Source organism: Gouania willdenowi, chromosome 24 (assembly GCF_900634775.1).
Source record: "Gouania willdenowi chromosome 24, fGouWil2.1, whole genome shotgun sequence".
NCBI lineage: Eukaryota > Metazoa > Chordata > Actinopteri > Blenniiformes > Gobiesocidae > Gouania > Gouania willdenowi.
In genome coordinates this window covers 19000285-19288642 of record NC_041066.1, presented here as the reverse complement: position 1 = coordinate 19288642, position 288358 = coordinate 19000285, and the positions used below count along the sequence as shown (strand labels likewise).

Here is a 288358-nt window from a genome sequence, read left to right as displayed (position 1 = left end):
CAGTATTCTACAATTGAATAATATGAATAAAAAATTAATTGGGGAAAAAAAAAAAAAAAATCTGAAATTCAGAAATTTTAATTCGATATCCGATATTCGTTTTCAGGCTGGTCTCGGACCGATATTGGTATTGGATTGGGACACCCCTAATATCGATTAATGTCATCCAAAAGGCCAACTTGCCAAGCACAGATTGATGTAGTTGGATCGTAGGAATATAAATCAATTCATTGATCTAATGGATGGATCTTTACACCCTCTTTGTATTTTACAGGTTCAAGTCTGAGCCACCCTGGCTATTGCATCAGTTTTCATTTTCACTCAGTCGGCCAGCTGTTTGTTGTTTGAACACGGCATGCGTTTTAGTGAATCTTTCATTTGGACATTGATGTTTTATTAAAGCGAGGCCCAAAGGAAAGGTCACCAGTAGCTAAACTGGTAATGAGCTGCCAGCGTGTGTCAAGTCAGCATTAAAACCTCTTCAACGTTTTCTAGAACGTGACATCAGTGACGATGTTGAAGCCTGGTTGAACCATCTGACTGAAGAGTTGTGGATCAAGAGGTGCAGATCTTTGGTGTGTTCAGGTTTTAAAGTCAGAAAATCATCTGCGCGCACTGATACAAAGTTGTTTGATTTGTGAGTAGACCCATAAAAAGGAAGGATTGTAGAATGTTTATTATAGATCTGTAGATGATAAATTGATATGAACAAGTTAAATTAACGGATTATTTCAAGCTGCCCATTACTGGAATGTAATGTTAAAGCTGTCTAAAGACATTATAAATTAAATCTATTATTATTATTATTATTATTATTATTATTATTATTATTATTATTATTATTATTATTATTATTATTACCTGGACAATCCCAGATAAAATTAATTTAAAACCCAGCAAAGAAAATTGTTTTTGAGAACTGCAATCATCAGCCCTGATAATCACCAGTTCTCTTGCATTTTATTTAATATTTATATTTAAAATATGTATTGAACTATTTATTGAAACTGAGTTATACATTTTTAGAAAGGTGAATTATAATATTTTATGAATGTTTTTATGCTGTTTTAGAATGTGACATTTTTGTATTTTTGTTTTGTTTTTAGAGACAGCAGATGAAAAATAGCCATTAGGCTAACTGATACATTTACGGTAACGTTTATCATTAAAAAAATAAATATAAATAAAAATTATGTAATTATTTGTTTTTATTTTGTGGATTTTTACATTTACATATGGTTAAGGTTATGCCTGTTCTCCTGCCACATCATCATTATATAATATAATATACTTACATGTGTGTTAAAAGCAATTTCCGTAGGATCATATAGTTGTTATATCCAAAATCTCAGAGAATGATTACATTTAAAACCCTCAAACTGTAACAAAGCTGTTTATGATTCAAGAGGTCTGATTCATCCTGATTCAAAAGGCCGTTTTCCCACCTCTGCAAAAGGCCTACACGAACAGGGAAATGAAATGATGGTTTGACTTTAAACAAAAACCAGACAAATACTGATTTCTTCTCCAAGCTGCATCAAAGTTTCCATCCGTTGCATCATCGGCCGTATCTCTCTCCCATCCTAACACCTGTTTACTGATCAGTTTCTTCCAGTCCACATTCGTGGGCTGGTCTTTCATTTCTGTTTTTTATATTTCACATGTTGTTTGTAGTTGTACTACGTGTAAAGTAAAAAATCCATCTGTTGTTGTTGTTTTTTTTATTTCTTATTTTTTTGTTTTTATCAGAAGCCTTTATCATGTTTCTTTTAATCATTTTGGACTCAGCACATTCAATTAAAGTTATGTGAATCATTTTCTCTGACAGAATGAATTAATTTTGTACGACTATACAATTTTGACTTTGTTCATCTAGTTTTAGGGAAAAATATTGTATTCACACATGCCAATGAGTAATAAAACGGTCCACTTGCAGGACGCTGAGAGAGCACTACTATTTCATCCTGCACAAAGGAGCAAGGTTATTAATGTGGATGGAATCAAGGCTAAAAAAAAGCATAGGAGGCGTAGAATATTGGAAACATAATCAACACCAAACTGAAAAAATGACATTGAGTTAGAAAATTAGGCTTTTTGAAAAGACAGAATTGTAACAAACAGGATAATGGATGAGTTTATAAAAAAAAAATGGGGATATATATGAGCTAAAAACAAATTGACTCAAGTAAACATAAATTTGCATTATTTTTCAAACGGAATTAAAAAGTGTTGAACTGAATGAAAGTACTGCTGTGTGATGGACTGGCAACGTAGCGCTGCAACCCTGAAATGGTGGTAAAAGCAGGTTAGAAGATGAATTTAATCAAAAAAATTTTGCCCATTTTTATGCCTTACTATAGCCTTACTTCCGTTTCGGGGCGTTTGAAACTTCTTCACCCGTTTTATGCCTTACTATAGCCTTACCTCTGTTTTGAGGTGATTGAAAATATTTTGCCCGTTTTTATGCCTTACAATAGCCTTACCTCCATTTTGAAGCGTATTAATTTTTTTCACCCGTTTTTATGGAAGGGCCAAGAAATCAGTAAGGTATACAAAAAATGACGAAAAACAAAAATCACCAAAAATCAGAGGTAAGGCTATTGTAAGGCGTGTTTTTTAAAAAAAAAATGAGTTAAGACCATCATTAGACCCTAAAAACTACTGCAAATATAATGCACATACTGAAACAGGGCTAAGAAAGCAGTAAGGCAGAAAAAATTACAAAAATAAAAATCACCAAAAATCGGAGGTAAGGCTATAGTAAGGAATTTTTTTTCAAAAAAAGAAATTGAGTTAATACCATCATTAGACCCTAAAACATACCTCAAATATAATGCACATACTTAAACAAGGCTAGTAAGGCAAGTGAGGCATAAAAACGGGGGAGAAAATTTCAAACGCCTCGAAACGGAGGTTAGGCTATAATATAGTTTCGAGGTGTTTGAAAATTATTCTTGAATTTTTATGCCTTACTATAGCCTTTCTTCCATTTCGAGGTGTTTTAAATTTTCTCGCCCCTTTTTATATCTTACTGTAGCCTTACCTCCGTTTCGAGGCATTTGAAATGTTTTTTTGCCATTTTTTACTTACTTTCACTTTCTCGCTCAACTCAAAGGACAGGTTGTCTCAGAAACAGTGCACTGTCAAGTTGTCGTGGCCGAGCGGTTAAGGTGGTGGACTAGAAATCCACTGAGGTTTCCCCGCACAGGTTCGAATCCTGTCGACAACGCTTGCTGTACATTCTGCTTGGTGACATGTTTGAAATATTTTCACCTGTTGTTATGCCTTTCTATAGCCTTACCTCCGTTTTGAGGCCTTACTTCTGTTTAGAGGTGTTTGAAAATTTTTCGGCCATTTTTATGCCTTACTATAGCCTTAGCTCCGTTTCGAGGCGTTAGAAATTGTTTCGCCCATTTTTATGCGTTTCTATAGCCTTACCTCCATTTCGAGGCGTTTGTAAATTTTTCTTTAATTTTTATACCTTACTATAGCCTTACCTCCGTTTTGGGGTGTTCTAAATTCTCTTGCCCGTTTTTATACCTTTCTATAGCCTTACCTCCATTTCGAGGCCTTTGAAAAAATGTTGCCCCTTTTTATACCTTACTATAGCCTTACCTCTGTTTCGAGGCGTTTGTAAATTGTTCTTGAATTTTTATGCTTTACTATAGCCTTACCTCCGTTTCGAGGCAATTCAAAATGTTTCGCCCAATATATGCCTTACTATAGCCTTACATCCATTTCGAGGCGTTTAAAAAATTTTCGCCCGTTTTTATGCCTTACTATAGCCTTACTTCTGTTTAGAGGTGTTCGAAAATTTTTCGCCTGTTTTTATACCTTACTATAGCCTTAGCTCCATTTCGAGTAGTAGTTTTTAGGGTCTAATGATGGTCGAAACTCAATTTTTTTTTTTAATTTTTTGAAAAATATGCCTGAAAAAAATGCCTTACGATAGCCTTACTTCAGATTTTTGGTGATTTTAGTTTTTCGTCATTTTTTCTATCTTACTGCTTTCTTAGCCCTGTTTAAGTATGTGCATTATATTTGCAGTAGTTTTTAGGGTTTAATTATGGTCTAAACTCAAATTTTTTTTTTTTTTTAATTTTTTGAAAAAGATGCCTTACTATAGCCTTACCTCCGATTTTAGGTGATTTTTGTTTTTCGTCATTTTTTCTATCTTAGTGCTTTCTTAGCCTTGTTTAAGTATGTGCATTATATTTGCAGTAGTTTTTAGGGTCTAATTATGGTCTAAACTCAATTTTTTTTTTTTTTGAAAAAAATGCCTTACTATAGCCTTACCTCCGATTTTAGGTGATTTTTGTTTTTTGTCATTTTTTCTATCTTAGTGCTTTCTTAGCCCTATTTAAGTATTTGCATTATATTTGCAGTAGTTTTTAGGGTTTAATTATGGTCTAAACTCAATTTTTTTTTTTTTTGTCATTTTTTCTATCTTAGTGCTTTCTTAGCCTTGTTTAAGTATGTGCATTATATTTGCTGTAGTTTTAAGGGTCTAATTATGGTCTAAACTCAATTTTTTTTTTTTTTTTTTTTTTTGAAAAAAATGCCTTACTATAGCCTTACCTCCGATTTTAGGTGATTTTTGTTTTTCGTCATTTTTTCTATCTTAGTGCTTTCTTAGCCTTGTTTAAGTATGTGCATTATATTTGCAGTAGTTTTTAGGGTCTAATTATGGTCTAAACTCAATTTTTTTTTTTTTTGAAAAAAATGCCTTACTATAGCCTTACCTCCTATTTTAGGTGATTTTTGTTTTTTGTCATTTTTTCTATCTTAGTGCTTTCTTAGCCCTATTTAAGTATTTGCATTATATTTGCAGTAGTTTTTAGGGTTTAATTATGGTCTAAACTCAATTTTTTTTTTTTTTGTCATTTTTTCTATCTTAGTTCTTTCTTAGCCTTGTTTAAGTATGTGCATTATATTTGCTGTAGTTTTAAGGGTCTAATTATGGTCTAAACTCAATTTTTTTTTTGAAAAAAATGCCTTACTATATAGCCTTACCTCCGATTTTTGGTGATTTTTTTTTTTTTTTCGTAATTATTTGTGCCTTACTGCTTTCTTAGCCCTATTTAAGTATGTGCATTATATTTGCAGTAGTTTTTAGGGTTTAATTATGGTCTAAACTCAAATTTTTTTTTTTTTGAATAAAATGCCTTACTATAGCCTTACCTCCGATTTTAGGTGATTTTTGTTTTTCGTCATTTTTTCTATCTTTGTGCTTTCTTAGCCCTATTTAAGTATTTGCATTATATTTGCAGTAGTTTTTAGGGTTTAATTATTGTCTAAACTCAATTTTTTTTTATTTTTTTTTTAATTAATTTTTTGAAAAAAATGCCTTACTATAGCCTTACCTCCGATTTTTGGTGATTTTTGTTTTTCATCATTTTTTCTATCTTAGTGCTTTCTTAGCCCTATTTAAGTATGTGCATTATATTTGCAGTAGTTTTTAGGGTTTAATTATGGTCTAAACTCAACTTTTGTTTTATTTTTAATTTTTTGAAAAAAATGCCTTACTATAGCCTTACCTCTGATTTTTGGTGATTTTTGTTTTTCGTCATTTTTTCTATCTTTGTGCTTTCTTAGCCCTATTTAAGTATTTGCATTATATTTGCAGTAGTTTTTAGGGTTTAATTATGGTCTAAACTCAATTTTTTTTTTTTTTGAAAAAAATGCCTTACTATAGCCTTACCTCCGATTATTGTTGATTTTTGTTTTTTGTCATTTTTTCTATCTTCGTGCTTTCTTAGCCTTGTTTAAGTATGTGCATTATATTTGCAGTAGTTTTAAGGGTCTAATTATGGTCTAAACTCAATTTTTTTTTTTTTTTAATTTTTTGAAAAAAATGCCATACTATAGCCTTACCTCCGATTTTTGGTGATTTTTGTTTTTCGTCATTTTTTCTATCTTAGTGCTTTCTTAGCCCTTATTTAAGTATGTGCATTATATTTGCAGTAGTTTTTAGGGTTCAATTATTGTCTAAACTCAATTTTTTTTTTTTTTTTTTTTAATTAATTTTTGAAAAAAATGCCTTACTATAGCCTTACCTCCGATTTTTGGTGATTTTTGTTTTTCATCATTTTTTCTATCTTAGTGCTTTCTTAGCCCTATTTAAGTATGTGCATTATATTTGCAGTAGTTTCTAGGGTTTAATTATGGTCTAAACTCAACTTTTGTTTTATTTTTAATTTTTTGAAAAAAATGCCTTACTATAGCCTTACCTCTGATTTTTGGTGATTTTTGTTTTTCGTCATTTTTTCTATCTTTGTGCTTTCTTAGCCCTATTTAAGTATTTGCATTATATTTGCAGTAGTTTTTAGGGTTTAATTATGGTCTAAACTCAATTTTTTTTTTTTTTGAAAAAAATGCCTTACTATAGCCTTACCTCCGATTATTGTTGATTTTTGTTTTTTGTCATTTTTTCTATCTTAGTGCTTTCTTAGCCTTGTTTAAGTATGTGCATTATATTTGCAGTAGTTTTAAGGGTCTAATTATGGTCTAAACTCAATTTTTTTTTTTTTTAATTTTTTGAAAAAAATGCCAAATGCCAAAAACCTCCGATTTTTGGTGATTTTTGTTTTTCGTCATTTTTTCTATCTTAGTGCTTTCTTAGCCCTTATTTAAGTATGTGCATTATATTTGCAGTAGTTTTTAGGGTTCAATTATGGTCTAAACTCAATTTTTTTTTTTTTTAATTTTTTGAAAAAAAATGCCTTACTATAGCCTTACCTCCGATTTGAGGTGATTTTTGTTTTTTGTCATTTTTTCTATCTTAGTGCTTTCTTAGCCCTATTTAAGTATGTGCATTATATTTGCAGTAGTTTTTAGGGTTTAATTATGGTCTAAACTCAACTTTTGTTTCATTTTTAATTTTTTGAAAAAAATGCCTGACTATAGCCTTACCTCCGATTTTTGGTGATTTTTGTTTTTCATCATTTTTTCTATCTTAGTGCTTTCTTAGCCCTATTTAAGTATGTGCATTATATTTGCAGTAGTTTTAAGGGTCTAATTATGGTCTAAACTCAATTTTTTTTTTTTTTTAATTTTTTGAAAAAAATGCCTTACTATAGCCTTACCTCCGATTTTAGGTGATTTTTGTTTTTCGTCATTTTTTCTATCTTAGTGCTTTCTTAGCCCTTATTTAAGTATGTGCATTATATTTGCAGTAGTTTTTAGGGTTCAATTATTGTCTAAACTCAATTTTTTTTTATTTTTTTTTTTTATTAATTTTTTGAAAAAAATGCCTTACTATAGCCTTACCTCCGATTTTTGGTGATTTTTGTTTTTCATCATTTTTTCTATCTTTGTGCTTTCTTAGCCCTATTTAAGTATGTGCATTATATTTGCAGTAGTTTTTAGGGTTTAATTATGGTCTAAACTCAAATTTTTTTTTTTTGAAAAAAATGCCTTACTATAGCCTTACCTCCGATTTTAGGTGATTTTTGTTTTTTGTCATTTTTTCTATCTTAGTGCTTTCTTAGCCTTGTTTAAGTATGTGCATTATATTTGCAGTAATTTTAAGGGTCTAATTATGGTCTAAACTCAATTTTTTTTTTTTTTTAATTTTTTGAAAAAAAATGCCTCCGATTTTAGGTGATTTTTGTTTTTTGTCATTTTTTCTATCTTAGTGCTTTCTTAGCCTTGTTTAAGTATGTGCATTATATTTGCAGTAGTTTTAAGGGTCTAATTATGGTCTAAACTCAATTTTTTTTTTTTTTTAATTTTTTGAAAAAAATGCCATACTATAGCCTTACCTCTGATTTTTGGTGATTTTTGTTTTTCGTCATTTTTTCTATCTTAGTGCTTTCTTAGCCCTATTTAAGTATGTGCATTATATTTGCAGTAGTTTTTAGGGTTTAATTATGGTCTAAACTCAAATTTTTTTTTTTTTGAAAAAAATGCCTCCGATTTTAGGTGATTTTTGTTTTTTGTCATTTGTTCTATCTTAGTGCTTTCTTAGCCTTGTTTAAGTATGTGCATTATATTTGCAGTAGTTTTAAGGGTGTAATTATGGTCTAAACTCAATTTTTTTTTTTTTTTTAATTTTTTGAAAAAAATGCCAAATGCCAAAAACCTCCGATTTTGGTGATTTTTGTTTTTCGTCATTTTTTCTATCTTAGTGCTTTCTTAGCCCTTATTTAAGTATGTGCATTATATTTGCAGTAGTTTTTAGGGTTCAATTATGGTCTAAACTCAATTTTTTTTTTTTTTTAATTTTTTGAAAAAAAATGCCTTACTATAGCCTTACCTCCGATTTGAGGTGATTTTTGTTTTTTGTCATTTTTTCTATCTTAGTGCTTTCTTAGCCCTATTTAAGTATGTGCATTATATTTGCAGTAGTTTTTAGGGTTTAATTATGGTCTAAACTCAAATTTTTTTTTTTTTGAAAAAAATGCCTCCGATTTTAGGTGATTTTTGTTTTTTGTCATTTGTTCTATCTTAGTGCTTTCTTAGCCTTGTTTAAGTATGTGCATTATATTTGCAGTAGTTTTAAGGGTCTAATTATGGTCTAAACTCAATTTTTTTTTTTTTTAATTTTTTGAAAAAAATGCCAAATGCCAAAAACCTCCGATTTTTGGTGATTTTTGTTTTTCGTCATTTTTTCTATCTTAGTGCTTTCTTAGCCCTTATTTAAGTATGTGCATTATATTTGCAGTAGTTTTTAGGGTTCAATTATGGTCTAAACTCAATTTTTTTTTTTTTGAAAAAAATGCCTTACTATAGCCTTACCTCCGATTTGAGGTGATTTTTGTTTTTTGTCATTTTTTCTATCTTAGTGCTTTCTTAGCCCTGTTTAAGTATATGCATTATATTTGCAGTAGTTTTAAGGGTTTAATTATGGTCTAAACTCAACTTTTGTTTCATTTTTAATTTTTTGAAAAAAAATGCCTGACTATAGCCTTACCTCTGATTTTTGGTGATTTTTGTTTTTCGTCATTTTTTCTATCTTAGTGCTTTCTTAGCCCTATTTAAGTATGTGCATTATATTTGCAGTAGTTTTAAGGGTCTAATTATGGTCTAAACTCAATTTTTTTTTTTTTGATGAATTTTTTGAAAAAAAATGCCTTACTATAGCCTTACCTCCGATTTTTGGTGATTTTTGTTTTTCATCATTTTTTCTATCTTAGTGCTTTCTTAGCCCTATTTAAGTATGTGCATTATATTTGCAGTAGTTTTAAGGGTCTAATTATGGTCTAAACTCAATTTTTTTTTTTTTTAATTTTTTGAAAAAAATGCCTTACTATAGCCTTACCTCCGATTTTAGGTGATTTTTGTTTTTCGTCATTTTTTCTATCTTAGTGCTTTCTTAGCCCTTATTTAAGTATGTGCATTATATTTGCAGTAGTTTTTAGGGTTCAATTATTGTCTAAACTCAATTTTTTTTTATTTTTTTTTTTAATTAATTTTTTGAAAAAAATGCCTTACTATAGCCTTACCTCCGATTTTAGGTGATTTTTGTTTTTGTCATTTTTTCTATCTTAGTGCTTTCTTAGCCTTGTTTAAGTATGTGCATTATATTTGCAGTAATTTTAAGGGTCTAATTATGGTCTAAACTCAATTTTTTTTTTTTTTTAATTTTTTGAAAAAAATGCCTCCGATTTTAGGTGATTTTTGTTTTTTGTCATTTTTTCTATCTTAGTGCTTTCTTAGCCTTGTTTAAGTATGTGCATTATATTTGCAGTAGTTTTAAGGGTCTAATTATGGTCTAAACTCAATTTTTTTTTTTTTTTAATTTTTTGAAAAAAATGCCATACTATAGCCTTACCTCTGATTTTTGGTGATTTTTGTTTTTCGTCATTTTTTCTATCTTAGTGCTTTCTTAGCCCTATTTAAGTATGTGCATTATATTTGCAGTAGTTTTTAGGGTTTAATTATGGTCTAAACTCAAATTTTTTTTTTTTTGAAAAAAATGCCTCCGATTTTAGGTGATTTTTGTTTTTTGTCATTTGTTCTATCTTAGTGCTTTCTTAGCCTTGTTTAAGTATGTGCATTATATTTGCAGTAGTTTTAAGGGTCTAATTATGGTCTAAACTCAATTTTTTTTTTTTTTTTAATTTTTTGAAAAAAATGCCAAATGCCAAAAACCTCCGATTTTTGGTGATTTTTGTTTTTCGTCATTTTTTCTATCTTAGTGCTTTCTTAGCCCTTATTTAAGTATGTGCATTATATTTGCAGTAGTTTTTAGGGTTCAATTATGGTCTAAACTCAATTTTTTTTTTTTTAATTTTTTGAAAAAAAATGCCTTACTATAGCCTTACCTCCGATTTGAGGTGATTTTTGTTTTTTGTCATTTTTTCTATCTTAGTGCTTTCTTAGCCCTATTTAAGTATGTGCATTATATTTGCAGTAGTTTTTAGGGTTTAATTATGGTCTAAACTCAAATTTTTTTTTTTTTGAAAAAAATGCCTCCGATTTTAGGTGATTTTTGTTTTTTGTCATTTGTTCTATCTTAGTGCTTTCTTAGCCTTGTTTAAGTATGTGCATTATATTTGCAGTAGTTTTAAGGGTCTAATTATGGTCTAAACTCAATTTTTTTTTTTTTTTAATTTTTTGAAAAAAATGCCAAATGCCAAAAACCTCCGATTTTTGGTGATTTTTGTTTTTCGTCATTTTTTCTATCTTAGTGCTTTCTTAGCCCTTATTTAAGTATGTGCATTATATTTGCAGTAGTTTTTAGGGTTCAATTATGGTCTAAACTCAATTTTTTTTTTTTTAATTTTTTGAAAAAAAATGCCTTACTATAGCCTTACCTCCGATTTGAGGTGATTTTTGTTTTTTGTCATTTTTTCTATCTTAGTGCTTTCTTAGCCCTGTTTAAGTATATGCATTATATTTGCAGTAGTTTTAAGGGTTTAATTATGGTCTAAACTCAACTTTTGTTTCATTTTTAATTTTTTGAAAAAAATGCCTGACTATAGCCTTACCTCTGATTTTTGGTGATTTTTGTTTTTCGTCATTTTTTCTATCTTAGTGCTTTCTTAGCCCTATTTAAGTATGTGCATTATATTTGCAGTAGTTTTAAGGGTCTAATTATGGTCTAAACTCAATTTTTTTTTTTTTTGATGAATTTTTTGAAAAAAAATGCCTTACTATAGCCTTACCTCCGATTTTTGGTGATTTTTGTTTTTCATCATTTTTTCTATCTTAGTGCTTTCTTAGCCCTATTTAAGTATGTGCATTATATTTGCAGTAGTTTTAAGGGTCTAATTATGGTCTAAACTCAATTTTTTTTTTTTTTTAATTTTTTGAAAAAAATGCCTTACTATAGCCTTACCTCCGATTTTAGGTGATTTTTGTTTTTCGTCATTTTTTCTATCTTAGTGCTTTCTTAGCCCTTATTTAAGTATGTGCATTATATTTGCAGTAGTTTTTAGGGTTCAATTATTGTCTAAACTCAATTTTTTTTATTTTTTTTTTAATTAATTTTTTGAAAAAAATGCCTTACTATAGCCTTACCTCCGATTTTAGGTGATTTTTGTTTTTTGTCATTTTTTCTATCTTAGTGCTTTCTTAGCCTTGTTTAAGTATGTGCATTATATTTGCAGTAATTTAAGGGTCTAATTATGGTCTAAACTCAATTTTTTTTTTTTTTTAATTTTTTGAAAAAAATGCCTCCGATTTTAGGTGATTTTTGTTTTTTGTCATTTTTTCTATCTTAGTGCTTTCTTAGCCTTGTTTAAGTATGTGCACTATATTTGCAGTAGTTTTAAGGGTCTAATTATGGTCTAAACTCAATTTTTTTTTTTTTTTTAATTTTTTGAAAAAAATGCCTTACTATAGCCTTACCTCCGATTTTTGGTGATTTTTGTTTTTCGTCATTTTTTCTATCTTTGTGCTTCCTTAGCCCTATTTAAGTATTTGCATTATATTTGCAGTAGTTTTTAGGGTTTAATTATGGTCTAAACTCAATTTTTTTTTTTTTTGAAAAAAATGCCTTACCTCCGATTATTGTTGATTTTTGTTTTTTGTCATTTTTTCTATCTTAGTGCTTTCTTAGCCTTGTTTAAGTATGTGCATTATATTTGCAGTAGTTTTAAGGGTCTAATTATGGTCTAAACTCAATTTTTTTTTTTTTTTAATTTTTTGAAAAAAATGCCAAATGCCAAAAACCTCCGATTTTTGGTGATTTTTGTTTTTCGTCATTTTTTCTATCTTAGTGCTTTCTTAGCCCTTATTTAAGTATGTGCATTATATTTGCAGTAGTTTTTAGGGTTCAATTATGGTCTAAACTCAATTTTTTTTTTTTTTAATTTTTTGAAAAAAAATGCCTTACTATAGCCTTACCTCCGATTTGAGGTGATTTTTGTTTTTTGTCATTTTTTCTATCTTAGTGCTTTCTTAGCCCTGTTTAAGTATGTGCATTATATTTGCAGTAGTTTTAAGGGTTTAATTATGGTCTAAACTCAATTTTTTTTTTTTTTTTAATTTTGAAAAAAATGCCTTACTATAGCCTTACCTCCGATTTTTGGTGATTTATTTTTTTTTTTCGTAATTTTTTGTGCCTTACTGCTTTCTTAGCCCTATTTAAGTATGTGCATTATATTTGCAGCAGTTTTTAGGGTTTAATTATGGTCTAAACTCAACTTTTGTTTCATTTTTAATTTTTTGAAAAAAATGCCTGACTATAGCCTTACCTCTGATTTTTGGTGATTTTTGTTTTTCGTCATTTTTTCTATCTTAGTGCTTTCTTAGCCCTATTTAAGTATGTGCATTATATTTGCAGTAGTTTTAAGGGTCTAATTATGGTCTAAACTCAATTTTTTTTTTTTTGATGAATTTTTTGAAAAAAAATGCCTTACTATAGCCTTACCTCCGATTTTTGGTGATTTTTGTTTTTCATCATTTTTTCTATCTTAGTGCTTTCTTAGCCCTATTTAAGTATGTGCATTATATTTGCAGTAGTTTTAAGGGTCTAATTATGGTCTAAACTCAATTTTTTTTTTTTTTTAATTTTTTGAAAAAAATGCCTTACTATAGCCTTACCTCCGATTTTAGGTGATTTTTGTTTTTCGTCATTTTTTCTATCTTAGTGCTTTCTTAGCCCTTATTTAAGTATGTGCATTATATTTGCAGTAGTTTTTAGGGTTCAATTATTGTCTAAACTCAATTTTTTTTTATTTTTTTTTTTTATTAATTTTTTGAAAAAAATGCCTTACTATAGCCTTACCTCCGATTTTTGGTGATTTTTGTTTTTCATCATTTTTTCTATCTTTGTGCTTTCTTAGCCCTATTTAAGTATGTGCATTATATTTGCAGTAGTTTTTAGGGTTTAATTATGGTCTAAACTCAATTTTTTTTTTTTTTGAAAAAAATGCCTTACTATAGCCTTACCTCCGATTTTAGGTGATTTTTGTTTTTTGTCATTTTTTCTATCTTAGTGCTTTCTTAGCCTTGTTTAAGTATGTGCATTATATTTGCAGTAATTTTAAGGGTCTAATTATGGTCTAAACTCAATTTTTTTTTTTTTTTAATTTTTTGAAAAAAATGCCTCCGATTTTAGGTGATTTTTGTTTTTTGTCATTTTTTCTATCTTAGTGCTTTCTTAGCCTTGTTTAAGTATGTGCATTATATTTGCAGTAGTTTTAAGGGTCTAATTATGGTCTAAACTCAATTTTTTTTTTTTTTTAATTTTTTGAAAAAAATGCCATACTATAGCCTTACCTCTGATTTTTGGTGATTTTTGTTTTTCGTCATTTTTTCTATCTTAGTGCTTTCTTAGCCCTATTTAAGTATGTGCATTATATTTGCAGTAGTTTTTAGGGTTTAATTATGGTCTAAACTCAAATTTTTTTTTTTTGAAAAAAATGCCTCCGATTTTAGGTGATTTTTGTTTTTTGTCATTTGTTCTATCTTAGTGCTTTCTTAGCCTTGTTTAAGTATGTGCATTATATTTGCAGTAGTTTTAAGGGTCTAATTATGGTCTAAACTCAATTTTTTTTTTTTTTTAATTTTTTGAAAAAAATGCCAAATGCCAAAAACCTCCGATTTTTGGTGATTTTTGTTTTTCGTCATTTTTTCTATCTTAGTGCTTTCTTAGCCCTTATTTAAGTATGTGCATTATATTTGCAGTAGTTTTTAGGGTTCAATTATGGTCTAAACTCAATTTTTTTTTTTTTTAATTTTTTGAAAAAAAATGCCTTACTATAGCCTTACCTCCGATTTGAGGTGATTTTTGTTTTTTGTCATTTTTTCTATCTTAGTGCTTTCTTAGCCCTGTTTAAGTATATGCATTATATTTGCAGTAGTTTTAAGGGTTTAATTATGGTCTAAACTCAACTTTTGTTTCATTTTTAATTTTTTGAAAAAAATGCCTGACTATAGCCTTACCTCTGATTTTTGGTGATTTTTGTTTTTCATCATTTTTTCTATCTTAGTGCTTTCTTAGCCCTATTTAAGTATGTGCATTATATTTGCAGTAGTTTTAAGGGTCTAATTATGGTCTAAACTCAATTTTTTTTTTTTTTTAATTTTTTGAAAAAAATGCCTTACTATAGCCTTACCTCCGATTTTAGGTGATTTTTGTTTTTCGTCATTTTTTCTATCTTAGTGCTTTCTTAGCCCTTATTTAAGTATGTGCATTATATTTGCAGTAGTTTTTAGGGTTCAATTATTGTCTAAACTCAATTTTTTTTTTTTTTTTTTTTTTATTAATTTTTTGAAAAAAATGCCTTACTATAGCCTTACCTCCGATTTTTGGTGATTTTTGTTTTTCATCATTTTTTCTATCTTTGTGCTTTCTTAGCCCTATTTAAGTATGTGCATTATATTTGCAGTAGTTTTTAGGGTTTAATTATGGTCTAAACTCAAATTTTTTTTTTTTTGAAAAAAATGCCTTACTATAGCCTTACCTCCGATTTTAGGTGATTTTTGTTTTTTGTCATTTTTTCTATCTTAGTGCTTTCTTAGCCTTGTTTAAGTATGTGCATTATATTTGCAGTAATTTTAAGGGTCTAATTATGGTCTAAACTCAATTTTTTTTTTTTTTTAATTTTTTGAAAAAAATGCCTCCGATTTTAGGTGATTTTTGTTTTTTGTCATTTTTTCTATCTTAGTGCTTTCTTAGCCTTGTTTAAGTATGTGCATTATATTTGCAGTAGTTTTAAGGGTCTAATTATGGTCTAAACTCAATTTTTTTTTTTTTTTTAATTTTTTGAAAAAAATGCCATACTATAGCCTTACCTCTGATTTTTGGTGATTTTTGTTTTTCGTCATTTTTTCTATCTTAGTGCTTTCTTAGCCCTATTTAAGTATGTGCATTATATTTGCAGTAGTTTTTAGGGTTTAATTATGGTCTAAACTCAAATTTTTTTTTTTTTGAAAAAAATGCCTTACTATAGCCTTACCTCCGATTTTAGGTGATTTTTGTTTTTTGTCATTTTTTCTATCTTAGTGCTTTCTTAGCCTTGTTTAAGTATGTGCATTATATTTGCAGTAATTTTAAGGGTCTAATTATGGTCTAAACTCAATTTTTTTTTTTTTTTAATTTTTTGAAAAAAATGCCTCCGATTTTAGGTGATTTTTGTTTTTTGTCATTTTTTCTATCTTAGTGCTTTCTTAGCCTTGTTTAAGTATGTGCATTATATTTGCAGTAGTTTTAAGGGTCTAATTATGGTCTAAACTCAAGTTTTTTTTTTTTTTAATTTTTTGAAAAAAATGCCATACTATAGCCTTACCTCTGATTTTTGGTGATTTTTGTTTTTCGTCATTTTTTCTATCTTAGTGCTTTCTTAGCCCTATTTAAGTATGTGCATTATATTTGCAGTAGTTTTTAGGGTTTAATTATGGTCTAAACTCAAATTTTTTTTTTTTTGAAAAAAATGCCTCCGATTTTAGGTGATTTTTGTTTTTTGTCATTTGTTCTATCTTAGTGCTTTCTTAGCCTTGTTTAAGTATGTGCATTATATTTGCAGTAGTTTTAAGGGTCTAATTATGGTCTAAACTCAATTTTTTTTTTTTTTTAATTTTTTGAAAAAAATGCCAAATGCCAAAAACCTCCGATTTTTGGTGATTTTTGTTTTTCGTCATTTTTTCTATCTTAGTGCTTTCTTAGCCCTTATTTAAGTATGTGCATTATATTTGCAGTAGTTTTTAGGGTTCAATTATGGTCTAAACTCAATTTTTTTTTTTTTTAATTTTTTGAAAAAAAATGCCTTACTATAGCCTTACCTCCGATTTGAGGTGATTTTTGTTTTTTGTCATTTTTTCTATCTTAGTGCTTTCTTAGCCCTGTTTAAGTATATGCATTATATTTGCAGTAGTTTTAAGGGTTTAATTATGGTCTAAACTCAACTTTTGTTTCATTTTTAATTTTTTGAAAAAAATGCCTGACTATAGCCTTACCTCTGATTTTTGGTGATTTTTGTTTTTCGTCATTTTTTCTATCTTAGTGCTTTCTTAGCCCTATTTAAGTATGTGCATTATATTTGCAGTAGTTTTAAGGGTCTAATTATGGTCTAAACTCAATTTTTTTTTTTTTGATGAATTTTTTGAAAAAAAATGCCTTACTATAGCCTTACCTCCGATTTTTGGTGATTTTTGTTTTTCATCATTTTTTCTATCTTAGTGCTTTCTTAGCCCTATTTAAGTATGTGCATTATATTTGCAGTAGTTTTAAGGGTCTAATTATGGTCTAAACTCAATTTTTTTTTTTTTTTAATTTTTTGAAAAAAATGCCTTACTATAGCCTTACCTCCGATTTTAGGTGATTTTTGTTTTTCGTCATTTTTTCTATCTTAGTGCTTTCTTAGCCCTTATTTAAGTATGTGCATTATATTTGCAGTAGTTTTTAGGGTTCAATTATTGTCTAAACTCAATTTTTTTTAATTTTTTTTTTTAATTAATTTTTTGAAAAAAATGCCTTACTATAGCCTTACCTCCGATTTTAGGTGATTTTTGTTTTTTGTCATTTTTTCTATCTTAGTGCTTTCTTAGCCTTGTTTAAGTATGTGCATTATATTTGCAGTAATTTTAAGGGTCTAATTATGGTCTAAACTCAATTTTTTTTTTTTTTTAATTTTTTGAAAAAAATGCCTCCGATTTTAGGTGATTTTTGTTTTTTGTCATTTTTTCTATCTTAGTGCTTTCTTAGCCTTGTTTAAGTATGTGCACTATATTTGCAGTAGTTTTAAGGGTCTAATTATGGTCTAAACTCAATTTTTTTTTTTTTTTTAATTTTTTGAAAAAAATGCCTTACTATAGCCTTACCTCCGATTTTTGGTGATTTTTGTTTTTCGTCATTTTTTCTATCTTTGTGCTTCCTTAGCCCTATTTAAGTATTTGCATTATATTTGCAGTAGTTTTTAGGGTTTAATTATGGTCTAAACTCAATTTTTTTTTTTTTTGAAAAAAATGCCTTACCTCCGATTATTGTTGATTTTTGTTTTTTGTCATTTTTTCTATCTTAGTGCTTTCTTAGCCTTGTTTAAGTATGTGCATTATATTTGCAGTAGTTTTAAGGGTCTAATTATGGTCTAAACTCAATTTTTTTTTTTTTTTAATTTTTTGAAAAAAATGCCTCCGATTTTAGGTGATTTTTGTTTTTTGTCATTTTTTCTATCTTAGTGCTTTCTTAGCCTTGTTTAAGTATGTGCATTATATTTGCAGTAGTTTTTAGGGTTTAATTATGGTCTAAACTCAATTTTTTTTTTTTTTAATTTTTTGAAAAAAATGCCATACTATAGCCTTACCTCCGATTATTGTTGATTTTTGTTTTTTGTCATTTTTTCTATCTTAGTGCTTTCTTAGCCTTGTTTAAGTATGTGCATTATATTTGCAGTAGTTTTAAGGGTCTAATTATGGTCTAAACTCAATTTTTTTTTTTTTTAATTTTTTGAAAAAAATGCCTCCGATTTTAGGTGATTTTTGTTTTTTGTCATTTTTTCTATCTTAGTGCTTTCTTAGCCTTGTTTAGGTATGTGCATTATATTTGCAGTAGTTTTAAGGGTCTAATTATGGTCTAAACTCAATTTTTTTTTTTTTTTAATTTTTTTAAAAAAATGCCATACTATAGCCTTACCTCCGATTTTTGGTGATTTTTGTTTTTCGTCATTTTTTCTATCTTAGTGCTTTCTTAGCCCTTATTTAAGTATGTGCATTATATTTGCAGTAGTGTTTAGGGTTCAATTATGGTCTAAACTCAATTTTTTTTTTTTTTTAATTTTGAAAAAAATGCCTTACTATAGCCTTACCTCCGATTTTAGGTGATTTTTTTTTTTTTTTCGTCATTTTTTGTGCCTTACTGCTTTCTTAGCCCTATTTAAGTATGTGCATTATATTTGCAGTAGTTTTTAGGGTCTAATGATGGTGTTAACCCAATTTTTTTTTATGATTAATTTTTTGAAAAAAATGCCTTACTATAGCCTTACCTCTGATTTTTGGTGATTTTTGTTTTTTGTCATTTTTTCTATCTTAGTGCTTTCTTAGCCTGGTTTAAGTATGTGCATTATATTTGCAGTAGTTTTTAGGGTTAAATTATGGTCTAAACTCAATTTTTTTTTTTTTTAATTTTTTGAAAAAAATGCCTTACTATAGCCTTTTCTCTGTTTTGAGGAGTATGAAATGTTTTCGCCCTTTTTATGCCTTTCTATAGCCATACCTTCATTTTTTTAAGGCATCAAAATTTAAACATTTTATAATTTTTTTTTTTTGGGGAGACAAGACAATCATGATGAGCACGCTTAAACTGGGAGTCCCATTGAGATTAACATTTTTATTCTTTTTAAAGGGAGACTTGGTTAAGAGAGGCAGCAGAAAGCAAACAAGCACACCAACAAATTGTTACAATATTTTAAAATGCATCGTCAAACACAACAATGAATACATTAGAATTTAGGGAGTTTTAGGAAAAACAAGTCAAGACATGGAATCATGCTAAAGTCATCTTAGTTTGGATTTAAAAGAGGTCAATGAAACCATCTCTGTGTTTCAACCATAGGCGGGCTGCAGTACCATACATGAAGTGCTGGGTACATTGTTCTTTTAATTACACAATAGAAGAAGAACCAAACTAAAGTATCAAAAGTTTGGGACCATTTCACTGAAAACCAGTATTTTTAAAAGGACAACAAATGAATTCATATATATTTTGTACAGTCACTGAATTTTATGGCACTTAAAATATTTGTATATTATGAACCTCCATGAGCTCCGTGTATGGTTTCAACCCTGTCATAGACACATGTTAGCTTTTTCAATCATCACACGTGCACAGGGTTGGAGGTTTCAATCCCTTTGGCTCCACTATAACAGCAGCTCACAGCTCTGTGAGGCACATACAGGAATTATCTAATATCTAATATAACTAAATGAAAATCTACAAAGACTCACTTAAGTGGTTCATTGAAAACAGTGGCATCGTGCACACTTCCCCCCTGCCGTGCACTCTGTCAGTGTACCTGGCAGGCAGCACATCCACTTATGGCATTTACATTTCAAAGTGGGCCACATTTGCACAAACACACATAGTTGCCATCTGGTATTTGTGTTCATTTCTTTTCAAAAATCACCCAATTGGTTTGGAGAATGCATGAGTGAACCTTACATGGTGTTTGCTGTGGGGGAAAAAAGGCTCCAAACCCTCCTGTTGATTCATGCGGGTACCCCAGCAACAGCAGGACCAAATATTTCCACATTTCTTCTTGAAATCATAACTCCTCACCATGCTGTGCGCATCCCCTGCTCCGTCCTCGTGTGTTCACTTGTTGTGTGTGCACATGCATTCATTTGCTGGCTTGTTGTAGATGAGGCTGTGGAAATGAGGAGGCCTTATCAGTTTGGTTCAGAGAGGTTGCTCTCAGTAGAGATAGAGCTCTCAGCGAGAAGCACGGGTGCAGCTGGAAGACTTCTGACTCACACCTACGGCTCTGGCTCAGAGAGGAGAAGCATAAACACAGTGAATGAGAGGTGGCTGAGTGCGCACACGCATGCATGTGTTTGTGTGCTTTCAACGTTAATAATGACATGTAAATTATAAACATGAGGAAAAGCTCGGAAAATCTTTTGATTCTCATACATGTGGTTGCTTTGAAGAAAGTGAAACCAATTAAAAGTCCAACTCTTCGGTCAGTCAACAAGGTATAATGATGAAATGTAAAAGCGGATAATTCTTGGTAAATATTGAAAACACGTTTGGCAAACATGTAAGAAAAAGAAACATTGAATCGTGTATATACATTAAATAGAAGGCGGCTCAGCATGTTGGTCAGGAATGCTGTTGAACTGTGACGTAAAAAAGCAGCAAAATGATGGCCCATTGTCACATGGATCTGTGATAACACATGTATTTATCTGAATAATAGCCACTGTTGTCCAGGAAGTTTATTATTTTTATTTACTCTATAGTATATAGTCTTATTAAAGATGTAAACCCTTGTTTTAATCAGAAATTAAATGGGTTAAAAGTGACCAAAAAATGGTGGAAAAGGTGGTGAAATGGGTTCAAAGTGTCAGTATTAGAACAATTAGGAACAGATGCTGAGTTCACAACGGACGCATCACAAAATGTTTGCGCAACCAGATTACATGCAAAGTCAATGGGACAGACGCGCTAAGAGGCAAATTCTTCTCCTGTTGGGCGATGCGGTCTGATCCGCACGGCCTCAGCATGCGCGCTCCCGATTTTCCGTGACAGTTGAAAATATTGAACTCCAGCGAATGTTTCGTGTGAGTCATAGCGTGAATGAAATATGGGGAAAAGAGGTTAAAAGTGACAATAATGGGTCAACATATGTGACATTAGGTATAAATGTACATAAGCATTCAACACTTTATCATGGATTTGCCTCTTGTTTACCTCACATCCTTGTCTTTTTGTGTGGGCGTGTATTATTATTACTATTCTAATTGCCTAATTTATGATTCGGATGATTCTGATTCTGAAAAGTGGTGGAAAGTGCTGAAAAGGCATTGAAATTTGATCGAGAAGTGGAAATGGGAGTAGTGTAGCAAAAATGTATTGAAAGGAGCAAAAATATGGCAAGAAAAAGTGATGAAAATAGGTTCAATAATGGCCAGTTTGGTGTAGTTGTAGAAAAAGGGTAAAAATAAGCAAAAATTGGCTCAAATTGTTAAAAAAAAATCTTAGTTTTTTGAAGGCATCTGGTGACCACTTTCCAGTGTCTCGCGACCCCAAATGGGGTTCTGACCCCAAGGTTGAGAACCCCTGCATTAGACGACACTTTCTGATAGAGTTTAAGATTGTGGTTCATACCCCCCCTCATCCAGCCCATTTCAGCTCTAACCATAGATATTTGTCAAATCCCATCTTTTCTGATGAAAGTTAGTGAAACTGTTTCCTGGAAAATGATCAGGGTAAACACAGGTGTGGGCGGTAACTCTCATTTCTGCTCTTTGCAAAATGAATCAATTTCTTCCCAACATTTAGAGAATATATTGACACAGAATTGAAGCTTGAGTTTGCCACAGGCTTTAGGAGATGCAGCAGATTTTTAGAAAAATCTACCTGCATTGAAAATGGTTTCCTGTCTCAATGGAAACATGTGTGGTCACTGGGAGCGAATGTGTGTTCAAAAAAACAACACAAAGAAAAACAAACTATTTAAGTCACAGGTTTATTTATAATAACTTAAAGCAGATGTTGGCAACGGGTGGCCCGCTTAATCTAATTTTGTGCAACCCCCAAATTAAACACAAAAAATGGCACCAAAAACACACAAGAAAACTATGGAAACACAGAAAAATATGCAAAAATCACAGAAAAATACACAATAATGACTCCTTAGCCACACAATTTCAAGAACTTACACAAACTGACCAAAAAACACATAAAATGACAGAAAAGTATACAAAACCACAACACAAATACACAATGGTAACAAAATACAAAATTGCAACAACAATTACTCCAAAAACACACAAAACACAAACAAATAACAGAAAAAAAAGCACAAAAATACACAAAATGACTCCAAAAACACATAAGGTGACTATAGAAAATACAGAGAATTAAGAGAAAGACACACAAAACAACAAAAACATACAACATGAGATAATAATATACAAAATAACAAGAAAAAGATGACCACAAAACACACACAAGAAAAACTAACAACAATACACAAAACAGTCTTTCCCATATTAATGCTCTGATTATTATTATTATTATTCTAAATGCTGAAATGAATGTTAATATGTTTTTGTCTAATGACAAAAATAAAAATTTTCTGGCTGGGATAATTATTGCCTATGTTTGTCTTACATTAAGCACCATGTCAATTACAAGTCATTTTTATTTTCTTTGTATATTAAGAGAAATACAGAATAATGGCAAAACCAATAATTATGTTATTTAAGTTAATTAAATTATCCACAAAATAATGTGTTGTTTATGATGATCTACGCATGTATCGGTATTATTCAGTTGTTTTATGTCAGGAGACAATTAGACCTTCCTGGGGTTTATGAGTCTGAACGTGAGCCAAGGTTAACTTGATATTCTGTATTTAAAGAAGGTGAAGAAGTCTTCAACCGCTATAAAACTGCCCTTAAAGTGGAAGATGGGCTTCATTATATTACTCTCCATTTAATGGCTATAAATCTACTCTTAGTGAGGCCAAATAGAGCAGGAGGTTGGGTAGAGAAAGCTTCCCTGTGAAATGTAAAGAGATGGATGAATGGATAAAGAATTGAAAAAGAGAAAGGAAGGAGGTGTTATTATTATAATGTTTGACTGATATTAGCCTCTGCTTTTACCTTTGCACTCTCTGCCCTCCCTGTTTTCCAAATGCAAGCCCTTATCCCTGCTTTTTTTTTCTCCTCCATCCCTCCATGCAGAGATCACTGCGAAGGAAACGGACTGTGAATGCATTAGTATCATCATCATCATCATCATTATCATCAAGGGACACACGGCTTCATCTGTCATCATCTTACAACAGTGAGGGCAGCTCTCCACAGGCCTGAATATTACTCCACATTACACACACACACACACACATGGGATTGATGGGTAATGATGGGATGCGTCACTGGTCACCCCACCCTCCCAAAACTAATAGATAATATTTTGTCATGCATGCCAGGTTAAAAATGTATAAATCAATTCTCCTTGGAAAATATTGCTCGATTGGATAGAAGCCTGAAATATGATTTTAATTCTGCAACTTGACACCTGACCTGGATGATCCACAATGAAATGACTTGGTGCTTTTCAGCCCTGACACACTTCAAAATGATGGTTTATTGTTCTATGAACCACAGTTATTTATTTATACAAATAATATCCACTGTTATCCAGGAAGTTTATTATTTGTGCCATAGTATATAGTCATCTTAAAGATGTAAATCCTTGTTTTAATCAGAAATGAAATGGTGAAAAATGATGGAGAAGGAACAATTATTTTGAACTGGCAAGAATGAATGGGCAAGACAAAATCATGAATGCGGTAAAAACTGCTAAAAAAAAAAAAAAAAGCATGAAACATGGTTAAAAGTGGCAATAATGGGTCAACATATGCAACATTAAGTGGGGAAAGTGGTGGTAGGGGTTTATAATAAGTGCCAAAAATGTCTTGAAAGTGGAAAGAAATGTGAGGAAAAGGCATTTAAATTTGATGGAGAAGTGGCAGAAATGGGAGTATTGTAGCAAAAATGCATTGAAAGGAGGAAAAAATATTGCAAGAAAAAGTGATGAAAATAAGTTAGAATATGGCAAGTTTGGCATAGTTGCAAAAAAAAAAAAAAAAGGGTAAAAATAAGCGAACATGGGCTCAAATTGTTCAAAAAATATTCTTAGTTTCTCAAAGGCATCTGGCGACCCCCTCCTAGCGTCTCGTGATCCAAAGGTTGAGAACCCCTGATTGAGCTGGGAACAAAAAACCCTTATTGCACCCACGCAAGCATGCACACACACACAGAGAGAGAGAGAGAGAAAGAAGAGCAGTGTGATGATGTCAGAGTGAAATGAGATATTTCAGCAGCTGGTTTGATCAATATTTCTCCATTCACTGGAGCGGCTAAGAAACAATTTTCTGTTTTTTCTCACTCAGAAACGAATGAAATTTATTTTTCTCATTGACTCTCTCGCTCACTATTCGTCTTCTCAGGGTCAAAGCCATAAAAACTGTTACTATAACTTGGACTAATCTCACCTTTTTGCCCAAAGGCAGGACTCTTTAGCTGTGAAACATTTAGTATGAGCAGCATATGCGTGCATCATCATCATCATCATCATCATCATCATCATCATACACTATAAAGGCTGGAACACAAAAGCAGAAAAACGCAGCCGACTTGAGCGTTCGCCAGTAATGAGCCAAGTAAGTAATTTTACTGATGAAAGTGTCACTGTTTGGCAGCCGATGCAGATGATTAGTGTGTCTGTTTAATATTAAAAGCCCTTAAGCACATCTTGGGAACGTTTTCTTTATCTCGTGTCAAATGTGTTCTCAGTAGCATCAAATACTCGAATGTGTTTACAAGTTAGAGATGGAAAATGAGCAAATGACTCATTCATATTGATTCATTTTAATGCTTTATTTCCACTTCTTTGTTGGCACAAAACACAACATCAACAAGCCAGACGGGGAATCAAGCCTTAAATGTTGCCAGTTTGTATATCATATTCAGACTTCTACTGAGTTATGAATACGGTACCACTGGCTACATCTCCGCTGCGCCACAGCACCGATCCGGTTTTGCTCTCCGCTGTCCGGTAATCAGCACCCGTTGCACTCTGGTTAGACGACTGTGACATCACGAGACAGAGGAGTTCTATAATTGCGCGAGAACGCAGTTAAAGGTATGTGTTATGAATGCAACAATAAACAGGAGAACAAGAAGGTTGGACTCTCTGAATTTGTCATAGCCACATTTTTTAGCAACAGCAGTTTACAGTGCAATTACAGTATGAGAGGAAACAATATAGGGAATGTGATGATGTTTTTAAACATTATGACGTTTTGGTGATGTAGTTATTTGAAATATAATCTGATGTTTTATTTTGAAAAGTAACCGGATATTTTTTTTTTTTAACTTCCTGTTTAGCTTCATTTGCTCTGTGCTGATTGATGGGTCGTGCTCCAGTGTCCGCCAGAAATAGAAGTCCTGTGTATATCTGGCGGAGGGCACCGGACTGTCGCATCTGGAAACCTATCAGCTCCGGTGGGGCGGCGGAGACGCAACACTCAAAAAATGTGGCACCGTTCCAAACATTGTTTTCCAAATGCGCCTTTGACGTGCCGAAATGTTATAGAGCACGGAATGGTTATCTCTCAGTGCACAAGAAGTACATGGAGCACTGACTACCAGTAGTAGCAGTGCTACAAAATGAATACATGAATTGTCATTAAGTATAGGAATATATCAAGTTTAGCTGCCTGATCTTAAAGAAATTAGGACAGGCAATTAAAGTCCAAGGCTTGAAGATGTGGTTGCAGGAGACAATATTTTTTAATTAGATAAAGACGTAGTATAGCCCTCATACAAATCAATAAATCAAAGATTATCTGCTAGAAAAAAGATGCAAAAACTTTAAATTGCAGCTTGAAAGTTTATTTTAATCTCCACTGTTAAACACTGGGTTTAATAACATAGTTGGAAAAGTTTTACGCATTGCGTAGTGAGATGTGGTGTGTTTTCACTTCAGTCTTATCATGCTTCCTTGTGTTTCTTTGCCAGACAAGGACAGTGATACACTTAACTCCATTTTTGTTGTAGTTAGTTCCCGGTATTCCCTGTGATATCTCCTCACTCTACAACGCTCAATTTCGGTTGCATTCCGATCTTTTAAGTGTAAGCCCCAAAATAAACATTGACGCAAGAAATGATGGTGAGAATGGAGTAAAATCACTTTTATGCATCCGTCTACAAGACCCCGCATCCCACAATGCATTGCGTAAAACTTTTCAGACAGAAGCTGTGTTTCCAATATCCTTGGAATTGCGCAAAATCTAAATAGTTCAATAAAAACTGGTAACAGAAACACCTGAATTAAAAAAAACAAACAATTAAGTAATGCTAAAAAGTATTTTGGCTTTCATGAGGAGGTTTCTCCAGACGTTTCGATATTGAAATGTACCACAAGTACAAGTGCTATGGAAGCACTTTTTTCGCAATTACAGTACGCGTGACAGAACGAGACCTACGGTACGTATAGACAGAAGAGAAGAAGAGCATTCTTCCTAAAATGTATTACTGCCACATTAAACAGCAATAGAATTCGGAGTGTTATAAGGAGGTTTGGAGCTTCCATCTTCCTTGCCCCAAATTCTCGCGGGATGAGATTTCATGGAAGTTACGAGTCTCCCGTTCAAAACAACCTTCAATGGAAACACGTTTAAAGCGCAATTATACTTTGTTGACATTTAGAAATATCGCTTTTATTAAGATGAACTAACCAAACTCTTTATATATAAGATTAGATCAACTTTATTTTTATTAATTTGGAATGTCTTGGTTTACCTTGTCAACACTTGGGTTGAGTACATTTAAATAATATAATGAAGGATTCACGTTCACATGAGATTTATCAAACTGATTGAACTTTGAATTGTGCTGATAGTCTTTAATCTGAACTTCGCTACAAATATTCCAAGTTTTCCTTTTCATCATGGCAACATTTGACAGCTGTCACCCTCCAGATGCGGACTATAAACAGCCGACACTCAGACGCACACACTGACACCAACATTGTAGATAATCTGTAAATAACACTCCGAGGATCTGCCTTATATTTCTGTACGACTGTCAGTGAGTTCCCTCATCAACTGAGCTCACCACAGCCTTTGATGTCCCAAGCGAGAATCCTTTAAACAAACCTTCAGGATGACTGACAAGTGATTAGTGACATTGAGACCTAAAACGAACCAACTTTCCCATGAGGATGAACAGCTCGTGGCAGCTTTATCTCACATCACTTGTCACAGCCTTAAGGGGGGGCAACCTCCTCCCTCAGCCATGACATTCAAATATCACAACAACTTAAAGAGTCCGAAGGGAAGATTACAAGGCAAATCGGGCCGGGACGTGAAGGATTCTCTAAAGGCAGCTGCAGGGACAGCAGGATTACCTCCAAGTACGAGTGCACCACCTGTCTGAGCTCCTTGTTCTTTTACAAGTGTGTGTTAAAGTATCTACAAAACCCTCAAGAAAATACAAACCACAATCATTACCCTTATGTAGCCTTTATATATAAAAGTAACGTAAGAGAGAAAAAAAAAAAACAACTTATCGAGGGTGACCATAAATCCGGTTTTACCCTGACATGTTCTTTTCATTACTTGTCCAGAGATATTTTAAAAATATATGAAATTGTCCAGGATTCCCAGGGATCTTGAACGCATCTCGAGGAACACGTTAATTTTCGCTCGAGGCTTTTAGTTGACCTCGGACGTTGAAAGTAATGAAATAAACATGTACAGTAGGTGCGAATATGCACCTATTCAAGTTGGTTGCAACACGCCATTAAGCAAAGAAGAAGAAGAAGAACTCAAAGAAGAAGAACTCGAAGAACTCAAAGAAGAAGAACTCGAAGAAGAACTCAAAGAAGAAGAACTCAAAGAAAAAGAAGTCAAAGAACTTGAAGAACTCGAAGAATAAGAACTCAAAGAACAGGAACACGAAGAACAAGAACTCGAAGAACAAATTAGAATAACTCAAAGAACTCAAAGAAAAAGAACTCAAAGAACTTGAACTCAAAGAATTCAAAGAAGAAGAAATCGAAGAACTCAAAGTCAAAGAAGAAGAACTTGAACTCGAAGAAGTCAAAGAAGAAGTTGAAGAAGTCAATGAACTTGAAGAACTCGGAGGAGAAGAAGAAATATTTGCTCTATCTGAGCAATGCCACCAGTTCCTGAAAGCTAATGACTTGCTCTTTACAGCCAACACAGTTCATTACGGTAAATTTCTTTACACGTGATCGAATCATTAACGCCGCTTTGTTTTGAAGTAATCGTCACACACGAGGAAAAGAGAAAGAGGACCAAGTCCAAGAGTGAGAGAGAGAGAGAGAGAAATTATCGTAAAAGATACCAAATAACAGTGGATGTATTTGAAAAGGTAATTTATTGAAGTGTATATTTAATGATTATTTACTGTTCTGTAAGTCTTGAGTTTTTTTGGGGTTTTTTTGTTATAGTTTTAATGTCTAGGAGGTAATGTTTTTCATCGTTTCAATGATTGAGAGATTTTGAAAAGGTTTATATGAGATATTTCAAAGACAGATTTGTAAAATGCAGAATAAAGGTGATTGACTTGAGTCACCACTGATTTCAGATTTTTTTTTTCAGTCTTTGTTATAAAGACATAAATACTTTTTTAAACATTATTGACAATTACAACTTATTGATCTTTATATTTTGCCATTACAAGGTAGGATTAGGAAAACGTTGAGTACTTCGAGCATGCTGAGGTCGACCCAAGTGTCCTCTTTTTTGGAAATCAAAACATGGTCACCGTAATTGTATCAAACCAATGTATAACGTTTGGATAAAAGAAGAGGTGTGGATGTGTTTGGGGAAAACAATGAGACTGTGATTGACAGGGTGTTTGCAAGCAGGATTTACTCAGTATTGATCTGTTGACCCCATGATCACTTTGATTTAGTGTCACTGCGATGCAGTCAGACTCCCTGATTTAATTAAGAGAGTTGAAGTGATAGTATGTGGCCATGCGGATCAAAGTATCCCTTCTTTTTTTTTTTTGCAAAGCAGTCAGCCAGCCCTGCTCTGATCCATTCAATTTAGTCCAACATCCCACCATCTCAAAAACAACCATTAAAACTGTGAGGTGCATCGAGGGCAAAGAGAAAAGATTTCAGTCCCGTCCTCAGTGCTTTGACTCTTTTGATGTTGTGAAATGAAAGTAAATACAGGACTTTGATAACGCTCTTGAAAATGAATGTGCATCTAATGAAACAAAATGAGTTCTCACAAAAAAGTTTTTAACCCTCCTATTATCCTTGGGGTCAATTTGATCACATTCAATGTTTATCATTCAAATTTATCTTGTTTTTTTTGCTTCATATTTCACAACTTTCTCCTAATTTGATTGGTACAATTGATTAAGCATAAAAAGAGACTTTTTTCAATGTGTTGAACAATATATTACACATATTGATGATTCTCTGAAGTCAATTTGACCCTAAGCTGTTTTAGCTGTGTGTCTGTGTGTGACCCATACATCTCCTTCAGAGTTCATACTTTTGAGTTGATTTGAGAAAATTTAGACGAAAGATTTTCAAGATACACTAACTCTAAAACTGAAAGTTTGACCTGATGGTGGCGCTGCAGGAAAGGTCATATCATCACCACAACCAATAGGGTTCATACTCTTGTGGTCATTAATGTTGTCAATAAATATGAATATTTGGATGAAAACTATTCAAGATACATTCATTCTAATTGAAAAGTTTGGCCTGATGGTGGCACTAGAGAACAGATCAACTTAACATGTGACTCTTTATGTGTTAAATTTCATTATCATTCTCCCAGAAAACCTTAAAAGGGGAAACTTTTTTTTAACCCATTTTTACCTTTTTCTTTAGCTATTTTGCAACTTCCTTTGTCCCATTTTTTCCAAAAAATTGGACACTTCTTTTTCAGTTTTAGCTTCCTTTTGCTAATAAATATAATTTTTTCCTCGATTTTGTCCAATTTTGCAAGTTCTTTTTGTCCAAATGAACTACCTTTTGCCCAGTAAATACCACTTGTTTCCTTTTTTCCCTACATTTTGCCAATTTTTGTTCCACATTTTTGCCTTTTTTCACTATTGTTTAACACATTTTGCTCATGTAAGCTTTCCTCTTTTTAGGCCGGGCCACCTTGTTGTTGTTGTTCTTCCTCTTGTTGTTGTGTACGCTAGTTAAAATCGCTACTCCTCTGTTACTTGTGAACAGATTGGGCTGAAATTTGGTAGGTACAATCTATGGATGTGTACGCATCAAAGCTCGGAGCCAGATTTTCGATTTGGAGCCCCAAAAGAAAATAAAAAACCGAAAGTCGATTTCTCTTTTAAATATTACGATGGTTGGTAGTATGGAATCATTGGCAAAAACCAATATATAAATGCGGCCCATTACCCCGTACATGTCACGGGGGCGTCAGGGGGCCCCCATTTTTCAAATGACTACTCCTCCGTTAGTTCTTCTTAGATTGGAATGCAGTTTGGTATGAATACTCTATGAATGAATATGATGAGACATTTGAGACCTTTTTTTGAAATAGGGCCCGGGGGCCCATTTCACATTTTTGGTAATTTCCAAATTTATGGGAATATAGTCGTGTGCTATAGCATTTCTAAGAAAATTCAACGTAGATTACGATTATGCCTCGCACAATTCAATTAGGGGCCCGAGGGGGGCCTTTTTTTGGCAATTTCCATGAAAGTAATTTTCTCATTTAATTGTGCGTCAAATATTGCGACAGTTGGAGGTACCTAATCATTGACGTTCCGCGTGCCCAGCTGTAGTTCATCCGCACTTGTTTGTCAATTTTTTAGCCACCCTTGACTGATTTTGGCCTATTTTATTAACTTTTCACTCTTTTCTTGCCACATTTCTGCCACTTTTAGACAATTTTTTGCTACCTGTTACTCTCATTTTTTGACACTTTACTCACACTTCACTTTACTTATACTCATAGATGTTAACTCTCTGTGAACCTTCTCGGAACAGTGGCTTTGTCAAACGGCGGGCTGTGATTGGCTTGATCACCATTCAATTAATCGAACTGGACCAATACGTTTTCAACAATGAATTTCTGAACAGTAGTAATAGGAGGGTTAATATCCTCGCAACAAAAATCTGGTACCTTTTCTTTTTTAAACAACTTCATCCTTCCTTCAACCTTCTTTTTGTCACTCAAAGGTCTAAATCCCTGACAGATGCAATGACCTATGTCGGAAATCAAGTTCTCACCCGCTCACAGTAGGACAAACGGATGGATGTGCACAAAAAAGTGTGAAATTAGGAGCCCTTGAAAATTGGATTTCTATCAGCCCTGGCCTTTTAGACGAAGGGAGGCCAAAAGAATCATGAAAATAGTGAGAGCTCGAGAATTGAGAGGGATTTGAAGACGGAGGGTATCACCAAGGGCCCTGTCAGAGAGAGCATTGAATCGCAGAGAGTCGGCCTAAATTCCACACCCCATTAACCCCACCGCTTCTCTCAAAAACTACAGCCAGCACAAAGGCAGAGCGTGTCAATTCTGGAAGTGCAAAAGTTCTCATACTTCCTACAGTATTAGATACGTCCTCTAACACAGTGTTTCTCAAAGTTTTTTTGGCTAAAGTACCCCCTTTTCTCTTATTTCTGAATCATAATGATGGAATGAAGGAGTGATAACACACATTTTAAAGACTCTCATTTTGAATAAGTGGAAATTAAGATTATTTAATGCAGTGGTTCCCAACTATTTTTGGATCACGACCCCATTTTGATATCAAAAATATCTGGCAACCTTTTTTTTGAGAATTAGTTTTTGATCATATTTGAGCTCAGATATTTATTTTTCTTTACTGCATTTTAGTTGATCTAGATTTATATTTGACTAAGTGAAAGTATATAAATACAATTGTTTAAGATTGTGTGTTGTTTTAATTATAATAAAAAAAAAAAGAATAAAAAAAAAAAATCAAAAACATTTACATTTTTCGGAAATTTCAGGCGACCCCACATGGGGTCCCGACCCCATGGTTAAAAAACACTGATTCAGTGGCTCCTGAATTTATTTATTTCTATTGTTATTTACAATTTATTTGTTAATTTTCCACCCTTGGAAACACACAAAATCTAAATAGCGCAATAAAAACTGGTAATGGAAGCACCTGAATTTCGAAAAAAAAAAAAAAACTCAAATATCTCTAAAAAGAGTTCAAGGAGGAATTGCAGATGTTTCGATATTGAAATGTGTCGCAAAAAAGCTATGGTAACACTTTTTCTGTGACGGACCTGGTCTCATGACCACTTCTCTCCGAGAAAACATGGCGCAGTATGTGTAAACAAAGGAAGAGACCGGGACATTTCTTAGCGTTATACTTAAAAATTATTCCTGTCACATTAGACGTGAAACAACAAAGGAATACGAAGTGTTATAAGGATTGGAGCGTCCGTCTTTCTGCAGGGAAGTCTCGCGGGATGAGATTTCACGGGAGTTACGAGCCTCCTCCTCAAAACCGCCTTCAATGGAAACACATTCAAAGTGCATTTAAACTTTGTCGCTTTTATTTTGCGAAAAATCTGTAATGGAAAACCAGCTTCTCTCTCTCAAGTACCCCTTGTGGTGCCATCCCGTACCCCTAGGGGTACACGTACCCTAATTTGAGAAACACTGCTCTAACATGAGAGATAACAGGAAGTAAAGAGGGACAAGATAGGATGCCAGTCTGCCAGACGCGGGACACAGACAAAGCGTCTCAAGTGAGCGAGAAAAGGAAAGGAAAGGGTGATGGATACGGAGGGCGGAGGAGAGGGAGGGGCTGATGGGGATGAGATACACAGCTCATGATAAACACATCCATCCTCATTATCGTAATAACCCGACTGCCACGCACCAGTGCAGCCTCGCCCCTGCATGCTCGTACGACACACACACACAAGCACACACGCACGCACACACACACACACACACACAAAATACATTTTCAAAAGATGAATCAGTGCAAAGAAAACTCTGAATTGAAGGCTTTTTCGTTGCCTTCTTTTCAAAAAATAAATACGTCGGGGGCGAAAAAAGAAAAAAAAAAAAAATGATTTCACTGCAAAGCAAAATCCCTTTTACAGGATAACATTCCCAGTTAGGAAAACCAGTACAACTTTTAGATAAAGACAGAAGGTTTTCTGTGACTGCTTCCTGCCTAATCCTGCTCTGTGTGAAAGGGCTGAGGGAAGCACAGTAAGGATTAGCGTTTACTACAGTGGACTCACTCACAATAGCACACACGTAATACACTCCTCGTGCTGCTGTGGGCTTTTCTCCATGTGCTCAGTTTTTCTCCCACCATCCAAAAACATGCATGGTTAATTGGAGTCTCTAGTGCAGTGTTATTCAACCTTTGGGTCGTGACCCCATGTGGGGTCGCATGAAATGTCTAGTAATTGAAAAATATATTTACTGATTAAAACTATATATTAAAATTATATATATATATATATATATATATATAAACTTTCTCAAATATAAATGTAGTTTACATAAAACATAGTATAAAGACAAGAGCAAAGAGAAAAACACACAAAAAGAAAACATCGTAATGATAAATAAATAAAAAACAGTATAAAAATATCTGAACAGTCACTTTTTATGCTAATCCTGACTACTCTGTATTAATTACAGCAAGTTCATTTTGAGACTTGTTCTTAATAAGTGGAAGTAAATCAACAAAACCAAGCATTGGACACATCAAAGCGATCAGCAGATGCCTCTGAAAAAGACTGGCAGTTGACAGTTGAAACATGACAGGAGATCAAAGTAAACTTCCTGAAAAAAGTTGTCTGAATTGCAATTCCGTCAATTACTTTATTGAAAGTAAAAAAATAGAATTAGCGGTTCAGAAGATGAATGAATGAAACCACACACAAAAAAATAATAATAATAATTGTGTGAACACATTGAAAGCAGAAAGATTCTTGTTGTACCATGATGCAACGTTCTCATGGTGAGAAGAAAACTGATGCATGCCAAGATGACAAAGTAAAATAAACCACAGAGTTAAACATGACAAATAAACATTTTATCTAAGTACAAAACTCCAAAATTTAAAGACAAATACAGCATTTTTGTATTTATTCCATCATTTACCAAATATCCTTTTTTTTTTTTTTTTGTTTTTTTTGTTTTTACCAAATCTTCCAAACCTCTACATTTCCCAGATCAACCATCAAGGTTTAGATATCACTGTCATACCAGCCATTCTTTTTGCTCATAAAGAAATTACCATATTAATCTCTTTTTTCTTTTTTTTGCTTCATAACAAATTTTCGCATTAATTTTGAGTACATTTGTAACAAATTAGAGATGCCCAGCAGGGAGAAATGTGCTTTGGAGTGTGGTAATATATTCCGTGTGATTCCATTAGGCTTTTTTCTTAATTTGAAATACCATGAAAATGTGGTCAGTAGATGTGTTTAGAGATCAAATGTTCTCAGTCACTCAGCTGGGTTCACAGTTTCTCCCTGCAAGCTTCGTTTTCTAATCAGAGGTCGATTCAGGTGATCTAATGAATGTGTGGGAGGTCCAACCTGGACATAGTGTAAAATAGGAAATACACATGCAGTTTGTACATTTAGGATTATTTTCCTTAACCCTAAACATCTACATTGTGGATAAAGAAGGGAAAATAAGCTGAGTTTCCATTACCCTGGGAAATGTGCAAAATCTAAATAACACAAAAAAACTGGTAATAGAAAAACCTGAATTTTGAAAAAACGATCAAATATCGCAAAAAACTTATTAGGAATTTCGGACGTTTCATTATTGAAATGTGTCGCTAGAGCGCTATGGAAACACTCTTTCCGTACAGAGAGTGACGTACATGGTCACATGACATGAGATACCTGGTCACATGACCACTTCTCTCAGAGAAAACATGACGCGGTACGTGTAAACAGGAACAGAGGAGACCGGGACTTTTCTCAGCATTATACTTAAAAAATGTTAGACGTGAAACAACAAAAGAATACAGAGTGTTATAAGGAGGTTTGAAGCATCCATCTTTCTTCAGCAAAGTCTCGCGGGATGAGATTTCACAGGAGTTACGAAGCTCCTGCCCAACTTTCAACGGAAACACATTCAAAGCACAATAATGCTTTGTTGACATTTAAAAACATTGCTTTTATTTTGCGAAAATCTGTAATAGAAACCCAGCTACAGACGTCGCCCAATGGGCACCTGCATGTGGACTGAATAAACCTCATTGAAATACTCTTGTCATCTGTTCTCAGACCTGTTCAATTAAAAGATCCGGTTAGAAGGTAAAAAAAGAAAACGTACAAATTTGGTGCCTTGACCCGGATCCTGAAAACCTTACAGGCTTTCACAATAAAAGTTGTTTAATACAGAAAACAGTCAAAGTTGACTGCATGTATTTGGGTGATGTTGCATTGAAGCAAAAACAACACATTCTATATATAATATGTTCATATTGTATTAGGGCTGAGCAAAACAATCTATCAAATTTGTAGATACAAACAATTTTTATTTTGCAAAGTCGAAAAAAAATAATATTTTTTTAAATTTCTTTTTTTTTCCACCACAGTTTTTTCGGACTTCTTCGCGTTTCGTCCTTGTGGGTTACCGTAGCGCGATGTGAGCCCACCCCCTCTTTGTTTACATTTGTTTAAAATCGAATCGAAAGTCAAATTTTTCTTTAAAAAAATCTGAGATTTTTTTTAGACAAAATCACCCAGCCCTATAGTGTACTATGTTTTTGTAAATAAATATTTTGTTGTGTGCTGCTGGTCCTGAGAAACAACTGCAAATGACAATAAAAAAAACCTTGAACCTTGATAAACAAAACCAAGACAATGCAAAAAAAAGTAACTTTTCAAGGAAGATAATCAATAGTTTTAATAGAGGGAGGCAAAATACTACAGAGAAATCCTGAATTTATTTGGTTATTGGCGCAAAATGAATATCAGGCAATAACCAAATCTTAAATTCTCCCAGAATATAACATCAGTTTAATGACTGAAAAATGGAGAGAACTTAACTTGACAGGAAACAGAAGCAGACTGATTAAACAACACAGCAAACACATGTTAGTAGGATAACAAGCTGCAGGAATCACCTGTGAGCGAAGGACAGGAAGTCCTAATTATTAATCACTCACAGTTGTACGCACACACATGAGATACACAAACCCAAATAACAATAATACAATAATACAAACCCAAACGCTAAAATAAACCCATAGACCAAAACATAACATAAAGTTAAGTGCAAAGATTAAATGCTGGACTGGGTCACAAGAACCATGGCTCCTCTTTGTGTAAACAACGTTAACATATTTAGGCAGAATGAATGATTTAATACTTTGGTTGAAGCTTCATTTAATCTGTTCAAATAGTTTTAAAAGTCCTGCCCTACTCTGTAAATTCAACCAATCCTGTCTTTCCATTTTTATTTTACAATATCTAAACAAAAAAGCCTATGTACACAGAATTTAAAATGAAACACAACTAAACTTAATACAAAACATGTTTATGTAATGTTAATTTCATACATAAACAATTTTAATTACAAAAGGAAAAAAGGATAAATGAAAAAAAAAAATATATATATATATATATATATTCTCTCTCTAACTGTGCCTGAAATTCCTGCCCCTTATTCAACATTAACTTATATTACTGTACCTGCATGTTGTCACCATCATTGTTGTCACCATCATTGTTTTTAATATTATGAACAACTTTTTGCAGTATTATATTATTGTCATCATTATCCCCGGCATCATCACATCATTGCCACAATTATAAATACTATCACTATTAACTCAAACATTATAATATTAATTAGGACCAAGCCACACATACAATAATATATACATCTGTGTACATAAACATATATACACACATATACATGCAAACATACAAATACAGTAATATCATTGTCATTATTAAAATTGTTCTGTTATTGTAGTAGCTAAAACATTTTCTGTGTAACCTGTTGTTGAGCATTTTTTGATGTAATTACTGTTGCTGAATGATTAGCTTGTTGCACACGCAGGCTCCAGAAATGATGTGACTTAAAATTCAGAAAATACAGAAAGAACAATTGCAAAGAAAAAAAAAAAAAAAAAACATTCCAAACTCAAACTTCACAAAAGTAAGGTAACATTTGAAATCGTGCAGGCAGCCAAGAAGTGTCTGGCTCTGGTATTTTCCAGATGGGAAAACCAACTTTGAAAAAAAAGCAGAGCATGAGTGTCTTTTTTTATTTACCTGATGACTTTTCTTAATTTAGTTAGAAATGTGCAGTATTTTGTTTACTTTACAAACTAAAAATCACAAAAATTCTGGCAAAACAAGCTAAACTTTATGTGTTGGACGTGCAAAAGAACACAAATGAATGAAACAGACAAACCATGCACACGGAATTCTTCATCAATGCTACATATGCAGGCAAATCCATGTCTTTTAACCAAGGTACACGATATTGCCGAAAGTATTCACTCACCAACTTTCACTCATGTATGAACTTGAGTGACTTTCCATTCTTAAGCCTCAGGATTTCATTTGATGTCAGGCCCTTTGCAGCTATAACAGCTTCACCTTTTCTAGGGAGGATTTTTGGGGGAATTTTACAAGTAGAAGTGTAGTCTGACTCTGCATGCCTGGGTGCTTGATTTTACACACCTGTGGCCATGGAAGTGATTGGAAAACCTGAATTCAATGATTTTGTTTCCTGAGCAAATACATTAGTGCAGAATAATGCACCATACATGTATGTTGGAGAAGTGCAATAAGTACTTTAAAGCATTTACTTTCATCGTTACGTCCATCAAATAGGTCATATTTTTATAGGTGTTTAGTTATTTATTAGTCTGTTAATAGGAATATGTCAAAAATACTTTTTTTTTTTAATCAATGTTTTTAATTATTATTAGTTTTTAGTTTTTTTAAAGTTCATACTGTTGTGTCTTATTAGAAGGCAGTATACAGAGAGGAGAGTAATACTGAACAAATGTTTTATTACACTGTTTATTTATAATCTGCTGCTGCTGCTGAAACACTACAAATTTCCCCTTTGTGGGACAAATAATAGTAATAATTATCTCATCTTATCTTATAAATAGGTGACACACCAAAATAAAGCATGCAAAGTCTGTCCCAACGGAAGAAATGTAAATTAAAGTAAAATACTTAACAGATATTGACAAAAATCTAGCTAAAGATAGACCTTATGTAATGGAAGATTCCATTGAATTTTGAAGGGGGTTTAAGAAAATTAGAAATTCAAAATTCAAACATTATGTTCTACCTCACATCTCACGCTCACTGTAAAATAATCTATTCTTCCCCACCCTTTCTAAACCCTGCCTTGAGTCTCTCCCCCCCTCCCCCTCCACCTAGGTGTAACACTGCTCTCCCTTTTTACATCCTCCCTATAATAACATGTCTCTTACCCTTCTTTAGGGAGGGCTGGCGATGGTCACAATTAAGCAATAAAATAAATGAATTTATGTTATTGCAATAACAAAACATGCATTGCTGTCTCATAATAATTGCACTTCTTGTAGTGTTGACCTTTGACAGCATGTGCAGACAAGTGAAAAAATGTAAATAAAAAATTCCCTATCTCTCATAATTGGCAAAATTTCAAAAATGTATATCTTTGTTCAGAATTGTATTTTTAAATTTGACTAAGTTATGTCGGGTTAGTTCTTCTATCACTCCACGAAGTTTCATCCAGATCGGATCCGTATTGCGCATTCCACCGGGATTTTCTCACATAAATGGTGGCGCCAATACTTTTGAACCTTCTACATGGTTATTAATGAGAATAGAAATGAATGATCATAGTACCATGATCCGAATCAATGATCCAGATAACAGACAATAGCTGTAAAAAAAGAAGGAAAAAAAAAGAGATTCGGTGCTTGGAAGAGGTTTGTGTTTTATATTAAGATTTATTTTTTGAGTCTGGTTTAAAACCTACCTGTTTAGACACAGGAGGGAGTTTCTGCTGATATGTTACTGAGACACACAACAAGGGCGTACTCATTACTGACGTACTTATGGGATTCTCAAGATAAAAAAGTTTGACAAAACACAGTATATGAACAAATGAGACTTTGTGAGAATAAAATCAACAGGGATAAAAAAAAAAAAGAGAGTTGATATATTTTGTTCAAGAGCACATTCATTTATTTGGTAAGAACTCAAAGACTAATGCAAAGATATAAGGTTTGATGTTTCAGAACACCCTCCAATTTCAAATGTGTAACAAATCCCATCCTCTAGTTTTAGTATATTCATTTTTCTCTTGGTAGGAAAGAATTCAGTGAATAGTAAAAGTTGTTAGTAAATCTCAATTTGAGTTAAAGTTTTTGCTCTCAGACTTTCCTCTTGCAGATTAATTGTGAATCTGGTGTTAAGCCTGTTCAGGGCCTTCGGTGCCCTTTCGACAAACAACCTTTATTGTACAAATTCTCTAAATTGGGTGTGCTATGTTCAAATCCACCTCCGTTTGGGCAATGGGATTAATGCTAATTAACCTCAACAAATAGGAAAATAAATAAATTAGATACACTTCAAAAGACTATTGTTCGGGCTTCTAATTGGGTTGAATTGATTTGCTAATCTATAACAAGAAGAATTGACTCATTTTTCCTTTTTTCAGGGGCTTGTTGTGGGCCAACGCTTTACTTTTTTCCTTGAATTCATTACCCGTGACTAAATTATTGACACCTGACAGCTCTTAGATTAGCTCTGTGTTTCCAGATAGAATTAGCTTTTCAAATCGCTGAGTGTGCTTTTTCAATCACCGGGGTCAGCCATCCAATTAGCCTGTTGTCGCAAATAACTGTGACTTTAGAAATTATTGAGCTTAGTGCCAACAGGCTGTTAGTCAACGCGCAGAGTTGTGCTATGTGCTGGGATACAAAAAGAGAGACCTTTTCAGCACTGAATCGCCCCCAAACACACTGTTGTCGTCAGGGGTGAATTACGGTGAAATATTGGTGCGAGATTGAGTTTAAATCACACACGTACACAGTATTATCAAAATATTTGATCTACAACTGTCTACTGCTCAAAAAAGTTGTGACAAAATGTGCTGTGTACAAGAAAGAAATACAGTTTGTGATAAATGTTAAGAAAATATTTGGTTCCTAACAGGAAACTCCTCCAATGGGGCAAAATGTGAGTTTTTCAACTTCACATTTAGCAAAAAAAAAGGTATAAAATTCCCCGATGTGTCTAAACCAATGGGAGTGCACTGAAGCTGTTCCCACTCAACGTTCTTGGAGCGAAAATATGGCGCTTAAGGTGCGCTTCCATCTTGCAAATTTGACGTCATTTGGAGCCAAAATCTGCGCAGTAGGGTCCGGTGGGAGGATCCCTGGTAGCATGCCCCGCCCATTTAGCGTACTGCCCTGATGACTTACGTAGCCTAGCTACGCCAAGAACATAAGTTCTACAAACGGCTTGTTCAGATCATACAGGTTAGTACAGAATCATGATATATTTCAACTCAAATATCTAGTTAAACGGCGTCTCAGCTTTCCTTCACGACATAACTGCTATTCACAAATAGCTACGCAGGATTCCCGGCTGTCAATCATTGTGATATATGATGTAAAACCTTGTTTTTCAACCTCACATAACTTATTTAAAACAAACTTCACAGAAAAATGAGCACTTGAACACAATGTAGGATGATAATAACTAATGGTCACAGCAGAGTTTAGGTTTGAAAAAAAAATTATGTGACGAGTATTTTAACTGTACAGTTTGACTCACATCCAATCTGTTATCACTGAGGAGGCGGGGTTTATGACCTATACTGCAGCTAGTCAGCAGGGGGAGCTTTAAAAATAAAAGCTTCACTCCACCAGGAAGCTTGTCCCGTCCATTCTTTTTACAGTCTATGATCTAAACCAGTGGTTCCCAAACTTTTTGTGCCTAAGGTACACCAAAGGACAAGTAAAAATCTGTAGGCAGGCCTATTGTTCAAAATAACCTTTATAACACGTGTTATCACTCATATCATCTAAAATATCTGTAAATGTGCACAATTATTTACTAATGCCAAATAAAATGTGACAAAGACAACTATATTACTTTTGAAATATTTGTTAATTCAATATTTTTTTTAAATTAAGGTATGGAGTTTGCCTCTGTATTATGAAATGAATGCATACATAAGTAGTAAATGAAAAAAAAAAAATTATTTTTGTGTAGTTGTGTATTGCAATAATGTATGCCGTTTGGGAACCACTGGTCTAAACATTGTCAAGGAGGTGAGGTGTTGGACCAGGAATAGTGATTTTGAATTTTTTTTATTTTAAATCCACTCATTAACAAAAATTTAAATAAAAAAATACAGAATTAATTTGGTGAAAATAAATAGTGAAGAAGAATTGCGCAATAGAAGACGAATCAACCTAAAGTCTCAAAATTTTGGGACTACTTCACTGAAAACTCATACTACACCCCTGAGCTAGAACTAACATCTGTGACATGAAACTAACAGTAATATGTTAGAATCAAAGCAACAGAAATCTATTTTATAAAAATGAATGAATTTGGAAAACCTGTAATGAAAACTTTTGACCACTAACTTTGCATATGCTCTCCAGGCAGTATTACAACATAGGGACTTTTTTTTTTTTTTTTTTTTTACAATATCAAGGACATTTAAATTGTTTTCCCATAATCCCATTATCATATCCTTTTTTTCATTCTCAGGGTCTCTTAAATCTTGTTGAAATATTACGTGTAAAGAATATAAACATAACTAATTTTTCCGCCTTCATTTTTCACTTCCCTTGTTGCTGTGGGCTCAGTTTTTCACTACTCTAGACTTGCATACATCATTCATAGTCTCCAGGAAATATGTGCATGTTTGCCTTCAAATACGCAGCAATAACAACTATGAGACACACAAGCAGCACGTCCCAAGGCCTATTGTAATGTTATGTGTCGCTGAGTACATTCCAAACTGAACAGATGGACCTAGCTTTCCCCCCTCACTCTGCGAAACACATAGCACGGATGATAAAAGTAACTAAGTAATCTGCCACATGTATGTCCTGAAGGCCATTACTGCCAAAAGGTGTGTATTTGTTAGTTCGGGTGGTGGTGTGTTATCTTTGTGTAGTTTTACACACAGGCGACAAACTTGATTTGTGTTTAACTGATCATGAAAGGCAAAAAAGAGTTCAAGCACTGATGCACTGCTATCAGACATCTATGAGGTATGCTATGTTGCACCCCACTAACACCGAGTGCAGGGTTGTGTTTACCTTGAGAGGAGTGCGCACTCAGTTTAGAAGGTTTTCTAATTCTGGCAACAGGAACTGCAGAAAAGGAAGCATCTCAAGAATCTACCTGAGAGACGCAATTAACCCTCCTATTATCCTCAAATATTACTAACATGTTTTACCCTTGGGGTCCATATGACCCCAGGGATATTTGCCTCCAGAAAATGATTTTCAGAAAATTGTGTTTTTGCGTCAGGCGCTTTGTTTATTTGTTGAATACATAAATAAACCCTTGATATTGTAACCTTGACCTGTTATCTAGCGCAGTGTTTCTCATATGGGGGTACGTGTACTCGTAGAGGTACGCAATGATACTACAGGGGGTACTTGAGAGAGAGAGTTGAAAATAAGTCTTGGTCCCACACCAGGTGTGAGTTGACCGAAAATTATAAAAAAATAATAGAAATAAATCTATTCAGGAGCCACTAAATCAGCGTCTTTCAACCTTGGGGTTGGGACCCCATGTGGGGTCGCCTGGAGTTTTAAATGGGGTCATCTGAAATTTCTGAAAAATTAAAATAGATTTTTTTTAAATTTTTTAATTATTATTATTATTGTTTTAAATTAAAACAATATGCAATATGTCTGTACTTTCACTTTGTGAAATATACATCTAGTTCAACTAAAATGCAGTAAATAAAAATATTGTGAAATACAAAGCAAAAAATACAATAAAATTTTATTTTTTGAATGATAAACATTGAGGGGCTGATTCACTAAGATCTGAAAAAAAGGGTGGTAAACAAAGTGCGTCCCAAATTTCTTTGGTGGGGCAGTTTTCACACCTGCTGCGAGCAATTCACTAAGATTGCAGCAATGATTAGTGCTCCACTCCACTTCCATGATATCATACTTCATCCCGTGTCATTTAGCGATGTTGTGCAGCAGACCACAATGATCTGGGCTACTTTTTGGGGGCTGTAGAGCAGTGCTCCACCAGTGGGGGTCCAAACAACAAAATCAGCATTCCAAAGGTGCTCTCCACAATGTTTCTGCTGCTGCTTCATCCAATAGCTCCAAAATGGCATGGGTTGATAAACGATACATTCTTAAAATTGTGAATTAATTCATCCCAAAAATATTAACTCGAGGTCTGAAAATACGATCTCTCGATTGTCTTTCCTCTCGCATGCGCCTGTATATCACTGCGCAGAAAGGTTTGACAGTTACCACCTGGTTGTGGTGTTTACTAAATTTATAGGGAAAAACCGGGGAAGTAATCAAGTCCAGGTTTGATGAATTGCATTGCGCCGACTGCATTAATTTATTTGCATGTCCTCCTCCCATTTTTTTGTGCTCATTATGAAATCCGCCTACTTTAGATATATTCGTCAGAGGGAAACGCGCTAAATGGATTGTGGGCGCATTGTGATGCGCAGAAGACACGCAGTCCTGATTCCCTGGGGTTTGTACCCCTTATTAGTGCGTGGAGTGACGTTTGCACACATTTTAATACCCCTAAACCTTTAGTGAATCCGCCCCTGAATGGGGTCAAATTGACCCCAAGGATAATAGGAGGGTTAAAGTCAAGAGGGGATTAAAACATTCAGTTCTAATGATTTACCATGGCTGATGCCCTAAAAAGAAGAGCACTTGATAACATGTATTTTGATGATATATGGTGAATGACAATAGACTAAAACCACTTCTATGTTCCATGTACCTGCATGTGATGATCAGATTGTGACTTGAACAAGTGAAGTGACCAGATGCCACACAAGGTTAACCACCCTTAGACTCTGGTTTAGACAGGCAGCAGAGTGACAGCTGCATGTTTTACTGCACACTACTTAAACATAGGCACAGCATTTATCATGGACACTTGGAAACAGTGTGTGCATCAGTGCAGGGCAAATGGATTTGTGGTGAACGCTGCATAATTAAACTTACTGCCCAGAAAGCCTCTGAGGCCTTTCAATCTTATAAAATCAATAGTTTGATGTTTGCAGCTGATCAGATGATATGAAAGGGTGTCTCTCACCATCATATCAATGGTTTTGTAAAATTACTAGTAAATCATAAATGTTACACTTTATGCATCTCATTGGAACAATTATCAGAATCAGAATCAGAATCAGAATCTTTTATTGACCAGGTACAGTTTAGAACAATACGAGGAATTTCACTAGGTAGTTGCAGTGAAAGGAGACACATCAACACACCGGAGCAGCCATTTGCGGCGCCCACATATTTAGGTGAAAAGGGATCAATAACAGGAGGAGAGGAGGGTTGAGGGGAAAAAAACTGCCAGTTTGAAACTGATTTCCCTAAAAAACAGAGAAAGCAGTGTGAAACCAGGAAAAAAACCACCTCTGCAAACATAATGTAAGCATGACACAGTCAAACAACTCGAGACAAGGCATGTAGGAAGGGTTGGGTGGGAGGTTGGCTGGGGGAGGGGGTCAGGTGGGAAGAACAACAGGAGTCCAGCCGTTTGGGGACATGGGCGTGCTGCCAGTCGGCGCTGCAACCACGCCTCCATGCAGCTGCGGATGGGAGGTGGGGAAAGATGGCCGACGAGGCATTTGAAGTTGAAGACCTGTAGCTGCGTTACTGACAACCAGATGACGTGTGGAAAAGTTCAGCATCAACAGTTCCAGGAGGAATGTAGGGAAGGAGCGGGGGGAGGGAGTGGGGGTAAGAGCCGCCGTCTGCAGAAACTTCCTGGTGATAAGAGTTGAGACAACTTTGGCTTTAGCCTTGGCTAGCTGGGGAGCCGAAAGGGAGATAAGCAATGTGATTTGATACAGGCTATGTTAATTTCCAATAGCCTTCTGTCCTGGGTCTCTCTGCTGTAATCCAATGAGTGGCCTAGTTTCCACTTCCAAGCTTGCTTTTGATATCGATCAACACATGAGTCTGAGTGTTCAGAGCCCTGCTCCAACTTCTCCCAGTTGTTATCCATAACGCGTAGACGATCCAAAAGCAGCTACATCCTTCAGAAATCACTGGCAGCTTTTCCAAAACAGTCACCAGCGTAGTACGGACTTTTCGATAGATTAGGAAGCCACCAGCTCCGATCAGCAGCATGCCTACTATCATTATTCCAATCATGTAGATGTCCTCCACGTCTTCCACGGAAAGGATGGACAGACACACAACTCGCCACTTGTTCCAAGGGTCAAGTGTGTATCCAGCCGCAAACGTCCCGCTTGGACATGCGGGGTCACCACCCCTGGTTCTTTGCGTCGAAAAAATCTGATCGATAGCACTGAGAGACCAACTAATTAATTCCATTATTCCGGTTTTGGATGAGTTGCAGAGAGAGGCTCTTGTTAGTTTCACAAGACCTGACAAAGCAGCAGCTAGGAGAGAGATAAGACGGAAGGGAGGGAGAAACAGAGAGTGCGACTGACCTCGTCGAGAGAAGCAAGAAGAAGCTTCTTGCTTCTTCTTCTTGCTTCTTGCTTATGAGGTTTGAAACAAACGAGAAGAAGTTAAAAATAAACGGAAACCTTTCAAGAGTAACTAAACTCCAGGTTTTGGCTATACATTTAAAAAAATGCCTTGATTGGGGGCGGAGCTCCTGGAAAAGTTAGGACACGCCCAGAATATGGCTGGATTCGAAATGACGTACGTCCAAGTTTCCCAAGATGCATTTCAGACCTCTCTCTTGCAGTCAGTTGACAAGACTAGGACTGTCCTATGGTTTCAGCTTCGGTTTGATGACAGTTCTCCATACAGTTCTCCCATTCCAAAAGAAGGTGTAGCCATTATCTACCATGCTGTCATGTAGCGACAAACGAGTTTCACTTAGAGCGGCAATGTCGATATCGTACCTACTCAACACCTTTGCAACAAGCGCTGTCTGTCGCTCTGGTCTTTTTGAGTCAGCACTGGCCAGTAGGGTTCTTATATTCCATTCTGCTAGTCTCAGAAACTTTCTGTTGTTACTCTTGCTTCCTATTTTACTTTTCACTGACCGCCGGAATGGGAGCGAGCCAGCGCCAACCTTGTTGACCCGGGCGAGGTTCGAGCCGGTGTGGGAAACAGTTTTCAACGCCATAATCTATAGAACTGACTGCAAGTAATTTAAGGGACACTGGCTTTCGCCTTATTTGGATCACTTTCTCAACATGGTGGGAATGATAGCCAGTGGGCAAGAACAGGTCAAGACATGCTAGCATTTCCATTTTCCACCATGCTGCAGTGGCTGGCCGGGAGAAATGTTTGTCTATCACCGCCCTTGAGTGTTGCTACGGAGCACCAACTATGGATGGTGCACCACAGACCTTTACCAGATATTATTTTTGGTTCCGTAAGGGTGCCCAATTTCACCCTCCCCACCCCTATAGAGTTGGAGGATGCCGGTTTAGTCGCAGATGGTCTGACCCATGGAACAGGTAGTACTGGGTTCATGATTGCCGGTAGCAGGTGAGATCACCTGACCTGACTACATTGGTTCTGTCTTCAGAGTTTTAGCAAAGGTATCAGACATTCTTTGGTTTTGTACAATGACGATGGAACACTTGATATGTGAAAATACCCTGAACTGATGGATGATTAATTTGCTCTTAACTGAGAATACTTAACCTCCTCAATACCCTGTTGTTGAGTACTGGTTTATACTCTATTACCTCTGGGTTGAATAAATGACCAGTTTTCATAAAAACCCTGGAAAAGCAGCTTGATTAAATTTGAAATGCCTCATTCATTTTCCCCTGAATGGAAAACTTGTCAATCACCTCAAAATGAGTTTTCCCTTAATACATTTCCTCGGGACACATCACTAGTTTGTGAAAGCACTGGGTTTTTAAATAACAATTTGATAAGCGGTTGTGTTGACTATTTCAAAGGCCTTGGAAAAGTAATAGAAATGTGCATAAAGTCGCAATTAATTCAGCTTTGTGCTGTGTTTGTTCACGAAATAATGTAAGAATTATTTACAAAATATCAAGACTTGCCAAATGAACAGCTTTATTATCTTTTCCTGTATTTTAGACAAATATTTAACCGTCCCTATAGGTAACATGTCGCACAGACCATGTTTGTTTCAATGACCTATCGATTTTAAAAGCTTTCACATATTTTTCATCATTTCAGACAAATGATTAGCGACGCAAGAATATGAAAGATGACAAACTTTTACAATGAATTCAGGAGAAGAAGGGAAACAATGACTTAAGAGATTATTCTCTGGGTTTTGTAAAAAAAAAAATCACAAGAAATGTTGCTTCACTGTATATAATAGTCTTCAAAATGCTTCAGCAGTTTTTTCGGTTGGGAAACTTTCCTCTCAAAAATGTAAACAATTTAAGCTAATGCGAGGCGTAGATGCTAAGGAAGTGTAGCGTCATGTTTGGCTTTTGGTTAGCTCACAAAAAGTCATGTACACAGTCATGTAAATTACGGCCTTGCTGAATATTGAGCATGAAATATTGAAAATAGCTCTAAAAGAACTTTATAACCCTTCTAAAACATGTGTTAGCACATATTATGTTAATTTTAATGGCTTTTGAAGAAGAAATGTCAACATTTATAACTGTTTAAACAAAGGTTCCATTTTGTTGAAATTTGGTTGTGATAGGGGTGGAACCACTGGTGTGCAGAATTAAATTTAACTCAATCTTTACCTATAAAGGCACAGCACAGTGTAAAAATGGATATTAAAAAACAGAACACAGAGCCACCAGAAATTGCCCATCTTCCCCATGATTAGGACCAGATTGTCTAAACCTGCATTGAAATAAATAAGTCCCACTCCCCCCCACGTTCCCCCTCCTCCTCTTCCACCTGAGCATCCAATGAGCTGTTGGTGCACAAACACAAACTCAATCTGCTTCTAATGATTGCCTTATTGACGAGACGGGGGGACTGTTCACTCACGCAGGCCAGCAATAACTACAGGCCGAATCAGTCGCGGAGAGGGAAGAAACAACACTAAATAAGCCAGCAATATAGACCCGCTGTGAAAGGGTCCGTGATAAAGAAGTAAATAAATAATACTTCAGATCACAGGGAGACAAATTAACTTCTCATGCTGAAAAGTGTGCCAAGTTATGAATACAAAGACAGAGGGCAAACAAACCTATATTATTTACCAAACATCTATAGTTAACATAGTGGCTGAGGTTGCATAATATCAGCATCTCAGTTGGTTATTGATTTTTTTTAAGCTCTCACTTTGTGAATAATAAAAGGTAAAATATATCAGATCGACATTGGCCACAACCTGGTCCATAAATCTAATAACACCACTCTCCTTGCAAGACAAAACAATAGTATTCAATTTACTTTATTAGTTTGGAAATCCGACACAAGCTTTTAAAATTTGAAAAATAAACACGGGTTACAAAAAACAGTATTAATGCCAACCAATATCAATAGAACTAATAAAAAGACAAAGATAGTATTGTAATCAAATAAATCCAACTATTGCAATATCCAACATTTACAAACTAAGGAAAAGTAGTACTTGTGAGATAGAGATTTCCTCCTTGAGGTCAATGGACAGGGAATTAATAAATAATACTAAATGCATATTGGATGCAAAGGCAGTTGCGTGGTAACAAAGGTTTACAAGTCAGTGCTAAATGTCAATGAAACTCAATTAAATTCCAGTCACTAAACATGGAAGTGAGCCAAGCTTTCTTTGCATTGCACTTACGTTTGTAAGTCTTTTGTATGAGATTAAATGATAAACCATTAGTTACGTAACAGCTGATAGCTACTAGTTGGTTTAGAAAATACAGTCAAGTATCACAGTTTACAGATGAAAATAAAGCGGACTATTTTAACGCCTCTGACAAAGGACCAAGGTCCTTATACTTTTATTCTATAACACGCAGGGCTCGTTCAGATGGCCTCACAGTACACTGTACAGCATTGGTGGATCCAGTCAAATACATTTGGAATTATAATAAGAGACCCTGAAGAGACATTTAAATTGCTAAATGTTGGAACAATGCTGTAAATTCCCAGGGACATGTAAAGCAATAGAATGTTTTGGCTAACTGCAAGCGAGAAATGGTGTGTTGACTATTGCAGGAACTAATGCCGTAGTCCAAGGATGAAGGTGAGATAAGCTGAGAGTTGATTAGTAGCTTTAAAGACGTCAAAGCTTTTAGCAGATTTATTATATGAGGCGTTCAAATCCAAGTTATGTTGTGTTTAAATGAAGTTCATTTAAATAGATATGAATCATGCCCTGCAATGGACTGGCACCCTGTCCAGGGTGTACCCCAGCCTAACACCCGCATTGAGAGCTGGAGATAGGCACCAGGAGACCCTCGTGACCCTGAAAATAGAAGCAAGCGGGTCAGAAAATGGATGGATGGATATGAAAGATGAATATAATGTCAGAGGTGATTGTTTCCATCAGGTGGATAATTTATTACTTGAAAAATGGCATGCGAGTGTAATTTGCAGAAATAACCTAAATAAAGTTCAGTATCAATATAGCCAATAAAAATGATAATTGATGTGGTAGTTTGAGGGAAGGGCCGGTTTCTGATATGGGAGATTATGATATCTTTCATTTTAATTAACGCTTTTTTTGGACTTGCTAATGCTTATTTTTAGTGATACAACAAAAATTCAGCCATTGAAAATTTTCAACTGAAAATGGCACAAAGGTGCATTTTTGTTTTTTGGACAAAACAACCCGACCGAAACTGGATTTTGTAAAGACACGAGCAAACGGGCCAACTTACAGTATCTGTGGACTAAGGGAGGGGCTGTATTAATACATCTGAGCACTAAAACATCTTCTGAGCAGATGTTGAGACAGAGCACGTAAACGTGATTTATGTTTCTGTCTCACATCGACAATATCGTTACGTGTAGCCCTCCGTCAACACGGGCATCACCGAGATCCTCTGCACTTCATCACAATTGTACTTGATCCACGTTATAAAGATCATTGCTTGGATGGTGTTTTTCAGTTTTTGGCCTTGGTTTTCTCATTTTCGGTTTTCGCTTTCGGTGCATCCCTACTTATTTCCATATCAAGTAATTGGAGTATACGGTGGAGCGTTCTTATTATCGTCAGCCATCGAGAAGAAGCAATGACCCAGTAGACTCAACACAAACCGTTTCCATAGAAATGCAGATTTGGTCACGGGTGGACTGGCCATCTGGCACACCGGGCATCGTTCGGTTCGCTACAATTTTTTGTTGTTGTGTTTTGATGAGCGAGTAAAGGCAGACGTAGTAACAGGTGGCCAAAAAAGTTCCCAAAGTGGCAAAAATGTGGCAAGAAAAGAGTGAAAAGTGACTAAAACGGGCCAAAAGCAGTCAAGAGTGGCCAAAAAATGAAGGCAAAGCAAAGGGTAGCTAAAATGGGCAAAATATGGCAAACAATAGTGAAAAAGGGCAAAAATGTGGAACAAAAAGAGGCAAAATGTAGGGAAAAAGGAAACAAGTGGTGTTTATTGAACAAAAGTTAGCTTTTTTTGATGAAAAGTGGCCAAAAAATTCAAGAAAGGACAAAAATTGGATGAAAGTGTCAAAATGAACTTGCAAAAATGGACAGAAAAAAAGAAAAAAGTGGTATTTATTGGCAAAAGAAAGCTAAAATCTGAAAAAAAAAGTGTCAGAACTTTTTGAAAAGGGGCAAAAATGGGTAAAAGGAAGTTGCAAAATGGCCAAAGAAATATGGTAAAAAGGGGTTAAAAAGTTTCCACACCTGCTTGGTTGCCATATTTTTCAGATGTCCCGAAGGAATTTTCTTTTCCAAAATGCTACGAACAACAAATCTAGCATCTTTCTCCGGATACCTGTTACTTCCGACAGCCTCCTTTTTCTCTGCCTCCCATCATTTCGCTGCATGAGGCCCTTCTATATCACAGCGAGATTTCTATAATGATGTGATCATTTCAATTTGATGAGCTCAATTTACTGTCTGATTTGTGTTTTTATTTGTGGCCATGTGACAATTTTTGCGACAATTAAAGAATGCACAGACATGGAAGTTTAGAAATACTATTCCGTGTGTTGTAATCATAATCTGCTAACTGATACAACAACGATCTTGGTCACATAATTGTGCAGAACTGGAAACAAATCTGAGAGGTTGTGTTTTATTTTATTTCCTTGGCATTTTCCTTTTTCCCTGACTGAATTCCAAGTCATATGACATTCCTCAGGAGGATCGCTGCTTTTGTTGTTGTATTTTTTTGCCAGTTTGAGCCAGCAGCGATTAGCATATCTAAGAATTACTTTGAAAAGTCTTGCCTTCACCACCATAATATGATTAAATCTCTATAAGACGCTGCGACAATGAGCTTAAACGCGGACTGCAGCAATCATCACCCACTCGGTGTGATTATATTTATGAGATATTTTTCATTTCAAAGTTGATGCTTTTACACATGCTTATGAAGATGCTATTTATTTCTATTGCAATGCATTATCATTGTAGCCACAGTGGCAATTTTTGCCATTTCACACAACACTGCTGCGTGCACCCTGAATCTCAATGCATGTTTGTGCTAAATGTTTATTAATCTCGCCTTTTACAAACCAAACCACTGGACAAAAATACTGCGACTGGAGAATCAAAAGTCTTCCATCCCAAGGACTTTTATTCTCGTACCGAGAGCATGCAACATAAATATTGCATACCAGCAACACAACTATAAATAAGTATTATTTATTCATGAATGTTTCTTGAAACATGTCTTGGAGCTTTTAAAAAAATCATTTCAAACACAAGTGATTCTATCTTTCACCCCTGATGGGTATAGTGGGGGTAATCCCGACAGGTCAAAGTTAAATTGAAGATCTGACAACAAGGGGAAGAAAACACATCTAATCTCTGTGTCACAAAGGACCACACAGATAAGACAAAGGCTTGCACTCAGCCTCAGAGATGAAAAGGAAATAAAAACATTTTTTATTTATCAGCCTCTGTGAGACAGTGAGGATATAAACAAGCACTTTTTTTGACTTTTGCCAAAGACAGAAAAATCACACATCCCTCTTTGTGGTTCACTTTCTGAATTAGCAACGTGAACGAACAACTTTTCAGTTTGAAAGATCCGTAAAAAAAATAGTCTGCAGTGCAGCAAATTAAAAACACATTTGAGTTGTTTTCGTTCTGAAGTAGTAAAGGTCAAGGCGCGCGTGAACATCAACAAAACACTTTGTCACGGATCACGACGTGCATTTGTTGCGGTGAATGTTTTTCGAGTTGCTCACAAATAATGTTTTTATTTCACTCTGAGGTTTGTACTTCCTTTTTTTTTTTTTTTTTTTTTTTACACAGAAGTATCTCTGCTGTGCAAAATACATGGAAACATGCAGACAGCCATGTAAAGAGCAGCGTTGGGAACGTTACTTTAAAAAAGTAATTAGTTATAGTTGAGAGTTAGTAATTGAATTACTCTATAATAAAAGTAACTCAATACCAAGGAAAGTAACTATTACTGTTTTAGATTTTTTAGATGCGTATGTCGTTGTGAGTTGCTTACAACGGATGTCGACAAAGTCTTCTCTCCTGGATATAATGTACACTTCACATGTACGTTCTTGCCTTTGACCGCAATTAATTTAAAGTAGTGTTTGTATCGCCACCTTAAAAAAGCCAACTTTTCATCGGACTGCTCCACGCTTGCCATCTCTGCTGCTTCATCAAATCTGTAGTAATTGTGCGTGTGGCGTGTGTGCTGACGTGTGTAAAAACACTGGCTCTGATTGGTTTCCATGAAACATGACTCCGCCTTAGCCAATCATAATCGCTCACCTTGTTTTTAACCCACCTCTTCGCTGCAGCTGCGTATGAAGCCAGGGGTGCTTTCGGATAACAGTTTATTCAATCAATGCATGCAACGCACCGCATTTAACGTTCAGTAATGTAAACGGTGTGAAAAGCAATGAGTTAGATGACTCCGTTACTGAAAAAAAAAAACGCGGTTATTTTAAACGCCGTTATTCCAAACACTGGTAAAGAGTACTGATGTATCCTGTTCAAGTAAAGGTACTGTTACTTGAATGAAATTGTACTTAAGTACAAGTATAAAAAGTAGCTCAGTTAAATATACTTCAAGTAAAAGTTACTAGTTACTTTCATCCCCCCATGTTTATTTTTGGAACTAAATCTATCCATGGTTCCCTTGCATACAGTAAACATCTCATGTATAAACTTAGAAACAATGCATTTTCCACAAAATTCATTGTAGGATTCAGTTAGTGTATTTGGTAACACTTTACTTGAAGTTTTATACATAAAGGCTGACATTTCGCTGTCATTATTATGACATAACACCTGTCATTAGCATGAATAAGGTGTCATGAAGGCTGTCATTAATTGTCATTTGTTACACTAACCCTAACCCTTCGTTACCCTAATCCAAGGGTCACCAACACGGGGCCCACGGGCACCAGGTAGCCATGTGAGGTGCCCTCATGAGCATGAGCTCCATCTAAAATCTGATTTATTTATTTTTTCCCAGGGTTCAAACTCCCAAAGGAGAGATGTAGTACACACTATTTCAGTATTAAATTAAGCATCTTTAACTGTTTATTTTCTCTTTAACATTGTGTCAAATGTTTTTAATTATTGCAGATCTGGTCAATGGTCTGTTATATATAATATGATATATAAGATATATTTTTTAAAATCAAGATGGATTTTCTATTTAATTTAATGAAAATGAAACAATTGGAGAAATAAAGAACATTTCCTACATTTTTAAGTTATTGCTCCTTATTATCTTACAGTGAAACCGTGAAAATGTAGTATTTTCGGACTATACAGTACACATGGAGTAACTCACAGTTTCAGAAGGATTGGTGACTCCTGCCCTAATCCTACCTAACCCTAACCCAAATAGATCCCTCCACCTAGCCCCAAAAATGCCAACATAGCTCCAAAGGTGTCATCATAGAGCGAACAGCACTTAATGAAACCTTAGTCATGCTAATGACAGATAATGACAGCGTAATGTCAGCCTTATGTATAAAACTTGTGTTACCATGTATTTTTCTGTCATTCTTTGTGTTTTTGGTGTTGTTTTGTGTTTTATAAAATAACCTCCATTCAATACTGTTTCAGCGCGGTGCATTACCTTTAACCTGATTGGTCTGCTATGATGTGATGCATTTGATTGTTGTTTTGTTATTTAATTTTTTGTAGTTTAACAATATACGTTGATCATTTTAAAGCAAAAGTATATATATTTTACTCAGTAACGGTTGGGTGTAGAATTGTAGCAAATTACTTTGCTTCTTTTAAAATGCACTTAAGTACAAGTAAAATTACTGATTTAGAAATATACTGAAAAAGTACAAGTACCCATAAAAGCAACTAAATTACAGTAACGTGAGTACTTGTAATCCATTACTTTCACCTCTGGACAGACTATTTGTTTACATCTGAGAAAATGTGTGTAAATGCGTGCTTGTGTGTGTGTGTGTGTATGTGTGTACATGCTTATGGGGGTTGAAGTTGCTCACTGGTGTACTTGGCCTTTGTAAATCTGTCTTTACGTCACTCCTCCTCCTCCTTTTTTCTTCGTCTTTGTCTCATTTTTAGATATATGAGCCATCCTATACAAGAGGATGGCTAATTATGGGTGTGTGCACCACCGTGCTTATGTGCAAGATTAAAAAATGGTTGACAAAGGCGGGTATTTTTTGCCACCGTGTCATCGTCTTTTGGCGGATATGTGCACAGCATTCATCCTGGGAAAATAAAACCTGCGTACATGTAAAGTCTGCGTGGGTATTTGTGCTATTTTGTAAAAGCAAGAAGATCACAAAATCTTCTCAAAAAGCTTTTCCTCCCTGCCTTCTATAGCTGTCTCATTTTGACGCCAAATGCCAGAACTGCCAACCAACCTTCTTTGCAATGTACGTCTTTGTAGGAAAACCCACACCCTGGTTTGGCCCTCAAAGCTCTGCATTGAACACGTTTGACAAATAAATAAAGGTCTGTTTAACTGCTTCAGGCTGGGATCACTCTTTATTACAGTAAGTAAAAATACCATTTATTCAAATCACTTTGATACCATTGTGCATTTGCATTGTCAACAGATTGATTAGAATAGGATTTATGCTATAACGTATACAGTAAGTTATTCAACGTGTGAACCCAAATTATAGGATAATTGCCCACCCCAAAAAAACTGCCCACTGCTAAAATATGCTAAAATATTTACCAACCCTAATTCTATTTTACTTTTTAAATTCTTTAGTTTTTAATTTTACACTTTATTTTGGTTTTATTTTGTACAATATATTTGTTTTATTTAATACTTTCTATTGGGTTTTTTTTGTACAATATATTGGTTTTATTCTGTAAATTATATTGGGTTTATTTTATACATTATTTTGGTTTTATTTCATGCATTATATAGGTTTTATTTCATACATTATATAGGTTATATTTCATACATTATATAGGTTATATTATTACATTATATTGGCTTTATTTTATACATTATTTTGGTTTTATTTATTACAATATATTGGTTTTATTTTACACATTATTTTGGTTTTATTTCATACATTATTTTGGTTTTATTTCATACATTATATTGGTTAAATTATTACATTATATTGGTTATATTATTACATTATATTGGTTTTATTTATTACATTATATTGGTTTTATTTTATACATTATATTGGTTTTATTTATTACATTATATTTGTTTTATTTAGTACATTATATTGGTTTTATTTTATACATTATTTTGGTTTTATCTATTACATTATATTTGTTTTATTTCATACATTATATTGGTTTTATTTATTACATTATATGTGTTTTATTTCATACATTATATTGGTTTTATTTATTACATTATATTGATTTTATTTCATACATTACATTGATTTTATTTTATACATTATATTGGTTTTATTTGATATATTTTACATTAGTTTTATCTTGTATAATGTATTGGTTTTATTTTGTACAGCTTAGTGGTGGGCAATTGTCCCTTTTTCATATTTTGGGGTGGGCAACTATCCGAGCACTATGAACTCTAAAACAAGATATATTTGTATATTTGTTGTGTTGCGTTATTTTAATGGATTGTGGGAATAAACTGGAATTCTGTACGTTTGCGAGGCTTCACCCCATATAGACAGAATCTATCGTTAAATCATTCGATTCTATGTATAAGAATGTAGAATGAATGTAATTTGAGTACTTTTATAGAACACTGTGATCACGCGTTTCATGTTTTTTTCTCATTCAATCATCCTAATGTAACGTGACAGTGTTAACACGCCAGGAAAGATTTCGACTCCATGCCGTTTCATCTCATCATGACCTCATGTAACCTCAGGTTCACTCACTGTCCATGATGGCGGGTGATGAACCCCTTGTTTTCCAATCTGATATTCTCTGATTAAATATCGGGTGAAGACTCCAATGTTTACTTTACTTCTCTTTCCATTTGCTGCTCCGACTGGCCTATAATTATGATGGATGGGCCGATACATGAGCAGACTGTCTACAATGCACTGTTACAATGAGTGCTTTTTTAGGTTGAGAGATGTCTAGATGCCCTCAGCCTCTCTCTAGGCTGCTGTAGTAGCATGACTGTGAATAAAAATGAAGAAGAGCGCTTGGAAAGATAGAAAGAGAAAGAGATTTATTCAGGTTTAAACTGGATTCTTCTTTGCTGCAAACTGATTATTTCACTCAGCGTGATTCATACAGCTCATGTTCACACATTAGTGACAAGTAACAAAGTACGAATATTTTGTTACTTGTACTTAAGTAGTTTTTTCTGGTATCTTTACTTTACTTGAGTATTTAAAAAAAAAAAAAAATTGGCTACTTTTTACTTTTACTCCTTATTTTTTTCAACAAATATCTGTACGTTCTACTCCCTACATTTTAAAAATGAGTTTATTACCTATGAAGATGACGTCGCGACGTAAAAAGACGCAAACCGACAACCGCGACGCTGCCTGTGAACTCATTTTCAGACCAAAAACGACACGTTTCCATTCCAGAAACCTGGAGAATTTGATTGTTTTGAGATTAAATGAAAAATATTGGTAGTTTGAACTTTTTTCTGTTAGGCAGGTCCCTTTTTTAAAAAAAAAAAAACATTAAACATTATTGAGCATTTGCATTTTTTTTTTCTTGAAACATTTTATTTATAAATTGTATTTATTATGAATGCTAAATTCTCCAGATGTTCAAAGGTAATATATTTAACTTGTTTCCATATACCAGTTTTCTACAAGTTCTTAAAAAAAAATTGCTGGTTTAAAAACCCTGTCTTATTATTGAAGGACATTTGTTTTATTTATTAGCATGTACTTTTACACTTTTACACAAGTAAGGGAGCAACTTCAATATGTCAGTTTTTCTTCAAGTATCTATGCTTTTACTTGAGTACTGAAGACTAGTACTTTTGCCACCTCTGCACATTGGCTTCCTGAATGCATCATGTATGTGGTGTGTACTAGCCTGTGCTTGGTTTACCAGTAGCTTAACCACGTGCTAACATTCTATCTCAGGGGTGTCAAACTCATTTTAGTTCAGGGGCCAAATATGGAGCAGTTTGATCTCAAGTGGGCCACAGTTTTTATGCAGGAAAACGAGTAATTTCAACATTATTGTGCCATAGTTTGGACTTCTGTGCATACATAAAATACAAAATATGTAAGAAACCAACTAATAAGTGAAAGATATATTTGTGACCATTTTCTTTTTATTTCTTGGAAATATGTCAAAATTTGAGGAACATTTAAGAATTTTGTAAGAATTTTGAGTGTTTTTAATTGTTTATCTTTAAAAATGACTGCCATCGGGGAAAGTGTGAGCATCTGTAAATATTAAGTTTCATTTACACAATGATTCATGTTTTCTTTGTCATTTTTACTGAATTGGATGGTCCAAAGCAGTTTGATCTCAAGTGGGCCACAGTTTTTATGCGGGAAAACGAGTAATTTCAAGATTATTGTGTCCTAGTTTGCACTTCTATGTATCTATAAAGTACAAAATATGTAAAAAACCTACCATATTCAAGCAATAAGTGAGAGATCAGTCCCAACAGGATCTTCACTTTACATTTACTAGATTTTGTGACTAATTTCTATTTAATTCTGGGAAATATGTCATAATTTAAGGAAAATTGAAGGATTTTGTAAGAATTTTGAGGTTTTTTTTAACTGTTTAACTGTAAAAATGACTGCAATTGTGTGATATAAGAACCAGGAAAACTGTGAAACCCTGCAAATATTGTTATGTTTCATTTACACTGTGATTCATGTTTTCTGTCACTTTTACTCCGTCCTAGGGGCCGAATTGGATGCTTTTCATGCAGTACAACAGCAAAGAAGCTTTTCTTTCAGGTAAAATGACAGCATTCATTTATCACCAATCTGGGAAAAAAAAAAAGCATTAGCATGCTAGAGTGCACCAAGCAGCCATAGCACCTGCTCCTGTGGACCCTGAGTTGTTATTGTGCATTGAGTGAAGGCATTATCATTGACCTGACTTGGTGCTCTGACACAGGTTAGGGGTAATCATCCCCTGCGGGAAAATCAATAGCAAGTGCAATTCTCAGGGAAATGTGCAGAAGGGAGAGAAGAAAGCTCCGGCTGGGCTGGAGATACGGAGGATTTATCACGAGGTGTGAATAAAACATGTCATGTTTGAAAGGATAAGCCCGTGATTAAAAAAACAAATGAAAATCATCCCTTTTAGTGATGCACTTTCCTAATTGCATGTTAGTGTTTTTCTAAAACTGTAGTATTGGCATTTCTAACCCTGCACTAAAACCAATTGTAGGCCTTTTTTTTTAATTCTCTTTTACATCTAAAAGCCAATACTTACCCTCCATTAATCAATGAAAGGTGTATTGTTAGCAGGTGTTTGAGCGCCTCATTGATGTGCATCACCAGCAGCAGATAATGATCATATATTAGGAATTGGGCGACATTGACATTTTTGTTTGAGCGCAGTTAATGAATGTGGGGTGATTTTCTTTTATTACAATGTATGGATTGTTGTTGTCGTTTAGTGGTAGAAATAGAAAATTGTTCCCTTCCCTTTATAAAATAAATTCATTTATTTAATTGCAATAACAAAACAATAACAAAAGCTTTCAACAATATATTATAACTCCCTGGAAAATGTTTTGTTTCAGATAAGATTTCTGTTTACTGCATGCTGTCGAAGGTCAACACTATATGTAGAAGAATCTTTTTGCATGCTTTATTATTGCAATGAAATAAATACATTTATTTTATTGGAAACAATTGCCGTCTTCGCCCAGCCAATAGGCTTCGACTTCCTGGAGCTTGGACTGTCAATCAAAGTGAATGTGCGTGCACTGACACAACAGCAAACAGGTATCACTCTGAACAGCATAGCGTCATAAAGCACCACTACAAAACTCCAATTACCCATTCCATGACTGCCTACGTATAAAGTTTCTACTAAAAAAGAAAAATCCGGGTACAAAGCTTGTGGATAAACGTCTTCGTGACCGCAACAGAATTGACCTCGGAGCTGCTTTTCAAAGGCGGAGAGAGTTACTGCTTTTAAAAGAATTTAATCAAAAGTTATGGCACTAACGATAAATGTGTAGTTTTTGTAGTTTTGCGACTTTGTTATGTTCTGCAATGCACGTGCACGAACGTAGAGGCGTAGCTTCTGGTAGATTGGCAGAGGCAGGGGAGGAAGTGGAGCTGCAGAGGGCCGGACATCAAGACGTTCTCTCAGAAACTTCGGATAGCAGCTTTAAGGAAGAGTAAGATACACTTTATTAGAGGGATGAATATAAAAAGATAGGGCAGTGTTACATCTTGGTGAGGGGGAAGGGAACAGGGGAGACCGAGTCAGGGTAGAGCAATGGAAGAGGTGGGTATGGAAGGATTAAATGTTTAGAGCTGAGAGCGCAATGTGATGCTACAGTTAAGGTTAAACTTTCAACAATATACTGTATCATAACTCCCTGGAATAAACACTTTGTTTCACATGGTTTTTAGTACATATGAAAATATACATTTTGATCAACTTTCCTCATTCTAAGTCCTAAGGCTTCTCTTTCTCTTATGTACAGAATTTTCAATTTTGCATCCCGTTGTACAAGTACATACATATATACACAGTACATGTACACAAACACCTAAATATGTATATATTCATGCATGCATGGGCAGACTGTATATACATACAGTAAATTTAGTGGGACTGTAGGGTCTATGGGGGCTGGAGGTCGTTAGAGTTCTTTTCCTGTCACAGCAGTCAATGAATCTTGCTGCCGTGTTTGCACATTGCTGGACTTCCCCGAATGTGTGTGATCGGGGGGAAGTAAGTGTCTCTGAGTTCCTGGTAGCGGGGGCAGGAGGTCAGAAAGTGGCCATGGGTGCAGTGGGTGCACAGTCTCTCTCTCTCCCTCTCTGTGTCGGTGTGTGGCAGTGATTTGACGGAGCTAACAGGCTGAATGAGACAGCTAATAGACGGCTCACATATTAAAGCTGAAACATGCTGGTAATCTTTGTTTGACAGTTGCAAAGCAAACCCATCAAACTTCGGCTGGGCCGGCCTATGTGCTCCTGCCAATGCTCTAATAAAAATGTAAAACTGAATCCATGATAAAGGACATAGTGAGCCGTGTAATTACCATGCATAACTCAACACGCAATTCCAGCGGAGACTTGGATTTGATGTATTCATATATTATGTATTAGCTGCGTGTGCATGCGTGTCTGTATGTGTGTGTGTGTGTGTGATCTGTAAAATGAAGACTCTTTTTCTTATCTGTGCAATAAATGAAGATGTTTGTGTTTGTACAGTGTATGCATGTTCTGCCAGTGCTTCTCTGGTTTTTCTCTGATTTCCTCCCACAGTTCAAAAGCACTTATGGTATGTTTTGTTTACTTTGGTCTGCAAGTGGTGTAATGTTGAGGATGTATGAAAATGGCTGAATTATTATTATAATCCAAAACAAACACCTATTTAGAAAAAAAAGACCAAAAAAAAATGAAATTCTTAAAGTTTTCCTTATTTCTATTATAGTACAGTGCCCGTCAGAAGTATATATTCATATAGTGGGGGCTTAAGTAGAGTTGTCAATTATGGCCAAATGAGTATGTGTTTGAAGGTTGGATGTACAAAGAGGTGTACATACTCTGTACTTTGTAATGTTATAAAAGGGTATATTTGCGGGTGCAAAATAAAAATAAAATAGCGTGTGCAATTTCCCTGGTTTAATGATAAGTCCAGTGATATCAACAGCCGGCAACAACTTCTGGGAACTATTTGAAACTTCCGGGAACTCTTCCGTTGTCGCAACTTTCTCTCTAAACGGCTCTGTGTGCGTTCAACATGTACATCCAAGGTGCTCATTTGGTTTTATAGCACGTGGTAAAAATATCAGCGTTTATAATGCCATATCTGCAGAGAAATGTCCATTTTTCGCTGTTCGCTTTCAACTCAACCACGGCCATTGGCAGCCAACAACTTATTATTTTTTTTTTTTTACGGGTCCCGTCCGTCTGCTCTAAATAGCGAACGGTCAAACAAACATGAAAATAAACATTTTGAAATGACCAAATAAGTTCTAAATGACGCATGCACACACTTGGGCTATGTGCAAGCTGTTCATAAAGTTACAGGTCGAACAAACACCGCGTCAGGGAGAAATTTTCTCCACAACACTCACGCACGCAGACCATTCTTGCTTTATGGATAGATTTGTAGCCATGTTAGCATTTTGCTCCTAAAACGCATTACATTAGATCATAATTTTATCCAAAGTAATAAATTCAACTGTGCAATATGCACAACTGTAACATCACACTGCACTCTCACCTTAAAATTGTCGACTCTTCCCAATCCCTTCCACTGTCCTACCCTGACTCCCTCTCCCATGTTCCCTTCCCCCTCAACACTGCCCTCTTTTTATATTCTCCCTTCAATAATGTTTTCTTGGTCACAATTTTGCAATGAAATACAGTACATGCATTAATTTAATTGCAATAATAAAACAAGCATTGCTGAAAAGATTGTAGTGTTGACCTTCGACAGCATGTGAAGACGAGGTTGAAAAAATAAATAAATAAAATAATAAATTCAGTGTGTAATGATAATCTTTAGATCATTCAACCTTTTTAAATTCAGATATCATTACTCTTATATTTAAACTGACTTTTTCCACAAAAGTTTAACATAAAGTCACCTGTATTTGTTTAACACGTGTGCGACAAATATATTTCTCATCTCTCTGAAAGATGATGTAACTGCCGTACTATCTCCCTTAGAGCTCTTTAAGCACAAGAACCAACTAAATGGCTTTCATATTGATTGAGTCACTTTGTATTAACCATGTATTTGGAAGGATATAATGGGAGTTTATGTGATAATAAATGTTTGTCTTCTGAAAGCTGAAGTACATGTATCTACTCATTTTGTACCTGGAATTATTCAGGAATAAGTCATCTATTCTGCATCAACTCATATTTAAATCAAATTTACCTGTTTCTAAAAACAAATTAATGTTAGCTATACTAGAAGATCATGTACAATATCAGAAATATATATATTTTTAAACCGTTGTCTAAGGGTTTGTGATTCACCTGCATGCTGAAGTATAATCTGATCTGTGTTGGTTTATTTTGGTAATTTTATATTTAGACCAAGTTGCAGCATTTGTTGGCAACCTGAATGTGGTGAGGTATTAAAGAGATGCAGAAAATAAAATAAAATGAATAAATTCTGGGAGAAAATAAATCCAGGAGGCTACAGCACTGCACAACTACACCAATAAGGATCTCAATGACTTTTAATGAGAAAATACACCAGCTCCACTTCATTAAAAAACACTAATAATCAGTCGTTCGATTTTACTTTATTTTAAACTATTATTAAAAAATGTTTTATGCTTAATGTTTATTATTGTAAATATTAACACAAAATAATAATCCTGTCTTGGATTTATATAGTGCTTTGTTTTTCAAAACACAATCCACAAATAGATAGACATTATTTACTCACTCTACAGCAGGGTTTTTCAACCTTGGGGTCATGACCCCATGTGGGGTTGCCTGGAGTTTAAATGAAGTCACCTGAAATGCCTAGTAATTGATAATAATAAAAAATTACCAATTGAAAAATATTTTTTTTGTGTTTCAATTATTATTCATATTACTTATTATCTTTTTTTTAAAAAAAAAAAGCCGTTTTCTATAATTTCACTTTGTCAAATATAAATCAATCTAAATAAAATAAATAATTCATATAAAATGCAGGAAAGAAATATCTGAGGTGGGAGAACTGGAACTAATAAATCTCTTTTAATTCGCCACTTTTGAAAGTTCTGAAAGCATTTTAATTGAGAAAGTGACCAAGTAGAATATCAACATGTGGTCATTTGATCCATAAAACTCACGTATACACATTTCATGCCGACATGTTGGAGATTTTCGAAAACCTTCCATTGCGCTACTGACAAAAACTCCGGTTAACTTCAAAATAAGAGCCCTATTTACAAAAGCCTTAAAAAAAAAAACTAATGGAAGACAAGATGAGATGCTGTTATTTTGAAAAGGGGATGTTTTGAAAAAGAAATGTTCCGACATAGTATACATCCTGGTATTTTATCGCTTACTCAATCTTTTCATGCTATCTAATGTAAACGCACTACATACTCATTTTGACGTCAGATCATATATATATATATTTTTATTTTATTTTTATTTTTTTACCAATGTTATAGTACAGTATACATCATGTATTTTTTTATTTATTTGTTGGTGTAATGAAAATGTGTCTTGATGTACTTTAAGTAATATTTTTGTATATTTTAAACAGTCTTTAATTTTTAACTGTTCTTACAGTGTTTCCCAAACTTCTCATGCTCTCCTTAGCCTTTATTTCTTACCACACGTACCCGCCAGCTCATGTTATACATTATTTATTTGTGTCGACAGGTTTGTCAAAATTCTTTCCTGTGTCTCGTCCAACATTAACCTTGAATTTAGGCCTTTTATTATTTTCATTTATTTCTGATGTTTTGCTCGTTTTAGAATTTGAACTTTTACTTTTGGTGTATTTTTAAGAGTTGTGCAACAAACAAAAAAAGAAAGAAAACAAAAAAACATTATTTATGGATGAGAAAAAAAGTCTGTGTGAATGTAGAAAAAAAACCTACAATGCTAAAGCCTAGTTGGGGATTTTTTATGGACCCCAGGAAGATTAGCAACCACCACGGTGGAAGCATACTGGGATCAAACGAACAAATAAACAGCCAAAGTCTCACCCGTGTCTGCCTGCAATCGTGTGTTGTGTTTATTTTTACATACGATGTAAAAGACCCCAAAATATTCAAAATGACGGGAACAGCTTGGTGTCATGATGTCACATTCCTTGAAGAAAACACAAATCTCGCTGCACTTATCTCACTCTAACACCTTTGAGCTCCATGAGTGAGGAACGGAACAGAAACGTGTGTAATTTCACCATCGGTTTAGAAAACGCAATTAGGCTCTCCTACTCATTTACAGAAATCCTGGATAAACCAAATTATCCATGTGATGATGTTCCGAGTGGCAATACAGCCCTAAGTTTTCTAGAAAATGTTTGCAGTTTGTGGTGCGTAATGTCTGTTTTAACTTGATTATCCAAAAAAGCCAGGACGACACATTTGTTGGGACGTGGTTTGAGGCTGTGCAGCACAGTGATCGCCTGTTTGCTGAATAATACTCCATATCAAAGCCGAAACATCAGCACGCTAATGCAATCCAAATAGCAAAGCAGCCTTTGATGCCACATTTGATGGCAAACAGATGTTCTGCGATGATAGAGCTCCCTTTGTGCGTATGTGTGTGTTTGAAGAGTGTGTAGTGTGTGTGCATCCATCATATTCCTTCGATAGCACAACACTTAGTGACTCTTTGTCTCTGGTGTAAGTGCTACAGTAAGAGAGTCAGAAATGTAAGATCAAAGGTAACGTTGGCAGAAGATGAAAGAGGGACAACGTGTGAGTTTTTCCATTTCACTACCATTGGATTACACACTACACACGTTTGGACTTCTGTTTACAACAACCAGTATGAAACGCAATATACATCAGTCAAAATATTTTATGAGAGTTTTCCCAAATCCATTCTAACAAATACAATTCTTAATATAATGTACATAATACACAAATATTTTAAGTGCCATAAAACCAGAGGTGTAAATAGTACTGATATATCCTACTCAAGGAGAAGTACTGTTACTTGATTGAAATTGTACTCAAGCATAAGTACAAGTAAGTCATATGTAAAATACTAAAGTACAAGTAAAAAGTAATTCAATTGGAACTTAATTTATTTTCCAATTTTTTTAGTTTCACAATTAAAACAAAAATAATAATTTTCTCAGTGACGGCTGGGTGTAGAAATGCAACAAAATACTTTACTACTTTTAAAACGTACTTAAGTACAAGTAAAATGATTGATTTAGAAATATACTCAATAAAACACAAGTACCCATAAAAGCAACTCAATTACAGTAACGTGAGTACTTGTAATCGATTACTTTCACCTGTCCATAAAACACAGTGACTGTACAAAATATATATGAATTTATTTGCTGTTCTACCTCCGGTGTGTAGTGTAAGTTTTCAATGAAATGGTCCCAAATTTTTGAGACTTTAGGTTGGTTCTTCTTCTTCTTTTGCACAATTCTTCTCCACAATGTAAGTGGTGAAGTGACACTGCACCCAGCAGCTCATGTATGGTACTGCAGCAAAAATGAAGCATTTTTTTTTTTTATTATTATTTATCTTTCATCATTTTATTTATGTAATTCTTTTTATGGATAAACGCGGTCTCAAAATGAAGGAATTTAGAAGAAATTAAGACTCTGCAGGGACTCAAATCTGTCATTTATTGCTTGGATGGAGAAATCATTCACACGTGGAAGAGCAAAGTAAGGCACAATAATGTGGAAATCGCTTTTTTACTGCCGCCTAAAATCTGCGGCCCCCGAGATTGCAAACTGATCAGTGTTTAGCCCCTGAGTTAAACTGAGTTTGTGCCCCCCCCTCCCCCCCTCCCCGGCAAGTATCTCAACCTCCACCTATGATGAAATGTGCAAAAGTTCCAAGCTTTGATTCTGTCAGATTTTTAAAAAAAAAAAACAGAGAAATGATGATGTCCTTGTGTGATTACAGCCCATTAAAGTGCAACCCTGTCAAAGTTTTTGGATGAATGTATTGATTATGCTAATCACTTCAACTTTTTTAGAAAAAGGCTGACCTTGTTGTCTAAGCTTTGAGAAGTTTTATTAATGCAGGAAAAAAAAAAAAGGACTTCACAGGTGCTTCACGTCGATGTACAGCTGGTGAGAAAGCTGGAATAAAATAAAAAATGTGATTTTTGAGAGTACTTCATTAAGCTGTCATTGTTCATTGCTCACAAATGCATTCTCATTCAGATTAAAATTTTGCCTAATTCAACTGCAGAACTGAGCGTGCTTCATTTTATTACGAGCAGGACTGTCAGAGAGTTTACCGAGCAAAAGGAGTTTGGGTGGTTGAAAATACCTTTTTAAAGGTTGATTAAATTATAAAATCAAGAAACTGATTAAACTGTCAGTGCTGTAGAAAAAACCTGAGAGAGGAAAAAGAACAAAAGTGGACGTGTCAGGCTCCTTATTTCTATTTTCTTCTTTTGTATGCATCACTGATTGAGGTAAACAGTCACTAAAAAAAGGGGGGGGGGCAAGACAAAACAAAGAAAATAGATGTGGAAGGTAAACACGAAATTAAGGGAGCAGCGATTACTTGTTCCGTAGCAGAACAAAACATCCGCTTTCCATCAAAATGTGCATTTTTGCTAAAACATATTTTCTAACCCTGGATATTCTGTTTTCTTTTGTTTTTTGGGTTATTTTCTTATATTATTTTCTTCAATATAAACAACAGACCATGTGCGTCCAAGCCTAAATATTCAGAAAACTCCAATGTTCTTTAAATACAGATTACAAAATCAAAAAGTACAATAATAACTAGTGTGAGTAATTTCTATGATTAAACTGAAAACAGAGCCTAATTACATCCAGTAATATTCTTTAGTCATCTGACATTTATTCAGCTTATTTTGCCTTGAATTCAAATTCACATTAGCCAAATATATATATATATATATATATACATATATATATATACACATATATATATATATATATATATATACATATATTTGTGTTTGTTTAGTTTCATATTTTAAAAAAAACAACTATTTAATGAAAGTTTTGTGACTTCAAACAGGAAAACGTATTGCTTTTGATCATTGTTGATTGCACACATGGCCACTAAGCAGCTTCTATTGTAAAAAAATAATAATAAAATAAAACAGTTTCTTAAATAAATTTGCAAAATATCTGAAAAACCTTCTCATGAAAGCATAAAAACCTTTAGCAATATTTGAGCATTTTTTGATATTCAGGTGTTTCCGTTGCCAGTTGCTATTGCAATATTTGGATTTTGCGCATTTCTAAAGGTAATTGAAACGCAGCTATTATTGCGATCCATTATCGTCTACGGTATCGTGAACTCGATGTATCGGCCCACCACTAGAGATTTGCGATCAAAGTAGTACGGATTCAGAATCTTGACTATTTTTGCAGAGATCTCACAGGCTGTGTTCATAATCGCATAGCAACGTACTACACACTCAATGAGTTTATACTGTCTACTATATGCTATTAGTATGATTACGAGGACTAGGATTCCCAAGATGCATTTCGAACCTACAACGTCAACCGTTGATTCTCCACCTTTGAAAGCTCTGAAATCATTTTAAGTGAGGAAGTGACCAAATAGAATATCATGTGGTCGTTTGAGCCATAAAACTCGTGGAAACACATTTCATGCCAAAATTTCAGAGTCCTACCATTGTGCTACCGACTAAACTTCCGGTTAACTTCAAAACAAGAGCCCTATTTACAAAAGGGTTAAAAAACTAATGGGTTGGGAACAGGAAGGTTGCAGGTTCAAGTCCCGGTGCGGATCAAAAATATGGAAGTTGTTCTGGTAGTGGAGAGGTGCTAGGGCACTTCTCGAGCACTGCCGAGGTGACCTTGAGCAAGGCGCCAAACCCCAACACTGCTCTGGTGCGTTCCCTTTATAGTAAAAGCAGCCCCACTCTGACATCTCTCCATTACCGCATGTCTGTGATTCAGGCCTATGAACAGAGTGTAAAAACTCTGGGATTAATAAAGTATTAAAAATAAAAAAATAAATGCATCATGGGACGGTTGAGTATGACTAGTGTTCCCACCGTGCGTACTTAAAACAATGCCCCAAAATAGTGTACATCTGGGTATTTCTCGTGTACTCAATCTTTCCATGCTGTCTAATGTGGTCGCACTACATACTCATTTCGACATCAGACGCAGTATGAATACCTTAGTATGCAATTTCGAACACAGGGTAATACGCAGCTTTAACGACAGCACTAACTTCTGCTGAGATTTTCAAAATAAAACATTAACGATAGAAAAATGGTGTTTGCGTCCCAGATTTCACAGGAACGTATTTGCATAACTGTTACAGATATATATAAAAAATGACACTAGAAATAATGAAAGTGAATTGACCTTCAAAGCACATGAAAAAGGTCAACTCTAACACATTTTTGAGGGTTGTAGTTGTTTACTAATACCTGTTCCATACAGATCAAACTCTTTCTCCAACATTCTTTTGTGGGCAGTGATGGATTAATTTTTATTTCAGTGGGTTCCATCAAAAATAATAAAATGATGATAATCCTCCTGTGGAACATTAGAAGCTGTATTGGTGACATAGTTTAAACTCTGATCAGCCCTTCTTTGTCCCTTTCAGGCTCAGATCACATACTCACGGGAATGTTTCCATCGAGGGTCTTTATCTTTTTGTCCACTACAGAAAAAAGTAGATATCCTGAGCAAAGAAATCTCCACACAATACTGTATTGATCCATGCTGGAAAGATTTTATCCAGCAAAGCCCTCGCCAGTCGCCACAGGCTTCTTACAGACTACAGCAAAAGAAAGCAAAGAATAAAATGCCATAATACCTCCCTGGTTGAGCCTTAACACTAATAATCTCAGTGTTCATTCAAAACACATGATGGCCCTTATAGTTGGAGGGAAAGGAAAAGACTTCTTTTTGATAGCTGTGTGGGTGAAGCAACGCAGGAGTTACACTGATTATTTTCTGAAGCTAACAAAGCGTAATTTACCAAATCTGTGAAGTGGCATTAGGAGGAATTTGAACAAAAAAGGCTTTTTGGGCTCAGTTATTACCAAGCTTTTAATATGTATTCACAGTATCGATCCATGTGCGTCTAAAACAGTGGTTCTCAACCTTTTCAGCCCGCAACCCCCAAAATAAAGGTTCCAGAGACCAGGGACCCCCACTGTACCTGAAGGTGGTTGAACACAGACATGAACATTGAAGAACAGTCATGTGGAGACAGGACCATCTATAAGGGGGAATAAAGGGCAGAGATTTTTGGGGTCCATCCATAAAGTCAGCAAAATGATGGTCCATTGTTCTATGAATCTGTGATAACCACATTTATTTATTCATCTGAATAATATCCACTGTTATCCAGGAAGTTAATTATCATTATTTGCCCCTAGTATAGAGTCATTTTAAAGATTTAAATCCTTGTTTTAATCAGAAATTTTAAAAAGGGGTAAAAGTGACCAAAAATGGTGGAAACTGTGGTTAAATGGGATTTTAAAAACCACAGAAATTGCAATTGCAAATTAGAGTGGCCAAAAATAGACATAAAAATCAGTCAATATTGGAACAATTAGTTTAAACTGGCAAATAGTAGGCATGTCAAATCATGAATGCGGTTAAATAGGCAAAAAATAAGCATGAAATATGGTGAAAATAATGTGACAATAATGTTTCAACATATGCGACATTAAGTGGGAAAAGTGATGGAAAGGGTTTATAAGTGTACAAAATGTCTTTTAAGTGGGAAAAATGAGCAGAAAAGGCAATGAAATGGGAAGTAATGTAGCAAAAATGCATAAAAAGGAGCAAAAATATGGCAAGAAAAAGTGATTCAAATAGGTTAAACTAGGCAAGGCCTGTAATTGCAAGGCTACTCCACTTAAGATGAGCTTTTCAGAAATGTAAGCATCAAACTTGTACAATAAATATTCGTAGAGATGTTGGTTTTTGACATTTGACGCAACCTTGACTTTGAGATTTTTGGCTCCAAAAAAGGTCGACTGCACTTCCTTGACTTTGCCCCATGAGATGACATACGTGTCATTAGTGCTGCATTAATAGCCTAGAAGGAGTTCCACGACAAAGGAGTTGAGGAAGAAAAATAATAAATACTCTTATGATAACAATGTATTTGGCAATTTTCACATGCCACATACAAATGTTGCAAGTTTGGTGTAGTTGCAGAAAAAAAAAAAAGAGTACAAGTGAGCAAAAATAGGCTCGAATTGTTAAAATAACAATATTCTTAGTTTCTGAAAGGCATCTGGCGACCCCCTCCCAGTGTCTCGCGACCCAAGATTGAGAACCCCTGGTCTAAAAGACACTTTAGATTCATTTCACACTCCTAAACTGTTGCGAGATGAAAACTACGAGTTGCTTCTACAATTCAGACAATCTCACGCTCACCATGAGATCAGTTCAGAATGCAATAAAGACAAAAGGCAAAACAGCGTGGAATTAAATGTACAGTCACTCCATCTGAATTACAATGCTATCATTGTCATCTCTGATGTTGGAATTATACGCTCTATCTGCTGGGAGAAGATGTTTTTTGCCGATGAGCATTTATATAAGTTTGTGCATGCGTGTCTGCATATATTCTGCAGTACGCCAAGCACACAAACAAGTCCTCCCTGCATTCTCATATCAAAGGATTATATTTAGTATCAAAGTATTCACACCAAGGTCACTGCTCGTGTGTCAAATAGTAAACTTTCTTCGAGAAGAGTCCTGGCCACATGTGCAGGAATATGTAATGTGACACAAGCTGAAAACTGAACGCTCTAAATGTGATGGAAACTCCTTTGGGAGTTGCAGTAAGTGCTGAAACTTCCTTAAAAAATGGGAAATTTTCAATGGCCATCTGTGCTTAAACAAGGAAACTGTGTAATGTTGTCAAAATGTCTTCATGTCCCATTTGCATTTATAGTCGTTAAGTGGACCGAGGCATTTTTTATTTATTTTTTTTAGTATTTATTATAAAAAAACAGAGGATGGCTTGAAAAAGCTTAGACGACACCAAAGTCATTTCAAGGATGAGATCATGGGTTTTTTTTATATTGTAACCAAATAACAGTCCAATATTCCATCATTGATCTGTTGTAGTAATGAGAGAGAAAAAAAAATCCTCTGATCCTCCAATGATGGTTTCAAAATAAAACGTAGAATATCTGGACTTCAATGCAGTCATTTTACAATGACACGTCTAGTTTTATTTTTGTTCTATTCCAAGTTATTGGCTTTTCTACTCTTTGTCAGTCACTAAACCGAAGATTAAAGTAGAAGCTAAAGCTAATGTTTAAAAATTGTTTTCGCCTTTTTAACTATCGTCACACAAGTTTTGAACTATTCGTTTATTCCCCACCAAAGCTAACTTCAGTGCCTTCTATTCCCAAAACTATTAATATAAATGTACTTTTACAATGCCATTGTGTAGGTTAGGTTATTACTAAAGATAGTAAATGTATTTCAATAAAAGCTGATACAATGACTTATTACTGCGGCTACAACTTTAAATAACGAGTAATTCTACAATTCAAACATGTCTTATAGTTGGGAAAATATTTCCATTGAATAACTATCAGTGTACACCAATAAATCACTAAAAACAGTATGTACTATTAGCACAGATAAGCTGTGAATATGTAAACAGCAGTCACGTGGAAGATTAGCTAATGTGAATCTAACACAACCTACACTAGCCATGCTAATGGGGTTAGCTATGCTATGGGCGCTACGCTAATGTTTCTCAAACTACACGTCTATAGTTAGTAGTAGTAGTTACCAAATGTTTAGAGGTTTTGGGGCAAGATATTGATCCAGTAGATTAGAAACATCAGTAAAGATGGAACTGAACAACACTTGGCAATTTTAATGAAAGCTAACTACCAGTAGCTAACGTGATGCTAAAACACACACAAAACGGACAAGGATCCAATATCTAAGAGCCTAATGGGATTTTTATATTAATTAAAATGGTTTAAACTACAATTGTATCTCTTTTTTTTTCCAAGTATTTAGTTACTATCCTAAAGTTGGAGGTTGGGTCCATATCATGAAATTTAGATTTTAGGATAATCTTAAAATGTGGTTAAAATATTACTGCAACAAAAACAACAAAAAGAGCTTTAATTGAAAACATCTAGTTCTGGACCCGGACCTCAGATAAACCGGACCATAGTTTCAGCACTTCCTGTGCGCATGCGCAGTAAGCCAAATGCTGGTAGTCACTGGCGGACCCAAATCCCTTCTAGCTATAGTTCTGTCAGTTTTATTTTAGCCCTAACCCTAGCCCAGGAAATACCCTAAAATGTTTCTTTTTTTTCATATATGTATTTTTAAAAGTGGAATTTGCCGTGTTAAAACGAAAAAAGATATAACTCAGAAGTGGGATTCGAACCCGTGCCAGTGGCAGGAAGAAACCTTGAGTCTGACACCTTAGACCACTCAGCCATCCTAACACGGTAATAACATGGCCACGTGTAAGTGCCGAAACTATAATCTGGTTTGTCTGGGGTCTGGGTCCAGAACTCTAGACACGACGATATGGCTGTTGCTATGGTTCCGGACCCCAAACAAACCGGACTATAGATCCGGCACTTCCTGTGTGCATGCGCAGTAAGCCAAATGTCGGTAGTTCCGTCACTGCAGGACCCGACCCCTTTTAGCTATAGTTCCGACAGTTTTATTTTAGCCCTAACCATAGCCCAAGAAACATAAGTTTTTTTTTTTTCCGTATATGTATTTTTAAAAGTAGAATCTGCTGTGTTAAAATGAAAAAAGATATAACTCAGAAGTGGGATTCGAACCCGTGCCAGTGGAAGGAATGAGTCTGACACCTTAGACCACTCAGCCATCCTAACACGGTAATAACATGGGCACATGTAAGTGCTGAAACTAAAGCCCGGTTTGTCTGGGGTCCAGGTCCAGAACTCTAGACACTACGAACATTTTATGGATGTGTTTAAGGGATATAACAAAAAACAAAACAAAAAAAAAATCGAATTTAAGTGTGAACTACATTTGGGGCTGTTCCAAATTTGCTTTAATAGCTGGAATAACCAGTTACAGCTAGTGGCTTTCTACATGTTTCTACAAAGAAAACAAACATACATTACTGAGTAGCTCACGATTGTTCAAGTGCACTCACAGCTAAACACCAGCGACGAGTGTTTATGAGGAGCGGGCTGTGATGGTGCTGAAGCTGTGTATGGCCTAATGCCACATCTGTCATTCATTTGGTGCTTTTATCTGCAGCATCTTGAGTGCATTCATTTAGCATGAGCCCTAGAAACTGGAAATAAAGGTCAGAACCCACTGTTCCATCAGCAGCCCAGCTACACTCATTTCATTATACACAAAAGAGGACTGGTAGTCTCTTGGACGCGTGGGTGAAATAAATATATACTGTAATCTACTCACAAAAAAGAAAGAAAAAAATTTGTTTTTTTTGGTGGAAAAACATCACAATAATTTTTTTTTTTACAATCAGTTCCTAAAAGTTAACTTCAAAATTTAATTGCTATTCTATAGAATTTACTCTTCATTCTAATTATTGCAGCAAAGCTATCGTCGTAACACGCAAGAACAAAAATTATTGATTTTCAGGAGCTTTCAGCACTAAATCTTTAGTTTGTTGTGCTTTTCCAGCACCAACGTGTTGATCATTTTCCAAAAAAACGCTGCTTTCCAAAGATGGACTTTCAGGTAAATAAACATGCTTTTGCGTTGAAACTAGAAAAAGAGCAAAGTGCAGTGCAGACGGAGAAGAAGGTGCCATTTATTTTATATTTTTAAAAGACTTCCTGCAACAGCCACAAGTGTATAAACTATAGGAAAACTGTTCATTAATAATATAACCTTGCAGCTAAAACGTCAGGCTCTGTTCAGTTTATTGCCAAAAATACTACTTAACATGATCTCAGACGTAAAATAAAAGGTCATTTATTATTCATATTTTCTTATCCCTTCAAGAAATGTTTATATTAGCTAAAATGTATCTCCCCAACTCTAAATATAGGAATTAATTTTATATATACACAAGAGAGAACTGGTAGTCTCTTGGACCAGTGGCTGAAATAAATATATACTGTATTATATATTCATTAAAGAAGAAAAAAATGTGTTTTAGCAAAAAAAAACATCACAATAAAAATACTTTTCGCAATCAGTCCCTTAAAGTTAACAACAAAATCTTTTGTAATATTTGGTATTGTATAGAATTTACTTTTGATGCTAATAATGCAGCAAGAAATGAAAAAAATTCCAGTTTTATCCCATTTGATATTCAGGAGCTTTTAGCGTTAAATCTTTGGTTTGTTGTGCTTTTCTAGCAGCAACTTCTTATTTGTTTCACAAAAAAGATAAACTTTCAGATAAATAAACATTTTGAGACGCAACTAAAAAGAGAGCAAAGTGCAGTGCCAATTATTATTATTATTTTAAAGACTTTCTGCAACAGCCACAAGTGTATTAATAAACTATAGGAAAATTTGCTATGGAAACTGAATTTAGCCATTGCTAGTTGTGTTAACTTTGCATCTAAAACACAATCATAGACACATGAAAAAATGCTATAAATGTGTTTTCTCATCCCTTTTAAGAAATGCTTATATCAGCTAAAATTTAGCTTTCCAACCCTAAATATTGGATTTTTTGTTGTAATTTGTATAGATTTGTATGTACTGTTCATTTTGCTTAAGTTCATTAAAATATATAGAAAAAAAATAAAAAAAATAATTGTATAAGTTAATATTAAAGCCTGGTTTGCTATTGCGGATGACCATGAAAAAAATCAATACTAATGTGTTCTCCTGTATCGATGACACAAAGTGTGTGTTCATGTGTTGTGTTACTATAGTAACTACAGTATAGTATAGTTCAAGGTTATTGTTGAGTTTGAACAGCAGGAGTTTTGATCTGAATAGAGAATATTAGCATATTAACAATCCTAATACATTTGTTTGAAGACACCCACTCTAATTTATTTCTTATATTTGTATTATTAAAAACTTGTGTACATATACGCATGTGAACAAAAGATCTGTTAGATCCCACACTTTTAAGAACTAAAAAAGTATTTATTAATAAGTTTCACACACCCCGCGCCCTTTTTAATTACAAATATGATGTGTTTTCACATTAATTGTCCACTTGAGTGTGCATTAGCGTTAATGAAGCAGCAAGAAAGTAGTCCTTAAAATACAAGTGTTTCATTTTAACACTGTTTTGATCATCTTAAAAATAAAATGTGCCTTAAAAGTAACAAAATTATGAACATGGTCATTTGTAATTGTTCTAAATACTTAGCTTCACACTTGGCAACACATTTAGATAACATTTACATTATTTAACATTTACCCATACACACATATTGTTGCTAATTACATAACATATTGTTTTGTACTATTATATTAACTTCCATCCTGAATGTGATGGGAAAATGTGTAAAAAATGAGCTAAACATTGAAAATATATCACCCAATTTTTACATTCAGCACCTTTAGATGAGTGTGGATTGCTGCCAACTGCTTATGCCTAATCTGTATGTATATATGCAGGATTGTGACAACGAAGCAACTCTTCTGTGACACAATATTAGGCAGGTGGAAACATTATGGCTGATCAGTTTATGAACATGTGACTGAGGATTTGACTGGAACGACGACAACACAAGTCGCATAATAATTAGTTGAGGGAAGAGTTTTTAAACTGCACGAACAAAGTAAATGAAACGTCTGACTTTATTTTTACTTATTTAATATGTGAGACTTCTCCAGCATTCTGACCACCTTGCATTGTAGGTAGAGGCTGATGAAAATTGCTCATCTGAAGCTTGTTGAAACATTGTAATAAATAAATAAAGAAAAATCTTCTCTTAACATTTGATTACAAGGCAACTCTTTAAGTTGCTTCAGGCTAAAAGTTCCAAGTGTTAAAGAGCACTAGCACCACCTATGGAAATAAATAGGAATGGCGTGGAAGTGATAAAGTAACTTCACTTTAATGTAAACAAAAGAAAAAAATAAATAAACTATATCATTAGTTATGAGCATGGTGAGTTCAAAAGGCCAAAACCACATTTAATTGTGTATTTATTCTGTGTTGCCATGGTGAAACAAAAACAAGTAAGGAAAACCTCACTGGGGCATAAATGTGGAACTTTAATAAAGTAGTTTGTAGATATTGATAGCCAAATACTCATTTTTGTATTTTTTTTTGTGTGCTATTTTCTTTCTTAATTCACATGAAAACATTACAAAAATGTACGTTTGTGATGTTATTTTAGCTGTGAAGACTTATTTTAACCAGTAGGTGGAGCCACAACTTAAAACACTCTCTGCAGCAACGTTTAATGCACAAAACTCGTGCACAGTGCAAATATAGAATTTATTTTTTGGAACACAATTTAGAATTGTAGAGATTTTGTTTTTTATCGTCATTGAGGAAGCCAGAATTTAAAAAAAAAAAAAAAAAAATTTATCACTTATCTGCATGTATATTTACATGAAATCATACTTTACATACATTAAAAAAAAAAAAAAAAAAAGTCATAATTGATTATTATTGCACAGGTTTGTGATACAATATTTTAATCATCAGTTCATCTTGTGTCATACCAGTTTCTGACTCGGCATCCTAACATTTATTGTATTTAATTTTGTGAAAACAGTAAAACAGAAAGTCATATTTACATTACACTGGGTTTACCAGTCCTCCTCTTTTATTTTGAAGTACAGATAGCTTATTGCTCACTGTCAAATGTTGAGGAATTTTGAACTTGCCAACAAGGGGGTCACATTTGAATCACAGTATATGGAGACAATTTGTGCCATATTTATTGTCAGCTGTGTTTATGAAATATGTGATTTTTATTATTAATTTTAGGTCATGCATTGTTTTAAAACAGTCACATGGGGGCAAAGTTTTGTCTTATTTTCTGAGTGAGGCCGTCCAAAGCACTGAAAGACTGAACAGGATCAGCAGGTATAGAATAGGGCTGGGAGATATATAAAGATATATTACATTTTCTATTTTTGATAATATTGATAATTACTATATCACCTGTATATTATATAAAAGCTCATTTTGTTTTAAAACACTTGTTTTAGTAGCCACTGCTTCGACAAACAGCATTAAAAAGCACAGTTTGATGGACTTTTAAGTGCGTCCTAACCCTGACCTTCCCTGAATAAACAGGTCTCACTCACTCACACATGCTGTCCAAGGAAAAACAAGCCAAAAGTGACATATTGTGCAGCTGTTGTGGCATTTTGCATCAACAAATGTAATCCTAAATTGTCTTTCTGGTCTGACTTCATTTAAATTAATATTATCAAGATGTATATCGTATATTACCAATTGGACAAAAAATATTGAGATATGAGAATTGGTCCATATCGTCCAGCCCCAGCGTAGAGAAGATCTTTTGGTTTAATGTACTTTAAATATGATACAAAAGGAAACAAATCCACCACAGGAGTGACAGTTTTATCAAACGTATCACATAAATAGAAAAAGTTCCTCCACCTTACAGTCAGAGAGAGTTTGTGGGAGGGAGAGTCTGCTGGTGGTGGTTTTATTGTGAAAGGGCTCAGGTGTGGCACACAGGTGGGATTTCAGGTTCTCCACTTTGACAGGAAAAAAGTACAGCCGGTAGCCCCCAATACTGTTATGTAAACAAAGAAAAACTGGGTTTTATGTAACAATAGATGTGTTTTATGATAAGACTGTACATATGTAACTAATTAACATACCTATAGTGAACTGGTCAGACCAGATCAGGCCAGATCCAGCTTCTTCTGAGTCTCAGACAATTTGTTCTGCAGTCGTTTCTTCCTCCAGTCCAGGAACTTCCTCCTCATCCTGTTCGCCTGCCAACCCGCCACGAAGCCCGCAGCGAAGGACACGACCACGGCGACCTGCAGCGTCCTCTCCGATATGTCTGCCATCTTCACCTCTGGTTCAATGTCTGACACTCACACACAAAACAGCCGCTTCACACGCAGCGTGGGCTCACGCGCTGCTCAGACCGTAATCTCGCGATACAACAGCAAAAACCGGTAGTGACGTAGTCCGTTTATGAATTGTTTTTCTTTTTAAATTAGTTCAAGTTTAGTTTGAATTTGATATTCTAATAGCTAATAATGTTTTTTTGTTTTTTTTTAAACTGTAGAAATAAAAATAAAATAATTGTAATTATATATTATATATTCTAATAAAACATGGGTTTTTGACTATGGGGCGCCAATTGTAAAAATGCGCATTGCTAAAATGACAGCAACTTTTTGCCACATTTAGCAACAAATCGTGTTAGAAAACGTGTGTGGATTATTTTTATGTTACTTTTGACCAGATGTACAGCAATATTTGTGATATTTCTTCCTCGTAAAAATATGTTAAATCGAAATCTTATTTGTAAATGCTATATCTAAACAGTGAATATGCATATTAGCTAAATACTTAGTTTCATCCGTGACATTTAGATTTAACATTTAGATTTACATTCAACATTTACATTTATTATTCAACATTTAGATTTACATTTAACATTTACATTTATTATTCAACATTTAGATTTACATTTAATATTTGCATTAATATTCAACATTTAGATTTAACATTTATATTTAATATTCAACATTTAGATTTAACATTGACATTATATTTTTACGAGATCAAAAATATCACAAATATTGCTGTAAATGTAATGTAATGTAAAGGTTTGGCCTGATGGTGGTGCTAGAAAAGAGCCCAAGGTTTCATTATCAATGGGTTATTTATGTATTCATAAACAAAGTGTCTGACACACACAAAAAAAAACAAAAAAAAAAAAAAAAAAATTGATCAACAATCTTCTAAAAATCATTTTCTGGAGGCAAATATCCCCGAGGGTGAAATGTGTTTGAGGATAATAACCGATTACCAAACTGAACACTGTCTCCAAATGAATAAATATTGAATAAAAGCGGCTCAGTGAAGGTGGTGTTCACTCTGTGGAGAGTGTGTGTGTGTGTGTGTGTGTGTGTGTGGCTCAAATATCACTGCGAATCAGGCTCAGATTGTCCTGAAACTTTCAACATGGCTGCTGCTTGGTTCAAAGGTGTGCAACGTCGGATTTGTTTGGACTGCAATGATTCCATTCATGAATGATTTCATAAAATTGTCTTAAAGGTGCAATATGTGAGGTTTGCAAGCAATTCCTGCCACCACTAGGTGGCAAATTACTGACTAAAACTGACACTTCCGCCATATCCAGTCCTGACCACTGAATGTACAGGTGACATATTCTCTGCTACACCCCGCAAATATTTTCGGCGGTCCCATGTGGGCCGATGTACTGTATATCGTCAGCTTTACATGTGTAATGTGTTCATGAGTGAAGATGTTTAAGCAGTTGTTTGTTAGTTGTAAACTTCATGGGTAGCGCATCGTTTATCTGTTTGATGGATGTTTGTTTCCAGAGATGGCCGAATTCAGGGACTGCTCTGCTGTAAATAGGCTAATACTCACCCTACCGATGGAAAATAGGTACTACAGATTGGCCGTGCCTGAAATATTTATTAATATATATATAACTATGTAGCCTCAAAGAAAATCACATATGGCATGACAGCTAAGGACATGTTTCTTAACACTCAAATGTTTATTTTAGTTAATTAAGACATATTTAAAAGTTGAAAATTCTACATATTGCACCTTTAAATGCAGAAGAGCTCAATGTTGACAGGTAGTCATGGTAACTCATGATAAGTTAGCCTTCAAGTATTCAGTAAAAAAAAATGTAGAAATCCAAGTTCAACAGTAGTTCAGGTTGGATGCAGCAGTCAGAGGAAAAATCCCATTTGGTGCCGATGAAGGAGAAGCTGCTCCATGTGATTCACAGCCGTCGGCTTAAAAAAAGCTGATGAAAAGAAAAAAGGGTTTTTCATGATCAGATGATCGGTGACGTGATGGACAGTTTGAAACGTCTGCAGTGAGTCACAGCTGCTTCTGTCTGAGCCTGTCGATGTGGTAACACAGTTTGAGTGCAGGCCCCAGCTTCATTCCAAGGTACTTCATCATCGTTTCACTTTTGAGCAGAAGCAGAGCGCCTCCGTCTATTTCCTAAAGAAACAACAACACTCTGTGTTTATCAATGCATCAACAACATATCAGCAGGAATCAACTGTGTTTAACACTAACAACATGTAGCAGACAAAGCTTCCCTGTAATGACCCACTACAGGAAACACCAATACATGCTACATACTGTATATTGTATAAAATAATAAATAATAAATTTTAAGAGTCAAAATGTATACGCTAATAATATCAAAGTTTGGTCACATTTTTACTCAAAGTTTTGCTGATTGGAAGAAGTAGTGAAGCTTCAACACGGGTGTCAAACTCAAGGCCTGGGGGCCAAATCTGGCCGTTTAGAGCATCAATTTCGGTCCCGCTCGAGAAAGTAAAAATGATTGAAAAAAAACATGAAACATTTTGTAAATTAACAACTAATTCAGTTGTGGATATCTCCAAAATATGAATTTAAAATCCACTATATTTGCAGAGCTCATTTTTAAAGTTCTCATATCACATGACGCGGCCATTTATAATCACAAATTGTTGAAAGAACAAATTTTCCTCAAATTATTTCACACAATTTCCCAATATTGCCAAAATCAGGTACATTTGATGGGAGATCCTTCAGGGATTGATATACTCACACACTTTGCATTTATATACCATTTATAGGTAGAAGTTCAAACTAGGGCATATTCATGTTGAATTTGCTCTTTTTACCGCCTAAAATCTGTGGCCCACTTAAGATCAAACTGGTTCATATTTGGTCCCTGAACTAAAAGGAGTTTGACACCCCTGAACTAAGATAAAATATCTGTTTAGATCCCAGAGACACTCTTTTTTTTTTTTTTTAAAGAAAGATAAAATAATTTTCATTTCAATAATGATTTATGTTCCACAAGCACTGACTAACAGTATAATAGTAATACATTTTATTCATATGCACCTTTCTCAGGACTAGTAATTAACGAAAAACTAAAGTAAGTAAAATCAAGAAACATATAATCAGGATATATAGGGTAAAATAGAGGATCATGACGTTCATCAAACAGAAAGTTCCCGAACTCACATGTTTCCTGAATGCATCAGCTAAGGGTCCGAGAGCCTGAGGGTCAGCATCTGTGATGAACACGATGACGTCCTCTACACCCCAGCGTGAAGGATCTTTACTGGCAGAACATTTGTTTTCAGCTGAGTCAGGCATTGGAGAATAGCCTGAGGATATAGAACAAAGAAAATAATAAGGCTTTAGGTTCAAATGATAGAAAATTATGTTACTTTAAATAAACAATCATAGCATGAAATGATGCCTGATGAATCTAAAGTTTTAGAGTCTGGTATTTTTGGACTCAATGTGTGTATTTTTACTTATTTTGTGTGCATTTGTTGTCGTTTTGTGTATGTTTGCTGCTGTTTTGTTCATCATTCTGCCATTTTCCTGTGTTTTGGAGTCATTTTGTGCATGTACTTTGGTTGTCCACGTCTATTATTGAATCTCACATTGTGACGATTGAATAACAATTCTAAACTTAAAGGTAAAACTCAAACATGTTGCATGTCTTGGTGTGAGGGGAAACCACATGGACACAAGAGCCTTTCTACTACGATTAAAAATAACATTATTCTTTAGTAAATGATTAGAATTAGGGAATCTCTCACCATTCCTGTTTGCTTCCTGCAGACTTCCTGGTCTCGTGGCTTTCCTGCAAACACCGACTGAAGCTGTGCAGCTGCTCCCACGGTAACCATAAGAATGTTTATTCAGGTAAGGAGATGCCATCATGTTAAAGGAGGAGTCACCAGGATCTACACTGTAGCGCTTGGAGAAATCATCAGGCATCGTTGTGTCTGTAAATAAAGAACAATGCAGTGGTTCAGGTCTGATTTTAATGCAGAGTGTTTGGTTTTGCATTATGCTGTTATGGAAAAAGGGTTTTTTTTTGTGCTCAAATTACATGAAAAAGCTCTACAAACGAGAAATCCCAACAAAAAGAAAGCTTTATATCTCTAGAAAAAATGTAATTAATGCTGAACTTCAACCTCCTTATTCCCTAAACAGAACAAAATACGCTAAATAACAAACATGAGGATAAAAAATGCATTGTTTTGAATTGGAGTGCTCGCAAAACAGTGAACGCACTGATTGAAAATGTGTACTTTAAGTGTGGAATTGGAAAGTGTTTCTTTACCTAGTGTTTTCATAAAATTGAGGCATTAAAAATAGTTTTTAAATATTTTCCTTTCACCAAAGAAATGATTTAAAAAAAATTATTTGTCTGGTTGTAAATATGGATCTGTCTGTGTCTACTCTACAGTGTACAGTAAGTGCCTGAATAAATTCAACAGTCTGACATCAAACACTTTTCATGATTCATGAGAACAAAGAAGATGTGGTTGATCTTTGACATGTGGGAGACTTTTCAGCAGGTTGACGCGGGACAAAGGAAATAAAGGGAAGCGTTGCAATAATTTAACGGAAGGTTCAGTTTATGGGTTTTTGAAGTCTCTCATTTTATGTGTTTTTGTTGTCGTTTGTATATTTTTCTATAGTTTTGAATGTTTTTGGTAGTCATTTTGTGTATTTCTCTGAAATGGCATATCATTTTTTGAGACATTTGTTGTATATTTGTTGTCATTCTGTATATTTTGCAGATGTTTTTGTTATCGTTTTTGTATCGCTGATATCCTGTTAGTTTTTCTATAATTTTACATGTTTTTTTTGGAGTCATTTTTTGTATTTTTACGTAATTTTCTATTATTTATATATATATATATTTCTTTTTTTTTTCTTTTTTTTTTGGGAGTCATTTCTGTGCATGTTTGCTGTCGTTTTGTACCTTTGCGTTAAGGGCTACACAAAATTAGACCAAGGGCCACTTACTTTAACTTGTCGGTTCATACTAGATTTGTTTGACATCAAACAGCACAAACATGTTATTCAATGTATGATTTAGAGAACAACAGAGAATGAGATGCAGCGTTACAGAGGATAAAGGATATACAAACCAATCAGAAAATGAGGGCTGTGCAGTTTTTAATACAAAATCACACCACACTGAGAGTGGATAATGAGCATGAAAATAGGAGGAATACACTCCGCCCCCCCCCCCCCCCCCCCCCCCCCCCCCCCCCCCCCCACACACACACACACACACACACAATTATTGGTCCACAGAGTCTCAGGAGAACAAATCATAACCTGAATTAACCTCTGTTTTCCTTCACATCTATTATAGACTCTTTCCCTCTTTCTGTAGTGATTGACTGTGAACTAAAGATTATATTTAAAAGCATCCACTGTCTACTTTGGGGTTGTGTCTTTGTAACCTGTGAGCACTGGGGTGGCAGACTGGGGAACAATGGCAGCATCCTGTGGAATGGAGCCCGTCTCAGGCTCAGGTGTGCTGCTGGGAGGAGAGTCTGCATGTGGGGACATTCCCATCCTGGGCTTCAGCTGCAAAGAAATACACACATTTGTCTTCAAAGACAGTCAAACAAGTCGTGCTGGGTAGATTAAAAGTCTACAGAAGTGCATTTGTACTCAGTAATTCCCAATGTTTAAGGTAATGGAGACAGCAAGTTCACGTAAGATGCCACCAAAGGAAGAGAGGTGATGAAAAATGATACGGGTCATCAACTACATTTGATCAAGGGCCAGAATATCCCAGAAAACGTGGAAATGGCAATATTTTCTCATAAAATTATAGCAATGCAAGATGCAAAAACTTAACATATATAGTAATTTAACATCCAATATAGATTTTTGTTATTTTCAAGGAGAATGGACCAGAGATGGGAAACTTTGATCACAAAAATGTTATTGTCTGGGTTTAGTCCTTGTCTTTTTTCTTGGTTTTGCTGTTATTTGGTGAGTTTTTAGTTATTTTGAGTGATTTTGGGGTCGTTTTGTGAATTTTTCTGTCATTGTGGGAATTTGTTTGCTGTCTTTTTTTGTGTTTTTTGGAGTCATTTTCAGTATTTTTGTCATTGTTTTGTGTATTTTTATGTCATTTTGAGTATGAAAACTTTGTGGCTAACATTTTGTGTCATTGGCGACATATCGTGTGTGTTTTCTGTGTTTTATGAGTCATTTTGTGTATTTCTGGAATATTGTTGTGTGATTTAGTTGTTACTTTGTGTGCTTTTTTTTTTTTTTTGATATTTTGTGCATTTTGCTTGTGTAGTTTTGAAGTTTTTGTGTGTATTTTGATGGGTTTCATATTCGATTACAGATTGGGCGGGGAATTTGTTTTCGGGGGCCACACAAAATAGACATGGGACCGCATGTGGCCCCTGGGCTGTCCTGGATCTTCTAATACTGATCACCTTGTCTGATGTACACCCAAGACAAAACTGCCAGTCCTCCACACAGCTAAAATACAAAGACTATGACTTTTTTTTGCTGATACGGTCAGTTTATAAATCCCAGTGATTAAATCTGTGACGGACTGACCTTGAAACCAGGTTTGCGACCTCTCTTCTTTGGGATCTTGGGGGGCAGCAGTGCCTCTACGTAGTGATGCTGGTACTCCAGCCTGCGGATGGGGGGTCGTCCTCTCTTCCTCCCTGACACTTTAGCAGTCTGTCCTGTCATGAACGAGGGGCCGAGTGTTGAAGATTGCATCTCTGAGCTGAGGGGGAAAATACTCATCTAACCTGAGAGACAAAGACAAAATAACAACGTCAAAACACAAGTGAAAGTCAGACGTGGCGACGAAAACAAAAACTGTGATCACGTAATTGATAATTACTTACAATTGTGCCATAATTTAAATTGTAATTTTAAAAATATGTTCCTGTCGTAATCGTAACTAAATCGTAATTGAGTTGAGATAATTGACTCTTCCAGAAGGCGTTCAAAAATACTATTTTACCAAAAGCAAGATTAGAAGTTAAACAAAGATGTCTGTCTGTTCTAGGGGTTCATTTGTGGAATAATGTTGATAAAGAGATAAAAACGAGTGACACACTATTTCATTTCAATAAGAAAATGCTACAATGTATTTTAGAGAGTTATGTGAAGCAGTAGAAATATGTTTGTGGTTTTTTTTTTGTTAAATGTTGTATATAAAAGAAAGTACATGTGTATATTTATTTATTTTTGTTTGCATCATTTGAAAAAAGGCAACTCAAATGAACTTGTATGTTGAAACTGAAACTTTGCAATTCCAATTGCCATGACATTTCTAAAGAAAATGTCAATTATAGTATAATTTAATGCTAAACTGGGGAACCATGTACAGTTCTATGTACAGTTCTACACATATGTCATAAACAATTATTAAAATATGTTTCATATCAAGCTTTTCCACATTTTACCATTTAACAAAAAATTTGAGGGGTATACTGACACATAAAAGGCTCAGAAACCCACACCAAATATATTAAAACCGATTTTTTCATTGATTAGGAAGCGTAACAAGGTAACCAATAGATAGGAAACAAATGAGATAATAGATATTTGTTTTTACTGTATTTTACAGCTGATTTAGGACCTGTTATCATAAGAGATTCTAACAGAAAGCTAACACAAGAGGAATTGCAATTTATTTGTAATTGGAAATAGTGCTGGTCACTGTAATTGTAATTGAATTGTACAATTGAACATGGTAATTGTAATGTAACTGACGCCAACCCTGAAAAAAACACATATCACTGCCACAGCCACACACACACACACAAAATGCAAAACACACACAAGTTTGTGGAAAATACTGGTAAAAAAAGCAGCAGATACTACAAAGCTGCCCCTCCCCCTCTCAAACTGCAAAGATTGCAATAAATATCATTACTGCACAGAGAGGAGGAAACTGGACCCCCCCCCCACCCTTCCCCACACACACACACACACACACAATTTCCAATGATTCCTCCTTATCTTTTGTTCAGTCCCATTCCCACAACTTTCCCATTTCCAGCCCTGATCATTAATAAACCTGTCTGCTGCAAATTAGATTTTAATCTATGCAAAGCTCAACCGCCCACACACACACACACACACACACACACACACACACACACACACACACACACACACACACACACACACACACACACACACACACACACACACACACACACACACACACACACACACACACACACACACACACACACGTTATAACGCAGATGATAGCACAATTTTTAAAAAAAATTAAATTAAATAATACAATTTCACAATTGTGAGGAGAAAGTTTTTGTCATGCCAAAAAGAGGAGAAAAAAACCCACAAAAAACTACAAACACACCTCACATCACATGCACGACTCCCCCCACCCCACCCTGTCAACACACTGCCCTCTCCCTCTGAATCCAAAAGCAGGACAAACATTGCTTACCGTGCTCTCTGCCTTTCTGCTGCTTTCCTGCACGTTTTTCCTGCTGCTGCAGCGTTTTTGTCCTCTTCTGTCAAGATGCCGGCAACTCTGTGACTGCCACAATTTCTAACACAACCCCCCTCCTCATCTATTTTACCCAAACCCCCTTCCTATGTGCCCCTCTTTCAGTTGTCATGGCAACACGCCTCTAACATCCCGAAGCAGGCTGCAGACACGCTGAGCTCAAAGCCGTGTGTGTGTGTGTGTGTGTGTGTGTAATGTAATTACAGTGGCTGCAGCTCAGGGGGTTTCTTGACTTTCCTTTAAAAAGCTCAGAGTCAGTGACAAGGGATTCAAGCTGTGCACGGTGGTTTTGCTGCTGTGTTTAGGTCACATGTGTAATCTGTATAGCCATCATTTTCTGAGACCAAGCCCCCTCATCATTTCATACATTATTGGTTTCAGTTACTTCTCTTCACTTTTTTGACGATTATGTGGATAAGAATAGGATTTTAACGTTAAGAGGTTAAATTTGTCATCTAACATTAAATGTCACGATCACTCCTTGTTTGTTTTTATTCATTGTTTTTTTTCTGTTATATTCATAGTGGGAGAAAAAAAACACTACATACACAAAATAAAAACAAGCCAGATGCAAGTTGGAGCGTGTTTCCCTTGCAGAACAGGAAACTAAAGCAACCTCCAGGGCTTTTTTACAATGAAAAGTAAAACTCAGCCCAAACCCCAAGTTACCCTCCATTTAAAGGTGTTTTTTGTAGATTTTAAAGCTCCATTCAAACAGGAATCTAACAATAAATGTGGCAGGATGGAAACATTTTGGTCTTTTGAGAAAAGCTTATTCTTAGGTGTCAAACTCAGGCCTGTGGGATTATACACAGAACCAAAATGTGATGGAAAGATGTGAGAATGAAGTTAAACACCCTGTTAATGGGCTTACATCCAACATCTACTGGAATAGATTCCATCATCCCCCTGTGAGCCTTTAACAGCAGGCATGGGCAACAGCCGCTCAGGGGCCACATGTGGATATCTCTCTAATTTTGTGTAGCCCCCCTCAGCAACTGAGTAAAATGACCCTAAAAACTTATTGCATTAAATCAGCAACAACAACTCATAAAATGACCCCAAAAACACACAAAACCAACAAAAACACATAGCATGGCAGAAAGATGAACACAATAACAAAAATGCACATTATTACTCCAAAAATTGCATAAAATCAGCAACAAAAACTCACAAAATGACTCCAAAAACACACAAAACTGCAACAAAAACACACAACATGGCAGAAAGATGAACAAAATAACAAAAATAGACATTATTACTCCAAAAATTGCATAAGATCAGCAACAACAACTCACAAAATGACAGCAAAAATGCACAAAACTGCAACTAAAACACAAAGTTACTTCAAAAAAGCACAAAACATCAGCAAACATGAACAAAGAAAGAACACTCTCACAAATGACTGCCCAATGCTCAAAAAAATACCTGTCCAGGGTCAGGAAACGGGCAGGTAGCATCACTGCAGACCCCTCACACCCTGCACACAATCTGTTTAAACTCCTCCCCTCCGGCAGACGCTACAGATCACTGTACGCCGAAACTACCCGCCATAAAAACAGTTTCTTCCCCCAGGCTGTCATTCTGATCAACTCTAAACAGTCATAGAGTGTCAGACCTGTTTCTGTTACTGTGAAATAACCTGGAACAAAACATAACAACCCTGGATCAACCTGTCACTGTGAATGTTCATGGACATAATTTTTTCATTTAAATGTTCACCTGCACTACTCATCAATGCACTACTGCACTATTATCTTATTATTATTATTATTGTATTTTTATTTTATTTCATTATTATTATTATTCTAACTATTATTATTATTATTATTATTATTATTATTACTATTATTATTATCTTGTTATTTTTATTTAGTTTGCACATATTAGTCTAACTACTCTTATATTTATGTTTATACTTCTTTTTTTATTTATTTTTTATTTATTTTCTTTATTTTTCTTTATTCTAGTTGATTGTTATTATTTAATGTTACACTACCTGAGAGAGCACAGGTCACCAAAAGAAATTCCTCGTGTGTATTCATACACCCTTGGCCAATAAAGTTGATTCTGATTCTGAAAAAGCAACAAAAACACACAAACAGCAAAAAACACACAAATAATATAATTAATAATAGCCTACTAATGATGAAAAAATATACAAAACAACCCTTTGTTCTTTCCGAATTATAATTGCTCATATCAGTTATTATTCTAAATGTTGACATTATTTCTAAAAATGTGGCCTTTGGATCAGACAATCTCATTTTTGAGCCCGTCCTGCTTTACAGGATAAGCAGGTATAGATAATAAGATTAGACAAGACCCCATTATTGAGTGTCACGTATTTAAATCAAATCAAGTCAATCTTTATTCATAAAAAGTGTTTTTCATACAAAGAAATGCAGCTCAAAGTGCATTTACAAGGTTCAAAATACGCCCCATACAAACCCTATCCACCACAAACAGACACACAAGTTAAAATGAGGACAATGACACATAGTTTAATAATCATTTACACATTAGTTGATTCAAAATATGCTTTTAGATAAACAGGTTTAATATGAAATGTATCATGAAGTCATCCTCTGACTGAAACACGTTAATCAGGTATGTTTTAGAACAGTGTTTCTCAAACTTTTGTGGCTCAAGTACCCCTTTCTCTTGTTTCTGAATCCAAGTACTCCCTTTTGTCCCACTACAACATTTTGCATAGAAAACTATTGAAAAACAAATATAGAGCATAAAGATGAAATGAACGAGTGATAACACACATTTTAAAGAATCTCAGTTTGTAAATAAGTGGAAAGAAACAGTATTTAATGCAGTGGTTCACAACCTTTTTTGGATCGTGACCCCATTTTGATTTCTGGCTACCTTAAAGACATTTTTTTCTAGAATTTTTTTTTTTTACTGCATTTTAGTTGAACTAGATTTATAATTCACAAAGTGAAAGTATAGAATTACAGTTGTATATGATTGTGTGTTGTTTTAATAATAATAATAAAAAAGATAGAATAATGAAAAAATTTAAAAACTATTTACATTTTTCAGAAATTTCAGGTGACCCTACATGGGGTCCCGACCCAAAAGTTGAAAAACACCGATTTAACACATGTTAAACACAACACACCTCTGTAACACATGTTACAGAGGCGGAGTCCTCCACGCCCCTCTGCGCTTGCCTTAGGACAGTTTCCCTCCCATTGCTATTATGATAGCTGTGTTCATCGCCATGACAACTGTTGTGATGGTGATGAATATTATTTTATGGAGACGGTGTCTGTCCCCCGACCCAAATTTCACAATGATTTTAACATAAAATCAAATAAAAGAGCTATCAATTATAAAAATCTGAAAAAAATTAAAATCTCAAATCTAGAAACACCAAAACATAAAACCATTAGATGTGCTCTATTAAATATTAGATCACTGAGATCCAAATCTCTACTAGTAAATGACCTTATCTCAGAAAATAACTTTGATTTTTTTCTGTTTAACTGAAACATGGCTGTATCAAGATGAATATGTTAGTTTAAATGAAGCCACTCCTCCCAGTCATTTAAATACTCATATGCCACGAGACATAGGCAGTGGAGGTGGTGTAGCAGCTCTTTATCATTCCTCTCTTCTAATCTATCCTAAACCAAAGGCCAGTTAAACTTCCTTTGAAAGCCTGGTTCTAAATTTATCTCATACTGAATCAAAAACCTGCCAGCCAGTCTTATTTGTGATAATTTACCGTCCTCCAGGCCCTTATTCTGAATTTCTATCAGAATTCTCTGAGTTTATATCAAACTTAGTCCTCAGTTCTGATAAAATACTGATAGTAGGAGATTTTAATATCCATGTTGACAAAGATAGTGATAGCCTGAGCTCAGCCTCTATGTCCCTAATAGACTCAGTTGGCTTTTTTCAAACTATTAATGAAGCTACTCATCGTTTAAATCATACTCTTGATCTTGTTCTAACATATGGCCTTGATATTAATGAACTAAAAGTCTACCCTGAAAATCCTCTGCAATCAGATCACTTTTAATATCTTTTAACATTATCCTAGAGGATCTCGCACTGTGCAATAAAATAGTTACGAGTAGAAATCTGTCCAATAGTGCTGTGGCTAAATTTAAAGAGGCCATTCCTGCTGCCTTAAACTCAGTGCACCATCCAATAAATAACTATGATATTAATTATAACCCCTCTCAACTGGATCTGCTTGTCGATAGCTCTGCTAGTCTACTAAAATCCACCTTGGACTCAATTGCCCCATTGAGGGAAAAAACTATTAAACGTCAGAGGAAAGTTCCGTGGTTTAGCTCTGAAACTCACACACTCAAACAAACAACCCGTAAATTAGACAGAATGTGGCGCTCCAATAAAACAGAGGAGTCATGAATACTCTGGCAAGAAAGCCATAGTAAATACATGACAGCCTTACGACATAGTCGATCTACATACTACTCCTCACTAATTGAAGAAAATAAAAATAATCCGAGGTACCTTTTCAGCACTGTAGCCAGGCTAACACAAAGTCAGAGCTCTATTGAGCCCATGATTCCTCTAGCCCTCAGCTGTGAGGACTTTGACATTTTTTAACAATAAAATTCATGAGATTAGAGATAAAATTAGCCACTCCCTGCCTTCACCTGGGTCTGCTGTACCATTAAATGTAAATAAGCCTAACCTAAACTGTTTCACACATATAGGACTTCAGGAACTTAACTCTATTATTTCATCCTCCAAACCATCGACCTGCCTTTTGGATCCGATCCCAACTAAGCTGTTTAAAGAAGTTGTTCCCCTAGTCTGCCCATCTTTGTTGGAGACAATAAATATATCCCTATCAATAGGCTACGTGCCGCAGTCCTTTAAAGTAGCTGTAATCAAACCCCTTCTCAAAAAACCTACTCTCGATTCCAGCACTTTAGCAAACTACAGGCCTATATCTAATCTTCCTTTTATTTCAAAGATTCTTGAGAAAGTTGTGGCGGCTCAGCTCTGTGACTTCCTTCAAAACAACAGCCTGTTCGAGGACTTCCAGTCAGGTTTTAGAGCTCAACACAGCACAGAGACTGCGTTAGTTAAAGTAACTAATGATCTACTCTGGGCTTCAGATGAAGGACGACTCTCAGTGCTGATTTTATTAGATCTTAGTGCAACTTTTGACACTATAGATCACTATATTCTACTAGAGAGATTAGAGGAATTACTTGGAATCACAGGGACTGCCCTAAACTGGTTTAAGTCCTACCTATCTGATAGGTACCAGTTTGTACACGTGAATAATAAGTCTTCTGTGTACAATAAAGTAAGCTACGGGGTTCCTCGGGGCTCTGTGCTAGGTCCAATCCTCTTCTGTATCTATATGATCCCCCTTGGTAATGTTATGAGAAAATACTCTGTTAACTTTCACTGCTATGCTGATGATACCCAACTGTATGTATCAATGAAGCCAGGTGAGACAAATCAGCTATCTAAACTTGAGGCCTGTCTAAAGGACATTAGGGCCTGGATGGACCAAAATTTTCTTCTTCTTAACTCAGACAAGACTGAGGTCATTGTACTGGGCCCACGACACCTTAGAGAAACCTATGCTAGCCTAACTGCCCTAGATGGCATTACTCTGGCACGAAGCACAACTGTTAGAAACCTTGGGGTTCTATTTGATCAGGATTTATCCTTCAACTCTCACATAAAACAAACTTCAAGAACTGCCTTCTTTCATCTCCGTAACATTGCTAAAATCAGATCTATCCTGTCTCAGGGCGACGCCGAAAAGCTAGTCCACGCTTTTGTTACCTCTAGACTGGATTATTGTAATTCTCTTTTAGCAGGCTGCCCGAGCAAGTCGCTTAAGACACTTCAGCTGGTTCAAAATGCTGCAGCACGTGTACTGACTAAAACTAGGAGAAGAGATCACATTACTCCTGTATTAGCCTCTCTGCATTGGCTTCCCATAAAATATAGAATAGAATTCAAGATTCTTCTTCTCACTTATAAAGCCCTAAATGGACAGGCACCAGTCTATCTCAAGGAGCTTGTAGTGCCATACAATCCCCCCAGAACACAACGCTCTCAAAATGCTGGACTACTCGTTGTTCCATTCGTCTCTAAAAGTAGTATAGGAGGAAGAGCTTTCAGTTATCAGGCCCCACTTCTCTGGAACCATCTACCAACCACGGTTCATGGGGGCAGACACCCTCTCTACCTTTAAGGTTACGCTCAAAACATTCCTCTTTGGTAAAGCTTTTAGTTAGGAACCAGCTCATAGCTCATAGTTAAGATGCAATAGGCATAGACTGCCGGTGGGGGGGTCTGGCATGCTCGGTTGGAGAGAGGTTGGAGAGGGCGTTAAGAGAGAGGTCATTTAGGTTAGAGAGGGACCGGAGAGGGTCCCATTCCTCTCTCTAACACTCCCTCTATGTCTGCTTCTTCCCTTGTGTTTGCTCCTGTACTCCTTCTGGCTTTTGTCTTGCAGGTCCGTGGGATCCTCAGTGTGGAGTCACAGAGTCTCAACAACTCTGTCTCCACCCTTTCCTCTGCACACACCCAACACAGCATAACGTGGATGGCTGTTCATCATAGGAATGGGATCCACACAAGGTTCCTGCTGCTTAACAGAAGGTTTTCCTTGCCGCCATGATGAATTCATGTTGGGTGTGGGATACATATGTATGTGTATATACGTATATATGCATATGTGTGTATCCATAAAATGAAGAGTCCGTCCTTAAGACTGCTCTACTGTAAAGTGTCTTGAGATACCATTGGTTATGATTTGGCGCTATACAAATAAAAGATTGATTGATTGATTTAGTGGCTACTGAATAGATTCGTTTCTATAGTTTTTATCATTTCTGGTCATCTCACGCCTGTGGTGGGACCAAGACTGACCCTTTATTTGTTAATTTTCTCTCTCTCTCAAGTGCCACCTGTAGTGCCATCGCGTACCCCTAGCGTACCCATTTGAGAAACACTGTTTTAGACGACCATAGAGTATACTGTAGCTCATAATATGTACAAAGCAAGGACAGGACATTGAGAATTAACAATGGCTGCCTTAATCTATATTGAGTGTAAAGGTGGGAGTGTGTGTGTGCGTGTGTAAGCATTTTTTAAATTTTTTACACGCAAATCTTATAGGGTTTACCGAACTGAACACTATCTCCAGCTGAATAAATGTGAAATCCAGCATGTAGAGGCTCAGTGAAGGTGGTTTTCACTCTGTGGAGGAGAGTCATTGTTTCAGAGACGCTGTAGAAGGACAGAATACCTGCTGTGTGATCCAAGTACACTCCTATCCTGGAGGACTGAGGACCAGAGACACGAGTGTGGATGTTGTTGTGGTAAAACGCGTAAAAATTTGGAAAACAATTTAAACTCCATGATTTCTCATTATATCCAAATCTACTTTCATCACTACATCCTGTTCTGCTTATACTCTTGTATGCAACCGCTACCTCAACTCTTTTCCCTCTCCACTCCACCTCCCAGTAACAACGACCAGTCAGACTCTCTCTGCTCAGGACCTGAAAGCATCCAGTGAACCTGTCTGGATGATCAGGACGAGGCTGATGTTCTTTCATTGGTGTTACTTTTCTGTTTTCTTCTGATAAATGAAGCTTTCCATAAGCTGTGTTTGGATCCAAAATAATTTCCTTTGAATATTTGAATAATTCCGCTCTGGTCACTGGTGTTAGTAAAACCTCCACTTCCTCCACTGTCTGACAGACTTTGGTCCAGTCCTCCATCAGGACTTTGTGGAGATGTTCTCTGAGTTCTGACACAGCTGCTGTCACCTCCTCAAAGCAGTTTCCAGGAGGTCTGAGGGTGATGGAGGAGTGTGTGGACACACTGAGCGCTGACAGGGAGCTGTAGCTGAGGACAAACTGGATGTGATCATCAGTGTGGGAGAGCTGCTGCAGCTCAGCGTCTCTCTTCTTCAGCTCACTGATCTCCTGCTCCAGCTTCTCCTGAAGCGCTCGGACCACACTCGCTTTAGTCTGCTGCTTGGATCGGACCTCCTTCTCCAGCTCAGAGCTTCTTTGGTGGAGGAGACGGATCAGCTCAGTGAAGATCTGCTCGTTTTTCTCTACAGTCTGACCAGCAGAGACGTTGATGTTCTTCACCTGCTGTTTAAGCAGCTCCACGTCTTTCTCTCTGTCCTGGATGTTCTTCTGGACAACAGCTCGACTCTCCTGCAGCTCTCTCTGCTTCTTAGTCTTTTCTGCTGCAGTTGAAACTGTGTCGTGGTCTTTGTGTTCCTCCATGGAGCAGAGAATACAGATAAACTGCTGATCAGTGCGGCAGAACATCTTCATCACCTCATCATGACGAGAGCAGATCTTCTCCTGGAGCTTCTTAGAGGCATCCACCAGTTTGTGTCTCTTTAATGGAATAACTTCATGATGAGGCTGAAGGTGTATCTCACAATAAGAGGCCATGCAGTTCAAACAGGACTTGGAGGCTTTACGTTTCCTCTCAGTGCAAAAATCACAGGCCACGTCTTCAGCTGCAGTGGAAGGAGCAACGTCATGTCTGCTCTTCAGGTCCTCCACTAAACTTGCCAACATGGTGTTTTTTACCAGGACAGGCCTCGATGTGAACATCTTCCTACACTGAGGACAGCTGTAGGTGTAATTCTCTACATCCCAGTGTCTGCTGATACATATCCTGCAGTAGTTGTGTCCACAGGGAATGGTCACCGGCTTCTTCAGGAGGTCCAGACAGATGGAACAGGACAAGGTTTCTCTATCAGCTCCTTTCTGCTCCATTTCACCAGCAGTAGTGTTACTTTCCCTTCCTGAGAAACAGTCCAACTGCAGATTATAATATTGTCAGTCAGAGTTTCCTGCATGGTTACACCCATCCACACCTTAGTGATATAAGGGGAGGAGCAAAGTGCTGTGAGGACAGAGTGAGGAGGGAGGGTAAATGCTGCTCTTTATTCCAGGAAGTGAAGTTGTTCAACAGATACTCAAAGTTTAAAGACTGAGATAGTGTTGGAAGGATTGAAGCTCAGAAACCATTGAATACTAGTAATGATGATAATGGGAATAGTATAAATAATAAATCACTACCAAACTCTGTACTTGTTTCCTCTGTGCCATCATTTACTGACAGCTCCATGGCTCACACACAGGCTGTAATCTGTTACAGTATATTAACCAACATGTAATCAGATTACAGGTATATTTTATGACAACAGGGATTACATGACCCATGAAAGACAACTTTGAAGCATGTGAATACTTAAAATAAAAAGTACTTTAGGTGGTGCTTTTTTCTAATAGAAATGGCAATTGTTCTCATGTTGTGTATGTAACCTTTTATAACTATAACTATAGAACTTGTTAAAACCTGACATATCACTTCAGGTGGTGCTTTTTTGTTTTACATATATTACAAAATTGTAACAATAGCAATTATTCTATCCCATGCAATAATTATTATAGTATGGTCTGTGGTCTCGGTCAATTATTCATCTGAATTGTTCATAATTAATGAGTATATTGACAATCTTATTTGTTAATAGTACTTCTACTTCTCCCAGTCTGTGTTAAACTAAAACAGTAATAGCTTTAATGCAGTGTGACTGTAAAAGGTGTTTTTATGTTTGTCTAAAATAGTACAGTGAGCAGGTTGCACGTATTCTATCCTTTTGTGTCTTCATTTGCATGTTTTGTGAGGCAAGGCAAATTTATTTGTATAACACATTTCATACACAAGGCAACTCAATGTGCTTTACATGATCAAGTGCAACAGAAAACATTCAACAGCCTAAAATCAATAAGAACATTTAAAATCATCAGTAAAATCAATTAAAATCATCAACAAACACATTACATCAACAACATGACCAAAAATCTCTCTCCCAATCATACGCAGTAGAGAAAAAAGTGCCTTTAACTTTGATTTAAAAATGTTCACATGTGATGCTGACTTCAGCTCTAGTGGCAGTTTGTTCCACTTCTTTGCAGCATAACAACTAAAAGCAGCATCACCATGTTTACTGTGAGCTCTGGGCTCCACTATCTGACCTGTGTCCATAGATCTGAGAGACCTGCTGGGTTCATACCTGACTAACATGTCACTGAAGTATTCTGGACCAAACCCATTCACAGATTTATACACCAGCAGCAGAACTTTACAGTCTATTCTGAGGCTGACTGGGAGCCAGTGCAAAGATTTTGAAACTGGAGTAATGTGTTCTGATCTCTTTGTTCGGGTTAAGACCTGAGCTGCAGCGTTCTGAACCAGCTGTAGAAGTTTGATGCTCTTTTGGGGGATTCCTGTCAGAAGACCATTACAATAGTCCAGTCTGCTGGAGATAAAAGCATGGACCAGTTTCTCCTGATCTTTCTGAGTCATTAAACCTTTCACTCTGGAGATGTTCTTTAGGTGGTAGAAGCTGTTTTTGTGATAGATTTGATCTGACTGCTGAATGTAAGATCTGAGTCAATCAGAACACCAAGGTTTTTGACTTGGTCTTTAGCTTTTACAGACGAGACTCAAGATACTTGCTGACAGCTGTCCTCTTTTCTTTGTTACCAAAGACAATCACCTCCATCTTGTCATGGTTTAGTTGAAGGAAGTTTTCACTCATCCAGAAGTTTACTTTTTCTAAATAGTCACATAACACCTCAATGGGACCATAGTCATCTGGGTTCAGTGATAGATATAGTTGTGTGTCATCTGCGTAGCTCTGATAATCAACCTTACAGTTCTGTAAAATTTGTCCTAAAGGAAGCATTTAAAGGATAAACAGAAGGGGTCCAAGAACAGAGCCCTGAGGAACCCCACAGGACATTGGTATTGAAGTAATCCAAAAGTAACAAAAAGTAATCAGTTACATTACTTTTTTACATTTTTAAAGTAACCCTCCCAACCCTGCTCACACACTAAACAGGGGAAATGAAATGATTGCTTTATTTTGACCAATGACAGGATTGTGAGGACCCAATTACAGAGGAAATAGAATAAAGGAAGCAGATCTAATTTTTAAGTTAAAAGTCAGTTAAATTATCCAAGCCTAAAACCAACAAGTACAAAATAAAAAAAAAAAAAGTAAAAACTAAAGCTGACTGACTGACTAATAGCAATAACGGGACACGGACAGGAGCGGGTGACAAATGTAGGGAACCAAACCACATCAAGCCTAACAGGATTAACCAAAGAGCCTGTTTCTTTATCACAAACTGTTTACAAAATAACTGCCCCAGTAACTTTGAGGTGCATAGCTTACCCCACTATGCTTCCTTTGAACCCAGTAATGGAGCCAAGGAGACTGACTACAGCACTTTGAAGTTTTCAGTACGAGCACTTTTTACGACTCCACACAGAGGGAAGAACCCTCGTCTTCTCCCTCCTTTACAAACAGATACTTTTGGGATGCTGTACGATCACAGAACTGTCCCACTGATCCCTGACCACCTGTGGTGAGCTGTCACACCGGACACTACCTAGGCCTCCTCTGAGATGTGTCCCAGTGAATGAATGAGAACAAAGAAACTGTACTATGTTGAAAAGTCACGAACAAAAACATTATTGGAATGGTTTCTGTAAAAATTGAAAATGCAAATATTGTCTGTCCTATTCCACTCTTTTCAGATAATTTTATACCCACAGAACGCTATTTTAAATGTTTCATCATTTAAAAAGTGCTTAAAATACCAGAAAACATCACAAAAGTTAGTTTAAGGTATCTACTGCAACCATATAGTAAAAAAGAGGCATAACATGATTTTTGACATTTATGTTTACGAGTAATTACAAGTAAAATTCACTAACCGGTCCCTGAAGTAATACTCAGCTTCCAGTCATGTTTGGTATCAAACTGTCACGTAATACATGATACTTCAAGATATGATATCAAAAAGATTATTTGAATATGCTGAACTCATTATTATGGTTTATGTCTAAATCTAGGAATCATCCCTCATGTTTGTCAGTGTCATCACATGTACACACACCCTAGACACACCCACAGCCAGACAGCTGAGATTCCTTTTAAAAGGAAGAAAACCACCCAAAGTTTCAGTTTTGGGACGCTGGCCGTTTCATGTTCAACGCATTTCCCTTTCCCATCTTTTCATTTTTTTCATTTTATTTTTAGTTGAAACAGTTTGATTTTTGGAAACAACAACTTGCTTGGTTCGGACGAATCCAGCATCTAGATTATTTACAAGGCCCACTATTTAAAATACATAAACCCAAAACAGATTTCTATATTAATTGTAACAGAATAAAGAAAATTAAACCACAAACAGAATAAAATGTTTTAGTCAAACCCTGCAGTTACAAAATAAGGATCTTCTTCATAAATAAAGTTGGAAGCACCCTGTTAATGTACAATATTATTAATTTATGATTTATTTAGGACATACTATAATTATATATCCTTAACCTTAAATAATCCTTATAATAAAATATATCCTCTCTGGGGGCCAACTGTTTCGAGGCCTATTTTCTGGAACAAAGAGTTTCACAAGCTTTACGTAAGCAATGAGACAATCAGATATAAACAACCTCAAGAATGGTCAGTTCATCACTGAAAGACAGTTTAAGAACAAGGGCAAAAAAATGATGATTAAATAAAAAGCCTGCCTTCTCTTTAAAATACTAAACTTAATACACATTCAACAAACGGGGGTAGGGATGTAATGATTCACTCAACTCCCGATACGATTCGATTCACGATACTGGGTTCACGATACGATTCTCTCACGATTTTTTCATTTACAAAATGGGACTGTAGACAAATTTTTTTTTTTTGGGAAAAAAACTAGAAAATACTGTATTATTTTCCTTATATTTTTCATTGTCAAAAGAATTCCTTGATAAACTATTCAAAACAATGCAATTTAACTAAAAATAAATCTTGAATTAAATAAATAAAGGAATAATACAAATGAAAATGAAGCCTATTAATTTAAATTCTGGTTCTATAATAAACAATGCAAAACTGCATAATAGTTCTTTTTCTTTTAAAAGTGCAACTGAAAATGTATTTTGTGCCTTAACAATTGGACTTTAAAAAAAAAAAAAACCCGTCATTGCACTGATTTTTGTCATATTTGTTTGGACCAGCAGAGGGCGCTGGTAACCCAGTGGTCGGTTGGAATGCAGATATCTTGCAGTGAAGAAGAGAAGCTATGCTAGCAGACGGAGCTAATAGAAAAACGTGACTTTTACAGATATTCAAGTAATATTACAGATATTCTTTCGGTGCTAAAGGGGTAAGGAATTATTTATTAACATATTTAAGAGTAGAAGGCGGCCAGAAAAAAAGTATTAGCAGACTCCGCCCGCCGCCAACACTTCCGGATTAAAAAAAGTACTGCGATTCAATTGTCAGAAAATCGATATCAACCGTGATACCTATGAATCGATTTTTAACTGCCTTACGATTAATCGTTACATCCCTAAACGGGGGTCCTCTTCACACCACAGCAGTATTAGATGAATGCCTGTTTTCCTATTGACTTGATTTTCTTGATGATTCATTTATGTTCATTTAAAATCTGTAAATAAAATAAATACTCTGTCTCTCTGAATGTTTCTCAGGTCACTAGAGTAACTTCACTCTATTCCAGAGTGTTTTTTCGCGATGGCACTATAGGGGGTACTTGAGAGAGAAACAGAGAGGAAAATTCTAAATTAAAGCATTCAAAATATGGGGTTTTATAATACACAAGATTACAACAAAATGTATAAAAATAACAGAGTAACACACAAAACAACATAAGAAACAAACAAACGACACCAAACACACACAAACACACATAGAGAGAATAATTGAAATAAAATCAACAATACACAAAATAAGAGAAAAATATATAAAAAATGAAACAAACAACAAAATACACATAATGACACCGAAAACACACAAAATGATCTTGATTAGCACATTAAAATAAGAAAAACCATATGTTTCATTCCGTTTATTTACAAAATGAGATTTTTTTAAATGTGTGTTATCATTAATTCAATCCATCATTACATTCCATAGTTGTTTTTTCACAGGATTTTGAGCAAAATATGGTAGTCAGATATAAGGGGGTACTTGAGCCAAAAAAGTTTGAGAACCACTGCTCTATGCTAACAACAACACATGCCTGTTTAGATGTGTGTGTGTGTGTGTGTGTGTGTGTGTGTGTGTGTGCGTGTGTGCGTGTGTGTGTGCGCGTGCGTGCGTGCGTGCGTTATATACAACTTTTATGGAGTTTACTGAACTGAACACTATCTCCAACTGAAAAAATGTGAACTCCAGCATGTAGAGGCTCAGTGAAGGTGGTTTTCACTCTATGGAGGAGAGTCACTGTTTCAGAGACGCTGTAGAAGGACAGAATACCTGCTGTGTGATCCAGGTACACTCCTATCCTGGAGGACTGAGGACCAGAGACATGAGTGTGGATGTTGTTGTGGTAAAACACGTAAAAATTTGAATAACAGTTTAAGCTCCATGATTTTTCATTCTTACCAAATCTACTTTCATCACTACATCCTGTTCTGCTGATACTCTTGTACGCAACCGCTACATCAACTCTTTTCCCTCTCCACTCCACCTCCCAGTAACAACGACCAGTCAGACTCTCTCTGCTCAGGACCTGAAAGCATCCAGTGAACCTGTCTGGATGATCAGGACGAGGCTGATGTTCTTCCATTGGTGTTACTTTTCTGTTTTCTTCTGATAAATGAAACTGTCCGCAAGCTGTGTTTGGATCCAAAATAATTTCCTTTGAATATTTTAATAATTCCGCTCTGGTCACTGGTGTTGGTAAAACCTCCACTTCCTCCACTGTCTGACAAATTTTGGTCCAGTCCTCCATCAGGACTTTGTGGAGATGTTCTCTGAGCTCTGACACAGCTGCTGTCACCTTCTCAAAGCAGTTTCCAGGAGGTCTGAGGGTGATGGAGGAGTGTGTGGACACACTGAGCGCTGGCAGGGAGCTGTAGCTGAGGACAAACTGGATGTGATCATCAGTGTGGGAGAGCTGCTGCAGCTCAGCGTCTCTCTTCTTCAGCTCACTGATCTCCTGCTCCAGCTTCTCCTGAAGCGCTCGGACCACACTCGCTTTAGTCTGCTGCTTGGATCGGACCTCCTTCTCCAGCTCAGAGCTTCTTTGGTGGAGGAGACGGATCAGCTCAGTGAAGATCTGCTCATTTTTCTCTACAGTCTGACCAGCAGAGACGTTGATGTTCTTCACCTGCTGTTTAAGCAGCTCCACGTCTTTCTCTCTGTCCTGGATGATCTTCTGTACAACAGCTCGACTCTCCTGCAGCTCTCTCTGCTTCTTAGTCTTTTCTGCTGCAGTTGAAACTGTGTCGTGGTCTTTGTGTTCCTCCATGGAGCAGAGAATACAGATAAACTGCTGATCAGTGCGGCAGAACATCTTCATCACCTCATCATGACGAGAGCAGATCTTCTCCTGGAGCTTCTTAGAGGCATCCACCAGTTTGTGTCTCTTTAATGGAATAACTTCATGATGAGGCTGAAGGTGTATCTCACAATAAGAGGCCATGCAGTTCAAACAGGACTTGGAGGCTTTCCGTTTCCTCTCAGTGCAAAAATCACAGGCCACGTCTTCAGCTGCAGTGGAAGGAGCAACGTCATGTCTGCTCTTCAGGTCCTCCACTAAACTTGCCAACATGGTGTTTTTTACCAGGACAGGCCTCGATGTGAACATCTTCCTACACTGAGGACAGCTGTAGGTGTAATTCTCTACATCCCAATGTCTGCTGATACATGTCATGCAGTAGTTGTGTCCACAGGGAATGGTCACCGGCTTCTTCAGGAGGTCCAGACAGATGGAACAGGACAAGGTTTCTCTATCAGCTCCTTTCTGCTCCATTTCACCAGCAGTAGTGTTACTTTCCCTTCCTGAGAAACAGTCCAACTGCAGATTGTAATATTGTCAGTCAGAGTTTCCTGCATGGTTACACCCATCCACACCTTAGTGATATAAGGGGAGGAGCAAAGTGCTGTGAGGACAGAGTGAGGAGGGAGGGTAAATGCTGCTCTTTATTCCAGGAAGTGAAGTTGTTCAACAGATACTCAAAGTTTAAAGACTGAGAAACCGTTGAATACTAATAATGATGATAATAATAATAGTATAAATAATAAATCACTACCAAACTCTGTACTTGTTCCCTCTGTGCCATTATTTACTGACAGCTCCATGGCTCACACACAGGCTGTAATCTGTTACAGTAAATTAACCAACATGTAATCAGAATACAGGTATATTTTATGACAACAGGGATTACATGACCCATGAAAGACAACTTTGAAGCATGTGAATACTTACAAAAAAAGTACTTTAGGTGGTGCTTTTTTCTAATAGAAATGGCAATTGTTATCATGTTGTGTATGTAACCTTTTATAACTATAACTATAGAACTTGTTAAAACCTGACATATCACTTCAGGTGGTGCTTTTTTGTTTTACATATATTACAAAATTGTAACAATAGCAATTATTCTATCCCATGCAATAATTATTATAGTATGGTCTGTGGTCTCGGTCAATTATTCATCTGAATTGTTCATAATTAATGAGTAAATTGACAATCTTATTTGTTAATAGTACTTCTACTTCTCCCAGTCTGTGTTAAACTAAAACAGCAATAGCTTTAATGCAGTGTGACTGTAAAAGGTGTTTTTATGTTTGTCTAAAATAGTACAGTGAGCAGGTTGCACGTATTCTATCCTTTTGTGTCTTCATTTGCATGTTTTGTGAGGCAAGGCAAATTTATTTGTATAACGCATTTCATACACAAAGCAACTCAATGTGCTTTACATGATCAAGTGCAACAGAAAACATTCAACAGCCTAAAATCAATAAGAACATTTAAAATCATCAGTAAAATCAATTAAAATCATCAACAAACATTTTACATCAACAACATAACCAAAAATCTCTCTCTCAATCATACGCAGTAGAGAAAAAAAGTGCCTTTAACTTTGATTTAAAAATGTTCACATGTGATGCTGACTTCAGCTCTGCTGGCAGTTTGTTCCACTTCTTTGCAGCATAACAACTAAAAGCAGCATCACCATGTTTACTGTGAGCTCTGGGCTCCACTATCTGACCTGTGTCCATAGATCTGAGAGACCTGCTGGGTTCATACCTGACTAACATGTCACTGATGTATTCTGGACCAAACCCATTCACAGATTTATACACCAGCAGCAGAACTTTACAGTCTATTCTGAGGCTGACTGGGAGCCAGTGCAAAGACTTTAAAACTGGAGTAATGTGTTCTGATCTCTTTGTTCGGGTTAAGACCTGAGCTGCAGCGTTCTGAACCAGCTGTAGATGTTTGATGCTCTTTTGGGGGATTCCTGTCAGAAGACCATTACAATAGTCCAGTCTGCTGGAGATAAAAGCATGGACCAGTTTCTCCTGATCTTTCTGAGTCATTAAACCTTTCACTCTGGAGATGTTCTTTAGGCGGTAGAAGCTGTTTTTGTGATAGATTTGATCTGACTGCTGAATGTAAGATCTGAGTCAATCAGAACACCAAGGTTTTTGACTTGGTCTTTAGCTTTTACAGATCGAGACTCAAGATACTTGCTGACAGCAGTCCTCTTTTCTTTGTTACCAAAGACAATCACCTCCATCTTGTCAGGGTTTAGTTGAAGGAAGTTTTCACTCATCCAGCAGTTTACTTTTTCTAAGCAGTCACACAACACCTCAATGGGACCATAGTCATCTGGGTTCAGTGATAGATATAGTTGTGTGTCATCTGCGTAGCTCTGATAATCAACCTTACTATTCTGTAAAATTTGTCCTAAAGGAAGCATTTAAAGGATAAACAGAAGGGGTCCAAGAACAGAGCCCTGAGGAACCCCATGGGACATTGGTATTGAAGTAATCCAAAAGTAACAAAAAGTAATCAGTTACATTACTTTTTTACATTTTTAAAGTAAACCTCCCAACCCTGCTCACACACTAAACAGGGGAAATTAAACTTTATTTTGACTAATGACAGGATTGTGAATGACCCAATTACAGAGGAAGTAGGATAAAGGAAGCAGGTCTAATTTTCAATGTAAAAGTCAATTAAATTATCCAAACCCAAAACTAACAAGTACAAAACATAATAAAGTACAAACCAAAGCCGACTGACTGATTAATAGGAATAACAAGACACGGACAGGAGAGGGTGACAAACTTAAGACCAACAAGACCAACTGTAGTGAAGGAAGGTAAACCATGACCATGATCAGTGTTGTGCTAGTTACTGAAAAAAGTAACTAGTTACCGTTACTAGTAGCTTCATTCACAAAGTAACTCAGTTACTATTTTGATAACTTACACCAAAAAGTAATGCATTACTGGAAAAAGTAACTTTTGAGTTACTTAGAATTAAATTAAATTAATGTATTTATTTTGTGTCATTTGTGTCCATACAGCTTCATATTAGTGCTGTAATAATATAATAATCCACTGATGATCAACTGCTATAAAACAACCATAAATGATGTGCATATAAAGCATAAAACAGCTGCTCCAAAATTAAAACAGTAAATTTGCAGCCGTAGTAATGTAAAGTAAGCTGTGCATATTCCAGGTGCACATTCTGCTGTTGAAAATGCTTTTAAAAATAAATGTGGAAAAACTATATCACAGCATTTTTCTCAGCTACACAATGCTAAACATATCAGGCTAATGAGCTGCTGTTAACAGTGACTCAGCAGTAGAGACAGACTTCTTATTTACAACAACATACCGTGCAATAGTTTGGCTGACCTGTACCTGGATAACAGTCACAGTCCGTTAAAATCCAGCCGCAGCGTTAGCTTAGCTTCACTGATGCATCTTTTGGAGACAAAAATAATGCGCGTATTTCCACTCTGAGAAGCTCGTCCTGCTCTCGCACGACTCGCCATGATTGGCGCACGTGATGTAAACAGAAACACGCTGGCAATGCTTCTTCTTCTACTGTTTTACCGTGGTTGGCACGGCGTCCCCCAAAAATATGTTGCGTCACTGTAAACAGGAAGTACACTGCAGCTAGCAAAGTAACGGACAAACGCACCATATTGTAATGGTAACAGCGTTACTTCTTTAGAAAAATATTGCGTTACAGTATTAGTTACTGTCAAAAGTGGAGATGAGGTACACCTGCATGGAGACAAGGGGGAGGAGGGAATCCTACTTAAGCTCACTTTCCCGTTTTTTTTCAGTGATCTAAACAAAGTTTATTAATCATGTGGAATAAATCTGTTTTATATGTTCTCTTTAATGCATCAATGGCCTCTGATGTGTTTTCTTTTATGAACTTTTTTTAAAAAAATCAGATTTAAATTTCGTATCTGTAGTTTTTCGTTATGCTTGTTCCGATGGTGGAAATTTAAACTACCAGCACCATCAAAGTAAGACATGTTCTTTAGAGACAAGTGGTCCGTGTCTATCAGAGGAAGTGAGCTTTAAGATGAAAACCATTAACGCATGCGTTTGTGCAGGGTTTGTAACACACAACATCCCTCCAATGGGAACGCAGCCTAATCTGTTTATGGCTAATTAAGCAATCACTGAACTCTTAGCACCTGTTCTCATCCCCAAACTAAAGGGAATTGCCTTCTTTCTACAAGCCAAGTGTGAGCAAAGCATTTCAAATCTGTTAGAGACTGTATTATTAAAGCCACAGTGTCGGTGGTGAAGCGGCTAGCAGCCATTAGCATTGATTAGCATATTAGCTTAATCACCGGCTTCAGGCAAACAGATTTCTATCTGTTCTTCTCACATGAGAGAGGACACTGCAATAAAGTGAGTTATGCTAATGCTTCACTGAGGAGTAAGTACACACACACACACACACTGAGTAATAACATTATCAACATGGAGGACACGTGGCCTAGCTGTGGATAGATTGGTGTGTATTTCTGTGAGTGCCTCCAATCAATGCACCAATGTAGTAAAGCCTTCTGAATTTATTTACAGCTCATGCAAAGGCGTTACTATGGGAACAGACGGGGAAATTGGATCCTTCACGAGGATCAAGGTGGGAATAAATAAACACACAAACCAGGATGTGTGCATTAGTTTAGCATTAACACACACACACTGTTTATTTCTATAGAGAATGGACCACCCTTTTCCTTTCCTTTCATTTAATAATTCCCATTAAGAAATGCTGAAGTGCTTCCCACCCCTCCCCAGATATTGCATTACACACTACAAAGCACATTCACAAGTCGAGAAAACACACTTTAAATGTGTTTTTTTTTTCTTCTTCTTGCAAATTTGTGTCAAAACTTGCATTGCACATACATTGAATTGTAGTTGTTGCGTTGTAAAAAATACACAAAATGACTCCGAGAACACGCAAAAGAATATCAAAACACACTAAATGAAAAATATACAGAAAACTAAGATTATTTCAAAACCACACACACGCACAAAAATCACACAAAAGGACTGTAAGAACACACAAAAACAAAACTGGGTTATGTATATAACCTCAGTTCTATGAGTAATGAGTGAGATGTCTCACTCATACTATGAAATATAACAATTGTTACTAAAGCACACACAAAAAACCCAAAAGAACACAAAAAGACTCCAAAAACAAACAAAAATCAGAACAATATACACAAAAAAAAAAATGCAACAACCTCCGTACTTTGTGCTAATCCTGTATTTACATGCCGACATGAAATTGAATACACTATTTTTTGGCTACCATGGTGATAAAAGTTGTACGTCTGTAATGCAAAGTATTGAACAAGCTGTCAGAAAAGGTATATTAGCATGCAACCTTTTTACATGAACTGAAATTAAATCTATAATTATTATTATTTGTTGTGAATATAAGCTGCGATAAGCTTAGAGAAATCTAGTTTAATTTTAAACTCCGTCAAGCTTGAGGAAAACAAAAAAAAAAAGACGGGAGAAGTAAAAACAAAACAAAAAACAGGTCATTTAAAAGTTTTTATTTGAAATGATTTTAAATACAAATAATATATTTTTTTCATTTACAATGACAGTTCCTTTGTAAACAAAAGTGGCAGAGAGACAGTCACTGGGTGGTTGTTTATTCCATCCTGCCGTCCGGTCGCTTCGGGGGAGGGGTGGTGGGAAGGTGTGATTTTAGGGCGATGTTTGGATTTAACCTCAATGCAGCTTTTCGTTCACACTACGTTCACCACTGATGCTACATTCTTTAGCAGAGCGATAAATACCCAGAGCAGTTTCCTTTCAAAATGTTACATAAGGGCCTTGTTTGCTTGGGTAAATGTGTGTGTGTGTGTGTACACAATAATACATAAACTGTAAAATACGTGTTGACCTGATGTAAATGACAAAAGTATAGAGTATTAGACTCTATGCTGCTAATGAAATCTGATTATTTTCCTTTCAGTCCAACACATACAATTCAAAGTTCAACAAGATTCACAAAAAGCGACGTGTGTAACATTGTTGAAACTAGATATTGAAAAAAGAAAATAAAGTAAAACTAGCTTTTAGACTATGAAAAGAAGGGCAGCTTTGCACACATTTGTACTCCTGTTCAACAACGCACCCAACTGGTTTTGGTTGAAGATGCTGAAATGATCCTGAGCGCCAGATGTTGGGAATATAAACTCCAAATCCCTTTCAGGCAATCTGATGGTCATAGAAAAGTGAAGATTAACTGTTCGCATTCCAACGGAAACTCAAATCCCGTCACTTGTGATTCCATAAAAACTGTTTTCATTTGAGTTTCCACCTGTATGTGTCGCATCTATGTATAATAAGGCCTTTTGTCAGACATTAAGGATGGACTGGAATGTGCAGGGATGTCTTTTATCCACTAGCCTCATTAAAGAAAGAAGATTTATGTTTTTAACAAATCACAAGTTTGTTTCTCCCCTCCGTTAGGGGTTCCATTTCATTTCCTGTCTGTCAGATTCATCAGTACTTTTCTCCAACAACGTACAGTTACAGAATGTATGAATAAACACGGACAGAAAAGAAGAGCAAACGCGACTCGGCTGCGTCCCAAAGTTAAATCTCGGTGGTTTGATTTTTTTAATAAAAACAGCTGAAGCTCACATTTTGGATGAAGTGACAAATGTGACTTCAGGCGTGTTTTATCATATATGCCCTCACTCCGCCTTTAAAAAGCAAAGAGCACGTGTCGTATTCATAATAGGTCCAACAGTCCACAGTGTGTCCACCATCCATCCATCATTCATTCATACACTCACAGCCACGCACACACGGGGCCCGTTAGTATTCACAGAATTCTCTTCTGCCAGCAGCAGAAAGTCTTTTGTAGAAAAGTGGGGGCGAGGTCACAGTCCAGAGTGAGTGAGGGCGGGGCTAGTCCTGATGTGTGAATTGTTTGCACTGATTCTGTTTGTGTTTATGGTTTATATTGTGTTTATGGAAGCGTCGCTGCTTTTCGCAATGTTGGAGAGCGGAGTGGATGATTTTGTTTGTGTGTGTGTGTGTGTGTGTGTGTGTGTGTGTGTGAGAGAGAGAGAATGTGTTTAGTCGTTGTCCTCGTCGTCCTCTTCACTCTCCTCGATGCCGTCGCTGTCCTCCTGCTCCTCGTCCTCCTCCTCTGTGTCCGGTATGTCCCACTGAGGATGGTTGTCCAGCATGGCTTTGGCCTCGTGAACCTCCAACTACACACACAACAAAGGATGTGGTTGTTTTTAACTTAAGTCACATGTGTTTCTCATGCACAGTTAACTCATATTATTCAATAAGAGCAGGTTTATCTATTTATTTTAACTTAAATTAGTGAACTGACAAAAGCCAGGGTTGCAAAGGGCCAGAAAATCTCTGGGAAATTCCCATTGGAAGTAAAGCCCGTAAATTCTGGGAATATTAACTCATTGACTGCCAAAGACGTCTATAACAGGAAGCTCTCCTGTGAATATCCAGCTGTACCATGATGTAGTGACCAACTGGTGACATGTAGGTGGCAGCAGCGCACCTTTGGATGAGAGATCACCCGTGTTGGGCAGAGCTCAGAGGGAGAGGAAAGAAAATGGAGTTACGAAAGTTGATGCTGAAGCTCCCAGCAGCTCACACTCGACCAGAGCATGTGTAGAACTAAGTGGACTATTGAGAGTGTCGTGATGGTGAGGGGTAACGATCAAAAAAACGGGGCAAGCGGTGAGACTCGGCATGTCCGGGAGGAGGAGGAAATTGCGTGTGGGGAGATTGATGTAGGGGGAGAGACTTGGAGGACGGCCAAAATACAGTAAGCAAACCATTCGATTCTGACCTAGATAGCAACATCATAATAATTTTGCCATTAAAACCCCAGCCTCAGTGTTGTTTTTGTAGTTTTATAGTAGGAAACTAATGTTGAGGTGTCCCTATGACAAAAAAAAATGCTTCAAAGAAAAATACATTTTTCTCAGTTTTTCATCACAAACTGGCGATTTGTGTGAAACTTGTCTCTATTCAACTGCTGATTACGGAAGAACGAAACAAGCTAGAAACTAAATTATTTTTTCTGATGAAACTAGAGAGTCTAATCTTCAGATTGTCATAGTTCAAAATATTCTGTGGGTCTAATTTTCATCATTATTAAATTATTATAAATGAAGAATTATTTATCAGAATTAAATGGAAATATTGAGTAATTTTAAATAACCTAATAAGCACTTTCAACTCTTCTTCAAGGATCAGAGTTGGACTATGGTAGTGCTCTTTCTGCTTTTATAAACTGGTGTGATGAACATTTCCTGTACTTAAATGTGTCTAAAACCAAGGAGCTTATTGTTGATTTTAGGAGAAACTGTGCTGAACCTAAAACCAGCTCCATTCATGGTTAAGATGTTGAGATCATTGAATCATACCAGTATTCAGGCACTGTGTTTGATTCCGAGCTAAAGTTTGATCTGGACACTGAAAGTATCCCTAAGTAAAACAAAAAATCCACGAACTGAGGAAGTTTAATGTCTGTCTATTAATGTCTGACAAAATGCTGGGTATTTTTTTTTACAAGTCCTTTATTGAAAGTCTTTTGACATTTTCCTTTGTTTGTTGGTTTGATGGTCAGTCTGTCAAAGACAAAATAGTCTCCACAGTGTTTTTTTAAATCTGCACCAAAATAACTAGAGCTCAGCAGAGATCTGCTTTGTTTTTGGGAGAAACAGGTGGTGAAAAAGGCTAAATGTATGATCTCCTAACATGACCACATACTGTGCTCTGAGTTTATTTTAATGCCGTCGCTCCATCGCACCCTGTAGGAGAACAAACCATCTTTTATTCCTTCTGCCATCAGGCTGTTAAACCTGGATTAACTACATGGTGGATAGAAACTGATGTGGAATGAACATCTCTGTCAATGTTCTGACTTTTATAGTTGTACAGTATGTATGGCCTGGTGGACTGCAAAAACTGAACCTACCTGGTAAAATAAAAAAATAAAATAACAGAACAAAATGTAAATATTAGCATCAATTTAAAAAACAAGACATTTTAACAAGAGTTGCAAAATTCCAGGAATTTTCAAATTTAGAAACTTTCCAAAGAACTAAACGAGAAAATATCAAACTTGAAGGTTGGCCGTTAACAGGGATGTTAAATATAGTTGGGAAAATATATTCTAGCAATCATCTAAAAGTGATCTGCAAATTTCCAGTTAATTCTAGGGCTGTAGTCAACCAACGAAATGGTTGGTTGACCAAGACTATGGCACACGTAGTTATTCAAAAAAAAAAAAAAAAAAAAAAACGAAAATGAATGAGCAGGTGCAGAGGCGAAAGAAAAGACGACAAATATTATGTTTTGGTGTTTTGTAGTACCAAAGTGAAACCTACAGGTCTGACAGACAATAGGTATTTATATCAGAGCCCTGTTTTAGTGGTAAGCCTGCTTTAATTAATAAACGTCAACATGAGATCAAACGCACGTCAAACACAGGTGCGCAGTGTGCCCCGCGGTGCCAGAGACAACAGTGGATCTATTTACACAATCCACGTATCAAATATCAGGATAATCCATGTTCTTGTGCAGAAAAATGATTGATTTAACAGTGGATGCTTGTGCTTTAAGCCTTTGCTGGACATAGAATCATGTTCAGGCATTAAATACATTATACTGATATTAACCCTTATCACCTATATAAGTGCATTGCATTTTCTGTTATAAACGGTATTACCATTACTGGTCGACCACGACAGCATCGACCAATTAGTGGACTAAACGATCAAAGATGGTAGCCGTAGTTAATTCCAATCAATAATTCCCATGAAAAGGTGATATTTATTAACATTACGTAAGAAAAAACTAATTATTTTCCAGAACAGATGAACCATTTTTTTGTGGATGGGAGTGATTTCAAAAATTCTCTATGTCTGAGTTTGACCACGGTATTAAAAAAAAAAAAAAAACATTTTCAGAAGCTCTGCTTATCAGGAGTCACAACAGTATAAAACTAAATATTACAGAACGCAACCCTGAGTTTAACAAGGCAAAAATGCAAGATTCAACTGGCATTCAAATTTGGTAAATTTTACATGCTGTAAAAATAACCTTCACGAATATAAAATTCAAAGGAGAAATAATCAAGCAAGGAAACAAACTCAAGGGAACGAAGGTGTACATCAATGAAAACCTGACGAAACAAAATGCAAGCATTGCATGGAAAGCACGCCAAATAAAAAAAGAAGGAAAGATAGTGAAGACGTGGTCAAAAAACTGCAGGATTTACATCCAGGAAGAAGAGGACGGAAAACCAGTTCTCATCAAAACGATGGACAACTTGGGAAAATACGAAGGATCCACCTAAACAACAACATTACTGATGGTAATCATGGATATGGACCCAGATCTATATAAACACTGGAAACAAAACTCAGACTGTGATTATTTTACGGAGACCGAATTAAATGTGGAAACCAAGAGTAAAAAAGGTCTGTCATTTATTCATTTTAATTGCTAGGTGGTGGGGTGATTAAGGATTACATTAAATTTAAATTCAAAGTGTTTATTGTCATATGTGCAGTTAGAAACACGATTTTTTTTATATACAATGAAATTACTACCTTGCTTATGAACTAAGATATAATAATGTGTTTATACAAGTTAAATCTAACAGTGGAAAATACAACACTGCCAATAAAACTAACAACAGCAGTTAGAAACACGCTTATGAACTAAGATATATTACATTAAAATACTACTTTGCTTGTGAACTGGGATGTGGTGATGTGTTTATACAAGTTGGATCTGATCCCATCATCAGACAGTGGAAAATACAACACTGCCAATAGAACTAACAACAGCTGGATGTAGAGACAAAACAAGGTGACATTGTGGATGAAAAGGGAAGAACCTTCCAAACACCTTCGAAAGAGGAACTATTCCTGAACTGGAGGAATGCTAACAACGTCTGGCAGGGAACAAGGCCAACACAAACAAAGATAGAGGACAACACTGACTACAGATGAGAATACACAAAAAAGGACGTTCAGAAGAAATCAAGAATGTTTTGACCAGAGAGACATGTAAACCCATGTAAATCTGCGATGGTAAAACAGGGGACGGGACCCGGATAAGCAAACTGCTTCTCTCGTCTCCTTTTTCGGCATGTACAAAAAATGTAAAAAAAAAAAAAAAAAAAGTGAATGTAACCATGTCGGAAAAAAACTGAATAAATAAAAATAAAAATAAACAAACAACTCTCAGTTGATTTGTATGAGTGTTTTCAACACCTACGAATAAAGTGTTTTCATTTTCTTTTTTAAACAGTCCCATTCAGGGTTCCAGTTTAGGCTCATTTTTGCACATAAGCAAAGTATTTCACCTAAATACTTAAAAAAAAAAAACACAGAACTTTGTGAGCACCTTGAGTGGTTTGATCTGGTCCAATCCCAGGTAGGAATCAGAGCGGAGGATAACAGAGTATTGGTAGTTGCCAGCCTTGGAAGGCGCTGGAAACTTCAGTTCTACCTGAAAAACACAAACACAGAAATGTATTTATATTCATATGCTTGTTTTTTCTATACCAGGACAAAGCTTTAGCGTCAGCTTCATGCATGAGGAAGGGTAGATACATGTGTAAAAACAAGCTCAAAAACCAACTCTAAACATTGTCTACAAACATTATTATTATTAGTGAGTGACAACACTGTGGTAGGTAATCACAAACCAATCACCACGTAGCGATTTGTTGAAACTGGAAATATTACCTTAGGCTGGAATTACAACGCTGTGTTGTTACATACAGCAAACATCTCATTATCAGCACAATAGAGCTGATTATTGTTCAGTGGGTGAGCAGGGATTAAGTGACAAATTAACAGATATGTGTCAAAATAATAAACTTGCAATAATCAGGAACAACAGACACACGGTTAACTGATTAAATGTTGGTACAGAAACAACAACAAAAAAACTTTATAAAAGTTTGGATTCCTGCATTTCTTTTTTAAATTTAGTTGCTGTTTTTTTTTTAAAGAAGAAACTGAAATGTGTGAAAATGCTTCCTTTGTGCCAACAACATGACAATTTGTTGGTAGATTCTGCATTTGACACAGTTTTAAGACATCTGTAAAAAAAATTCTCCTTAGAATTTGTCATCGACTTCATCAATTATAATCAAATTTAACTAAATCATTTTAACCAAAAGTCTGCTCATTTTTTATAAAACATAGTTGATGCTTCATAATACAATATTTGCTGTTCAGCTGTTTTATTCACATGATGGCAGTCATTTTTAATCTGAAATTCCAAATTCCTGCAATTTTCTTCAAATTATTCCACAAAATTTCCTCAAATTACATAGAAATGGGCCACAAGATCAAATATATTTTAAGTGAAGATCCTGCAGATACTGATATCTGTCACTTATTACTTTGATATTATTGGTGAGTTTGAAACCCCCTGACCTAAAGTGACAGGATTATTTTTATTACAGGATTCTCCATTAATTTTTTTAATGGCTGGAAAAATAAGACTGAATAACAATGAAGACCATCTGCAGCTCTGGAATGAGGCAGATTCACAATAAAGGTCAAAAAGGTCTTTATATTGTGTAAAAAAAAAAAAAATCAATAAATATTGTAAAAATAATCTTTTAAAGCTTACAAACTCAAGCAAATTTTAACTTTAAGGACAAGGGTTACCCAAACCACAAAAAAAGTTTTAAATAACTATGAATTAGCTTGAGGAGGCTAACCCGCGCTCACCTCTTCTGTATCCTTTAACGTGCAGACGTGGTAAGGCATCGAGACCAGGGTCTGATCTCTGCGGTCTGCGATGTAGAGCCACCACCACTCCTGCTTCTCCTCAGGGAAGTAGAGGCTGTAGACGGGATGCGTCACCTTCGACTTGGTTTCTAGCAGCGCGCGCTCTCGCCTCTGGATGCTTTGCTGCAACGCCTCCCATTCCTGAACAAACATTTCCATTTCTTTTGTTATCTGAGGTTTCTGCAAGGCAGGGGTTCTCAATCTCAACCTTGGGGTCGCCAGATGCCTTCAAGAAACTAAGAATATTTTCTGAACAATTCAAGCCCATTTTTGCTTATTTTTACCCTTTTTCTGCAACTACACCAAACTTGCCATATTTTAACCCATTTTCATCACTTTTTCTTGCCAGATTTTTGTTCCTTTTAATGCATTTTTGCTACATTACTCCCATTTCTGCCACTTTTCCATGAAATTCCATTAGCTTTTCTGCACATTTGTTCAAATTTCAAGACATTCTCAGCACTTATAAACCCTTTCTACCACTTTTCCCACCTGTCACTTTTTACCTCTTTTCACCCTATTTCATGCTCAGTTTTTTGCCATTTTAATCACATTCATGATTTGTCATGCCTGTTATTTGTCAGTTTAAACTAAATTTTCCTACTTTTTACATTACCCCAACAATTTCTGCCACTTTTAAGCCAATATTGACACTTTGAACCCTCTTTTTAACCACTTTTTCTGCTGTTTTTGACCACTCTAATTTGCAACATTTAACCAATTTCTGTTTTTAGAATCCCTTTTTAACATCTTTTCCACTTTTTTTGGTCACTTTTAAGTCACTTTATTTCTGATTAAAACAAGGATTTACATCTTTAAGATGACTTTATACTATGGCGCAAATAATAAATAAACTTCCTGGATAACAGTGGATATTATTCAGATAAATAAATAAATGTGTTTATCACAGATTCATAGAACAATGGACCATCATTCTGCTGACTTTATAGATGGGCCCCAAAAATCTCTCCCCTTTATTCCTCCTTATAGATGACCCTGTCTCCACATGACTGTACCTCAATGGTACAGTGGGGGTCCCCGGTCTCTAGCACCTTTATTTTCGGCGTTGCGGGCTGAAAAGGTTGAGAACCACTGCTCTGGGGGGGGGTTTATTACTACATGTCTGACCTCCTCATCGTCTCCGGCCACCTCGTCCACCTCGGTGTCGCTCTGTTTATCGCTGTCTTCGTCTCGCTCGCTTGGTGAGTCTTTATTGGCCTCGCCTTCGTCTGATTCACTGCCTTTGTCTGACGCGTCGTCCTCTTCCTTCTTCGCTGCAGCTACAGGAACGGAAACCTCCTGTAACATCAGTTATTAACATGTTAAACCTGTTGCATGATTCACAGCCTTTAGCAAAGCAGCTGAAAGAGTAACTAAACCCCTGGTTTTGTAAAAGAAATGCCTTAATTATGGGCGGGGCTCAAGGAGTAACTCAGTCTATACTGAGAACAATCAATGCTATGCTAACTAGCTACTTAATGCTTAATATAGCTCAAAAGTCACAATGCTCTCAATCCAACATACTCACCACTGATTGCAGAGAGTTTTTATAGGAGGGGCGGGGCTAACAGTGAATTACAAAACAAATAGCCAATCGCAAATTTTGATGAAGCAGTCACTCGTACATTTTTACTACGCCAGTCTTTACTTTTTGTAAAAAATATGAAAAATATGATATGTACAAAATTTAAAAAACAAATAAAAAATGTATTCAATTCTAACATATTTGAATTACAATTTAAAATAAAAAATAAAAATAAAATTGTATTTTTAAAAAAAAAAAAAAAAATCATATTTTTTTAATTTATTTTATTGTTTAATTAAAATTATATATTTATTGTTTATTTGTTTTTTCACATTTTTCACTTCAAAAAAATTAATTGGTGTAGTAAAAATGTAAGAGTGACTGCCTTATCAAATTTTGCTATTGCCGATTTGTTTCGTAACAATTTAAAAACACATCAAATTGAAGTATTTTGACTAAAACGTCAAGAGTTGGAAAAGAATCAATCAACACTACTTCAAACTCAAATATATTTGTTTTCAGCAGAAAAAAACTGGTTTTGTGGAGTTTAGTAGCTCTTTCATGAGAGAAGTGAGAGAATGAGTCGAGTGAACGCTCACGTTTCCGGCCACGGTGCCGTTGACCTGCTTGGGTTTGGCGGCGGGTGCTGGAGGGGTTTTCTTCTTTGTTAACTTTTTCTTTTTCGACTTGGTCGTTTTCTTCGCACCTTTGCTCTTGTTCTGCCACACTTTGGTTTTGGATTTGTTCGTGTCTCCTTGCTTTAAACCACAAACACACACAAATAAAACAAAAACATTTGATGCATAGGGGATACGTAAAGACTCATCTTAGCAGAAGATGAATGTGTCATGTTATCCTTACTGCGTCTTCTGTGGGTGCAGCCTCCTCTCCTGGACATGATGAAGAATCCTGCTCTTTTTCAAACACGTCCTGCACACAAAGCCAAAACAAATGTGATCTTCAGTATTTACACAACAGCACATCCTAGTGGCTACAGTTAAAAATGCATTTACATCTTCCTCTTTAAAAAACACTTAGGGAGTTCATTCTTACCAACATTCGTTTCCTGGTTAAAGTGACAGTCACAGTAACAATGGAGCCTGCTGTAATATTATTGCTGTCTTCATCATCAAGGACTGTAAAGGCATAGAATGGGAGGAAAAAAAAGTGTAAAAAGCATTGTTTACCACTTGTTCAGACCAGATAAAGTCAGACTCAGGTGAATATCTTAAATTTCCAAAATTCTAATTTGTCTACTTCATTTAACAGCCCATGAATTAATGAAAACTACATTTTATTTTAAGAAGCTCATCGAGCTAAAAACTAATACAATCTTAACATTCTAGATATTTAAAGTATATATATCGAATGTGTATTTTTACAAAAAAAATCCAGTTTAATCAAAGCCCAATACCTGAGCATTTTATATTTTATTTAAAGATCGATTCACAGGTTCATCATTACTCTTCTCGTTATAATAAAGCTTCTTAGTTACCAAAGTGTATGACATCACATTTAGAGCCCAGTTTAATCTAAGATATTAAGGTAGCAAATTCGGGTCACAATTCTCTCATTTGCTTAATAACTCATCTACAATGTATTTAAAATGAAATATTAAAAAAATAATGGTCAAATCTTGTGATCAGTAAATGCATGTCATTTTTAAACTGTTTTTTTTAATTATTATTATTATTAGGTGGAAGCTTTCAAATAAGCCCCTGTGAGTTTTCTGCCACTTTCTGCACATATTGAATATATTGTATTTTTGTTGTATCTATATTTTTTATTGTTTATGTTCTTTGAATTAACATGGTGTACTGTTACACAACATCAGTACCAGTTGCATACATGTCTTATATTGTAGCAGAATTGTTTACGTCACATAAAAGCGAGTGTCATGACGTGATAATTATTATTAACTTTCCCAGTCATAGGTCACAATGTCGTTATCACTCAGCGAGGCTACCAGCACCGTAATGAATAAAGTTGTTTTTATTCAAGGACCGACCCTGCAGTTTGGTGTCCATGGTGATATGTGGGATGCTTCCCAGGACGGCCATGACCTCATCATACTTCTCCTCCCCGAGGAAGCGCAGCATGATGCGCCTTTCTGAGTCCTTCAGACTCACGAGGTCCTGAAGGGTTCGCACCTTGTACTACAGAACACAGAGGGAAGAAAAACACATGAAACACATGTTTACAGCTTTGAATATAGAGGAATTCCTGCCCTTGATTTCGTACCTTCTTTGAAATGCAATAGCGCAGGTGCTCCTCCTCGAAGTGAGGCAGCTGCAGCAGTGGGGACTTGGACTCCTGCAGACCCTGCACCACCATCTGTGTCAGCTTCATACAATTCTCAATGGTAACCAGTCGAGGAGCGTGGAAACCTGTAGAGAAACGCGTTGCTGGCGTTGATAAAAGCTGTGTTTTGCGTGTGGTTTCACAGCAGTCGGTGTTATTACCTCCTCTGCTGTTGGCCATCATGGTCAGCTGACAGCCAACGCTGATCATCTCCTGCAGCAGAGCTGGACTCTTCCTCACCACAAACCTCTGATCTGCAGCAGAAAAAATACATATGTTCTGGATGGCACTGTTCTTCAACCAGAAACCTTCATAAATGTATAAAGCAGTGGTTCCCAAACGTTTCACAGTCCCGTACCCCTTTAGACATTTAACCTGACGCCATGTACCCCCTACTCCTGCCCACTTAATAAACATAATAATGTTGTCATATACAATGTAGCCCTACAGTGACATTTGTCTCTGAATTGTACCTGTCCTGTTGAGGCATAACATATAATTTAAAAAGAACAATAATCTGTACACACAGAAGAAAACATCTTGTTTAAAATTATCACTTGTTTGCTTTATTTAATTAATTAGCCCACTGACATTTTCAGAGAGAGATTTTTGGGCAAAAGAAATCTACCAAACATTTGTTGATTGAACATTTAGCAGTAACGCAACATATTAATCACCCTGAAATTGTGAAATACAACTCGCTACAACTTTAATGAGAAGGGTGAGGTTGAGAAGATTTCCAGAACTCTGCAATGTTTGGCTGAAATTCATATTTTGCACTTTTTTGATGAGTTTGTTTCTCTGTCCGAGGGGGCTCTGCATCTGTAATTTGTGGCAATGAATGAGGTCGTGACTGCTGCTCGATTTGTGTTCTAGTTTTCAACGTTGTCGCACAGTTTCAAATTTCTATTCACGTGCCCCTAATGACAATTTCCGTACCCCTGGGGGTACCCGTACTCCACTTTAGGAACCTAGGGTAAAAAGCATATGGCTTCACGATTTTTATACAATATTTTTTTAAGATTGATTGCATTTGCGATAATATTGTGATGTGACAAAATGAGATTTCCTAAACGCAAAGGCTGCGATTTTGAGAAAAAAAAAAAGTTCTGGCCACGTGTAGCAGCACAAAGCGAAGCAGGCGGATGGATATGTAAACACTGCTTTAACCTGTTGCCCAACGGCTTCAGGCTGCACAGCGGTCTCGCCTTGGTCGACGCCGACCCAGGTACCCTGAAGGCCTCCCTCCCTCCTCCTCCTCCACCCCAAATTTGCCACCAGCAATTTTCAATTCAATGTTATTTATATAGCGCAAGTGTGTTGTGTGCTACAGTTATTGAGTAAATATAATATTTTTTATTAGTGTTTTGTTTCCTTCCTAAGGTTTATTAAGAACATACACTTGTTTATTTTGTGTTTATTGGGTCTTCAGTTTACCTAAAAAACAATTAGCAATTTTTAGCAATGTTTACAAAACTGTAAGTCAAAGTCTTTAAGTAGATAAATAAACTCTTTAATATTAATTAATGTTAACATAGGATTAGCCTAAGAGAAAGAACAATTTATGTATAATATATCCAATATTGTTTGGTAGGACACATTACATTGATTTTTTTAATGATGTTTGTTGAAAAATACAGAAGAGGACCTTGAAAAAAATCATCACAATGCTATTTTGTAAGCATTGGAAACTTTGAATCTGACAGATTACCAATGTCCTGTGGGGTTCCTCAGGGATCTGTTCTTGGACCCCTTCTGTTTAACCTTTACATGCTTCCTTTAGGACAAATTTTACAGAACTGTAAGGTTGATTATCAGAGCTATGCAGATGACACACAACTATATCTATCACTGAACCCATTGACCATGGTCCCATTGAGGTGTTGTGTGACTGTTTAGAAAAAGTAAACTGCTGGATGAGTGAAAACTTCCTTCAACTAAACCATGACAAGACGGAGGTGATTGTCTTTGGTAACAAGGAAAAGAGGACTGCTGTCAGCAATTATCTTGAGTCTCGATCTTTAAAAGCTAAAGACCAAGTCAAAAACCTTGGTGTTCTGATTGACTCAGATCTTACATTCAGCAGTCAGATCAAATCTATCACAAAAACAGCCTTCTACCACCTAAAGAACATCTCCAGAGTGAAAGGTTTAATGACTCAGAAAGATCAGGAGAAACTGGTCCATGCTTTTATCTCCAGCAGACTGGACTATTGTAATGGTCTTCTGACAGGAATCCCCCAAAAGAGCATCAAACAGCTACAGCTGGTTCAGAACACTGCAGCTCGGGTCTTAACCAGAACAAAGAGGTCAGAGCACATTACTCCAGTTTTAAAGTCTTTACACTGGCTCCCAGTCAGCCTCAGAATAGACTTTAAAGTTCTGCTGCTGGTGTATAAATCTGTGAATGAGTTTGGTCCAGAATACATCAGTGACATGTTAGTCAGGTATGAACCCAGCAGGTCTCTCAGATCTATGGACACAGATCAGATAGTGGAGCCCAGAGTTCACAGTAAACATGGTGATGCTGCTTTTAGTTGTTATGCTGCAAAGAAGTGGAACAAACTGCCAGCGAAGCTGAAGTCAGCATCCAATGTGAACATTTTTAAATCAAAGTTAAAGGCACTTTTTTTCTCTACTGCATATGATTGAGAGAGAGATTTTTTGTCATGTTGTTGATGTAATGATGATTTTACTGATGATTTTAATTGATTTTACTGATGATTTTAATTGTTCTTATTGATTTAAATGTTCTTATTGATTTTAAACAACTGAATGTTTTATCATGTAAAGCACATTGAGTTGCCTTGAGTATGAAATGCGCTATATAAATAAATTTGCCTTGCCTTGCCTTGCCTTGCAATATTGAGGGAAAAAAAAAAAAAATTGCAAATGGATTATTTTCCAAAATCGTTCAGCACTAATAAAGTAGCTACAAATTCAAAACAAACCTGTGCAATTTTCACAACTCAGTGGAAAAGCAGAACCAGTCTGTCCATTAAAAATTTCTTTACTGTGGCAAAGTTTATCTGGATACATTTCTTCATGTTTTTCGTCACTTTTTGCCAATAAAAAGACAAAAATAATGTGTGCGAGTCAATTATAGGCCAGTACATTATTATTATTTAATGTATGCATGAATAGGTCAATTTAAACATATTTAGTATTTTTATTTATATTATATTGTGCATTATTAGGATGTCACTGCTAAATAAATGTTCCTTTTTATAATGATTTATTTTTTGAAGCATCAATATTAATTTATGCAATTGTAATGCTTTAATGCTAGTGAGGTTTGTAACATTCAGAGCCATATATGCAATGGTACTAATAAATGACATAATGGTTTTTTGGCCTTGGTTTTCTCATTTTCGGCCAATCATTTTCATTTCATGCGTCCCTAATTATCATAAACCACAAATTAACTCTAGTCCTGTGGGAAACACTAATACTACTACAATAGCTGTCCTACCTTCCTCCAACTCTTCAGACACATCCATGCGAGCCAGGTGAGAAAGCACCATAACCCTGGCCTTCAAGCTGTAAGGATAGCAGAACGGAGGCTCCTTCTTCTTCACGTTGATATTTCCTAATTCTCGGATTAACTGTGAGACAAACAGGACAGTTTTCATTGCAGACTGCAAACAATACAGTGTCATTCATATTCACAGATTTCCCTCGGGGATGAACAAAGTATTCTGAATTTAGAGACGACACCAGAGAACAGACTGTGTGCGTGAGTTTTGAAGCTGCAATGTTGCAAATGAAATATATAAAACTCAGAAATACTTTATTGATCCCAGGGAAAAATATTACAAATTAAAAGAAGAAACACGAAAAAAAAACAAACATGCATAATTAAGACAAGGATTAATTAGATAAGGATTACAAACATTACAGTAGAAAAAAACCACCAAAAACACTATTTTCATTTCAAATTGATAAAATTCATACTTGATTGCAGGGTTGGGCAGTAAAAAAAAAATTGTAAAACTAAAACTTGTGTTTTTTAAGTGCAAAGCAAATGTTACAACCAAATCATATCGCCATTTGGAGCGTCTCTGTAGAACATTGTGTTTGTTTACCAAACATGGACCTCACAGTGGGCATTTAGAGCTTTTACCTGTGGTACTACAACATTGTCTGTAGGTCTGATGGTGGCTTCTTTGTTGTGACGTGGGTCAAACTCAAAAGCAGCCGTCAGCACCATTCCTAAACCTACAGGATCAAAACACACGTTAAAAAAAAAACATGTGAATATCTTCTACCAGGCAAAGGCTTGATGGATGTACTGCATGGAAAAATGACACACAATGCATTCTGGTATGAGAGTAAGTGACTCACGTTTCATGTTCATGTTGGGAGTCTTGTACATAAAATGCATATAGAGTTGTGTGGTGTTGATGAGTATCTGGTCTCCACTGTATCGGATGGAGCGGTACCACCAGGTGCCCTAAAGCCCCCATAAACAAAGTCAGAACACTTGGAAATAAAGAAGTATTACAATAAATTTACAACATTTGTAAAAAATTAAAAGTGTGAGTTTTAAAGCTTATCAGAGCTTACCACCACCACTGGAAGGATGACCATGAAGGCGAGACCATAGACCAACAGCACCTACACAGCACAACAAAATCCTTCAAAACATGTTCTTTTATCAACAAAGGAAACCTCTGGTTAAACCTAACGTTCGGATCAGATCAATTAACTATGTTAAGAGTCAATGAAGTGCGTACCAGCATGGAGTTCTTCTGGTCAACAATCCAGGCAGGCAACGCAATACCAAAGCTGGTTGCTAAAAAACACAAAAAAAGACATAAAGCTCACAAAGCTTTACATTAAAATTGAAAACAACAAATGATAGTATCTAAGATTATAAGTAAGCGGTCGATAGCATTGCTCCTCACAGCAAAGAGATTTGTAAAAAGTGTGCTTAAAGAAAGTTTGGTGCTGCAATTTCAAAACGAGTTGTGTTTAAGATTATTGCGAGATTCTAGTTTCCTGCGTGTTCCAGGACACCATGATCTCACAGTGTGCATTTATACTTAAAAATGGGTGAAGATTAGTAGGGCTGTAGTCAACCAAGGAAATGGAAAAAAAAAAACCGAGAATGAATGAGCAGGTGCAGAGGAGGACGAGGAGAAAGAAAATGAGACAAATAATTAGCTTTTAAACACAGACCATTCATGATATGAACCATATTCAAGCTTTGACCAGAACTCGACAAAGCAAAAGTGAAACCTACAGGTCCGACAGACATTAGGTATTTATATCCGTGCCAGACCTGAAACCGACAGTTAAAACCTTTGTTTTCATACAAATGACATATTTACATTTGTTTTAGTGGTAAGCCTGCTTTTATTAATAAACAATTATTGTCAACATCAGATCAGCGCATAGAGAAACAAACGCATGTCAAACACAGGTGTGCAGTTTGCCCCGTGGCACCAGAGACAGCAGTGGATCCATTTACATAATAAACTATGTATCAAATATATGGATAATCCATGTTGATCTGATGACAGCAGCCAGCCCTCACACAGAGCTGTTGTTGAACATAGAATCATGCTTAGGCATTAAATAAATTATATATGATATTTAATCCTTATCACCTACACAAGTGCATTTTAAACGGTATTGAAAATGATATTATTGCTGGTGTTGGTCGACCACGACGGCATCAACCAATAAGTCGACTAAACGATCAAAGTTGGCAGCCCTAAAGATGAGCTTTTCCTTAAACTACTGATGGTCCATTAGCTCTTACTAGTGGTCTTAAATGTCTACAGTCTACAGTGTTTCCTTAGTAAAGACTCTAAGCGGATCTACTGAATCAAAGATTTTCTTGAAAAAATAAATAAATAAATAAATCAATTTTTGAAATTTATTAATCGATTCAGAATTGTAGATCATTAGAATCACGATTCTTATGTGAATCAATTTTTTCCCCCCATCCCTAAAAGCAGTATATGTTTGCAACAGCTCAACTGTGTCACATCTAAACTAACCTGATTGGACCAAATTGTGTCAACAATAAAGGGTTTTCTGTTTTTTATGGCATACGGAAAAAATAAAGGCAAAACCAAAATCATCTGCACTATAATAGATCCTTCACTTGTGGTGTATTATTCTCATTCAAATGTAAAGAATAAAGACGTAAACGTCATGTAGAAAAGCAGAATGCTAGCAAACAACTTAAAGAGAACATTAAATGGTGTGCATGATGGATGCTTTGCTTACCTCCAGGACCATCTGGATTCCCATATATTTCCCAGTTCTGCCGCGACTGTTCATTGGTTAAACTGCAGAGAATGACAAAGTAAACCAATATTGAAAGAACTGTTTATTTCACATCAATTTGTGAATGTTACTGCGGAGACAAAGACACTCACGCAGCGTAGGCCTTTGCGATTCTCATAAAAGTGGCCTCATCGCCACCTTTGTCAGGGTGGAACTTCAGAGACAGCACACGGTATTGCTTCTTGATTTCTGACAGTGATGCACCCTGATGACACAAACGTGTTCATAGAAACTCAAGTCACGTGATTTATTCTTATTTGTTCCTTGGAGTGTGTGTGTGTGTGTGTGTGTGTGTTCTCACTGGATCCAAGTTGAGGACTTCATACGGATTATATTCCTGGTACTCCCTGTCCAGCTTGGACACCTTGTAAGCTAGCAGCAGGAACACCGCCCACCCAAACAACAAGGCTGCTTTTCTGAAATCACCAAAACAAAAAACGTTACACAAGATCTCGAGAAAAAAAACATTTTAAAAAATATATATTTTCATGAATGCCTTGTTAAAAATAAAAAATAAAACAAAAATCAATCAAATTCAAACTTGTTTCCATGATAAATAAAAAACTAAATTTTGATTATTTCTGTGTTACAGCTTGGATATTTTTATACATTAAAATGCACAGTAGCTTCTGCCAACGCAAATAAATGAAAAGCACACCCAGAGAAGTATACAAGTACCGTAGTACAATAGCACTTACAGAAAGAGGACAGATGTAGGGAATCTATGGGTTTTTTTTTAGCTTTTAACAGCCTTTACATTATTACACAAAAACTTTATACAGCAATGCAAACAGAAGTATAATAGACCTACAGTTTCTAAAGAAATTAAAATAAGACATATAGAGGGTTCCCACACTTTTTTCACAAAGATTCTTCAAAACTTTTCTAAAATATTTGGCCAAATGTCCATGACTTATTTCTGAAGCACTGAGATCTTTTTCTGCGTATGCATTTCCTGGTTTTTAGCGCACGCCAGCTGAAGTGATCTTACCTACGCACAGTTTCATAAATGAGGCAGAAAGTGAATATGCAAGAATTTGTGAGATCTCGTGATTCCCGCTCAATTATGGTGTCGGCATCCGGCACTTTCACTTTGAGATAACGCTTAACATCTTTGTGGTTGACCGTATTTTAAACATCAAGATAATAAAATAGGCTATATTTCCAAAACAGTTAAAATATTGCATGAATTTTCAAAACTGGAAAATTGTTTTTTCAAATTCCATAACTTTTCCAGGCATTTCATGACTGTGGGGACCCTGTATATAGAAAACAATTCCAAACTTTAAGTGTAAACATGTTCCTTATGGACACAAATTAAATTGAATACAACAACTCTAGAAACTGCTTAAGTAATAGCAACATTTACACATTTAAAAAAAGGCTGCAATAGCTGACAAGTCAAGACGGATGAATCCAGTGATGTTAATTTTATGTTAACATTTATTTCAACATGATGACATGTTAGCTTTTAGCCTTACATACAATAGGAGCAGCGGCGCACACTCTGGATCTCACGTATAACAGCGCTCAAATAAGTTGATGACCCAAAACTTGGGGGACAATTTTGGCCTGTGGCCTGCCTAATTTCTGACACTGGTCCAAATGGAGCACAAGTGCTCCACTTGTCATTTAATTGTGCTATATTTAAAAAATAGTTTTAAACTGAGGGTTAAATTGAACAGGATGCACTCACTTTAACGTCGGAACGATGCTCTGCTGGGACTTCAGGAGCCTGAGCCGGTACCACAGACACCTGCCGTGCACGCGCCGCAGGCTCTTCAGCCGAAGTTGTTCTGGAGACAAAAGACAACAACACATTAGACTCATCAACTGATGAGAGAAGAGGATATGTGAACAGGCAGGAAATTAAATTGGAAAATATGTCCTTAGATGACTTTAAAGCAGATTTGATCAACTAGCTTAGGTTGGAGATGGATAAAGCAATGATGTTGCACTACATTGTCAATGATATTTAGACATCGGCATTCATACATTTCACTTTTGAAATAATAAAGGAAATGAGCAAAGCCACTGTTAGCAGTATCAATGTTGATTCATGATACAAAAAGTCCAATAATAGTTTTTCTACATCCAGAAGCACATTTTTGGGGGAAGAAGTTTTCATTTTATTTTTTTCCAGTCATGCTAGATGCTAACTTGTCCTCCTTTTATCTTTTATTACTGATTGAATAGCACAGGTAAATAAGAGGCTTGAACAAAAATAGATACAGGAAATGAGCAATAATAAAAATGTCTTCATTTCCTCTCTGGAGAAAAAAGCAGAGACAGGAGAGTACACCGCTGTGTTGCCAGGTTGGGTTTAGAGGCGGTTAAGGCTACATTTTTGCTCCATCATAATTTGTACTAATGTATGAAGATGCTACCTGAAAAAAGCTGCTGGTTTAGGAGTAAATTTATGCAGAAAACAACTGTTTTGAAACTAAAAAAGTATAATATATCAAAGTGAAGAGATTTTATTTAACTGATCAAACAAGATTATAGCATCAATTCAAAACATTATACCTGAGACATTGAGCTGTATGAAACTAAAATATTTAAAAACAATAAAATATTTAAAGACATAATTTGTTATATCATTAAACATACAATTCAACTCTTAAATCTAATTTCTTTCAGACTCAGAGTACGTCATGTGTTTGCTATTATTTTTCCACCTTTATCCGGGCTTTGGCGAGTCCTAAAAATGATGTTATGGAAATGTTATGAAAATGGCAACCCAAGATGTGGAAATTGATCAAATTAGGAAAAGAAATGGGAGGCACCACATTTCACTGAAACTAAGGGGTAAAGCCATAACCAGGAAATACAGGCCTGCACCAAGCTTCACCCTGAATAAAAATGCCATCAGATAAACTGAAATAGTTTTCCTGGTAAGCTCCTTAACCTCTGTTTTAGGAGTGAAAACACATGATGACAGTAAATCGATTGGTTAAGTCGCGATCTAATCAAATCAATTGACTGTCATAGTTATTATATACCTTTTTGTAAAAAAAAAAAAAAAAAAAAAAAAAAAAAAAAAAAGTGTTTTACATTAAAATGTCTAACATTTTAGCAATAAGATTGTCAAAATAACTCAAAATCCATCTCGACTAATTCTCATTCCTTAGTTTCTCCTACATTGTTCTTTTGGTATTATAATGTATTACACTGTTTTTGTGCTTTGTGCTTTTTAAAAGAAAATATTTATTATTATTATTATTATTATTATTATTATTATTATTATGTTAAAATTGCCTTGTGTTTTTTTCCAACTTTAGGTGAAATGTTACCGATTCCATCAACGATTATATAATATCGTCTGATATCGAAATCGACTCGTGGCAGACTTTATAACATCTACTAATAGGACAGTTGTCCAAACAATCAATAACTGCGTATTTACACCCCTACTATTTTTCTTACATTATTTTGCTGAATAAATATTGATTAATAGAGAAGTAGTGAAATCTGCCAGTGGAGGAGATGAGCCTATAAAGAAACTTGTGCAAAAATTACGAAACAAAGAATTTAAAGACTGATATGATAAAATGCCCTTTAATACATTCTAAATAGAACAAACAATGACAATAATTATCTGTAGCTGACATTGAACACGTCATGTTAAAGTGCAGCTGGTCCACAGGCTGTTGTTGTTAAGAATGGAGGTGAGACACAAGATTTAACATTTTGTACATCGTTTAGCGTCCACAAACAAGTTGTGAGTGAGCAGTATTTACGGGAAAACTCTTAAAGCGAATAGCGGTTTATCAGAGACAAAAGTGCGGTGCTTTTATAAACCTAGACTGAATGTAAGCTGTAGCAAAACCTTAAGAGCCTACTGAGTTTGTTAGCTAAGTTAGCTGTGAAGCAGACATCAGGCCATACCAGCATTTTGATCCCGGGGCCAGAAGTAGTATGTGGCCGGGATAACGATGAGTCCCACGAAGGAGGTGAGGAAATAGAAAAAGGTATTGCCGCTGTCATCGTACTGGAACTGCTGTCCGGCCATGTCGTAGCGGCGCTGGGGTCGCCACTCTTCTCCGCCGCAGCTCTTCCCCCTTCAGCCCCAATGAGAAGACCTGACAGACCGTTAGCAGCTAGATGCTACAAGTTAGCACCCAGCCTGCAGCGCTCGGCCCGTCGGTGTACGTGGTGTACGCATGCGCAATCGGGGTTATCGCGTCTCTTCTTCTTCTACTGTCCTCTGTGGCCGCTACTGTGTTCTACTGATTCATCCGAGCGCCCCCCACAGGCAGTTATAGGAACAATACAGGAGAGATTACTGAATCCAAGTACCCCCATTGTCTGACTGCAACATTTTTCTTAGAAAACTATTTAAAAACAACTATAGAGCATGATTATTTTTGATTAGGTTTTAAAACAAAATAAGCAAAGAACAAAGGGTACATTTCTCATAAACTATTTGGCAATTAAATGTTTTCATAATTCTTTTTAAAGGTGACTTTCAAACAAGTGAGGGTACCACCGAGTCAACACCATCACCACAGTCCGATTGCCCAGCAACGCCCCCATGTGCTTCACCAGTGGTTGGCACACCCAGAGGTAGGTGCTTCCATTGTAGACTGTTCTTGGTAATACCACCCATACCAGAAACATGTTTATTGAAAGTATTCCAAGTCCAAAATGAGTGTTTTAATCAACTTTTTTTCGTCTTCCAGTCAACAGAAAAAGAGAGGATGATGTCATTGCGGTGATGCACCAGATGCACACATGTGATGTGGAGGAACGTGCACAGGTGCTCCGTAATGCTGCTCTGTGCAGGGAACAAGAGCTTCCCAGCGGAGAGAGGAGATGGCCGCCATGGCAGACTTTAACCAGGCCTTCCTCAGGACATTAGGCCAACTCATGCATGTGTTTGGTCAACGTGGCCCACAACCTCCAACAGCAGACTGTGCCTTTAGGCTTTTAACTGTTTTTGTAAATATCTGTAAACAGTTTGAAATAGTTTACATGTTTTTACTACCTAGGATTACTGTTTGCTGTGTTTGCATGTGTATATTTAACTTTTTGCACATCTCTATATTCATAACTGTTTACTGTTTACTTCCCCAGAGCCATAACCACACTGGACCTGGACATGCGTTGACCGTCCCACCCTTACCACACGCAGTTTACATTTTGTTCTGTACAATATTTACACTTTTATATTTCTGCAATAGTCTACTTCATACTTTGCAATATTTATATTTCTGCCCCATAAACCCTTACACCGTTCACGCAGTGTGGGGATGGTCAGGCAACACATAAATATTTCCTAGCTGAAAGTTAACCAACAGCAATTAGAATGGCTGAACAGCAGAGTGATAATGTGTGTAAAAGGTCCCAGTGCTGTTGTTTCTCTATATCAGCACACATGGAATGAGGGATTCTCCAACTGGTCGGAACTAACTGTTGCATAATAAATGTTAGAATACAGTTTGTGTCAGTGATGAATTAATTTAACACTTTAAAAAAAATCGCAATTAAGACTTTTAATACTTTTAAGGGCTTTGATTTTTTAACATTTATTAATTTTTAGTACTTTTTAAAACGCTGCAGACAGCCTGCTTTGAAAACGCCTCACCACATACAGTACGTGAACTATAACAAGTTGTACTAAACAAACTTTAAAATGTTCCACAATGACATAGCATCCGAATCATGTTTTAGCTGAAAGGTGAAACAGCCGTTATATTTTTAAGAAAAAAAAGGAAGAAGTCAAAAACAACGTTTATAAATGTGGAATGACAAAATTATCAAAGCAATTCACTTTATGTTAATTAGATTGGGCAAGTAACTGACCTCTGAGAATCTCTGTGCTCTTCATCCGACTGCTGAAGGACTGAGAAGTAGTTCAGAGTGCTGGTAGCAGGACGCCCCAACTCTAAAAGGAAGGAAAAAAATAGGACAGATCAAGAGCCTGTCTTCCAACCCAAGTCAGTCAACCTATTTGGCATTGTTTACCTTGATTTACACTTGCTGGTTTAGCTCCAGTGCCTCCATTGCAGCCTTTTCCGCAGCTGGGCCACATGCCCTTGCACATGGCTTTTCCACCAGGAGCCAGCACCAGATTGTTTGAGTCCATACCACCAGACTAGAAGGCAACAGAGAACAGTACATTGATGAATCAACAACATCCCAATAGGACAATTCAAATGATCTACTTTTTAATAGTTGACTCATTGACATCATTACCTTTGTGATCTTGCAAAGGCAATTGGTATCGATGGGTCTGTTCTTGGAGACGGGCACCGTGTTCCCACATCCATCATCCTGAGGCTGGCTATTTCGTCCACCGCCTGGTGTGTGAGACCCTTGACCTCCCATGCCTCCCCCACCCATTCTACCACCTCCTCCAGAACTTTCCTTCTTTGGGAAGCTTAGGAGCTGCTGGTGGACTTTGATCTGTTCTTGATGCTCTTCCAACTCTGCCTCCTTGTGAATCTGGTCAATAGTTTTGGGACCTTGGTCTCTTCTACGTGGCACCCAGTTACTCTGTGATTGGGGAACAGAGTTAAATAGCAAAAGTTACAAATTATTGAATATGGTTTAGTTTCTGGACAAAACGTGTAACCTTCATTGAGAGCAATAGGTAGGGGTGTCAAGATTCAACTTTTTCACTACTGATACGATACTGATATTGGAGCCTGTATTCTGACTCAACATCAGCACAATTTATCCATAGTTTTATTACTTATATTTTAGCATGAAATGACAGAAAAAGGCTTAATATATTATAATATTATTGTTCTCTGATATTATGATTTATTAGTAACAATGATTCAAAAAAATCAATTCGAACACCGTGAAAAATAACATCAAACCAACAAAAATTAAATATGTAATTTTTTAATGTGCAAGATAGCACTAGCTTAATTTAAACATAACATTCTACAAATGTACATAATAAATAAAAACTAATTAAGACCCTGAAAAATAACCTTAGAAACTAATAAAAACAAGTTCAGATCACTCTAATATTGGACTGATTTGCAAAATCATTATCGGATCAGGACACCCCTAGAAAATAAGTTTGACAAAACTGCTTTTTTCATTAGATCTGCAAATAGGAGGAAGCTAAACTATCCTGAGTTACCATGACTACCTGTCAACATTGAGCTCATACAGTACCTGCTGTAATACTGCCAAAGATTTACATTGAGCCCTTATGCCCTGTAGGGGTCACTACTGGTCCTTTACTATACTTCAAAAACAAAGCCTTCAACAGAGGTGTGCAACTGACAGAGGGGAGATAAAACATGTGATCAAAAAATATACACATGCAACCTTCTTCTAAATACTTTATTTGGGGATAAATACTGTAAAACAGCATGCATAAACATACATAGGTAATTAATTATTGCCTCCTAATGTAGCACGCTGTTGCAGAAATAAATCCAAATCAAATAAATTACAGAAATGTTATGTTATGTTGTGTTTCTAACTGCTCAAAAAAGTATTGCCAATCTATCATTTTGAAGTTCAAAAAGATTTAGTTTACTCAGTCATTTCTTGTATCACTGTTTGTATAATGTATTACTGCTGAACCAGGATTATGTTTTGATTTACAATCACTTTGGGGATATGTTTTATTACAGGGTAATATTCTAATTACAGATTTAAGGCGTGTTTCATTCATTTTCATTCATCACTTTTTATGTTCAATACGCATATATCATATGTACACAGCAATATCAGTGACAGGTTTGCGATTGAGGTCCGGTACAGTGGCATCAGAAGCAGGGAAGCCCACAGGAAGTAACATCAGGAGCTTCTCATTGGCTGGACGTTGCAGCAGGAGTCTAAGCTGAGGGCCACAGTTGAGTGGTGTTGAGGTGACGGTAACAAGACCCACATTCTGGTAAGCAAATGGACATAAAGACAGATATTTAGCTACTTTGTTGTTAAAAACCACTGATAGATAAAAACACTAACTAACTGTTTTTTTTTTTAACCTGCAAAGCAGCCAGCAGAATCCCACAAGATATAGAAACACTGATTTCATTGTAATAGTGTGTCTTTTTCTTGCCATTTGGCAAAATCCCAAAGGTCTGTTTGAAAATCAGGATCAGATATGGAGCGATGTCCAAGTAATCCTTGATCCAGTTTGTCCTTGCAAGAGAAACACACAATTGGATGCTTTGTGTCCACAAACAATAACTAATTTGGAAAGTAACAGACTTGCATATAGGGTATTTACTTGAGTTTGGCCAGGTCTTGCACCCACTTATCCCCCATTCTCTGACGGTAGTTCATCTCCTCTTCCTCCTCCACGATCAGTCTGATCTTGTGCTTCATGTCTGGAGCTGACACCACAACAAAAGTCCAGGGTTCAGTGTGTGCTCCACTTGGTGCCGTACCTGCCCAGATAAATGGCAAGGGAGACATTTTTTTTTTTTGAAAACAAGCCAGTAAAGTGCAAGGATTGCATGATATAGTCTGAATTGTAGTTTCTATGTGATGATGCTCCATGCCTGCAGTGTGGATGACATTATCAATGACCTCTCGAGGTACAGGCTCAGGGCTGATGAATCTGACAGATCTGCGTTGGTTCATCACGGAGTAAAAATCCCTCGATCTCTCCAGCATCGTCTTTTCAGGGTAACGCTGAGGGGAATAGGGCACGTGTGCAAGACCTTCTTCTTCATGGCTTCCATCCCAGTCATCACTTTCTGAAAAGATTAACAATGAGAACCTGTGCTACAAGAGGAATGTGCACATAAACAGTTTGTTTCTTTATTAGGATCCCCATTAGCATAAGCTATCAGCTATTCTTCCTGGGGTCCACAAATTACACAATGACAATAAAATGTATATAATTAAATAATAATCACATTACACCAACAAAACAGACAATTCAACAACTACAACACAAATAAACTCAATAACAACAGACAAAAATGCTCCGAAATGCTCTGTTTCTTTATGAATAATGTATCTTTTTTAATTATAAAGATTATTTTGTTTAATGTATTTTGGTAATGAATTGCATTCATGCATAGCTCTGTATGTTACTGAGCACTGCACTAATATAGTTCTTACTTTAGGTAAAATAAAATAACCACAAACTGCATGCATAGCTGAGTAATGATGTGTCTCTGTACTGAAGAAAAGTTTTTAGTATACATAAATAAACATAATATTCCATAGGAAAACCATCAATGAAGATTTATCTGTTTTTAACATTAAACCCTATGAAATATGGAAATATTTTTGTGCCTGCTTGTCCCAAGATAGTCTCTGGTGTATTACAACATCTAAAAGTTTGACATACTTAACCTTCTTTAATAAAATCTGATTTATTTTGAGCTCAAGTTTTGGTTCAGAACGTAAATAATGAGTTGTTTCAACTACGAGACGTGTAGTTTTTGAAACATTCAGTACACATTTGTTATTCATGATCCAGTTTATCAACAACTGCAATTCTCTCTCTAACTGAGAATTGACAATATTGATATTTGTATTTGACAGATATACATTTGAATCATCTGCATACATTACAATACTAGCCTTGTCTAAAACAGATAGAAGGTCGTTTGTAAATAGAAGTGGTCCAAGACAACTTCCCTGAGGCACTCCCTGTTTCACAAGCTTTATATCCCATTAAAAAACACAGTTTGCCTCCTTAGTTTGTCCATTGTGGTCCATTACAATATAGCGTCAGAAAAACCATAACATTTTAGTTTATAGGTTGTAAAGAAAAAATGTGTAAAATGCAGCAATAGACGTGCTCCAACCTGAATACTTTTAAATAAAATTAAAATGCTTTGTAAAAAAAACAAAAATCCCTGCTGTCAGTGTTCACAGCACGTTTTCAGTAAAAGGGCTTACAGGTTACTCCCTCATTGTTGTTTTTATATTCTCTCACCATCTTCTTTTGCTGTAATTTCCGTGTTGTCCTGCAAGTCCTGGTCCACCCATGGTTTAAAGTCCACTTTTGATGTCGTGTTAGTTTTGTCTGTGGACGTCAAAGTGGTTCCTGTTCCCCGAGATTTCAACAGCACGAAGCCAGCCACGAGACACAAGATGACAGCCAGGAAAGGTGTGAGGAGGGAGAGGAGAGCCATGACTGCCCAAACAGAAACAAGAGGACACGGTTACTTGTGCATAAAGATGAACACTGCAGAGCTCCTTTTATGAGTGCTCAGCCCTCATGCTGCTTCACATTGACCTTTGTCTCCAGTTACACTGACAAACAGAAAAAAGCATACGGGCAAAGTACAGATGTTCTGTGACTGGTTCCTTCTGTATTTTACAGCCAAACTATTATTAGTTTGGTGGTGTTAGCTTAAAACAGTCCTACAGTTTTCCTGATGATCTATGTTTCCATTGTAAGGCAGTGTGGAATTTAAAGTGGGGTATAAAAGGGTTAAACTGAGATGTTTTGGTGTGTGGTTAAAACAGTGGTTCCCAACCCTTTTCTGGGTCGTGAGCCCATTTTTATATCACAAATGTCTGGCAACACCAGGGAATTTTTTCTTCTTCTCTAGAATGAGTTTTTGTTCATGTTTGTTATACTGTGTTACAAATACAAAGAAGCCTGGATTCGTGCACATTTTATTTGAACTAGATTTATATTTGAGAATGTGAAAGTATAGAATACAGTTTCTATTTTATTATTATTATTAATAATAATAATAATAATAATAATAATAATAATAATAATAATAATAATAATAATAAAATATAATTTTATCAGTATTTTCTTTTTCTTTTCTTTTTTTAATCAATTGCATTACATTTCAGGAGACCCCACATGGGGTCTTGACCCAAAAGTTGAAAAACACTGTGTTAGAAGAAAATGAGAAACTTTGAAATAAAAAAGTTAAATGGAAAAGTGAATTTGTTCAAATCAAAGCTAACGCTGTTTTTTGTTTTGTTTTTTACTTATTATTAACCATAAATACGTTTTTGTTTTCCATTTTCTTTGCCGATTTAATATTCTTCAGAAGACAAGTGTGTATATTTTTTAGTTCTGTAAATTCATAAATTCATGTAAGCAGTGAAATTAAAAAAGCATGTACCTATATTATAATTATATTTTTCATCTAATAATTGAGTGTTTTCATTATTACTCTTGGGTGATTTGATAAATCGAAGTATGAAATTATGTTTTTTACATCTCATTTTTTTAAAGAAAAATTTCCAACCGACCTATTTCTACAACAATAAAAATAGCTTGTGACTCACATTACACATGAGTATACAAACAACACGACTTTGTGAGACCCTTTCTGTGGGACTTATTGTTTATTAATATATTTATATTTTATTTGAAATTAAATTAGCTAGCCTATTTTATCATTTCTACTCTGCATCTTCATATTGAACTAATAAATGTAATTATTAACTCCGAGATCATACTCTTAAATTGACTTAAAATACAGTTTTTGGTATTGCTAACTTTTTTTTTTTTTTTTAAAGTTTAATAGAATCATCTTGTCCTCACCTTGTGATACCCTGCTTGACTCTCACGTGACCAACAGATGGCGCAGGCGCTGCAACAAACTCGTTAGATGCCCAGCAAGAAATCAATAATAGCTTCAAATTGTGGACAGATTTCACTATTAAACATTTAATCTTTCTGGTAGTTCAGGTAGTTAGCTAATAAATGCTAAATATTTACAAGCGATTTTTATTTTTTATTTTTATTTACATTAAACATTTTTTTACATTTATGATTCAAAGTGTAAGTTTTGGAATAACAACAACATTTTGTTTTTCATAATAGTTGATAAACCGGTATGGGAAAATATGATTATTATTATCAATAATAATAATAATTATTTTAAGCACACACAAAAATGGCCTGTTGTTTTTTTATTTTAAATAATTTTATTTTAATGATAAAAATGAATAGTAATTCCGATTATTTGCAAGTGTCCATAGTTTGCTAATGCTTGCTAAATATTTATAATGTAAAACACAATATTATTCTATATTGTTTTTGTTTTTTTAACACTAGGGTTGTTATTATATATTATAAAATATAATTTGTTGTTTATAATAGTCAGATAAGGGGAAATGTGATTAAATATATCACAGTTAATTTGGTTAATTTTAAGCACACAAAAAAAAATTACGTTTTTATTTTTTGTGATAATTTTCTTTTGACGATAAAAAATTCTTTACCTTTGTGGTTCTGATGACGTCACGGTCCCGGAGCTCACTCCTTGCCTCGCTGGCCCCGCCCCCCGCCTGTCTATCGGTGCTGTGCTTTAAATAGCAGCTGTTTAAAAGCCCCTCACCATTCTCCGCTCTGCTGTGCTGCTATCACCCCCCACCACCACCACCACCTCTCCATTCACACAAGAAGCCCTGTTCACGCCATGTCGGCCGCCAGCACCGAGACCAGTGCCCCCCTGCCCACCGCCGGCAGCCGGGTCTTCTTCCAAGCCGGACCCGGTGTGGGCTGCGTCAGCTCCGGCCCCATAACCGCAGGAGACGACCCGGTTCAGAAGAAGCAGGGCAAGGTGACGGTGAAGTATGACAGAAAAGAGCTGCGGAAAAGACTGGTTCTGGAGGAGTGGATCATCGAGCAGCTCAGCGACCTGTATGACTGTGAGGTGAGTCTGGGATTCTATCCCACATTTTAATTAGTCACCTTGAATGGCTGCACTTGGCTTTTGTGCATCAGTGACAAAATGTGATCCGATCCCTTTAAATCATTAACAGACACTGGCTGAAAAACGGTCTGTTGCAATAATGCTTCCGTTTTAAATAGTTAGATTTGACACATCTGATGATCAGCACATCTATCAGGGTTGGGGGTCAATTACATTTTCAATTCCAATTACGTCTTCAATTATCCATGTTCAATTACAACTCAGACCAGCATTTTTTTCCGATTACAACTGAAATTACAATTGTTATTTCCCCCAAAAAGTAAATTACAAATCCGTTCTCAGTTACTAATGTTAAATTACACTTAATCACAATTAATGAGCTTTTAATAAATAACCCCATAAAAACTAGTTTTCTGTTACTCACTCAATGCCACCATGATTACAATCCACGTGTAATATGTATGTACATTTATATATGTTTTAACTTTATATTTGTTTTTTGATTGTCAATTAATATTTAACTTTTTGTGAACTTTGTTTATATATGAATTTTTTATATTAATTGTTCATTTTGTTTCAAGTATTTGTTTATTATCCTTTATTTTAAATTGTTTGTGTTTATTGAAAAGGGGTGGAGCTCTTATACAAGCCCTTTGAGCTTCACACCTTAACTTCTTTTTTTTTTTTTTTAATGTGTGCTAAATAAATTAGGAAAAAAAAGAAAATTTGCATGATAAATCAGCTGTAAAATACACAAAAAATATTATCTATCGTCTAATTTGTTTCTCATCTCTTGGTTACCTTTTTATACTAACTTATCCATGAAAATATTGGTATTAATATTTTTGGTGTGGGTGTTTGAGCCTTTTTTCTGTCAGTATCCTGATAGATTTCTATTTTTTTTTTTTTTTTTGCTGAAATGATCCTCAAAAGAAAACTGACAGGTAGTAGAAAAACTTGATATGAAATATATTTTATTGACGTGTAAGCCATAGAACTAACATGATTCGCCAGTTTCGTATTTGATTAAATTGTAGGGGTTTTTTTAATACAATTTTTATGACTCAAATTACCTGAACTCAATTACAATTCAATTATGATTACAACAGCAACAGTTTTTTTCAATTGCAGTTATAATTATGCCATAACTGTAATTAATTATCAATTCAATATTACAATTATAACTGACCCTGATCTGGGCCAAAGGTTTCTCTCCAAAAAAAAGTGTGATACACCATCTATTGGTGCGTAGAAGTATTACAAGTGGACACAAGCATTTAAATTGGTACCGAAATTAAATTCAAAATGTTTTCCCACCTCCTTGATTCACTATATTCTTTCACTTTTCTCAACACAAGTGCGGTAATAACATTGTAATAATAACAATCATAATAATAAAGATCTGTCTGAGTCAAGATCGTGACCTTTTGAAGCCATTTTTCCTTTTTTTCCACTACTGAAAGTATAATTTACATGCTCACATTTGCATGACGCATTGTTTCACACCCATAGAGGAGGTGTGGTGTAGCCCTAGAGGTTGTGTTTATGTGCATGCTGAAGGAGAGTGAAAGGGACTTTCACATGAAGCAAAATACAGTAATTTAATAAGTGACGTGAGGGAGAGTGTGTGCGTACAGTGAGCGATCATCGGTATGCTGCCATGGAGAGAAGAGTGGGGGAGGGGAGGGGGAGGGGGATGGGGGGGCAGCAGCAGCAGCAGGAGGAGGAGAGGAAAAGGAAAAGAAGGGCAGTGGGTTAAGGATGTGCTGATGCTGTGACTCTCCTCGTCAGCCAATCACCTCTGCAGACTCTGACCCCCTACCCTCACAGCAGAGGGTCTGCACACAGATGTACACACACACACACACACACACACACACACACACACACACACACACACACACACACACACACACACACACACACACACAGTGGTGGCATGGGTGCACACGTGCCTTTAAAAAGCACTGAATCAGGGCATCATAGTGTGGTAGTGCGCATGTTTTTTATGCAATCTGCTGAATTTGAACTTTTACACGTGACGTGATGTAAATATGGATAATCAAAAATTTTTAAAAAAAAGAGTGTTTGCAATGGATTCTATGTACTCACGTTACTGTAATTGAGTTGCTTTTCTGGGTACTTGTACTTTTTTGAGTATATTTTATTTTATTTGTACTTAAGTACGTTTCATTTTAAAAGAAGTAATCTGTTACATTTCCACACCCATTCGTTACTGAGTAAATTATTATTTGTTTTGTTTTAAAATGATCAACGGACATTGTGAAACTACAAAAACTTAAGTCAGCAATCAAATAGATCACATCATAGCCGACCAATCAGATTAAGCATAATGCACGCTCCAAAATTGAATGGAGGTTATTTTCTCAGTTTTAGAGTTCATAAATTTAGCTATACTTGGATTTTTGTATTTTTTATTAAATTCATTGGTGTTATTTTATTTTAAAAAGAATTGTACATTTTGACAAACCTTTTATTTCATACAAATGCCTTTGTGGAAAATAAATTAAAATAAAATACATTTTAAATTGTGCAAGATTTGGTCTGTTTTTAAGTTGATACATGAGACTCTTATTGTATGTAAGGGAACTGTGGCAAGATTTATTAACAAAAATAAGCATTTACTATTTAATTGAGCTAGTTTTTCAGAATCAGAACGGTTGTTATTCGCCAAGTAAAACAGCACAAGGAATTTAACTTGGCAGTTGGTGCGAAGAACATGCGCACCAACACACCGAGGCAGCCATCTGCGCCATGATGTTTAGATGAAAAGTGGAAAAACAGGAGGAAAGGAGTGAGGGAAAAGGCAGGTCCTAGACTATGTTCCCTTAGAGGGAGCACAGTATAGGACTAGGAAAAAACTCCTCAGCACATACAGGCACCAAAAAACACAATCGCAACAGAATTAGACGACATAGCACGTTGAGGGTTGGGGCGGGGGAAAGCTGGGGGGGCGCGCATGCTCGTCCTTTCTGCTGCCACTACGTGATTGGGAAGGGGACGGAAGGCCAAAGTAGGCATTAAAACATGACCCTGTTCATTTTTACTTGTACTTGACTATTTTATGTATGACACACTTGTACATGAGTACAAGTTCAATCAAGTAACAGTACTTCTACTTGAGTAGTATAAGTACTCTTTACACCTCTATGTAGCTTAAACTGTCTGCTGTTGCATCGTTGTCTTTTACTGGTCTTTTATTAGAGCTGAAGCCTGACTGAGACTAGACCAGTTTACATATCAAAGCTGGCCCAGCTCTCTCTCAGGTGTGGGGTCTATTGTCATCGGGTTTGCTTGATCTGCAAGCAATATAATGCTCACATGAAAGTATTGGATGCTGGGAGCAGGTATGTGTGGATCTCGGATATTTCATTGCAACATTTGCAATGGTGGAAGTCGATAATTTGTTATTGCATATAATTTATTTAGAAAGTGAATATTCCCCTTTTAGATTCCTCTCAGCATTTGGTCTGAGCAGTGAGAATTGTTGTGACTAAAAATGTAATAGTTTTCATCGACTACAGTTTTTAAAGTGACAATAATGAGACTGACTAATTAAAAAAAGGGAATCAAAACTATATTAACAAATATTGATATATTTGTTAACTTATAAAACAAAAGTTTCAGCACAACCAAAATAGTTGACTCTTTACCACTCCTTTCATTGTCCCACCCTAACTTCCTCTTCCCTGTTCCTTTCCCCCTCACCATGACGTAACACTGCCCTCTCTTTTTAATCACAAAAAAAATAGGTTGAACATGACCAAAAATGATGGAAAAGGTGGTAAAATGGGATTTTGAAAACCACAAAAATTGGTTAAAAGTTGCAAATGAGAGTGGCCAAAAATGGACAGAAAAAGTGGTAAAAAGGGTTCAAACTCAAAGTGTCAATATTGGCTTAAAAGCCGCAGAAAAAAAGTATGAACAATTAGTTTAACCTGGCTTTGTCTGGATTTGTCATCGTGAATGTGGTTATATTGGCAAAGATAGATGGGAAAAGTGGTGAAAAGGGTTTATAATTGCCTAAAATGTCTTGATAGTGGAAAAACTGTGCAGAAAAGGCATTTGAATTTGATGGAGAAGTGGCAGTAATGGGAGTAATGTAGCAAAAATGCATTAAAAGGTGCAAAAATATGGCAAGAAAAAGTGATGGAAATGGGTAAGAATATGGCAAGTTTGGTGTAGTTGCAGAATTACTTTCAGTAGTTGACTAAAACTAGACTATAACTGAAGTAGTCCTGATGACTACATTCTGACTAAAACCTTCCACTTTATATCATGTTTTTCACACCACTAATGGGATGGAATCACAGAACGATCCCTTGGTATCTGCTGAAATAAGCAGAGCCTTCTCAGGTGTGCGACAAAGACACAGAACCTGGCAACACTTACGATAATGACAACAATGTATCATCGCTTTGACACGCTGTCAGTTGGTGCGTCACTAACACTTTCTTCATGTGTGTTGTTAGAGCCGCCTGTCATCTTCACGCCTACTCATTCATCCATCACTACATACTGTGGCAATGTTTGAGCAGGTGGATTTTTATTGGTTTGCAATGGCAGACTAAGTCACGCCCCCTTTGCTCCTGTAGGTTGATACGTTGATGCTGGGGCCACACAGAAGAGGAGGGATGTGTACATGACATGTTGTGTGTGTGTGTGTGTGGCTGGTGTGAGCAGGCTCAGAGGTCAGGTTGTGTCTCAGTTTCAGATGAAAACCTGATACTGAGGCAGAGAGTGCGTGTAGTTGTGCTCTGATTTGGAAATGTGAGAAAGACAAGTTAATGAGGCAACAATGCTGCTTCCGTTTTTGTTCCATTCATTAAAAAGTTAAAAAAAATCATCTCCAGTGAAGGTAATGTAGTAGTTTTGAAATTAGAGCCAAAGATCTTGAGTGATCATGGAAAACAGACTTAAATCACAGAATTGATACATGGAAATCCTCATCTTTTTATTTATTTTAACAGTTTTCTCCTCATCAATGGAAAGAACAAATGTCACGCAATCGGAATTTGGCAAGATTTGAGTGGAACGTTTCGAGTTCTGAACTATCGAAAAATACAATTGATTTAATTCATGCATTAATGGTATAATTTTCAGTCAAGCCGACAAAACAAAAATAATACGAAAGTACTGGGTGCTGTGGAATGGGTCTGAAATAATAATAATAATATAAAAATAAACAATGATGTGAAATTCTGACATGAAAGGATAAAATGTGCATTAAGAACAAATAACAAGATATTTTTTCTTTTAATTAATTTTATTGATTTATCTATTTATTACCAAAATTGCACTCCTACTTTAATGGAACTGTTATTTTTATCTTGATAATTTGCTCCAGTTACTGTCTTTTGTTACTTCCACCAATAAGGCAATATTTTCATCTGTGTTTGTTTGTTTGTTAGCAGGATTACGTCTAATGCACATTTTTAACAACACAACAATATATACTAAATCTAGATTGGTTTATTGAAAAAATTTCAAAACTTCATATCTCGGTTCGTAATTGACTGATTTTTAATGAAATATGAAGCAACTATGTTGGGTTGGTCCCTCAATTATCCCATCAAGTGTTTTTCGGATACGGATTGCGAATTTCATTGCGATTTTTTTATAGAAGATTATATATTATTGCATTGTTTCTGATTAAAAGACCGCTCTAGCAAAAAATGGCTTCTGCGTATCTGATACCATCTCTCGTAAAGTCACCCCACAACACAATCCTTGTTTTACAGACTGCGATTGACTTAATTTTAATGCAGATTAATGCTGAGGTCAAGTCTGGGTGATTAAAAGCCACAAAGTGTCATAATGGTCTGAGAGTAGAACAATCAATCATTCAGTCATTGAGGAATACGTAGGAGTTCACTAGTGCACAAGAGGAAGATGGAGATTAATGCTCAGTTGTGGTAAATCTTTTTATGTGTGTGTGTTGGGTTGACACTGACATTGTATTGCCCTACTTTTGGAAGCCCAGCCTAAAAAGAGCCCTCGCTCAATAAAAGCTAATTCATGTGAACAAACCCAGACACTGACAGCATAGCTACAGCGTTCTGCCCTGAGGCCTTCATGTGTGGATGAGTCCGTGGGTGTGTGTTGGTTCGCACTGGTGGTTAGCAGTCCAGTGCCTTTTTACATCAATTGATAACCATGAGCAGCACAATCCGTCCCTCACTCACAGGTCAGTGTGCATGTTGGGACCAAATGGAGCTAAAGAGAATTTGGATCTGGAGCATCTTTGTGCAGATCGTGTTTATGCTGCTGCCTGCTGTTTGCTTTCTATCCTGTTAATCGTCAGCACAGTGAAGGAGGGGTTACTGCTTTGTGCTTTACTCGCTGATTTGTGTAGAATGTGCTTTTTTTCTCTGTGTGGTGGACAGAGGTCTCTCTTCTGTAGCATCTGCACCAGTTAGTGAAAGTGAACATCTTCATCACTGTCTGTCGACATCATTATCCCCTCCTCCATCGGCTGTACCCCGTGACCTTGTCAATGACATTTGTCACTGTTACCATTTGTCATTTTGTTGCTGGGAAGCCAGAATAACCTTGTCCTTATGTAAGCACCTTAATGTAGTGAAGGAGGGATGTTCCCATGCAATACCTTCACGCAAACGGAAACAACGCATTGGCACGCAAAGACAGAAGTGTCAAGTTACCAGATATTACCGCAAGTATACTCTTACGAGTAGACGAAGGCGAGCATTGTGTTACATCTTTGGTTGGCCGGTTCTTATGTGTGTAATTATGCGCAACCATCTTCCATGGCAGCTGATGAATTTGATACATTTCAATAATCAATTGAATACACTTAAGGCCGAAAACCAACAACACAAGTTATAGATCTTGTCATGCATTGTTTGGAAAGGAAATGGAGACTAGAGATATAAGACAAGGTGTTACTAGCTGGTGATGAATATTTTTTAATAAGATAAAGACATAGGCTGTGTTCACAATGGCATACTCCGTATTATTCACTACAAAGCCAATGACAATGAGTGTATACTGTCTACAATATGCTATAAGTATGATTAGGATGATGACCATTCCCACTGAAGTATACTTCCAAGTTTCCCAAGATGCATTTAAAACCTAGAATGACAAAAACCTGAAGCACACTAAGGCTAAAAATCTTTGGTGATTCTCCACCTTTGAAAGTTCAGAAAGCATTGTAAGCGAGAAAGTGACCAAGTGACATCACACATAATTTGAGTAGTACATTGGTGTGCGATGTTGAACACAGCCATAGTGGAGGCCTCATAGATCAATAATTCGAAGATCATTTGCTCGAAAAAAGATGTTAAAGATTGAAATTGCCACTTGAAAGTTCGTTTGCATTGCATTGTGGGATGTGGACTACACGTGTAGAAGTGTTTTTACTAAATTTGCCAAAATTTCTTGTGTTTATGTGATTGACAAGGATGACAGTGATTGGCTTGATTCCATGTTTGTTATAGTTTGTTCCCGATATCACTTCACTCTGCGAGATATTCAATTCCGGCCAGATTCAGATATTTCTGTGTAAGCCCCGACATAAACAGCCACCATTGTTTGCCCACAAATTTCAGTACGTGAAGACACCAATGGTTTGGGAAGTCACCTCGGCAGAGTTTTTGGTGGCAAATACAAGAATTCAGGGTAAGAATGACCTAAAAACACTTCTAGGCAAACGTCTTCGACAGGACTCCATATCCCACAATGCAATGCATGAAACTTGATGATTTCAAGGGGGTGTGATTTAGAATGAACTCAGTTTATTGAGCTTGATTCATGTCCAAATAATGGTTAATAGAGTAATCAGTGTTTGAGTTTTGACTGTCAAGTTATGTCGCATCAAGTCAATTTTAATCAGAGCACATTTCAAAACAAAGATGTTGACCAAAGTGCTGTATAGAGGTTTTAAAATGTACACAAGTAAAAAAAAAAAAATAGATAAAATAAATAGAAACACAGAACCAAAAATGCCAGTTCTCAGTCCGGTTTAAAAGCCATAGCATATGAATGGGTTTTAAAATGAATCAAATGTAGGAGAGGGCTAGGCTGTTCCAAAGTCTAGGAGCAACTACAGAGAAGGCCCGATCTCCCCTAGTTTTCAGTCAAGACATTGTCAGCCGTTCCAAGATGCCACTTCAGGTCAAAATGAAAGTAGAGTATAGTTTTGCTATCCTTTGAAAGGGACGCGATAGCTTTATATTGTCTACAAATTCCCTTAACGTAATTCCCACAAACAGCCGGTTTGTTTTCTTTTAAATACAATTTCAAATGATGCAGTAAGTGGTTATTGGGCTTTTGACCTTTCTGTTTTCTCAAGGTTCCCATTTTCTCTTCAACAAACCGACCGACCTTAATTAGCAACTGAGAATCTGTCCTGACGTATGTGATTGTCTCCATCAGCCCTTTGCTATGTGGCCTCAGTGTTGGACGTCTCTATATCTGCCAAAAATAGAAGTCGGATTGGTGTTTGTGTGAACAGCGTGGGACACATTTCACGTAGCACCTGCAGATACAAGCATGTGCTGCTCAACAAATCACACGCGTTGACAAGAAGGCCTTTTAGCAAGCCGATATCCAACAGCTGTTGAAACATTTATAAAAGACAGGGGCTGTAGGATGGTTTTAAATGTCAATTTCAAAATGAAGGTTGGAGACAAAGGTTAAACAATGATTAATGTTTGTTTTCTAACTGCGTTACTCAAGGACTGCCATTCAGACCTGCCTCTGTTGTGATTTACTGTCTCATCAGACCAAATGGGTTTCATTTTGGATTGATAGAAAAGCAAGAAACTGAACGGGAAAAGGCCAACAAAGTTTTATTTCCTGCACGGATGAGGAAATACACACGGGAAAGTTGACTCCAGAGACAAAGTAGCACAGAATGTAAACACTGTGGTAATTGAAATAGCAATTGAAGAGAGAAAAAAGATAGAAACGCTGCTTTGTGAGTGAAAAGGAAGAAACGCAGCTGACTTTCACAATAACACACTAGCTTTCTTGTCCTTTAACGTCTTCCTCCCTCCATCACTGGATGCATTCTCAGCCTGCCAGTGAACAAACACTGACTCAGTCGTTGATGTTGTGCAGAAACTGGTATCGGTCGCTCGCACGTGTCAGAGTGGAAGAAATTGATGAAAGGAAAAACAAAAGAAGAACGCTTGTTGTTTTGACTCTCAAAGTCGAAGGTGTGGTGTGTTCGTTGGTGGGTGTGTTGCTTGTTTTCATTAGCAGATTTGCATGTGCAGCAAATGCGTTCACTGTTTCTCTTTAAACCAAACAAGAGAATAAAATAACATTTAGAGGTTCATTTCATTCCTGTTTGTTTACCCCATCTTATATTTCATTACCAAAAATATCAGGACGCTAGCATGTACACCAGGAAATTCTTGATATCAAAATGGGGTCATGATCCAAATAAGGTTAAGAACCACTGTGCTAGTAGGGGGAGAGGTAAAAAAAATAAGCATGTATATTTTCATAGATTTAAAAACCCCTTTTTTCTGAAGCTATACTGTGCCAAAAAAGGAAGAAAATTCAATCATAAACTTTTCCTGTTGAGAAGCAGGAATATTGCTGCTATTGCAGTAGCACTGTCCTGCAGGAGGCTGATTAAAATATTTCCATCATAATGAGCTCCCAAAATCCACTATGTGTTCTCAATGTTATTTTTAACAGATAATATCCTCAGATGCTCAGTTCCTCCGACCCTGCACACCTCTTTTTTTTCTTTTCGTTGCTTCCCCCCCTCTCCTCTCTCCTCTCCGAGTCTACGGCGTCCTTTGAGTATTTGCTGAATCAGCGTGGGAAAGAGCTTTTGCTGCAGTGGCGAACTTTTTACTTTATCCAGTAAAAGTCAGATTATCTGTGCTAGGGGTGTTTCAGGGAAATTGCAATACAGGAGGAGGAGGGGGGAGGGTCCTTTGTTTGCTGTCCTTCATTTTTCAATCAATATTTCTTCAGACACAAAGACCTTTGTGGAGTATCTGTCCGCTTGGGTTTGTTTTGAGAAACAATGATCTAGATGATAGATAATTGTTTATAGTGTATTTTACAGCTGATTTAGGATGCTAACAGAAAGCTAACGCAAGAGGAAGGTTAACTTTAATGAGGTTATTTATTTCAGGCTGAGTAATTGTAACTGGTCTTTAGTAATTGAGAATGTCATTGTAATTGACTTTCTGAGGATAGACAATAACTGGAATTTAATTGTAATTGTAAAAAAAAATGCTGGAAACTGTAATCGTAATTGATTTGTAATTGAACATGGGTAATTGAAAGTGTAATGGTAACTGAAAAATGTACCCTGGCTGTAGCTTCACTCCTTCCTCTACCGTGGGTTTGAACACAGTCGCCTCAGATGATTTTTGTCCCTCCTTGAGCTCCATCCTGGCTTTGATGTGACACAGCGTGGCAGCTTAGAAGAAAAGCTGAGCGATGAGAGTTTTAGCATTATGTAATACGCCTCTTCTGCATCCTCACTCCACTGACCCATTTACGCTGCACCCAGTCTTCATGGACTTTTCTCCCCCTTTAGGTATTTCAATAGCTTCCCTCCTACACGTTTACAGTGTTTACCTATCTTCTTAAACCTCCCTGCTTCCACTCCTGCATGTTTTATGTAAAATTCAAATGAAGTGTACAATGAAACAAAGCATTACACTGTTACAAGAAGGATTTAACGTTACCTGTGCAGTGTGCATGCCCTCACAAGTGTTGAAAATCCTGTCTGAGAATAGATCAAAGTCAAAATGTGACCCTTGGTCTAACTTTGTAGAGTAAAGTAAACACAAAATTACTGCAAAAACACACAGAATAACTTCAAAAACAGAGAGACTTACTCTAAAAACACACAAAATTAGTCTAAAAATACACAAAATTACTCCAAAAACACAAAAGGACATTAAAAACACACATAATGACAAAAAATATTAACAGTACACTAACAAAAACATAAAAATAACCAACTAAAATGTAAAAAAATTACAGAAAAATGGCAAAACTGTAACAAAAAACTAAATCCTTTGTTCTTTGTTGTATTAATGTGTTAGGTTGGTCATCATTCTAAATGCTACATGTACGTTGATAATATGGCCCTCGAATCAGACATTTTTGTGGCCCCCGCTAAAATACAAGTTGCCCATCTCTAGAAATCCCCCCCTCCTTAGCTGAGCTGGATTTTAAGGCACATTTCCATATGTTGACGACAAAACTGCACTGTACTGTGGTATCAGCACTGTTTTCGGAGTGGTTTTCCATTCTCAAAACGTCAGCATGCAGATTCTAACTAAATAAAAACATAAGAACTAGGCAAGACCTGTATTCGCAATGGAAAAAATGACAACCATTATCTGGATTTGTTGACAAGTAATAAAATGCAGGAAAAACAGAAGACCGACCCTGACCTTAAATATGACCTTGAGAAGAGGTCAAGGTCTCACAGTGAAAGAAAATGTTGTTCAATGGTACCAGTCTGAGCACTGTATCTCAATTTGTGGCCAAGTTATAGGGAACAAGTTTTTTTTGTGACGTAATGAACTTCACAATTAAATAAAATACTCCACTTGAGATTAGTTTTCTATAAATGTAAGCATCAAACTTGTACGATAAATATTTGTAGAGATATAGAAAATTTTGTTTTTGACATGACACGAACTTGACCTTGACATTTTGGCTCCACAAAAGGTCAACTGCAGATTCTTGCCATTGCCTCTATGAGATGACATACATGTCATTAGTGCTGCATTAATAGCCTAGGAGGAGTTCCAGGACAAAGCAAGTTGCGGAAGAAAAATAAGAGGAACTCAAATGATTACAATGCATTGGCAATTTTTAATTGTCAAATACAATAACATGCAGGTAGAACCATACAGTGAAAATGCACAATAGCTTCTGTTCCAGATGTGCTGCTTGTCTTAAACAGGCCTCCCTAACCCTGATCACTATAACACACCTTTCTGTTTTCGAAGTGAAAATTCAATTGTTTCCATCAGTCACTGAGTAATACATTTAAAGTTCTCTAACTTCCTCCTTTGAAGGCTTTATTTGCTGTTCAATGAAACTGGTAAATCAGGTTGGGATAAACAGACAATGACTAGGAGTAAATATGAATCACACAGCAGTTTGAAATGAGAGTTCAACTCTTTGTCCTTCAGACTGTGATGTGTGAATCACCAGGTCAGGACGAGTGCATTCACGTTGATTCACCTCATCATGGATGAAGCAGACTGAAAACGCTGTGGGGCTGCTGTGCTGTGTCTGTTTATTATAAACAGGCTGCTACACTTTCACATTAGCACAGTAAAAACACACTCTCTCTCTCTTATGACAAGTCTGGACAAAGTTTCTTCACACTTTCCTCCTTGTTGTTCCTTGACACTACATTTTTTTTCCTCTTCTTATCAACACATCTTCCTTTTGCATATACAAACAAAATTAACTGGTGTTTGCCTTCAACAATGTTTCTTTTTTCTCATGGATAAAACTGACATGCAGAATTTGGAACCACTTTTTCCACTTTATGAGAGATTCTTCATGTCAGGGTTGGGGTAAATTACAATTGTAATTGATAATTAATTACAATTATGGTGCAATCAAATTGTAATTGCGTTCCCGTCATTAGGGCCCGAGCATCAGAAGTAGTGCAAAGGCCCTACTGTTCATGTAAGGATTTTTTTTTCTTCTTCTTCTTCTGAGGGGTGCAATTTCGTGAAATTTGGTAGGAGTTTGGTGAAAAATGTAGTTCAATTTTGGGACGCGTTAGTTTGTAACTTTTCAGTGGTTTAAACTAGCTGGATGGCATTAAATAAGTGTATGCATTGGACCGTGACAAGCAAAAATGTAATTTGTACCCATTACCTAAATTCAACAGGAAGTCTGCAATTTTTAATTTACAGTGCCAAATTGAGCACTTTTTCTCAATTTTTGGCCAAACCACACAGTCTTTAAAAGCGAACTCCTCCTAGAGCGTTCATAATTTCCACATTAAATTTAGGAATTATGTTCTTGACAAGTTGGAGACCATTGTTCCTAAAAACTGTAAGTTTTTACCAGATTGTCAGGCCTCAGAAATACCTGGATACAGGCTGTCACAGACACTCTTCCCCTTTATTCTTCTGCTTTTTCTTAGAAAGATTACTACAATTTCTTCTGGTTTATTGTTTTCTCACACGCAGCACATCCCCTGAAGAACTCTGGCACCTTAGACACAACCCACACTTTGAAAAAAACCCTGTTCGAGAGCACAAGTACATTTTATAAAATATAATAATTTTCAGCTCATTTTCAAACAGATGCCCTGCTCCGCAACCAGACCTTGTGCCGTATGGAATGAAGTTTGACATTGAACGCGGCCGGTCGGACTGAGTCGCCTCGTGCCTCGACGGGAGCGGCAGGCGCAAGTGCCCGTTATCACTGCTTGCAGTTTTAATTCACTTTGTAATTGTAATTGCCATGAAAATTCTATAAAAATTGCCAATTGTAATTCAACGCAAAACTGGTGAACCATGTTACAGTTCTATGTACAGTTCTACACATACGTATGTAGTTAACATTTATTAAAATGTGTTTCATATCAACCTTTCCCACATTTTACTATTTTGAAAAAAATATTAAAATGTATATTTTCATTGATTAGGAAGCCTAACAAGGTAACCAATAGATAGATATTTGTTTTTAGTGTATTTTACAGCTGATTTAATACCTGTTATCATAAGAGATGCTAACACAAGAGAAATGTTAACTTTTTTAAAGTAATTTATTTCAGGCTCAGTAATTGTGATTAATTGTAGTTGGAACCTAGTAATTGAGAACGTAATTGTAATTGACTTTCTGAGGATAGAAAATAATTGTAATTCAAAAAATATGCTTGAAACTGTAATCGTAATTGAATTGTAATTGAACATAGGTAATTGAAAGCGTAATTGAAACTGAAAAATGTAATTGACTCCAACCCTGGTCCATGTTATGGTTCTGCTTCCTGGCAGCGTGTGCTGTCACTACTATTTGACTGACGTCAGATTAAATATTTTGTTCACAGTGTAGTGAGACCAACGTTGCTATTTTAGACTCCAAATCACAAGCTGCATCAAAGACTGCACCAGTGTTTTTCTGTATTATGGGTGGTGGGGGGTGGGGGGGTTGTCTCCTATATAAGCACTTCATCACAGGCTCTGTAAGGACAAAGCTCTGCAGTGAGACATGGATGCAGGCAAAACTTAACGTGTGTGCGCGTGTGTGTGAGCATTCACTTGTGATTACATGCAGTCATGCTTCACATGCAGAACACGCTTGTGGTCATCACCAATCATAGTGACATACAGTGACCGACGGCCCGCTGACAAGTGAAAGAGAAAGATGCTCCCTGGACTAAATAGATTGACCCCCCCCCACACACACACACACACACCAAGCTAAGGAGAGAAAGACTTGGATAGTTACAACATTGAAACTTAGCATAAATAAAATTTCTCCACATTAAAAGTGTAAAAATGACCTTTCTGCAAATAGAACGCAAAAACACAGACCGAACAGATGACAATTTATTCCAGTCTGAAATCTGTTTATGAACTTTGCATAAAAAGTTTTTTTTTAAAAATATAGAACTAACAGTTGGTCGGTAACACTTTATTTGAAGTTTATACATGAAGGCTGACATTACGCTGTCATTATTATAACATGACACCTATTAATAGCATTAATAAGGTGTCATGAAGGCTGTCATTAAGTGTTGTTCATTACCCTAAACCCTAACTCCAAACCCCTAACACCTAACCCTTTGTTACTTTAACCCCTAACCTTTCATTACCTTATTACCTAACCCTAACCCTTTGTTACCCTAACCCTAACCTTAACACTAACCCCGAACCCAGGAGTGGCCAATCCTGGTCCTCAAGAGCCACTATCTAGGATGTTTTAGATGTTTCCCTCTTCCAACACACCTGATTGAAATGACCAGGATAGTTATCAGGCTTCTGCAGAGCTTGATGATGAGTTAGTCATTTCATTGTGTTGGAAGAGGGAAACATCTAAAACATGCTGGATAGTGGCTCTTGAGGACCAGGATTGGCCACCACTGCTCTAACCCTTTGCCACTCTAACCCCTAACCTCTAACCCTTTGTTACCCTAACCCCTAACCTTAAACCTATCTAACCCCTAACCCTAATCCCTAACCCTTCATTACCCTAACCCCTAACCTCTAACCCTTTGTTACCCTAACCCCTAACCTTAAACCTATCTAACCCCTAACCCTAACCCTTCATTACCCTAACCCCTAACCTCTAACCCTTTGTTACCCTAACCCCTAACCTTAAACCTATCTAACCCCTAACCCTAACCCTTCATTACCCTAACCCCTAACCTCTAACCCTTTTTTTCCCTAACTTTAACCCTAACCCCTAATCCCACTCAACCCAAAAAATGCCAACATTGCTCCAAAAGTGCCACAATTTAGTGAACGAAACTTAATGACAGCCTTCATGACACCTTATTCATACTAATGAACAGCTTAATGTCAGCCTTATGTATACAACTTCAAGTAAACTGCTACCGAACAGTCTAAGTCATGGACATGTCCTTTTTTTAGCAATATTTGCATGTCCACATCTCAGGCTCGAAGTATAGTTACATTTATGAACTCCAAAACAGTGCCAGGGCAAATGTTCCATGTGGGTGGTAACAACATAACAGGTAGAACCCCCAACCTGAAACCAAAGAAAGGCATAGATCAGAAATGGCACGACTAAGAACATATGGATAATGTTAAAAGTGTATTCATAAACTTTAATGAAGAGATCATGAAAAGGAAATAAATAAAAAAAATCACAAAAAATAATAATTTACTCAGTAACGGTTGGGTGTAGAAATGTAAGAAATTACTTTAATTACTTTAAATTGTGATTGTGAAACTGTAAAGTATAAAAGTACCCATTAAAGCAACTCAATTGCAGTAATGTGAATGCTTGTAATTCGTCACCTCTGTAAATAACATTGGTATATACTGTATGGCTCTATTCTATCAGTGAACATGTTCAGCACCCTAATGGTTACAGTGCTGATGGAAATTACCTGAAAAACAGTTCCAGACTGAGATCACAAAGTAGAAATATGTGCCACATGTGGTGGCCAGACAACACGTGGCATACAGAAAGACATTTTTCTTCTTCTTGACAATTTCACTTTGAGATGTTAAAACTGCATCTGTGTGTGTTGAATTTGTGAAAAGCATTTCAATTCACAATCCAAACAATTCTTTATCTAATGGTATGTTTTGTTTGTGTTTGCTTCGCCATGTGCTTCTGCCTCACGTCTCAGCCTCTGCTCCCTCACCTGATTTGGATAATGAACCTGGTCTGCTTTGTTTTCAGGTGTTATTTCTCTGGTGCAGCTTTCACAGTGGTATGTGGTAGAATCACATTGCAACGAGTCTATGCAATGGCTTTTTCTTCCATAACTTATGAGATTGACCACCATTCTTTGTGTGACACAAGTGCAATGTCCTTTGTAAGGCACCAGTACCGGTAATTAGTGTTGAAAAGGGTTAAAAAAAATGTCATAGGAACTTAACCTCTGGAATTTTAGGAAAATTTGAAAATAAAATCCTTTCATGGGAATTATTTATTGAAATTAACTGGAAATTGGGGGTATAATTAAAAAATGTAACATTATAACTTAGGTTGCAGAATTCTGGGAATTTTCAGAGTTGAAAAGTTACCACCTGAAATTTTCAAAAATATGTTAAGGTTTAATTTGTTCAGACAATTTTTCAGGAAGTTTACTTTCTGACATTTTTTCGACTGTCAACTGCCAGTCTTTTTCAGAGGCGTCTGCTGATCGCTTTGATGTGTCCAATGCTTGGACACATTTTTGTCCTTGACTTCCAAGTGATAATTCCTGATAATTCGTCTCTGAAGAAGACTGGCAGTTGACAGTTGAAACTGTTCATTTATTCAGACAACTTTTTTCAGGAAGTTTACTTTGATCTCCTGACATGTTTCGACTGTCATTAGCCAGTCTTCTTCAGAGGCGTCTGCTGATCGCATTGATGTTTCCAATATTTGGGCACATTTTTGTCCTTTTACGTGAAAATTCCTGATAATCATCACGTGCAAGTCATCGACAAAAATGTGTCCAAACATTGGACACATCAAAGCGATCAGCAGATTTCTCTGAAGAAGACTGGCAGTTACCGGTCGAAACATGTCAGGAGATCAAAGTGAACTTCCTGAAAAAAGTTGTCTAAATAAATTAAACCTTAACATATTATTCAAAAAGAAAAAAAAGAACTTGCTGGAAATATCACATGGAAGTCATTGAAATTTTCAAAACTAAGAGTTGGACCTTTAACAGAGAGTCACTGATAATTTACATAATAATAATAGCATTATGCATTAGCTAAAATTTCAGCATCAGGTACAAATTACCCCCAATTTCTGGTTAATTCCAAGGAATAATTTCCACAAAGAGATATTGTTTAGAATATTCCCCAAAATTCCTGAGTTTAAGTCTGTCCCCTTTGTAATCATACTAGTAATCTACTAAAAGCAGAACAAATGCTTACATTTTTGATGTAGTAGTAGTCTACGAAAATCACACATTTTGTATTTAGATTTTCCGTTCCCAATGCATCTGGTTCCACTTTTTCCTTTCTTTCCTTTCCCCCTCTGCCTAAAATGGCTCATCTCATTCGTTTTTTTTTTCATTATTTCCCTTTGTTCTGTCGAGCACACACTCATTCACTAATAGATGTCAGGCTTTGATTTGTCGCACCACATTCCCTCATTTCATCTTCTTTCTCTTCTATGTTTTTAATGAGGAGGAGGTTTAAACCCACACCATTCACCGAGCAATGGAGGTGAAAGAGGATGCTCATCTGCTTAAATGAAATGCTGCAGGTTTTAATGCCTCTTAACAGTTCAGGGATGAAGATGAAGGCGAGGGGGAAGCCTTGAGTACGTACGTACGTGTGCTGGAGCAATAATTGTGTGTTCAGATGAGACCACTGCTATAAGCTCTGTGGGTGATTTGAATATTTCATTATCTTCTTCACTCCTTGAATTAACGACACAGCCAAAGACAAAAGAACTGTATTTTTATACAGTGTATTTAAGATAAAGTACGTGGTCATGCTGTGAAATGAGATGTCACCTGTAATGACCAGCAGTTGGTACAATATTGTGTTTTTAGAAGGTATGATTGTGTTAATTCCACTCCATGCACATCAGTCTACCCACACAGATGTGAGCGTTAATGCTCAGAGCAAAGATTAAAAACATGGCACCATCCTCCTCTGTCTAAATACCAAAGGAAGCTCCAGGCTACGCTAACCACTTCTCCTCAGAGACGCACGTTTTACAGTTTTATGCTAATGAAATGTTGCAGTTCGAGGCTGTCGGGTCTTTCTGATGTCAGGTCACAGTAAATACAGTTTGTGAGGTGGATTGATGTTTTCTAGAAGGACTTTTTAATAGTGCACTGTGTTGTCTATGTCAGTTTTTTCTCAAATGGGGGTACTAGGTGTCAGTGAACCACATCAGACCTTGTTTAACTACCTCACTCCTCAAGGCATTTTAGCTGGAAGTTGATTATTTTCATAAAACATACTTGGCACCACTTTTATAGATGTATGTGGTGATTTATTTTTTTTAAAAGAAAGAATTTAAGAACTTAACAGAATCAGAATCTGTTGTAAACGCAAAAGTTCGAAATTTGACAGTTTGATAAACATACCACTTGTTTTTTTTATTTGGAATATATCTATATATATATTACTTGAACAACAGTTAGTTACCATGTACTTGTTCTCGCAAGTGAAAAAAAAAAAAAAAAGTATTTCATACCATTTTGTAATTGTAAAGGTGAAATTTGTAATTATTGATATTGCGATTATATCGTATTTTTTAGTATCGGGATATATTGTGAATTCTATTGTCATACTCATGGTAATGCACACCCATAATTATAGCCTTTTTTTGATTGACCTGATTTTAAAGGTTTAAAGTTACATTGGCCACGTTTACGCGGGAGCTTTAATTCCTCTTTAAAGAGGAATAAAATTAATTCCTCTTTAACCTGAACTTGTAAACACGTAATTCCTAATGCTAATTTAATTCCGAATTAAACTTAATTCCATATTAGGTGGCTGGTTTATTCCATTTTTAATTCCGAATTAAATACATTCTCTTTCTTGTAAACAGCCAACAACACCTAGTTCCACTTTAAGTTAATTCCGGTCGTTTTTCCCATGCGCGACTTGCGGCAAATTACGTGTTTGGTGACGATGTAATCCAACATGGCGGCCCGAAATAGAGCCGACATAATAAGAGCCCTAAAAGACATGGATCTAATGAAAAGAGTGGATGGACGGAGGCATAAACGTGCAGAAATGAACACGGACAAATGGATTTATTAAACACACACGGAGATCAGCAAATGGAGCTGGCTTCATCGAACGGGTGATACTAAAACCCGGAGACGGAGGAATTGCGCCCCCATACTGCTGCACAGGCCGTAATATCACCAACTTAATCATTGTACCAGTTGTTAGAGCTACTATCTTTACCAGGGAGCAAATATTAATTCCTGGTGATTGTTTTTCTGAGTTTTACTGAGCTTTATTTACTGGTATTTAGGTCCTATCTCTTCCGCTACAATCTACAAAACTACAATCCAGTGAAAGGTGAAAACAGTTCTCATGTGTGGTCTTCTGTGTTACAACCGACAATAAAATGTTTGTGTGTTTTTCCTGACTGACGTGATTGACGTGATACGTCATGTCCAATCAGAGCCTTCCCAACCCCCAGACCTAAAGTGGAATAAACTAAAGCGGAATAAACCGGTTTTTCATGTAAACCTCTATTCGGGAATTACTATTCCCATGTAAACACGAAGCAGAACACTTTAATTCCGAATGATTTAATTCGGAATAAGTAATTCCGAATTAAAAAAACATCATGTAACCGTGGCAATTGATGTATATTAAATGAACAAATTGCAAGGATTGTAAACCAGATGTGAGCGTTCATCCACCCTGAATGATTCTGCTTCCCAAAGCCTTGTGGTTAAATGTGATGAGAATCAATCAAGGGAAGAGTGGACCTTTTGAGAGGACGCTGAGATGAATCCACCTCAAACCATCAGGCCTTCAAATGTCCCAGTAACAATGACATTTCCATACAATGCCTGGCTGTTCCTCATTCTCACATTAGTGTTCAGGCTGTTTAAAACAGTCAGTGTTTTCATCTTTCTGGGAGTAAAAATATTGCAATAGAAAGTTTTCAATCAAAAGGGCAACTAAAGCTTATTTATTTTGTACCGTCATTCAGTATTTTCCTTTAATTTCCTGTCTTATTGATGATGTGTTTGTCTTTCAGGAGGAAGAGATGCCAGAGGTAGAGATTGACATTGACGACCTGCTGGAGGTCAACAGTGACGACGAGAGAGCAATCAAACTGCAGGTGCCTGTATACCACATGTGTCAAACTCAAGGTCCGGGGGCCAAATCTGGGACTTTAGAGCTTTAAAGTTGAAATGACAGAAAACATGAAATATTGTGTAAAAATTCAGTAATTCAGTCGTAGCTATCTCAGCCCTTCCAAATACATACATTCAATGAATATCCACAATATTTACTTTTATCACATGATGAAAATTATTTTTAATCACAAATTGTTTAAAAAAAAAAAAAAAAATCCTTTCCAATGTCCTGCAATTTTATTAAAAATTATTCCACATTTTTTTTCCAAATTGAATAAAAATTGGTCACAAACTCAAGGAACTTTAAAGATTAGATATTGTCAGTAACTTCCATTTCTTTACATTATATTTATAGAGCAGAGTAATGCTAAAATTGCTCGTTTTCCCACCTAAAATTTGCGTCCCAATTGAGATCAAAGTGGTCCATGTTTGGCCCCTGAACTAAAACATGTTCAACGCCCCTGCTTTAAACATTTAAACAAAAAAAAAATAGTGGTTTTGCAAATGCAGCTTGAGCCATTTTTGAATTCTTTTAACCATTTTTCTGTATTTTAAATCCTTTTTTTTGTTGCAATGAAGTCTGCTCAGCAATGCTTGTAACATAATAGTGACTAATTTTTTTAATTAATTTTTTAAATGCTTTCTACAAAAAATAATCTATATCGAAGATTCAAAGATATGTTAAATGACTTGTAAGGTTACACACCCGTCAATACATAAGATCCTCAGCATTTCCCTTTCTGTATATAATTATTAGGCACAAACTGTCTGTCTTTCATGCATGACAGACTTACACACACACACACACACACACACACACACACACACACCTATGCACTGATTTTTGCATGTCATTTAATTCTTGAAGTGTATTAGGTTCACCTTTTGTTCTGTATGAACATGCCTTGAAACCTGGCTGATTGTTTTCTAGATGAGACAAAAGCACAGACCCTCACCTTGTAGTCAAACCTGTCATGTGACTGCTTTGCATGTTGGGTAATGAAGTTCTCGGCTCTGTAATTGTGCTCTATCGTGGCAATGAACCAACTGCAGACAAAACAGGCCCACGTGATTTAATAGTTTAATAGTAAACATTTACTAACTTACCATGATTTTTTTTCCACCTTGTCTTTCCAGGAATCCTTAATAGACTGTTACAAACCAACAGAGGTAAGTTCTGTTCTGAGATATCTAGCTTTATTTATAGGTATTAATGTTGTTTTGTGGCTCAGTTCAATGAGCAGTACTAAGTATGTTAACAGAAGGGTTTGGTGAATTTGAAATGAGATTATGTGTATTATTCATGTCATCGTCATAGTCGGCGCATATAAATTTGCAATGAACAAAACAAACATCATCTGAAATGGGATGAAATCTAGCAGTGTAAACAGACTAACTTGTAGCTAACTTATATTTAGCACTGTAATATAGGCTAGCATACATCTACAGCTTGCTGAGAGAGAGAGAGATTATTGTCGAGCTGCTGCTTCCAAACTACAATCAAAATTAAACCTGCAAACAGCGTTGAATGTGCCCTCGCAACCCCACGCATGTCGGGACAAGGAGCACGTTAAGGTGTGTTGTATGTCGGGGTGTGGCAGAAATTGTTAAGTGTTGAGACTTAGCTGACCATTTTCAAGGATTATATCATTATTTTCCACCCCGGTGGGAAACTTTATGAAACAATTCATCAACGGTATCATTGCAGTCTAAACAAATACGACGTTGCACACTTTTCAACCAAGCAGCAGCCATGTTGAAACTCTCATGACAGTCTGATCCTGATCTGCAGAGATATTTGAGGAACAGACAGACCAGAGATTCTTTGCTTTTTGTTTTTTTTTTTGACGAGCAAGTGGAGGCAGAAAAGAGTGTAAAGTGACTAAAATGGGCCAAAAGCAGTCAAGAGTGGCCAATAAATAGGCAAATAAAGAGGAACCAGGTGGTATGTAATGGCAAAGCGTAGCTTACACGGGCAAAATGTGGCAAACAATAGTAAAAAAAGGTAAACAAGTGGTATTTATTGAGCAAAAGGTCACTTATTTGGTTGAAAAGTGGCCAAAAATGTTTTAAAAAAGGACAAAAATTGGATAAAAGTGTCAAAAAGAACTTGCAAAAATTTACAAAAAACTGGAAAAAAGGGATATTTATTGGCAAAAGGAGCTCATGTCTGAAAAAAGTGTCAGAACTTTTCAAAAGGGACAAAAATGGTACAAAGGAAGTTGCAAAATGGCCAAAGGAGATGGGTAAAAAGGGGTTTAAAAGTTTCCATCTTTTATGGTTTTCTGGGGGAATAGTTATTCAAATTAAGACATAAAGAACCACATGTTGAGCATCACTGTCTGGACAGAAAATGCCAGGGATTAATATTTGTCCCAGTCCACCCCTGCCTACGGATCAAATCATTAAAATCTAAACATCATACAAAGTGCAAACCTGAAGAATTGTGTACTCATTATTAGACCTGATATCTGTGTGTGTTTAGGTGTGTTAAGGTTAAGCTACGGTATTTTAGTGCTGACCAATCACATCACACCTGCACATGGTGATTATGCTCAAGCTGGACTCTCCATCTGTTAGTGTGGATCAGTGTGTGTGTGTGTGTCATGAGGTCAGCATTGGGACAATCACTAAAGGGTCTTTACAGGCGTTAAACCTCAATACAAACACACACAGGCTGTGATCCAAGCATGGACAGTCATGACATTGATGTTTTTCTCAGTATGAACTAGTAAAAAGCATTATTAAATGATGGGATGGAGAAAAGACAGTAAATACTGATATGGTATAATACTGTAAGTGGAAAAGGAAGAGAGAGGAGTGGAAAGACAAATGTATCTGTATATTGTATTTCATACACAAGGTGAATTCAATGTGCTTTACATGATTAAATAGTGCAACAGAAAACATTAAATAGCGTTTAAAAATGAACAATAAAACATGAAAAAAACAATCAAAGTTTGAAATCAACAATAAAAACTTTAAATCAATTAAAAGATTAGCTTTTAACTAAAATGTCAAATGTACTATAACATCAAGAGGAGGTTTATTTTCAAGCACAATGATGCACCAGTATTGAGTTTGCATTCATAATAAAAAATGCCTTCATGTTTTTTTTTTTTTTTTTAAATGTGTTGTTGTTTTGCATGATTATAACCTATTCACTTTGTATTAAATACGATAGGGCATTGAAACAGGTTTCTATAGTGGCGATGATTAATGACACTTGTATCCTGAAGTTACATGTGTCGTTATTGCTATACAAACTTATTTTAATATTGCATTTCATACACAAGGCAATTGAATGTGCTTTACGTGATTTAAAAAGTATAACACAAAAGATTAAATAGAGTTTAAAAATCAACAATAAAACATGAAAAAAAAAAAAACAGATTTTGATATCAACAATAAAAACATTAAACCAACAATACAATTATTAAAAAAATCCACCTCTGTCATAAGCAGTCACTTTGTATTAAACAGAAATTACATGAGTGAGTATTGTTTAGCCGAGCTAGCAGTTATCAAGTAGCTAATATAAAACAACAGCTTCTTTCAAAGTATTTTAGAAGTTGGCGCATAAGACAGTGGAAGTTAGGGAAACAAATTGTGTATGAGGAAAAGGTGGATATTGCCCAGTGGTTACCAAACTAAAAAAAAAAAAAAACCTCGATGGGGGTTGCAACTAAAAAAGTTTGGGAACCACTGATTAATCCGCAAATGTACATTTTTAAGCTATCTTTGCATGCAGTTAGCTTTGTACAAAGCTAATAGATTGCTAGTAAAAAAGATTACTTTGAGAAGCAAATTGTTTCACATTTCCAGCTCGAACCCTTAAGATACAAAACAATTGTTGTATGTCAAATATTACGTCAAATATTGCTAACATGCTTATGAAATAATTAGCTTATTTGCTAACTTGTGTGCCCCACTGTTTGTTCTTCTCTCCACAGGACTTTGTTCGTGAGTTACTGGGTCGGATAAGGGGAATGAGAAAACTCAGCGCTCCTTCTAAGAAGGGCCTATAATGCTTTCAACCACCACCTTAGATCATCCACCTACCTAAACTACTCAACATGGACTGTCATTACACAGAATGATTCAAAAAAAAAAAAAAAAATAGTAACAATTGCACAGCCTGAAAAACACACGCACCATTTAAAAAGTTTCACACGGCACTTGCCATTCATTTCATAATGACATATATTTTCAAAGTGTGTTTGATTATTTAACTGTTGACATGTGCAATAGCCGAACAAAGCTAAACATGTCTGGATAGCGTAAGAAGTGCAGGCCCTGCAGTTGTTGTTTTGATGAAAAAACGTTGCCATTCAATCCTGTTTGTGCAAAAATTGCCATTCAGACAGAAACAGCAGATAAAGTTTCTAAAAACTGCAGCAGGTGTGAAACTAGCAGTAGCACCGATAGGCTACTAGAAAGTGCTTCGAGGTTTTTGTCGTTTTTATACTGTTTTTAGTCTTTTAGGCAAAAAGAAAAACATACCGTACGTTGCCATTTATTGTTCATGTGGGTGAAAAAAAAAACGTGGTTTTGTTTACGTCAACCTCCTTCTCCTTAATCCGTCAGTGCTTGCAAATATAAAGGAGCTCTGTGGTTTTTAGGTTCCATTGAAAGCACAGAGCATTGTTGTTGATCCTGTCCTTATGTAAATGTGTAAACTCTAGAGCAGGGGTGTCAAACTCATTTTAGTTCAGGGGCCAAATATGGGTAAGTTTCATCTCAAGTGGAGAATTGAACAATTTCCACATTAGTGCCACTTTGCATTTCCATTTATAAATTATATGAAAAGTATGTAGTACAAAATGCACCGACAATATCCAAGCAATAGCTGACTGTTAGGGACTATATTTATTTAATTTGAGGGAAATCTTGTCAAATAATTTGAGGATTGAGAAGGATTTTAGAAAAATTAGGTTTCTTTCAATAATTTGAGATTAAAAAATTGCTTCCATTGTGTTATACAAACAAATATTGTAGAGTTTTATTGAATTTGTGATAAATTCAATGAAACTCTACTTGGATAATTGTAAATTTCTACTTCCAAATAAAACTGTTGAAATGTTGTTAATTTAAAAAGTGGATGCCAATATTTATGTTCGGATATATATAGTGATTTAACAGTACTCTTAATTTCAATAAATAATTCCCATGAAAAGTTAAAGATTTTTTAATATTGACAAAATTGACGAGTTTAAGTTCTTGTGGAAATTTGCTATTTGCAACCCGACTGAGATATCTACAACTAAATGTTTTGGTCATATACACTTTTACTTCTACTGCGGGCCGATTTGAATGTTTTAAAGGGCTGGATTTGGCCCCCGGGCCTTGAGTTTGACACATGCTCTAGAAAGAAAGGGGGGGGGGGGTCTTGTTTATTCCCACAGTTCTAGCATATTTTCCACAGCAATATGACATGATGGGTTGCAGTTCTCAGTCTAAGAGGCTACAAAAAACCTATATGATTGGCAGCCAGTTACTGATCATGTTTTACCACATCACTGCTAATGCTAATGCTAATGATCCCCTTCATTCAGTTACATATCAGTCTCTCGTTTAGGATTTAAACTCGGTACTTAAAACACTACACAGTAGTTGTTGTTTCTCACCTGCTCACTTGACCCTTATACATAATTTCATGTTGCCTTCGAGGACATTCAGGAAAAAAATTCCCTTTTATACTCGACGCTAACCTTACCTATGACGGGGTGAGAACTTGAGGAAGGGAATTCTCACATGTCATGAAGGCGTCGGCCTGACGATATATGGTAACAACTTAGAACGACTGTTAGGCTTTACAAATCTGCATCAAATTCAACCCAGGAAATCAGGGTTGGGGTCAATTCTATTTTTCAATTACGATTACGTCGTCAATTATCCATGTTCAATTACAACTAAATTTTGATTACGGTGACCAGCATTTTTTGATTTTACTACTCATTTTTCCACTGAAAGTTAATTACAATTACATTCACAAGTTGAAATTCAATTAATTTAATAAATGACCCCATAAAACTTAACGTTTTCCTTTTGTTAGCTTTCTGTTAGCATTGGTTTTGATGCATTTTAAATCAGCTGTAAAATACACTAAGAAATATTATCTATCATCAGATTTGTTTTTCATCTCTTGGTTATCTTGTTAGGCTTCCTTATCAAGAAAAAAAATTGGAAATAATGTCTTTAGTGTGGGCATCTGAGCCTTTTTTCTGTCAGAATAATTAATCAATTAAAATTTATTTAAAAAGAAAAAGATAAAAATGATTCTCGGGAACTGAAATGTTGTGAGAAACATATGTGTAAGCTATAGAACTCTAACACGGTTCCCCAGTTTTGCATTTTAATAATATTGTAGTTTTTTTAATAGAATTTTCATTCCAATTCCAAAGTTGATTATCTGAACTCAATTACAATTCAGTTATGATTATGACAGCAACAGATGTTTTCATTATTTAGTAATAGTAATGAATTATAAATTACGCGATTTACAATTATAATTGACCCCAACCCTGCCCAGGATTGATAAAGATTGAGGATAATAATAATAATAATAATTACCATCTCTGCACCATTACGCACTGGTACAATCAGGAAACTGTTACATAGTTGGGCTATAGTTTTGTCTTTGGTCAAAACCAATGGAGCAAGACCTAGATCTGCAGTGTGATTAACAACTAGGGCTGGGCGATATGAACCAAAACTCATATCGCAATATTTTTTGTCAAAATGGTGACATACGATATAAATCTCAATCATTTTAATTCAAATAAAGTCTGACCAGGAAGATGATTCTGGGTTAAATGTATAAGCAGATGCAAAATGCCACAGAGACACATTTATTAACAAACAGCTGCACAAAATGTGCCACTTTTGGCTTTTTTCCCTCAAAGTGACAGCACGTGTGAGTGAGTTCTGTAGCGTGGCTTGTTGAGATGATGGTCTGGGTTAGGACGCACTCAGAAATCCAATTAACTGTGCTTTATATGCTCCTAAAACAAGTGGTAGTAGCAGGTAAAAGTTATCTCTGTAGCACTGAGCTAGCATAGCATTAGCCGCTAATCACACCGGCTTTTTTCACTGGTGGTTTATGTTTATGAGAGGAGAAAAGGGAGCGCAGCGTCTCGCTTCAGCAGGCAGTGAAACTCACCGAGTTGGATGTGTCGCAGTATTAGCCAATCAGCACTATGCGTATTTATACGCTGTAAAAAAAATGCATCCAAAACTGTACTGTAAAAAAATCCGCGAAACACCGAGGCCGTGAAAGGTGAACCACGATATAGCGAGGGACTACTGTACATCGATACATCTTGAATCTCGATATATATATATATATATCGCCCAGCCCTATTAACAACATTCAGTAGCCAAAGACAAAAGCAGGGCAATGGTTGGATTTAACAGAGCACTAGCAAAGCACCCGTCTTGCATGCTGAGAAGAAAAAATACAACATCATTAGCGTATATTACTTATAGTCAAGCAAAAAAAAAAAATAAAATACAAAAAACCTTTTGGAACGTAGTTACCTTGTATGACTTGATAGAAGTTTTTTTTTCTTCTTTAAACCCAACGTGGATGTCACGTTTGGAGAGAATCCAGGAAATATTTAAATAATGGTGCTGCTTTTGATGTTCTTCCTAGAAATTGATGTATAAAAAGGCGTTCTCATTTATGTGTGTGGACTAATGTGGCGTCCACTTTGCATTTCTGTCACTCAGTCTGAAGTGGGTCTGATACATGTCACTGTGCACAGCTTAGTAAAGCATCGTTTGTTTAGTGATATGTTTGCTTCTCAAAGCTGCTGTGGTTGAAAAAGAAGTTGAAGAGAAGAGGAAGCCATTATGAGCAACTAAAAATGCATCCAGGATTCCTGTTTAGGTACTATACTACTATGTCAGATATTCTGTTCAGGGGAAAGAGGCTGATATACTTTATAATTCATGAAATGACGTGTGGAGAGAATTTCAAATGTGTCCATTTACCTGAAAGCTTTACGTTTGCATGTATTTTTTTTTTTTTTTTTTAAAGTAGCATTTTGAAGGGGAAACATTTTCTTGGATTAAAAGGTTTTTATTTAACTGAATAAAATACTTTCCTTTTTATACCTTTATTACTATTAGAAAAATGTTCACTTTTTTTCAAATGCAGTTTTATTTGTACATCCACAAAAAAAAAGCGCTCTTGTTTTTAAAAATGTTGTGTGGTGTGTGGTTTTGTTTTTGCTGATAATAAAAATGCAGAATGACTCTGTACTGTTTAGATACCTCACATCTCGTGTTTCTTTTTTTAAGTGTGCTGCTTGCTTTCTGTTTCTCACACATTGGAGGAAAATGTATGTGTTTTAAACTAGCAAATGCAACAATTGATCACATAACACCCATGTTTGCTTAGTGCAGAGAATAGTAACTTATCACCATATGGCCACAAAGATGTGATCCTCTGATTCAAGCGTAATGTTATCAACATTTATTATGTCAGCATTTAGAATAATCACCAATCAGAGCATTAATATAGGAAACTACAAAGGGTTTGTGTGTTTTTGGAGTCATTTTGAGTGTTTCTGTTTCTAATTTTGTCATTTTGTGTGCATTTTTGTTCTATTTTTGTGTTTTTACTGTCATTTTGTATACATCTTTCTCCCATTTTATGTATTTTTGTCATTTTGTATATAATGTATTGTATGTTTGTCATTTATTGTATATTTTTGTCATTTTGTTGTTTTTTTTGGTCTCATTTTATGTATTTCTGGTGTCATTTTGTATATAATGTAGTGTATAATTGTATTTTTATGTGATTTTTGGATTCATTTAGTGTACTTTTTTGTCATTTTGTGTGTTTTTGGAGTCAATTTGTGCATTTTTGTTGTCATTTTGTGTTTTTACTGTCATTTTGTATATATTTCTTTCATTTTTTTATTTTTGGTGTCATTTTGTATATAATGTCGTGCATGTTTGTCATTTTATGTGATTTTGGAGTCATTTAGTGTACTGCATTTGTGTTGTCCTTTTGTGTTTTTATTGTTTATTTTTCTCTCATTTTATGTATTTTTGATGTCATTTTTTATAATCTAGTGTATGTTTCTCATTTTATGTGATTTTGGAGGCATTTGCTGTTGTACATTTCTGCTTTTTCTTGGGGGGGGGGGGGGGGGGGGACACAAAATAAGCCACCAATTGCCTAAGTCTGGCTTAGCATAATGCAACGCTACCTAGATTCTGTACAACTGTTGCAACTGTTTTCTATTCATTGTGATCTGTGTCGTCTATAACGTGTGTTTCTGAACATATGAGTGCACTACAGTAGCCGTACAGTGTGGCAGTAGTTCAGTGGGACACTCCTGTACGCTGTCTGACTCTAAAGAGCCCATCGGGCTATGACATGATTGCTCAATGAGCGCATGAGTAGCCTGTTTTTTTTTTCTGCTGCATGTCTGGCCTCATATGGAGGAGCCCACTCGCTTTCTACTGTGTCCACTGTTGCTGGGTAAAATAGTGCCTATTGGTCTGATCAACAACAGCCAATCTGAAGGTGTAATAAGAAAGAAAAAAATATATATAATAATACTTGTATATAGCCAGATATGTGAGCGGAATAGAAAACTCATATATTATTTTGTTCTCTGAGTGGAAGTCATTCATGTGGAAGAAAATAGGCCAGGCAGTTTGCAGACAGACAGCAGAGATCGTGATACATTCTTCATACACACACACACTAGCTGAAGCTGCTGATGCATGATGGGAGGATAACGCTCAAATAAAAGCAGTGCCAACATATCAGAGCAAGCAGCAAAAACATGGCAGTGTGTGTGTGTGTGTCTTTAAATTCCATGACCCACTTTTCACAGCTGGAGCAATGCTGGCAGGGAATACTCATGCTCATGCTCATGCTCATGCACATGCACACGCACGCCTTGAATAATTGGAACTGCAAGGTGAATGTGAGGAGAATGGCAAAGGACGGGAGCTCCTACCCCCCCCACCCCTGCAACAGCCAATGCGGAAGCCTGACAGCAGCCACCGCTCATGGTGCTGTAGAATGATGGATGGACAGTAGTCTGATTGGAAGGAACATGTATGGATGTGTGAGATGAAATAAGAACAGTGTGGGGGTGGATATGTGCCACCTAGTTTAGCCTATTTATCATTACCTTTCATTATATGATGCAATTTATCTCAGTCAGATTCTCCATACCCCTACCCATAGGCGGAGTTTGAGATTCTAGCCTGAGGGACGCAAAAGAAAAAAAATTAAAAATACTTAAATATATAAACTGTCTCAAGATTAGGGCCAACCACAATGTGTGTAACATCTGAAAAAATGCAAAAATGATTAGCAACAAAAAAAAAAATTGCGTCGACGCGTCATTTGATGTTGTAAATTCATGATAAAATCAGGCCGGCGGCCACTTTCTGCTTCGTTTTTGCTGCAGTACCATACATGAACTGCTGGGGGCTGTGTCTCTTCACCATTTACATTGTGAAGAAGTATTGCACAACAAAAGAAGAACCAACCTAAAGTCTCAAAGTTTGGGACCATTTCACTGAAAATGTATACTACAACAAATACATTATAAAATCTACAACAAATATATTATTTATATAATATATATATATTGTCCAGTCACTGTGTTTTATGGCACTTAAAATATTTCTATATTTTATACATTTAAAATTGTTTTCAGATTCACGGGGGACTGCTGGTACCTACTGTATCTCCAGCTCTCAATGGAAGTTAGGTGGGCCATAGCTCTGCCTGTTTCTACAATTGCTTCTAATATTTTCTCTACTATGATTCAAACTCAATTTAGTTCAAGGGCCAAATATGGACCAGTTTGCACTTTAATGTATAAATGATATGGTATGGAATGCACAGAACAATATCCAAGCAATAAATGACAGTTAGTTTGTAATTTACACAATGATTTATGTTTCCTTGTCATTTCTACTGTCTCCTGTAGGGCCGAATTAAATGCTCTAAAGGGCCAGATTTGGCCCCCGGGCCTTGAGTTTGACACGTGCCCTATATGCTTTAAAAGTGGTCTTTCATGCTAATACTTCACACTGACATAATGATAAAGATTCTGACAAGCTTCTAACAAATGGCAAGGGGACGCCAGAAGATGGATTTCATCTTGAATCCACTCCCACTCCATCATGTGACAACAGGAAGTCAAATTGGCATTCCGTCCAATCACGTGACAGTCAAAACCTGCATTACTGAATCAGTTACTACACAGACTGCATGAGGGCCTTAATGATTCCCTGTCAGGGTGGATTCTGGTTCCTTTGCTGATCAAAATGATGATGAAAACCCTAAAATGTTACTACAATGCACTTACACGTTCATGCATTCTTTTCCTCTACACATTGACCTACAACTAATTCCCTGACTGAACCTCTTTTCTTCACCTTATAAATACTGCATCACGCCAGCGTGGCGTTTGTCTGTGCAAAAGCTCATGGGAAATCACTTTAGTTTCACTACGCTGAGTACATTCAATTTTGCACTCTACACATAAATGTTTGAATTCACATCCAACAACATTCTGTAAAAGTTAGACTCTCATTATCATAGTTACAGCAGGAAGTAAAGACAGGTTTCTCTGAATAAGTTGTTAACATTTTGAGGTGATGTTTAATGTTCAAATCTATCATAGTTTGGTGAAAAAAACAACAACATCAATAAGAACTGAAATGAGGTAGGCTAACATATAAAATTAAAAAAAATAACTCAAATACATAATAGGATATAGCCTGAAAATTAATTTAAATAATATTTAAATAAATTAGTCAGCAGTACAATTCTACACATAATTTAAAAAAACACAAATTTCATAGAAAAAAAAATTGCTAATGCTGGTACAATTCGCTAATGTTAGCTACTGTAATTGCTGACGTTAGCATAATTGTTTTGGCGGTTATCTACATGTTAAGAAATTATGTTTTGGTTTTACTCACAATATTGTATTTCTTCTACAAAAGCTATTTGTGACGTTACGTTCCTATTGATTTTATATTATTTCTTTGAAATAGTAAATAATATATTTCATATGACATGCATGAAGTTATGGAAGCCCATTCCCCCAAAAAATAGGAAAAGTACATTTGAAAAAAAAAAAAAAATCATAATTATTATTATTATTATTATTATTATTTTTATTATTATTATTATTATTATTATTTTTATGCCATCTGTTTCCACGGAATTATGTACAAAGTGGAATAACAGAGGATATTTCATTAGGCAAAACACACCAATTGCAACACTTAGTGCATAGAAGATGGTACAGAGGGGAAAACAGAATTACAAACATCATTTTTTGGTAAAACATTTAATGATCTGCATGATATTTTTAATGACATAGGAGTTCTTGCGTTATTTGTTTTGCAGAGAAGAAAAGTGCTATCGAGTGACCAATCGGTGACAGTCATGAGTCGTTGCAGTGGTGGTGGTGGTGGTGGAGGTGGTGGGGGGGGAATGGTTGTTTCTGTCTGCTGCATAAAAGGTAATGTGAGGACAGAGAGGAGGCACAACAACCAGACACAAAGAGGCCGACAGAATCCCAAAGTAAGGATGAAGACAGCTGAGAGTTAAAGAAAAAAGATCATATCATGCACGATAGCATAAATTGCTGTAAATACTGTACATTTACTTAATCAGCAAACCTGCAGCCTTCAACAACAAAAATTTAACTAATTAAAGCTGATAACTGGAGTTTCTGAGAAATGTCTCAATGTCCCGTCCTAAACAGCCTCACTTCCTCCCCTGCCTCTGCCAATCTACCAGAAGCCACGCCTCTACTTTTCTGCACTTGCATCGAGGAGCAAAACAAGGTGGCATCGGGTCGCATTGATATAGGTCTGTGGGTCAGGTAAGAGCCAAAATCATATGGCAGTGGCTATCCGTACAGCTGCCGTATCAATATACTGAAAATTCTATCCTTACGCAGCGCCCCCATTGGCCAGTTTAGGTCATGTGACTAACCGTAAACCTAACCCTAACCCTAAAAATTGTTGCGATATAGGGTTATAACTTAACCTAACCCTAAGACGCTACGTACGTGTACTTCGGTAAACGTACCAATAGCACCGGGGGTTGTCCGTATGAATAGACACTTTCAATTCACTTTGATCGACAGACTCCACAACAGGAAGTCGAAGCCTATTGGCTGAATGACCACCGGCAGTAGACCATAGTAAAATACGAGTTAGGTATTTTTTCGCATTTCAAAAGAATCATTCATAAATATATATTTCTCAGAAACTCCGGATATCAGCTTTAAACCAGAGGTGTCAAACTCATTTTAGTTCAGGGGCCAAATAAGGACCAGTTTGATCTCAAGTGGGCCGCAGTTTGTGCCCTAGTTTTCAATATCAGTTCAATTCACTTCAAAAATTCTTGATTTTCTCATCAATTTTTGTGTAAGTTAGAAGAATTTTGTGCCCTTGTTTGTGAGAAATTGCAAGATTTGTGGGAAAAAAACACAATTTGAAATGAAAAATGACTACATTCATGTGGTATAAACAAAGGACACATGCAAGCCCTTAAAATTATAGTAAAGTTTCATTAAATTGCTGAATTCATCCATTTAAAACTGGATTATTTGACAATTTTCACAATAATTCATGTCGTTTTTGCTTTCTCCTGTGGGTTGAATTGTATGCTCTAAAGAAGTGGTTGACAACCTTTTTTTGTCCCATGTAACCCCTTGTCAAATGATGTGTACCCCCACTTCATATCATAAGTACCCTCTCCTACTTTTGTTATTCAAAAACTTTGTTATTATTCTTCCGTCTTAGTCTAAATCGTCCCGCAATTTTCAACCGATTTGGACAAGTAAGGTATCAAAACATCGATAATTTCTGGACATTATACTATGTAATGTTTTTTTTTTTTTTTTCATAACCCTTCAACGTTTTGAGTTATTTCATTTTCATTTTCAATTTTCCGCTTCATGACACTGGCTGATGGGTCATGAGCCATACTAAGTAAATATGGTCTCCTATGTAAAATGTGACTGTCTCCTATTGTCAGAAGTGTGATAAAAATGGCCTCTGTTTCAAAAAATATTGTACTTTATTGAGCAATAGTACTGTTAGTTTGTGGTGAATTTTAATAAATGAATAGTTAAATCTTTCCCAGTACCCCCTGCAATGTGCTCCTGTACCCCTCGGTGTGTGCGTACCCCTGTTTGGGAACCATTCCTCTAAAGGGCTGGACTTGGCCCCCGGGCCTTGTGTTTGACACGTAGATGAAACAATCATTTCCGGTTTTTTGCAAAGGAATTCCTTTCGGTATTAACATCTGCATAAATAAACGTGTTAATAAAAGAAAGCTATGTTGAGACGGTTCATTATTGCACATGCCACCAAACTGCAACATTTCTATCCTGTTATATCCAATGATGAGTAATGCATGCTTCTCCTCCTCTTTTTCTCTCACCATGTTCACATCAACCAGCTGATAACACTTATTTAGAAAAACAAGAAACGTATGTCGTGTGATATTTCACAGCCAAGCTGTGAATAACCACAGCTAGCGTTGCATTGCCAGCACAGGGACATTTGTTTACTTGTATTTTGATCATGGAAATGTATTAATAATGTGACAATGCCAACTTAGCATTAAATGACTCAATGCTAAGTCTAAAAATATAAAATATTAACCTGAAATGCAAATGACAAAGTTTACTTTTTATTTTAAAATTGTGAAAGAAAAAAAAAAAAAAAAAAACACATTACAAGGTTTTAGAATTAAATACGGATTAGGGCCAATTTTGATGGAGAAAATCATTTTGGGCAGATGAAAAATAAAGTTAAAATGTTGAGAATAAAGTTGAAATATAATGTTGAGATAAATGTCGAAAAGACGAGATTAAAGTTGAAATTTGGAGAATAAAGTTAGTTTGTAGACAGCCACGATCTGCTGTTTGTTGTCATATGGTGAATTGGTCCTTGTCAGCTTCCGTAGATTTGACTTCATTGGCAAACCTTCGACTTTTACTACAATATTGTATTCTCAAAATTTCAACTTTAATCTCAACATTTTGACTTTGTTCTTGGTTTGCCCAAAATTATTTTCTCCATCAAAAATTGTCCCTAATCTGCTTTCGTAATCAAACAATAAAATTACATGTAAATGGTAAATATATTATAATTATATACAATATTAGATTTTTATATGTTTGTACCATGAGCACTTTATTTATACCATTCTTCTAAGAGTTGTACATATATATATATTTACATATATGCATTTTTTTCTCCCCACATGTTTAAAAGTTTGCCATTTTTAATGTGTGAGCCTTTAGCTCATTTCATTGCAACACATTAACAATAAAGACTATTGAATCACGTGGAAGCTACAATATGCACCAACACCCAATAACTTGAGCTGGTGCAGGATGTTTAAAGAGATCAAAGTGCATTTATGCAACAAGACGAGCTTTTACAGGGTCCAATGTTATGTCTCTAAATGTAGGGTTGTGTTGTGCTGTTAAATCAACTACTTCACTTTGTTGTTGTGCACCTTTACAATCTTCATATTGCCATGATTTGTGCTTTTTGTTGCTGTTGTTGTTGTTCAAACCTTTCCTTTTTAAAGCAAGAAAACGTGCCACATTCAACTCAATCATAAATACATTTAGTCAATATCCCCAGGTCATCGTTTTCCATCATTCAAGTTACAAAATGTAGTTTCTCTGAAGTAAAATGAGCTTTTAGATTAAAGCCGGCAGCTTCATTTAACCCATCCAAACATTAAGAAAAGCACCCAGATAGCACGCATACGTCTCGCCGATGTCGGCCTCAGATCGTGCGTCGGCATTCTACTCCTAATGCGTCATTTTGTGTGTTTTTTCCCCCAAAAATGGTGACACCACTTATAAAATTGTCGAACTGTAAAATGTCACTTCCATGAAACTGTTTTTGTGCTGGTGCTGTTTTGGCTATGCTGCTGAAAATACATTTATGATCATAAACTGTGTCTCTCTTTATTTTGTCCACACATAATGAGCTATTTAGTGGTAGTATATTGTGTTTTGTTGTTGTTGTTGTGACATTGCCATATTCCTGTCAGATTTAAGTAAATACTCAGCTATGGATATAGCGATATTTATATAATTGAATGATCCGAGCTAAATAAAGGTTAATATAAGCTGTAGAGAGGCCACGCTGAGCATCTTTAAGCCATCGTGCAGATATCGTACAAACGCGAGATGTGTGTGTGCTATCAGGGCAGATATGATTGCACATCATCCAATGAGAAAATATGTACATATTTTTCTAGAATATCTGGTAAAGATAAAGTGGGTTTTGTTTGTGTAGCATTGAGAGGGTCTCTCTGTGGGGTTAAATCCTCCTTGGTGACCAATTTGGAAGAGATTTCCATCAGGCTTATGTGAATGAAATCAAAGAGCACATGACCCTGAACGGAACCCAGTGACTTTCTATCATGTGATACGTCCATCTGTTTTTTTATGCGAAGAAGAAGAAAGGAGAGAAATAAAGAAGAAAAGATAACAAAGAGAGAAGAAGAGGAAGACAAAGAAAGAGCAAGAGCAAGAAGAAGAACAACAACAAGAAGAAGACATCTTTTTGTTTTTCTTGAGGGCTTGTATCTAAGAGAAAAAACTAAAAAAAACTAAACACTAGCTGACTTGACACTAGGGTCAGACGCGTAGGTAGATATAAACAACAAACCTTCCTTCTTCTACGCAGACACCTCTGAGGCTGCCTGAAATGTGTGTTTATCAGTCTGTTTGTCAGTGTGAGCACATACCTGCAGGACAAATCTCTTGCCCCCACCCCCCTCCATCAAAGGACTTGCCAAACAGCTGGTTGCCATGGTGACAGGTTTGCAGCGTACCAATAGGCAGTCGTTTTACTCAGGAAAGGAAAGGGGGGGGCTATTCACATGAATTCACCTATAAACTGTGATATGCCTTCCTTTGCTTATAATACAGTGTTTTTTGCTGATGCATTTTCTTTGTTTCTAATAATCAATCAAATGCTTCTTTGATTAATTTACTGAACTCGCAGACACACAAAACAATTAAGAAAATGATTGTCATACCACAAGTGATGCAAACAATCAATAATATAAGATTATTTAGATCGTTTAACAAAGCTTTTACAATATCACCGAATTGATTCATGAGTTCACGAAGGAAACATGGCACAGAATGGAGATGAAATATTTAGAAAATGGCTCCACCTGCAGGTTGTAGGTGGTAAGCGCTGAAAAACCAGCTATTTTATTTAATAAAGACTCTAAAATAATGTTTCAGTATAAACTAAATCCGATATAAATACATAATTTTAGTGGATATACAATTAATTGACATAGTTTATAACTCATCTTACATATTCGGGTTATTTTTTTTGATTTTCTTAAGCTGTTATAATTTAAAATTATGAAGTAAAAAAAGAAATAAAAAAATTTATATATATCATTATAGGCATTTGAACTAAAATAATAGTAATAATAACACATTATATTTTAACGAGGTAAAATATCTGTTTATTTTCTGGTTCATTCTACTGAGAGAGTTTAGCTTCTCAATTTTACCCACTGCTGACTGTCCATATTAACTGACAGAAGTTGTTATCATAAATGTACAACGCACATGACTCCGGACCCCAAAATAAACATGCAATATTACAGAAAAATACACAAAATGACAACAGAAATGCACAGAATGACTCCAAACACACACAAGTACAAATACACACAAAAATAACAGAAAAATATGCAAAACAATGACAAAATGACACAAAAAAGACATGAGAAAATGAGAGGAAAAGATACAAAATGACTCCAAAATCACACATCAAAACAAGAACACAAAAAACCCAAAAAAGAAATATACAAAAATAATTTGTTCTTTCCTGAATTATTGTGATCCTCAAAACAGGCAGTCACATATTTGTGGCCCCCAGTGTGATCAAAGTTTCCCATCTCTGGTTTATTGTATTGTATCGTATCATATCGTATCGTATCGTGAACTCTGTGTATCATTCCAACCCTAGTGTTGATTCCCGATTTAAAACAGTGCATTTTTCGTTATAACCCCCAGATGTCACCAAATACTTTTACTTACTTTGGATCCGTATTATATTGCCTTTTTTTTCATGGATTGCTTTTTAAATTAAAAGTAAATATTTTTGAGAGGTGAAAAAAAAATCAGTTTATTTTCTAGACGAACCAGTTTATCTTCTGTAAGCTTGATATCAAAGCTTAATAATGTAAAGAAATACAAAGGAAGATAAACTTACATATTAATAAAACGTGTGTGTTACATGATGGTTGATATGGAAGACCAAACCTGCCAAGGGTAACATTGAATGAGTAGATAAATAAACGTGAAAAATAAAAGGAGAATTGAAAATGAAATACAAATAAATAAATATAAGTGGGGGGGAAAAAATACAAAAGTAAAATATAAATACATAATTACATGCAAAAATATAATATTTTTTGGTTTTATTTTTTACTTTTATTCATTAATTTATTTTCTAAATATAAAAAAATCATTCTTTTTAATTTTTTTGTTTTTATTTTTACTTTTATTTCTTTACTTTTTAAATCATTTATTTTCTACATTAAAAAATAAAAAAAATAAAATAAAAAATCATTACCGTAGTTTTTTTGTTTTTATTTAATTTGGGCAGGTTTGGTCCTCCATAGGTTGATGGATGCCCAGGCTGGGCTGCTGGTGGTGGTGGTGTGGCCCCTGCGGTGGTTCTCCCACCTGTCGGTGGCCCCGCCCCCTGCCGGTGCCGTTCCCGTGACCGTTTCCAGCAGGTCCCTGTGATCCCTCTCAGCTGACGTCAGGAGAAATGGCGGACCTGGATGGCAGCGACACATCTCCTCCGGAGTCCCAAGGTGAGTTTACACCTTTCACACACACACTTTAAAGTCGTACAAACTACAGTTTTATATCTGCGGACCGGAGGACTCGGTGGAGAGTTGTTCCACTTTGTTCCACAAGTGATTAAAGTTAAAACAGAGCCGTCAGAGAGCAGGAGCCGGTCGGTCACGGGGGTGGGATTAACTAGAAGTCACCCAACCGGTTACTCTACGGTGGATAAACACGACGACGAGTTTGAGAAACTGTTTAAATAGTTATTTTCTTTTACTTTTATTTGTGTTGTCGTCGGTAAATATCCGGAGCTCCTGTTGTCGCACGTACACACACACACACACCTGTTAGTGGCATTTGGACGTGAGTTAAAGTGACAGGTGTACTAATGAACCAGTGATCCCAGCCAGGTGATGGGCCTGATCTCATGTCTGCAGGCTACACTTTTAAACACTTTAACACATGTTTACCATTCGGTTTTCAGGGTGTTTTTTTTTACCATTATTATTTTATGTTTAAATGTTAATAAAAATTAGTTTTGAGAAGGTGTTTTTGCTCAAGATTAAATCCTACTTTTGACCATTGTTTTTCTTGTTTGACATTGTTAATTTATTTTATTTGTCCCTTTCATGAAAATGCAAATCAACATTATTACATCAAATAATATCACAGTCCAAATGAAACATTTCTATGATTGGAAAGGAGTAGTAAAAAGCATTAAATTCTTATATTTCTGCCCCGCAACTTATTAAATACATAATAAATGACCTTGCCAACCTTCCCATGTCAGTCCACACAATTTTTCACTATTTTCTAATAGGGGTGGGAACCTCTGGGTATCTCGCAATTCGATACACGATACAAAGCTCACGATAATGATTATCTCATGATATGACGATACTGCGATTATCGATATATTGGTCAGAAATCAATCTACAATAATTTATGACATAACAAGAAAGAAAAAAAAAAAGATTAAGTGAAAAAATACATTTTTTATTTTATATCTCTGAAAGACAATACATTGAAAGTGTCCTATGGACAGTGACACTATTTTAGTGCAACATTTCTGTAAATAAGTGTCAACATACCAGTGTAAATTAATTAATATCTCCACTAGTGCTTTCTGTAAACAAAAAATAGGGTCTTTCTTACCAGTGACACCATTATAGTGCAATATTCTAGTGAACAATATATTGGTTCCTTCAACAAACAGTGACAACATTTCTGTGAAGACGTACCTGCACATTTTAGTGAAAAGGTTTTGAAAATAATAAAAGAAATCTTAAATCCAAAAAAAAAAAAATTTAATATTTTTTAAATTGATACTTAGCAAAAAAATATCGCGATATATCGCCGTATCAAGATATTGTCACACTCCTATTCTCTAATAACCGAAAATTTAAAAATCACACCCCATCAACTTTCTAAAGCATATTGGCAGCTTTTTTTTTTTTGCCCTATACTTTTTTTTAAATTGACAAATATTTGTACAAACCATCAAATCATTTAAACATGAACCGAGACTAAAATCAAAATCCATACTGAAATAAAGTGATTTGAAACTATTTCACAGTTTTCGTTGGCCAACAATAAAAAAAGAAGAAAAAAAGTGATTAATTAAAAAATGATCTTTCCACTTTTTATTGCCTTTATAAAAACAAAAAGTAACACCATATATATATATGGCAACCCATGTTTACCTCAAGGTTTTCAGGGTGTTTTTTATTCTGTGTTTAAATGTTATAAAAACTGTTCTTTGATGGTGATGTAGCTAATGATTAAAGCCTACTTTCGACCATAGTTTTTACTTTGTTGACAACTTGACATTGTTAATTTAAACATGGAAAATTACTAAAATCAAAATCAATACTGAAATAAAGTGATTAGAAACTATTTCACAGTTTTAGTTGGTCAACAAAAAAAGAAGAAAAAAAAATAGTGATAACGGTAATTCAAATCTTTCCAGTTTTTACTACCTTTTCAGAACCAAAAAGTAACACCATATATATTTATGGCAAACCATGTTTACCTTAATTTTCTCAGGGTGTTTTTATCCTATGTTTAAATGTTAATAAAACAGTTTTTGATGGTGATTTTGCTCATGATTAAAGCCCACTTTTACCATAGTTTTTACTGTGTTGACATTGTTAATTTAAACATGAAAAGAGACCAAACTCAAAATCCATACTGAAATAAAGTGATTAGAAAGTCTTTCACAATTTTGGTTGGCCAATAAACAAAAAAAAAGAGATTGTTTTTTAGTTTTTACCACCGTTTTAGAACCAAAATGTAACATCATATATAATTATGACAACATTTCTAATGAGGTAAAATGATAGTGTATTTAAAGAGTAAGTCTCCCTAATGCATGTTCGTGATAATGATTGGTATAACTTGCTGGGTGATTTTTTTTTTTTTTTTTTTTTTTTTTTTTTTTTAGAGAAAGAATAGCAAAAGTAAGCTTGCTTCAAAGGTACACTGCAGCTTTTGTTAAACTAGCCCAAAGCCACACCTTTCATATTGGCAAGCTGTCAAATGTTATATTTTTTTACAGGATGGGTACTGTAACAGGTGTGTAATTGTCTTGCTCTGCAGGGTGGAGTATAGTCATCATTGTGTGTATCATGCAAGCACCTTTATACAATTAGTGTGTGTGTGCACAAGTTTTTGTGTGATTCAGAGATCAGGGGGAAATCCTAAAAATACAACCATACATAAGTTAACAGTATTTGTTTGTTTATTGAAAGCTCAAGTTATGTAAATACTTTCTGGGAAAGTTATAAGGGTGTCTTACTGGAAGACTGCAAAAAAAAGTCTAATTTTGGATTACATTTTGGCTGTTTATCCTCTGTATAGCACACAAACTGCAAAATATATACAGACTGTCTGAAAAAGCTGTGGAATACAAGCTAGAGGTGTCCCGATAAAAGCTTTTTCACTTTACGATACAATACCGGCTTTGCTGTCTTGCAGATTAGTCGATACCAGTCTTGATGATCGAATATGATGTCGGCGCGCATCATACATAGTTTTATTACTTATTTTGTAGTGTGGAGTCTTAAGAAAAACTGAACCATGTTTGTTAACCAATGGGTAACCCTGTAGGCCCTGGAAATTAACCTTGAAGGGGCGGTATTATGAAAAAAATCATTTTATAATGGTTTTGCTACAGTGATATACATCCCTTTAGCCTCATTCAAGAGGGCCAAAGTTGAAAAAGTTTGGTTTTCTCCCTCCCTTGTTATTCCACATTTTCCCCACTCGTTGACTCCTCCGGAGCAGTTCCATTTTTAGTACCCGTTAAATCGCCTCATATCGCCTTTAACTTGATTTGACGTGTTTGTGACCCAGTGGTTGGACAAAACAAATGATCATCACCTTAAAGCAGAACTAAGTAACTTGTCACTGTTGTAAACACTCCTTCCTGCTTCAGTGCGACGGGCAGCGGGAGGTTTCCTAAATGTACTGGGGCAAAATGAAAGCGGTTAATCTCTTAAATAAGCCTACATTCTGAGTGAACTCATCCTTTAATAACTCAGTAAGTTGACCATTATAACCTAAAAATGGTGCTGTTTATGATAAGGGAAGTGATCAGCCACTCCCTTGTCACCCTGCTACAAACACGCACGCACGCACGCACACACACACACACACATTCCCTGGTAATGACGTCACTGGAGTGATGAAGTGACCAAAAAGCGTGGATAGCAAAAGAAAATTGCTTTGGTGGTCACTGATCACCCTCGCAAGAGCGAGGCATGAAGTCTCCGTCTGCAGACACACGCCTACTCATGAATATGCATAAGTAGGCCCCAAAACAGCCCGTTTTTAGAACTGCTCAGAAATGGACTTTTCAGAGGCTAAAACTCTAGAAAACAGGCGAGTTTGGGAAAATAAACCTCAAACACTATGTTGTTGAGGTTCTTAGAACAAATGGAGATGGGTGAATGAAAAATAGCATAATACTGCCCCTTTAAATACAATAAAAACAATGTACATTATATCAAAGATTTTAGATGCAGGCCGACATATTTTGATACTCATTTATTTTCTTTTTTTTTTTTTTTGCTGGTATCAGACCAATATACCATATCAATGTCATATCGGGGCACCCTTATTACAAGCTACATCTTAAAAAACTGATGAAGCCAGCATTCAAGAGGTATAGTTCTTTAAAGTAAACGTCTACTAAGTTAGCTACAAATACCGTAGATGTGTCTTCTGGATGACTAAACATGACCCCTCCTTTGAAAACAATATAATAGAATATAGACTCAAAAATTCAGTTGAATAAGATTTTCTGTAGCCTTAAAATAAAGTACGGTATATTACTTGTTCTATTATACACATTAAAAGTGAAATGGTTTAGTTTACGTTCTGCAAAAAGACGCACTTAGTTCTCCTATGCGTGTGAGAATTCTCTGAAACACTGCACCTCATTAAAACATGTTTTTTGAAAATTGTTCTGATTAAAAAAAAAAAAAATGAAAGATGTTGGACATCATTATTCCCTCCAGCACAAACAAAGCCCAAAACATCCTTACGGAGACATCCTTACTATGTGTTCTGTTGAATATAAAAATATAATAGTGGAATTATTTTTTATTTAGATAGTTAAAAAAAAATCAGTTGTATGTTCATTATTAGAAATAGTTGTAAGGATCTGTTAGTGTGTAAATATGATGTACAATGCCACCCATTGGTTGTTCTTGGTTACTGCATTGATAAATAGGTATGTACGGTAGAAAGGTAGCTTTTTTTATTGTCGTTCAATGGGATCACATGTACAGCATTGTGCCATGTAATACTGATCTTTGAATAATTCTTAGGATTAATCTTTACTCAAGCTGAAGCCATTTCAGAAAAAGGAGCTGTAATAAATGAATAATACTGTAATAAATAAACTCTATTCATTGGACCTCTCCCCTAGAATTAATCTTGAAAATTATTCCAGTTTTTCATGTTGGGATTTCAGCCCTAGATTGAACTTGTTTTACTCTCGTTTTACATAAACAAAGAAATACATTTTGACAACTACTGCATTTCTCCAACCAGATGCTGAAGGTTTTCTTTTTTGTGAATGCTTAGAGTTGCATAATAAACTTATTTGTGTATGCTTATTAGGGCTGGTTCTTGGATTTTCCCTGGTTATGTGTCTTTGGTTATCTGTTATCAATTGCATAATATAATAGAATAGAATATAATGCTTTTATTGTCATTATACACAAGATAAAACAAAATTAAAAACAAGATACAGAGAGAAATAGAAAGAAAGATTGATTAGTGTATTTACAAGAGGAGCCACTTAGATGATAATTAAACAAATAAATAAACACTGAAAACAAAGGGGATAAATATATTGCACAGTTAAAAAATGACGTGTTTAGGGTTTTAGGTCAACATAGACTGTAACACAACGATTGCATCCAGATACCAATTTCTTTGTCAAACGTTAAGCATGTTTCTGAGTGTTTGCTAAGGCTGAACTATTATTTGCATTTGCGATATTATCACAGTATCATAAAATTTGATTTTCTAATTGCAAAGGCTTTTTTTTTTTAAATTTTTAGTAAGAATTTATTCTGAGTTTGTTGGGAATTTGATTTACTTAAATAACATTCAATTGGTTAAAGCAGATATTAGTTCTCGTTAATTTTCCTGCAGTTTAGAATGTGTGATGTTACTGACTGGATATTAGTAAGCTTTATTTTTTTTTTCTATATATATGTTTATTTTATTTACTTATAGACTGTCCTGTTAAATTCAGAGAGTGTTTAAGAAGTGCAGTACACATGGTTACATGTTTCATGAAACGTGAAGTTAGTTAGATATGTTGAAGAGGTAAAGCCACAGATTTGTTCGCCTTATTGTTGTAATCTGTGCTTTAAATTTTACATTTTATATTTATTTAAAGTTTAAATAAATCTGAAATTGTTTATTATGAAACAGATTGATTTATTGCTTGTGTTCATTGAAAAATACATGACAAGAGGCCCTTGAAAAAATAATCGCATATTAAATTGCAATCGCAATACTGAGGAAAAAAAATCGCAATTAGATTATTTTCCAAAATCGTTCAGCCCTAGTGTTTGCTGCATTGCTCTGAAAATACCTTTAATTATTGTCTCTATGTACAACATGATGGTCTCCTGCAAAAAACAATATTGAACAGTATTTTGAAAGTTATTGTGAGGAGGGTGTGTCCTGTGTAGTGGAGCCTATCGGTTTAAAGTCTGAGTGTTGGGTTGCTGCATTGCTGTGTCCTACAGGACAAAGATCAGATTGCTTGTTCATTAATGTGCGTTTGGCCCTCGAGGACAACAAGGCGTCAGCTTTTGCTCGAAATTCCTTCACATGGATTTTTCTTTGTTGTTGAAAAAGTAGCGGTTTATATTTCAGTTCAAATGTTACTGCTGCCAGGCACAGGTGGGGCATTTCTAAGAAGAGAACTCCAATGTAAAACAAGATGCTACACAGTGATTATTGAGGGGTGCTTTTGTTAGAGAGCATTGAGATGATATTGATATTACTAATCGGTCCGATTTCAGAAAATGATATTGGCCTCTATCTAAATACTGTCCGATACAAGCAGTTCATTCCAGAATCCACTGCAACACTTCTATCCAGCAACTGACAGAACTAAATACTGACTGAAAAAGAACTGAAATTAACCTAAATATCTTTATTTTAAAATATTGTTAGAAATTAAACTAGTGGTTATATGAATTTTAAAATTCTATTTTTTGTTATTATTGGAATTATTTAGGTTATTTTTTTACGGTCTTTTCATTTATTTTATTATTTATTTTTATTTAATTGTAGAATATTCATACAAATTAAACTAGTAGCTATTTTGAAATTATACTTATTTATTCTTTATTTTGGCCATTTTACAGATGTCTTCTAATTATTTTTTTATTCTATTAGTTGCAGAATATTCTTTTTGAATTCTTTTGAATTGTTCATTTATTTGTTATTGGATTTATTAAGTTCATTTTACAGGGTCTTCTCATTTATTTATTATTTTATTCAATTATAGAATATTTTTATGTTTAAGGTTAAAATTGTCATAACCAATTGGTTGATAATGAATGGCCCATTTTTTCCTCATAACTATTGTTATCTGTTTGAGTAATATCTCTCGATCAAGTCATTCCTCACTACAGAATAAGAAATAAAAATATGTACGATTCATGCTGATATTGGATCGGATTGATATCGGTATCAGTAAACACTCAAGGCAGTAATATCGGTATCGTATCGGAAGTGAAAGAAACTGGATGTGGACGCACCTATAGTGCACGCAGGTTAGTTAGTGTTGTAACAGTGACTTTCTATTACAGATGCTAGACATGCATCTCTCCACTCACAATAATAACACACACACACACACACACACACACACACACACATACACACACATTGTGCTGTCGTCGCTTTGCTAAGTACCAGCAGGAAACGCAAAGGCAGATGTAGCTCTTTAATGTATTATGGTATGGTAGCTCTTTAAGTAGAGAGTGGGGAGGGTTTTATTTACCATGTGCTATATTGTGACCACACCCCTTCTACAGAAGCAGCTCTGCACTGCATTGTGTGTGTGTGTTCCTATACACTGTCCTGTATGATACATCCATGATGCTGTTGTTAAGGAAACCAATACAGGAAGCAGCTGGATTGTCATTGACTATTTGATCATCCTAAGCTCCATTTGTTAATGTGTGTGAGTCAGGACTGTGGATATGAATCTTCTGACAAGTTCACATCTGTGAGCGAGAATCAAGAAGCATTAGGAAAGCATCTATCTGAAGCATTGCAGTAAAAAGTAGTGACAGTCGAGGTTGTGTCGCGTCACTGACGGAGTGGGAAGTGGAACCAAGTGCAATCCCTTCAGTGCTCAAGACGAGAGTGTCATTTGGATTAAGTTTTCTTTTTCTAAGCCAGACTACAAGGACTCCTCCTCAGACTCTGTTGCTTTCTGGTTAACTCGTTTAGCCGCTGGACAAGCTGGACAAGCTGGACCTATAGCGCACTGAGCTGCTCTTCACCTCTATTTCTCACCTACTTTCCTACCCTACCTTCCTTATTTCTAATTTTTCTTGGCTATCCTTGAATGATACCAATGGACATTAGCTCTTAGCTATCTTCATCCCCATCCTCAAACATTCCAGACTGACCTGCCTTCCATCTGCTGCTGCAAAGTAGGATGGGCCGAGGTTGTGTGAGTTAGTAACAGAGCAGGCAATGCCAAAAAGTAAAGGACACAAAGAAAGAAGAGGTGGATGTACACAAGAAGTCAAGCTAAGGCTGAGGAAGGCAGGTAGCCGCACAGCTATCCCCGTACTCTTCACCATCACTGAGGAAGATGAGGGACAGAGACGACGAGATGCTCAGAGGAAGAAACGAGGTACGAGGAAGATTAACACAGGAGTGTAAATGAATGTCTAGCAGAGAGGCTGCCTAGATAAGGCATGGGACATGTCTGTAATAAATGGGTTTGGCACTTTAATAGTTAAAAAGGATGCAACCGGAGACAGCTGGCTGATGAGAGGTGTGTGTATGTTTGTGTACGAGAGAGAAATCAGCTGACAAGGCGAGATTGTGTCAAGACAAAGACAACAGACGAGAGTGAAGGTGTAGTTCAGGCTTCAGTGAGTCAACAGGACAGCATGTGAGTGCAGTCACCTGTGTGTGAATGGCCAATGCTTACAAAATGTTTAAATGATTTAACAACAAGTGAGGATTAATTTTTATGGATTGGAGTTTTTAGTAATGTTGTGCCGATACCAATACTAGTATTGGGGGGAGCCCCGATACAGCACAAAAAGACTGGCATCGGTATCGGCAAGTAATGACTATTATCACGCCAATTCCCTCTACAACAGGGGTCACCAGCATGGTGACACCAGGTAGCCCGCACGGGCCATGTGAGGTGCCCTCAGCAGCTCTAGTCTCAAACGAGCTCCATCTAAAATCTGATTTATTTTCCAGGATTCAAACTCACAAAGATACATACACATGAGAGATGTTGTTAGTTCTTAGTAAAGTTGAATAATGCCGATAAAGATTTAGTATAAAATTAACCACCCTTAAATGTATGTTTTCACTGAAGCATTGGGACAAATATTTTAAGTGTTGCAGATCTGGTGTATGGTCAGTGGTATGTCACATATAAGGTGCATTTTTAAACCACAGAACAATTGGTAAACGTTTCTGAATTTTAGACTTAAGTGCATGGGATGTTCTGAAAATGTGTTGAAATGACATCAAATGTCCCATAGTGTTTCCTTTATAACCACTTTGATATTTTATAAGATTGACTGAGCCTTGCTAAGAGTAGTTGCATCTTTGTTTAGCCTGTTGTGATGCCTGGATGTTTGTTCTGGTACAGTAAGAAGTGAAGCCACATGCCTCTGCCCTCTTTTACCTCTGGTGGTTGCAGCTTACTGTTTAGCTTAGCATTAGCAGAAGCTAATCCTCTCAGGCTGCAGGGGGAAGAGGGAGCTGCACAGCATGCCTGCCTGCTTGCTCTCCACTGTACTGACAGCAGAACCTTAATCGCTAACTCCGACCATTTAATCTGACTCGCATTGAATGCAGATATAATGGGGGTGGGGGAGCGTGCACGCGCGCGCACACATGCATAGCACAGAGGGAGGGACAGATTAAAGAGTCACACTCTCTTCATGTCTCACTCTCTGATACACACATGTAGGCATAGAGTCCCTCACAGACAAAAGGATGAGGCTTGGAGAGATGCCACAACATGTCTCGTATGTCTTCTCAAAAGCAGTAAAGTCTACTGAACCTGACTTCTCTCTGTTTCCCACGGCTGCTCTGCTACTCTGAAAACTGTTGAATTTCGGAGAACATTCATTTTGTTTGGATTTCTTGTCTTTCCTTCATGCTGGACCATGGACTTTTAAGATTGACGTTATGTTTTCCAGTGGAAAATGTCCTCAGGAAGAAGGAATAGCGACTCTGTGATTCAGCTTTGTGGAGGTGGACTCTAGCACTCATTGAGAGGCTCATTAGGTCAAACCTGGGACCCAAAAGCCCTGGAGTTATGAACCAGAATTCAGGTAAAGAAGGATTAGCTTTTGGGAGTGAAGTTCCATCAAGGGCAGAGGAAAGACGTGCAGTGAATGCTAAGGCAGCTGGGATTGAACTGGGTATTTAGTGGCATATGTGTTATTTTGACTATCTTGCCTTCCTTGACCCTGAGATTTTTGTTTATTTTTACTTACATGTGCATATTAGGACTTATCTAAAAATAAGTATTACTCAAAGGGTGGGACGATATATCGTGCAACAAGACATTGCGTTAATAAAACTTCATAGATATATTGTCGATGGAGTGTGGCTTCTAAGAAAACTCACAATTCAATTACGATTCAAAAATTATTATTATTCAAAAAATATTACAATATTACCAGTTGTGATTTTTTATGCATCTTTTATTTTCCCTCACTTTTAGCTACTTCATACTTTTTAACGAGGTATATGTGTCACTATTCATTTATTAAAGTAACCAAACTAATGTATCTCCATTCTCTTTTATTGATGTCAACTCCAACAGAAACCACATAACAAAAGAAAAATATTAGCCTTTTCAGTTTATTCAATCTGATCTCACACATTCAATAAAAAGTAGATAAAGACTTCCAAACAAAATTGTCAATGAGCAGCATAAATCTCACAAGAATCCAAACATTTTGTGACACACAATCAAAGCAGCTTTAAAAACATAACTTCCTTTGTCCCACTATTGCCCTTTTTCAAAAAGTTCTGATACTTTTTTCAGACTTTAGCCACCATTTGCCAATAAATACCAAAAATACTATTTTTGCAAGTATTTTGACACTTAACCAATTTTTGTCCTTTCCCAAATATTTATCTGACCACTTTTTTTTCAAATAAGCTGACTTTTGCCCAATAAATACCACTTGTTTCCCTTTTTACCCATTTTAGTCACTTTACACTCTTTTCTTGCCACATTTTAGCCTCTTTTGAACCATTTTTGGCCACCTGTTACCATGTCCTGTGAACTTTGTATATTGTCCTACCCCTACTATGCATGTATCTCGTCCCGTGAACTAGCACCTAGATTTTCATCTTGCTTCTGTTATTGTCGTGTGTTTCCCAGGCATTTGTCAGGAAGCTTGTGTTAGCACACAGCAAATGGTGCTCTTAGGTGCACCAAGGATTCATTAGGAAACATGGTTAAAAGCAAACATTGACAGTGAGAATTGTACTTGTGTGTGTGTGTTTGCAAAAGGCTGTTAAACTGCAAATACACGCTGCTTTTCAAGGTTTATTGTTTAATAACCTGGACCACAAATGGATGAGTCTGTTGGATGTAGGGAGACAACACAGCTGCAGCTCTTGTAGGTTTGTAGTTATCATTCAATGACTAACGCTTTTATATGGTAATCTGATCCACCGCTTGCATATTTGCCTTTGACCATAGTGGCCTCTTATGCACATCGCCTTCATAATTTTTGTTCTTAAATCGAGCTAGCAAAAACATTTTGCAGTTTCCTGACCAACTAAAGACATTGACTGAGGGAAATTGGTTAGTTTGAGAATGACAAGCTGCTACCATAGAATGTAAAATGGACAGAAATGCATGTGGGTCTGAAACTGTGGAGGGCGACTTTGTTTACCTATTTATCCCTGACTCAACATAATTTAAAATTAATAGAATACAGTTTATTGCCATATATACACGTTAAAAAGAACAGGTACAATGGAATTATTGTGCATGTTCCAGAGACAGATTGAAAAAAAATTATAAACAACAAATCAGCCAAGACTACCAATTATTGTTTGTGTTCTAGAGCTTTAGCAGTGAACTGTCCATTCAATTTAATGAGAGTTGACTTGAATTATTGTCCCATGGACCATTTGACTCCATAAAACATTTACTTCATTGCAAATCTAAAGTTGATATACAACAATTCTGCACCTACTGTATAACATCACAATTGACCTTATATTGTTCTTTTTAAATCCCAGAAAAAAAAAACAAAACTGTCTATTTGGGGTTAAAACTGCTGTTGACTTTTGTTGCATATGCTAAAACAGCTCTTCTTAACATGTGGGTCAGGACCACAAAGTGGGTCACAGGGAACATTTTGATTAGTGATGTGCAATCTGTTCTTACTTTTAACAATAGGGGGCAGTAATACGGTACATGTCATTTTTCTCCATACATTAGTTGTTGTTTTTTTTTAAATTATTTTATTATTACATTATTTGGCTTTCTGTTTAAAAACCATTATGACAGTTTTAATAGTGCAGTGTTGGTTGTTCTTAAAATCATAGTTCTATCAGCAAACCCTACAAAATGTCATCACAGCTGTTTCTGTTATGGACAGGGATAGTATAATCATACATGCATATGTTTTTGTGTAACTGCTGAAATTAAAGCACGTCATGTACCGGTAATTAAAAAAAACAATTTACAGTTTAGCTTTTAAAGACTAATTTTTGCATTATAATTCAACTCCTCGACCTCTGTAATGATTTTAAGTGAGTGGGACTGCACATTGATTATTAGATGATGAAGTACAGGCAGGAGTTCCTATTAAGTTAATAAGATGTAAAATATATGTACTTAATTAAATATTTTCTTATTTTATGTAGCAGTGCAAGTCTTTCCACGTCTGCTTCAGTGTGGAATGTGTTCGTACTCTGGCCTCCTCCACTCATTACATTACAGATATGGGACTTGTACTTTGCTCCTTTCCTCCTCTTGTGTCATTAATGATCAGAAAAGCCAAAGAAATGCAGGGCTTACTTCAAACTACGCCAAGTATAGCAGAGCATTTCTGTTTGTTTATTTTGGTGTATTTGAATCTTATTTTTGCTCTTTATTATGGTAGTTTTGATTCGCTTAAAGCACATTTTAAGCAGGTTTCTTTTCTTAGTTTAGGTAAAGACTAAAACAATAGCAGCAGTTCTCAATAATCTTGACGTCTGTATTTGTGATGACAAAAATCCACATTTACACTTTAAATACTACACTGTGTGCATATAAGTGAACCTCAGAAATTGGTTTAATGTTAAAACCAAATCTTTAATGACTGTGATTTATTCAGCAGCTTAAGGTGTCTGATTCTCCAATGGTTTAAAGCTTTTTTGACATATTTTCTGAGTCTGTGGACAAAATGTTTATTTACAGAAACAATCTGGTGTAATGTAAAATGCCTAGAATTGAATATTAAGCTCGAAAACATTTTTTTTTTTTATAAATAATACCTTTGTGTATTTGCGTGTGCTAAAATAATTAATTGAAATAAATGAATACAAATGCAATTATTGATATAATAATGAAGGCAGCAGTTATTCATTCATTCATTTTTTTTCTCAGCTAATTCCTGTTTATTTTTTTATACATCTGTCTTGTCATGTTTCAGGTTTATATATACAGTATATATATATATGTGTACCTGCTTTTAGTCATGATGTTATACCGGCACAAAGGTCATTAAAATAGCTATTTACGTCCAACTCCATTCTCCTGTTTGATTCCTGATTTTCCTGTTTTTCTTTTTGCAGTATCTACCTCTCAATACAAGTCAGAGGATGGAAGAGTGTCGTCAGCCACCCGTCCCAGCTCCTCGGGGTCTACACACACATACACTCCCACCCTGACCCCAACGCCTGTTCCCACCATTAACCGCATCATCAACAGTGATGGCAATAATGCTGCCGCTAAAGCAGGTACAGTCAACAATATAAAGTACAAGTTTGGAGACCAGAGTAGATTTGAACAGACATTGAGTTTTTGTTATGATTATTGTTTTGTTTTTTGTTTTTTTCATGTGGCAGACTCGTTGCTCTTCAATAAGATGGACGAGAGACAGAGGTTGGCCCGTGAGCGCCGGGAGGAGCATGAAAAACTCAATGGTGAGCACTCTTTCGGCCGGTGCTTCTCAAAGTGTGTGGTGTGCCCCTTGGTGGGGAATGGAGATATGACAGGTGGGGCGTGACAAACAGGAGGACATTTTCAATTTCATGCCAATCTTCTCAATCTGTGTACCATTTGTTCTTTGGTTATTCCATTTTAAAACCAAATCAAAATAACAAATTAACGGTGTGGTTATTTTACCGACTTGAAACCAAAGCAGAAATTCAGAAAATCATCAAAAGCATTAAATGACTGCATTAGATATGCGAATGGGATCAAAATGTAACGTGGGACTAAGGTGCAAAAATTATGATTTTTGTTGGCTTGTGAGGTGGAGCGGAAAAATAAACAAACTTACTTAAAGACTTCCTTTTCTGTTTTCTTAAGCTTTTAGTCACAGATTGAGGTGCATATGCAGGTGGTTAGTTTATTTAGTTTTTGATTCATTATGAAATAATGATGTTACTTTTTCCGTTTTAGTTCAATACATTTGAAATTGTGTAATTTGTCAGGATTATTTGGGGGGCAATGGCTTGAAAGTTTACCTTCGTTCAACATGTGAAATACTCTTCAAAAAGTTTGAGAAGCACTGCATTAAGCTGGTGTGGGGGAACATGGGTGGTAGCTGTAGTAAAATGCCAGTACTTCAGGGTGTTACATAAAGTCCAGACTAAAGCCAGGAACCCCATTGCCATGGACTTTTTGTTATGTAACGGTGCAGTCAATGGGACTGGGCTTAAAAAGGCTGGGGTTTCCCATCTAACTTTTGCTGTTTTTCTACAACTGAGATCATGTGGCAATTATTTCTTTAAAAATCGGCAACTGTTTTGTTGTATTTAAATTAGGGCTGGGACTTTACCACTTGAACACATTCATTACAATGAATTTATTACAGAAAAATAACACACAAAAAAACATAACGCAATTTTTTTTGGTTGCTTTTTTGCATTCCAAACAGCGCAGAACCTTTCTCATTTCACAATTTCCCGATATACCCTTAATACTGATGCACAGACTACAAGGAACTGGAGAACCCAAGGAGAAGTCGTTTCTTTGCTTCATGGGTGTTAATTTTAATTTATAAAAACACCGGATGGAAAACAAAAGCCCAGTTGTGTACAAATTGTGCTATCAATTACAGCTAGTACGGACACTCAGACAGTGCTAATAATTATTTTGTTATTGCTTTCATTGATTCAGTCACATACCAAAAAGCTTTTCGTGTCAAATATTGTTATGCAATTAATTAAGATGAATCAAGATAACTTAATTACAAAGTCTCAAATGTATTATTTTTTTTATCGGTTCCCACTACTATTTGAATTTTTTTTAATGTTTTGTGGTTGTGCTTCTGTTTATGCACATAATGTACTGTAGTCAAAGATTGGAAACTGAGGGATTTGTTCAGGATCCGAAGCTCAGTCACATGACCAGCAGCTGACTCACTGCTCCTGTAAGCCTGTGTGTGTAAACGCATCTCGAGAATATTTCCCCGTGTGTGTGTGTGCAAAGAAACAAATATATTAAGCATCATCTTAGTGCTCAGACTGCGTGTGTGTGTTTGAATGGTGTTTTTCTGTGTGCCACACATCAGCTGTCAAAGAGGCTCAGTGGCAGGCACGTGAGGAACGGGCTAAACAACACTATGAGAAGCACCTGGAGGAGAGGAGGAGGAAGCTGGAGGAGCAGCGAGTGAAGGAGGACAAGAGGAGGGCAGCTGTGGAGGATAAACGACGACAGAAGCTGGATGAGGACAGGGTACTGACATGAAAAACCACAACACAAAAACTTTTGGTGGTTTTTCTGTATCATACAGTACATAAACACATAAGAAAAGCCTCCATTTGTTTTAACCCTCCCATTATCCTATGGGTCAAATTGACCCCATTCAATGTTTATCATTCAAAAACAACAGTTGACTTTTTTCATATTTAATGGCTTATCCTAATTTGATTAAGCATAAAATTATGATGATATTTTTTTATGTGCTGAACACATATTACACGCATTGGTGTTCCTTTGGGGTCAATTTGACCCAAGCTGTTTTAGCTGTCTAAAACTGATCTGTCCTTACATCCCCACACCTGAGGTGTATTCCAGAAAAGAGGTTCAACAAGCTCTGAGTCTATCCATAAACTCTGAGTTAACATATCCCGCGATGGGAAACTCTGGGTATCTGATTCCATTACAACTGGTATGAAGTGGGTCAATCAACCCTGAGTATGTAAACCTTGGGTTACTTATGTGCATGAGTGTGATAAAAAGCCATCATCAATTGAGTCAAGATAACATGAACTACCATGGCAACCACCCGGAAGATAGCAATTTATTTCACTCCGATGGGTGAAATAAGCCGGTGTTTGTGGAATATGAGCCTGTTTTAAAGGTTTGTTCACACATAACGCCACTTCAACGACTATAGTCGCTTAAATCGCCCCTGATTAGTCGTGCTTTTTGGTCGCTTCATCACTTCATTGCGCGTGACGACCGGGGAATAATATGAATAAAATGTGTCTGTGGAGGCGGGGTCAGTGCATTGGGAGGGCTGCTGCACTGAGAGGGCTGATCACTTCTACAGCCGTAGGTTTACAGCACTTATAGACAGCTCCACTTGTACTTACAGTTTAAATTATCAACTTACGGAGTTACTAAAGGATGAGTTCACTCAAAATATAATTATAATTTAAAAGGTGTATTCAAGGAGTATTCTTCTTTCTTTGGCCCCAATAAGTTGGGGGAAGTGTACACCTTTCCCCCTACAGTGGCTATAAAGACAGTGACATTGTATAATTTATATTGATTTTTAATGTAAGGTAGGATGCCAGAGTCATCTCGACGTTCAAAAAAGAAGTCATGAAAAAGATGACTGAGATTGGATTCGAACCCTCAACCCAATGCTCCTAAGAGCGCTTCCTTACCTGCTGCATCCAGCTGTTTTACAGTAAGAAACAATGTAAAGTTAATGTCAAGCCTTAAATGTGGCGCAGGTTTGTACCCAGAGAACTTTACTCCAGACGTCAGTAGGCGTTTTAATGCAGAGCAACCTCTGTCTTTCCCTAAATGCTCTGCATCCACAATTTTATAAAGAAAACTACCTTTTGCAAAAAAAAAAAAAAACGTAAAGCGTCACAGCATTTGTAATGATGTGAGCACGTCTGTGGTGTGTGATGTTATTAATGTGTCAGACAAGAGTGTAAAGGTTAATTAAAGTGTTCTTGAGAAGCGGTGTTCATGTGGGCGGAGCCAGGTAGAAACCCAGGGTTTCTTAGACAAAGCATGCCAGCAAGCAGGTTCAGTTCACTGAGAATGTTGCCATGGTGACATACCTCGCTTTCAGGAATGGCATACTCAAGAGTTTCCCTCATTTGAGCCCGAACATTCTCAGAGTTTGAACATAACCCGCTTTCAGGTGCATAGTTGATACTTTTTAATATGATACATGAAATTGGAGGTTGGGGGTGGAGCAACATTAACATGAGAACTTTCCCACACCATGGGCGTGTGTGTGTGTGTATGTTTGATACACACAGATATGTTATACACAGATTTATTTAGTATGTACTCAACAAATAAACAACGTGCCAACAATTTTCAGAAAATAATTTTATGCCTGGGGTCAGATTGACCCCAAGGGTTAAATGTGTTGGTAATATTTAAGGGGAATAGAATGGTTAACACTGTCTTTCTCCATCAAGAATGAGGATAGGATAAAACATGAGGATAATGGCATCTTATATCTAATGACTTCTAACAAATTAATTATGAAACTGCTATTTTTTCTGTTGATAACTTGATTTCATAAATTGATCACATTGCCACAGATTAACAGTATTTTCTCATTGTTGTGACCGAAGGCTCGTCACGAGGCTGTGATTCGTCGGACGTCAGACAGAACCCAGAAGCCCAGACCGAAAGCCAATCGCTGGTCATGGGGCGGAGCTCAGTACACAAATACTCCCAGCACACCAGCTGGTAATTTAACTCTCTCACTTAACTGTGTAACAACATTACAACTTTGCTAATTGTACAGAATTCTTATCCATCATCATTTGAAACCCATTGTTCAGTGACATTTTATCATGTATTAAGGATAGGGCTGGGTGATGTATCGAGATTCAAGATATATTGAGTTTCTATTTTGACGATACAGAAAATTAAAATATTGCCTATATCGATATATCTATTTTCTATAGCTCATTTTGTATCAAATACTTGTTTTGGGAGTCACTGCTTTTGCTACTTCTCAGAGCAACATGAAAAGCTCAGTTAGATTATTTTTTGAGTGTGTCCTAACCCAGACCTTCCCCTAAACAAACCACACTACAGAACTCACTCACACGTGCTGTCCCTTAGAGGAGAAAAAGCCAAAAGTGGCACATATTGTTCAGCTGTTTGTTAATAAATGTGCCTGTGTTGCATCATTTTGCATCAGCAAATTTAACCCTGAGTTGTCTTTCAGACTTCCTTTGAATTAAAATCATAGAGATTTATATTGTGTATCGCCATTTTGAGAAAAAATATTGAGATATAAGTCTTGGTCCATATCGCCCAGCCCTAATTCAGGAAGTCCTTTTACAAATATAACTTTACATGTCTGTATTATTCTGTTGTTTTTATATTTGAACTTTTTCAGATCTGATGTTCTGTTACGTCTCATCCACTTCTTTATTTTCGAATTCTCTCTCTCTGACTCACATTCTACTTTTTCTTTCTCTACCTTCTTTCTGTCCTTTCCTGTCTCTCTCATTCTCCTCCCCCTCCTGGTCCAGGTTTTGTCGAGTCGGCTTTCCTCTATCCACTCGACCTTGCTGGACTGGAGCACATGCAGAGTGCTTTCAGTGTCTACCGCAGATATGGAATGACCTTCCAATGTGAATATGATAGCACTGTGTCAGTTAGCTGCATCTGTGTTAGCTTTAGTGTTGTTTAACTCACTCTAATTAAAGTAAATGTAGGCATCATTAGTAAACAGTCTCTTTTTAATAAACGTAACGGTCTGATTAGTATTCAAGGTAACAAATTCACTTACTAACATTTTTTGGTTTTATTCTGTCTTTAGTACTAATTGGTTTATTTAGATTTTTTTCCCCTTTTAGCAAAATAATATTACCGTAGTTATCCTTGCGTCGTCTTTCCCTCCATGCTTTATCCCAAAAGCAATCTTTGGAAACATCTCTGAGCTTTATTTGTTACCTTTATTTTTGGTCTTAGATGCAGACAGAAGATCCCTGTCGACAATGAATTTATCCAAACATACGGATCCAGTTATTACCAAACGTCTGTCGTCGTCTTCGGCTACTCTCCTACACTCTCCTGACAGAGGTACAGACAACCACTGACACTGAAACTCCTGAGTGTTTCTTATTGCAGGGGTAAACTTTTTGTAGAGATTATTGCATCATAAAAAAACCAAAAGACTTTTGCTGCATTGGTTAAGACTAGATTAAAATTAAAAGATGAGCATTATTCCTCTAAGCAGAAATGTTCTTTCATCATTGGAACTGGAAATTGAAGCACTGGCTGGACTGGTTAAGTTAAACTAACTTGGAGCTCGTGAGCTTATTTTTCTTTTCTCATTAATAGCAAACAGTGGCAGATCAATAGTCAGCTGATCAAACATTTGATCTAATTAATGAACTAAATAAAGATCAATATTTTAACTACAATTAGTTTTACACACAGAGGAAAACTCGCTATCACAAGTGCTCGTCCAGTGGTTCCCAAACTTTTTCAGCTGTGCCCCCCCCTTTGAAGAATGAAGAACTGTCAGGGCCCCCCATCGCTACAAAATGTAAACAAAAAACTGTGTAAAAAAAAAAAAAAAAAGTAATAAAAATTTGGACAATTCTTCAAATCTCATAAAAAATAACTTATTTTAGAATCGTATCAGAAGTGAAAAACTTGTATCGGGACTTCCCTATTTCTTACTCCCCAAAAATCTGCGGCCCATTTACAATCACACTGGTCCAAATTTGGCCCCTAAACTACAATGAGTTTGACGCCCCAGGTTTAGAGCAGTGGTCCCCAAACTTTTCATAGTCCCGTACCCCCTCAGACATTTAACCTGAAGCCATGTACCCCCTACTCCTGCACACTTTAAAAATATAATATATGTCATATACATTGTAGCCCTACAGTGAAATTTGTAATAATATACATATATACTGTATATATAACAAAAATAATTGCATTTCCTGAAGAAAAAGCAAGTGAGGATGCAGGTGCTGGCCCACCTCATTGAACACTGCATTAGCCTAGCATTACTGTTAACATTAGCTTGCATTAACATTAACCTAGCATTACCGTTAGCATTGGCCTAACATTAACATTTGCTAGCATTAGCCTATCATTAACATTAACATTTGCTATCATTAGCATTAACCTAGCATTAATTTTAGCATTAACCTAACATTAGCCTAGCATTCACATAACATTAACTTAATGTTAGCATTAGCGAACATTAGGATTAACATTAACATACTATTAATGTTAGCATTAGCCTAACATTAGCCTAGTATTAACATAGCATTAGCCTAACAATAACATTAACCTAACATTAGTCTAGGATTAGCTTTGCATTAACATAGCATTACCTTAACATAACCTACTATTAGCATTAGCCTAACATTACCGTTAGCATTAACTAGCAATAGCTTAACATTAACATTTGCTAGCATTAGCATTAACCTAGCGTTAACATTAGCCTAGCATTAATATAGCATTAGCCTAACATTACCATTAGCATTAATTAGCATTAGCCTAGCATTAAGATTAACATTTGCTAGCATTAACATTAATCTAGCATTAATATTAGCATTAACCTAATCTTTGCCTATCATTAGCCTTGCATTATCATAGTGTTAGGTTAATGTTATGAAGAAACCATGAAAAATTAATATGATCCTCTGATTATTGCTGTCATGTTTTTTGTAACTCCTGTTGTGTCTTTGATGTTTTTGTACTAATTGTTATGTTACTGTCAGGCTTACAGATGAGAACAGCCTCCTCTCCTGCAATAAGCAAATCTCAGTCCAAACCCTCTCTGCGTCAGGGACACACATTCCAACATAAAAACACAGGTGGCCTTTGGGGAATGTTTGTATTATATGCTACACTACAGGCTGCTAAAAAGAAATACATGAAATCACTGGTGGAAAACTGTATGAATTCCTACATTTGTATTGTATCAATATCAGATAATAGACAACATTAAATAGGGTTACCATCAGGGTTGGGGTCAGTTACATTTTTCAGTTACAATTATCATGTTCAATTATAATTCATTTATGATTACAGTGACCAGCATTTTTTTTAATAATTTCAATTAAATTACAATAATTTTTATCCTCAAAATCAATCAAAATTACAAAGAATCACAATTACTGAGCCTGAAATAAACAACCTATTAAAAGTCAATCTTCTGCTTGTGTTAGCTTTCTGTTAGCATCTCTTATGATAACAGGTCCTAAATCAGCTCTAAAATACACTAAAAACCTTTATATATCATCTAATTTATTTCCTATCTATTGGTTACCTTATTTGGCTTCCTAATCAATTAAAATATAGGTTTTAATATTTTTGGTGTGGGCGTCTGAACCTTCTTTGTGTCAGTATAGGTTTCGGTTTCCATTTTTTTTTAATGGTAAAATGTAGGAAAGCTTTATATGATATAACATATTTTAATAATTAACTACATACTGTATGTGTAGAACTGTAACATGGTTCCCCAGTTTAGTGTTAAATTCTAATTGAAAATTTCTATACAATTTTCAAGTCAACTGTCTAAACTCAATTACAATGTAATTACGATTACAACAACATATTTTGCAAATCATACCATAATTGTAATTAATTATAAATTACGCAATTACAGTTATAACTGACCCCAACCTTGGTTACCATTTCAACAACTTTCTGATGAACAATAATTTAGTTTTTATGTTTTACTAGGACTGTGTTTGATTCTCAATTATTATACTATAAATGTGCGTGTGATTCCTCTCTTTTTTCATCAGAGGGATCAACGTTTGTTTTACCCTCCATTCTGACCCCTTTCTCTAATCCCCTGTAGGATAATCTTTTTGTTTTTGTGGGAACACTGTATGCTGTGTTGTATCCAATTTGTGGCAACAACACAAAATACTGTCATTGTAAAATAAAACGACATTTCACGCTGTGAAAACAATTTGCAGGTGCAGCTTTTTAAAGTGAAATGCAGGCAAATTTCTACAGTTTTCAGCCTAGTTGTATTTCTTTCTGCCTGGAAATGTGTTGCTTTGTGCTGCAAACCTGCACGTTTTGCTACGTTTTCCTTTGCTTTGTGTTGCTAAAGTGACCAGTCAGGTTATTGTGGAAGCATAATTGCACAAAGGCATCAAAATGGAACAAAAGTCATTCAGCACGTTATACGTTTTAAAGACACAATCATCTGATAAAGCTGCTTTTTATTTACTGATGATGTATGCTTTGCTTTGTCCTGTGTTTGTTCTGGGTTACACGCTTCTCTTCAGGCTGTTTGCTTCCTTATCATTTACTCTGCTATATGAACAGTACAGGAGTAACTGTAACTACCCGTGCCTGGTTTTAGCTTCACTGTACTACTACGTGCCTTTGTTGTTCTGCAGTTACGATGAAATGAATGGGAACAAGTACAGTAATTGTACATAAACCCTAATCGGCTTGGATTGCTAGAGCTAATCAGCTAGTAGCAAACCTCACATTTATTTTGGTGTGTGTGCGTGTGCGTTTTAAGGCCTGCGCCGTCTCCCGTTGACGCCATGGGAGAGCAACATGGTGAACCGCCTACAGCAGCCGACGCATTCACATCTGGCCCGAAGCCGTAGTGCCATGAGCCTGTCTGGAGATCAAACAGGTAAAGGCCAAAATGTGTTTTTTTTTTTCTTTCTTTCTTTGGAAAAAAAAAGAAAAAAGGGAGAAGAAAAAGGAACAAAATAAAATGAAAAAAGAGAGGGGAAAAGGTTAAAAAGGAGAAATCACACTCACACTGTTATAAATGTAAAAAGCCACTCTATAGAAATCAAAATGTAGATGATACACACACTTTCCCTCTCTTTGTCTGTGTCTATTGCTTTACTTACACTTCTGACCAATTAACTACATTGTGCATAACTACATATTGTATAATGTTGCTTTTTTGTGTGTGTATGTTAAGATGTCCAGGGGTTCTCAACCTTGGGGTCAGGACCCCATTTGGGGTTGTCAGACACTAGGGAGGGGGTCGCCAGATGCCTCCAAGAAACTAAGAATATTTTTTGAACAATTTGAACCCATTTTTGCTTATTTTTTTTTACCCTTTTTCTACAACCAATTTTCATCACTTTTTTTTTTTTGCTCCTTTTAAGGCATTTTTGCTACATTATTCCTATTTTTGCTGCTTCTCCATCAAATGCCTTTTCTGCATGTTTGTTCCACCTTCAAGACATTTTTGGCACTTATAAACTCTTTCCGCCACTTTTCCCACCTAATGTCACACATTGTCACTTTTTACCTCTTTTCACCATATTTTATACTTATTTTTGACAAATTTACAACATTTATGATATAAGCTAATTGTTCTAATATTGACAATTGAAACCACTTTTTATGTCCATTTTTGGTCACTCTAATTTCTGTGGTTTTTAAAATCCTATTTCACCACCTTTTCCACCATTTTTGGTCACCCATTTTATTTCTGATTAAAACAATAATTTACATCTTTAAAGATGACTATGTACTATTCCAAATAATAATACTCTTGAATAACAGTGGATATTATAAAGATAAATAAATTAATGTGGTTATCACAGATTCATAGAATAATGGACTTTCATTTTGCTGACTTAATGAATGGGCCCCGAAAATCTCTCCCCTTTATTCCGCCTTATAGGTGGTTCTGTCTCTACATGTCTACATGACTTTTCTTCAATGTTCATGTCTGTGTTCAACCACCTTCAGGTACAGTGGGGGTCCCCGGTCTCTGGAACCGAGCTGAAAAGGTTGAGAACCACTGGTGTAGTTTGTAAGACAGTGTTAAAATAAGAAATTGGTAATACTAATGTCAATGTGTTGCTTGAAGTAGTTTAGGATTCAAAACATTTAACGTCTTTGTACTTTCCAGATCTAATCTCTCCGATCAGAACAGCTAATCTTGATTTTTGCAGTGTCATCTTTTAATGAGTGCATGAGTGATAGTTTTGTGTTCTTCTAATGCTCTCTTTCTCTTCTTCTTTGTTGCTGCCTAACACCTCCCCCCCCAACACTCGGCTGACCTTCCAACACGTGGCTTCTCTTTGTTTCTTCATGCTCGTTTTCCTCATTCTTTGAATTTTTTTTAAATTTTTTTTATTTCTTTGTAATGGTCCATTCCATTCCGTACCATCCTAAACACTCCAAACTCCCACCTTATGCATCAATTGTAGCAATGCCTGTGTGTCCTCGCTCAGTGTCTTGCCAGCCCGGGGGCTCCATGTCCTTCAAGGCGATACAGGCCCAGCCATTTCCTCACTGTCGCAACCAGGAGCGCAGCCTCAGCCGGGAGACGCCGTCCTCCACGTCTGTAGTCCTGCGTCGGAAAACCACTGGAACACCACGGGTACATGTCCTCACTGTGTGTGTGACATCATGTTCATACAGCCTTCCATCTAATTTCATCTGGCCCCCAAAAGTAAATGCACAGAATGAATACAAAAATACAAGAAATTACTCCAAAACACCCATACACAATTACAAGAAAATATTCAAAAATACACAAGGGGTAGGCCTACACAAAATTAATTCAAAAATACACAAAATCACAAAAAAAACATTCAAAATTATGACAAAAATACACAAAATTGCAACAAAATTCAAAAAATTAGTCCATAAAAGCTCAAAACAGCTACAAAAATACACAAATTTAGTCCAAATACTCAAACAGTGATATTGAAAAAAAAAATGCAAAAATAACGCATACTTATAGAAAACGGCAAAAACACACAAAACAACATAAATACATGGAATCACTCCAAAAAAACCATCCACAATTACAGGAAAATATACAAAATGACAACAAAAATACACAAAGGGTAGGCCTACACAAATTGAATTCAAAAATACACAATATTACTCCAAAAAACCATTACACAATTACAGAAAAATATACAAAATGGCAACAAAAACTCACAAAAATGCAAAAAAATGAGTCCATAAACACTGAAAATAACTACAAAAATACACAAATTTAGTCCAAAAACTGAAAAGATGCCTTTGAAAAAAAATGCAAAAGTAACACATACATATAGAAAATGACAACAAAAACACAAAATGAATAAAATTTACAGAACTTTTTTTTTTTTGGCTTTAACTGAGATAAAAGTTGCCCATCTTTGCCCTAGATGGTCATAAAGTATAAGTATAATAGTAGGTGGCGTTACACAGTCAGTCCACCCACAGTCCATCTGTTTACTGCTGTGCCACAGTTTATTCCATTAAGGTCTTATGGCCTGTCTGTTCAGTGCAGTCAGCACACTGACCCAAAGTCCTGCTGTCTGTCAGCACACTGGTTAAACCTGCCCCACAGCAGCATGCCAGCTACTGTATATACCACTGACCTAGTGTGTTGGGAATTCCTTAACCTGTAAATCAGTGGTTCCCAACCTTTTTTGGGTCGTGACCCCATTTTGATATCACAAATTTCTTGCGACCCTGGAGCCTTTTTGTTTTACTTTTTGGAATGAGTTTTTGATCATAGTGAGATTACAGTTTGTGATAGTGTTACAAGCAGCACTACAGTGACGAGAATTATTTTTTTAGGTACTATATTTATTTGAGAAAGTGAAAATATAGAATACAGTTGTTTGAGATAGTGTGTGATTTAATTTGAGAAAGAATAATAATTTAAAAAAATTACAAAAATATAATTTTTGTCAGTAAATTATTATTATTTTTAATCAATTACTAGATATTTTAGGCAGGTGACCCTATTTGAATTCCGGGCGACCCCACATGGTGACCCCAAGGTTGAAAAACTGTTGAAATTCTGTTAAAATATGCCTCATTTTAGCTTTAAAAAACAGTATCATTATGCCATCCCAGAGGTTATTCATGGCTCTCAGTCTAATCCTGTTAGTGATCATCTTCACCTACTGCTGTCTGGGTACACACACACACACACACACACACACACACACACACACACACACACACACACACCACCTGTAAAATCTGAGGGTATTGTTTGTGAAAAGTCAGGTGTTGATCATTTAAATACCAAATTAAGACTTTTATCTTTATGCTGTCGACACACTTTCCTCACAGATAAAAGAACGGGACAATGTGAGAAAGTCATGGAGCAACCTGTCTTTGCCCATGCCCCCACTCCTCTCACTGCCCCCCACCAGGCGTTCCACTTCCCCAGTGAAGAAGAGCAGCAAAGGGACGGCTCCCTCTGCTGGCAGGTACGACGACAATCTTAAAGCTTCCTTATTCCTCGTCTAAAACTTTATTATCTAGATTTTAATTGTTAAGTTGAGGTGTCGTTTAAATCTGTGTACCCTTTGTTCTTTGGTTATTCTGTTTTAAAACCAAATCAAAATAACATATAAACGGTGTGGTTATTTTGTTTTACTGACTTACAACCAAAACAGAAATACAGAACAATCAAAAACTAGACGAGCAACATTTTTCGGTTTGTGTGATATTTGCATATTTACGAGAAAACTATGGACGAGAGCTTTATGTTTTAATCTCACCACACAGTGACCCACAGACGGACTTTTACTCCGTGACAAAAAAGAAGCACAACTGATGAACTGGTGAATAGAAACGTTATTAATACATACTGTAATGAAATTGAAAAAAAAAAATGGATGTTACATAAAATATATGTGATTAAAAGAAGCAGAGGTGGTGTAATGTATCAACTGGTGCTCCTTGTTTCATGTGATCAACTTCCGTGTGTGTTGACGGCTGCCGTTAGTGGCTAGCGGTATTAAAATGTGCAAAAACATACATTTTTTACTGCCCTCAAAAAAGCTGTAATTGTTTTTGTCCTCACACCAGCCTCAGAGTCAATAGTCAGTCACCAGTTTATTTTGATACTATTTGGAACGTAACACTGTTCGGTAAAGTTGGCACGATATTCACAGATTCCGACTTCCAGCATCAATAACTCCATAACGAAACGTCTTCGACACACAACTTATGCCTCTTCGCCATCTGTGCGAGCTGGACAACATGTTACAAGATCATTTTTATCAAACGCAGCAGAGTAAAAGTTTGCCCCCGTCTGTGGGTCACTCTGTGTGGTGAGCTTAAAACATGAAGCGCTCATCCATAGTTTTCCCGTAACTATCCAAATATCACACAAACAGAAGATTTAATTTTAAAACTGAAAAACGCTGCTTATCTGGTTTTGTATTTTTCTACAAAATAACTACACGGTTTATTTGTAAATAAACATTGGTTTTAAAACGGAGTAACCAAAGAACGAAGGGTACACGGATTAGTTTATTCAGACAAGGTTTTTCAGGAAATATTTTTTCTCCTGACATGTTTCACCTGTCAACTGCCAGTCTTCGTCAGAGGATTTCTGCTGATTGCCTTTGATGGTTCCTTCGAAGTTTCACATGACTTCCATGTAGTAGTTCCAAGTTGAAGTTTTATTTATTCAGACAAGGTTTTTCAGGAAATGTTTATCTCCCTAGCTCTTCTTTTTCTTTGTCTCTCAGACTTCCTTTGAAAGCCATAGATCGCCCTCCAACTCCCAAGCTGCTCAAGTTGTCGAGAACTGACGACCCTGGTAATGTACGTCCTGCCAAGTTCACATCACAGAGCCCCAACACTGAGCAGGTCCTCAGCCCTCCCCTCCCCCGACCTCAGCCACTGGGTCAGAACAAATCATCCACAGAGAAACCAACAGCAGGCGCTGAATCAAACGGTTTGTTATCACTTAACTTCTTTTTTACACTTGCCTCAAGATTCAATTCAATTCAACTTTATTTATATAGCGTAAAATACAATAGTCATCTCAAAGCGCTGAACAAAATATAAAGTCCATAGTAAGAAAGAAAGAACCCAACAAGATCCACATGAACAAGCATTTAGCGACAGTGGGAAGAAAAAACTCCCTCTATTTTATAGGAAGAAATCTCTAGCGGAACCAGGTTCAGAAGTGGCACCGCTTTGATTGGTAGGGGTTAAATGCCACAGACGTTGCATGTAGCTAAGCTAGTATTTGACATGTTATCGGGAACTGGTGACCCTTGGTCCAATTTTGTATTTTGCCTTCAAAGTAAAAAAATATGCAAAAATATAGAAAAATTCACAAAATGTCAAAATTGACTCTAAAAACATAAAATACAACACCAAAAATACACAGAATAGCAGAAAAATATACAACAAAGATAATAGAAATACACAAGACAACAAAAACACACAAAATAAGAGAAAAATATACAAAATGACAACAAAAATGACTAAAACACACAATACAACACCAAAAATACACAATACAACACCAAAAATGCACAGAACAACAGAAAAATGTACAACATATACTACAGAAATACACAAGACTACATAAACACACAAAATAAGAGAAAATATACAAAATCACAAAGAAAAATATTCTGGACCATATATTTTGTTAGGCGCTCTGAGATGACTTTGTTGTAATTTGCGCTATATATAAAAAAAAGTTGAGTTAAAAACACACAATACAACACCAGAAATACACAGATTAACAGAAAAATATTAAATAGAAATACAGAAAACTACAAAAACACAGACCCTTTTATTTTCTAATCAGATAGGTCATTACTCAAAATGCTGTGATAAAAATGTCCAACCTCTGTCTTAGAGAATGGAAGAAGTTCTCCAGCTCAGAAAGCTACAGCAGGAACCACAGACCCAGAGGAGGCGAGTCGGATCCTGGCTGAGAAGCGCCGCTTGGCCCGTGAGCAGAGAGAGCGAGAGGAAGAGGAGCAGAAGCACCAAGAGGAGCAGGCCAGGTGTGCACGCTGGGCCACGTGCATGAGACCCACCAGGAGCACGTGCACTGTTAACTGTCTCAATGTGGCCCCCCACAGGCTGGCTAAGGAGGAGATGGCTCGTCGTAAAGCTGAAGAGAGAGCGAAGAGAGAGGAGGAGGCTCAGCGTCAGGCAGAGGAGAGGATGAGGAAGGAGGAAGAGGAGAAGAAGGCTGAGGAAGAACGACTGGAGAATGAACGAGATGAATTACAGAGACTTCAAAAACTGGTCAGAGATGAAGAGGCACTCGTTAAACATGGAAAACATACAAAGATTTAGATACACATGGAAACCCATTACCACCAGTAAATAAAAGAAAAACTAGCTGAAAAAATAATCTAAGTCATAATTATGAGATACTATCAAATAAACATGAAATACTAAGTCATAATTATGAGATACTATCAAATAAACATGAAATACTAAGTCATAATTGTGAGATACTAAGTCATAATTATGAAATACGAAGATACTAAGTCATAATTATGAAATACGAAGATACTAAGTCATAATTATGAAATACGAAGATACTAAGTCATAATTATGAAATACGAAGATACTGTCAATTATGAAATACTATCAATAATTATCAGATAAGTCATAATTATGAGATACATGCCATTTGGTGTTAGTATCTCATTATTATGAGATAGTATTTATGAGATTCTAAGTCATAATTATGAGATAGTATGTCATAATTATTACTTAGATTTTTTTTTTTTTACTTTTCCTAATTTTTTGGGTTTTTTAACTGGCAGGAATGGGCTTCCATAGATAAACGGACTTTATAAGTGTTTAAATTAAAAAAGGCTACATTTGTTATTTTAGAAAGAAGAGGAGGAGTCTCGACAGCAAGAGGAGGTGGAACGACTGCGGCAGGAGAGAGAGAAACACTTCCAGAAAGAGGAAGCTGAACGCCTGGAGAGGAAGAAGGTGACGTTTTCTTACCTTTTAGCTGCACTTTTTCTAGTTTACACCCTCCTCTACTATGGTTGGAAGAAAATATCACTGAGGTGATTTTAAACTCTGATAAAAGCGAATGAACTAAGGCTCCATTAAAACCTAATGCAAATTGGCCTTAGAAGTTTCTCTACTCTTCTTTTCTCACAGCGTCTTGAGGAGATCATGAAGAGAACGAGACGCTCAGATGCCACAGAAAAGGTAGATTAAAATCAGATTATCAGACTGGTAATGGCTCCCACTCTATAACGTTAATCTGAGGTGTCGTTTTCTTTTTTTTTTCTCTTTAGAAAGTCCAGAACGGAGACGGTGCAGGTAACTTCTTACACACTTTAAACAGACCTTTCATCCTGTTATCAATCCTGTGCTCATTAGTCACTGATTCATTTTCCTCTGACAGAGACTTCTGCTGCTACGCCTGAAAAAACACTGTCCCTAACCCTCAGCAGTAACGGGAGCAGCAAACCTGACTCCAGCTCACACCTCAGCATCACCACAGCACAGAGGTCTTTGATGTTAGCATTAGCGCCATGATTAGCACCTGTGTTCTAAATGGCACACTCCGTACTATACACTACAAACTCAATGAGTATATATTATCTACTATACACTATTAGTATGATTAGGAGGATTAGGATGCTGAGCGTTCCCACTGAAATAGACTTCCAAGTTTCCTAAGATACATTTCGAATGACAAAACCCTGAATCACACTGAGGATGAATATCTGTTGATTCTCCACCTTTGAAAGTTCTGAATTTTAAGTGAGAAAGTGACCAAGTAGAATATCAACATGTGCTCATTTGATCCATTTCATACCGAGATTTTCGGAGAGAGTCACCATTGTGCTACTGACAAAACTTCCTGTTGACTTCAAAACAAAAGCCCTATTTACTAAAGAGTTAAGAAATAAGCAGTGGCTGTCTGTACGGTTGCCGTATTAATATACCAAAATTCTATCCGTACGCAGTGCATCTCATTGGCCAGTTTAGGTCACGTGACTAAGACTAAACCTAACCCTAACCCTTGATATAGGGTTATAATCTAAGCCTAACCCTGAGACGCTACGTACGTGTACTTTGGTAAACGTACCAATAGCATTGGGGTTTGTCTGTACTGCAACCGTACGAATGGACTCTTTCTAAAAAATAATGTGTTGGATTTTTAGCTTGAAGTTGGTCACAGGACGACTTTACGTTTTGCCTGTAATGCATCATGGGACTGTCAAGTATGAGGAGTGTACCCACCGTGCATACTTAAATGTCCCAAATATATTAGGATACATCCGGGTATTTCTTGCTCACTCAATCTACCCATACTATGAGTATGAGTAGTATATTAGTATGATGACATTTGGAACACAGCCAGTGTTGTACTTGATGTTGTATAAATAAGACTGAAAAGGATTTTTTCTTTCAAACAGAAATAGAATCAGTGGTTATGTTAATATGTTGTGGATGAAGCAGTGTTTTCTTTTTTTTCACAGAGAGAATGGGGAGTTTGAGGAGGTAATTCTACTGCCTTCACATTCCAGGCTGTCTCCTCCTGAAGGAGAGGAGCAGCAGCAGCCACAGCAGGACGGAGAGGGGAGAACCCCGTTTGTAGCCTTCACAGAAAATGGTCTGAAAAAGCCTTTGAGTGGCATTGATGAGATATCAGCCCAGCAAAGACCAGGTCAGCCCCCAAAACTTTAGTTCTTCTTCTAGAAACGCTGACAGGTTAGGGCAGTATGTCACTCGTTTCCAAACACAGGGGACATGAACCTATGTTGTTTAGGGTGACCATACGTCCGGATTTACCCAGACATGTCCTCTTTTCACATCTGTCGGGCTGGCTTTTATAAATTCCCAGATACCCTGAATGCATCATGAGAACACGTTATTTTAAAAGTCTGCAACTCCGCTCATATTTGTTCTATCTGAGAAATTCCACCAGTTTCTGAAAGCTAAACAGTTGTTTTTTACGGCATCATTTTACTCACACGGCATGCAATCATTAAAGACGCTGCTTTGTTTTAACTAAATCATCACACACGTAGCAGAGAGAAGAGAGAGACAGAAATAGACCAAATATTAGTGGATTTCCTTGAATAAAAACATGTCAGCAGGAAAAACTTCCTGGATGATAAAACCTCCATGAATTGGGGTTCAGAGAGAGATTTTTATTCGAGGAGAAACTTATGATAGCAAGTTAAAATCAGTTATTTATTGAAGTGTATATTTAATGTTCTGAAAGCCTTGAGGTTTTTTGTTATAGTTTTTATTTCTATGAGGAGAGGTTTCTCGTATTGAGACATTTTAAAGCGCCCATGTTATGCTAAATTAATTTTTTGTGCTTTAAACATCATAAAGTGCTATTAGGGATAAAGTGTTTTTTTCATTGATTCTCTCAATCGTTAGTTAGAGGGTGATTTGCTCCTTTCTTACTGCAGGGCGAGCCCAAACACCTCGCTACAATTTGATGACGCGCTCTCACTTTGATGACGAATTTGATGCGGGACTGAGCTGGAGAAGCCACGCCTCCAGGAAGCTCTCTGCCGTGATTGACATGTAAACAGACACGCCCACAAAGGCGTCCTTCGTGCAGTTTTATTTATGTATTTTCTACAGTCTATGTATGTACCGGTGAACGCCCTGCCCCCACGTTGTGTCCCGTGTTTATAAAGCAGCATGAGCTCGGCTACGGAGTGGGTGGGACGAGGGCGGGCCGTTCTCTGGCCCTACTGTCCCGTCTATAGACACGCCCACTCATGAATATGCATAAGTAGGCCGCAAATCAGCCTGTTTGTGTACAGTTGCTCAGAAAGTGACTTTTCAGAGGCTAAAACTCTGGAAAACAGGCGAGTTTGTGAAAATAAACCTCAAATACTATGTTTTTGGGGTTCTTAGAACAAATGGAGAAGGTGAAAAATAGCATGATATGGAACCTTTAAGGTTTATATAAGATTTTTCAAGGACAGATTGTTTGAATGCATAATAAAGGTGATTTACTTATGTTTTAAAGAGATAAATTAATTTTTAAACCATATGGACAATAAGTTATGTATCTACTATAGTGTATGTTGTTACAAGATAGATTGAAGAAAACGTTGAGTACTTTGAGTGTGCACAGTTAAAATATGGTCACCCTAATGTTGTTGTTTTGTGTGTTTAGATGTTGCCTGAGTCCCTTTTAGGACACGGTCTGAGTGAGGAGAGCCATGGAACTGTTGATCTGAATCAAAGGAAGAACTCGTAGCACTGGATTAGCATCGGATTAGCATCTGAACCCCAAAGATGTCGCTAAAAAACCTCCCAGAGGACATTGAACGGTTCCTTGAAAAAACTATTTGGTTGAAGAACACGTCTCTCATGTTTCGTGTGTGTGTGTCCCAGCTTCTCCAATCAAATATGATGAAGTCACAGAGGAGACCTGCTACGTGTGTGTGCGCTAGTGAGAACATGGTAATAACTGCAAATGTTGTACATCAGCTGTTCAGGCAGCGACATTACTTGAAGAGTTTTTCTGCATAAAAATTGTAATATTGAGATGATTATCAGCATGTTTAATGGTCTCCAACTGGAATAATTCAGCTTCAACATTTTAAAGAAATGTTACTGAACAGTTTAGATTCCAACACTGAGATGAAACAATATGAATAAGACGAGAGAGTGTCATGTGATGTAATATATTCTGCTAAGTCGACAGTGTTGTCTACTGGAGCTTATTATTATTTGGGGAAGATGGGCTCATGGAGTATTATGGATTCTAGGTTTATTAATAATGATATAATGGAAGTCCTTGTTCCTCAGGATAATGAGAATTAAAGATGTAAATGCTGGATTTTTTTTGTTTAGATTTATTTAATTGCTGTTAATATTAAAATAATTTGTTATTTTTTTTAGAGAGAAAACGACTGTTTTGAGTCTTGCCCTTTTTGTTCATTATTACCCCCACACACTGAAACAGTGACCTGCTTTAACTTAAAACCTCTGTTGGCACCTTGATTTAATCAACTTCTGTAGGAAAATACATAATTTACCTTTTGATCATGTCTAAAAATAAATAATCTTTCTGGATGAAGGATTGAAGATGAAATGCTGCTAATGTTGACCCTCCTTTGCCTTACTGCAGTGTAAACATGGGCACTATCAAAGTTTCCTCTTCATTTATCAATTTTCCTGTCACAACTTGTATTATTTCAATATTTAAATTACAGAATCAGAATAAATGGGAGTCAACACTATTGCACTGCCCAGTTTTCTTGTCATTTAGCTGGACGTGGTTTCCTTTATGTACAGCTGCATGTTATAAACTAGCAATAATACAGTAAATACTACAAATGTTTTTACAAACGTTCCTGTCCTTATGTGGACAATGGTCTGCTGAACTTTTGTCAAACTGAAACATCTGTTTAACTGCTGCAGCGGTATTGTTTAAAAAGACTAATAAAACTTTAATTGATACCTTGTGTGTGTTTTTCAAACTGTAGGTCAAAGGCAAACACAGGTATATATTTCTACATTTATTTTTCTTCTACTCAGAAATGGCTACTGACAGAAAAGGGGGAAAAAAACGACATGAAAATGTAAAACTTGCATATGAAGAAAAAGTAGTAGCGATAAGCAGGAAAATATTTACACAAAATGTAGCAGAACTAAGTTTGTACAGGAAAAAAGACATTTCAAAGTGGAAATTTTCATTACAATGCATTAAACGCATTGCAATGTTCTCATTAGGGATGTGAAGGTTATGTAGTTCACCAGTGTTCTCTCTCAACCCTGTATCAAGTATTCCAGTATTACCAGTAAAAGGTTTTAGTGAGGAAACTAGCAGCGGTGTTGAGCCAGCTCCCACTGGTGTCTTCCTTCGCTGTTGTGCGAGAAACAGCTCGATCCGTTGCTTTCTCTGGACTCTCCTCCTCCTCCGGAAGGTAATCTGGCAGGACGGAGTTCTGTGGCACCGCTACTCCACATGAGTTTAGTGGGACGTAAACCTGGAAAATCCAAAAATAGTTAAGATGTAAAACGTGTTGACAGTCTAGTGTAGAGATTACAGTGGGTCATTTACCTCTTCTCCTGCTTCATTCTTCACTACTTGTTGAGCTGAGAGCACCTTGGTCGCAGCTATAGCTGATACTAGACTCTAATTAGAAACACAAAGGGAAGTCATAGATTTTTAGTGTCTGTGTTGGAAATGTCATACTAACGTACTACTCAAAGTCTGACGTTAAAATGAGAATGTAGTGCGTTCACATTAAGCCTGGGATACACTGATTTTTTCAATCGTTGTACTCAGCTCCAGCTCAAACTGTGCAGCTCACAATTCATGTTCTCACACTATACGAACCGACACTCTGACACGATCTGACTGCTCACACTGTACGTTTATTCACAACACGTTGGGGTTATATTTCCGGAAATGCGGCATACAAATTAGAAGAAGAACTCTGAAGCGTCGCCATTAAAACACACGAAGAAAAAAACCCGGAAGTGGAGAGAGACACTCACAAATCTCAGCAAAAAGAGCTTTAAAAAAAGAAAAGACGGCGATGTGATGGACCAGGAGATGGATGGACAGACGTGGGCAGTACAGTCCGTCAATTTTACAGTGATCCTGTGGTGTGAGAGTTTACGGCAAGCCGGGCCATGGCACTGCTTCAACTGTGAGATAACCTCACGAGGAGCGACTGGATTTCAAACATGTTTGATTTCCTTACGACCATACGATTGTTGATCGGGAGCTGGTCGTGAGGTGTTCATCGCTTCTCATGACTGTATGTATACTACACGATGCACGACACACGATTTAGCTGAGACTCGCACAATCCCACAAAATAGACGCACGAGTCGAAAATTAAGCTCAAAATAAGCCAAAAACCGCACGGTGTATGCCTGCCTTTAGATAGTATGTTAAGATTGAGTATGTGAGAAATACTGTATACTATATGGGGACATTTAAGTATACACGGTGAGGAATAAGGGTGTAAGAAAGAATCTTTTCGGTGATATATCTCGGTATTTCATCGCACGATTATCGTATCGATTTAAAAAAAAATGTTCAAATTGATTTTTTTAACAATTTTTTTTTTTGTGAAAAAAACATTTAATTGTACCAACATAAGCATAGCACGTAAACGCCTGGTTATGTGTCGGTGAACCACATTGGACTTTGTTAAAATAACTCACTCCTCAATGCACGTTAGCTTGGAAGTTGAGTTGCACTTTATTTTCATAAAACATACTGGACACTTTTATAGATGTATGTGCTTACTTTTCTTTTAAAGAATTTAACAGAATCAGAATCTGTTGTCGAAGCAAATGTTAAAACTTTTTTGAAAAATGTAATTTGTCAGTTTAATAAACATAACACTTGTTTTTCCATTTGAATTACAATTAATTACCATTTACTTGTTCTCACTAGTTAAAAAAAATAATAATAATTGTATTTTATACCATTTTGTACTTGTAAAGGTGAAATCTGTAATAATTGATATTGTGATACATCGCGATGTGTATCGTATCGGGATATATCGTAGTGTAACGTAAAATCCTCCTGGGACCGGCTTCAAGTTCAACGTCAAACATCCCCTTTTCAAAACAAAAGCATCTCTTCTTGTCTTCCATTAGTTTTTTTTTTTAACCCTTTTGTAAATAGGGCTCTTGTTTTGAAGTTATACCAGAAGTTTAGATGGAAGGTCTCAGAAAATCTCTGTAATGTCAGCATTAAATGTGTTTGTGTGAGTTTTATGATCAAATGAGCACGTTGATATTCTACTTGGTCATTTTCTCACTTAAAATGTTTTCAATGTTTGTAGTATGCCATTAGGAACACAGCCGATAAGTGTAATTTGAGGTCAGGGTCTAAGCAGGAGCCTCACCTCAGTGGGCAGGTCTGATCGGATTCGAACCGTGCACCTTTTAGAGGCCATTTGGAACGTAAAGCTAATCACGCCTTTGACCTTCAGTAGAGCCTCTTCACACAAGCCTCGCTGGTCCTTTAAAACACAGACACACTGATGTAACATTCTGTGTTGACATGAATGAACCATTGTGTGTGAATCAGAGGCGTTGCTCACCGTGCTGTCCATCCCTTTGATGAGCAGTGTCACAGACTTGGCCTTCTTGTTGGAGGAGTTGATGAAAAACTGGGACTTCTTCCTTCTATCAGGTGTGTGTGACGTGGGACGAGCGGGTGCGCTGAGAATATTGTAAACCTCCTGAGCGAGGGCAGTGATGTCAACAGAAAGGCCGGTCCTGTATGAAGATGTTAGAATATTTTAAAATGTGCTTTGGTGGATATTAACACAAAGCAGTGGCTATAGAGGATGACGGCACATTAGGGCCACATTAAAATAAAGACAAATCTGATCATTACGAGATTAAAGGTGCAGTCAGTAACTCTTATAAAAGTGACTTTTTGTCATGTTTGCTAAAGCTGTCACTATGAAAGGACAGCCTTACATGAAACTAGTAGGTTGTGTGAAAAAAAACAGGCTCATTGAGTCCCGCCTACTCCTCCTGCAGCCTTTGGCAGATTGCACCACGAGCAAAAAGAACCAATCAGAGCCAGGATTGTGTTTGATGGACTGTCTGACAGCTGTAGCCCACAGCCCCCGCCCCCTTTCCGCAGTGGCCAAAACACAGCAATGCTCATAGCAAGGTAGTGCCTGGAGCGCCGTCACTCACAGCAGCCTCCGTGTGGGCTGCTGTGAGTGACACTGTGTTGTTACGCTGCTGCTGCTGCCACTGATAGATTGTTGTGTGCACATTGAGAGAGAGAAGTAATAGAGCAGTAATATGCTCTTAACAGTGCATGTTATATTACTGTGATGTTGCTGTCGGGCTAATGTGAGCTTAATAGCTCCTCTGGGGAGGGACTTTGGAAAGTTTGAAGGCAGAGCAAAAGAGCAGCGGGGTTTGAAGGATCTGAAAGTTACAGACTGCACCTTTAACGTCGTAATTTTATGAGAATAAAGTCGTAACTTTATTTGATTAAAGTTTTGAGAATAGAGTCGTAATTTTATGAGAATAAAGCTATTTCTTAAAAAACTCTTAACGGTATAGCCCTTCACTGCCACTCAGTTCCTCCTCCACAATAAAATAATTAATTTGCTCCTAATCAGTCTGGTTCTTTAGTCACAACATAATCGCTTTAAAGTCCTTAAGCTAATAACAGTGTGGTGATGATGTGCCAAAAGGCTCAGTATTTCACCATGTGTGAAACCTAAAGGGAACTAAACCTCACTTAGTACTCCACATTCTCCATAACACACAAGTGACCACAACACTGACAAGATCCTGTTTGGATTTTAATTTTATTCTGGAAATATTCCGTCTTTAATCTTGAAATAATGTGACCATAATCTCATAAAATTACGACTTCAATCATGAAATAATGACTTTATTCTGGAAATATTGACTTTATTCTGGAAATATTGACTTTATTCTGGAAATATTGACTTTAATCTTGAACTAATATGACTTTAATCTCATAAAATTACGATTTTATTAAGATACGACTTTATTCTCATAAAATGACAACTTTATTCTTGAAAGAATATAAATTAAATCTCAAAATGTGCAGATTTCTTATTTCATTTTACTTTAATGCGGCCCTAATACACCATCGTAATAATGAGCTCACCTAAAAACTAATAATAAAAACTCAGTGTTTTACCTTGTCATAAGATTCTCCAAGCTCACCATCATTCCCAGTTCATTCTTCATGGTGGGAATGTTGGGAGACAACTCAGCCAAGTAGCGGAGAGTCTAAGAAGAATAAAATAATGAACGATCTATATTTATTCTACAAGGCACAGGGGTACATTATTAAATATCTAAACTCTATCTGACTTGGCCATAAAGCCCCACCTGCAGAGTGGCAAACAGCACTTCATGGTTTTTGTGGTCCAAAAAGAGAACCAGGCCTGGGAGGCAGCCCTGGTCCTGGACTATGGTCTCCCGGTTCTGTGGCTCTGAGGCCAAGTCACGTAGCTGACTCACCACTGACAGTGCGTCCATCATTTCAGTTACAAACCTAAGAACACAAAGGATCAAAAGCAAACAAGCTTCAATTGTACTACAAAACTTTTCATACACAATGCAATGAATGCACACCCTGAGGTATGTTATTGTGTGAGAAAATACAAAGAAAACCTAAATGTAAAGTTAGAAAAACTCGAATCGGTAAACTAAATCAGTAAAAGGAATTTATAAAGCCTAATTTTCATAAAGTTAAAAACGGTGCAGTGAAATACCCTAAAATGTTTTTTGTTTTTTTTTTTGTAAATGTATTTTGAAAGGTTTGCGGACATCCTGGCACGGTGAAAAAACACAGGCATATTACGCTTATGTAGAAAAGGTCCGAAAAACAGACGCCGCACTTAAGGATTCTTCTATCCGCTAACGTGGGTTCGAATCCCACATTTGACATATACATTTATTCATTTTAACATGTCTAACACGGTAAATTCCACCTTTAAAAAATACGTATCCGACAAAAATAAACATTTTAGGGTATTTCCTGGGTTAGGGCTAAAATAAAAGGGTTAGCGGGGTAGCTGAAATACAACTGACGGAACTCTAAATCACGTGGTGCACCAATCACGTGATCTAAACTGGCCAATGAGGGGTAACTATCCATAGGCCTACTTGAAAAAAAAAAAAACAAGGTCATTTTCATTATAATAAACAGTAGAATTGTTCGACCTTTGCTTTTTAATTCCTACCCCCATTCTTCACCATTAACAAATGCAAAATCCAATAAAATACACATTTGATAAATACAATATTTTCCTGCGCTACATTGATTGTTATACAAGCCATTTAACCTTTAACTCAGTTTGATCTCAGATCGCTATAGTAAAGCTTAATATTTTTGTAAAATTAACAGAATACACATATAAGAGCCTGATTCTGTGACTACATGACCCATTGGTAACGTCATATTACCAATGTGACGCTAGATTAGTCAGTAAATCTACTTTATGAGAGACGAGCAGTCATGCTGTTTTAAGGTTAAGCTAACCGGTGGCTAATGACGTTAGCAATACAAGTTCTAAGTCAGACAAAGCTTACTAAAAATACAAACAGGTTTGATTTACTACACTGCTGTGAAGTTAAACTACAGACAATAAATAAGTGAAATGTTGTATTTGTAGTTAAAGTGAGATTTGACTGTTTTCTTACCTACGGAGGAAGCCGCCGTGTCCAAAAAAATACAAACTTGGTGTCTATTGGGTCGCTGCTCGCAATTGGCTGAGCAATTGACAGTGTCGCCCTCTCCTATTGGCTGTTCTGATTACACGTCTGCTTCCAGCCAATCAGTGGAGGTTTTGCTGCTGCAGCTTTATTTGACTTCAGACCTGTGCCAGTACTCGTGAGAGGAAGAAGCCAGGACTCTTCAAACGTGTTTATGCTCATTTTAGGAAAAATACGCTTTTAACGTGGGTTTGGATTTAAAAGAGCAGCGCCGTTTGTGAATGGTTTTACGGTTCGACGGTAAGTGCGAATGTATTTATCACTGTATGTTCTCAATCGGATGGTTAATGCGGGTTCTTACTGCAGTGTTTGTCCCAGGTTGCCAGGTTCGGTCATGCTCTCGGTTAATGACTGCAGTCATTCTTGTCGTAAAAAACGAATATATTAACTTAAAAAGCTAACACATGCATATATATATATATATATATATATATATATATATATATATATATATATATATATATATATATAGTATACAGAAGGTCATTGCATTCACTGAAGGAAAAAAAAGTTTAGGTTTTTCTGAATTGATGAAATAAAAATGAGTAAATAAACAAAAAATTGCCCTGTTTTTCTCTGACTTTTCTATTAAAAAGCTTTTAACTCATTAACTCAGAAAAAATACAGAAAAGTAAAAAAAAAAATTCTTTATTAAATGCAGTAAACTTCCTTTTTTAATTTTTTTTTAAAATTTATTTAATTTATTTATTTTGAATAATGGTGGGGGAAAAAACAGCCTTATTTTTAAAAGACTAATGGAAAGAAATGTTAACAACATACGATTATTATGGTTGAGTTTAAGACTCTTGTACATGGAATCATTACATATTTTTGATTGAATAAAACCATAACTTAAAGTAGGAAAAATTAAATATTTTTAATAAGAATCAAAGACACTAATAATTCCAGGGGGAAATTCCTTTTTTTTAAAAAAAAAAAAAAAAAAAAAAAACACATACATGATTTTAAAGTAAAAGCAAAGAGATCAAACAGTGATCACATTAACAGAAGAATAAAACTGATTAAATATTAGATGAGGATTAAATATGTGTGCAAATATTAAACAAATATACAAGAATAATTCAATATAGTTGGTCCAAGAAAGCTTTAATCAGGTTTGTGGCCCCTCCCCACTTCTTTCTATTTCCATCTGTATTTCAAATCATATTTTAAGTTCACACTCTGATAATTTATATTTAAGCCATGGTTTTTGAAATTCACTTTAAGTTGTGTTTGTGCTTCCAGGTGTAAAGGACAGTATGTGACCTGCGTGTCATCCATCCTGTGTTGGCCGCAGACCAAACCACAGTCAGCAAGAACCAGGAGCTCTGCAGGTGTAATAGAAGAGCAGGTGCAGGGAACAAAAAAAGTCCTCCCAAATGTCTTTAGTGGAGGATTTTGTTGAAGTGCTGCACATGGTCCTGGATTATTTTGGGGTCCCTCCAGAAATGGTAAGTGCACAAATACTTTCCTTATTCAGGTTAGTAGCTCAAATTGTCCGTGTTTTCTCACGTAATGTGTGTCATTGTGTGTGTGTGTAGTTGGTTCCTGTGTGGGACAGTCAGCTATGTGGCCAGTATCGCAGCATTGTGAGAATGATCGGGACAAATCTACCTCTGACGCCGACACCACGGGTCCACTTTGAGGTACACAACTACACACTCCCTGGCCCTCATTTGTCAAGCGTTCATACGTTCAGAATCTGAGCGTATAACGTGCGGTCCACCATGTTCACGCAAGCTTTGGTATTTATCATCTCTGACGTAAACGATCAGATCTCACGTCAGGTCTGAGCTCGTGTACGATAATCTGAGTGAGTGGATTTGTGGTTTAGCAAAGCTAAATCTGACTGAGACTGAAAATAAAGTATTAAACTAACCTCGGCTGTCATTTAAGCATAAGCAGACACACATTCAGGACAGATCTAAATGGATAATTCAGGGTTCCCGCTATGGATTTTTTAGCCGATGACCGATACGGACTGCAGATTTTCTTGAGCCGATATTTGGAGCCGATACTACTTTTGCTCCCACAATTTACATCATGAAAATTACACAATGACGATAACAAATGGTACAAGTCTCAATTTTAGAAAAAGGAAATGTAGAACAAGAACAGTAAAAAATATTTCTGTTTTCTGTAATTATTGCACATCAGCGAATGCAGCAGCCCGCATCAACCGATACACGTAAAAAATGCAAAAATCGTCCGATAATATCGGCCGACCGATGTATCGGTTTATCACTAGTTCCCACGGATCCTTAAAAAGTCTGAAAAAGGCATTAAATTGATTAATCTATTGATTAATCTAAAAATAAGGCCTTAATTGTCATTAAAATGTCTTAAATCAATGTTTCAAGTCTTACATTTTAACACATTAAGTATGATTTTATGATTATAATTAGTCTCACATTTCAAAATAAATGGTAAGATTATTTTTTTTTAAATATTTATAATTTACCGTAATATGGCGCAATCACGACAGCAGAACCAACCACAAAACAGTGAAAAAGAAGTTGCTCGCAGCGCACACAGGAGGGCAGACTTCACCTGCTCAGTAGCTGATCCTCTTCCACAGAGCGTTTAAATGCACTTCTTTGATTCCAGTTTTTAAACGTTCAAAAAGCACATCTTTGTTTTGCTTCACCTTAGATGTGAGGATGCCAATTTGTATTTATTATTTCTTTTTATTTTTTTGTTTGACCTCAGTGGGCGGGGCCCAGTTAATGACGATCAAACTCAGCCGCAGCATTTATCAACACCCGATCATTTGTACCCTGGGATTGGTAAAACACGACTGTTTCATGAATCACACGTTGGTCCTGTCGTGTGACCAAATGTGCACGCAAGGTTAAAGCTAAACTAATGTCACAAGCTAATACAAATCTGCATGCTGTCGCTATTTGATTTTGACACTGATAACTTGTGACACAGAATGCGAAGGTCACTCACCTTTTTTTTTGTTCTTTCAGATCCCGTTACTTAGTTACAGGATGCATAGATATGTCGACGTCACCATGGAAGCATCAGCAATTCCTTCATTCGCTGACGTCATGTGGGTGTTGGAGGACGAGTGCGACGATTCAGCCAGAACCAGGTACTGCTGACCAATGCCAAGGTTCAGGAATTTATTGTTGAAAATAATTCATAGTTTGACTATTTTGACCTATAGCATGAAATTAGCTTGACTGCTTATTGATAATTAGATTGACTTGGACTGATTCTCCTTTTAGGAACCGTTTATCGTCAAATAAGCTGAGTGCTTTAGATCAGGATGTGAGGAGATGTTCAGCACGACCTCCAGCTCAAGTCCAGAGAGGACGATCCATGAAGCAAATAACTGATCCTAATGCCTTAAAGAAGATCACAGCACTGGAGAGTGAGCTGCTCAAACTGAGAGCTCAGATTGCTATGATCGTTACCACCCCAGGTACACGTTAGTCCAACAATCCATATTAAAAAAGATTATTCTTTTTTCTTTTCTTTCTTTCCCCCCTTTTTTCATTTTTTAAAAATTTCCTTTTCCCATCTTTTTTCTCTTTTCTTTTTTTTTTGTGCCATTTTTTCTCCACCCCTTTTTTCTTTTCTTTTTTCCACTTTGTTCTTTTATTCTTTTTCCCTCTTCCCCCTTTTTCTTTTTTCTTTTTACCTTCTTTTTTCTCTTTTTGAAAAAAAGCTCATGTCTTTTTTATCTCCTCCCCCTTTTTTCTTTCTTATTTCCTCTTTTTTTTTCTTTTTCTTCTTTTTTCCTTTTTCTTCTTTTCCCCCCTTTTTTCTCTTTTTGAGAAAGAACAAGCTTATGTCTCTTTCTACCAAACATCGACAACCCTTATTACAATATGTTAAGATTTAATTTATTCAGACCACTGTTCTTTGATCTCCTGGCATGTTTTGACTGTCAGTCTTCCTCAGAGGCACTTGCTGATCACTTCAATGTGTCCTTATGAGTTCTTATATCATCTCATATTAATTTAAAAAAGATGACAAAATGAACTTGATGGAATTAACCCTATTTTTTTGTTCTTCCTAAACGTCTTAGATGTAACCAATACTCCATGTGCTCCTTCAGTTTCTCCTTCACCTCTCACTTCCACTCCTCGATGCCCAGCACCACCACCACCTCCTCCTCCTCCTCTTCCTCCCCCCATCCCCACTTCCTCCTCTGAGATATTGAGTGTGGCTGAGCTGATCCGACAGCGCAGGAAGAATGAAAACAACCTTGGTAAAGGTCAGCTAAAGCCCCGGGATTCACGACCCGGCAGGGGTTCACATAATAAAGAGATCCCCTCCATGCTGGATGTACTGAAGGACTTGAATCAAGTTAAGCTGCGCTCAGTGAAGAGGTAGGAGGTTCATGATTATTGTTGATTTGTATGTTTTTCCTTTGCTATATTAGTCAATGGCAGCGTTCCTTAAAACAAGAAACAGGAAAGGACACTCATCCAGGGTTCTCACCAGGAATTTTTCACAGCGTAGGGGGATGGCGTGGTGTGTGAGCGAGCACTGCCGGCATGAGTGTTGTAGGGTGGTACGGATGCATCCCCCTTGGAAAATTTTGAAATTTACAACTCTCTGTGGGCCAAAGCTAAAGTTCCATCCATCCATCCATCTTCTCCCGCTTAGCCGTTTCCGGGTCGCGGGGGCAGCATCCTCAATTGTTTTTTTTAATATATATCTTTGTTACTGTCTAACTTTTAGGGTTGCACATTTCATCAAATTTTAATAGTGATCGTGATTTTGGTTGCCACGATTAAATGAACCTGATCGTCTGCAATATTTAGATTTAAAATACGGGCTCTGCACTCTGTAATATTTATTCAGTTAGCCTTTAGTACTCTTGAATTACTTGGGTTAATTTTTAAAAATTATTTTTTATGCGTTCCTCAGCGGTACCGATTAAGACGGAAAGAAAAAAAAACCCCATACGCTAGTTGAAACTTAATGTAGGAGGTGACATCACATCTTAGGGGATCAAAATCACACCGTCGGGCAGTGGTTTCCAACCACTGAAGCATTTGTTAATTTATTTTTCTAAAATTTTGCGACAAATTTCCACTTGCTCACAGACATTTTCCTTATCTATCAATAATACATTGTGCCACAACTATTTAAAATACATAAAAAAAAAGGTGAAGATCCACACCGAAAATGGTCAAAACATCAGAAAAATATGAGTTAAGCTTTCAGACGAGCCTTCTGAAGCAAATTAACAAAATAAAGGGGTACTCGCCTTAAGACAGAAAAGAAAAGGGGTACATTGGACAAAAAAGGTTGGGGAACACTGCCATAGGGGATCAAAATCACCCCTACGCTCAACAGCGCAGGCAAGAACCCTGCTCATCTGTTCTTTTCCTTTGTAGATCACCAGGGGGGACACCAGTCAAGAAGAGACGCAGTAAGGGAGGCACAGCATTGCTTAACGACCCGGCCGCTCTTATTGCTGAAGCACTGAAGAGGAAGTTCTCCCTGTATCGTCACAACAACTCGTCCGACAAGGAGAATTCACTGGAGCTTTCACCTTTTGGCAGCCCCGACACCCCAAAGGTTTGCTCGTGCAACAACTCTCGTCTGATACAAATGATTTAAAACAACATCAGGGTCGGGGTCAATTATTATTGGAATTGCGTCATTGATAATTATTTTCAGTTACAGCGTAATTATCATTGAAATTGTAAAAGAAGAAGGGTGTTGCTGTTGTAATCATAATTGAAATGTAATTGAGTTTAGATAGTTGACTTTGTAATTATAATTCTATGGAATTTCACGGAAATTCTACAAAAACTGTTCATTACAATTTAATGATACGCAAAACTAGGGAACCGTGTTACAGTTCTATGACTTACACATATACGGAGTTAACAATTATTCAAATGTGTTTCATATTCACTTTTCCCACTATCTGTCAGTTCTCTTTAGGATCATTTTACAATTTAAAAAAAAAAAAGAAATTGAGCACTTTACTGACCCATACCAAACATATTAATACCAAAACAAATTAGATGATGGATAATATTTTTTTGTGTATTTTACAGCTCATTTAACTTTAAGACATGGTTAAAAATTGACCCGTTAACATCAGAGATGCTAACAGGAAGCTAACACAAGAGTTAGGATACATTTTATGGGCTCGTTTATTTCAGGCTCAGTAATTGTGATTAATTGTAATTGTAATTGACTTTCAGGGAGAAACTACTAATTGTAATTGGAAAAAATGTCATCACAGAATTCATAATTGAGTTGTAATTGAACATGGATAATTGAAGACGTAATTGTAATTGAAAAATGTAATTGACCCCCCCCCAACCCTGGCTTGTGTTGCAGGTACCTCAACACGTCAGACGCAGTCAGGGCCGTCGGCACTTCTGATATTACAGCAAGTCTGTCATTCATCAGCCAATTGCAGCTTTCCGCTGGGTTTTACAGTGAACTTCTATTGCAGCTACTGACTTATGTCTTTGTTTAATTATTTTATCTGTTACTTATTCGTTGTATTTTGCTTTGAGAATTCTGTCTCTAAATGTGTCTCTTGGGATTTTGAATGTATGGAATAGACATGCTGATTGCAAAGGTTAAGTACACAATGTTTTTCTACACTGGTACTGTATCATTCACTGCGCTAGTTGTTGTTTTTTTGTATGCAGAGCACCTTTAATTGTAATAATGCAATGATGTGTTTAATTAGTGTAGCCTTTAGCTACATGCCTTCATTCCTTCCCCAGCTATGTGAAACAGTTTGGAGATGTTCACACTTCTATGCAAATATGTATGGTTTGTTTCGTTTCGTTGATGTTTAACTGCATTCACAAAGTATTCACTGTTATTTTTTCACGTATTGCTTGAGATTTCAATAATAACGATTAAAATATTTCAGATGACAAACTTTGCGTGGTTGGATTTTACCCAATTCTGTCATTTGGCCTGTGCTGTTTATGGGATTCTTAAGGAATTACATATACTGAAATGATCTGGAGTGAGGGATAAAACATAAAATGGTTACAAAATATGTCTCAGTGCCATTAGTGTTAGGGATTTACATTATTGGAAGACTTTTGGGATTAATTAATGAGGAACCACCAAGCCTGGGCTTTATTCATATTCAGCAGATCTCAAATTGCTAAAGTATTTTCATCATTATTATTATTCTGTTCTCACATTAGCACCGCACTTATCAAAACTGCTTTAAAAAATGTTTAGAAAAAAAAGCCACACCAAAACTCCAATATACTCCATACTGTTAATTCATAAGAAACATATATAGGAAATATAATGAAATAGGATATGAAAAATATTTTTTAGATCTCTATATTGTACAAACGTGTTATAGTGTACAAACAAATATAGTATATTGTGCAAACATATTATACAATGTAGTGTATTACACAAATATATTTTCTTTATTATTATGAATTTTAGATTTTGATCGTGCTATGAGATGAGCTTTGTTGTAATTTGTGCTATATAAATAAAGATTGATTGATTGATATTGTACAAACAATATAGTATATTGTATGAACAATATAATTATATTGTACAAACATTGCATTGTTTGTACAATATCAAATATATATATATATATTCTAATTGATAACTCTTGTCCAAGTAAAATCAGGAAATTAAAACATTCTAATGCTATTATCTTCAATACTGGAATGTTTATCATTAAATCAGGCACTTTTTCAGCATATTCACAAGGATTTTGTACAAAAAAAAAGGAATTCTTGGTAAATTATTGTCTGAGATTCAACTTTAACGTCCTGTTTATGTGGCTTTACGTTTACAATTTCAATGAATTACAAATTTAGGTTAATCGGTTTAATAGTCCCAACTCCAAAACACTTCCTAATTTATGCGACCCAATCATTTCCCTATATTTGATATCCTTCGCTCTGTGATTGGTCCACTCCCTCTAAGTCCCGCCCTGCTGCTGTTACAACCAGCCCCTCCCCTCCCTCCTCTCTGCGGCGTACGACACACAGCACGCGGGCCAGCGCATCAACAACTTCCTCCATCGGCTACAAACACCGTCCTTACCTCACCTCACGGTCCTGTAAGGTCACACACACTCCGAGAGAAGCAGTGAGTGTTTAATATTGACCTTAAACAGGTGTCAGCCTCGGTCAAGCCTCATATGCGGCTTTTATTCCTACGCCTGACACGGAAAACTGTGCGTGTGACTCCGCCGCATCCTCCAGCTGCCACAATGGTTACATGTCCTGTTTAATGGTCGAGGTAAGGCAACACCTGGGACTTCATTCATCACACTTATTATTATTATTATTACATCTTTATTTCTGCTGTTTCTGCGCAGACATTAGCCTTTGTTTACAACAAATATCACTGTTGCATTTTTAAGGACAGGCACTATGTATAAGATAAAGAAGTGTTTTATAGAAAATATCATGTTATGTCATAATGTGACAGCTTTATTTAGTTTAATTGTTATTATTATTATTTTATATAAAATGAGTGCATATGCAGCTGAAATCCCCAGTGGTGGTTCACTGTGACCTTGCCTGTGATGGGGATTGTGTTGATCTGCACTGTAACATATAGGCCTTGTTTATTATTGCTATGTGTCACGTCAGTGTATTGACAGAATACCCAGCAGCAGCACCCCCACCCCCCCACCCCCACCCCCATTTACACTCTGCAGTGTACATGCAGGCAAAATAAAATGCTGGTGATCCAGAGGAGAAACCATTGTACAATAAAACATAACATGACTGCTATATGCTTGACACTGACATTTCATATGCATTTATTCAACCATTCGTCTGCAAAACAAATTCGAATAGCTAGAGCACAAAAATGTTTGCAAAGACTGGAAATATCTAGTTTCTTATGGAGTTAGATTTGTGTCAGAAATTTTTTTAAATGAAATTTCAATCAAAGATCAAGTGTTCAAATGTAGAAAAAAATATTTAAGACCCAAATGATTGCATTTGAACACATTTTTTTTTTTTTGATTGGAATTTCTTATTTTTATTTATTTTTTATTAAAAATGTTTTGTTTTTACTGAAATATTTTATTTTTTATAGAGCAATAAAGACACAAATTTACTAGCCATAATATGGTCCAAATACAAAAAAGACAACTTCAATTAAAAAAAGAACATTTTAAAAAAAAAAAATTTGGAAAAAAATTGAAATATATATATATATATTCAATCCAAGAAAAAGTGTTCAAATTAGGGATGTAACGATTCACTCAACTCCCGATACGATTCAATTCACGATACTGGGTTCACGATACGATTCTCTCACGATTTATTTTACATAATGGGACTGTAGACAAATTTTTTTTTTGGGAAAATAACTAGAAAATGCTGTACTATTTTCCTTTTATTTTTCATTGTCAAAAGAATTCCTTGATAAACTATTCAAAACAATGCAATTTAATAAATAAAGGAATAGTACAAATGAAAATGAAGCCTATTAATTTAAATTCTGGTTCAATAATAAACAATGCAAAAATGCATAATAGTTCTTTTTCTTTTAAAAGTGCAACTGAAAATGTATTTTGTGCCTTAACAATTGGACTTTTACGTCATATTTGTTTGGACCAGCAGAGGGCGCTGGTAACACAGTGGTCGGTTGGCATGCTATGCTAGCAGACAGAGCTAATAGAAAAACGTGACTTTTACAGATATTCAAGTAATATTACAGATATTCTTTCGGTGCTAAAGGGGTAATGAATCATTTATTAACATATTTAAGAGTAGAATGCGGCCAGAAAGAAAGTATTTGCAGACTCCGCCCGCCGCCTACACTTGTGGATAACAAAGGTACTGCGATTCAATTTTCAGAAAATCGATATCAACCGTGATACCTATAAATCAATTTTTAACTGCCTTACGATTAATCATTACATCCCTAGTTCAAATGCAGATAAATATTTGAGACCCAAATAATTGCATTTGAACACTTTTTTTTTTTAAATGTTTTTTTTATTGAAATTTCTTTTTTTTTTTGTTGATTTAAATGTTTTATTTTTATTGAGCAATGAATACACAAATGTACTAGCCATAATATGGCACAAATGACGACTTTAAAAAAAATAAAAGTATATTTATAAAGAAAAAAAAAAGTGTTCAAATGCGATTTTTTGGGTTTCGAATATTTTTTTTGCATTTGAACACTATTTTTTTCTTTGAATGAAAATATTTGTTTGATTTAAGTAAACTTTTGATTGATTACATTTTTTTTTTTTCTTTGATTGGACATTGAATAATAAAGACACAAATCTACCTCACAGTTTCTGACCTTTTTTCACAGTTGCTCACAAAAAGATTATCAAGTGAAATAGCTTTTTTTTGTTGATCAAATATATTTTGGTAATACAGTGAGTGTATATATATCAACATTGGTTATTTTCTCATTATGGTTAAAACTTTGTGTGTGAATAAAAGATAAAGCACAAATAAGGAAATAACTGCTGCAAACACATAACACTAACCTTTGCGTTTGCTTTTTACAGTAACAGTGTTGAATATAAGCTATACACCTGAAAATGACATATAATTTAATTTTACTCATACTGCTGTAACATTGTACTGTAACTTAGGGCTGGGTGATATGAACCAAAACTCATATTTTCAATATTTTTTCCTCAAAATGGTGATACAAGATATAAATCTCTATTTTTTTTTAATTCAAATGAAGTCTGACCAGAAAGACAATTCAGGGTTAAATTTGCTGATGCAAAATTCCACACAGGCACATTTATTAACAAGCATCTGCATAATATGTACCACTTTTGGCTTTTTCTCCAATAAGGGACAGCACGTGTGAGTGAGTTCTGTAGTGTGGCTTGTTTAGGGTTTAGCCTGAGTTAGGATGCGCTCAGCAATAAATCTTAATGCTTAATTAATTGAGTTAATTATTGTTGTTACTTTTATATTTAATGTGAACATAAAACTAGTTTTAATTTAGGCTGCAACAACGAATCAATAAAAATCTACTATTAAAAGCGTTGGCAACAAATGTAATTATCGATTCATTGCATCTTGCGGCTTATGTGTCACTGACCGTGATGCAGAGCCATTTGTTTACCTACCTACAGAGTGTTTGTGTGTACGCGCACGAGTGTTTTTGTGTGCGCGCAGTGTTTGTGTGTGCGCACACCACGAGTGTTTGTGTGTGCGCGCACCACGAGTGTTTGTGTGTGCGCGCACCACGAGCGTTTGTGTGCGAATGCATGAGTGTTTGTGTGTGCGCGAGCACGAGTGTTTACGTGTGTGCGCGCACCACAAGTGTTTTTGTGTGTGCACAAGTGTTTGTGTGTGACTTGCGTGCATTAGTTTGTGTGAGAGACACTATTTCAGTTCAATCTCTTTAAGCAGGGTTTAAATGTGCTTTATAGATAAACTGTTTTTTTTTTTTTTTAAAAAAAAACCTGATTCATTGATTAATTTATTGACAGATATCGTTTTAATGTAATTATATTTTCAAGGAGTTATCTGAATCTAATCAGTATTTGACCGACTTATCAGAGCTTTGGCATATATTGTCTACAACAATAAACAGATGAAGAGAGTCAGTGACCATAAGGGACGACCATGTCAGAACACATGATTAATGTGCAAACTGTGTCTGGAGGAGCGCAGCACGCTGCCTGACCCACTTTCTCAGCGTTGTTGGCTTGAATTTGGATCTTTTTCTCGACCAGAACAACAGAACAGATGTCAGTGTGCCCACCCTCTGTTACTCAACAAAGTGAAGAACTGCCAACAAACAGATGCCATTTCTAAGAAATAAAGGATTTGAATATGGAGGATTTAATGTCATTTGTATATTCTTTAAAGAGTTGACTGTGAAGAATCCAGAGCGTCTCTCTTAGATGGCACATCATTGTGAAAGTTATCTGTGGCCTCACTCGTAGCCTCACTGTGACTTTTAGCACAGTTTCTTTTTGCTAGCAGGGCTCATCGATGCCCTTTGTTAACATTTGAGACTGTAATACTAATATATTTCCTCTTTTTTTTTTTTTTTTTTTTGCCGCAGAGGTGTGGAGTTAAAAGGTCGGAGCAGAATGCCATACAAGTTCGCACGCTGGGTAAGCTCAATAATGAACACTTCAGTATTTGTGGTCGGCTGCTGATCTATGGTGCACTTTGTTGCAAGTCTTTGGTCCAGTTTTATTTCAGGGTCTTTACAGGTTTCTGAGAATACTAGCTCCTGTTTCTTACCAGTGTCTTTACTCTGGAAAACTCTATTGGCTATATCAGTTTTACTTCATGCCACATGTGTGAAACTCAAAGCTGACCCTTTAGATCATCCAATTTGGCCCACAGAAAAAAAGTAAAAATGGTACAGAACATGTGAGTTTTTGCATAAATTACCAAATATTTAAGTTGTTGCTGTCTTTGTCCCTCTAAATACACAAATTTAATTAATTGACACATTTGCAGGGGCAAATATTGTTGTTTTATGTCTATATCACGACTGCATTTTTTTTTTAATTGTAAATTCTAGAAATGACTCAATTTTTCTGAATGTGTTCTCTTAAAAATCAAGGACTTCAATAATGATCTTGCAGGAAGTGGAATTGATATTCGTCACTTGTTGCTTGGATATTGTCAGCACCTTTCAGACTGTGTGTCAGTTATATGTCAGAGTGAAAAGTAGGGCACATTAGTGTTAAAATTGCACTTTATTTCCAACAAATCTGCAGCTCACTTGAGCTCAAACTGAACTGGATTCGGCTTCTGAGCAAAAATGAGTTTGACACCCCTGCTTTATGTAATAAGAGGGCATTTCATTTTTAAAATCTTATACAAAGTACACGATTTGAGGACAAGATAGAAGGGTCACCATTTGACTTTTGTGTGTCAAGTAGAGCTGAAACTAATCGCTGACTTTTTCAATGATTTGCTGATCACTAATGCGAGGAACTGGATTACTTTTCCTTTGCCTGATTATTTTTTTTAAGTTTAAAGCTAAGATTTTTTAAATTGTGCCTGTATTTAATCAAAAAGTTGTCCTCATCCACTACTACTGCCAGTGTGAGCCCAACATCACTGCCAAAGGGACGTTTCTGGTGTTTTCACGAGATCGAAGTTGTGCCAAAACAATTGCAGGTGCCGAATTTGATCAAAAGTTAATGTCTCGCGGAGTGACGTCATATCGTCATAAACAAAAATGGCTTCAAGCAAATCACAGTCTTCCTTGTCTGGCAAAGAAACACCAAAAATCACAGTCATATTGAAGTTAAAACACTTCTGTAACTCATTCACTGCCAGCGCTTTTCAGAGCAGCCAACCCCATAATGCCAGGTGTTTTAGATGATTTTCACTGATTTTTTTTTTAAGACCCACAGAATATTTTGTACTATGACAATCTGAAATCTGGGTTAGTGTTTTGTTTCTAGCTTGTTTCGTTCATCCGTAATCAGCAGTTGAATAGAGACAAGTTTCACACAAATGGCCAGTTTGTGACAAAAAGCTGAGAAAAATGTGTTTTTCTGAAAAAACCTATTTGTGACTTAAGCATATAATTATTTTTTTTTGCGTTAGTGACGCCTCAACATTGGTTTCCTACTATAAAACTACAAAAACAACACTGAGACCAGGATTTTGATGGCAAAATTATTATTTTGCTATCTAGGTCAGAATTGAATGGTTTGCTTACTGTATTTTGGCGTTCCTCCAAGTCTCTCCCCCATCATTCTCCCCACACGCAATTTCCTCCTCCTCACGGACATGCCGAGTCTCACCACTTGCCTCGTTTTTTGATCGTTTCCCCTCACCATCACGACACTCTCAATAGTCTACTTAGTTCCACACATGCTGTGGTCGAGTGTGCACTCTGGGAGCTTCAGCATTTCCTGTCTTGCAAACTCGTTTCCTCTCCCTCAGAGCTCTTCCCAACACGGGTGATCTCTCATCCAAAGGTGCGCTGCTGCCACCTACATGTCACCAGTTGGTCAAGCTCGATATTCACAGGAGAGCTTGACCGTCTCCTAGCAACCCCACCCGAAAAACACAATTAACGTCTTTCGACGTCTTTGGCAGTCAATGAGTTAAGAAACTTTTTTGTGTCATTGCGTCAAGTCAAATGGCCATTTGTGAAATGGATGGATTCCAAAGCAATTTCAACCTTTGACATTTGTTTGAGAGTAAGCTGTCCCATTTTTACAAATTTTTGTGTCTTTATCTGCGTTATAAAATAAATGTTAGTCATCGTCCCCTACAGCTTAGTTTGATTTTTGTCAACAGCAAATTCCCCTAATGGACTGTCAAATTAGAAGTAATGCGACACCTTGCATGCCGGTTTAACCAAATTAAAAGGTAGAAACTATTATTTTGAGATGTACATATGATGCAACTGTTTTTTGTTCTTGTCACGAAAACTGTTATTTTATTTGAATTTTTCTTTTTGTTCTCTTCTCTAAGTTCTTGCTGTCGTTTTGACCCGCTATAAAATGTGCCGTGGTTTACCAACCAAAAGCAATAAAACCGACATATTTACCAATTGATTCCTGTTTTCGGACTTTCATTTTTCTTGGCTGACCCCCTTTTCTTGCTTTCTGATCCATCTGAAATGGCAACGAGTGAATCATTTTGGAGCGTGATTAATATGGGTCAGTTTCCCACGCAAACTTGCTTTTCCGTTGCAGAGCAGAGGGGAAGCTCAGTGGCGTTGTGTACTCACCATATTGACACGGATTGAGCAACGGGTGAATCATCGATGCTTTTCACTGTCATGTCCAACAACCTACTTATTACTGTTCTGTGTTTGAGCTTTTACCAATTCTACCGTCTATTTTCCAATTACTTCCTTTGACATTCACCTGCATTTGTGGTTAGTTTTCATGTTTTTGCAAAGTCACTTCAGCAGATGCACTCACCTGATGTTTTTAATCCAAGCCGTGAGAACCATCAGCTTTATTTCAATGAGAACATGTTTTGTTGCTTTTCAACAAGAAATAAGTAATTTTTTTTATTTTTAATTGTAGAATTTCTTTCCTTGTCTGATCATGTAATCAATGCAAAATTTTCCATTGAGAATCAACATAAACAACTGCCAGATGTCAGTTAGGAGATCAAAGTGGATTTCCTAAGGAACAGATGTCTGAATAAATGAAACCTTGACAAATTATTCAAAAAGAAGAAAAAAAAATCTCGCTGGAATTACTACGTGGAAGTCAAGGAAACTTCAAAGGAAACATCAAAGCAATCAGCAGACGCCTCTGACAAAGACGGGCAGTTGTCAGTCGAAACATGTCAAGAGGTCAAAGTGGATTTCCTAAGGAACAGTTATTTGAATAAATGAAACCTTAACAAATTATTGAAAAAGAAAAAAATCTTGCTGGAATTACTACACAAAAGTCAAGGAATCTTCAAAGGAAACATCAAAGTGAAAATTTTATCGTAGAAAAATCCAAGCAATATGGTGTCTTGTTATGATACCTTACAAAAAATTTTACGCTTTTAACAGATGTTGATTTTCTCGTAAACAATTTGTTTTCCCTAATGAAGTATGTTTATTTTCAGTAGAATACTCCAGTGTGTCACTTACAGATGTAAACTACTCCCTAAATCAGAGAATCAACCAAGATTCAAAGCATTCAGTTACAGATACAGATGGCTCAATAAGAAGAAAAAATAAAACCTAAAAGTACAGTCAAGCAACTATTTGCTGTTCTAATCCTTTACATAATTAAAGAAAAATACAGATTTTCAAAAAAAAAAAATCTTCATAGACTTAAAAGATCAGCCTCAAACAGTTTCTGCAAGAATGATTTAGTACTTGGGAGATTTTACAAAGGATTTTCAACATCCCTCTACAGTCTTTGGGAGGGTTTGATGACGTTGATTCCTAAAAATTCCACAAGGTTGAATCCTTGAGCGTGAGAGACAAGCGTCGTCTCACTGGCAGCTTCTCACGCTTCTTCACAGTCTGTACCTTTTATCTTCACCCTCTTTGTCTTATGATTTCGCACAATCAACTTCTTACGTATGTTAAGGGGACCTTCAAGGCCATTTGCTTCACTTGGTGTGTGTGTTTTCAGTCCTTTGGTTTTCCACATGTGACTGTTTCTCAAGAGAACATTTTGCTGGAAAGCAAAGCGTGTCAGTTTTTTAAAACCGTCCTTTATTTGTCGAGGACGTGCTGGCCTTACATGTGTGTGTATATGGGAACATTGTGTTCATATTTGGTCAGATTCCCAGAAAATAGCCAGTTATTGCTGTTTATGTATTTCAGGTACATTGACTGTTTTCTAATAGGAAAATTGTATCATTTTTTTTCTCTAGTCCAACTGAGTTTAAGTTTTTTATGGGTTATTTCGGTCAAATTTTAACAAAAAAAGTGACGAGAAAGATGTTGTGTGCTTTTCACAATCAATAACACAACTACACATCACACTGTCACTAAAGCAAAGGATGAACTCACTGTTTGCCGTATCATATAATATTAAGTAATTAAAGAATAGCTCCACCTTCTAAATATACGTCATGACTTTTAGATCCTTCGTTAAAAACTGATACTGATGCTTTGTGATACCGTTTCTCAAGGGTGACCACAGTTAAGATCAGTTTAATCTCATAACTTCAGGAAGAACTCGACGTCAACTCATTTTTCAGATTAGGTCATTTATGTAGAAGAAGATATGACTGGAATATGACGTTGGATTCTTTATTTTTATTTTTTTAATTCATTAGATCAAATAAAAGCTTTGTAATAGAAATCCTGCTTGCTATTTTTTTTACCAGAAAAGTTACCTGGACAAATAAAGAGTAAAACCATGTTAAACTGTGGCAAGTACAATGAGAATAATAGCTACTTTATAGTTTTAATGCAGGGGTTCTCAACCTTGGGGTCAGGACCCCATTTGGGGTTCTGAGACACAGGAAGGGGGTCGTCAGATGCCTTTTTAGAATATTTTTGGAACTGTTTGAGCCCTTTTTCTGCAACAACACCACACTTAACCCATCTTCATCAATTTTTCTTGCCATATTTTTTTTATCTCCCCTTAATGCATTTTTGCTACATTACAATTCTGCAACTTCTCCATCAAATTTCAATTCCTTTTTTGCACTTTATTCCACTTTCAAGACATTTTTGGGACTTCTAAACCCTTTCCATTACTTTTCCCTTCTAATGTTGCATATGTTGACCCGTTTTTGACACTTAACCTCTTTTCACCATAATTCATGCGTATTTTTGCCATTTGAGCCAAATTCACGATTTGTAATGCCCATTATTTGCCAGTTTAAACTAATTGTTCTCCCCATTTCTGCCACTTTTAAGCCAATATTGACACTTTGAAACTTTTTTTTTTTTTACCACTTTTTCTGTCTGTTTTTGGCAACTTTTAACCAATTTCTGTGGTTTTTATTTTCTGATTAAAACAAGAATTTACATCTTTAAGATGACTATATACTATGGCGCAAATATTAAATAAACTTCCTGGATAACAGTGGATATTATTCAGATAAATAAATAAATGTGGTTATCACAGATTCATGCAACAATGGATCATCATTTTGCTGACTTGGTGGATGGGCCCCAAAAATTTCTCCCCTTTATTCCCCCTTATAAGTGGCTCGGTCTCCACGTTAATGTTTTTTTTTTGGTTCATGTCTGTGTTCAACCACGTTCAGGTCCCTGGTCTCTGGAACTATATTTTGGGGGTCGCAGACTGAAAAGGTTGAGAACCGCTGTTTTAAAGGACATTGAATACCTATATTTTCCTCAAATGTTTTGTATTGAGGCACAACTTTATTTAGATTTAATTAAGCGGCCATTTGTATAGTTTTTTTGTCTCTAAAATGAACCAAGTTACATTAATGTATGAGAAGAATAAGCAGAGAGCCTATGTGCTGCTTTAAACCTCACACAACCCAAATTCCCACTGATGTGACCATGAGACAGTGGTTGTGAACCAAAAGGTCTGCAGTGATTCACACAAATCCCATCAATCTGGGTTGAGGAAGCAGTAGCTCCATATATGCAGACACAGAGAAGGAGAGAGAGGGAGAGGAAGCATGTGAGCGCCGTCAGAATGATGAGAGGAGGAGCTTTTAAGCTCCAGTTTTCTGCTGGGAGTGATTCCGTAGAGGAGAGAGAAAATGCGGCAGAAGGACTGAGCAGCCTGTCACTGTCCGACTTTGGCAGACACGGACGGACGCACTGGGATTTGCGCTTTCTGGCTTTTGTAGATTTAACTTCTATGTTTGCTGTCATTCTCTTTGTGTCTCCATCCTTCCTGCTGCTGTTTTTATCACTCTGTCCTATATTCAGAGCAGCTGTATCTCTATCTGCTCATACCTGACAGCGCACTTTATTTTCACTTTTTATATTATTTTATTTTTTGCTTTTTTAATTGCGTTTGTTTTATCGGTCCATTTTTCTGACTTGCCCCAATGCCTGTCCTCGAGGGGTTCTGGAGCCCAGATCTCAGGATGCGGGACTCTAGTCTTGGTGTCGCAGTGTGTCCCGATGAAGCTCCTAACTCACCGGTTTGGGGTCCTCTTAGGACTCCCCCAGTTTCCTGTGGTGGTCTTTCGCTGGCTCTGGAGCTGCCAACACTCATACGACAGCTCAGGGCAGCTTGGAGAGCACGCAGGGGTGGCCCCCAGGGGTCACAGAGGAGTCAAGGAAACACTTGGGTAGAATCAGAAAAAGAGATGGAAGATGAGGAGGAGGAAGAGGAGGAGGAGACGGACATAAAGAAGAGTACACGTTTGGAAGGTAATGCATGATTCAAGTGGAGAAGTGCTTGTGGCAGTAGGAGTTTTAATTAATGTTTAATGGCCAACGTCTGTTTGAATTACTTACAGGCGTCATACATGAGAAATATGGAAGGGGTGAAAGAAAGACTTCAATGTAATAATGATAATTTTTTGTAAACAAGTAAAGTTCACATCAATTCTTTTTGTTACTAGAAATACGGTTTTGTGTTTTTTTTAATGCAATCATTCTTTGAAGGAATTACTGTCTAACTGTCATGGTGCGTTTATTAAAGAATGATTAAAGAAGCGGGCTTGTAATCGGAGGGTTGCCATTTAAATCTCACCCGGGCCAACACTGGGATGTTGAGCAAGTCCCCCAACTCCAATCCAGCTGCTCCCTGGGCGCCTGCCCTCGGCAGCAACACCTCAGGGAAAATGGGTAAAATAGCGGGGAACAATTTCACTACGGTGATGAATAAAGGTTATTTACTCTCTATGGAGAGTTATTCTCTCTATATAAAAGGTGATCACTTAACTATAATTCATTGTTTTACAATGCACAATAAATTAATGTCACACTTTTCAACAATAACTTGGATGTTTATTTCAAACTTGAAATGTTAAATTAGTACATGGTCTTTTCTTTAAGAGGCTGAATTTTCACTTTAGTAATCTTAGAGGCCAATGTTTACAGATTTTAGGCAGAACTAAAAGAGCTTTAAAAGTTGCCTGACAGTGAAGAGATTGTTGATTGAAGCTCTTTTGGATTTTCTATGAGGAATTTGCATGTTTTTCCTTGAATTTTGGTTAGAAAAATGCTTGAGAACAGTTGGAGTCTAATGTAACAACAAGAGTGAACATTTCTTTTTCTTCTCTGTGCGAACCTTGGAACTGGTTACAGGTTTTAGTGGATTTAATAAGAAGAGTCAGGTTCCACTGCTGAATGACTCGTGAGCACTATTACTTTCTCTAACCCATAAGAAGGGCTTTCCCCATCCAACTCTTTAGCATTAATTCTGATGATCACCTCTCACGTATCACGTATGCTATGGTTTCATAGAGCGAACGAGTAGCCATCTGGGTCGTGTTTGGTTGCACCTCTAAGTAACGTTTGATACTGTGTGTAAAGTGCTATAGAAATTGTTCCAATGACTCACTATCTCTGCGGACAGAGATATTGAGGATTGGAAAGAGTTTTAAACAGTGCACATACTGCTGTAGCTTTAGACCTAAAGTACAAATGTTATTTGATGTATTTGACGTATCATGGTACCATGATCAGGATCACTTTAAAGGCCTTTTATTCCCATTAATAACCATACAGTAGGTCCAAATGTGTGGGCACCCCCATTTTCTTTTTCGAAAATGGCGATAAAATGTGCACTCCGATCTGATCCTGACAAACCAAGATCGAAATTTTGAAATTTCACCAATGATGAGAGATGAGGATTTTTTTTTTTTTTTTCAAACTGATCCAGAATCAATATATTTATCCGGATCAACTCTAAAATATAATGGAATATTCCATTGCGTAAAGTCTATCTTTGGTTAAAATGTACTTGTGCACTAAAATCCTGCTAACAAACAAAGTCAATCGAAATATTATCAAACACGGTAAATATTTCTTTTGAAAAACCCTTTTGATTTGAAATCTCAAAGAGTACCAGTCCGTGCAGCCCAGGCGGGTAGATGTGGTGTATAATATATACTTTGCATGTATTGATGTAACATCTGTCTGCAGTGTTTGAAGCTGTGTTTTTTGTTTTTGGCTCTGCATAGGGCAGCAGCGTGTTTCACCCTCAGTTTTTGGGACATTTTGTGCCTCAAACGCCCACAGATTGACTGTAACCAATCGAACGCGCTCTCCTCACCTTCACTCGTCTCTGTGGAGGATGCGCACCAAGTTTCTGATTTTGCGTTTGAAAAGAAGGATTCATCTTCATTTATTTTCAATTGTGTGTCTGTGCACAAAATGTGCAGCAAGTGTTAACCTTCGCCGCTGCTGTTTCTTTAAGCAGCCTTCACAGCTGATTCACGTTTTCATCCTAAATGACCCAGTTCTGTGCAGCGTAGAGAAAATGACCTATTTACGTGCTGAGAGTTGAAGGAAGAGAAAGTAATAGATGAGAGGCTGGCGACGGCAGAGGAAAGGATGGATCAGATGGAAAATGGGGAAGTTGGTGTTGGAAGGAGGGATAAAAGGAAAGATTTAAAAGATAATAGGGAGGAATAAAAGTGGGATTAAAAGTGAGAGCTGGAGGGGATTTATTCGTGAATCTGTTTTGTCGCTCTTTTTCTCTGAAGACATATTTCTTTCTCCTTCCCGCCTGCCAGAGCACAAGATAAAAAGAGGCCCTTTTTCCATTTTTCATACAAAGTTGGCCAATGTGAGTCTCATGCTTCAGTTTAACAGCATGAGTCAGTTTGTTTCCAAACACCCTACATTTGTCTGTTTGGCTCTAACATTTATAAATATTTCAACATTCCACGCACAAATGCCCTATTTCCAGTTCACATACTGGTATATTTATTTACTGATGAATAAATGTAAAAATTGGCTGCTCTGGCAATCTTGACTCCAAGGAAATTTTGTTTTCTTTTTTTAAATATGTTACGGTTTCATTTATTCAGACATCTTTCTTCAGGAAATTGTCTGAATAAAGTAAATTTTCCAATTTTTCAGGAAATTTCCTTAAAGTTGAAATTTACTTTGATCTTCTGACATGTTGGGAGATCAAAGTACATTTCAAAGTAAATTTCCTGAAAAACGTTGCGTGAGTAGATGCAATCTTAGCATATTATTTCAAAAAGAAAAGAAAATGAACTTGTTTTCCTGACTTGTCTGGAGATCAAAGTCAATTTCCTGAAAAAAGTTGTCTGAATATACGAAACCTTAAGAATCTTCACAGTTTGTTTCTGTTAACCAAAGTGGGTCACAGCACCTGGAAGTTTAGTTTAGAGTTTTAGCTGCTGTTAGCTTCAGGACTCAGTGAAAAGCCAACCTTAGGGATACAATAATATGCTCTAGTTCCCCACAACTTATCTGTAATTTATTACGTTTTCTCATAGTTTAGTAGTTTATCTATTTGTACATCTGGGAAATTCCCTTTTAACTAAGATCTGAGATTTGATGAGGCTACTCGTGTGTTCTTCACAGTTTAAAAATGTCTGAAAAGCCATTTCTGTTGTAAACGGAACACAAATCCTCATCAGCACAGAGACGTGGAGACTAGTAATGTGTCTCAACAGCTGCACAGTAGCATGAAATCTATTTCTCTCCAGCAAACTCAGAGTTACAAAGGCTCCTTTTCTTCCACTGAGGCCGATATAAACATTGTATGCAGAAAACGTACAAAAGTGTCCTGGATTGACCTCCTCCTCCTTCCCCTCCTCTCTTCTTCTCTTCTTTGTTCCCCTCTATCTATCTATCATCCTCCCTCATGGAAAGTTGACTATCACTCACACGTATAGACATTATCTATTATCTGTCTCTGACAAATCCTTTCTAATACTGTCAAATGTTTACTTCAGGAAGGTTAACCGTGGTGCTTGTGTTTACGTTCCCTTTTCTTTGTGTCTCCAACCAGCTGATGGCAGACTGAACACTGGTCATGCTGGAGTGTTGCTGGCTGGGAGACGAGGCTCCTACCCGCTGATTGACCTGCACATCCTAAGAAGTAAGCTCACAATCTAATGTACAGCTGCTGTGGACACACAGATATAGATTTAAGATGGATTAAGGAAGCACTTAAATATTCTTGTTTATTCAAGGTCATGTTTACTTCAGATACTTTCACAATTAATCTTCTTTTCATTGGAAAACATACTTACTGTGATTAATAAAAAAAAAAACAATGGCTATCTAAATCATCATTGTTCAGTTTACAGCTGTTCTTTGTTTATCTTACCGTTTGTTGAGGTCATGTGAGGGAAAGGGATTGAACATGTCTGTGGAGCATTGACATTTTAATGTTGTTTCAATGGCGTAAATGTTACCATTAAAGCTTTTGTATATTTTTTTACTTTGAGATTTTGCTGCACTCATTAAAGCGTTAGAGGTTCATTTTTCATCAGATGACGTCAGTGTAGGCTTCTAATAAATACATTAAAGAACAATTGCGTAAATATATAAATATACATAAGGTTGAAATTGCCGCTCAAAGTTCTTGATCGCTACTGTCAAATATTATTGACATTGTTTGGTTTCTTTTATTTGTTTATGTATTTTTGTGATGTGGATTTGTATTAGTCATCTGAGTATTAGTTAGTATGATATACAGTATATATATTATCTAAGAATTGTCATGTTCCTCAAGCATAAAGAATGGTTGGCCCTTTTTGCCACTTGTGCCAATTAAGAGTGTGACGATATCTCGATACGGCGATATATCGCGATATTTTCCCGCACAATCGATTATCGTAAACTTATGCCTGGAAGTGTTTTTCATTATTTTCTTCATAATTTATTGTGTTTCATCACTGGATGAAAGGGATTCATTTGACTCTTTATTTTTGTAGTTTGTCCCCTGTATTCCCCGTGATATCACCTCACTCTGTGAGACATTCAATTTGAGCCAGATTACCATGTAAACTCCAAAATAAAAAAATCACTATTGTTTTGATGCAACTTTCAGTTCATTGAACACGAGAAATGTGTTGGAAAATCAAGTTTTTTTTGGGGAAATGAGTAAAAACACATCTATGCATCAGTCTATGGGACTCCACATCCCACAATGCAGTGCACAAAACGTTTCCTAAAATGTCAAGAAGAGTGTTTACAGTAAAGATGAAAGCATTTAAGCGACAACTAGAACCTTTTACATATTTTTATAGATGCATGTGCAAATTTAATGCACATGCATTATTATTGTGTGGCTGCATAATCAGGCGCTGTTTTTTGTCTCAATGCAAGTTCATCGTCACAAGTGAACAAAAAAAAAGCAATCATTCTTTACGCTTGAGGTGCATAACAGTTCTTAGATAATATATAAACTGTATGTCATACATACTTAATACTCAGTCATCCTACACTGGTTCTCGGTTCTAATACAATTCTAATCACAAAAATACACAAACATAAAAACAGAGATAAATAATTGTGATTAAAAAATACATTAAATGTTTTTTTTAACATGTTTTTAAAAATAATTACAATTTCTTCAGATTGGTTCAGTTTCCATTTGAATGAAGCAATGGACATTTGCCACAGACTTACTTCCTGTTTCAAAAAAAATTCCCTTCCCACCTTTTCAACTCTCTCAAAGTTCAATGACAGATGTTAAACCCAGTGTTTTCATTTGTTTACCTCTCTAGTTGTTTTTTAGATCTATTGTCACGTCAAAGAGAAGCTATTTTGTTTTGTATTGCTTTCAGGCACGTTACGCCCTTTAACACTGATGAATTAACAAAAGGATTTAATCATGTTTTTGCAACAGGAAATACAAGGTCTGCACCTGGCACGAAATGAAAACGATGATGTTTATTATAAGATCCGACCACACCTTAAATACGATCTGTTTACGCCCTAACTTCATTTAAATCTATAATTACATTCACTGTCCTGAAATAACTTTATTTTCACATGGTTTGATGTCACACTGTGAGGAAAGTATGAGAATGAATTTAGCTGGATTAGACCCACCCTCGCTAGTTTTATCTTCCTGTCTGTTTCACAACTGTATATGGAAACTTTTCAGTCAAGAATAACACTATGTATATCTTCCAGCACGGAGAGTCTTTCTTAAAATAACTTTTGCTGATATTAAACCAGGGTTTTATGATTCTGACTGCTCGTCTAGATATGAACACTATAAACATTGTCGTGACTAAGCATGAATTTATGGAGCGCCGATTGTGAAGTTGCGCATGCTAAAATAACTTTTCTCAACATTTAGCAACAAACCACGTTTTAAAAAAAATGTACGCGACTTTTTTTAATCTTGCTTTTGACCAGATTTACAGCAATGTTTTAGAAATTTATGATATTTACTTTTCTCGTAAAAATACATCAATCTAAATCTAAATGTTAAGTCTAAATGCTAAATGGTACATCTAGATATTGAATCTTGAATCTAAAATTAATGTTAAATTATTATTATATTATATTTAGATTTAGATTTAACATTTAATATTTATAGTTAAAATTTAGATTCAACATTTAATATTTAGATTTAACATTGACATATTTTTACAAGAAAAATAAATATCACAAATTTCACAAACATTGCTGTAAATCAGGTCAAAAGTAACATTAGAAAAATTCACATAAAAAAAAAGAAGAATAATTCACATGCGTTTTTTAAACATGGTTTGTCGCTAAATGTTGAGTTTATTTTAGGATTCGCAACTTTACATATTAATTGTAATATTTTTGACCCATTTTTTTCACTTATTGTTTGTGATTCTAAATAGTGTGACTGTGTTATTTCAGCCAGTGCCCAGCAGGGGGAGGTAGAGTCCTGCACCAGAAGGAAGGTAAAGCGTCTGCTGAGTTTCCAGAGGTACTGCCACGCCTCCAGGTTACTGAGGGGGTTGGTGCCCCACACCCCCGGGTCCCTGCACCTACTGGATGATGACTACCTTGGACAAGCAGCTGTGAGGAAACAATTACATTTGAAAATATTAATTTTCCCCTGAAAATCAGTTACAATGATGTTCTCAACTACTGAAGTTCAAATTCAATCAACACCTCTTGTGTTAGCTTTCTGTTATCATCGCTTATGATAACAGGTTTTTAAATCAGCTGTAAAATACACAAAAAATATTATTTATCATCTAATTTGTTTTTCAGAACTGATAGGTAGAGGGAAAACATGATATGAAACATATTTTAATAATTGTTATCTATGTATTTGTGTTCTCACCCAAAATAAATCTTTGGTTGAGAACAGTAAAGCAAGCTTTAGATAATGGAAAAAATAACATTAAAAATTAGAGATAACTCTTAAAATAGACCAAGTAGACGACACAATTACATAATTTCATCAAAAGGCACTTGTACTTTTTATTTTACCGCAATTTCCTTTTATCTATGTATGTCTTTTTTTTTTTTTTTTTCATTGTTTTCTTTGTTTGTTCTGTTCTGTTTTGGTCTGTTTTGTTTTATATAAAAATAAAATGCAGGGTACTTTTAATGAATAATATTAGGGATGTAACGATTAATCGTATTAAAAATACTAATACTTTCTTTCTAGTCGCCTTCTACTCTTAAATATGTTAATAAATGATTCATTACCCCTTTAGCACCGAAAGAATATCTGTAATATTACTTGAATATCTGTAAAAGTCACGTTTTTCTATTAGCTCTGTCTGCTAGCATAGCTTCTCTTCTTCACTGCAAGATATCTGCATTCCAACCGACCACTGTGTTACCAGCGCCCTCTGCTGGTCCAAACAAATATGACGTAAATCAGTGCAATCACGTTTTTTTTTTTTTTTAAGTCCAATTGTTAAGGCACATAATACATTTTCAGTTGCACTTTTAAAAGAAAAAGAACTATTATGCAGTTTTGCATTGTTTATTATAGAACCAGAATTTAAGTTAATAGGCTTCATTTTCATTTGTATTATTCCTTTATTTATTTAATTCAAGATTTATTTTTAGTTAAATTGCATTGTTTTGAATAGTTTATCAAGGAATTCTTTTGACAATGAAACATAAAAGGAAAATAGTACAGTATTTTCTAGTTTTTTTCCCCAAAAAAAAAATTTGTCTACGGTCCCATTTTGTAAAATAAATCGTGAGAGAATCGTATCGTGAACCCAGTATCGTGAATCGAATCGTATCGGGAGTTGAGTGAATCGTTACATCCCTAAATAATATGTATTTGTAAGTCATGCAACTGAAACATGGTTCCAAAGTTTTGCATTTAATTACATTAAATTAAATTAAATTAAATGATAATTGACAGTTTTTATAGAATTTCCATCCCAATTACAATTACAAAGTCAATTATCTGAACTCATTTACAATTATATTATATTATATTATATTATATTATAACAGCAACTGATTTTCCCCAATTATAATTACAATTATAATCATGTCATAATTGTAATTAATTATGAAGGTGACTTTTTTCCTTTTTTTTTTTTGTTTTTTTTTTTTTACAGCACATGCTGTCCAAAGTAGGAACCTGGAATTTTGATATATTCCTCTTTGATCGTCTTACAAATGGTGAGATGAAGTCTTTTTTTATTCTAATTGGTGATACATAACCTTTTTTTTTCTTTTTCTTCTCTTAAATACAGTGAATTAAAATAAAAGCCATGTGTTAAACTTTTACTTTAGGTAACAGTCTGGTTATGCTGATGTGCCACCTCTTCAATGTCTACGATCTTGTTCATCACTTCCAGCTAGACATTGTGAAACTGCACAGGTTTCTTGGTAAGTTGTCAATGAATAAAACATGCTAAGTTTGACGTCTGCGAACTGTGAATTTATTAGATTTAATACGCCCCCGCTCTTAAATCATCATTACAGAACAGACAAAGAGTGAGATAATCTTAGCAGAATGGGATCAAATGACAGTGAAAGTGTCATTATTATTATTAATATCATTATTGTTGTGCCATTGGATGCTGCAGAACAACAGTTAGCTACAGTGCGTGTTGTTATGGTGGCAAAGTGCCCTGTCAGCATGTTTGTCTTTTCCTACACAGAAATAGACGCGCAATGTCAAACCATTTTAGTTATTACGCCTCAAAGAATGAGAAACTAAAAGAGAATGTTGAAAATAAATAAATTCAAATATTTAAAACTTAAGTACCATAACAGGAAATGACGTTGGTTAAAGTTGAAGTCACCCATTGGAAAATGACTTATTATTTACCTATTGTTAAAAGTCTTAAAGTAGTTCACATTAAATGTACCTAAAAGTATCTTGTGGAATAAAATGTACATTTAAGTATCAAAAGTAAAATGTGAATCAGAAGTACATTATTGATCCCAGGCTGAAATTCCTTTTTTATAGAGGCCCGAGAAATATTTGAATAAACACAAAACAACGAAAAGTAATCGTACATAATTCAGTAAAATACTGTTAATTAAATAAGGGTTAGATACAAGTGAACACATTAAAGTACAAAAAAATAATACAAATGTACAAATGCAATACATATATATACTGTGTGTGTATATATACACACAGTATATATATATATATATCTCAAGAAGCTGTCAGGCTGAAGCGAGCAGATGTTTGTAGCCAACTAAAAAGTACAGTTTAGTTTAAAAAATATTACAAAATTCCAGTATTAGTAAAAACAAAGTAAAAGTAATTTTTTGAATCTTCTAATTTTAGTAGAGTAAAAGTCCTGATAAAAATAAAACTCAAGTAAAGAACACATTTGCAAAAAAACCTACCATACAAGTACATTTTACATCATTATTAAACATTTCTGTTTACAACATGTTTCTATGCATTTGAGATTTTTTAGTTATTATTTTCAGTTGTATTTTCAACCTAAAACAAGCACTGACATTTATTTTTAAAATGTTTACACACACACACACACACACACACTGATGAATAGTTGTTGATTCTGATTTTCCATTTGTGTCCTACATTTGCAGGTATGGTGCAGGAGGATTACCACTCCCAGAATCCCTATCATAATGCTGTACATGCAGCAGATGTCACACAGGCCATGTACTGCTACCTGCAAGAGCCAAAGGTACTCATTCACTCATTGGTTTGAATAGAAGAATGAAGTTTGAAAAGGTTATTGTGAACAAGGAAAGTAGTCCTGCATGTCTTAGCTGACAGGAAAGAGACACCTTTAGATGAGTGTCTAAAGCAGGGGTTCTCAACCTTGGAGTCAGGACCCCATTTGGGGTCGTGGAACACTGGGAGGGGGTCGCCAGATGCCTTCAAGAAACTAATTCAGACAATTTGAGCCCATTTGCATCTTTAAGATGACTATATACTTACAGCACAAATGCTAATAAACTTCCTGGACAACAGTGGATATTATCCTGATAAATAAATAAATAAATGATGATGTTGTAGTTGGCAGAGCAGCTGAGTCCTCTGGACGTGTTCCTGGGTCTGATGGCAGCAGCCGCACACGACGTGGATCATCCAGGAGTCAACCAGCCCTTCCTCATAAAGACCCAACACCACCTAGCGTCGCTCTATCAGGTCCGTGTGCTGAGGGGTGCTCAACATGTGGTGCTCAACATGTGCTGCTGATACTCACATGTGCTCTGGATGTCACTCAAACAGAATACATCAGTGCTGGAGAGTCACCACTGGAGATCCACTGTGGGCATGTTACGGGAGAGTGGGCTGCTGTCGCACCTGCCTGCTGACATGTCGTAAGGACACACACACACACACACACACACACACACACACACACACACACACACATCTATACTACAGCTTTAATACAGCTGATAGAAATTAAGGGTTTCCTGATCCATATATGCGTACATAATTTGTTTTTATTGCATTTATTAAGGTTAATTTTCAGGGTCTTCTGATTTCCTTTTTTATTTATTTCATTCATTTAAACAATATGTTCATGTTTACGTTAATTAAACTAGTGGTTATTTTGTGCTTTAAAATATAATTTTCTGTTTTTATTACATTTATTGAGGGTTTTTTTCAGGGTCTTCTAATTTATTTTTTACATTTTTATTTATTTCTTGTGTTTAAGGTTAAAAATTCTGTAACCCATTGGTTGTTAATAAATAGGCCAGTTTTTCCTCATATCTACAGTTGCTGATTATTGTTTTAGCAATGCCACTTGACTTTTCTAAAATTCCACACTACGAAATAAGTAATAAAAATATGTATGATTTGTGCTAATATCGTATCTGGCCGATACTCAAGGCTGTAATATTGTTATCATGTTAGAATTGAAAAAGTTAAATTGGGACATCTCTATTAATAATAATAATGGTCTCATTATAATGTTTGGTATTCGTGTTTGAGCTGATTAATTAGACAGAAGGACAAAGAATCAATGCACAACTGATGAAAACAGTAAAAACGAGTTTGAGAATATAGATTTTTTTTTATCCTTTTTCTGCAAGTACACCAAACTTTTCATATTTTTACTTATTTTTGTCACTTTTTCTTGCCATATTTTTGCTCCTTTTAATGCATTTTTGCTACATTACTCCAATTTCTGCCACTTCTCCATCAGATTTCAATGCCTTTTCCGCTCATTTTTCCACTTTCAAGACATTTTCCGCACTTGTAAACCCTGTCCACAACTTTTCCCACCTAATGTCGCCTATGTTGACCCATTATTGTCACTTTTCACCTCTTTTTTGTATCATATTATTTAGTTACAAGGATAAATATTCAATGCGCAACTGATGAAAACAGTAAAAACAAGTTTGAAAACATAAGTCTGCAAAATGACATCGTAGTTGTGACTCAGTGGTGGCTCCCTGATCTCTGCAGGGGGGACATTGAAGCACAGCTGGGCTCTCTTATTCTGGCCACGGACATCAGCCGGCAGAACGAGTTCCTGTCGACCTTCAGGGAACATCTGGACAACCAAGACCTCGACCTTCAGCTGGCTTCACACAGGCACTTTATACTGCAGGTAAACAACAACAACAACAACCCCCCTTCCTCCCCATGGAATAACTGACTGTTTGCTCACATCACCACACACTCAGTGTTTGTTGATTTCTTGAATTATTTAGATCGCACTCAAATGTGCCGACGTGTGTAACCCTTGCCGGGTTTGGGAGCTGAGCAGGCAGTGGAGTGAGCGTGTGTGTGAGGAGTTCTACAGGCAGGGTGAGTCAATCACGTATAAACCTTCATTAGTCACTAGTGTTTGCTTTGATATTTAGTTTATCCTAAAAGAGGTGTTGGTGTCAGATTACAGTGAATATATGATACAGAGATTTAAAACTTAAACATTTATATTCGGCTTGATTTGAACAGTGAGTTTTAGAAGGGGGAGGGGTTAACATCAAAGCCAGAGATGTAATGACACCAGTATTGGAATTAGAAGTGAAATGTACGAATTAGGATAGTCCATCAAAGCGTGGTGAAAAATAAAGTTTCAGATAACCTTGATTAGAATCCTGCATTAAGATAGGCTGAGCTGAATCCACTGATACACAGGTCGGGGATGTTAAGATACACAACCGCAAAAGATGACGAATTCTGTCTTACCGTTGTTGTTTCTTAGCAAAAGTTGCTCCAATGTGCATACAACTTCGTTTTGATAAACTCAAACTGTGTCCAGGCATTTCTCAGTCGAGAAATATGTCCAATGAGCCTCCTTTACTCAGCTCTGATTGGCCAGGGCTAAAGCCCACACCAATAGTGTTTTATATCACACATTTCTAAAGGTTCTGAACTTTACAACGCTGTGTCAATCATTTTGATTGGTCAAAGCATTGCTGAATAACACCCGTGCGGGACAGCATCAAAGAGTGGAATGAAAAATAGCATTACGCATGGTACAGCACAAACCTGAATATGAATGGATATGTTCATTTCAGGTCAAAATACATCATCTAGTGGTAAAAAATAAGACTAATAATAATGATTGGACTCAAATTCACTGACGTATTACAGTTACACACTTCTTCTGAAACTTCTGGAATACTTTGGCAAAGTTGTGGCAAAAATCTGGCTGAACATTTTTTTTTATAAAAACATTTGTATCTTTGGCTTATTGTTTATTATTATCACCAAACATGCTGCAGTTGATGTCCATACATTAGCTCAATTATTTTTGTCTTTGTAGCCTTCCCTAATGAAAATTGGCTTTATATTTGATGTAAATCTCTGTTTTTTTTAAGGCTTTTTGTATTTAAAACTTGATTCATTGTCACTCATTATGGTATATTTCCAAAATTTCACATCATCTGTAACCATAGAGGGTCCTACTTCAATCTGAACAAAAATGAGCCATGTAGGTCATGTAGAAGCTTAGAAAAACGTTATTTGTGATGGCTATGTGTTTTTCGAGAGAAACAAGTATTTTTGATGTAATTCTGCTGACAAACAAACAAATACTGGTGAAAATAAGACCTCCTTGGTGGAGATAATGAACGTTTCACTGTGTTTTGTGTGTGACTTGGTCTTAGTTTGTGTCCTGCTCTGTTGTGCTGAACTCTGCAGGTGATCTGGAGCGGGAGTATGACTTAGAGATCAGTCCTCTGTGTAACCAGCAGGCAGACACTGTCCCAGTCATTCAGATTGGTGAGTACTAGAGAGCACACACACACACACTGTAGTGAGTGTGGCGGTTCCTAACGACTAGTGATGGGTTGATGAGGCCTTGTGAATCGTTGTGACACATTACCCAAACTGTATTGATACTGTAGTAATACTGTGTCGCTGTGGCTCAACACTGACATCTGCTGGATCTTATATATAAATCATCGCAGGCAATCTACTTGATTCAAATGATACACTGATGCAAAGACCTTGTATAAAAAGTAATATAATTTAAGCTATTGTATTTCATATTGTGTTATTTCATGTCTTTGATAAAATGTATTTGATATCTTTAAAATACACAGGTAATAAGGATTCCCAGGCTTGCTTTGTGGAAGCTTGATGGTCATAAACAAAATGATAAAAAATAATAATTCATAATTAATAAAGGGACATTAATGGAGTTGCAAAATGTCTGTGTTTGTTGTAGGTGTATTTGTGACTCCCTGAGGTAATACCACAGCATCGAGGGTGTTTTTATTCATATTTGACAATTCTGATGAACAAATGTGGCATTTAACTTGCAGAACATTAAATTAATCATTTGAATTAAGAGTCACTTTGAAATAGATTTGAATTCTGAGCGATCAAACTGAAACTGACAAATTTGAAACAAGGAAATTAGGACCATGGTTGGGGACGTCAATTATAATTATAATTGCATAATTGGTAATTAATTACAATATTTTGAAAAATATGTTGCTATTGGAATTGACTTCAGATAATTGACTTTGTAACTGTTATTGTTATGGAAATTTTTATAGGAACTGTCATTTACAATGTAATTAAACACAAAACTCATAGAGCTAGTAGTAAACCATTATTAAAACACTTATTTATCCTCAAGGGGCAATTCAGTTTCAGTTAAATAACATTGGAGGACAGGAATGGGAGAACTATGGGGCGCCGCCCAGACTACAAATAATAATACCAATATTTTCATGAATAAAGAAGTCTAATAAGGTAACCACGTGATGAGAAACAAATTAGATGATAGATAATGTTTTTTAGTGTATTTTATAGCTGATTTAAGACATGGGTCAAAACTGACCCGTTATCATAAGAGATGCTAACAGAAAGCTAACACAAAAGGAAAGTTACATTTCATGAGCTTTTTTAATAAAGGCTCATTAATTGGGATTAATTGTAATTGAAGTTTATTAATTGAGAACGTAATTGCAATTAATTTCTGGGGGAAAAAAATAATTGCAATTTTATTTGTAATTGGTGAAAATACTGGTCAACGTAATTATAATTGAGTTGTACCCCAACCCTGATTAGGACTAAATCCTTATTTACTGATATAAGACAACAAACTTTTTTTCCCGTTCATGCTCCATTGCGTTGTTGATGCGCAGTACAAACGTTTCTGCCGTCAAAACAACAGCTGTGTCGGTCACGTGACATTTTCTTAAAGCGATACACGCACCGACACGGGGTTTTGTTCTCTGCGCGGACACATCGGTGTTGCCGGATTCATCACTACTAACGGCGTCGTTCCGTCCCTTTCTCTCCAGGATTCATTTCCTACATCGTGGAGCCTCTTTTTGTGGAGTGGCACCGCTTCACTGACCCCAGTCCACTTTCTCTCACTATGATGGGTCACATCCACAAGAACAAAGCCTGCTGGAACAACCTGCGATGTGCTGCACACACGCCCACCCACTCCCCCACTGAGGAGCCCGAGCCTGAGGGAGGTGATGAAGAGGTCGATGATGAGATCCCTTAATCTTCATCCTGCTCCTATAGGATCCTGGCTTTGCTTTTATGAATGGAGGAGAGGGAGTGTTCACCTCCTCCTGGTTTGTCCTCCAGCTGGTTTCCTCCCACTGACTCTGAAGCTGGGAGCACTGGAAAGGGGCAAATGGCTCCCTCTGCTGGAGCCCAGGGCTGGTAGCAGGAGAAAAACGGTAAAAGGGATGAATTTGGAGGCAGATGGATGGTTTAACTTAGTAAATAAAAGTTTTGGATGCTGTGAATAAGAGACCTGATGTATCAGACATCAGCAGGAACAAAGAAATCGAAGGCGTATATTAGATTGATGCAAAAAGAAGAATGTTTGAGTTTGTACAAGGCTGCTGCTGTTGGAAGAATTATTTAAAAAGTCTCACTTATATATTATACAAGTCAGCTGGACTGTGATGAAAAAAATTTAAAAAAAAGAATATATCTCCTTTACTATGCTTAAAAAAACATTAACTCACTTATAAACAACATATTTCCTCTGTTTTTCTACTGCTTGCACTTGTATTGAATGCTTTTACCTACAAGTGTCTCACTTGTTGACTTTTCACTTCACTGAAACACACACACACACACACACACACACACACACACACACTGGATCCAGTAGCTGAAAGCGCAGATATCATCTGACACTATTGGGATGTTTTAGGGACCTACCGTAGTTTGATTGACTGATACACAGAGAGTAAATAATAATTAGAGCCACTTTTACTAAAGCTGTTCATCTTTTTCTACCGTGTGCGGAGCATTGTAGCACATCCTATGCACATGCAGTCGTCTTTTTCAAAGGGCCAAATCATCAGGACTTTGCATTTTAATGTAAAACTTCACTTTAAAAAAAAGCAGATATACAACAAGACTTTGACCTCAAGTTTTGCATCAATATCAACCATTATTACCAGTTCATCTCACATGTTCCAAACCTTTTTCTTATTGTGACCTTATTTTTAATATTACAAATTTTTGCCAACCCCAGATAAATTTTTGTTATAGTGTGTTCCAACAAATACAGAGTAGCCAAGATTAGCTCAGTTATTTTATTTGAATTTGATTTATATTTAGGTCAATGAAAGTACAGAATACAGTTGTTTGAGATTGTGTGTGGTGGTGTTTTAATTTAAAAAAGAATACTAATAGAAAAACCTATATGATTTTAATCAATCCTAAAATTTTATTATTACTAGACAATTCAGGTGACCCTGTTTTATTTGCAGGCGACCCCACATGGGGGTAATGACCCCAAGGTTGAAAAACCCTTTTTTTAATTTTATTTTTTTACTGAGATCATCCGCTAACGTCATGGTTAAATTCAGTGTTTAAAAATTATTATGGTGCAAGTGTACTGTCATGCCCACCCCCCTTTTTTTTAACTTTTTTATTCTTTCTTTTTATTTTTATTTCTCACTTTTGTTTTTTTTTTACTCGTCTATTGTTCTTTATTTTTATTTTTATTATTTTTATTCTTTTTTCTTTCGAATTTTCCCCTCTTTTTTCCATTTTTTTCACTTTTTTTTTCTTATTTCCCTTTTTTGCTCTTCTGTTCTCCCCCCCACCTTTTTCTCTTATTTTCCTCTTCTATTCTTCTTTATTTATTTTTTTTTTCCTTTTCTATTATTTTTTCTTCTTATTTCCCCTCTTCTTTTTTATTTCCACTTTTTTCTACTCTTCTAATCTTCTCCCCCCCCCCCTTTTTTTTTTTCCTTGTTTTTTGCTTTATTTTTTTTCCCTTTTTTCTCCTCTTTTTCCTCATCACACTGTAGGTCAATTAACTGACACAAACCTGGCAACTCTTCAATTCCATTTAATAAGTGAACAATTCTTAAAACCTGAAAACAAAGCTCACATCATTTATAAATAATATATGTTTCACTTTTAAAGCATAATACTGTAAAACCTGTTTTAATGTGATTTAATGTGTATATTTATGATATAATGGACATGTGTTAACAGTGAGGGGCTATAATATGATTCAACCCAGCCAACAACTTAAAAAAAAAAAGAGGTCCTGTACACGCTATGTACATGTTTAGTGGATTTCTATGAAGACTTTTATAATGCTGACACCAACTGTGAAAGAGTTTTTCTTTTTTTCTCATTTTTTTACACTGTGCAGTGCAATAACGTTCAAAGTCATCAGCCAAGATACAAGAAAATGGCCCTTTTTTAATATTAAAACCTGAACTTTCTGCTGATTAATAACTAAAGTGTTTATTGTATATAAATATTGCTATTTTGGTGACACGCACGCACGCACATCTTCTGATGTGCAACCTCAGATTTCTGTTTTAAGCATCACTGCTTATAAACTAATCTAGTTTGACTACCTTATAGGAAGATTTCCTGATCTGTTGTACCACCTGTAATGCAGTATTTTTTTTATATACAATGATGATAATATTATGAGTCATATGCGACTGCCATACTGTACGTGTGGTTCCGAGGGCAGACGTCAAACTGCCTTCCATATGAAATTATGAATACCTCCCAGATCAGCACTTAAACAGGGTAACTGAGCCATAATGTTTCATCCGAGTGTACAGATAGAGCATTTTACTGTAGATTTTACAGTAAAAAAAAAAAAAAAACAGATTTCCAACTGATTATCTATTTACCCATCAGTTTACAGATGTTTATCTGGTTCTTTTCTCAGGAGAGAACTGTATATAAAGCAGTAATCTGTTAAATGCATGTGAACTATTTTTTGTGTACCCCTTGTCTGATTATACAAATTAATATTAAACTGTTTGATTGAAGTGTTGGATCAAATGCTGCAGCGTGACCTCGACTGTATATTTTGTTCGTATATATTTATGAGATGATTCCAGTTGGCAGATTTTATAGGTAATGTCGCACAGTTTTAATTCTTCTAAAGGCCATTCCAGCTCAATAAATATACATTTCTGTAAAGATTTATCTGTGTTTTAACTTGTATTGTTTATTTGAACATGAAGAGACTGTCTGATGATGTTAAGAAAGAACCATCTGTTTTTTTTGGGTTTTTTTGTCTCCATATTGGTTCTGAAAAGCAATCACTGAGCACTGTGAACAATTAAATAAACACTTTTCAATGAAGCTTTGGCTGCACTTTATGAGTTTCACCACATTTAAACAGACACTGCAGACAAAGGGGAACCACTTGGTGGCAATAGAAAAGCTATAGTGATGGTGGATGAAATGTGCCCTAGGCCTGCAGCCATGTATGAATCCTCTTTATAGAATTGCCTTTCCCTTGTGCTTTGTTTGCTTTTCAAACAAAACAAGTCACCACGCCCATCATCATCAGTGTGAGGATGACTGTGATGTAAGCGTACCTCCAAGCTATGAGCTCATGTCAACAGCGAGCGCAAAAATAAGAAAGGCGGGGTGACATCAAACAGTGGGAGCAGTGTTTGGTTTTAGTTTGCTGAGTAAACCAGAGAACCATTAATCAGGTGGATTGTTGATCTTATTTTTTAATTGGTTACCGTGCAAAATTTGTTACAAATTTGATGATAAATCCCAAAAAAACATGAAAAGTAGTGATTATTAAAGGAACATTGAAAGCTTTAACATAAGCTTTGTTTTTTAATCTAAAAAGTGATGAACTGAAGCTAAATATTAGCTAATAGGGAATAAAATTTAATTTATTTCTATTTATATGATTTCTTTTTTTAATGTATTATAACTTAAGATGAGCAATATTTGTATGTTGCTGATAGTGGTAGTCATAACAATGACAGAGCCTCTGAGAAGAGACCTTGGTTAATGCTATCAGTACAATGGTATCTGGCCTGCTTAGGGCAGTTTCACCAGTACTGACCAGGAGAAATTCTGCAATCACATATCACCATCGGTTCACCGATATTATCGGCCGATTTTACCTATTGCGTCACATTTATGTCAAAAGTCAAACGTGCAGTTTTACACACTCGCGCAACAGTGTTTCACATGTCTGGCTGAAGATAGTGGGTGTTTAGGTGACCAGTCAGAAAGGAGGCGTGTTCCAGGGGCCGTCTACAATGGCCCCACCGCTAAATGTCAATTGTCAGTTTTTTGTTCGTGCGTACTATTTCACTCCGAGCGAGCGTAGAGCAGCGTCAGTGAACGTAGAGCAATGTCCGCGCACACAGAGCAGCATGAATGTGCGCGTAAAGCAGCGTCAGTGAGCGTAGAGCAATGTCCGCGCACATAGAGCAGCATGAATGTGCGCGTAGAGCAGCGTCAGTGAGCGTAGAGCAATGTCCGCGCACATAGAGCAGCGTCAGTGAGCGTAGAGCAATGTCCGCGCACATAGAGCAGCATGAATGTGCGCGTAGAGCAGCGTCAGTGAGCGTAGAGCAATGTCCGCGCACATAGAGCAGCGTCAGTGAGCGTAGAGCAATGTCCGCGCACATAGAGCAGCATGAATGTGCGCGTAGAGCAGCGTCAGTGAGCGTAGAGCAATGTCCGCGCACATAGAGCAGCGTCAGTGAGCGTAGAGCAATGTCCGCGCACATAGAGCAGCATGAATGTGCGCGTAAAGCAGCGTCAGTGAGCATAGAGCAATGTCCGCGCACATAGAGCAGCATGAATGTGCGCGTAGAGCAGCGTCAACGTGCGTGTCAGTTTTTTGTGCTCGTGGCAAACACTATTGTGCGTGCAAGTAGTTTTTTATTTTGCGCATGAGTGTGTAAAACTGCGCATTTCACTTTTGACATAAATGATATATATATATATATATATATATATATATATAATTAGGTGGAGTGCGTCAGTGTATACATCGGTATCGGTTAACATTGTAAATTTAGAATATCCCTTATTACTTTGTAACCCCTAAAAAAAATCTCACATCGCAGCCTTGTTAAGCTACCTACTGCCACCTACTGCCTTGAAGAGGTATTTCATATGTATTACCTTACATATGGATGATAAATGTAGAAAAAAAACATGCATCAAAATTTGCGATTACACATATTTGGACAAAAAAAACTTTACGGATCACAGCGTTATGACATGTGTGTTTGAAGTATGAATCAGTGATATTCAGTTTGTTCTGCTTTGGACTAAATGTGAGCAGACAGAGTTTAATCTCCAGACAGGATTTGACCAGATTCTGTTCGCTAGAGCATGACCCGTACAGATGTAAGAGGTCCCTGGGCTGTTAATTCTGTCTTTCTGTTTCTCCACACACACAGTACACACACACACATGTGCATACACGCTTGTGTTCACACAATTCACCACAATCAGTCGGCGCTCATCTAGCATGTGTCATAGTAAATATTGACAGTGTAAACAGAGCCCCTCTTTGGCCCCCCTGAAATGACAGTGAGTGAACCACTCCTTCACTGATAGATAATCATCTGCCTTCCAATGCAAACCTGAGGAACGTACATCAGAGGCTACAGGAAAACATGTTTGACTCACACATTAGTTTCCTGTCATATAAAGCAGTGGTTCTCAAACTCTAACTTTTGAATGCAAGTAGCCTTTTTGTCCGACAAGAACATTTTGCTTAGAATTTTGTGGAAAAAACTATAGAGCATAATGATGGAATGAGTGAAAACACACATTATAAAGAATCTCATTTGTAAATAAGTGGAATGGAACATTTGTTAGTGCCTCCTGATTAGATTTTTTTACATATACCGACTTTTTATCCTTACGCAGCGCACCTATTTGGCCAGTTTAGGTCACGTGACTAAGACTAAACCCAACCCTAACCTTAAAATTTGTTGCGATATTGGGTTTTAACCAAACCCTAACCCCAACCTAACCCTAAGACGCTACGTTTGCGTACTTCGGTACCAATAGCACTGGGGGCTGTCCGTACAGCAACCGTATCTGTATAAATAGACACTTTCTAGTTTTTATCATTTCCAGTCACTCCCACCTGACGTGGGACCAAGACTGACTCTTGTATTTTCAGTTCATGTTCTAATCAAGATCATTTCTATCACCATTTTGTGTGTTTTTGGTGTCATTTTGTGTATTTTGTTGTTTCTTCTTTTGATTATTCACTTTGTTTTTCTCTTAATTTGTGTGTTTTTGTTGTCGTTTTGCGAGTTTCTGGTAATATTTAGTATGATTATCCTTTCTAACAAAAAATAAACATTGTAAAACCCCATATTTTATTAATTTTCCTCTCTCTCTCAAGTACCCCTTGTAGTGCCATTGCGTACCCCAATTTGAGAAACACTGGTACAGAGGGTTTGCCAATCTAAGGAAATCTTTGTCATCAAACATGAACATGAACACGAACTCTCATGGATTCAACTGTAAACATGAAAAGTTGCTCTGTGAATTACTGTAGACGTTTAGTAATTATATTTCGTCATCTATCGTCTAACAAAAATGGGAGTTATTTTGTAAATGGAAGTTCTAACCTTAAAAGACCTCGCGCTGTATTTGCTTTAGTGGAGAAAAAAAACACGAATACTCCTAAACAAACAGCCTTAATGTGAGAAACATGTCATCGCTAAGAGTTTTATTCAAAGTGTCAAGATTGACAATAAGTCTTAATGCCAGTGACTCACGTGTTTGCAGTGAATTTCAGTCATGAGATATTGACAAATACAGTACCACTACTACACTGATTAGCCATAATATTATGACTGCTAACAAGTGACATCAGTAGCATCTCATTACCTTGACATGAGCTTGTAGAATGTAGGTGACAGTTGTTGGCTGCAAGTGGACATTATCGGACTTTTGTTAATCTGTGAACGGTCTCACTCGAAAACTAATACAAGCTGCCCTTACCAAAAATAAGGGCAGCTTATGAAGTGCATTATACTAAGTATACTTAAGTATAGCTCAAATGGGACATATGATTAAAAAAAAAATCTACTTTTGCAGTTATTTTGATCACATATGAGGTAACTTGAGTGTCCACCAGCACACAAAATGTAAACTAAAGGGAGAGGAGGGCGACGGCTGCTCCTCCAGACGCGGCGCGAGCACAGCACCGCTTCGTACCCCAGCCCCTAGAGCCAATCCTCATCCTGAAGTTACGGATCTGACTTGCAAACTTCCCTTATTAAAAAATCCACGTTTAACTGAACTATAGCGACTATTAGTGCACCATTAACCCAACACAAAACTACCATATTGTGCTCTTTTGGCTGTAAACAGAGAATAACTCGTTTCAACTGTCCACAACAATGGCGCCGGGTTGGAAAATGCCCGTATGTTGTGACACGTCATGTGGGAACGATATCTGAGCCTGTGGTCACGTGACTGCCGTAAAGTGAAACGTTCTCCAGGACTCATGACCTGGCCTAAGACGGTCCGTCTCTGCAAGCTTACGTCGTCGGTATTTCAAGAGAGAAGCCCCGCAAAGGAGCATTGATACTGTCAAGCGCTGTATATTGGCCTGAAGAATCATTTAAAATAACTCATATGTATTGACTCTTCAGGTCAAAAAGTTCACGGTGTGTCTTTAAATATTAATACTTTCGTTAGAGTGATCTTAGTGCACTTTTCTATGCTTCCCCAGAGGTCAGAGCCTTGTTTTTAGAAGATTAGTTGAACTAAAAGGGGTCATCAGGGTGGTTACATGCTATAGGCTGGGTTGCCCAGGTGATCATAATCACCAATCAAAGCCAGGTTGGCTGCACGTTGGTGTCCTGCTCTGTGCCTCTGTCAGGCTGAGGATATCATGAGGGGAAAAAAAAGCCGCTTCTTGTAAGTCGTGCCCGCTCTTGTTTCTACAGGAACAGTTCGACCTGCTCGTCCTGTTCCTCCAGCTCTCCATCCTTAGACAAATTTATATTACTATCAAAGTCACAATTATCCGGGCTTGGTAAGGCTGTTGCTGCTGTAAACAAGACATTTAGTTGTGGATGAATCCATGCGTGCCAGTGTTTATTTTGGCTAAATGTGAGTGATTATGAGTCATGTTTATTCATGGTTTGCGTGACCACAGTTTTTGGTTGTGATATTAAAAAGCTCCAGGGATTTACAGATGGTCTCCTTTTGGAAAACTGAAATGCTCTAACTGTGAGTGGTTTTGGTTCTGCATGTCACCAACCACAAATTCATGCAAACTTAAATTTTGATCAGCATTTTTCATCCATCCATCCATCTTATAGTAATGCTAGTGTAGACAGTGTACTGGGTAAACTGGTTCAGAGATGGGCTAAAGGTAGTGGCACCCTGGAAACTGAATACTTGTCTGTACGCTACTTTAATTCAATACAACTCAACTTTATTTACACGAGAAAGTGGCATCAGCAAGGGAGTGAAAAAAGTCCTTCTGACCAGGAGCGTTACAGTCTGACTGAACCAAAGGTTATTAAACATTAAGGAGAGAGAGAGGACAGAAACATTAAAAATTCATGTTTAAAAGAATGTGAAGGACAGATAGAGAAGTGCTCGGTGTGGACCAAAAAACATAATGTTACGGTGAAATTTACGGTTACCTCGTCTTTGACTTGAAAACACACTCTGTGGTGATAAATGACAAAGACCTGACAGGAGAGATGATGAAGTAATAAAAAATGATTTAATCTAAACTAAATAAAAAGGTACAAAGCGAGATAGACAAAGAAGTGGTCTCCTCTGGCCAGAGGAGAGACGCGAAGAAGGGACCAAAAGTTCCTTTCACACACATTTATACCCCACTGTCCCACCTCCCCCCTTCCACAGACAACAAAGAAGAGACCAGGGGGGGGGAAGGTCAGTCTGCCGGAGGTGACACCTCCGATGTCGGGGTGGGTTTGGATGTGCTCTGGCCTTGGAGATTAAACTGAGGCCAACTGACATTCCTTTAGAGAAGATGTATCATGGGAGTATGGGTCCACTGACTTTGCAGGAAGAGGAAAATGGTAAAAATGGTAAATGGACTTGATTTTATATAGCGCTTTATCACCACACTGAAGCAGTCTCAAAGCACTTTACATATCAGCTCATTCACCCAATTACTCACCAGTGGGACAGAACTGCCATGCAAGGCGCTAGTCGACCACCGGGAGCAACTTAGGGTTCAGTGTCTTGCCCAAGGACACTTCGACACATAGTCAGGTACTGGGATCGAACCCCCAACCTCTCGATCAGAAGACGACCCACTACCACCTGAGCCACGGTCACCCAGAAAAGACATCAGACAGGAGTGGAAAGTTACAAATTGGGGTATTAAGTTGAATGAGATCAAAAAGCAAATATATGAGTATACATAATTAATCAATTTTGCCACCACAATAACAAAAACCTATAGCAGCAGAACTTCAAAAAGGTTTAAAGGTTTTAGTTTCTAAAATATATTTCTTAGTAAAACATCAATTCAAGATGGTCCATGTAAGACAGCGTTTTTCAACCTTGCGATTTAGGGGCCGTCTGAAATGTCTAGTAATTGATAAAAAAATATATAATTACTTACTCATTTCAGAAAAAATGCCCTATAAACATATCTGAGCTCTGACCCCAAAGACTCTGAGGGTCTTTGGGGTCACCAAAAGGTTAGAAACCACTGATTTAAAAAAAAATATTGAGCACCAAAGATGCCGTTAACTTATTTAGTAATGTGTTACTCTAATATGACCCACGCATTACTTTTTAATCCAGTCAAACTAACTTTTTCAAGTCCCTGTGTGTTACTATTTGTTATTATTTACACCTATGTGACAAGTCACATTTCAGCATTTTATATTCTATTAAATACTGCCTTTATTAAAATTTTCATTAAAACTTTTTTTTTTTTTTTTTTACAGGTAACAGTTTGTCGGGAGACACGTTGTTGACGTGGCGTTTATTTAAAGTAAGTATTGGCCGAACTGGTTTTTATTTTTATGTTATCAGCAGCTGCTGAATGTAATTGATTAAGTAATTTGTAATCTAACATAATTACTTTTAGAATAAAGTCATCAGCGAAGCAACTAAGTTACTTTTAAAGCAGTAATCAGTAGACGGGTTGCTTTTTCAAGGTAACTATGGCAACGCTGTTCAGCACAAATGTTCTCATGAGAACAATTGGAACATTACTAATCAAAGCAATGTATAGACAGTTCTACCGTACTAAAATATACAAATATAATCACTGGTGTTCATAAATAAAAGTGATGTTGTCCTTGTTTCTAAAAATGTGATTTACTCATTCCTGGGATCAAACGAGGAACAATAAAACATCCTAATCTCACTTTTACAATAACAATGGAAGCAGTTTATTGTTTTTCAAGACGACTTCAGTCCAATAATGTGTAAATATTTACAGTCCAGCTAATGTAAGACGCTCACTTGACCTTTTACTTTGAAGTAGACCTACATGTTTGGGGGAATTCTAAGGGGAAATCTGCTTTCCAAAGCCCTCTCCTACTTTCACAATCATCATTTGACTTGCAAATATCTATGCAAAATTATGGTGGATGCAGGGAGAGGTAAAAAAAATAAAAATGGCTGACTCTAAGGGGTGTGTGAGTGTGTGTGTGTGTGTGTTAGAGAGAGAGCGAGCATTGTAGAAACAAATGGAATATAATAGCACAACCAGTCAAAAACAATACATGTCGACCATAAAATTAAGCTAAAAAAAGAAATAGATATGATAAAAATACATTATAAAGAACATGTAATAATCAAGATGAAATACTAAGTCAGTGATGCTCCACATGTGGCTCTTTATGTTTTGATTTTTATCAATATTCCCTCAGAAAACCTTAAAAGGGGGAAACATTTTAACACCTTTTTTACTTCCTTTGTCCAATTTTTGCCCCTTTTTGCACTTTTTCAGACTTCAGCTACCTTTGGCCAATAAATATCTCTTTCCAATTTTCTGTCCATTTTTGCAAGTTAGTTTTGATACTTTATGAAATTATCTTATTATTATTTTTTGGCCACTTTTCATCCAAATAAGCTAACTTTTGCCCAATAAATACCACTTGTTCCCTCCATTTTGCCTTTTTATGTTCCACATTTGTGCCTTTTTTCACTAGTGTTTGCCACATTTTGCCCATTTAAGCTACTTTTTGCCATTATATACCACCTGGTTCCTCTTTATTTGCCCATTTTTTGGACACTCTTGACTGATTTTGGCTGATTTAAGGCACTTTTCACTCTTTTCTTGCCACGTTTTTGACACTTTTGGCCACCTGTTACCATGTCCACCTCCACTCTCTCGTCAAAAAAACCCCTGTAGCGCACAGGACCCGCCCACTTTGAGTCGACGGCCCGGTATGCCAGAAGGCCAGTCCACCCCTGCTTGTCTTTATACTTCATTTTGGTTTCTCAGATTCCTTCTCGTCTCAACACCAACAACTGATCTTTGTAATAACTGCATTGCTCTGTTTTAATGATATTTATTGAGCATGAAAAATTGCAGAATTGTGCGCCTGTGTGTTGATGTTGCATCATAAATAAAGGAGTGACAAATGTCCCTTCCTCTTTCCCGTTGCAAAACACCTTCTTTCGTGTGTGTTTCTCCATTCATGTGCAGCTGTGTGTAGTTGGAAGAGCTGATAGTGAAAAGTAGTGGAAGTTGCTTGAAATAGAGGAAGTGTGTGGCATGATTGTGTTAAGATACGTCTGATATTGTTCACCTTATTGATGGGGAGTTTCCTCTTTTTCTCAGTGCATGTGGACTACTTCTCTCAAGTGTGTCTTTATTTACAAGCGTGTGTGTGTGTCAAACACACACCAATACCCTTCCCTCACTCCCACCCATCGTTTGCCAAAGCTGCCAAAATGAAACATTTGCTTCTGCCGTAGTTCCTCCTGTCTTTAACTTCCTCCAGGTTAAGTTCTTTGTGTGTTGCTGACACCAGAACATAAAGACAGTTCCTCCTTCTGCTTTCCACTCAAACTTGAATTAATTTATGTTGATTCTGACTTCCTTATTTCTCCTAAACGAGGGCTGAGCACACAAATATCATAGCTATCATACTCAATTTTATTATATATAAATACCAATGTGAAACACAGGTGCAGCCAGCAATGTTGGAAAGCTTGCAAGACCGTCCCTAAGCTCCTCCCCCTGCACAAGCTTAACAATCTCAGAATAATAACAAATCCCTCCAAAGCAAAAAAAAACTGTAAAGAAGCAACCTCTGCTTCACTTCATCTGGCAATTTCTGGAAACGGTGTCACGTGAGGAGAAGGGAGGGAAAGAGGGGGTGTGGGCTGGACGAGACATAAAGGCATCTGATTGGTTCTTTACATTCGGACCGAATGGCAGTGATTGGTCTGAGTTCATACAGAATTGCAGCTGCTACAGAAGTCTGATTCTTTTCGTTCTTTTTTCTGATTACATGATGTATCAACTACTCTCAGAATGGAAGGACCATTTCACCCAGAATGATAAAAACTCTTTCTGAACAGGATCTACTTTTAAGAACTGATTTTTCATTGAGTGCCGTTTGGTCAAATGAAGTCAAATCCAGATGGTTTTAACTGAAAGTTGCAGTTTTCAAGGACATTTTAGTTTTTTTTGGCCATACTATTTGATTTAGTTTTAGTCATAGTCTATTGACTGAAACACCGTGTTGTTTTAGTTTGGGACTATTTCAGTAGCTCTCCTTTGTCCTTATTCTCCATCTTTATCTAAGCATTCATCCACATCTTACTGTAAATGGCGAGCACTTCATTGTGCTCGTCGACCAGAACACACCAATTTCCACCAGGCCCATCTGACTCGTTAGCATTAGCTCAATGGCGTTAGCTCTGCATGAACCTCCGGCTCACCATAATCAGATTCAACCACTGCTCATTTAACCTGAACAGATGTTGGTTGCACTTCATTTCTGATATTAATATTGTATTATTTTAGATAAACCTAACATGCATTTTTTTACTTATTGAAAATCTATTGAGTATTGAAAATGAGAGAAGAAAAGTTGACATCCTGTTCATTTAAACTGAAGTGTTTATTAAAATAAAATGTGAATACATTTACCGTTATGTTTTTTGTTCATGTCCATAATAAATGTAAAGACAATTCCCTTAAGAAACAACCGGAATCTATGAAACCTCACCTGTACTGTCCAGTATTCAGGTATTTATTTTACAGTCACACTAGTTAAATCAATATTTTGGCTAAAAAGTTACTGTATCGAATTCAAGTCACTGAATTGTTTCAGAGCGAATCGTTCTAAATTCAACAATATCGTCCTTGAATTGAATCGGCAACAACGGGTCGTGATTCAAATCGAATCGTTGCTAAAACAAATCATTATATATCTATATTCAAAGCAATGAGGTGAACAGTGTCAGGTTTATTATTTAATTGTAGTCGAGGAAAAGGCCGTCGTTCTTTGTCATACTGAAGTATAACAAAGCACATTTTCTTCATTACAATACTAGTTTTGTTTTACAGTCCAAATAGTATTTAGATCTGTGTGTGTGTGCGTGCGTGCGCGCGTGCGTGTGTGTGTGGGAGAGACTGAGAAAGTGGTTTCGTTTTCTTTTTCTTGGAAATGAGGATCCAATAACTGGAATGAGGAAGTTTATCATAAAATCATAAAAACTTTTTATGTCCAATCTTTAAGATAATAGAAGTCGACTTTCATCTGTTATTTTAATGACACGTTGGAAACTTTAATCCGTACAACAAAGGAGCACGTGCACAAAGTGAAGTTTAATCCAAGATTGTTCAGCAGAACCAGTTGCATCACACAGGACAGGACAAGAAAGTTTTGTTAGGATCAGGTGAACCATTAGATCTGGTTTTTAATCACTGGTCGGAAACTTAAGGGTTCAAACTTCTCCCTCAGGCTTTTCTTTTGTCTTTCACACAATCCCTTTAAATCATTAGTCAATTGTGGCCAAATTTGTATGTTGGCCTAATCTCTGGAACAATCAGTCCCATTCAGTCCTTTTACAGGAAAAAAAAAACTCATTTCAAAAGTGAGTTTAAAGAATAATAATGGGATTGTTTTGATGCATTGGAAACTAAATGGGATGTAAGACAACGGATAGGTACGAGCCAAGTAGTGCACAGGTGTTGTGTACAGCCAAAACTCCCGGATCTGGTTGAACAAGAAGAGGCGAGACTTTCCTAACGCGGCGGCGAGTCCTGACACGATGCTGGCCGTGACTTTGAGGCCAGGAGGGATCACGGAATAGGGAGTGAGACTAGACCCAGAAAAACGGGATTCCACTCTCATTTGCTGCTCACGGTGCAACATACCTCTCCAAGACTTTCCCACGAGAAAAACCTCAGGCGTTTTTCGGTCAAGGCGCAATCAAAAGAAGGAAAGAATTCATTCAGCACGTACACTCATGTCGAGATACATTAGAGTACTTTATGGGAAAACCAGGGTTATGATGTTTCTACTGTCAGGATAGGGTTAGGGTTCACCATATGAAGACGTCTAGACCAGTGGTTCAAAAACAGTTTTACTCAAGTTTTCTCTTATTTCTGAATCCACGTACTCCCTTTGTCCGACTACAACATTTTGTTTCGAGTACAAGGAAAAAAAGTATTATTCAGCATAATGATGGAATGAATGAGTTATAACACTTTTTAACTAATCTAATTTAGTGAATAGGTGGAATGAAACACTATTTAGTACCTACCGAATGGTTTATTGACCCTTGTTTATGTTCTAATAAAGGTAATTTCCATCATTATTATTATGATTATCATTTTAACTAAAAATAAACAATGGAAAACCAGATATTTTCAATGTTTTCATTTGCAAATAATTTCAAGAGGTTTTGGGGTTTTTTGGCCAGACAAACAGTTAGTGTTAATTTTGACATAAAATTTTGACTCACTTTCAGTCACTGTTAGTGTTAATTTTGAAAACCCCATATTTTAATGGCAGTGGCTCTCCGTACGGTTGCCGTATCAATATACCGACATTCTATTCGTACGCAGCGCCCATATTTGGCCAGTTTAGGTCATGTGACTAAGACTAAACCTAACCCTAACCCTAAATCTAATCCTAAACCTAACCCTAACTCTAAACCTAATCCTAACGCTAAAAAGCTACGTACTTGTACTTCGGTAACCGTACCAATAGCACCGGGGGTTGTCCGTGCGGCAACCGTACAAATAGACTCTTTCTATTTTAAATGCTTTCATTTTTACATTTTCCACTCTCTCCCTCACTCAAGTACCCCATGTAGTGCCATTGCGTACCCCTGGGGTACACATACCCCCATTTGAGAAACACTGCTCGAGACAACAGTGTTTCATCAGTCTGTTTGATCTGATGTCACTTGTTATTTCGCTGTTCACTAGACCTTTTAGCTACTGTCCGATTATGTCTAATACTAAATTTACATTTTTATATATTAATTAATTCTGAAACGTAAATAGACCCCCTTCCCCCAACCTCATTTTAGGTCACATTATATATATCTCCATGGAAAATACAGGTTAAGGCTAATTTTAGTGTAATGGCACACGTGGATGTATTCCACAAACAAATATTATCTGTACAAAATAAGAATACTGATGCAGTTTTAGTAAATAAAGAAGATGACATATCGGGATTTCAATATCTGTGGCAAAACCGATACCAATGAAGACCGATGTTACGTTTTATGGCTAATATCAGCCGATAATATTGCCCATCTCTACTGTTTACCATTTGAAGACACATGTACCAACACATGGAGAAAAACCAGGGTGCGGTTCATCCGTCCTGACCCAGTAAAGTATCCGGATTCACCAGTGACGTGACGTTTTTTTCTTTGTGTTCTTCCTCCTACTGCCTCCATCCAACTATTCATTTATCCACTTGGTGCCGTGTGTGTTTTAGGGATTTAGTCATAGCTGTCAAACCTGTTCTTTGTCTTTTTATCAGCTGGAACAGGAGGGATTTCTTTCCCACTTCATCCTGTTCTTTTCAGCTGAACTGCGTTAAATAAGGTCATGTTTAGTTTATAATCCCGTTAATCCCTGTATAAAGACAGTACCACAGAATGAGTTTAAAGAAAGATGCCAAAGATTATGATGTCAAAAAACGCCACCTCAGCAGAAAATCTCTGACCTGTGAAACACAAGAAAAACATTTGATTTATTTAACAAACCAAACTTTGGGATATTTTTTAATATTTCTAATTATGAAAAAAAAAAAAAAAAAAAATTGGACAATTTAACACTGTCTAAGATGTGATGGAAAAAAAATCTATTAAAGTTTTTTGTACAATAAAATGAATTTGACTGTACTTATGTGTAAGTGTAATAAATAGAAAAGTTATTGATAACGGAAAGAAAAAGAAGAAAGATGAAGACAAAGAAAAAGAAGAAGAAAGAAAAAGACCAAGCAAAAAACAAAGAAAGAAACAAAAAAGAAAAAAATACAAGAAGACTAAAAAAGATGAAGACAAAGAAAAAGGAGAAGAAAAAGACCAAGCAAAAAACGACGAAAACCAAAAAAAAGAAGATAAAGAATGAAGAAGAAGACAAAGAAAAACACAAAAAAGAAGATAATTTTTCACTTCAAACAGAAAACACAAAAGGTATTAACATAAATTTGTTTGGGGATTCAAGTTTAAAAGCTAAAAAAGTTGATTTGTTGTAAAACTTTACTTCAGATTTTAAAAGTCTGAGGTCTTCAGATGAAATGTTTTAAATTTCACTTAAATATCCACCCTGTAAGAAATCGGACATCCTAATTTGGTTTAAATATTAAGGGAATATGTGTGTTTTGTATGCGTAATCACTGGATTGTGGTTTCCTTGTATCTCAAACCTTGAGACCTGTCCCAGATCATTTCCTCCTTCACCAGTGAGTCAAAAGGAAATTTTCCATAATACCGCTGACTCACTCTTTGCATCTCATTTGCATGCAGCTTTGCATTCCCCTGTGCTGTGTGCCAAGATATCCATTAATCTGTGTGTTGTAGAAATACTTCTTTTTTTTCCCATGTGTGGTTAAATGATTGTTATGATAGAGTAAATTCTATACTGGGATTATTCAGAGTGTGCTCTTCAACCTCATGGTGACAGATGGTTATTTTAGCAATGTTAAAAATTACCAGCTGCTGTTATCACAACCATAAAAAAATAATTTTCTGCAAAAGTATTTATTACTTAGCTTTGAGCTACAAGCAAGAATAATTTATACTTTATGTTTTGGTGCAAGATCAAATCACCTCTTAATACTGAGGCATGTGCCAAAATGTAGCTTTTATTGACTTGTAATCCATAGGCCGAAAACAGGAGAAAAAAATACAGTGCAAAATTATCATAAACTTTTTTTTTCTAAATGACCTGATTAGCCAGTAAACACTAAAATAACTTGATTTGAATAAACTACAAAATGATAACCAGTCTTCATAAATAAATCAGCTTCAGAATAGCCCCAAACCTATTTCTTTGTATTTCTGTATTCCTGAACAAATGCCCACAACCTTGTAGTTGAGAACCTTCTGTGATGTTGCAAACGTGGTCCTAATTAAAGTTTTGCAAAGGTGTCAAATTACCTGGATATTTTTGCTATCCAGGATCATGTCGTTTGTCTTACTTTTACCGCAGCGAAGTTGGATTAGATCAGCCTGATCAAATCCATGTCATGACTATGAGAGCCTTAAATTAGACTCGTATCACAATGAAGGCTACTCAGTGTGTGAAACAGGTTCTACTGAACTACGGCCCGTGGCCCACGCCGAATAGCAAGTACAGCGTTCCCGAGGATCCAGTGAAATGACTCGGTTCCACCATATAAAACAAATGAAATTGTGAGACGTATAATCGTAATCTACGTTGAGTTGTCTTTGAAAAGATATATCACACGACTATATTCCTAGAAATTTAGAAATGACCGGAAAAGGGGGTGCCCCCCCCCCCCATTGTAAAAAGGTCTCTTAGAGATTGTTGACATCCGCTCATAGAATATCCATGTGAAATTACGGCCCGATTCAACAAGCATTAACGAAGGAGTAGCCATTTGAAAAATGGGGCCCCCGGGGGCCCCCTGGCACCCCCTTGGCACATACGGAGTAATAGGGCCCATTCATATATTGATATGTGTCAATGATTCAGTTCCACCAACTGTCCCAATATTTGACTCACAAATAAATGAGAAAACAACTTCAATGGAAATCACCAAAAAAAAAGGGGCCCCTAATTGAATTATGTGAGGCATGATGGTTGAATTACCTTTAAAACAATATATCATACAACTATGTTCCCATAAATTTGGAAATTACCGGAAATGGGGGGGGGGGGCTGGGCCCACGGGCCCCATTCCAAAAAAAGGGCTCAGAGCATCTCATTGTATTCATTCATAGAGTATTCATACTAAACTGCATTCCGATCTGAGGAGAACTGAAGGAGGAGTAGGAGTAAAATTGGGCACCCGGGGGCCCCCTGGCGTCCCCGTGACTTGTACCGGGTAATGGGCCCCTTTTATATATTGGTATGTACCAATGAATCGGTACCACCAACCGTCGTAATATTGACTATTGACTTGCAAGTATGTGGGAAATCGATTTTTTGTTTTTTGTTGTTTTTTTTTCTTTTGGGGCCCTGAATAAAAAATTGGGCTCCGAGCGTCGATGCGTACACATCCATAGATTATTCCTAGCAAATTTCAGCCCAATCCGTTCACGAATAACAGAGAAGTAGTGATTTTAACTAGTGTACACAAAAAGAACGTTTTGAGTCCGGTAGCTCGGCCTAAAAAATTATAAAATAGCCAGTATGAGCTCACTCAAAATGTATTTCTTTAATCTATAATATATATATATATATATATATATATATATATATATAGTTCAAGCTAGATTTATTGTCTTATTTTTGAACAGTTAAGTTTAGGTTTAATTTATTCAGACAAGGTTTTTTAGGAGATGTTTATCTCCTGACATGATTCGACTGCCAACTGCCAGTCGTCATCAAAGGAGTTCTGCTCATCGCCTTTGAAGATTCCTTTGATGTTTCACTTGACTTCCATGTAATAGTTCCAGCGAGATTGATTTGATGTCATCTTTTTGAATAGTATGTTAAGCTGATTTATTTTTTCTTATAATTCAACCAAACTGGTCTGTAGTTTGAAGTAGTCCATCATTTTTAATGAAAGGTTCTAAAGACAGTTGGAAAAAAATGTCATGATACTTCATGATAAATGTTATTTCTTTGACCTGTAGGAATTTAATTTAAATCACATTTTGTTCCTAAAAGAAAATGTTTATTTGTACGGTTGCTGTACAAATAACCCCTGGTGCTAAGTACGTAGCGTCTTAGGGTTAGCGTTAGGTTATAGCCCAATATCGCAACAATTTTTAGGGTCAGGGATAGGTTTAGGGTAAGGTTTAGTCTTAGTCACGTGACCTAAACTGGCCAAATAGGGGCACTACGTACGGAAAGAATGTCGGTATTGATACGGCAACCGTAGAGATATCCACTGCCTTCCTTAAAACTGAATCCGACAAACTACTAAGATAAGAATAACCTGAATATTTGGGTTCAAACTTATCCAAATCCTTTTAAAAGAGGGTTTGATACAGATTAAAACCAAAATTAGAATATGTGATCTATCCTAATCTGATTTAAGAATCCGTTTTTGGTTTTGATCTGATCCAAACCATTATCTAAAATCTGATTCATGTTGTTTAAATATTCCACCATTAAATGTGTCTGCATGAGATCTATCGTTTTCTGTACATATTGTGTGCATTGTGAGATGAACTCGTCATAACGCAGACATATCAAAGAGTTAGTGTTCAGCGTCACGTTAGTTCACGCATGACACAGCTCCATCATGCTCCAGATGAACTGATACTCTCTCCTGCTAAGTGGGTGCTGTCTGACCGGTTCAACATGAGTATGTTAAGTAATCACAGGCCAATGTGCACGTTCATTCTTGTCCAGGATTCACAGAAAATGCAGTCTGTGTGTATGCGTATGTGTGCATCACACACAAAAGAATAGATACATGGTAGAGATAAGCTGAAATAAGAGATCATTCATCTCAATCAGATCATTTCAAGTTGCCGCTTCTTTCTTTAACGTTATTAATTTTCCTCGTTTTGTTGAAAATATCAATATCAATGTAATTTGACACACACACACACACACACACACACTAACAGGAGGGTGTCTAGTAAAATGTAACACTCTTTGTTCCTCTCTTACACATAGTCCAACTCTCGGAAACGAGTGAGCGAGAACTTTCCCGGGTTTGTGTGTAAGACTTATCAAGACCCTGTGTTTCCTGTTTTGCAATCCTCACCATAGCCTGCTAGCAAACATCTGCAGCAGGCTGATTCAGGAACAGCCACGTTTCTGCTCTCCTCTAAGGGAACATTTGAACCCAGAACAGCCCAAGATAAAATAATGAGCATCTGATAAAGCATTGGCTCAAGTCGGCTACCTTCTTTATCCACGCTACAACATTTTGCATAGAAAACTAGATGAAAACAACTACAGAGCATAATGATGGAATCAACGAGTGATAACACTCATTTTAAAGAACTTAAATTTGTAAAAAATAAAAAAAAAAAATAAAAAAAAAAGGGTTAGAAACACTTTATTGCAGTGGTTCCCAACCTTTTTTGGATCGTGACCCCATTTTTATATCTAGAATTTCTGAGTTTGTTTTTGATCATGTTCTAACTCAGGTTTTATTTATATATATATATATATATATATATATATATATATATATATATACACATACTCCTGCACACAAACATAACAATGTAATATCATATACATTGTATCCATACAGGGAAATGTGTCTCTAAATTTTACCTATCCTGTTGAGGAATAATATGTAAAATGATAATAGTAATCTGTAAGCAAACAAAACATCTTATTTAGTATAATTATTCAATTTTAATACATAACATTGGCTATAGAAATGACTGCCTGTCATTTATGGTTCGGTAAATTAAATATACAGTAATTTTAAAGATTGGCAGCAGATCTCATGATCGTTGTTTGTATTACATGCTTAATAACTTAATTGTTCCAATTTGTTTCACCGCTTAACTCTGAATCCACTTAAAGATGATTCAAAGGTACGGACCAAACGAGCAGAGTAACAGACTGAAAAGAAGGCAGAGGAATGAGGAGAGGAACAGGTGGGATAACAATGTGATGGACAAGCAAACACTTCTTTCATAGTTAGGGCATCAGGAAAAGAAAGACTTCACCAGTGAGAGAGCAGAGGACACACACTGACAAGACGGGGGTAAAGATGACCCCCAGAATCAACTGTAGTATAATAATAGTAGTCGTATTATATAACAGTTGGTGGGAATAGAGTTTAGATTTGAGATAAAGCTGGATGTACTGTTGATTTAGCAGAAAAGTCGGTCGCGAGCAAACTTACCAAGTCAAGCGTTATATTTTGACCTTTACCAAGGAGCTGATATTTAGTTTTTTTGTCTGTTAGGAGGAATGCAACAAAAGTAACTAAAATATTTTGACATTTTTTTTATACTAAACATTAGGGCTGAACGATTTTGGAAAATAATCTCATTGCGATTTTTTTCGTCAATATTGCGATTTAATATGCGATTATTTTTTCAAGGACCTCTTGTCATGTATTCTGTAATGCCCTATAGAATCGATGAAAACGGTTAAACGTGGAAATGGACAGAATTGGCATCAAACGCCGTCACCGTGGGGACAGGAGTGTTTTTTTATGGGGAAATGTTTCCGGGGACCACTTATGATGTGCACTGCCCTCCCACCTTTTGTCCTGGTAGCATTAAACTCTGTCTAAACCACCAAAACACCGTCTAAGAGCAATGCAAATCATCACTGACTCCTAAATACAGAGCCACCAGTGCCCGTTTAACTTTGCTGTGCCTGTAAAGCTCCGTCTGTTTTTCGTGTAGCGCAGCGGCGCTCCGTGAAAATGTGATCAGCTTTAATCATCTTCCCCTGCTCAGTGTTCGAACTGTTATGCCTGGCTAGCTAAGAATAACTCAGTCTGTGTTGTAATTTAGTTCTTTTTATTTCAGCCTTTTGTCCGTGCCTCGTAGGTACACATTCACAGTCAGCAAGTTACCTCAAGTACAACCGTTTCAGTGGGAACTTCCGGTTTACAAAATACAATTCCATTGGAGCAACGTTATTAGAGTGTTACATTCGAACTTCATCTCATTAGAGGATAATTTAAATTAGGTTAATTTAAACTAAGTTGATGAAAACTTAATCATTAAACCTGATCATATTGAGTAAATCATTGATCCCTCAGAGGAAATATGCTGACATTATACATACTGTATAAAGAATTAAAAGGGAGCGGTCAGAATAATTCATGTCACTAACTTATATCAACCTTTTAATTGTATCTTACTTTATTTTTGACATGTTTAATTGTGATTTTTTTTTTTTTTTTTTTTTTTTTTTTTTATTAGTATTTATTTTGTTTCCTCACAAGAGTTAAAAACTAATATTTTCTTTAAAAGATGATAAATATTTCTAAAAAAAAAAATTAAAGTGTAAAACACTGAAATTGGGAAAAAACTAAGCAGATTTTATTGGGCCCTAATTTTTCAATGAAAACAAGCAAAAAATCAATTTGTTTCATAATAAACAATTTCAGATTTATTTAAGCTTATAAATAAATATAAAATATACATTTTAAAGCAAGATTACAACAATAAAGCAAATAAATCTGTGGCTTTACCTCTTCAAACTTCACATTTCATGAAACATGTAAACATGTGGACTGCACTTCTTAAACTCTCTCTGAACTTAACAGGACAATACAAGAAAAAAATAAAAATAAAAATTGCAGCCTTTGCGATTAGAAAATTGCATTTTATGATATCGGGACAATATCGCAAATGCAATTAATCGTTCAGCCCTACTAAAGATAGACATTTCACAACGGAAAATGCCATAACATTTTGGAAGTGATCTGGATCAATGTACTTATTCTATATCAGTTTTAAAAATCAAAAAATTAAAAAAATGAAATGAAAAATTAGAAAATGAAATGAAATGAAAAACAAATTAAAAATCAAAAAAATTCTTTCTCTCATGGGTGAAATTAAAAAAAAAAAAGAATCAGGTCTCGATTCATAATTGATCGATATTTATTAAATATGGCACAGTTATGTCAGGTTCATTGTTCCTGAATTAGCCGAGTTTTATGTATCTGGATTGGATCCGTATTGCGCATTTCATTGCAATTTTTCTAATAAATGGGGTGCCTGTACATTTAGACGTACTGTATCTGTTCTTGTATTAGCAATAAATATAATGCAACTCTGGGGTATTTCTGATAATTTGGCATAACATCTGTTTCCTTTAAAACTATAATTTCCTGGACCTGTTTCTGAAAATGTTGATAAAATCACAAATATGTAGAGCATACTAAATAAATAAATATACTTTTTTTAAAAACCCAGAAAACCCCAAAATTGAGGTTATTTTTTGACTGAACAAATTCCATTCAGGCTTCCTACCTGCTGCTTGCACCTGTGCACTCGTGTGAGATTTTGTGTGTTTGCATATGAAAAACTTATCACTCTGCAATTATGTGTTCAGAGGCTGGTGCACCTGTATTTTACAGCTCCTCTATAGTCGAGTCATGCCAAATGCCTGCACATTATGGCTTGTGTCAAAGGTTGAGGGTTTTCCATGTGCATTTAATGCTGCTTTTTCAACTATAATCAATGCATCTTAAGCCTTACCCATGAGGTAGTTTCCCTCGCAGACAGGTGTGTGTGGGTTTTGTTTGCACAAGTGAGTGAACAATAAGAAAATTATGAGCTGGGACTTCCCCCTAATGTATTTCACCACTTTCACTAATCAATACAACGCAGAGATTAAAGGTAAATAAAAATGAATCATTGATATGGATGCAACCAATCAGTGAAAACCTTCACACTGTTACAAAATGATAGAGCACAAAGGCCAGTGGGCGTCTATAAATGGTCGTAGTGTGTTGAGGGGTGGGGATAGGTTGGATTGTGGTCAGCAGAGGTGCTCACTGTGGCCACGTACCGTGTGTGTGTTGACTTGTGGTTTAAGTCAGGAAGGGTGGAGATGGGCGGGGCTTTATACTCCTATCATTTGCACAAAGAATGGGGCCTCTTTACTAAGAAACTATTTGATAATGGGAAGCACACTGCCTGCAGAGAGAAATGTGCGTATTTGGATTCTGCTGTTATAACCTTGTTGCTATTTATTCAAATTTTTCCCATTTGATTTCTGCATTTGTTTTGAACATGTGGATGAAAACTTAAAAACAGTTACAAAATAAAAAAAACAACATGATGAAATAAAACAGTATCTTGCATCTTCAAATTCTCAAGCATCGTAGTTTACCATTGAATGCAGAATTTTTTTTACCTGCATGGTTGATTAAAAGATATAATAATAATAAAAATAACCCCAAACATTTAAAATTTCTCAAAAATGTTTCTGCAGAGAGGACCGGGGGCAGGTGATTCAGGGAGGGACCTGATGTGTAATTACTCACAGGTGTAGCGCATGTGATTATTCACAACTCTTTAATTACCTCCGCCAAGCGCGATGCGCAGAGCGGAAGGTTATGTTTTACCCTGAGTCTATCTGTCTGTCTGTCTGTCTGTCTGTCTGTCTGTCTGTCTGTCTGTTAGCAAGATAACTTGAAAGGCTATGAACGGATGGATGAAATTTTCAGGAAATAATGATAATGGGACAAGGAACAGGTGATTATATTTTGGTGATGTTCTGGATTACCAAAAATGAGAAAATACCCCAAAAATAGGAAAATAGTAGCTGTGCCTGAGCCTGCTCCTCTAAGTGCGGTGGCTTATGGGTAATGTAGTAGTGGTAAGGAAGTGCATTGTGTGTATGTTCCATCCGGTACTCGTGCTGTACTTGGTGGGGGTCTGCGCTCCCCGAGTGCTCTAATTTATTTATTGTGTTTTATTTATTGTAGAGAGCGCGTGGAACGAGGAACCCTAAAAGGATATCCAAAGCTAAGCTAAATGCTAAGTGTACATCTATTTCTGTTTAAAAATGATTAAGGGTAATGAATGACATATTTAACTTCATCCAAGTTATTAATATCAAGGGCTTTTTTATTAACACAGACAATAGTGTTATGTTACATTCACTGCACAGCTTTTACACTGAAATAAAAAGTTGTGAGGGTGACAAATTATGTTTCCTATTCCAAAGAATAATGCATTCCAATGAGTGGCGTGGCAACAGGATGTGCTTCTACTTCCACATAAAAAATGTGTTTATAAGAAACCTACGCTGTCGATCACTAGTAGTAGCATCAGTCATTAGTCATCAGTCAGCAAATCTGACTGTTTAATCTGTAAACAGGATGTGATGTCACAGACTCACAGGTGCACTGTTTTAAAGGGATCCTCCACTGTTTTCACAAATGCGAGGTAAAACCTTTGAAATGTACTTTTCCCAACAAAACACATTGTTTTGCACCATATTTGTTTTATTAACTTTTAAAAATGGGACTACTTTACCGTTTTAAAACCTGTGTACCTCCATCTGGGAATCAAAGGGATTGATGATGTCACACGGCCCCACTGCCTGTAAACATCCCATTGTTTCCTATTGGAGTGAAGCATTCAGCCTGCTTTTCGGTCATTTCGCAGCTTTTTTGGTCAAAATGCCAATTTGTGCTGCTTTTGGTTGCTCTAAATAATCAGGAAAAGATATCTATGTAACCCTCTTTAGTTTACCAAAAGAGGATAAAAACGGTTGTGACCCGAAAAAAATCTGTGACCTCAGGGGGCAACGGTTCCAACTCTGTGGTTTTGTAGTAGACAATGAAGCAGAGAAGAAGAGCTCTCCTAAAACAGTGCATGGCTGATGCTCTGATGGCTGAAGTTAAGCGTGTAAATCACGGATTGTTGAAGGACTTTCACCCCAAAAAACTTCTATTCTCAGGGTTTGTGTGTTTTCAACAGTGTTTCACATACTGAATAAAAGGGAGTTAAGGCCCCTTCGGAGAGCTCTTCTTCTCTGCTTCATTGTCTCCTATGAAACACAGAGTTGGAACTATCGCCCCCTCACAGATTTTTTTCTGTGTCACTGTTTTTATTCTCTTTTGGTAAACTAAAGAGGTTTACATTGGGAACTTTAACTTTTCCTGATTATTTAGAGGAAAGAAAAGTAGCACAAATTGGCATTTTGACTGAAAAAGCTGTTAAATTATCTAAAAAAAAACAGGCTGAATGCTTCACTCTAATGAAAAAATAATGGGATGTTTACAGGCAGTGGGGCCATGTGACATCATCAATCACGTGATTTCAAGATGGTGGAACACAGGCTCTAAAACTGTAAAATACTCCTAATTAATAAAATGATTATGGTGCAAAATAATGTGTTTTCTTAGGCATCGATCTTCAAAGGTTGTAGCCCACATTTGTAAAAATACTGGAGGATCCTTTTAAAGTCTAATAACACATGCTTATTTGTGATTCGTTGATTGTATTGGCACTTGTCGGTCGAGTAACACATGCCATACTGTTTCATTGTCATCTGGATTTTCTCTGTGGGTGTGTCTTGTTTGCAGGCCGGCCATTGGTGGAGGCCACACTTGTTGTTTGTTATTGTGGTGCAGTGATGCTCCTTCATGTCTCTCTCAGTGAGCATCTGTCACTCTCTGCACTGGTACTTTCCCTCCATCACACTTCTCCAACATAACTCCTTTTGTTTACACCGTGTGTGCACACAAGTACAACTGTTGGTTTGCATGTTCTCAAAGAAGAAATTCATCTGATTATAGTTTTATTCCTTCTGATTTGAATGAAAAATTCCATTCCCCATCCATTGGTTTGAAAAAAAATCATACAGTAATGTGCTTTTAGGGAAACAATGTTGAAGTGCACGTTGTGTTTGTGTGACACAACTCAGTCAAATCACATCATTTCTGCTTCTGCTTTCCTTGCAATCACTGCTCAAACATCCGCCACACACACACACACACACACACACACACACACACACACACACACACACACACACACACACACACACACGTGGACGTCCAAAAATAAAGAAACAGAAACCCTGTGAATACAAGTCAATGTGTGTGTTTGTGTGTAATAAGAGGGTAGATTGTAGCTTTTTTGTAACACCAGCAGAAAAATTTGCTTACCTCAGCTGAGCCGTGCTGTGGTTGTGTTTAGTGGATCTTTTTTTTTTTTTAGACCTGAGTTGCTTTAGATCCTGTAACTTTTCCATGTTGTTTTCCACTTGATTATTTTTCCACCTTCATGTAACATGGGCCAGCTAAGAGCTGCTTGGCGCTGCATGCGTGAGTATGTCTCCATAGCCACGTGCACGGGTTACCCAGTACTTTTGCAAGTTAATGCAGTTCTAGCAACAAATGCGCATGCGCTACCTGCCGTGCAACCCTCTCTACTACTTATTTGGATATGTGTGTCCTGCCTCCGCAGCATTTGGGGATTTGGCCTGTTTTTGAACGCTGTTTCTTCCGAAAAAGGATTATTTTTTCAAGTTGACCTCCTCACTTAAACCTGTTCTCTTAACTTTACTGGACTTCTCATCCTGAAAGCAGGAATAAAACACTTGAAGGACATGGGAATTCCCTGCTAACGGCTTCTTTGATAAAAAAGAAAAAAGCAAGGCAGGGAGCTGCACCCAGCAGATGGTACATGGTGAGAGGATAAGGACCCAACATAAGTTATGTACGTTATTAACTACTATTCGACAAAAAGGGAAGGTTCTAGATGGGGAATTGCTGTTTTGTTCACTAAAAATGTTTGTTGGATGATCTGTTCTTTGATAATCAGTTTGCATGTTTCTCAACTAAGTGATGCCTTTGGTATCCCCAAAACTCATTTTTCCCCAATTTTTACAAATGAGGCATTATGTGCAGGGTTTAAGTCCACTGTTTACTACTAAACCACCTGTCAATCCTATTGATACATTTCTCTCTGTTAAATGTCTAATGTCTAACCTATACAACCTTATTTCTAAATTGCATTGTCCTTCTATGGCTGCTATTAGAACAGCTTGGGAAAAGGACTTAAGCTTTACTTTTTCGGACAATGTATGGGATTTAATCCTTAAACGTGTGCGCTCTTCTTCCTTATGTGCCAGTTTAAAGTAGTTCATCGCATTCATATATCTAAGTTTACCAAGCTGGCTCACATGTATCCTGATGTGGACCCTACTTGTGATAAATGTGTAGGTGTTCCGGGCTCTCTCATTCACATGTATTGGTCTTGTCCCACTTTAGCTCAGTTTTGGACATCATTTTTCCAATCTATGTCAGAGATACTTCACCGCCAACGTCAGCCAAACCATTTGACCGCTATCTTTGGCATATCCCCAGATTTGGACCCGCCAAAAGCCAAACTCAGTGTTTTGGCCTTTAAGTCTTTGATGGCTCGGCGAGCAATTTTACTTTAGTGGAGAAATTCTATCCCGCTGTCCTTCTCGCACTGGACAAGAGATACAATGACCTGCTTGAATCTAGAGAAAGTACGTCACACTACTCAGGGAATGGAAAGCAAATTTTATAAACTGTGGGTGGGACCCCTTCCTGAAATTCTTTGAGAGACCCACTACTGTCATATCTGAGTAGCCTTTTTTTGGGTTATTTGTTGTCGAGACTAGGCTTGATACATGTTTGGATGTTTTGTGACCTGTGTGAGTGTTTTTGTTAAAGGCGGGGGAAAGAAAAGAAAAAAATATTTCCCTGAAAGTAAAAGCTATTTTTTGTTATAATCTTTCAATAAAAAGACCTTTGAAAGAAAATGTTCGTCATTGTTTTTGTCGACTATGTTTTTAAAATGCCAATAACGATACTACGACTAACTAAAAAAAGAAAACCCAGGTGAACATAAAACATACTGAAACATAAAGATATTTTTTGTTAACTAATAAAAACAAAACATAGGACAAAGTCCAATCAAAACTGTTTCTTTTTTTTTTTTTTTTTTTGAAGGTATCCAATCATAACTACTTTTGTTGCGCAGAAGGCGGGACAAGCCGGTAATTCATCCAATAGAAAATAAGCTGAATGATGATCACATTACATCTGTCTGTGTGTATTTACTAACAATAACACAATCCCATGTTGATCAATACTAATTGAATCTTTAAAAAAAAATAAAAGCTTAAACTACGCTTTATATTTTAGTCGACTATATCAGTAACAGATTTAGTCGATTAAAATCTTGATGTCATTTAGGTGACTAAAACTAGACTTTTTTTTTAGTTTTGACAAAAACTAAGTTGCATTTCAGTCAAAAGACTTTGACTAAATCTAAATCAAAATTAACTCTTGAGATGGGCCGTTAATTTTGCTCACTAAAAATGTTTGTCGTAGTTTTTGTCGACTATGTTTTTTAAGCGAGAATAACGAAACTATGACTAATTAAAAAAATTTAAAAAATCCAGGTGACCATAAAACCTACCAAAATATAAAGATATTTTTGTTAACTAATCAAAACAAAACATGGGACTAAGTCCAATCAGACCTAAGGTTCTTTTTTTTAAGGTATCCAATCAAAACTATGCCTTATATTTTAGTTGACTATATCTGTAACAGATTAATTAAATTCTTAATGTAACTTCATTGACTAAAACTAGACTTTAACTGCACAAATTCGGATTACTAAATTTTGACTAAAACAAAATAAAAATTAACTCTTGTGATGGGAAGTTTTTTCGTATTTAATTTAATTAAATTTATGTTTGTTTCGAGCAGGAACAAGAAAGAAAAACTAAAAGGAACAAAAAACTCTTTGTGTACAAGGAGACAATTAAAGATGTTCAAAAATAATATATTCGATCCATGTACACTTATAATTGCAAGAATACGTTTGCTCGAAAAGGAGTGGGTAGAAGAAAGACTATTGCCACCACTAGACTAATCAGATTATTTACGCAACAAAGTCAGGTTTTGCTTTTTGTGTCGACTGAAAACATTTATTTTCTGATTAGAAATAAATCAGCTTGACAAGTTCAAGATATATTCATAATAAACATTGGCAACCAATTGGAAAGGTGTTGGCTTTTATTTTGAAACGCATCACCTGCTGTGGTGAAGTCTCATGTTCTCACACATCCATCTGCTTACTCTGCTTTTCTTTTTTTTTCATCTTCTTTTTCTTCTTCTTCTCCCTCCGCGCTTTCGACAATCCCGCAACCTCTTATCTCTGAGCACGGCTGCTCTCCCACCACCCTGAATCCTGTGCCCTCCCCCAGCACACACACTCAGACACACTCTCTCACGCCTCAAAAACCCAATGTTCCTGCTCTGCTGATGAGACCAAGCGTCTCTTGCTTGGTCACAGCAAGCCAGTGTTGGATCCAGATAACTACACTGGGGAGCCTGTGGTTTGGGGTGTGTGTGTGTGTGTGTTTTGCTTTCACACTTTTAGGTTTACCGCCACTCTTTTCACCAATGTGTATTATGAAAATTTGCTTTTATTTTTTTTCAAAAAAGAGAAAAATTCCATGTTGTTAACATGCAAAGCAAAAAAAAACTTCAATTGTTTGAACAAAGTGAACTAGCGCCAAAAACAAACAAAATGTTTTTTAGAAAACATGCATTCTAAATTTTGGGTGCAAAAAATGCAGGTAGGCGTGTAAAATTCCTCAGATCTATTGTATACAGCAGAAGAATACGTCTTTATTGATCCCCAGAGTGGAAATTAACTTTTTAATGAAGTCGTTAAATGACTGAATAATTCTTTCCGCTTCTAAAAGCTAGAGCGTGACATGACAGAGGAGTTCTGCTAATCACCTTTGATGCTTCCTTTGAAGTTTCACTCGACTTCCATGTCCTCTGTCGAAGACTGGCAGTTGACAGTCAAAACATGTCGGTAGATAAAATATTCCTGAAAAACCTTGTCTGGATAAACAAAACGTCAACCTAACATACTATTAAAAAAAGGAGACAAAATCAATCTTGCTGAAACGGTTACATGAAAGTCAAGTGAAACTTCAAAGGAAGCATCAAAGGCGATCAGCAGAACTCCTCTGACCAAGACTGGCAGTGACAGTCGAAATATTTCGGCGATAAAACATTTCCTGAAAAACCTTGTCTGAATAAACAAAATGTCAACTTAACATACTATTAAAAAGAAGACAAAATCAATCTTGCTGAAACGATTACATGAAAGTCAAGTGAAACTTCAAAGGAAGCATCAAAGGCGATCAGCAGAACTCCTCTGACCAAGACTGGCAGTTGACAGTTGGTGAAGAACATGTCGAAACATGTCGGAGATAAAGAATTCCTGAAAAACCTTGTCTGAATTAACAAAATCTCAACTTAATAAATATGATTAAAATACAAAAATGTATGAGGTCATCTATTTTAGTCCTTCACTGACACAAAGCAGAGGCAACAGGGAAGCCGTGATGTCAAACTCATTTTTGTCCAGGTCATCTTGACCTTAAGTCACTATGGTCATTAGGGGTGGGATGGATCACTGAATTTACGATACGATACAATAGTCGATGATGGGACGATTTGATACAGTATTTTCGTAAAAGAAAAAAGACCAAAAATAACCATTTGATTTTAACTCTGGACATACTTACAGACCTACTTTGAGTATGATCTTTTTTTAACTCAATTGGAATGTGAAAACTAAAAACAAACCATGACAATATTGGGGGTATTTTATCAAAGTGTTCTTAGTAGCGCCAGGCCTACGGTTTAAACCTGGTGTACCCAAGCCGTCCGTGACCACGCTGGATTTTCAAAATTTCATCAAATTCTTCTCAGCTTGGAGCTCCCCAGCTCAGCCAAGCTTAAACCTGGTCAGGAGCAGAGTAAGCAGATGGATGTGTGAGAACGTGAGACTTCACCACAGCAGGTGATGCGTTTCAAAATAAAAGCCAACAACTTTCAAATTGGTTGCCAATGTTTATTATGAATATATCTTGAACTTGTCAAGCTGATTTATTTCTAATCAGAAAATAAATGTTTACAGTCGACACAAAAAGCAAAACCTGACTTTGTTGCGTAAATAATCTGATTAGTCTAGTGGTGGCAATAGTCTTTCTTCTACCCACTCCTTTTCGAGCAAACGTATTCTTGCAATTATAAGTGTACATGGATCACATATATTATTTTTGAACATCTTTGATTGTCTCCTTGTACACAAAGAGTTTTTTGTTCCTTTTAGTTTTTCTTTCTTGTTCCTGCTCGAAACAAACAAATACATTTAATTAAATTAAATACGAAAAAACTTCCCATCACAAGAGTTAATTTTTATTTTGTTTTAGTCAAAATTTAGTAATCAGAATTTGTGCAGTTAGTCTAGTTTTAGTCAATTAAGTTACATTAAGAATTTAATTAATCTGTTACAGATAGTTAACAAATATAAAGCGTAGTTTAAGCTTTTTTTTTTTTTCAAAGATTTAATTAGTATTGTTTATCTAACCCCTCCCACCCTGTTGTGACCTTTGACGATGCATTTCGTGGCATTTTCATATCACAGGATTGATGTCCCACGATATGTTGTCCATACCTTTAATGCATATGTACAGTACAGTCACATTTATTTGAATTTATATATTATTTAAAAGGGACAATGCACATTAATTAAACAGACATGTGGTAATTGAGTCAGAGTTAACCAAAAGAGGCTGGTTTTCTGGTGTCCCTAGCCAGATTTTAAAAGGCAATATTGAATGTAAAAGGTATTAATATGCAGAGAGAATACAGCATGACAAAAGAGAACAGTCATGACAAATGACAAAATATTGTTAATAAAACAAAACACAAGGCCAGGACTAAAACTCTGAGAATTGCCATTAAAATCAAATCAAATCAAATATTTTGTTGTGAGATGGAGTCTCCTTAATCGAACAAAGTGGTTTAAGATTTTTAGGCTTTTGTAACTTTTGACCCCAAAACAACAAGTGGCTGTTTGAGATGAATGCATGGATGAATAGGACTCGCGTTTACACATAAAGCAACTTACGACTCAGAGTAAATCAACAAAAGTTGAAAACAGTTACAAACGGGTATGTGGAACCCAGAAATATACCACTTTACTTGATAATTGATGTTTTTTTAATCATATTTTATTTTTCCTTTATTGCACTGCAATGAATGAGTCACTGGAAATTGTGTTGTGTGTTTTACTGTGAGCGACAAATACGACACGTCTGTCCATTTATTGTTAATGTGCAATGGAGAACGATATGAAGTCGTTTAAAATAAATGGAAGACAACCTCGGCCCAATACTAATCCTCTTTATGATCCCCACCTCCCCTGAATTTTTTTTTTTCTTTAATTGGTTTTTTTAAGTTAAACATTGCAGCAAAGTTCTTCTAATTTCTTCTTCTTCTTCTTCTTCTTTCTTGGTCATTGGCGTGTTGCAACCAAGTTGAATAGGTGCATATCGCCAGCTACTGTACATGTTTTATTTCATCACTTTCCCATTCAACACTCAATGTCCATTCCTTCTTCTAATTTAACGACGTGTTCCCTGTTATAAACACTCGATCATGTTTATCAGAGCTTACGCCTCTATGCATGATAACCTCGTCATCTTGGCACTACCAGTTAGACAGTCTACAGTGCTATTATCTGTTACGATACACATTGTTGCTGACACTGATATCAGACACATACACTCTAATGTCGCAACATTAGTACATTGATATTATTTTTAAGTAAACACTGGCTTAGTCTTCTAACTTGCCAGATGTAATCAAATTACTTTAAAAAAAAAAAAAAAAAAAAAAAAAAAAAAGGAGAAGGGTTGCTTTGAGTTCAACTTTATAGCTAGCTAGCATTCATCCAGACAGACAGACTTACTGCAGGAGTGGACTGGCCCACTGGCATACAGGGCATTGTCCCGGTGGGCTGGTCTGGTCCGCTACATTTTTTTGTTAATTTTTTTGGACAAGCGTGTGAAGGCAGACATGGAAACCGGTGGCCAAAAATGGTCCAAAAGTGGCAAAAACGTTGCAAAAAAAAGGTAAAATATGAACGTAAAAATGGGCCAAAAGCAGTCAAGAGTGCACAAAAAATCGACAAATAGAGGAAGCAGGTGATGCGTAATGGAAAAAATGCACTTAAATGAGCAAAATGTGGCAAACAATAATGTAAAAAGGGCAAAAATGTGGAACAAAAAGAGGCAAAATGAAGGGAAACATGGAAACAAGTGGCAAAAGGGTAGCTTATTTGGATGAAAAGTGGCCAAAAAAATTCAAGAAAGGACAAAAAATTTAATATGTGTAAAAATTAACTTGCAAAAATGGACAAAATATAGGAAAAAACTAGTGTCAGAGCAAATGAAGTTGCAAAATAGCCAAAGGAAATGGGTTAAAAAAAGGTTAAAACATTTAAGGTTTTTTAGGGGAATAGTAATTCAAATTAGGACATAATAAGCCACATGTTGAGCATTACTGACTTAATAATAATGTAATGGGCTGGTCTGGACAAAAAATGCCAGGGATGATTTTTTTTGTCCCAGTCCACCCCTGCTTTACTGTTTGTATGTGTGTGTCTGTTATTCTCAGTTTTCCTCTTGATGGGGATGTGCTGTGAAATGACAATACTGTATATAAATCATCATGTGTGAAACATGTTGGCGTTGTATCTCAACATAAGGATTCAACTGCTCAGATAAGAGTTCTGAAGCACCTTTCGTCCTCTCTGCTATCTGCACTCCTTATCTTTAGGGTTGGCAGGTGCCAAAATCTTGCTTTCTTCTTTGATGATTAAACTTATCAAATACACCCACACGTGTAGACAAGGAGATATGACAAAGGTTCAAGATGCAGATGTTGAGTCGTTCTGACTTTTATTAGGCCTGTGAAAAAGGCTCATGGAGAAATTACGACACTGTTGATCTCACGGTTATTTGGTGAAGCAGTTTTTTTTTAGTCATTCTAAGCTCTATTTGCTTTTCTCGAAAAACTTTTCTCCCCTTAGTTTTTTCTTTGTTTGTTTTTCCTCTCCCTTAGAGTGACTGTTGAGCCTGAAGGCGATCTGAAATATTGCTGAATTTCGGCAGAGGATGCAGGAGACCATCTGTACACACCAAATCTGCATATTAGCACGCCACACACACACACGCACACACACACACATACTCGTTTCAGTATGGCATGTATTTTTTCAAGCACTTTGATGCTTCTTTTAAAGCAACAGAGAAAAAAACAACAACAAAGATCTCATTATTGAAATTCAGACACATTTTTCAACTTCCTTTGTCCAATTTTTGCCCCTTTACAAAAAGTTCTGACACGTTTTTCAGATTTTAGCTACCTTTTGCCAATAGATATATTTTTTGTCCATCTGTGCAATTTTTTTTTGACACTTTTATCCAATATTTGTCTTTTCTTAAATTTATTTGGCCACTTTTTATTCCAATAAGCTAACTTTGGCCCAATTGTTTTCCTACATTTAGCCTCTTTTTTTTCCTCCACAATTTTGCCCTTTTATACTAATGTTTGCCACATTTGGCTCATTTCAGCGACTCTTTGCCATTAAATACCAACTGGTTCCTCTATATTTGCCCATTTTTATCCTGATTTTGCCCATTTTAGTCACTTTTCACTCTTTTCTTGCCACTTTTTTTTTTTTTTTTCTTTGTCAATTTTGGACGATTTTTGGCCACCTAAGATCTTCAAAGGTAACATATTTAACATGTTTCCATGTGCCAGTATTCTACAAGTTCTTGAAAAAATAAAAGATATGGAATTTGCTGGTTTATTGAAGGGAAATTTTTTTTTTTACATTTAGTAGCATGTAAGTTTTACTTTTATTCAAGTAAGGGAGCAACTTCAATGCTTTTACTTCTACCAGAGTCATTTTTTATTCAAATGTCTATACCAGAGATGGGCAACTTCTATCACAGCGGGGACCACAAAAATGTGATCGTCTGATCCAATGACCACATTATCAACATCCATGTCAGCATTTAGAAGAATGACCAATCTGAGCATTAATACAAGCTCGAAAACACACATTTCGTGTTTTTAAAATCCTTTTGTAGAGTTTCTTGTCAGTATGGCACACTTTTGTTGTCTTTTTGTGTGTTTTTCGAGTCATTGTGTGTTTTTGTTACAATTTTTCTGTTCTTGTCTTTTTGTGTGTTTAAGGGTGTACTCACACTGGCAACTGGGGCCGTTCCAAGCTCACAGCAGGAATCCCCCCCTCCCTGTCCCTTTTCTGGCACGGTAGAACGGACGTGATCACCAGCTCAACTCGGTTCCCACAGAGAAACACATCATCACGTTAATTTATGACACACGTATGGCGTTACGTCACCATTAAGCGACTCTGGGTTTGTTGTTGACAGTACATTCTGTTAATTTCATATTTTCTGTTGCGTAGGGTAACTATAAACCAAGATTTACCCAAACACGTGCTCTTTTCACGGACTGGGTTTCCCAGGGCCCCTGAATGCATCACGTTAATTTAATTGACCGTAAACTCATTACTGGTATATTAACCCATATAAACCAAAAAAATATAGAAATGGGACATTTTACAGCTGTGTAATGTGTAACATATTACTGGTATTTTGAGAACAGGACACATGTAGATTTCTGAGCAATTCATTATAGTTGTGCAGGACTAACAGGAACTCCACATACTGAAAATTGGTATTGCCACATGTGCACTAACACGACACGACCTAAGAAGAGAACTACAATAAGAATAAAAATAAATAAATAGTTGCAACATTTTGCAGTATTGTTCCAGGTTCTGCTGTCATAATATTCCCATCCTTGTACTTCCAATGTTTAAATGTTTTGTTTGTAAGTTTCATGTTACATTTTGCAAAAGGTTGCACTTTATTTCTGGCTTATTGATTTTTGTTTGGAAAATTATTACCCTTTCTTTCAGACATTTCATTTATTTGGGCTTGTATTTGTGATGTTCTGTTTTTGGTTACATTTAGATGAATAAATTAATACACTACACTTTGCTCCCCAAGACACTGTGTTTGTTTTCATTCTGCAGAGTTTGAGTATGTGTCCCAGAACATTGAAACACCATATATATATTTATATTATTTATACATTAGCAGTAGTACAATGTCCAATTTCCATATTTTTCTGGGTTATATAATAGCCAACCACATGTGTCCTGTCCACAAAATACCAGTATTATGTTACACATTTGCAGCAGTAAAATGTCCCATTTCCATATTTTCTGGTTTATATGGGTTAATATACCAGTAATATGTGTTTATATGTATATTTATACTCTCGGAAATACCCGGACCTGATGATGAGCTGCTACACTCCGTTACTGTCCCGCTGTCGGCTGAACAAAGAGAAGTCCTGACGGTCATGTTGTCCTCTTCCTCCATGAGTTCTCTGTGGTGTTGTTCATATATATATATATATATATCAGGTAACGTCAACTCTGAACTTTTCATCGGCTAACGAGCACTTCTGACACCGCTATCTTTGCGGAATGCGGATGTTTATGTGCCGTAAAGCGTCGCGCGGTACCAACGTCATCACATTTTGCGCGCGGGTCGAGTCGAGTTGTGCGTGCGCATGCGCGAACCAACCGTGCCAATCTGGCACGCTGTTTGGACCACCTCTTCTAGCAGGACCATCGGGTCGTTACCTACGGTGTCTGGGAAGTGTCAGGTGAATGCATTTACAGAAATGAACACAAATGCAAACAGGTCACAACACGAATGCAAACCGGCCACAACGGAAGTGTTTTTCCGGCCGGACCGGTATTACAGTTGGACTGGTATTATGATATGATAGCCTGATATGAAAAATATAAGAGTATCCTAATCAACTTTCACTTACTTTCATACGCGTTTCGATGTCTTCTTCTTGTTCTTCTCTGTTCTGGTGGGTTACAAACATCCGCCAGAAACGTGTCCGTCTGTAATACCGGTCCGTCGGAAACACTTCCGTTGTAGCCATTTTGCATTCGTGTTGTGACCTTTTTGCATTTGTGTTCATTTCTTTAAACGCATTCACCTGACACTTCCCGGCCACCGGGTTTCCGCAACGGAAGTGTTTCCGACGGACCGGTATTACAGA

The 288358-nt window shown here is 36.2% G+C and overlaps 10 protein-coding genes and 1 non-coding gene across 22 annotated transcripts; 5 read left to right on the top strand and 6 right to left on the bottom strand.

The window, feature by feature from the left end:
* The first annotated feature begins 3147 nt into the window (after nt 1-3147).
* trnas-aga (transfer RNA serine (anticodon AGA)) lies at nt 3148-3229 on the top strand. Its single transcript has one exon. It is a non-coding gene; the product is annotated as a tRNA-Ser (tRNA).
* Nucleotides 3230-79820: 76591 nt separating this feature from the next.
* scml4 (Scm polycomb group protein like 4) lies at nt 79821-105342 on the bottom strand. Of its 3 annotated transcripts, none has more exons than XM_028439864.1 (6): nt 105287-105342; nt 84602-84804; nt 83476-83602; nt 81808-81996; nt 81218-81363; nt 79821-80191 (listed from the first exon to the last, which is right to left on the bottom strand). In XM_028439864.1, the coding sequence occupies exons 2-6, from the start codon at nt 84797-84799 to the stop codon at nt 80066-80068; spliced, it is 786 nt and encodes a 261-aa protein (XP_028295665.1). In that variant the 5' UTR covers nt 84800-84804; nt 105287-105342; the 3' UTR covers nt 79821-80065. The 3 variants fall into 3 exon arrangements, with proteins under 3 accessions (XP_028295665.1, XP_028295666.1, XP_028295664.1); XM_028439865.1 differs by lacking the exon at nt 105287-105342 and adding an exon at nt 87978-88013; XM_028439863.1 differs by lacking the exon at nt 105287-105342 and adding an exon at nt 86487-87677.
* Nucleotides 93365-95397, bottom strand: LOC114457790 (tripartite motif-containing protein 16-like). Its single transcript, XM_028439862.1, has one exon. It carries the CDS (start codon nt 95321-95323, stop codon nt 93674-93676), a length of 1650 nt encoding a protein of 549 aa, XP_028295663.1. The 5' UTR covers nt 95324-95397; the 3' UTR covers nt 93365-93673.
* LOC114457789 (E3 ubiquitin/ISG15 ligase TRIM25-like) lies at nt 100501-102438 on the bottom strand. The gene is made up of 2 exons (XM_028439861.1): nt 100736-102438; nt 100501-100699 (listed from the first exon to the last, which is right to left on the bottom strand). Exon 1 carries the CDS (start codon nt 102401-102403, stop codon nt 100754-100756), a length of 1650 nt encoding a protein of 549 aa, XP_028295662.1. The 5' UTR covers nt 102404-102438; the 3' UTR covers nt 100501-100699; nt 100736-100753.
* Nucleotides 105343-108550: 3208 nt separating the features above from the next.
* sec63 (SEC63 homolog, protein translocation regulator) lies at nt 108551-128895 on the bottom strand. Its single transcript, XM_028439990.1, has 20 exons — nt 128772-128895; nt 126580-126679; nt 125185-125299; nt 124976-125088; nt 124824-124885; nt 123320-123378; nt 123150-123200; nt 122928-123036; nt 122707-122801; nt 122056-122188; nt 118746-118838; nt 118525-118670; nt 118292-118439; nt 117337-117419; nt 117145-117213; nt 116883-117041; nt 115887-116057; nt 114699-114899; nt 113356-113460; nt 108551-109172 (listed from the first exon to the last, which is right to left on the bottom strand). The coding sequence occupies exons 1-20, from the start codon at nt 128893-128895 to the stop codon at nt 109035-109037; spliced, it is 2274 nt and encodes a 757-aa protein (XP_028295791.1). The 3' UTR covers nt 108551-109034.
* Nucleotides 128896-132170: 3275 nt separating this feature from the next.
* Nucleotides 132171-148165, bottom strand: iyd (iodotyrosine deiodinase). Of its 3 annotated transcripts, none has more exons than XM_028440221.1 (6): nt 148156-148165; nt 134755-134955; nt 133361-133558; nt 133087-133246; nt 132842-132998; nt 132171-132744 (listed from the first exon to the last, which is right to left on the bottom strand). In XM_028440221.1, exons 2-6 carry the CDS (start codon nt 134951-134953, stop codon nt 132562-132564), a joined length of 897 nt encoding a protein of 298 aa, XP_028296022.1. In that variant the 5' UTR covers nt 134954-134955; nt 148156-148165; the 3' UTR covers nt 132171-132561. The 3 variants fall into 3 exon arrangements, with proteins under 3 accessions (XP_028296022.1, XP_028296020.1, XP_028296021.1); XM_028440219.1 differs by lacking the exon at nt 148156-148165 and adding an exon at nt 137019-137205; XM_028440220.1 differs by lacking the exon at nt 148156-148165 and adding an exon at nt 136336-136358.
* ppp1r14c (protein phosphatase 1, regulatory (inhibitor) subunit 14C) lies at nt 137079-162154 on the top strand. The gene is made up of 4 exons (XM_028440222.1): nt 137079-137452; nt 157838-157921; nt 159078-159110; nt 161894-162154. The coding sequence occupies exons 1-4, from the start codon at nt 137216-137218 to the stop codon at nt 161966-161968; spliced, it is 429 nt and encodes a 142-aa protein (XP_028296023.1). The 5' UTR covers nt 137079-137215; the 3' UTR covers nt 161969-162154.
* A 14580-nt stretch (nt 162155-176734) lies between these two features.
* map7b (microtubule-associated protein 7b) lies at nt 176735-211139 on the top strand. Of its 6 annotated transcripts, none has more exons than XM_028439935.1 (19): nt 176735-176838; nt 190379-190543; nt 190652-190729; nt 192325-192488; nt 194585-194702; nt 195942-196052; nt 197714-197809; nt 199483-199602; nt 201149-201321; nt 203025-203164; nt 204437-204645; nt 205567-205717; nt 205796-205964; nt 206565-206669; nt 206847-206897; nt 206987-207011; nt 207097-207202; nt 208181-208368; nt 209848-211139. In XM_028439935.1, exons 1-19 carry the CDS (start codon nt 176793-176795, stop codon nt 209856-209858), a joined length of 2226 nt encoding a protein of 741 aa, XP_028295736.1. In that variant the 5' UTR covers nt 176735-176792; the 3' UTR covers nt 209859-211139. The 6 variants fall into 6 exon arrangements, with proteins under 6 accessions (XP_028295736.1, XP_028295733.1, XP_028295732.1 ...); XM_028439932.1 differs by lacking the exon at nt 176735-176838 and adding an exon at nt 185045-185222 and having other exon boundaries at nt 201173-201321; XM_028439931.1 differs by lacking the exon at nt 176735-176838 and adding an exon at nt 185045-185222.
* Nucleotides 211140-211185: 46 nt separating this feature from the next.
* armc1l (armadillo repeat containing 1, like) lies at nt 211186-216986 on the bottom strand. The gene is made up of 7 exons (XM_028439847.1): nt 216864-216986; nt 215547-215712; nt 215353-215444; nt 213752-213929; nt 213554-213670; nt 211744-211818; nt 211186-211669 (listed from the first exon to the last, which is right to left on the bottom strand). The coding sequence occupies exons 2-7, from the start codon at nt 215697-215699 to the stop codon at nt 211475-211477; spliced, it is 810 nt and encodes a 269-aa protein (XP_028295648.1). The 5' UTR covers nt 215700-215712; nt 216864-216986; the 3' UTR covers nt 211186-211474.
* A 57-nt stretch (nt 216987-217043) lies between these two features.
* On the top strand, nt 217044-223573 carry mtfr2 (mitochondrial fission regulator 2). Of its 2 annotated transcripts, none has more exons than XM_028439924.1 (8): nt 217044-217175; nt 218181-218386; nt 218477-218581; nt 219908-220032; nt 220169-220365; nt 221005-221278; nt 222296-222479; nt 223257-223573. In XM_028439924.1, exons 2-8 carry the CDS (start codon nt 218315-218317, stop codon nt 223299-223301), a joined length of 1002 nt encoding a protein of 333 aa, XP_028295725.1. In that variant the 5' UTR covers nt 217044-217175; nt 218181-218314; the 3' UTR covers nt 223302-223573. The 2 variants fall into 2 exon arrangements, with proteins under 2 accessions (XP_028295725.1, XP_028295724.1); XM_028439923.1 differs by having other exon boundaries at nt 220975-221278.
* A 1371-nt stretch (nt 223574-224944) lies between these two features.
* LOC114457635 (cAMP-specific 3',5'-cyclic phosphodiesterase 7B-like) lies at nt 224945-251996 on the top strand. Of its 2 annotated transcripts, XM_028439625.1 has the most exons (13): nt 224945-225164; nt 228939-228990; nt 239200-239289; nt 242043-242206; nt 243725-243788; nt 243903-243998; nt 245187-245287; nt 245623-245754; nt 245839-245930; nt 247030-247174; nt 247278-247374; nt 248716-248796; nt 250332-251996. In XM_028439625.1, exons 1-13 carry the CDS (start codon nt 225144-225146, stop codon nt 250541-250543), a joined length of 1347 nt encoding a protein of 448 aa, XP_028295426.1. In that variant the 5' UTR covers nt 224945-225143; the 3' UTR covers nt 250544-251996. The 2 variants fall into 2 exon arrangements, with proteins under 2 accessions (XP_028295426.1, XP_028295425.1); XM_028439624.1 differs by lacking the exons at nt 224945-225164; nt 228939-228990 and adding an exon at nt 235024-235631.
* Nucleotides 251997-288358: the final 36362 nt, after the last annotated feature.

Excerpts from the sequence above, each read along its gene's own strand:
- scml4 (XM_028439864.1), bottom strand. The coding sequence starts at position 84,799 with ATGAGTATTTTCCCCCTCAGCTCAGAGATGCAATCTTCAACACTCGGC. Across the intron at positions 81,997-83,475 it reads TGCCACCCCAGTGCTCACAG|ACACAACGATGCCTGATGAT; the intron begins GTTACAAAGACA and ends CTTTATTTACAG. Across the intron at positions 81,364-81,807 it reads GCAGGAAGCAAACAGGAATG|GCTATTCTCCAATGCCTGAC; the intron begins GTGAGAGATTCC and ends CTATATCCTCAG.
- LOC114457790 (XM_028439862.1), bottom strand. The coding sequence starts at position 95,323 with ATGGAGCAGAAAGGAGCTGATAGAGAAACCTTGTCCTGTTCCATCTGT.
- LOC114457789 (XM_028439861.1), bottom strand. The coding sequence starts at position 102,403 with ATGGAGCAGAAAGGAGCTGATAGAGAAACCTTGTCCTGTTCCATCTGT.
- sec63 (XM_028439990.1), bottom strand. The coding sequence starts at position 128,895 with ATGGCCGGACAGCAGTTCCAGTACGATGACAGCGGCAATACCTTTTTC. Across the intron at positions 122,802-122,927 it reads TCCCAACATGAACATGAAAC|GTTTAGGAATGGTGCTGACG; the intron begins GTGAGTCACTTA and ends TTGATCCTGTAG. Across the intron at positions 117,214-117,336 it reads TAACCAGGAAACGAATGTTG|GACGTGTTTGAAAAAGAGCA; the intron begins GTAAGAATGAAC and ends CTTTGTGTGCAG.
- iyd (XM_028440221.1), bottom strand. The coding sequence starts at position 134,953 with ATGGCTCTCCTCTCCCTCCTCACACCTTTCCTGGCTGTCATCTTGTGT. Across the intron at positions 133,559-134,754 it reads AATTACAGCAAAAGAAGATG|AAAGTGATGACTGGGATGGA; the intron begins GTGAGAGAATAT and ends TAATCTTTTCAG. Across the intron at positions 132,745-132,841 it reads TTCTGCTGGCTGCTTTGCAG|AATGTGGGTCTTGTTACCGT; the intron begins GTTAAAAAAAAA and ends TTTGCTTACCAG.
- ppp1r14c (XM_028440222.1), top strand. The coding sequence starts at position 137,216 with ATGTCGGCCGCCAGCACCGAGACCAGTGCCCCCCTGCCCACCGCCGGC. Across the intron at positions 137,453-157,837 it reads GCGACCTGTATGACTGTGAG|GAGGAAGAGATGCCAGAGGT; the intron begins GTGAGTCTGGGA and ends TTTGTCTTTCAG. Across the intron at positions 157,922-159,077 it reads AGAGAGCAATCAAACTGCAG|GAATCCTTAATAGACTGTTA; the intron begins GTGCCTGTATAC and ends TTGTCTTTCCAG.
- map7b (XM_028439931.1), top strand. The coding sequence starts at position 185,060 with ATGCCAAAAAGTAAAGGACACAAAGAAAGAAGAGGTGGATGTACACAA. Across the intron at positions 190,544-190,651 it reads TAATGCTGCCGCTAAAGCAG|ACTCGTTGCTCTTCAATAAG; the intron begins GTACAGTCAACA and ends TTCATGTGGCAG. Across the intron at positions 204,646-205,566 it reads AGCAGGCGCTGAATCAAACG|AGAATGGAAGAAGTTCTCCA; the intron begins GTTTGTTATCAC and ends CCTCTGTCTTAG.
- armc1l (XM_028439847.1), bottom strand. The coding sequence starts at position 215,699 with ATGATGGACGCACTGTCAGTGGTGAGTCAGCTACGTGACTTGGCCTCA. Across the intron at positions 215,445-215,546 it reads TGCTGTTTGCCACTCTGCAG|ACTCTCCGCTACTTGGCTGA; the intron begins GTGGGGCTTTAT and ends TATTCTTCTTAG. Across the intron at positions 213,671-213,751 it reads TCAAAGGGATGGACAGCACG|GACCAGCGAGGCTTGTGTGA; the intron begins GTGAGCAACGCC and ends TGTGTTTTAAAG.
- mtfr2 (XM_028439923.1), top strand. The coding sequence starts at position 218,315 with ATGTCTTTAGTGGAGGATTTTGTTGAAGTGCTGCACATGGTCCTGGAT. Across the intron at positions 218,387-218,476 it reads TTGGGGTCCCTCCAGAAATG|TTGGTTCCTGTGTGGGACAG; the intron begins GTAAGTGCACAA and ends GTGTGTGTGTAG. Across the intron at positions 220,366-220,974 it reads TATGATCGTTACCACCCCAG|ATGTAACCAATACTCCATGT; the intron begins GTACACGTTAGT and ends TAAACGTCTTAG.
- LOC114457635 (XM_028439624.1), top strand. The coding sequence starts at position 235,304 with ATGCCTGTCCTCGAGGGGTTCTGGAGCCCAGATCTCAGGATGCGGGAC. Across the intron at positions 247,375-248,715 it reads TGAGGAGTTCTACAGGCAGG|GTGATCTGGAGCGGGAGTAT; the intron begins GTGAGTCAATCA and ends TGAACTCTGCAG. Across the intron at positions 248,797-250,331 it reads TGTCCCAGTCATTCAGATTG|GATTCATTTCCTACATCGTG; the intron begins GTGAGTACTAGA and ends CTTTCTCTCCAG.